At 55.6% G+C, this 243082-nt stretch overlaps 12 protein-coding genes across 37 annotated transcripts; 6 read left to right on the forward strand and 6 right to left on the reverse strand.

The window, feature by feature from the left end:
* Positions 1–655: 655 nt before the first annotated feature.
* Positions 656–5927, reverse strand: OPRL1 (opioid related nociceptin receptor 1). Of its 3 annotated transcripts, none has more exons than XM_058562088.1 (3): positions 5710–5927; positions 1255–1610; positions 656–1179 (listed from the first exon to the last, which is right to left on the reverse strand). In XM_058562088.1, the coding sequence occupies exons 1-3, from the start codon at positions 5925–5927 to the stop codon at positions 656–658; spliced, it is 1098 nt and encodes a 365-aa protein (XP_058418071.1). The 3 variants fall into 3 exon arrangements, with proteins under 3 accessions (XP_058418071.1, XP_058418070.1, XP_058418073.1); XM_058562087.1 differs by having other exon boundaries at positions 5695–5927; XM_058562090.1 differs by having other exon boundaries at positions 5664–5803.
* A 6758-nt stretch (positions 5928–12685) lies between these two features.
* LKAAEAR1 (LKAAEAR motif containing 1) lies at positions 12686–13610 on the forward strand. The gene is made up of 3 exons (XM_058563399.1): positions 12686–13090; positions 13350–13469; positions 13551–13610. Exons 1-3 carry the CDS (start codon positions 12686–12688, stop codon positions 13608–13610), a joined length of 585 nt encoding a protein of 194 aa, XP_058419382.1.
* Positions 13611–17301: 3691 nt separating this feature from the next.
* On the forward strand, positions 17302–23327 carry RGS19 (regulator of G protein signaling 19). 3 transcript variants are annotated; one of them, XM_058562225.1, is made up of 6 exons: positions 17302–17345; positions 20461–20558; positions 20756–20877; positions 22105–22179; positions 22274–22508; positions 22590–23327. In XM_058562225.1, exons 2-6 carry the CDS (start codon positions 20529–20531, stop codon positions 22779–22781), a joined length of 654 nt encoding a protein of 217 aa, XP_058418208.1. In that variant the 5' UTR covers positions 17302–17345; positions 20461–20528; the 3' UTR covers positions 22782–23327. The 3 variants fall into 3 exon arrangements, with proteins under 3 accessions (XP_058418208.1, XP_058418207.1, XP_058418209.1); XM_058562224.1 differs by lacking the exon at positions 17302–17345 and adding an exon at positions 17487–17923; XM_058562226.1 differs by lacking the exons at positions 17302–17345; positions 20461–20558 and adding an exon at positions 17488–17923.
* A 948-nt stretch (positions 23328–24275) lies between these two features.
* Positions 24276–32029, reverse strand: TCEA2 (transcription elongation factor A2). Its single transcript, XM_058562223.1, has 10 exons — positions 31866–32029; positions 28841–28903; positions 28416–28521; positions 27339–27426; positions 26312–26442; positions 25987–26043; positions 25475–25629; positions 25263–25409; positions 24687–24758; positions 24276–24475 (listed from the first exon to the last, which is right to left on the reverse strand). Exons 1-10 carry the CDS (start codon positions 31935–31937, stop codon positions 24467–24469), a joined length of 900 nt encoding a protein of 299 aa, XP_058418206.1. The 5' UTR covers positions 31938–32029; the 3' UTR covers positions 24276–24466.
* An 11146-nt stretch (positions 32030–43175) lies between these two features.
* SOX18 (SRY-box transcription factor 18) lies at positions 43176–45156 on the forward strand. Its single transcript, XM_058562091.1, has 2 exons — positions 43176–43610; positions 43778–45156. The coding sequence occupies exons 1-2, from the start codon at positions 43262–43264 to the stop codon at positions 44578–44580; spliced, it is 1152 nt and encodes a 383-aa protein (XP_058418074.1). The 5' UTR covers positions 43176–43261; the 3' UTR covers positions 44581–45156.
* Positions 45157–54385: 9229 nt separating this feature from the next.
* PRPF6 (pre-mRNA processing factor 6) lies at positions 54386–115546 on the reverse strand. Of its 4 annotated transcripts, none has more exons than XM_058562227.1 (23): positions 115358–115546; positions 112734–112902; positions 111432–111550; positions 107723–107801; positions 106517–106693; positions 106140–106295; positions 89632–89726; positions 88984–89140; positions 87974–88136; positions 81850–81968; positions 80637–80855; positions 73580–73702; positions 69784–69905; positions 68014–68152; positions 66405–66524; positions 65868–66044; positions 65036–65169; positions 64220–64311; positions 63210–63324; positions 60436–60562; positions 55231–55506; positions 54984–55136; positions 54386–54850 (listed from the first exon to the last, which is right to left on the reverse strand). In XM_058562227.1, the coding sequence occupies exons 1-23, from the start codon at positions 115426–115428 to the stop codon at positions 54560–54562; spliced, it is 3393 nt and encodes a 1130-aa protein (XP_058418210.1). In that variant the 5' UTR covers positions 115429–115546; the 3' UTR covers positions 54386–54559. The 4 variants fall into 4 exon arrangements, 3 of the variants coding, with proteins under 3 accessions (XP_058418210.1, XP_058418211.1, XP_058418213.1); XM_058562228.1 differs by having other exon boundaries at positions 54568–54780; XR_009222865.1 differs by lacking the exons at positions 54386–54850; positions 54984–55136; positions 55231–55506 and adding exons at positions 58799–58875; positions 58969–59691 and having other exon boundaries at positions 115358–115542.
* A 1315-nt stretch (positions 115547–116861) lies between these two features.
* SAMD10 (sterile alpha motif domain containing 10) lies at positions 116862–121879 on the forward strand. Of its 2 annotated transcripts, XM_058562254.1 has the most exons (6): positions 117256–117319; positions 118308–118463; positions 119272–119453; positions 119532–119703; positions 120122–120262; positions 120459–121879. In XM_058562254.1, exons 2-6 carry the CDS (start codon positions 118355–118357, stop codon positions 120479–120481), a joined length of 627 nt encoding a protein of 208 aa, XP_058418237.1. In that variant the 5' UTR covers positions 117256–117319; positions 118308–118354; the 3' UTR covers positions 120482–121879. The 2 variants fall into 2 exon arrangements, with proteins under 2 accessions (XP_058418238.1, XP_058418237.1); XM_058562255.1 differs by lacking the exon at positions 118308–118463 and having other exon boundaries at positions 116862–117319.
* A 2229-nt stretch (positions 121880–124108) lies between these two features.
* On the forward strand, positions 124109–135794 carry ZNF512B (zinc finger protein 512B). 5 transcript variants are annotated; one of them, XM_058562231.1, is made up of 17 exons: positions 124109–124153; positions 126140–126265; positions 126569–126711; positions 127077–127205; positions 127326–128020; positions 128125–128351; positions 128445–128516; positions 128603–128749; positions 128912–129036; positions 129113–129205; positions 129786–129884; positions 129968–130138; positions 130385–130579; positions 130827–130928; positions 131248–131310; positions 131859–131957; positions 132308–135794. In XM_058562231.1, exons 2-17 carry the CDS (start codon positions 126142–126144, stop codon positions 132554–132556), a joined length of 2733 nt encoding a protein of 910 aa, XP_058418214.1. In that variant the 5' UTR covers positions 124109–124153; positions 126140–126141; the 3' UTR covers positions 132557–135794. The 5 variants fall into 5 exon arrangements, with proteins under 5 accessions (XP_058418214.1, XP_058418215.1, XP_058418216.1 ...); XM_058562232.1 differs by lacking the exon at positions 124109–124153 and adding an exon at positions 124298–124427; XM_058562233.1 differs by lacking the exons at positions 124109–124153; positions 127077–127205 and having other exon boundaries at positions 125967–126265.
* Positions 135795–136011: 217 nt separating this feature from the next.
* On the forward strand, positions 136012–149412 carry UCKL1 (uridine-cytidine kinase 1 like 1). 6 transcript variants are annotated; one of them, XM_058562240.1, is made up of 15 exons: positions 136012–136146; positions 142707–142894; positions 143207–143313; positions 143420–143590; positions 143691–143762; positions 145030–145219; positions 145322–145383; positions 146007–146023; positions 147977–148075; positions 148147–148240; positions 148330–148392; positions 148472–148594; positions 148751–148858; positions 148926–149082; positions 149167–149412. In XM_058562240.1, the coding sequence occupies exons 1-15, from the start codon at positions 136037–136039 to the stop codon at positions 149244–149246; spliced, it is 1641 nt and encodes a 546-aa protein (XP_058418223.1). In that variant the 5' UTR covers positions 136012–136036; the 3' UTR covers positions 149247–149412. The 6 variants fall into 6 exon arrangements, with proteins under 6 accessions (XP_058418223.1, XP_058418222.1, XP_058418224.1 ...); XM_058562239.1 differs by lacking the exon at positions 146007–146023 and adding an exon at positions 147245–147264; XM_058562241.1 differs by lacking the exon at positions 146007–146023 and adding an exon at positions 147245–147264 and having other exon boundaries at positions 148345–148392.
* A 6570-nt stretch (positions 149413–155982) lies between these two features.
* DNAJC5 (DnaJ heat shock protein family (Hsp40) member C5) lies at positions 155983–196876 on the reverse strand. Of its 4 annotated transcripts, none has more exons than XM_058562258.1 (6): positions 167894–168033; positions 167731–167810; positions 162709–162826; positions 161701–161914; positions 160287–160458; positions 155983–159806 (listed from the first exon to the last, which is right to left on the reverse strand). In XM_058562258.1, the coding sequence occupies exons 3-6, from the start codon at positions 162813–162815 to the stop codon at positions 159703–159705; spliced, it is 597 nt and encodes a 198-aa protein (XP_058418241.1). In that variant the 5' UTR covers positions 162816–162826; positions 167731–167810; positions 167894–168033; the 3' UTR covers positions 155983–159702. The 4 variants fall into 4 exon arrangements, 3 of the variants coding, with proteins under 3 accessions (XP_058418241.1, XP_058418239.1, XP_058418240.1); XR_009222866.1 differs by lacking the exons at positions 167731–167810; positions 167894–168033 and adding exons at positions 160126–160200; positions 196716–196876 and having other exon boundaries at positions 159726–159806; XM_058562256.1 differs by lacking the exons at positions 167731–167810; positions 167894–168033 and adding an exon at positions 196716–196876.
* Positions 196877–200318: 3442 nt separating this feature from the next.
* Positions 200319–221369, reverse strand: TPD52L2 (TPD52 like 2). 6 transcript variants are annotated; one of them, XM_058562250.1, is made up of 8 exons: positions 221282–221369; positions 217921–218066; positions 214438–214586; positions 213447–213506; positions 209025–209126; positions 203667–203708; positions 202528–202576; positions 200319–201483 (listed from the first exon to the last, which is right to left on the reverse strand). In XM_058562250.1, the coding sequence occupies exons 1-8, from the start codon at positions 221298–221300 to the stop codon at positions 201478–201480; spliced, it is 573 nt and encodes a 190-aa protein (XP_058418233.1). In that variant the 5' UTR covers positions 221301–221369; the 3' UTR covers positions 200319–201477. The 6 variants fall into 6 exon arrangements, with proteins under 6 accessions (XP_058418233.1, XP_058418235.1, XP_058418229.1 ...); XM_058562246.1 differs by lacking the exon at positions 200319–201483 and adding an exon at positions 201786–201983; XM_058562252.1 differs by lacking the exon at positions 203667–203708.
* A 1976-nt stretch (positions 221370–223345) lies between these two features.
* On the reverse strand, positions 223346–224813 carry ABHD16B (abhydrolase domain containing 16B). Its single transcript, XM_058562245.1, has one exon. The coding sequence runs from the start codon at positions 224795–224797 to the stop codon at positions 223385–223387; it is 1413 nt and encodes a 470-aa protein (XP_058418228.1). The 5' UTR covers positions 224798–224813; the 3' UTR covers positions 223346–223384.
* Between the last annotated feature and the right edge of the window lie 18269 nt (positions 224814–243082).

A 243082-nucleotide genomic window follows, 5' to 3' on the forward strand; every position in this document is an offset into this window, starting at 1 on the left:
CCCCATGTCTGCAGCACGATAGTTCATTGCGCTTCCGGAGGGCAGAGGCTCACTGAGAAGCCTCTGAATGAAAGTGGGAGTGGGGGATGAGGAAGTGGCAGCAGAATGCGGCACGAGCAAGTCCATATCACCAGCTTCATGCTCAGGGTGAGTTTCACTGCCCAGAGACGCCTGCTGTGCTCTCCAGGCAGCGTCAAGCTCGTCCAGCTGCCAAGAGAAGATGCTACAGGGCTCCATGCAGACAGCACACAGCACAAGGGGCACATAGGACTGTACATGCTGCTGTCGCAGCTCCAGGTGAGTGCCCCCTGGAGCACGCAGGGTGCAGCAGGGGAGAGGCCAGAGAGGCCCATGAAGCACGGAAGGGTCAGCATGGGCTCTGGCTGATCATGCTCCCGGGTGAGTCCTTGCATCCCTGCCCTCCTACCAGGAGGTCAGCTTTAGTATGACCAGGGCCATGGTGGCAGCCATAATGCTCTGACTTGTCCCATAATGTCACCAGACCCTCTGGGGCCACAGGGAAGCCCGATGAGGCTGGTGATGCTCAGGTCTCAGGTTGTGTGTCAGCCTAGAGAGCAGTGACCTGGGTGAGCTCTGTGTTGGGTGTTGACGGGCTCTGCGGGCTGACAGGCACCATAGGCAGGTCCACGCCTAGTCATGCAGGCCGCGGCACTGTCTCAGAGGTCTTGCAGGCGAGGGCCACATCCTTGGCAATGCTGCGCACGCGGTCAGACATCTGCATCTCCCGGCGCAGGGCAGAGGTGCAGCAGAACTTGCGGAAGCAGGCCTTGAAGTTCTCATCCAGGAAGGCATAGAGGATGGGGTTGAGGCAGCTGTTGACATAGCCGAGCGCGGTGCAGAAACGCAGGATAGCCACCGCGGTCTCACTGCCCGGCTGCACGCCCAGCCCTTGGACCAGCACAAAGACCTGGACAGGTGTCCAGCAGCCCACAAACACAGCCACCACCACCAGCACCAGCCGCGTGATGCGCCGCAGGTTCCGGTCCTTCTCGCGGGAGCCAGAGAGCAGGCGGACGCCGCGCAGCCGCCGGATCATGAGGCTATAGCAGATGGAGATGATGAGCACAGGGACAATGAAGGAGAAGAGGAAGATGCAGATGGCAAACACAGGGCCCCAGTAGTCCTGTGGGGTGGGGATCTCCACCAGACACTCAATCTCTGTGGGGAGAGAAGTGGGGTCAGGGCAGGTGGGCGAGAAGCACGGCGCTGGGGAGGAGAACCCACCCCACTGACCTTCATCCTCCACCTGTGCCGAGCCCATGATGGCAACAGGAACGCCGACAACGGAGGCCAGGGCCCAGATGGCCACGTTGACAGCCTGGGCCTTGTTGGATGTCCGGACATCGAGGGCACGGATGGGGTGGCAGATGGCCACGTAGCGGTCCACACTCATGGCAGTCAGCGTGAAGGTGCTAGTGAACATGTTGTAATAGTCGATGGCAATGACTGTCTTGCACAGGGCGTTCCCAAATGGCCAGAAGCCCAGGAGGACATCCGTGCCCTGGAAGGGCAGGGTGAGCAGCACCAGGGTGTCCGCCAGGGCCAGGTTAAAGATGTAGGTGTTGGTAGCTGTCTTCATCTTGGTGTGTCTGCAGTGAGCACAGGGGAAGGAAGGCTTCACTCAGGGGGGACCTGGCAGCAAAGGGCAAGGGGCCCTTCTCGTCGGCCACCATGAGGGGCACCCACTCTGAGACCCTTGCTAAAGCACAGGCTCCCAGGCTCAGCCTGAGGGCATGGAGCCTGGGGGCAAATGTTTTCACAAGCTCTTCAAGTACTTTGAGCACACACACACGAGTTCTGAACCCAGTGACTGGTCTGCTCTGGAAAAGTCAGGTGTGGGGCAGCAGAGCACATGCCTGACTCTGCATGGGAGCAAAGGAGTAGGAATCATAGAGAAGGAACCAGTCCTCCCCCCTTCAACTCTCCCCCAAGACCCTTCACGGACAGAAATGCTGGCCCTGCAGCTGCCAGAGGTTTCCAGGGCTCCAGAGTCTGCCAGAGCACATCGGAGGCCTTCAGTCCACACTGTGGTCTAGTGATCAAGACAGGAAACGGTGACAGGGATGGGAGGGGTGCTAATGGGGTCTGACTGTATCCAAGCACCTGGAACAGGGCTCGGAAAATTGTGGGTGCTTCATAAGTATTTGTTAATGAATTAACAGTGTGACAGTGGCGATGGTGGTGTGGTGGCAGTGGCAGCACAAGAGACAACAATTCCACGTCAAATAAGCCGCATGAAGGAACCTGGGGTTTAGTTCTGCCTCTTAAAGAGGGATCAAGAATAAGCATAAAGAAGCCTTAATCATGACCAAATAACAACAATGACAATGATGACGGCAGATGCCAGTACCAAGCTCCTCACATGGATTTTATCTCATTTAAGATTCCAAAAATGCCATTTTGATCCCCACTCTATGCAGGTGGACACGCAGGCTCAGAGGATCTGAGTGGCCTTCTCCAGGCCATGGAGCTGGTAAAAAGCAGAGAGGGTCAAGAGAGAAAGAAGCCCAGCAGCAGATGGGAGAAAAGATTTGCTAAAGGCAAATCTGATACAGGGCTGCTATCCAGAATACACCAAGAACTCTCAATACTCAACAAAAAGAAAAGAGACAACCCAGCTAAAAAATGGGCTAAAGACCTGAACAGACACCTCACCAAAGAAGATACACAGATGGCAAAGAAGCACACGGAAAGATGCTCAACAGCCTATGTCATCAGGGAAATGCAAATTAAAACAATGAGATACCACTACACATCTATTAGAATGGCCAAAATCTGGAACACTGACACCAAATGCTGGCGAGGATGTGGAGCAAGATGAACTCTGATTTGTTGCTGGTGGGAATGCAAAATGGGGCAGTCACTTTGGAAGACAGTTTGGTGGTTTCTTACAAATCTACACAGACTCTTACCATACGATCCAGCAATTGCACTCCTTGGTATTTACCCAGAGGAGGTGAAAACTTATGTCCACACAAAAACCTGCACATGGATATTTATAGCAGCTTTACTCACAATTGCCAAAACTTGGAAGCAACCAAAATGTCCTTCAGTGGGTAGATGGACAAATAAACTGTGGTCCATCCAGACAATGGAATATTATTCAGCGCTAAAAAGAATGAGCTGTCCAGCCATGAAAAGACATGGAGGAACCTTAAACGCACATCACTCAGTGAAAGAAGCCAGTCTGAAAAGGCTATGCACTGCATCATTCTAACTATACGCCACTCTGGAAAAGGCAAAACTATGGAGACAGTAAAAAGATGAGTGGTTGCCAGGGGTAGAGAGGTGGGGAGTGATGAATAGGCGGAGCACAGGGGATTTTTAGGGTAGTGAAACTACTCTGTGTGATACTATAGTGATGGACACATGTCCTCATACATTTGTGCAAACCCACACAATGTACAACACAAAGAATGACCCCTACTGTAAACTACAGACTCCGGGTGATAAGATGTGTTAATGTAGGTTCATCAATTATGACAAATGCACCATCTGGTGGGGGATATTGGTAATGGGGGAGGCTATGCATGTGTGGGGGCAGAGGGTATATGGGAAATCTCTGTACCTTCCTGTCAATTTTGCTGTGAACTTAAATAAAACTGCTCTAAAAAAACAGTCTTTAAAAAAGAGCAGGGTTTGGAACTGGGTGTTTCTGAATTCTGAGGGAGCCCACCCCAGTCCGCTGGCTCAGAGTGTACTGTGCTGCCTCTCGGGCCAGCGCAGTCACAACAGTTCCTGCACATCCCTCTCTCTGGGGGCTGCCTGTGGCAAGACAACCTTCCTTGTCTGCTGAAATCCAGGACGTGGCTCTGGGAGCTGGGATGCCCCAGCGAGGGAGACACAGAGGAGAAGCACTAACAACAAGAAGGACGGACGGACCATCCAGACTGCTGCACTTCTCACCCACAACACCTCCTCCAGCCACGAAGGGGCGTGTGAGTCCAGTCCCCTGAGGGTCAGCACTGGGGAGGGGGCAGCTGCTCCTCCCAGCCCCTTGCCTGAGCATGCACCCCACACACACCAACACACACACCATGCACACATACGGGTGCATGCTCACACATACATGTACAGCGTGCATGTGCACACTCACACTTACGTGTACACACATATGCGCGTGCACGCTCACATGCATGTACACACGTATGTGCACACTCACACATGCAGGTATGCACATGCACACGTGCACATCCCCACACTGCCCCCATGCTGTCCCCATACTCTCCACCCACACTGTCCCCACACTGTCCCCATGCCGTCCCCACACACTGTCCCCCACACTGTCCTCATGCTATCCTCCACACTGTCCTCACACTGTCCCTCTACACTGTCCCCACACTGTTCCCCACATTGTCCCTCTACACTGTCCCCACACTGTCCCTCTACACTGTCCCCACACTGTCCCCACTGTCCCTCCACACTGTCTCCACACTGTCCCTCTACACTGTCCCTCCACACTGTCCCCACACTGTCCCTCTACACTGTCCCTCCACACTGTCCCCACATTGTCCCTCTACACCTACCCTCCACACTGTCCCCACACTGTCCCCCCACACTGTCCCACACTGTCCCCACACTGTCCCCACACTGTCCCTACCACACTGCCCCCACACTGTCCCTCCACACTGTCCCCACACTGTCCCTGTACACTGTCCCTCCACACTGTCCCCACACAGTCCCCCCACACTGTCCCTCCACACTGTCCCCACACTGTCCCCACACTGTCACCCCACACTGTCCCCACACTGTCCCCACCACACTGTCCCCACACTGTCCCTCTACACTGTCTCTCCACACTGTCCCCACACTGTCCCTCTACACTGTCCCTCCACACTGTCCCCACACTGTCCCCACACTGCCCCCCCACACTGTCCCCCCACACTGTCACCACACTGTCCCCACACTGTCCCCACCACACTGTCCCCCCACACTGTCCCCACACTGTCCCCACACTGTCCCCACCACACTATCCCCACATTGTCCACCCACACTGTGCCCCAACACTGAACCTCCACACTGTCCCCACCACACTGTCCCCACATTGTCCACCCACACTGTGCCCCCACGCTGAACCTCCACACTGTCCCCACACTGTCCTCACTCTGTCCTCACACTCCCCCACGCTGTTCCCCTGTGACATCTCCTCGCCCCGCAGCCCACTCTGAGCACTGACAGACGCTGGCGTGGGCCCAGACACCAGCTGTGAACCCGGAGCCCTGGAGCCGGAGGGAAGGGGCTTCCGGCATCCGCCCAGCACCAGCCCTGGAATGGGCTGACGAGCTGCTTCTCGGGGCTGCTGTGGGACCCACGAGGTCCTCACACAGCGGCTTGGCTGGGAGCCGGGCCCATGGCTCAGACCAGGGAGTGTCATCTGTCAGGAGTAAGGGTAATGTTCCGTCTGGGACAGAGCTGCGCCCTCCTCCCCGCCAAGCCTGGGCAGGCAGGGCTGGTCCCCTCCTCCTCCTCTCCCTCTAGTCTGGTGCCCCCACCCCGAGGAGCTGAGTTTCCTGGGCCTCAGGACTGACCCTGCCCCATGTCAGGACGACCAGGAACTGCATGGGGGAACAGGAAATCCCCACCAGCCAGCCCAGCCAGAACAGCCCCTGCCGGTTTTCCCTCTGCAGCCTTGTGGGTCTCACCAGGCAGGGACCTCAGCGGGGCCCAGCCTACCTGAGGATGACATACATGACGAGGCAGTTCCCCAGCAGCCCCCCGACACACACGGCCAGGTAGAGCCCCATGATGGTGACCTTGAGCCCGAGGGGCAGGAAGGCGCCGTGGCTGGCGTTGAGCAGCAGGTGGGGGGGCAGCAGGCTGCGGTTGGGGCTCAGGAGGGACAGGTTGCCCTGCAGGTGGCTGCCATAGAGGACCTCCCAGAACGGGGCAGGGAAGAGGGACTCCATGCTGCTGCCCTGCGTGGGAAGCCACTCGGTACCTGGGAGGGCACAGGGACATATGACTGCAGACCCAACACCCACCCCACCACGGCCTCCGCGCACAGTGTGCGTGGTCCAGCAGGCACATGGATGCCCGTGGGCAGCCGCAGACACAGAGGGACACATGCACACACACACAGGGACACATGCACACACAGGGACACGCAAAGCACAGAGACACGCCTGTATATGCAGGGACACACAGGCACACACGGGCACACACACAGGAACACAGGCACACGCACACACACACAGCGACTCGTGGAGACATGCAGACATGTATGTACAGACAGGGACACACAAACACAGAGGCACGTACGTACACACAGGGACACAGTCTCATCTGCCTTGCAGACTCCCACATGGGATGTGTGGACGTAGTTACACACCAGGACACGTGTCCACCCACAGGGACTCAGGGACACGCAGCCACCCGTGTGCTCACAGGCGCAGGGGCACATGGGTGCACACACACACACAGATGCCCAAACATGCCCTCAGGCACACGCAGGCACAAAAGGGGCTAAGACGTGCCCAGAAACACCTGGGACAGAACACAGGGTGGCCGAGCGCACGGCCGCCTCCTGTCCCTCCGCAATCCTGCCGGAGAGCCGCAGGCTGTCTGCAGGTCACCCCCACACCCGACCCCCAGCAACTCAAGCCTTACCTCTGCAACCTCCCGGGAGCCAGACACTGGAGACCCTAACCCTTGGCTGGATGGCAGAGCAGGGCTGGGACCCCCTCCCCGCCTCAGCCCCCCGTCTGGATGGGGCGACGGTGGCAGCGGCGGTGGCAGCTGCTCCTTCTCAGTAGACTAGTAGACTAGACGCAGCAGCCTAGCGCAGAGCTGGGGGAGGGGAGGAGGCTGCAGCTCCAGAAGGGGAGGCGCCACACAGGCTGGAGGAGGGGGCCACAGGGAAGGGGGGTCACCAGGGCCCACGCTAGATGGAGACAGACGCAAGACCAGGGCACACACCTAGTGATGAATGACAGAGAGAGGCTTAGACTCACAGAGCCCGGACAGAGACTGGCTCAGACACAGTGACAGAGATGCACACAGGAACTCAGACACAAGAACAGGCACACACAAGGACACACAGGGACTCAGGGACAGGCACATGGGAACTCACACAAAGACACGGAAAGAAACAGAATACAACACCTGGGACAGAGTCTCGGGGAGACACACACAGGACACGCAGACATGGGGCCACAGCTCCCACACAGACACACGGCCTTGGACGAACTCAGACCAGCCTCGGTTGGCATCCTGTGTCCAGAACAGCGCCCCTCAGCCAGGCTCCTCAGCTGAGCCACAATGCGCCAGCAGGTGGGTGGACACGTGGCAGGGCCCCTGCATGGCCAGCTCTGAGCAGACCAAAGCCTTGTTGTAAACAAGAGGACGCCAGGACTCTGCTGTGCACCCTGCATGCCCACTGTGTGCCTCATATGCCTACTGTGCACCACGCCCATCATGAACATGATCACCCATCCCCACTGGATCTGGCCATTGCCATCAGCACCACTTTTGTGCAGACAAGAGCATTAAGCCTCAGAGGTGTGAAGCCACCTGTCAAAATGGCAGAGACAGGGCTCAAACTCAGGTTTGTCTGGCACCGAGACACACCAAGGGCGTCTCTGCCACAGCTGGGTCCCAGAGCAACATCTGAGCCTCATTCCTTCACAGCCTGGGCCCCCAGCACCCACGCAGCTGAACAGCTCCCATGGAGCTGCCTCCTTCCCAGCCTGAAGTCACAAACCATGTGGGTGACCCCTGAGCTGAGTCGCCAACTCCACCTAGTCCTGGGGTCATTCTTCCTGCACGGGCCCTACCCACACAGCCCAGACCCTTCTCAGAGCATCCGTCTCCAAGGATGGGGACCTGGTTGCTAGGCGACCTGGAGCAGCGTCGCTAGGATACCTGGTGAATCAGGAGGGGACAGGGCAGGCAGATGCCCCAGGACTCAGCATCCCAAGCTGTCCCCCAGGACTTATCTCTGCATCTTCGCTGCAGCCTACTCAGGGACGCGTGTGGAGACACAGGGCATGTCCCCAGAGACACTCAGGACACACAGACTCACATGCCCGCAAACAAACATAAAGATGCCCAAGCAGGCACACGGGTAGACACACAGACATGGGTGCACACGCAGAAATGCACAGACACTCACAGGGACGCACAAACACGTGTGCACACACACACACACAGGTGCACGTGAGGCACGTGAGTAGACACAAGAGAACAGGAAAACACACAGATCAAGGCCCCCAGACGCCCAGGGAACAGACGCGTGCACCATACTCTGCAGACAAAGCTCAAAGCACCTCCTGCTGACCTCAGGAGCCCAGCAGGGGCAGGAACCCAGGGAGGCTCGGCCTCCTGTAGCCTCCCCGAGCTGGGCTCCCCCAGGCCTGACCAGCCAACCTCAGTCCCTCCTGACCCAGTTGCCTGTGCCTCCACCTGCTCGCCAGCCGAGAGGGCTTTTTCATACTGGCCTTTAGTCGCCTCCCAGCCCAGCAGGCCTCAGCTGGGGAAAGGGATGGGCCATGAGGTGGCTTTGAGGCTGGACGTGAGTTACGGTCTGGACAGAGACCCTGTGAGAGTGCATCTGACAGAGCCGGCACAGGACAGCTGGAGGCCGATACCTGGCCCCTCACAGGCACAGTCTCAGCTGAAGGACAGGCTTAGTCACCTGGCTGATGGGTAGCCAGGCCAGGATGCTGACTACACTCCTTGGGGGTGGCAGCAGCCCAGCCCTGGACACTGGAGGGCACCCACAAAGGGGGCTGACGCCTCTTGACTCCTGAGCGGAAATGGTCTAGGCCTCTCTTGACCCCTGAGCAGCCAGAGTAAGACACAGAACATATGTGTCACACGTGGACACATGTGACAGCAGAGGACACGTGTTATATGAGCGAGTATTTAGGTCAAAGTAGGACAACTTCAAACACACGTCATATGTAGGCAAAACAGAACACGCAGGGACACAGGGACGGCCCGAGACACACAGCTTGCGAATGATAGCACAGAACACAAACTACGGTCGGAGCCCACCGGCGCCCTAATCGGAACTCAGATGCATCTGGGGCAGGACCCAGGTCCCAGCATGAGATTCACACCCACACCCTGCGGTAAACACACTCCACTCTCACCCCAACGACTCAGAGCCTCACAGGGCGGATGGCAGACTCCAGCGCCAGCTCTGCCGCCTGGGGCAGGCGTGCTGTCCGCTCCCCGCTCTGCACGCTTCACCACCCCTGGGCTGGGCACAGGAATCAAAGCATCGTCACTGGCAGCCTCACACAACAGCCGTCCCCTGGGGAGTTCAGTCACCAAGCCACACTCAACCACTTGTGCTGTCAAGAAACTGAAACTCAGAATTTTTAATAATTCTGAATTTCATCACAATAAATTATTTTGTTCTTATGATTTCAACTTCATAATATTTATATACAGCAACAAGAGAATTGAGTTGTAGATTTTCAATTTAATGTTAAATTTTGTAGCCATTTGATAAAGCTTATTAATTTTATTTTGAAGTTTATTTTCAGGCTTTGGCACCAATCAGCATGCTCTTATTTATTTTTTTTAATTTTTCTTTTTTTTGAGGAAGACTGGCCCTGAGCTAACATCTGTTGCCAATCTTCCTCTTTTTGTTTTTTTCTCCCCAAAGCCCCAGTACATAGTTGTGTATCATAGTCGTAGAGCTGTAGCTCTTCTATGTGGGACCCCTCCTCAACATGGTTTGATGAGAGGTGAGTAGGTCCGCACCGAGCATCCAAACCGGCAAACCCGGGGCCACCGAAGAGGAACGCGCGAACTTAACCGCTAGGCCACCGGGCCGGACCCCCAGTCAGCGTGCTTTTAGATCTCAGCACTTCCACTGGCCCTTGAAAAACACACGAATCCTGGACTCAGAAACAGATGGAGGACACCTGCCTGGTGGTGCCTCACAGTTGCTGGGCCTCAACAGACACACAGGGAACAGCTGCCCTCCCAGTGGAACCACAGGTGTGTGGAGAAGCAGGAAGAAGCCATGCTCAGGGATGTGGGCTGTGTGGGCACCAAGCCCTCCAGAAATTACGGAGGGAGGAAGTGTCAAAGTTTTTCAGTCCTACAAAAGCAGAGGGAAAGTCCCAAGTCCCTTCTTGCAAGAGAGTGTGCCCCCACTCCCTCTGTAACCCCACTTCACCACCAGAAGCCAGCAAGCCACCCCCCTCTTGTGTGACCCCTGGAGGCTGAGAGGAGCGCCCAGATCCCCGTCTCAGAGAACTCACCGTGTGGGAGCACAGAGTGGGGGCCAGTGGCGGCCCCAACCTGGGCCGCATTGTATCCAGGAGGCCTGTCTGGAGGAGGTGACCTACTAGGTCAGCCTTCCTAAGCCCTCACTGCTTCTTCTGGAGCCCAGAGAACTTCATCTTCAACAAGCCTCCAGGTTGGTGCTGAATCCCAAGGCCCAGGCCACACCCCAAAGGTGCACGCAGAGTGGGACAGGGCAGCTTCCAAGAAACAACTTGTATGAAGGCTTAGGGGCTGGAAGGATGGACAGTCATTCTGTGGAGCTCGGGGGTATGGTGCAGGCTTGGGTATGGGGGAGCACAGGCATAGTTTACCCTCTGACTAGGAGGCCAGAGCAAGCTTCCACAACAGTGGGAACAGTGAACAGCCTCCTGCAGAAAGGCCAAAACCTCGGCTAAGACCCCACCCCCAAAACCAGGATGGCCCCACCTCAAGGGCTCAGGTACTGAACTCCCAAAAGACACCATCTATGGGCCCCAGCGCCCACATCGGCCCCAGGGGCACATTCACGAGTAAAGGGGAGAGTTATGTGTGTGCCGTGGAAGGCACCCATACATTAACAAATTATGGATTTAGTGCACCAATTTTGGCCTAATGTAAACTGTGGAATGAACACACGAATTAATGAATTCTAGAATAAACTGTTGAGTTTATGAATAAATTATAGAACTAATAAATTAAAAAGTGAATTAGTTATAAAAGATTATGAAATTAATGAATACACAAATAGATTACAGAAATCTAGAACCCAGGACCCAGAGATTTAGGTTCAGCAAAACCTGGGTCTGGTCTGGTGGGGCCCCTGGGGCCTGAAACTTGCCTTGGAAGAGGTGAGGGTCCTGAGTTCTGCCCCACTTTCCCCTTTCTGTGAACCCCAGCACCTGTTGGGCCATGCAGAGGGGAAAGGCCCTCAGTCACAAGTCTCCTCATAGCTGCGCCCCTTGCCCCCAAAACTTGTCCCCAAAGACCTCTCCAGCCAGGAAGCTGGGCCCACAGCCCCCAGAAGAGTGTGGGGGCTCGGTGAAGTTCTCTGGGTGCCAGAAGAAGCACTGAGGGCTTAGGAAGGCTGACCTAGCAGGTCACCTCCTCCAGACAGTCCTGCTGGATACAATGCAACCCAGGTTGGGGCCGCCACTGGCCCCCACACTGCGCTACCACATGGTGAGTTCTTTTTGGGCTCCCCAAAAAGGAAAGAAAGCACCCAGGAAAATCTGGCGGTCACCTCCTCCAGGGTCCTCAACAGCCCAGAGGGGCTGGGGCAGGTGACCCTGGTGCCCTCCACCTGGACTGCTCTGCCCACGCCCCTCTGGAACGGCCGCCCCGCCCCATCAGTTGGGGAGGGGCAGGACTCCCAGTTGCCGGGCAACCGAGTCAACAAGCCCCAGAGAGTGGCCAGAGTTGGAGGCTCAGACCAAAAAGGCATGATGTACGGGGTGTGGGGCCCGGAAGGGGGTGGTGACAAGGGTCAGGCCCTGGATAACAGTAGCTAAGGATGGATTGGGGGGGAGGGGCGCTGTCGCCAGCAGAAACCTAGACTGTGGCTCTAGCCCCCCGGCCCACAGTGGGCCAGAACCTGGCCCAGGGTCTGGGGTCTGCGGTGCTGTGGGCTGGTTTGGGGGAAGGGAGGAGCCCTGAGGACGGAACCCCCCTGGGGTCGGTTCCCTTTTCCCCCTCATCGACCCTCTCCCCTCTATCACCTCCTCCCTGGGGTCTGCTCTCCCCTCCTCCATCTAGACCCAGCAGGGGACAGTCTAGGAAGATGGGGTCTCCCCTGCAGCAAGCCAGCTGTCCATTCAGCTCTGAGCCCCAGACACACGAGACCGCCCACAGCCACAGACTGACTCACACAAGAACATCCAGACACACACAGACAGACAAACCTACATGCATCCCCCAGAAGGACATGAGTTCAGGACACAATGAAGGCCCACCCCTCCATCTCCAGGCCCTAACACTAAAGCAGAGGGCCCTGAGGCCAATGTGGGGCAGACTAGACCAGACCAGTCCCTGGGGTTCCAGGGTGGGTGGGGTTTGCTGACTGACCGGTGACCCCACCCGTCGGGGACTGGAGCACAGTGAGGATCGCAGCCTCACGGGGAAGGGTCCCTCCCCAAGAGCAGTCTCACGTGGTCAGCCCAGAGGTCTCTGCATTTTCTCAGTGACAGAGAAACAGACCGTGGGCAGGAAGGGAATTTCTTGAAAAGCTGAGTGGGTCAGAAAGTCACAGCTTCCTGCAGGACCGAGAAGGGAGGCTGAGCTGATGGGGACTGTGCTTGGCTTGGCAAATGTGGCTGCGGGGAGTCCAGAGCGGCCGGAGCTGGGAGCGCACGGTGGGGCCAGGCCGGAGGGGCGGGCAGGTGCCCAACGGACACCGTTTGGGCACCAAAGGGAAGCCCTCTTCCCTCGGCAGGGGGCAGGGCCGAGGATGCAGCCCCCGCCGCCGGCGACGGAGGGGGAGCGCATAGTCCCGCGGGAGCGAGCGGGACAGGGCGCACAGGACGCAGGGTTCCGTCAGGAGCGCGCCAAAGGGGCGCCCGCGCCAGAGCCCCCCAAGCCCGGCTGGGCCCTAACGCTGGAGGGGCTGGCGGCCGCACCCCCCGCGCAGCGCCACCGCCAGCTGCTCTTCGGCGACGTGCTTGAGGACGTGGGCGCGGCGGCCTCCATCTTCCCGCGCGAGTCTGTGGAGCTGGGGTACCGGATGCCCGACCCGCGCGCGTGGACGCAGCCGCTAGAGCCGGCGGAGTGCCAGGAGCGGCTCCTCGGCGTCCTCAAGGCAGCCGAGGCCCGAGGCCGAGTCCGCGCCTTGCGACTGCGCTACACCCGCATGCGGGTGAGGCGAGCGGGCCGGAGGGAGGGGGCGGAAAGGCGAGAAGGTTGGGGGGCAGGCCAGGAGAGCAGAACGGCCCGGCCCCCGTGAGGCAAGGGGCGGGGTGCAGACGGATCAAACGCGGGGCGGAGGGGGGTACCAGTTGGGATGCCCTGCGGGAGGGGGCTGGGTGGAGGCGGACGGGGAGTGGGGCAACTGCCCGCCTGGGTGCTCTGCAAAACGTCACGGAGGCCCAGAAACAACCCCGACCCCGGGACCGCAGGCGGAGGAGATCTCGCTCCTCATTCTGCATCAGAAGTCCGCGCGCGCCGCCATCCGGCTGGAGCTGTTCCTGCCGCCGCTGAAGCCCACGCGGATCCGGGACCCCCTGGACCGTCAAGAGGTGCCTGCCAGCCCGGGAAGGGGCAGAGAGGGGGCCCCGCCCGCCTCCCCGCACACCTGGCCCCAGCCTTCTCCCCCGCAGCGGAGGCGCGTGGAGACCATCCTGGAGGAGAAAGTCGATGGCAGCATCTTCCCGCGTTGACGGTGACCCCACAGCGCGCGAACGTGCCCCACCCTCCCACATAAAGCTCTCGTTCTCCAGGCGCCCCCTGTTCTTTCCCCTCCCCCTCTCCAGGTTCGCCGGGAGGGAAGGAGGAGTATGGATGCTGCCTCTCCCCCATCCGATGCCACAGACATCAGGGTACACAGCATGGGGCTCCTCCAACAAAGCAGGAAGGTGCAGGTGGACAGGCGGGCATCAGATTAACAGAGGACAGAGACACTCCTAATCTCCCGAATCCTGGGATGCCCCCATCAGGCAACCTAGTGCCCTGGGATTCCACGAGGGCCCCCAGTCTGGGGGCACAGGAGGTAGAGCCTGGCTTGGCAACAGTCACAGCCCCAGAAGTAAGGGCAGGCTTGAGGAGAAAGTGGAGCCCAAGTGGGACGCCAGATTGCAGGTCATTTCATCAGGGGATCAGGGAAGAGGGTAATATTCTGGGCGGGGGGTGACTGCACAAGCCAAAGCTGGCCTTTGGGGCATCAGCCTTGCCCAGGAGGTCCTCCAGAGGACCAAGAGACTGGGGAAGGGAGACCCCTCAGGGAGGCCCCAGTGCCCCAGACAGAAAATCACTCTCTGGGTTTCCTTTCAATTCTGAATGGCTGCCTCTGCTCCCCTCCGCCCCCCTTACCGGCCCACCACACACACACACATATTCACACACAGGACAGGAAGGAAACCGGCCCTGTCCCATTCTAACAAACCCTTGCCCTGCACCCCCTCTGGGCTCTGAAAAGCCTCCCCAGTTTCTGGGCAGGTCTCCCCTTGGAGAATTGACTCTTCTCGTCAACACAGACTCTTCGCAGAGTCTGGGACTTCTCTAGGGCGCCTCTGCCTTTTCCTCGCTCCCAGCCCCTCCCAGCCCGTGGCTGCAGTGGTGGGGGCTGCAGGGACTCAGCCAAGCCCCGTCCCCTGCCAGGGGGCTCCTGCTGAGTCAGCCCGCAGAGAAGGGATCCAGGAGGGGTGCATTCTTTACTGGCAGAGGGCAGAGCTGGGGTCTGACAAGAAATCCTGCATCATGACAGATGGTGCCCTCCCTGACCTGGCTCAGGGCAGGACAGAGCTGCAGGGGGACCTGGGCTCTCTGTGCCCTCAGCAAGCCCTTTCCCCCTGCACCTGACCCTTTGCCCTTTCTGAGCTGTCACTGCCCTTGGCCCTGATCCAAGCCCAGAAGTACGTGTGGAGCTGGAGTCTGGCAGCTCCAGGAGGGAGGGGAGAGCTATGTATGGTTGGGGGGTGGGGTTACAGGCAGGGAGGGGGAGGAGGAACAGGGTGAGAAAAGGTGGCTTGGGCTGAAGACAGAGAGACAGGGAAGGGGAGGCAGTCTCCCTGTCCAGGAGTGGTGGCCACTGCACCCTGACACACAGGAGGACAGCCAGCCCTGGCCCCTGGCCAAGCCCCGGGCAGTCTGGACCCCAGCATTCTGCCTCTGGGGGATGTACCGAGTGCCTAGGATGATTTCATCTGTTTAGTAAAGCACACTTTATTTCATCACTTCTCTGAGCTTCCATTTCTTCATCTTTAAAATCAAAGTCTTGTGGGTCTCACTTGGCACTGTGCCCCACGCGGTGACCCCACACGGTCACTCTGCATCAGGCAAGCACCAGCTGACAGAGGGACGAGACAGATGCACAAGCCCTGAGGATAAGGCCAGCAAGAAGCTGGGCTCACAGGCTGCTCTGCACCAGACCTCGAACTGGTACATGGGTGCCCTTTGATCCTCATGCCAGGGAGGGGTCCCTAGGTCTGCAGAGGAGACCAGGGAAAGTGGCTGAGGACATTTCTGCGGGGTCTAGAGGAGGCTTCTGCTATGGGAGAGCAAAGCATGTGGGCCAAGGCCCAATGCATTGGGGTTGTGAGGGATCAGGTGGGTCCTCGGGACTGGGAGCTCATGCTCTGGCTAGAGGGTCCTGGGTTCAGATCCCATCTCCAGCATTATGTGCTGCGTCGCCTTGAAAGAGTTCCTGCCCAGCCCACCTAGGTTCCTCCTGTGGAATACAGGGATGCTCTGTGCAGAGACAGACTCCCCAGAGGAGGTACCAAAGACCCAGAAGGGCTGAGGCAAGAGGAATGGAGAGCAGGCTCAAGTGGCCAGAGGATATGGGGAGTCGCCAGAGAGGGGATGTTGTGTGGAGGGCTAGGAGGGAGGAGGGGGGAAGGGGGTTTAGGGTGGAGAGAGACGTGTGCTGACCCCCCCGCCACGGCAGCTGCCCCACACATTTCTCAGGAGGTGGGTGGAGCTGAGACACCCAGCGCTGTGGTGTGTGTCGAACTGGCTATGTGACCTTAACCAGGTCCTGGCCCATCTTTGTGGGACCTACCTCTCAGCACTGCTATCTAGGCTACATAAGAAGCCACCGCCTCCAGTCTGGACAGGCGTCCAGCCTCTGCCCTGTCTCTTCTCACCTCGCTGACCTTGCCCCTCTCCTCCAGCCTGCCCCCACCCCCAGGCCCTGCCCTGCTGTTGCGCTACCCATCCTTTGCTGAGCGAAGATGCGGCGCGATGATACCTCCCTCCTGCCCTGCGGCTGTCAGCAGCCCTCCTCACCCCTCAGCCCGCCTCTGTTTCTCCTCTGCTCCAGGGCAGGTCTGTCTTGCTCACTGCTGGGCCCCACTGCCTGGCACAGGGACACCCGGATACTTGCTGAATGAATGAAGGGCCTGTGCAGTCCCTTCTCCTTATGTGGTGAGGAGTTCTGACACACGTGCACACACCTGCAGTTGGAAGGCATCTTGTGACCAGGCTGAGCCCCTGCACCAGGGACAGGAGCTGCATTGACCTGGGACCAGGGGGACCCTGACATGCCGCAGGCCATTTCCAGAGCATGGTCAGCGCCTCTCCGACACCGGCCCAAAGCATACTGGGATAAGGAATTTAACTCACAGCTGTACCGGGTCATAAAATACGAGGAGAGTGGGCCAAAGAGAAGGGACAGGGCATTCGTGGCAAAGGGGAGGGTGTGGCTTCAAACTTGAGGACATCTTGGGGCAACTGGAGGAGTCGGAAGGGACTAGGCCAGGCCTCACGGACAGGGACATTCGATGAGTCCAGATGTAGGAACCCGGACCCCAGCATCCAACCGCGCCGCAGCACAGGAACCCCTTCCTCGGGAGGCCCCTACCGCACGATACTAGCGCTCTCAACCCATTTTACCCATGAGGGCACCTCGTCTCAGAAAGGCTAGGGCCGGGCCGAGGAACCATCCGAGTCCTTTCCGGCGGCCTCTTCTTATGGCGGGGCCAGCAGCACATCGGGACGCCGAAGTCTGGAGGGCTCTCGTGCCCCCGCCCTGGACTGGAGTCTCGTGGACGCCCACATGAATGGCAAAGCTGGCATGGCCTCGCTGAGCAGAGTGGGGGGCACGGCCACACCCCCATCTACTACAGTGCCAGCTCAGGCCGCCCCGGGGCCAGAGGCCCCATTATTAGCACCTCATCTCCACGGGCCACCCTGAGCGACCGGGGGGACCGAGGCCCTGCGCGGGACCGGGCGGGGCGGTGGGAGGGGGCGGTGGGGCGCGGAGCCGGCGAGCGCGGGGCGGGGCTGGGCGGGCCGGGCGCCTCCCCGCGCGAGGAAGTCCCGGCCCCGCGCTTTGGGGAAGTGCGGCCGAGGCGCCTGCGCACTGCACCCTGCGCCCGCTCCTCGACCATCCGGCCGGACCTCGGAGCGCGCGGGCCGGCGGCGGCGGCGGCGCGAGAGGCTCGGGAGCGCGGCCGGTGAGTGCGCGCGCGCGGCGCCGAGGACGGCGGCCCTGCCCCTCCCAGCCCGGGGCCCTGGGGCCATGCGGGCCCGGAGCCTCGGGAGCCGGCGCCGGGGTACGCACCCCGAGGGCTCCCGCCGCGGGGTCCACGTGGACCCTGGGCCGCGGCGGGACTGGAGCCCGCCCCCCGCGCGTGGGGGAGGGGGCGCTGCAACCGGGTTCCCCTTTTTCTGCAGCGCAAAGCCTGGGGAAGTGATTGCTCAAAGGGGGGGCCCGGAAGAACCCAGGTTTCCGCGTCTCCCGCCCCCCCTCCCCCTGGTGGGGAGGGGCCGAGGCAGGACACCCGGCCCGCCCCCGCCCCCACCCCATTGGATCTGGCAGCGGCTCAGCCCCGCGAGTCGCAGGGGAAGCGCTGCGCCCCCGACCCCAGCCGATCGAGGGCTCCCGGCGCCGGCCTGCCTCCAGAACGTCGCAGGAGTTCCTCCTGCCGTCTGACTTGAGTCGGTGCTGCTGCAGTGCACGCCCCTTCGGCAGCCAGGGTGGGGCCCAGAACGAACCTGGCCCCTTCCGCCCCCACCTGCCTTTGGGTCGCTGGTGAGTGGGAGCGCCACTGCGAGCTCCTTGAGGGAGGGGTGGAGGCGCCAGAGCCTAGAGGAAGAAGCCCCTGAAGGAGACAGGCTCCTCCAGGCCAGCAGAGAGAGGGAGAGAGAGAGAAGCGGGTCACCCCACCATTGCAGGGGTGGGCTGGGGTGAGGGTCACCAGGGCTAGGAAGACCTGGCCTGCCTTGGAGGGTCCAGGCTGGGGCTCTCCCACCAGCCAGCTGGGGAGGGTGGGCAGCATGTAGGAAGGGTACTGAGTAGGATCAGGAGGAAATGGAGCCCCCGGCCACCCCCTCCTAAGGGCGACAGCATTTTTTCTGGGATTGTCACATTTTCTTATTCTTTTTTTGGACTGGCGGGCTCGGGGACGTTCTTTTTCCTTCTGTGGAGCAGAGCAGCAGCCGCTCCCGAGGGAGCCTGTGTCCCTAGAGGCCAAACTTGCTGCCTGTCCTGCCTCTTCCACCCCAGACTTGGGGCCCAAAGCCTGAAGGGGCTGGGGAGGGGAAGGAGGCCCTCTGGGGTGCCAGGGTGAGGGGCAGGGACTTTGGGTCAGACTCTGTACTCCCCAGGAGAGAGCGGGTGCCCTGGGGGCACGGGTGGCCCCAGCCAGCTTGAGATGCAGGGACAGAAGGGACTGGCCCTTCCTCTGCCCCACACTCAGCCCCAGCACCTGGGCCCTGCACCCTCAGACCGGCCCCCTCCTCCAATTCAGGGCTGGGTTGGAGACTGCAGCCGACGGGGTATAGTCTCCAGGGGGCTGGGGGCCTGAGGCCCTGCCCCCACTCACAGTGGGTGGGGTGCAGAGGAGGAAGAGCAGATCTGCCTGGGGAAGTCACAGCGTCTGGGGCACAGCTACAGACCTCAGAGGCTGCCACACCCCTTCCTTTCCCTAGAAACTTGACCCCTGAGGGAAGGCGTGCTGTGGGGCTGCTGCTTCCCCATCTGCTCGATGGGAGCCGGTGGGACCCAGTTTGAGGTCCCCCGTGACCTCAGGGGAAGCCAGGCAGGTGGTGAGGGCCAAGGCCTGAGGTGACCCTGCACTTTGCCCCCAGATTTGGGTCAGGGCAGGGGCCTCTGGTGCCCAGGCCCTGGAGGCAGGGTGCCCTAAGTGTGCATAACTCGGGCGCTGTCTCCTCTGAATGCCCTCATGCTCGTCCTGGCGCCGCACCTGGCCAGAGCCCCAAGTGAGCTGGCATCCCTGCTCCAGGGGCCGCCTGGCCCTGCGGTGGCTGCAGGGCCTGCCATAGCGCATCCGCCTCCACCTTCCTGCCCTTGGAGACCACGAGAGGCCAACTTGGACCAAACAGGGATTAACAGGCCACGAGCTGAGAAATGGGGGGCAGCAAGGAGGATAATGAAATGAGAAAATAAAGTAAAAGCAATTCGTGAGCCTCCTGGCCGGTGAGATATGGCGGGGGCTCAGCAAGGTCCGCGTGCCCGACGTGCAGGGGGCACCCCGGGCCCTGTGGGCCTCACCTGGGCCCAGGTGGGCGCCGACAGGGGCGGTGGTGGGGAGGCTTCAAAACCGCCTCCAGGGCGCCGACTGGCCGCCCGCCTGCCCGCCCGCGCGGACTCCGGGACCTGCGGGGGGCGCGCGGCGGCTGCTCGGCTCGGGCGTCAGCGACCCCACGCGCTTCCACCGCGGAGGGTGCCGCGCGGCCTCGGAGAAGGACGCACTCCTCGCGCCCCGCGCAGGGCCCCCCAGCTCCTACCCAGGAGCCGGACGCCCGCGCCCGCCGCCGCCCCCGCTTCCCCCGACAGGCGCGCCCGCCCTGCTGCGAGGCCTCCGCGCGCGCGCCGCGGTTTCCGCAACTTGGGGGAAGGGAGGGGAGGACGGGAGACTTTGCCAGCTGGGGGTAGGGGTAGGGGCTGCCAGGGGCAGCGTCCAGGACCGAGGAGCCATCTGTCCCGGGAGGCTCATGGCCCTCCTCCCCCATGCGCTGCCCCACTTCCCGCACCCTCAGGAGGTCATGCCAAAGTCCCGTTCAAATCCTCCGTGCTGCAGGCCCAGTCCGCTGCCCCTGGCCGGGGCCCAGGGAACAGGTCGGAATCCTCTGGGGCCCATAGGCCAGTCTGGACTCCTGGTGGAGAGCATCCTACCCATGTCTCCCAAACAGAAAACCTTCAGGACACTCAGGATGGAGGGAGCTGGGGCGGGGAGTGGGGGGGGTCCTGAATGTCTAACCACCACCCCTACATACCAACTTGATAGCCCCAGATTTGGGGGGCCCTCAGACCCTTGGGAGGGGCCAGGAGCCGGAAACCAAGAAAGAGGAACCCAGGCTTCCGGCTTCCCAGGGACGAGCAGATGGGGGTGTCCCAGAACCTCCTGTGGGGGATCTTATCTGGGGTCCCTCCTCACTGAGCTTCACCCATTCACAGCCATGGTGCAGGGTGGGGTGGGGTGGGAGGCAGGGGAGCAGGCCCCACCGGGGCTCCGGGAAGGAGGGAGAGGCTCTCGGGACCCCTCCCAAGAGGCAGGCAGGGGCTGGGTCCCAGGTCTCAGCGAGAACCTCACCTTCTCTCCTCAGACTCCCAGGCTGTGGTGAGGGTCCCGGAGCCAGCACCACAGAGCCCGGGTGACCTGGTCCACCCACCCATGCCCACCCCGCATGAGGCTGAGAAGCAGGTGCGCCTCCTCCACCCTTGCCTCTGCCCTCTGGGGAACTGGGGGGCCACAGGGCGTTAGGAGACCCCTGAACATCTGGGAGGCCGGAAGGGTCATGCCCCTGGGAGTGTGGCCACGAGCAGGCAGGCAGTGGGAGAGAGGTGTGTGTGCCCGTGGGTTCTGGCCTGGAGCCTGAGGCAGGCCCCATCTTCCCCCAGCTCACAGGGCCAGAGGAGGCAGACCAGCCCCCCTCAATGTCCAGTCATGATGCGGCCCCCCCGGCTGCCGCCAGCCGCAGCCCCTGCTGCCTGTGCTGGTGCTGCTGCTGCAGCTGCTCCTGGTACGTGAGGCCTGGGGGTGCAGGGTGCGCGGGCGGGCGGGGCGGGCCAGCAGACCTGGGACCGGGGTCCTGCTCCCCAGACTCAGCTGGCTTCTGAGGTGGCACCTGCAGGCAGGACACCCCTGCCACTCTCAGCGCTTGTCCAGGGGGGCTGTTGGGCCCTGGTGACCAGTGGCCAGTGCACAGGTCCCTCTGTGTGTGTCTTTTGTGCCTGGTGTGCCCAAGAGTGTGTCCGTGTGCAGACACCTGGCCACTCCTGTGTGTGTGTGCATGCACACTCGTTGTCCGTTTACTCAGCACATGCTTACTGACACCACTGTGAGCCGGCCCAGGCTGGCCCTGGGGACCTACAGTGCAGCAAGACAGAAGCGGATCCTACAGACTGTCAGTGACGGGGCCTTGAGCAGAGACCGGGCCCTGGGACGATGGGGACCGCCTTCCAGAGCAGTGTGCCGGAGGGCGGGCGTGGGCCTCCAGGTGGTACCAGTTTTCCAGGCGTGCAGGGAAGCTGTTGGAGTTTTCGTGCCTTGCAGAGACCTGGTCCTATTCAGGCTCTGGCCCTTGGCTATGGGGTGGACAGCACTGTGGGGACCCAAAGTGGGGTCAGCTGACCAGCGAGTAGCTGAGGCCTGAGCCCAGGCCCGAGACGGCAGTGGGGCCCTGGGGGTCGAGGTGGCAGGCCAGGGATAGCCAGGACTTCGAGTTTGGCTGTAGGGGCCAAGGAATGGGTTGGAGTCTGGCAGGCGGGGGTAGGGTGGGAACTCAGTTCCATCTGGGCCTTTGGATTTGAGGTGTCTGTTGGGGTATCTCCTGGTGGCCCTGGCGAGGGCCAGCTGCAGGTATGGATTTGGGAGCCAGCACTGAAGCAGTGCTAGGAGCCAAGGGAGGGAAGAGGTCCCCTAGGGAGAGTCAGGGATCAGACATGCGGCCCGGGGCTTTCCCACTGCATCCCTCAGGGCCTCTGGGAGAAGGGGACGGGGGCCTGTCAAGTCCCAAAGGCAACAAGACAGTAGAGGTCCCCGGGTCACGTGCTCCTGAAGCGGCCTCGGCCCAGGGGCAGTGGACAGCAGGCACAGACACTCCCAGGAGCTGCCTGCCTGCGGCGGGTTCACACGTGTCTGAGAGCCCCTAGGCCTCCTGTTGACACCCGTCAGTGTTCACCGGGTGCGCACACCTGCCTGTCTGCGTGGCCGAGAAGCACAGTGCCCTCTTCCTCTCTGCCGTCAGGAATGAGGAGCGGCGGCGAGCGTGGCGTGCCTCCCGGGAGAGCAAGCTGCGGCCCCTCCCCAGCTGTGAGGCGTGGTGAGTTTGGGCCATGTGCGTGCACGTGCGTGTGCTGGGGGGTCTGGGCGGAGGGGACTCGAGCCTGACCTGGCCTGGCGGCGAATGCCCACAGCGCCACGCCAAGCCCCGAGGAGGTGCGGAGCTGGGCGCAGTCCTTCGACAAGCTGATGCACAGCGCGGCAGGCCGCAGTGTGTTTCGGGAGTTCTTGCGCACAGAGTACAGTGAGGAGAACATGCTCTTCTGGCTGGCCTGTGAGGAGCTCAAGGCTGAGGCCAACCAGCACGTGGTGGACGAGAAGGCGCGGCTCATCTACGAGGACTACGTGTCCATCCTGTCCCCCAAGGAGGTGCGCCACATGGGATGGCAGGGACTGCGGGAGGGGTGGGGGGCGCCTCCCGGACCCTGACCATGGTGCCCTGCCCCACAGGTGAGCCTGGACTCCCGGGTACGGGAGGGCATCAACAAGAAGATGCAGGAGCCATCTGCACACACATTCGACGACGCGCAGCTGCAGATTTACACACTCATGCACCGGGACTCCTACCCCCGCTTCCTCAGCTCCCCCACCTACCGCACCCTGCTGCTCCGGGGGGGCTCCCAGTCCTCCAACGAGGCCTAGGCCGCACTGAGGCAGCACAGACACACGACCCCTCCCGTGGGCAGAGACTCAGATTGCCTTCGCAAGTGTGTGTGTCCACAAGTGGGGGGCACACGCACAGGGCCGGCACCCCTGGGGCAGTCCCAGGCAGGACCTTCAGGTGCAGGCTGAGCCAGAAGCCCCATCCTGCCCAGGGGACCTAGTGCCCCAAGGTCTTGCTGAGAGGCAGGGGTGAGAGCCCCTCCTACCCCAGTCCCCCGCCGGCCAGCCCTGTGCTCTGCACAGCGAGAAGAACCCTCCCAGGGGCGTCTGGGGCCCAGCAGCCTCCCCTGGGCCTCCTCCCTGGCAGCCGTGCTGGAGAATGGAGCCTCTGCACCATCTACTCCGTGGTGGGAGGAGGCCTCCCTGCTTGAGCCGTCCACACCCGGAACCAGGCCCAGAACCTCAAAACCAGGCTCAAGGCAACAGGACCCGGCTTCTCTCTTACACATGCATTAACTTTAAACCTGGAAACATGTCCTCACTGAGTGTTTTATCAAAAAAAAGTTTTCATATTTATCTCCAGTTCTCCTCCCCCCAAAACAGGATGTCTTATTATTGAAGACGTTTTTAAAGCAGAAGTCTCTCCTCTTCCCACGTTTGGAGGGAGATGATGAGAGAGAGGACTTGGCCCAGGCCCAGGGCAGGGGAGCGGCCAGCTCTGTGAGGGAACCTCGCCCTCTGTGTGCTCTGACCACCTCCACCCCTCCTCAGAGCAGCGGCCCCAGTGGGCAGCTGTGCTCAGCCTGCCCGGGTGAGGGCGCCGTGACCTGGGCAGTGTGGCCCCACAGCACCTCACCAAAGCCCATGATGCAGTGAGAAGCACCACCTGGGCCCTGGGTGGTAGGGGTCCCTGGCATGTATTGAGGGTCGTCCCCAGAGGCTGGCCGGCTGGGGCAGGACACTGATGGAGCTGACCTCCCTGAGGACTCCTGGGTGCCAGGCAGTGTCACCACCATCTTGCAGGCCCCACAAGGCACGTGCTTGCCACTCAGTTCCCTCAAAGGTGAAGCGATTCCAAGCTGCACCTGGCCCAGGGCCCTGAGGCTCTGGTCCAGGGTCCACGAGCAGAGGCAGGGTGAGGACGAGCCGTCCGGAAGGGTCATGGACAGGCATGTAAGCCCTGGGCCCTCAGCTGCGGGGCCCGGGGAGGGTCCCCTGTGTGCCCAAGGCTCCTCCCGCCCAATTACGCCTGCACACGACCACCCACACACCTATGCCCAGCACGTCAACCACCTGCCCCTCATCTGCGGGGCACAAAGGTAGGGCCCACCCAGCATCCTGGAATCACATGGTCTGCACTGAAGGCCAGCAGGCTCTTCCCGCCAGGGCCAAACCCAAGCGTCACCTGACCCCAGGGAGGAGGGTTGTCCTTGGCGGCAGTGGGGGTTCAGACCAGACGTAGGGGGTGGGGGACCCAGCTCGCAGCCCAAGCCTGTGTACGGCCCACCAGGACCAAGAGCCAGGAACAGCACAGTGGCAAAAAGAAACATTTAATAATTTGGGAGGAAGAGGGAAAAAAGTGCACTACAGGCAGGGTGGAGGCAGGACGCGCTGCCTCCTGGGGAGGGCCAGGGGGCCCAGGGCAGATCTCCAGAGAAGCTGTGTCTGCTGACAGGACGTGGGAAGGCCATGGCCCAGGGCTGCAGGCACACGTGCACAAGGGCTCAGCAGAACTGCAAGAGACCCAGTGAAAGGGACAGGCGCGCAGCCCATGTGACCCACAGGGCGAGAGGCAGGGCTGGTGGTCTCCACCCACCATCTCTGAAGCTCCCAGGAGGCTGGCTGGCATGGCTGTTCCCCAGTACACCCCACACTGACCCCACCCAGGCTGGAAATACCTGCCTCTGGAGGACGGGGCTGGGGTGGCCTGGCTGGCCCGCCTACCTTCCAGCGGTTTCCACACTCGTTGCAGACGACAAAGGTGGTCATGGGCTCATCAGAGCTGCGGGTCTGCACCTGTGGGGAGGGCCGTGCTCAGAGGGCCAGCCCCAGGGCGCAGTCCCTTGGAGCAGGAGGCCCCGGACAGCAGGTCTTCCTGGAGTCACAACCTGGGGGGCCACCAGTGCCTTGGCAAGCGCTGGCCTCGCAGCTCCGGGGCTCCCAACCTTCCAGCCGCCCAGACCAGTCTCCTCTTACCGGGGGCCCCGACATCTCTTGGGGTCCACATCGGTGTCCACCTCCATGGGTCTGAGTGTAGCCCTGCGGCCACCACTGCAGCACACCCACCCTCCCGCCAGCAGCAACACTCCTGGGGGCCCCTCCAGGGGGCCCAGGAGGCCTGGGGAGGGGGAGGTCGCAAAGGTGACCCCGGCAGGGACTCACACTGGGACCCCAACCCTGGCACCGTTCACACCGCCTGTGTCCAGGCGTGACGCTGGACCCAGGCCCACACGTGTGGGGGCAAGTGTGGGCGCCCGAGCCCCAAGACGCGGGGCCCTGAGAGGGTGTGGCCCCGCCCACCTGCGTGTAGGTGCAGTTCTTCTTCCTGCACTTCCCGCAGGTGAACAGGTCAGTCTGCGTGCCGCCCGTGCGCGCCATCTGGTGCTCGCGGATGGCCTCCTTGGTCATGGCCTTGCGGATCTCCTTCAGCTCGTCGCTGGCCATCTCCTGGGGCGAGGGGCCGAGTGCTCAGCCCGCGCCCCAGGGGGCAGCCCTCCCCGCCCCGGGCTCACCTCCGAGGTCATCACGGCGATCTGCTGGGGCGAGATGGCCCCGCACAGCACGTTCCGCCGCAGGTCGGGGTTCTTGGCGTCCTTGAGGTTGGAGATGCGGCTGCGCACACGGTTCTTGTACTTCATGTCCGTGTTCCCCACGTCCCCGAAGATGCGTGCGGACCTTTAAGGACCCATCGGAGGCCAAGGCTGCCACCCTCCACCCGCCCACCGGGCCAGCAACGGCCCCCTCATGGGGCCCTGTCGGGGGTGTGGGCCAGGCCTGGTGGCGTGCTGAGGGGCTGCCGGGAGGAGCCCCGCTGGACCCAGCCGCAGGCTCGAGGCCCTGGGCACCCAAGGACCACAGCAGGCAGACTCAGCCCCTCAGCGGGTCCAGGGAGGGTCCTCTCGTCAAGAGGGGGGAGCCCACCCGACCGCCTGGAGAGGGCGCCAGGGCAATGGTCACCAGGGGGAGTTTGGCCTGGCTGGCCTCCTGACTCCCCCAGACACCCCCAGTCCCTCACAAAGGATATATTCCTCAATCTGGGCCGAGAGGCGCTCACAGTCTGCACCGATGGCCACGTGGTCATCTGCAAGGGGCAAGAGGGCTAGCCACCCCACTGGTTCCATCCGCCACCTCTCAGCCTGCCCAGCCCCCGGCAGCCAGACCCCAGGATCCAGGCGCTCCGGTGCCCCCACCCAGGGTCAGCAGCGATGGGCGGGGGGAGAGGGCCGTCCCTGAGGACCCTCTAGACTCAGGCCTCTGCGGGCAGGCAGGGCCCAGGCCCCCTGGGAACCCAGGCATGTGTCAGTGCCCAGGACCCCCGGCGCGCAGGGCGGCCGGCCTGCAGCACTCACGGTCCGTTTGCAGGGCGGCCGTCAGCATCTCGCGACACTTGTTGCGCACAGCGTCGCAGGTGACAGGCACCGGGGGGAACGTGGTGATCCTGGGGGTTGACGGCGTCCTGGGCAGCTCCGGCCTCTTGCGGCTGGAGAGAGACAGGCCCGCCCATCTGCCCCGACCTGACAGCAGCCCATGACCCAGCCCAGCTAGACATGGGGCTGCATCACCCAGCACCAGCTGCCAGGACAGGGCAAGGCAGAGGGGATTTGGCACTGCCCGAGACTAGGTACCGTGCCCAGGTGACCCCACCCAGCACAGATGCCCCTCACAGGGCTGGGCACCCCCCACAGCTGCCTGACTGCCAGGCAGTGTCCACCCAGCCCTCCCCTCACACCCCTGCATCTCGTGGCCCCGTGACCCCCACGGAAGTCTGTGGAAGGAGGCGGCTTCCTGGAGGACAAACAACACGTGCAGGTGGGCGGATGAGCCCTGGCTTCACACAGCCACACTGGGAACTCAGCTCAACCTCTCCTGGCCCCTGGCCACTGCTGCCCAGTGGGGTCAAGGGCAGAGCAGCCTCTCCCCATGAGCACCCCAGTCTCCATGACCACCCTCCCTGGAGTGGTAGGGGCAGTGAGGTCTCGATGCCCCAGAGCCTGCACTGCTGAGGCACCCACAGGGAGGGGGGCCAGGGTGGAGGAATGCTGGCCAGTGACAACCAGACCCAGGACAGGGGCCTGGAGCCGGGGTCCTGACTCCCACAGGTCCACTCAGGGTGTGCAGCTAGGTGGACACAGCCTCGCCTCTCAGTTGGTAGGGGCTGAAAAGACAGTGTCCAGAGGAGCTTTGGAAGGGAAGTGTCCAGCAAGAGGCCAACCAGCCAGGCACAGCTTCCTGCGGGGAGCACCTTCCATGGAGCTGAAAGGGCCACTATGCTCCTATGGCCTCAGTTCCCTGGGCACACGGAAATCAGCACACTCGTCTGCCCAGCGAGTGGGGCCTCGGGGGCGGGAGGTGTGCACCTGCCCTCCAGTGGGTTACCTGGGATCTTTGGCTTCCGAGGCCTCCTTTGAGGACGTGGGCAGAGGCCCGCTCTTCCGCCGCTCCCTGGCTTTGGCATCTGAAGCATCTGCAGGTGCCAGGAAAGAGTAGGGGGCTGGCCAGGGGAAAGGAGACCCAGAGGGCAGGGCCGGGCCAGAAAGGGGAGCAGGTTGCCAGCCTCGCTCCCAACTCTGTCCCCAGCCACCAAGCCTCCCTGCTAACGACCAGACCCTCTCTCCCCCTGCCGCTCCAGAAGCTCCCGAGACGGCCCCTTGTGCCGCTTTGCCACACACGCCTGTGCTCAATCAGGCCACCTGTGGGGCCTCTCTGGGGTCCACACCACTCCCTGTCCTGGCAGAGGGGCTGCCATCCACCCAGAGGGATCCCTGAGTATAGAAACCCCCCGAGTGACGGCCTCCACAGGCGGAGCCTTTGGGCATGGCCACTTCCCAGTGGGCGTTCAGACGCCACAGTGAGCCACAGTCCACTGAGCACACGCCCCACAGGGCTCCGGAAACCCCGCCTGCACTGGGACCTTCCCACGGAATGAGGAGCATCCCACACGCCACCAGAATAAACACACATGTCCAACACGCGGCCCCATGGCTACACGGGGCTGGAGAGAGGCCCAGGACATGCAGCTTTATTTCCCAAGGGTTTGGACAGAATCCATGAGAAGCCAGGAAAGGAGTGGGGCCTCAGGGTCCAGAGGTGGGCATCTCTGCAACCCCCGTCACCCCACTGTGCCAAGGAAGAGGCTGCCGCCCCTTCCCTCTGTGTGGCAGTGGCTCCCCTTCCTCCTCCTCTCCCCAACCCCCTCCGTCCCCCTCCACCCGTCCCCTGGCCGGGTGGGAGAGCTGCCCTGACACCTGGCCCCTGGTGAGACCTCCCCAGCTCTCTGGCTCCGCCCTCAACACAGCCCAGCTCCTACCCTCAACTCTCCTCTCCTTGCTCTACACAGCACCGCCTCCCCTCCCAGGTGGCCCTGGCATGGGGACAGCACTGCCAGCACTCTATCCAGTACCGGCCAGCGAGGAGCCCTGGCTCCAGCACTCGGCCACACTGCCTGACCCGCACCCAGGAGCTTCTTCCAGGACTTGATGAGCGACTTGGCCAGGGTGACGACCTCCTCATCCGAGCTCTGCTTCCGCAGGGCGTTGACGGACATGCCAACGCGGGTGGACTGCAAGGCAAGTGGCTTGGGATGGGGGTGGCAGTCAGACCCTCCTCACAGACCCTGAGAGGCCCCCACGGGGCAGGGGCTGGGACCAGCGAGGGGAGGTCGCCCTGCCCGAGGGCTACTGTCCCCTTTGGAACCCAGGAGTCTGGGCGAGGAATAGGGTGGGTTAACCTCGGACGCCCCTCCCTGCCTCACTGAGCATCAGAGGAAGGCAGGGACAGTCTCCTCAGGAACAGGCATTTGTGCCAACCAAGGCCCAGGGTGGCCAGGCCCAGGAGCTGTCCCAGGAGCTGTCCCGGGCGGGGGTCACGCAGGGCCCTACCTGCAGCAGGTGCAGTGTGACAGGCATGGCCTTCAGCTCTCGTAGCAGGTCCAGGGCTCCCTCCTGGAAGGACAAGAGGGACTTTCATAAACGACTTCGAGAGCTCAGTGGACAATCCCACCTCCTCCTACACGAGGATTGGGGGGACACGAGGCAGTGACAATCGAGAAATCCACCTGGGGTTGGTGCCCAGGGAGGACGGGAACGCCAAGGGAAGCGGCCCTGCAGACCCAGTCCCAGCATCACAGGCACTGGGCACAAGGCTTCTGGTCCTGCACTGGTCACTGACCAGACTGTGACAACAGGAAACGCCTTCAAGGGCCGCAGCCCCTCCCCAGCAGGAGCACCACAGCCAGATGTAGCCCCAGGGGTGCTCACTCCCCTGTCTGGTCCCGTGTCCCTGGCCCAGGTGGGTCAGGCAGCCTCCCCACCAAAGCAGCCCCCCCTTCAGCTGAGAAGGTCCAACCCAGGAACAGTCAGTGTCCCCTACTTAAGCCAAACCCTCAGGGTGCCTCCACCCCCATCACACCCACACCAGCATCTACAAGTCCCACAGCCCCAGCCCCTCATCAATCTCTCAGGCCAGCCACTAGCCCTTGCCTGTACTATTGCAACAGACCCTGGGTCTCCCTTCTTTGCCTCGCCTCCCCCATCTCTTTTCTCAAAGCCCTCTCACATGAGGCCACACACAAACAAGCCACATCATCCGCTCCAGGCACAGCTCCTGTTCTTCCACTGAGCCAAGGTGCCTGCCCCAGGGCCTTTGCACCTGCTGTTCCCACTGCCAGGGACACGCCTCTCAGGACATTGACAAGCTTGTGCCCTCCCTCCTTGCAGAGCTTTGTTCAAATGACACCTTCTCGGGCCGGCCCGGTGGCTTAGCGGTTAAGTGCACGGGCTCCGCTGCTGGCGGCCCGGGGTTCGGATCCCGGGCGTGCACCGACGCACTGCTTCTCCGGCCATGCTGAGGCCGCGTCCCACATACAGCAACTAGAAGGATGTGCAGCTATGACATACAACTATCTGCTGGGGCTTTGGGGGAACAAACAAATAAATAAAATCTTTAAAAAAAAAAAAAAATGACACCTTCTCAGCAAGGCCTCTCCTACTTAACACCCCCTCCTCTTCTGCTTTCCTCCACAGATGCCTCGCTTTTTAACGCACTGATGTGTTTTCACGTGTGCGTGTCTCTCCCATGACGTGAAGCGGGCAGATGATCCGACCCAGCCCCCCAAGGTTGTGAGAGCCTCAGAAGTCCTGCAGCCGTCACCCATCTGGGTGGCATCTCTGCTCAGGCTGCAGCCCCCTCTCCATTGCCCCTGGCAGGCCCTGCCCCTTGGGCTGTGCAGAGTCCAGCCTGGGGTGACCTCCTCAGAGGGGACAGATGGTTACCAGAGCCAAAGGCACAATGCCGCTCACTGATCATGTTCCCTGAGACAAAACCTCGGGCTGCTGTGTAACGCCAGCTTCCCATGGGCTAAGGACCAGAGAGGGGTAAAAGTAATTCCCAACCTCCCAGTCACGGCCCCCACTCCCGGTGGGGCCTCGCAGGCCCTGGGATCCCCTAGGAGCCTCTGCCAGCTCTCACGCCTCACTCCACAGCACCCCAAGCCCCCTGGCCGACTGGCCTTCCCAGTCCGGAGGTTCGTTAGTCACGACCTGCTCTCCTTCCTCATCCTCCCCCGGGGTTTCCATGCATGCTGTGCTTCCACCTGGATACCCTACCCCAGTTCTGCCTGGCACCACTCAGCGCCCCCTCCAGGGGCGTTTATCATTTGTTCTGTCTCCTTCTTTCTCTGGTCGTCTCTGGAAAAAGCTACTGTTCCCACGCTGCTGCTCTGTGCTGCCCATGGCCTCCGGGGGTGCGAACACAATGTGGGTGGAGGGAGCTGCTTGCTGGGTGAATGAATGAGTGGGAGCCAGCCTCCTTTCCAGCTCGGACTAGACCTCTGCCCAGAACCCCGGTCAACAGGGACCCAGACTCAACCCTGCTCAACCCAAAAAGCCACCCCCAAACCATCCATGCAGGCTCACAGCCCTCGAGGGGCTGCACAGGCATCAGTCCATGCCTTGGCCACCCCGGAGCTCAGTCTGGGGGAAGAGAGCAGGTCGTGTTTATTGAGCTTCTCAGGGAGCCAGCTGAGACCCTCCTCATCCCCTAGAGGCAGGTGCGACCCACCAAGGGGCTTCTGTGTGAGGGTACGCAGATCGCCAAGGTCTCAAAGCTGAGGGCGCTGGGACTGGAACCTTGTCTGCCTGGCCCCTTTCAGAACCTGGCGCAGCCTCCTCCAAAGGCTGGCCGGCTGTGGCACAAGCAGCCCAGGCCGCAGGGCCAGCACTGCTGGCCAGGGGCTCCAGCACCCAGCACACCCAGGCCAGCCTCGGACCTCCGAGACTGTTTCCCAAGGGTCTCTACGGGTCCACCCACTCCCAGTCGGAGCTGGCTGAGTCTTGGCTAGGGAGGGGAAGAATTTATTAGGGAAACCTGGTTCGGGTGGCGTGGGGTGGGGACAGACAGGGAAGAAACGCGGCCTGGCCACCAGAGAGGCCTCGGGCCTGTGAAGGGGTGACGAGGGCCGCAGCCCCAGGCCGCGGGGTTGGAGGCGCTGAGCTCCGGGAAAGGGTCGATCTCACTCTTAGAACTCCTGCCCCCAAGGAGGGCGCGGGGACCCGGGTTGGCTCGGCGGGCCGGGCCGGCCGGTAAGAGGGGGTGCCCGCGAGGCATGGAGGGGCGGGGCCGGGGCCGGGGCTTAGGGCACGGAGGGGGCGGCCCCCGGTCTGCGGGTCCGAGTCCAGGGCGGGCGGCGCCCAGGACAAGGTCCAGGCCGATTGCGGCCTCTGCCAAGGGCGCGGGGCTGGAGGGCAGGGGTCTCGACCCCCGGCGGGTCTCCCCGCGTCTGGGGGTCTCCACCAGGTCGGGGTCTCGTCCTGCCCTCGGGTGGTCTCCCGGCCCCGACGGGCTCGGCGCTCGGCGGGGGCTCGGCGGGGCGGGGGTCCCGGGGTCCTGGCGGCCCGCGCCCCTCACCGCGCTCTTCTTGGTCACCATCTTGTCCAGCCTCCGGGCGATCCGCGCAATCTCCTCCTCCTTGCCCATCATCGCCTGGGGGGCAGCGCCCCCAGCGCCTGCAGCCCGGCCTCAGCCTCCGGCCAGGCCCCGGCCCGCCGCCGCCTCCCGCACCCGCCGCAGCCACCACAGTCCAGCCGCGGGCGGGAGACCCTCCGTTCAAACTCCAGCCCCGCGGCCGCCGCGCTGCACCCTGGGACACGTAGTTCCCGCGCCGCCCGCCTCGCGAACGCTCGTCCCGCCCGGACCACAACTCCCAGGAGGTCCCGCCGGCGCGCACGGCTTCCTGGGAAGTGTAGTCCGACGCGGCCCGTCGCTGGAGGCCCGCGGGACCCAGGGACTCGCAATCCCACAAGCCCCCGCGCGAGCCGGTTAGCTGGTGGAGGGCGCTGCGGCGGTGCGGGGCCGGGGCGTCTCTCTCTCGACCGTCGGCCCCGGAACGGCCCGGGTACAGGTGCGCGGGGCTTGCAGAGGCCCCTGCGAGCCAGTCCCCTCTCTTCGGCCCCTTCGAGCCGGTCCCCTCTCCTCGGCCCCTTTGAGCTCTCCTCTCCCACCTTCCGGCCTCCCGGCGCAGCCGCACCTGCGGGAGACCCCCGAGCCCTGCGCCGACCCCTTACGCTGCGGTGGATTCCGGGGTTGGCGGCCTCGGGTGGGGCGCCTGGAAGCGGGAGGGAGCAGTCGCCGGACGCGGGGTCTGCAGGAGGCCCGCGCTGGGTGAGGAAGGCGCCTGGGGACGTGGAGAGGCTGCGTGGGCAAGGCCCCTGCCTCTGGACTCGGGCTCTGCCCTTCAGACTAGTCCTTGACTACTCCCTCCCTCAGTCTCCCCGGCTGTGACATAGGGGTGGTAACGGTGTCTGCCTCGCAGGGCTGCTGTCAGGACGGCGGAGCTGCTTCACGTCGGGCACTCTGCAGGGCAGGGGACGGAGCATGAGCAATTAGGGTGTCATCGCGGTGGCTGCTGGACGTCCCTGGGAAGGGCCAGACTGCACTCAGCTGGAGGAATGGCCCTGGTCCAGGGAGGGTTCTGGAGGAAGAGAGGGGCAGGGCCCACATCCCCACCTCGGTGAAGCAGATGCTGGCAGTTTGCTGGAGGGGGCACAATTCTGGGGAAGAGTAGAGGCCAGGGGACTGATGTCTATAGTGTTGTGGGCCCCACAGTCACTGAAATTCAGGTCAAGTCAATGTGAAGCCAGGTGGCAAATGGGATGTCTAGACAACCTGGGCTGACTATGCCTTGAGTTCAATGGCATTAATTACATATGACTGAGCTTCCCAGCAGCCAAAGTGAAAAGGGAAACATGGTGAGTTATGAGAATTCTTAGTAATCATATGGAAAAAGCATGGAATTCCTCATAGGGAGCAAAGGTTTTCCAGGACAAAGGCCCTATGATGGGTAAACACAGCACCTCCAGTTTCCAGACTAGCTCTGATTCTGCCCCTCACTGTAAGCTGGGGGCTCTGAGCCCACCAAATCAAGCAAGTCCCTGTGGCCAGAATCCCATGGTCGGAGTGTGTGTGCAGCCTCTGAGGGTCTAGCTACATCAGGGACACTGTGGAGTCACACACCCTTCAACCACCCCCTCCACAAGAAACGACTGGCCAGAACAAGGAGCTGGCCAGGGTCCTGTAAAACAGGAACGAGCAGGAACCCAGAGAACACAGCCTCGGAAATCCAGGCTGCAAGGGCTTGCAAGCTGGCTCCCCACTGCCCACCAGGACACGTCAACAGAGGCTGCCAATCAGGCCTCCCGACAGGCGGGGTTCAGCTAATTTGAGGATTTCTTGGCCAGAGCTTCCCCTGGGCTGGAGAGCTCCGAGCACCATGACTGGGGATCCTGAGGTGCTGGATTCCGCTGTGGCTTCTGACGAAGGTGGGAGCACCGGGGAGGGAGCATAAACCCACACGGTCAGCCTCCTCCCTCTGGAGCAGGCAGCTGCATGCCCAGGAGACCTCACAGCAGCCTCCAGTCCCTAAGGTTAGAGTCAGAAAAGAGAGGATGGGCCTCTGGAGCATCACCTGGGCTGTCAGGAAGGATTTGTTCCAGATGCGTGACTTTCCGAGGCATCAGTCAGGGCAGGGTCTGGGGCAGGTTGCTGTCGAGGAGCCAGCCTCGAGGCTGGCTGCATCTGATGTCTCCACAGGAGGATGAGCACAGAGTGCTGGGGAGGGAACGGACATGCAGACACCCCGGAAAACCAGCCTGAGGACTGACCCTGCCCCAGGCAGGCCACCCCTGCAAGGGCTCTGCGTGAGGGATGCTTCTGAGTGTCAGGCTGGGTTCAATGTTTTAAGCCACAAAGATGTGACTCTCAAACATGACCTAGGCAGCTGGTTAAGAATGAAGACCCTTGTAGGTGGGGCCCTAGGGGTCTCTGTCCTCTGTCCACAGGTGGCAGAGGCACAGGCTCCCGGCCAGCAGGGGTGGACGCTGAGCAATGGGCACCCAGAGGAGGGCAGGAGTTCAGGGGGTTAAGAGGCTGTTCCAAGCGTGCAGAAGGTGTCCCAGGACTGGGAAGTGGATGGTGGTCTGGAGTTTGTACCCCAGCCCCTATGACCTTATCCAAGCTGCCACGAGAGACAGAGGAGGGTGGTCTCAGGACAGGGAAAGTAGGGGGTGGGGAAACAGACAGGGCAGGTCTGGGAACCGAGGAGGGGAACTGGGTGGGGTGGGGCGGAGAACAGCATGAGGTCTCGGCCTGGGGGTCAGGGATCAGCCCCTGTTGGAAAAGAAACCAGGTGGGAAGGACTCGCCATCTCCCTTCCACTGACCTCGAGCGGAAGTGTTGCGTTCCTCCGGTCATGCGTGGAGCGGGAACCACGGCCCACAGGAGTGCCAGTGCTGACCACAGCACAGACCAGAGCCACCACCCCATCCTGCCCACGCCCCGCGTCACCACTGCTGGGAACGGCACTCAGGTGTCTACAACACACGTTGTAGCAAATACCCTGACAAGTGTGTTTCAGTGTAATTGGTTTCCTTCGTAACCCTGTGAATTTTACTGTATGCTGCCCCCTTATGTGGCACCAAAGTCAGGACACGGAGAGCAGGAGGAGGAGCCATCTGCTGAGAACGAGGGCCCTGCCCTGCCCAGCCAGAGTGGAAATCCCAGACCACTCACCTTGGGCCCTTCCTCCTCCTCCATGAGAAGCAAGGTGGTCTCTACCTCCGGGGGCTCCAGGGAGGGCCACAGAGACAGCCCGTACGGGGCCTGGCATGTCTCACTGGACCTTGACTGAGGCCCACCGAGGCTGCAGATGGAGGGAGACCAAGATGCTGTGGCCCCTCAAGGACAACGGCCAGGAGGTGGGGGTCCCCTGCACAAGGAGTGCCCAGCAGAGGGCCCAGCCCGCAGGGCAGCAGCGGGGCGGCCGGGGAGCCTAGCCCAGGGCAGGGCCGGTGAAGATGGGCAGCGGAAGAGGCAGGGAGCTTCCAAGCTGGGGAACTGGAGGCCACAGCCCTTTCCCCGTGCCAGGAGCCCCAAATCTTGACCCGGTCCGGTCCTGCATGGAAGCTACCACCACAGGGGGAGGGGGATGGCCCCCTGCGGGGTGAGCGGGATCCAGGTGGGGTGACCCTGGTCCATGACCTGTGTGGCCCACGATAAGCAGTGACCTGTAGGTGGCGGGAGTGAGCCACAGACTGGACAGCCAGCCAGGCAGCAGCCAGAGTGGGACTGTGGTTCGTCCTGGAGCGCGGCCTTCACTGTGGGGCTGTAGGCGGGTCCCATGCCTGCCAGGGCTCCAGCCCAGGCAGGACTCCCCACCTGAGAAGTTCCTAGTCCTCAGGCCCCCCTGAGTTCAGGACCCCGGCACCTTGCTCAGGATCTTCACGGCCCACCCCCAACCCTTCGTGGACCTTATCTGACCTTGAGGACGTTCTCCTCCAAGGAGCATCCCCCAGTGAGCTGCCTGGGCCCCTAGCCTCCTGTGCCTTCAGAAAGCTGCACCCAGAGGGTGACATCAGGACCAGGGGAGTCTCCTTTGGGGTGTTCGTGTGAACAGGGCACTCGCCAGAGCTGGGCCCCTCCAGATCCACCCCGACCCCCTGCAGGTGAAGAACTTCACTTCCTCTCTGACACACCGGCGTGCACACACACGCACACGTGACCCAGGTCACACGGGAGCACGACATTGTCCACGTGTGCCCACATGGGCACACCCGAGGGCCCTCCCGGCACAGGGCAGGAGCACGCAGACTCACGGAGTCATCGTGGACCGACCGACCGCTCGGCTGGAGAACAGGGCTAATGTTCCACCCCCTGCCACCCCCCACCCCAGACACCTCACAGGTGCCCAGTAACTCACTGCATGAAGGAAGGAGGAATGATGGCGTGGAGAGGGGCGGGAAGGGACCACACTTTCCAGCCGCCACCCAGCAGGGGAGCCCCAACGCCAGGCCCCACCCCCACCTGCAGAGACTGCTCTGGGCTGAAGGCCTGACACACGGAACCTCCTAGAATGAAGGAGGTCCTTTCCAGGACCCCCAGACCCTCCACCTCCCGCTGAGATGGGCTCAGGCAGAGAAGCGGGTGTGGAGGAGAGACTGGAGGCCCAGTGAACCTGACAAGGAGGTGCCGAGTCCAGGGGACACCAGGCTGGGTCTGGATGTGTAGGGGAGGGGGGCCTCAGCACCAAGCAGGGAAGGAGCCCCCAAGGGGTGGGGGACAGGCACGCTTACCTCCCAGACCCACCCCCCCCCGCCTTACTCCAGAACGCCCTCCTGGACACTCCGCCAGCCGACTGCCGGGGGCCTCCCTCAGTTCCTGCAGGTAGAGGCCCCACTTCTGCCCCCACCCCCCGGGGCCGACCCCGCTCAGCTCACCCATAGGGGTGTATCCCCTCCTGCAGGTCGTCCACACTGACCCCTTTATGGAGAGAGACACACGGTCTGCCCTCAGGAGCCCTTGTCTGCAGGAGCCCTGGCCTGCGGGCTCTGAGGAGGCAACCATAGGACAGGGTCTGGGGACACCCCGACACCCCCAGAGCCCACCCGCACAGCCTGGGCCACACCTCTGGTCCAGGGGCCTGCCCTCCCCCACCCTCAGCAGGAGAAACATCGGAAGCTCAGGCCATTTATTTTTCTATTTGTGTCTCCCGCCCCCCGCCCGCCTGCAGCGGCCGTGACCCCAGCGGCTGCATCTGCGCTTCCCTTCTGGCTGCGCAGGGGCCTCGGTGGGAAGGACCCTGCTGCCCGACTCACACGGAGCCCCTCACTTCCCGTGGCCGTGGGGGCAGGGGACCCTGCAGCCCCAGAAGCCCCCACCCAGCCCTGCTCCCCGCAGCCCAGGCACCCAGCTGTCTCGGCACCCTATTCCACCAGACCCCCCAGGCAACCGTGGGGCCACAGGTCCCCACCACGGTGACCCCAGCCAACCCCATCAAGCCTCTGCGGTCAGGCAGCGCCGTGACCAGGCACTCAGACCCAGCAAGAGGCCCGTCCACGCACCAGCAGACATCTTGGCTCTGCCACTGCGGCCGCCCTCGCTCTGGGCCTCGGTCTCCCCGTCCGCAGAATGGGAAGGGCCGCCTGCCCAGGGCAGCATCTCTCGGAAAGTCCCCAGCCCAGCAGAGCGCCTTGGCCCAGGGCCAGCTCCCTCCCCCAGAGGCAGCACTGGGGGAGGCAAGAGGCATCCCCAGAGGCCAGCAGCGGCCCTGACGGCCTGCTCCAGGCTCCTCTAACAATGTGCTTCCCCCACACAATTCCCAGAAACGCCGCCCTCCCTGCCCTGCCAGCCCGCCAGCCTGGCGGCCACTCCACCCTCCCTCTCCCCAGGGGTCCCTGAGGCAGTGCCTCCCAGGGGTCCAGCACACCAGCCCTGCCCTCCTGGAGACGGATCAGGGAAACTCGTGGGGGAGGCACACTGCAGGGCCTAGGAGCCAGGCGTTCGGAGGTGACCTTGGCCAGGCACAACTCTAGGAGCAGATCCGCTGCCCTTCTCTCCTGGTGGTAAGTCCATCCTTCCTGCCCTGCACAGATCACGCCCCCTCCTCTGCTCAAAACCCTCCCAAGTCACCAAGTCTCTTTCAGAGAAAAAAGCAAGACCCTCCCAGGCCCCATACAGCCCCTCATCCCCTCCCCTCTGCACTCCCTGTTCTTCCCACCAGCAAACTTCCCTGCCCCAGGGCCTTTGCACGTTCTGCTCCCTCTGGTATAACACTCTTCCCCATGTATCCTCTCATCTCTTTCACATGTTTCCTTCAGGGGTTGGCTCAAATGTCACCTCATGAAAGGAAAGGCACTGAGCACCCCTGACAGCTCCTCTCTCCTCCACACCTGGCAGCACTGCTCTCTACAGCACACAGCACAGCCTGGTGCCCCCTATTCTGATTTGGTTGTGGATTTGTTGATTGTCCCCTCCCCCAATCAGAACAGGAGATCCCCACAGGCAAGGACTTGGGTCTGTTTTATTTGCTGTCAAATCCTTATCTTTTAGAACAGGGCCTAGGACATAGTGGCTGCTCGATAATGAACAAATGAATTCATGAACAGGATGAATGAATGGTTCTTGCCCCTGAGCCAGAAGGAGTAAATGGTCCCCAAGAACACAGACGTGCCCCCCCCCATTTGGCAGATCCAAACCGATGGCCCATCAAAGCCACTTGTCACCAAAGCCAGGAAAAGAAAAGAAACACACAGTTGCCCACCAGGGCAGGTGGCCCAGCGACACCTGGGGCTCTGCTCCTTCCTTCCACGATTCCCAGGGCAGCTGAGGACCCTCACCAGAGCCTGGCAGGAGAGTGAGAGGCCAGCCTAGCCCAGGGCAGGGCAGGGGCCCAGGAGACCCAAGTGTGCCAACACCCAGCCCCATGCAGGGCACACAGAGAGCCCCACGTCTGCCACACCAGGAGCCCCCGGGGACCAGAACCCGCACACCCAGGCCTGGGGCACCGAGATCTGAATGAAGACAGCCACACCAGAGCTGCCCAGGGCCCAAATCGGGTGGCATGGGGGGTGGAGCCAGGGGCAGGAGCGCCGGGCCTGGCTGGGCCGGACAGGACAACTGGACAGACAGAGTGTCTGGCGCCTGCTCAGCCAGGCTGGCCCTCGGCTCCCTCCGCTCAGCCGTGGCCTTCCTTCCTGAGCCGTGTTTCCTGGCTCCTCCCTGCTGTTGCCGCGGAGACCCAGAGCAGCCGGTTCCCATGGAGCTCCCGCTGAGCACCAAGTGGGGCTGCAGGGCACGCAGCAACACCCCGAGGACACACACGGCTGCACAACACAGCTCAACACCCCGACTCCGTGCAGCCCAGCACCCCAGCATTGGAAACAGCCTCTGCAACATCCCCGACACCTGGAACACCCACAGAAGTCACCACAGGGGACCTAACCCCGACCGTCCACAGGTCATCTGCCCCTCCCCATCACTCACTGGGCGGGCCTCCTCACACACCCTGCATTTGGTGCCCCCACATCCACAGGCCCTGTGCCCCTCGACCCCTGCTCAGTCCTGCTGGCCCCACAGCACTCAGGGGCAGATCTGGCACCCTACACAGCACCCCTTGGACCTGCAGTGGCCCCTCTTATCAGCACACACCCGAGATGCCCACAGTGACAGCAGCACACCCATCCCTCTACTCTCTCAAAAGGTTCCAGACTCTCAGCCAGCCCGACACCCCCAAGTGCAAACTGACCCCCCAGTTCCCACAACACCCAGCTCTGCGTGTGGCTCTCAGGTCTACACAACTGTGGCGAATGGCGCAACGACCCCAAACCCAAGTTTGGGAGCTGCCCGCGCCCACTCCCTCCTGCCCACCCCCCCCTTTTCCCAGGAGCGAGGCCCACAGCATTTCAGAAGCCCAGGAGCTCTGTGCACCCCAGGCCCAGCACCCTAGGCTGACAGCAGGAAGGCCCTGAACGGGGCGAGCACTGAACCCCCAGACCTGCCACTGGGAGAGATGTGCGTGCACACGTGCGCCCGCTGGGTTCTAGGCCTTCTGACCCCAGGGCAGAGGCTGAGGTTGACCCCACACCTCGAATTCCCTCCCCACCCCAACACCACCCCGGCTCTCTGAGAGGCCTCAAAGACCAGCAGGAGGACGCTGGCCAGGCCTGCAGCCCTGGTCTCGAGGGCCAACAGGCAGGGTCTCAACTGCACGTCCTGGCTCCACTGCTGAGGTCTTAGGAGACCAGAGTCCCCTCCACCAGGACCTCGTCCGACAGGGACCCCACCCCCACCCTCCGGGAGCAGGAGGGTCCGGCCCCTTGGGACTCAGTAATCCATCCCAGCCTCCCTGCTGCTGCAGCAGCCGGGCTGAGCGGTGGGACCCTGTGAGGTCTGTGCCCCGGGCAGTGCCTGGGAGGTCCGCCACCCCAGAGACCAGCCAAGCCCCCACCCAGAGCCACCGAGGGGGATTACCCAGCATCCTTTGCAGGCTTCCCCTGGAGCCTGGGGGTCCTGTCCAGGGAGTGGACGGCAGGGAGGGCAGTTTCCACTTGACACCCAGGCCAGCCCCACATCTGCAGAGAAAGCTTGCCCCCCTACTCCACCTTTCTCTCTGGGGAGTTAGGGGCTGCAGATACAGCCCCCCAAGGGTGGGCAGTAGCCGACCTGGCCCAGGCCAGCCTGAGGTGGGTTCTGGAGCCATTGCAATGCACTCAGACTTGCAAATCACCCCCCATCGGGATGGAGCTGGGGCCACAGCTCAGTGGCCAGAGAAGTCTTGCAGACTCCTCCCCTTGGTGAGTGTCGAGCCAGGACTTCACCGAGCAGGACCCCCATTCTATGCCCCATGGGCCCCATCTCCTCACAGCAGAGTCCAGTCTCTGCCTGGCTCCCAAGGCCCTGGGCAGCCTCCAACACTAGAGCCTTCATCACCCCACACCCAGGCACACAGACAGACCCACAGACCACACACAGACCCACAGACACACACTGCTGATGCCCCTCCCCCAGCACAGCCTGCCACACCCACACCAGCCCTAGGGAGTCCCCCCAGACCGAGGCTCTGAGGTCAGGGCCACCCCGACTGCAGTCCACAACTCCATTGTTTTCGCATCTGGATAGTGGGCCAGAGCCGCTGTCCTCACCCCCGCCGGGCAGCATGCAGAGGAGGGTAGCCTGACCCCAAAGAGGTAGGAGGCACCCCAGGAGGCTCTCCCCTTGCCCTGCCAGCCCCAGCCCACAGGACATGACAGCCGGACACCTGAGTCGCACAGCTTGGCCAAGAGGGAGGGTCACTGGCTGGCGCCAGGCGAGGCGGCTATCCTGGGGGGAGCTCTGGGTGGTGAGGTAACGCCGGACGTGGCTGCCTCTGCATTTAAAGCAGCTTGGACAACTCTGGGCTGTCAGGGGTTGCAGAGAGACAGGCAGGGCCCCTAGGAGAACCGAAAATCCAGCCCAATGTGGGGGTGGCTGCAGTGGATGACCCTGGAGGCCTCCTTCCTGAGCCTCAGTGACCATTATTCCAGACCAGCTGCTGCCCAGGCTGAGCCAGGCCCTGGCGACCCCAGACCACACTGAGAAGAGTGCAGGTAGAGGCAGGTTCCACCAGGTGCCGGCCCTTTGGACCCATCCTTCAACCTGGAGCCTTCCTCGCACACCTCTCCCCGACCCCTGCAGCTGCCGGGTCCATCCACCCACACTGGTCAAAGGGGAGCTGGCACCACCAGGAGAGGCCTGTTTGCCTGTCCACCCCAGTGCCCCTCGTCTTGCCTGCCTCCCAGGAAAAAGCCAGTCTTCCACCCAGACCCAGAGAACCCCTCCTGGTGCCTTGACTGCCCCTCAGCACACCAGCACAGGCTGTGTCCGGGAGTTAGGCAGGCACTGGGGCCTGGAAGATCTGGAAACCCCACCCTTTATTTCTCCAGCCAATGTACCAGATCCTACATGACCGAACCTGATGTGGGGACAAGCTGGACACCCAATGGCCCTTATGTCAGGGGACCTCTGTGGGGGCGCTGGCCCCTCCCCAGGGCAGGAGGGGCCCTGGGGGCAGCTCAGGACCCACCCCATTCATAGCGCTGACTGTATGTGGCCTAGAGGGACTACCAGGGACAGAAGACAGAGAGCCTCTGGCTACACAGGCCCAGGGTCACCGACACCTGTGGACACACACCATGGAGCTCCCAACACTTGGGGTGGGGGCTCCTCACATGGTGAGGGGCTGCAGAGCTCCCAGGCTACAGATGGATGTGCAGGAGGGAAAATATGAACCACCGCAGGGCTGCTGAGAATACTCATCCCCCACCCCCCCACCTCCGCTCCCGCCCCCGAGAACCACCCTCAGCAGGAGGGGAGCAGGAAGCCTGCCCTGGGAAGACTCCCTCAGGCCCCTCAGCTTCTGGATCCCAGACCTCCTCCAGGTGGGGGGATGGGGACTGGGAAGAGGCTGGAAGCTCCTCTGGAAACCCCCGCAGGTCTGAGGGCTCTCCTTCCCCGCACCTGCCTGACCCCGGGTCCAGCCCGGCTCTTGCTGCAGCAGCTGCCTGTGGTCCCAGCCCTACTACTGGTTCCAGCCCCTGACCCCAACAAGCCCTGAGGAGGGGGGACAGGTCTGGGCCGCCCCCTGCCTCCAGTGGAGGCTTCTCAGCCCTCTGGGCCCTTTTCCCTCCTGGGTCCAGGGCGCGTCTGCCGCTGAGGTTTGCCCTGTTGCGAATCGGTCTGAGAGTGGAGGAGGGGACACAAAGACCATCTTCTCCTTTAAGCCCATGGACAGGCTTGGAGGGAGGGGCTCGAAGCCCCCAGTGCTGAAAGTTCCACAGGTGCGTAGAGGGTTGGGGGGACATAATGGCCCTGGGGGGTTATCTAGAGCACGCTCCCCAAGATACAGGGCGCTTTTCCCAAGGTGCCCCTTACCTTTGAACTAGACTCGAGGAAGGACTTACGGACTGTTGAGAAGGCAGCCTCCCAAAAAACACGGTGTTAAAATACGGCCCCCTCCTCCCAAAGCAATCTCAAGCGAGAGAGGTGGGGGCAGCCACCTTCCCCCAATTACCGCCTTGGGGGTCTCTCTCCGTGGGTGGGGACGGCAGCTGGTCTCTGAAAGTCTGAAAGCCCCCATGAGGACGCCCCCTTCCAAGCTCCAGCCCACATCAGCAGCCCTTTCCCACTCGGGGGGGTCTCTCCCTCAGAGAGGGTGCGGGGGGCGCTGCTCGGAGGAGGCCTCGGAGGAATCCGGCGGCCGGAGAAGAAAGGGAGCCCCCCGGGAGGGGGCGGCCCCGGCCCCGGCCCCGGCCCGCCCCGCCCCGCCCGCCCTGCCGCCTATTGGCCCCGCGCCGCTATATCTGGGCGCCCACCCGGCGCGAAGCCACCGCCATCCGCCCGCCGTCCCGGCCCGCCCTCCGCGCCCGGCCCGCAGAGCTCGCCGCCCACTCTCCGCGCTCCCGCGCTCCGTTCCGCTCAGGCCGCGCCCAGCTGGAATGCAGAGATCGCCGCCCGGCTACGGCGCACAGGACGACCCGCCAGCCCGCCGCGACTGTGCATGGGCCCCGGGACCCGGGGCCGCCGCTGAGCCGCGCGGCCTCCCCGCCGCCCCCGCCGCGCCCGCCGCGCCCGCCTCGCCGCCCACCCCGCAGCGCAGCCCGCCGCGAAGCCCCGAGCCGGGGCGCTATGGCCTCAGCCCCGCCGGCCGCGGGGAGCGCCAGGCGGCCGACGAGTCTCGCATCCGGCGGCCCATGAACGCCTTCATGGTGTGGGCGAAGGACGAGCGCAAGCGGCTGGCACAGCAGAATCCGGACCTGCACAACGCGGTGCTCAGCAAGATGCTGGGTAAGTGGCGCGGGCGGGCGGGAAGGGTGAGCAGTCGTGGGGAGGGGAGCGACTTCGCGAAGGCGTGGGCCAGGGTGGGCAGGGGGCGCGCCCAGGGCGCATGCAGGGCTCTGCAGTCAGTCCGCCCGCCCGACGGCAGCCCACTGACGAGCGCCCGCGCCCCGCAGGCAAGGCGTGGAAGGAGCTGAGCACGGCGGAGAAGCGGCCCTTCGTGGAAGAGGCGGAACGGCTGCGCGTGCAGCACCTGCGCGACCACCCCAACTACAAGTACCGGCCGCGCCGCAAGAAGCAGGCGCGCAAGGCCCGGCGGCTGGAGCCCGGCCTCCTGCTCCCGGGCCTGGCGCCCCCGCCGCCGCCGGAGCCCTTCCCCGCGGTGCCCGGCCCGGCCCGTGCTTTCCGCGAGCTGCCCCAGCTAGGCGCTGAGTTCGACGGCCTGGGGCTGCCCACGCCCGAGCGCTCGCCGCTGGACGGCCTGGAGCCCGGAGAGGCTGCCTTCTTCCCGCCGCCCGCGGCGCCCGAGGACTGCGCGCTGCGGACCTTCCGCGCGCCGTATGCTCCGGCCGAGCTGCCCCGGGACCCCAGCGGCTGCTACGGGGCGCCCCTGGCCGAGGCGCTCAGGACCGCGCCCGCGCCCGCCGCGGCGCTTCCAGGCCTCTACTACGGCGCCCTGGGCGCGCCCGGCCCGGGTGCGTATCCCGGCCCGCTGTCGCCGCCGCCAGAGGCCCCGCCGCTGGAGGGCACGGAGCCCCTGGGGCCCGCCGCCGACCTGTGGGCCGACGTGGACCTGACCGAGTTCGACCAGTACCTCAACTGCAGCCGGACTCGGCCCGACGCCGCCGGGCTCCCGTACCACGTGGCGCTGGCCAAGCTGGGCCCACGCGCCATGTCCTGCCCGGAGGAGAGCAGCCTGATAGCCGCGCTGTCGGACGCCAGCAGCGCCGTGTACTACAGCGCGTGCATCTCGGGCTAGGCGGCCCGCGGGCCTGGGCGCAGCGCCTCCCACGGCAGCCGCCGACCGCACGCCGCCGACCGCCGCTCTGTCTGCTGTGCGTGTAGCTGCGGGTACTTGCAACAGTCCCGCAGGAAGCGGCGACGCGTGCGCTCGGCCGCCCGCCGCGGCGGCGCTCTGCTGGGTGGCTCCCACGTGCCCAGGGGCTTTTCAGGGAGCCCAGGCCTAGGACCTGTTGGCTGGCCCTGCCAACGTTAAGTTTTTGAAGCGCCTAATCCTTTTCCTGCAGTGTATTTTCTAGAACCAGGCTGTATTTGTTACTTTGCCTTTTATATACATAATACAATATATTTAATATTTTTAATTTTTGAACTTTTTCTTTCAAGGGGTTTCACTGACTAAAAGCATCAGCGTAGCAGGGGCTTTTCAAATGTGAGCAATGACAACGCTTGTTTGCTGTAAAGGAAAGGAGCCCCTGGGCGCGGTAAGGCCACAATAAAGTCCCTCGCCTTTCGTCTGACACCCGCCTCTGTGCTTGTTGGGGCACCCTAGACGTGCCCTTCCCTCCAGATCGCCCCAGACAGCCTGATCCTGGCGTGCACCCGACAGCACCCACACTTCTCCATCCTTCCAGGACACGCCTCCAATCAGAGTTGGTGGGAGGCACCAGACATGGCTACTCCCACTCTCCTAGCTCTCCATCGCCTCCTGGCCCACCCCTCTTTTTAACTCAAGCCTAATAAGGAACAGACTACACCCAGCAATCCCCCCACATGCCCACCCAGGTCATCATCTTCATCTCCTCCTTGAAACTTACTTCAAGCCCAAGGACCGCCCAGGACAGTGCCCTTTTCCCAAGGAGACTGGCAGGGTCAAAGTCTATGCAGACTAGGCACCTTGGGGCTCCTGTCATTCTCAACCCAGTGTCCCCAGAGAGAGCAGCACCATGTCACACCCACACTGCTCCCCAGGGTGACCTGTCCAGGTCAATGACCAGAGCAGTGGGGCCCAGGCCTCACATCTCAAGCCCCAAACTCTAGCCCAATCACACTAGCCCTCTGCCCCTGCCCCCAGCAAGACTGGACACCCTCTGTCCACACTTTCTCCTTGGTCCCCCCAGCTCCCGTCTGGTGCCCCCTCACTGGGGAGCCCACGGGTTCAGGGAAAGCTGGCAACAAACATCTTGGGTGATTCTTCTCATTTCTTGGGGCAGGGTCCACGAGCACCCCCAGAAGTGAATCCCCTGCACACTCACACTTCTCAGGGCCTAGAAGGTCTTCAAGCCAAGAGGATGGGTCATGTATTCCCCTGGTCTGTACTGCCACAGCCCCCACCCCCATAGCATATGGGGGGTACAGGTGACCCCTGACAACCCTGATGTGGAAAAGTCACAGCTCAGTCTTCCAAGTGCCCAGGACTGTGGTCTGTGAGATGTGTGGGTTCTGTACAATGTGTGTGGCTCTGAGTGACTGCGGGTGAGACCGACTCTGACTGCACATGAGTGTGTACACGTGTGTGTGCGCACACGAGGCTCTGAGCACGGCTGTGATGCTGTGACCGTGGCCGTGTGATTGTGTGTGTGACCATCCATGAGGGTGACTGTGTGAGACACCCATTGTGTCTGAGACTGAGCACATGGACATGCAGCAAGCCTGGAGTCCATGCTGCTGCCTGTGTGTGTAGGGAGGTGAACAGGTGAGGGGCTGTTTTTAGGGGTGTCCTGCCTCTCGGAGGCAGGGTGACATCATCTCTGTATTAATTGGCATGAGCCCCACATCTCAGCTAGCAGAGTGAGGGGGCTGCACCTGGGTCCCCTATCCCCACCCCATCAACAGCAGGGCCCAGAAAACTCAAAGACAAAGGGACAAAGGAAGATACACATAAAGGGACAGACAAGCTGAGGAGGGCATGAGATGAACTTGGAGGTGTAGAGCCCGGGCGGGTGGAAGGACAGACAAAAATATACGCAGGACACCAGGGACATCATTTGCTCCTTCAAAGTATACATGAGTGCTGGCACACAGTAGGGAGGCAGGGAAGCTGAGGCACAAAGGGACAAGTGTGGTCCAGTCCAGCCACATACGTCACGGAGGAGCACCAATGCTGAGTCCTGGGCTCATGCATGAAGAGAAGCACACATCACCCATGAGTGTGCAAGCCACACCCACCCCTCACGGCCCATCAACTCCTGCTCTAGGCTTGCCCCCAGGGGGGACAGGTGACCCACCCCTGGAGTCCTGGGTCAGCTGGGCCAAGGTGCACCTGCTATGGGGATAGACTGGTAGGGATGTGGCCCACAGCAGGTGGAGTCCGGGAGCCTCTGCCTAGGTGTGCACCCTCCCACCTCCAGCCAGGGCAGGAGGAGGGAGCACCAGCCCAGCCTGTCTTGTTGCCATGTTAACAGCCCCACTGAGGGCCTCCCTGCCTGGGCCCAGCCACGGTCCCACCTGTGCCCCCACCCTAGAGACCCCCATGGACACACACAGAGAAGGTGCCAGATAAGTGGACACTGCGTCTGTGTCTCTCCTGTTTTCTGGTGCAGGCTGGAGCAGTATTCTCACATCCTCCATTCTGGGCTCCTCACCCCATGCCATCCCATCCAGAGGGTCTGCTCCTCCAGGCCCCTCAGGGTCAGTGGGACGGGGGGCCGCAAGGAGGCCTTGGGGTGGCAGCATGCCCCACTGCCCAGTAGCGAGGACATTGCCGGAGGAGGCAAAACAGCTTGCTCCCCAGAAGCCCCTCCCCCAGCGCGAGGGTGGGCGCTCAGTGAGGCGCCCAGCTTGGAGCGAGTCCCTAGTGCCAGGGGCTGGGGGTGTCCAGGAGCAGGATCAGGATCCGGACATGAAAGGGGGCCTCCCACCGAGGGCAGCTGTTTCCAATAGCCGCTCCTCAGCAGTGGTGGGCCGGTGCCGGGGCAGGGGTGGGGGTGGTGGTGGTGTGGTCTGCTCCGAGGATCCTTGGCCCAGCGGGGGCCCCGCCTGCGGAGCTCCCAAAGGGCCTGGCTCTGCCCGAGCTGGACTGGATGGAGCAGCCCTCCTAGGCACGACCACAGCCCCAAAGCCTGGGCGGCTCCGGCCTTGGGTCAGGCTTCCCACCCCTCCCCCTTCTGGCTCCGCCCACCTGCTTCCCCGAGGTTTAGGGAAGGGAAGTCCCCACCCCCCCACCCCCCCCACCCCACCCAACCCCACCCCCGCTCCCGCTGAGTCAGACCCGCCAGGAACAGACCCAGGCCGCCTAGCTCCTGGCGGGAAGTGCTAGCAGCCCTGCCTGGCAAAAGCCACGGCTCCCACGCCTGGGGCCCAGCCCGGCCCTGGAGTGACCTGGGCCGGGGTGCTGAACCCCGCCCCAGCAAGCAGCCGGGAAGGAGGTCAGGCAGGGGTGCTGAGAGCAGGAAGGCACACCCCTCTCCCTAGTACACAGGCCATCACAGGACACCCTCGGAAACACCACACACACACCACCAGCCACACACCACACCGAGATACCAGGACCAAGGCTGTGCTCACACACCCAAGCCCAACAAGGCCATGCTGGGCAGAAAGGAGGGACCTAGGCACCCTCCACTCGACTAGACAAACCCTCGAGACGACACAACCACTTAGCTTACCTTCTACAAAACCTACCTACGTTTTTAAGTGAGCAATTCAGTGGTTTTAGTATATAATATGCACAGGGTTGTGCAACCATCACCACTGCCCAATTTTAGCACTTTTCCATCATCCCCCAAACAAACTCATGCCCATTAGCACCACTCCCCATTCCTCCTGCTCCCAGCCCCTGGGAAACACTAATCTACTTTCTGCCTCTGTGGATTTGCCCGTTCTGGACATGTCATATCAATGGAATCATACAAAGTGGCCTCCTGAGTCTGGCTTGCTTCACTGAGCATCATGTTTTCAAAGTTCTTCCATGCTGTAGCATGAATCAGCACTTCGGTCCTTTTTAAGGCTGAATAATATTCCATTGTGTGGACAGGCACATTGTTATCTGTTCATCAACTGATGGACATTTAGGCTGTTTCCGTGTTTTGGCGGTTGTGAAGAATGCTGCTGTGATCATTCACTTGCAAGGTTTTGTGTAGATGTGTGTTCTCATTAAAATTACATAAATTTGTTTTTCTAATAATGAAGTCTGAGTGAGTATAAGTACCTTAAAATCCATATGCTAGAGTAGCTGCCCCAAAAAGGGGTCCAGAGCCGTTGACCTCCAATCCCAATGGGCCCCCCAAAACCAAAGCCCAGTCCTCCAGCCAGCCCATGCCCCCTCCTGCCCCAGACGGAACAGGCTCCCGTCCATTCCACGGAGGGTCTTGGCCAAGTGTGCGGGAGCTCCTGGCCAGGACTGGGGAGGGGGTGGGGTGGGAGCGCCAGGGTTCCTCCGCCTTGGGTTTCAGCTCCCAGCCCACTCCACCTTCCTCCCGCCCCTCTACTTCCGAACCAACGCTCAGCCTCCCGGGCGGGGTGCAAGCACGGTGGGAGCTCCCTGCCCTTGATCTTGTCCCCCCCGCCCCCGGCCCGTTCCCCACCCCCTACTTCCACCGCCCGGTCCCCCACGCCCGCTATCCCCCACGCACCCCCTCCCCCACGCGCCTGCCCCGTCCCCCACGCCCCCCCATCCCCTAAGCCCCCCCGCCCCGTCCCCCGCGCCCGCGCCCGCTATCTCCCACGACCTCCAGCCCCCACGCCCCCCCCGCTCGGTCCCCCACGCCCCCGCCCCATCCCCTACACCCGCTCTCCCCCACGCGCCCCCTCCCCCACGTCCCCCGCCCCGTCCCCCACGTCCGCTATCCCCCACGCCCCCCGCCCCGTTCCCCATGGCCTCCATTCCCCACGGCCCCCCATCCTGTCCTCCACGCCTGCCATCCTCCAAGGCCCACCCCCGTCCCCAACGCGCCCCGCCCCGTCCCCCACGGCCCCCGTCCCCCACGCCCCCCGCCCCGTCCCCCATGGCCCCCGTCCCCCATGCCAGCTATCCCCCACGGCCCCTGCCCCGCTCCCCACGGCCCCCGCCTTGTCCCCCACGGCCCCCGTCCCCCACGCCCCCCGCCCCGTCCCCCACGGCCCCCGTCCCCCACGCCCCCCGCCCCGTCCCCCATGGCCCCCGTCCCCCATGCCAGCTATCCCCCACGCCCCCTGCCCCGCTCCCCACGGCCCCCGCCTTGTCCCCCACGGCCCCCGTCCCCCACGCCCCCCGCCCCGTCCCCCACGGCCCCCGTCCCCCACGCTCCCCGCCCCGTCCCCCACGGCCCCCGTCCCCCACGCCCCCCGCCCCGTCCCCCATGGCCCCCGTCCCCCATGCCCGCTATCCCCCACGCCCCCTGCCCCGCTCCCCACGGCCCCCGCCCTGTCCCCCACGACTGCCATCCCCCACGGCCCCCGTCCCCCACGCCCCCCGCCCCGTCCCCCACGCCCCCCCGTCCCCCACGCCCCCCGCCCCGTCCTCCGCGGCCCCCGCCCGCCCACGGGAAAACAGGAAGGGGCGCGCGGCGGCGGCGCAGGGAGGAAGCGCAGGAAGCGGCCGGCGGGTGCGGCGCTTATCTCGGGCCGCAGCACGGACCCCTGGCCTCATGCCCCGCGCAGGCCGGCAGGGGACACGGGGGCGGCCGGAGGACAGGGCCGCCTCACCCCCAAGCCACAACGATCACAACTGGGCTGTGGAGGGAGGCGACAAGGCCAGCGAGAAGACTTCACGGAGCCAGGCGGCGCCCCTCCCAGCCGTGAGCAGAGGTCCCCTCACGACACAGCCCAAAGTGACCCAGGGGCCAGCGTCCACCCCAGGATGCCCCACCTGCCCACAACACACACTGCACCCCCCTTCTGACCTCCCCATTTCCCCCAAAACAAAGACTCACTTCCCCCAGCAGGTGCGGGCTCTGCTGGTTCTGGCTGGGGGGGCGGGGCACGATGGTTATTTCTTTGTTTACAAAGCTGGGTCTTTTCCTAGGGAAGGGCAGGATGGGGACTGTCCCTGGGCACCCCCCACGGTCCCGCAGGCTCCTGGCAGGAACAATGGGCTCCAGCACCTGGCACCCCACCACCAGCATTGCTTTGCTTCCTGGAGGGGGGCCTTGTTTGTTTCCGCACCATCCACAGCTGGAGCAGGGGGCCTGCTTGCACACCTGCAGGGCTGGGGGACCCCACACTCAAGCCCACACACAGGGCCTAGTGCCAGCAAGGCCAGCGCACCCTTCACGGCTGGGTGCAGGTGCTTCCTCCTGAGCCTTCCAGTCTGCCACAGCCTCCTCAGCACCCAGCGCCAGACGGAGAGCCCGGCGAACCCACGTCCTGTCCCACAGCCCTGGCTCCACGAACATGGGGCCTGGGCACGGCAGGCACACGTCTCTCCACCACCTCCCCTCTCCACAGGGCTGGGGTAGTGGCCAGTGGGGGAGGTGTGCCAGCGCCCAGGAGAGGACCCCAGGGCAGGGCAAAGGCAGTCTGCAACCCTCAGAAGGGCCAGTGCACTGGGCTGGCATGGACCTCACCCCTGCAACCTGTTGGCAGCCTGGGAAGGGGCAGAGGTGGGAGGTGGGGGTGGGGAACACACAAGTGACAAGTTGGGATTAACTTTTTGGTTTTTCAGATCCAGAGACTAGTTTGCTGGTCGCCAGTGTTCCAAATGTTCTTTCAAAGGCTCCCAGTCTGGGGAGGCCGTCGGACGCAGGCTACCCTTCAAAGCCTGCCTGGCACCCCGCCTTTCGGCGCTGCACGGGGTGGGGGTGGAGGGCCTGGCTCCCTGGCTTCGGGAAGTTGCACAACCCTGGCCAGTGCCCTGCGGCCCCATCTGCCACCCTGACACAGCCCCTCCTTCTGGGCCCCAGCCCCCACCTCCCTGGAAGCAGCAGGGAAGGCACATGTGTGGGAGGGGACACCACGGGGTACAGGCCCCAACCTGACCACATATGTGCCCCAGAAAGTGTTTTATGGAGGGAGAACCAGGCTCTGGCCACATGCCCCAGGCCTCAGCAAGGAGGGCAGAGCAGGCGGGCCTGGCAGACACCGAGAGTCCACAGACATGCAGGGCCCGTCCACCAGCTCACGCTGCCCGCACTCTGCCCTCAGCGGCCCCATGGCCAATGGCTGTCCCCCTGGTTGTCTCTTTCCATCGCTGTGTCGGTGCGGGTCAGTTCCAGCCAGCACACGTTAACTGAGCAGCTTGTGTGCCGTGGTGAACGAGCCACAAAGGGGGCCCCAGTGCTGAGTCTGAAGAAGGAGCGTCTCGGGGTCTGAGTAGGGCACCCCCAGCAGGGCACCCCCATCTCTCTAGTCTCTGCGTCTCTCAGCAGCTTTGTGTAGCTCTGCACCTGCCCCCAGACCTGGACTGGTTGGGACGTCCACACCCTGGACAAGTGAACTTTGTCCCAGAAGCCCACCCTGCCCGCATCCCACCTGAGGAAAGATGCTGTAGTGGGTTGAGTGGTGGCCCCCCCTAAAAAGCTGTATTCACCTCCAGTACCTGTGAGTGGGACCTTATTTGGAAAAAGGATCTTGGCAGATGTAATTAAGGATCTTGAGGTGAGGAGATCATCCTGGGTTACCCAGGAGGTGCTATATCCAGTGGCAAAGATCCTCACAAAGAGGAGAGGAGAAGCCACGTGAAGACAGAAGCAGGGATGGGAGGGAAGGAGCCACAAGCCAAGGAATGCCTGGAGCCACCAGAAGCTGAAGAGGCAAGAATGGATTCTCCCCTTAGAGCCCCTGGAGGGAGCACGGCCCCATGACACCTTGACCTCAGGCCCCCAGTTGGTGGTAATTTGCTGCAGCATTCCTAGGAAACTGCACACATGGTTTCTTAGACATGGGGACAGGGGCCCAGGCCCCCACACACACAGTGCAGGCCCAGCATTGGGGAGTTGGCAGGAGCACGACTGGGCAAGACGTGCAGAACCTTGGCCCAGCGCTGAGGCCACTTGGCATGTCTGAGGCTTCAAAAGAAAGAGCAGAGTGGGCAGTAGGGGCTATGCTGGGAACAACCTGGGAGCGAGACTAGGGGCACGGGGTTCTGCTGGCTCAGTCCACAAGCCTCCAGGCCCTGCCCCCAAGCATTCGCTTTGCCAGGACAGACCTGGTTAGACATCAAGAGGGCCTGCCTGAGAGGGAGACCTGCCAGGCAGGGGGAGGTGGGGGCCTCGACCCATGCACAGACACACACTCCTGCATGTACACACTTACAGGCTTCCCCCCAGCACACACCTGTGTGCGCACACTCACACACACACACACACAGACATGTCACCAGCTGGGCTCCGGTAGGAGCCCCCAGGAGGAATAGTCAGGCCAGGGTGCAAGAGCATCCTGCTCATTAATGTGGTCGTGGTCCAAGACTCAGGCAGAGATTGTACCCCCAACCTCCGAGGCCTCTGCTTCTCCTCCCACCCCCTATTCCCAGGGGCTGTGGTTCGTCTGAACCTTCCTCAGACAGGGGGGATGCAGGGGCTGCCGCGTTGCCCACCCACCTCCCCCTAGCACAGCTTGACCGCTCTCAGCAGCAGAAAGGGAGCACGGTGGGTGGGCAGCAGCCCTGACAGCACAGGAGGCCATGCCCAGGTCCACTAGCAGAGTGCTCTCCCCACCGGCCCGGGAGCTGGGGCCAGTCCACATGCAAGGAGCCAGCTATCCTTGGGAAAACAGGGCCATGGTGGGGGCCTCCACAGAGGGCCTGTCCCCACGCCAAGACCCCGGACTCTTACTGACCTTCTCCAGCCCCCCAACTCAGCTGCCCCATGCCTTATGCCTCAACCAAATTGGGCCTTTTTCCTCCCACCTGGACACTGGGCCACACCCCACGGCTCGAACAGCAGGAACCCAGCGACATGAACTCCATCAAACACTGAGGTCCCAGAAGCTCAGCTCAGCTCCCCATCCTGTGCACAGGGCACATGTGGGGTGTAACCATGCTTGGGGCCTGGGCGTTATCCCAGCTCTTACACTTTCTGGCTGAGTGATTTGGGGCAAGTCTTGTAACCTCCCAGTGCCTCAGTTTCCTCATCTATAAAACAGGGACAGCAGCTCCTGTTGCACAGAATAAAGGTGTTAACACCTGTCCAGCAGGGAACTGGGTCAGGGTCATCTCTTGTGGTTATTTTGTGCCCATGCTGATGGCTCCACCATGGAGGCCTTTCTGCATCTCCTGCTTGCCCCTGTTCCGCCAAGGTGCCCAGAGGCAAGGCTATCTTTGGTGCCTCCTGGGTTAGTTCACCTGTTAGGTGAGCATGATGGCAGGCACTGAGCCCACCATACCTCTGCCTTGGCCAGGCGATCCACTCCCCCACTTCCATAGGCTGTGATGAGGAAAGGGCCACCGGACCCCCAGGCCTGCGCAGCTGTGGGTGGGGGAGTCCAGGGATCAGCCTCTCACCCAGCCAAGCACATGTAGGGTCCCTGGTCCGCCTGTCCCGTCCTGGGGGGAAGAGGGGACGGGACTCAACTCGGCCACCCTCCCAGGGCCGCAGGAAATGGCCTGGCCCGCTTGCAGCCAGGGCCAGCGACTCTGGCTTCCCCTCAGGCCCGTTTCCTTTATCCGGTTGTTTTGCTCCGAATTCACAAAGCTCAGCCTTCCCCCCCCCTCCATTTCCACCCCTTCCCCCATTCGAGTGGAGCAGGACGGATACGCGACGTTTTAGGGCCTCAGGAGCCCCCCGCCCCGCCCCCCAAGCCTGGGCCCGTGGACTGAGCCGGAGTGCCGTCCAGCGTCCCGAGCCGCCCCCTGCTGCCCGAGGCTGGCAGCGCCGCCCCCCCCAGGCTCCCCCAGCTCCCGCTCCCCACCGAGGCGCAGCCCCCGGGGAGGCCGGCCCCACAGCAGGCAGACGAAAGAAAGGGAGCCGGGCCGCAGCACCAGCTCAGTTTATTGAGGCTTCGCTTGGTGCGTGGAGGGCGGGCCGCCTCTCGGAGCGGCCGCAGCCAGGTGGGGCTCGCATCTCCAAATCCTGGGTCCGCGACGGGGGAAGGGCTGGGACCAGCGGTCTGCCGAGGCCGCGTAGGAGACGGGGAGCCCGCGGTCGTCAACAAACGAGGCTGGTTCCAGGGCTCCGCGGCCCCGCCAGCTCTTCTCTTCTCCGCCCCGCCCCGCCCCGCGCGGGGCGCGCTAGGAGCCATCCGTGCCCGCGGTGCGCAGCGCGAAGAGCTTCTCCCAGCAGGTGGCGACGGCGTCCAGGGCGCGCAGCAGGAGCCGCCTCCGGCCGCCGCGACGCCGGGCAGGGCGCCTCTCGAGCCGCCGGCTCCGCTGTCGGGACGGGGCGGTCAGCGAGTGCGAACGGTCCCCGCGCCCGCCCCCCGCAGCTCGCGTCCAGCCCCTAGGGAAGGGAGTCGCGGCCGGTCAGTGGGCCCGACGTGAGCCCCCAGACCATTGGGCCGTGGGAGGCGCAGTCGCCATGTGGGAGAAGGAGGACACGGGGTCTGGACCCACACACACTCGGGGACGCACACCTGGTGCAGCGTCCAGCAGTGGCGCCGCATCACCGCCTCAGTGCGCACGGCCACGGTCCACGCCGCTTTCTCCAGCGCCCTGTGGCGGCCCCCGGCCACCGCCCCACGCAGGGTCCGACCCAGGGACGCGATGGACAGTAGGATACTGTGCTCCTGGGGAGGGAAGAGAGGAAATCGGGGCTAGGAGAAGAGTCTTGTGAGGAGGCCCCGAGGGAGGGGCTGGAGGGCCTGGGCGTCTCCTCCATACCTTCTGGGCACCGCATGAGGCTCCCACCCGTCCCTGCCGCCGGGGGACCGCGACTCCCGTCAGGTTTTTCTTAATGAAATGAAGGTGTCTGGACCCTGGCCCGGTCCCTTGGGCCCCTGGCCCAACACGCTTCACGACGGCCTGCAGGTCCTCGAAGATGACCGCACGGTAGTGGCGGAGCACGTCAGGGACGCTGCAAGCGCGGAGCCCAGCCTGGCCTGGCACCATCCCCAGCAGCGCCAGCAGGAACGCCCAGACCGCGGGCTTGGGGGGCACCTGAAAGGGTCACTGGGTCAGGGTGGGGTGCCCAGATGTCCAGCAGCCCCACAGAAATTGGCTCCCTCACCACCATGGGGAATCTCTGAGCTGGTGTAAAATGGAGATGTCACTGTGCCATTCAACAAATGACCCAGAAACAGGTCCAGCAGGACAAATCCCTGCCCACTGTAGGTTTTAGGGAAGGATACACAGTAGGCCTGCAAACCAGACAGCTCAATGCTCCAGGCGGAGATTTGTGGGCTGAGCCCTGAAGGGCTGGGAAGGAGACAGGGTTCCGGAGGCAGGAGCACCCAGTGCTCTGGTCCGCATGGGAGTGAGGGACCAAGTGCCCACAAGACTGGAGGGCATACAGTAGGAAGTCCCTCCAAGTACAGCCTTGCCCTTAACATGCTTGGACCCATCCCCACATCTCCTAGACACAACCCCCACCAGGGCTGGGCTCTCCTCCGGCTGAGCGCTCCCCACTCCCCAGCACTCTGCTCACCCTGGATGCCCACAGCTGGGCTGCACAGCTGTTGCTCTGCCCTCCTCACAGGAGCCTGGGGCAGAACTGCTCTCTTCTGCAACACCTCCCCACCAATGGCTCTGCTACAACCAGCCCTGAAAGCCATGGAAACCAGGGTCCCCGGGACCCCAAACACAACCAGGACAGGGGTGAGGCTCAGAGCTCAAGGCCACACCCCTTCCGAAGGGGAAGGCTTGGGGAAACCCCCAGAGGCAGAGAGAGAAAGGGGGCCATATTATGCCCACCAGATATTCCACTTACAGGCCTCCTCCCTCCCCTAGAATGGAGGGGCCTGGCTCTCACCAGGAGAAGCCCACCCCACACAGAAGCCCAAACATCGGAGAGAGTGCGGCTTGTCCCCAGGCTCCCAGCCCCCAAGCCCTCCCTCAGGCCCCCAAGCTGGAGTCAGACAGCGACTGGAAAATTAATCATGTGAACCCAGCGAGACGACAGGACTCGACTCTGCTTCCCAACACTGGCCGGGGAGCCTGACCCAGCAGCACCCCAACCAGCACCTGGACCTGGGTGTCCACGGGTCTTCTGCCTGAGGCACCCAGCAGCACTTGCTAGAGGAGCAGACACAATTGCTGTGACCCCTTCTCAAAATCCCTCTAGACACTCTCAGCATGATGGCTAACGGAGTCGCCCCTCTGCCTGCTGCAGGTCAGAGGTCACAGTGAGAACAAGAGCCCTTGGTGCTGGAAGGAGAGATGTCTCAGGTCTCAGCGTCTCAGGTCTCAGTGCAGTAGGCTGGTTGCCCAGGGCGGGGTGGGGGTGGGGGGCCTGAGACAGCCGGTCTGCCCCCCGCCTCAGGGGCCCAAGGCTGAGGCCAGCCTAGCCTGTGAGGACAGGGGGCCCTGGCCAGCACACTCCCTCCCCCTACACTGCCGGGAAGGCCAGGCACAGCACCCAGAGCCAGGCAGCGGTGGTGGGAACACAGGGGGGATTTCCCGGTGGGCACAGCGGGACAAACAGCCTATCGGGCTGTGCACACTCCCAGCCCCTTGGCCCAGGTGAGCCCCCTCCCCAGCCCCCCGAAGCTGCTCACCATGGGCCTCTCAGGGTCAGGCCCTCCCTGACTCCCGCCAGAGGGCCTCACACATGATCCTCAAGTCCTCAGGTGGTGAGTGCGGCGGCCACTCCAGGTCCTGCTCCAAGCCCAGCCAACAAGGCCAGCCAAGGGGCTTCCCTGGACAGGCTGTGGCGGGCTGCAACAGTGCAGGCTGGCGGGCGGATGGCGCGGAGGGCGGACAAGGCTTTTGAAGTTAGCTCCTCCGAGAAAGGAGGGAGGGAGCAGGAGGGAGGCCCCATGATCCCAGCCCTGCCCCCCCTCTCTCCCCACTCCCTATCCAATCGCTTCTTCAATTAACCTGGCCCTGGAGCCAGCAGCCTCAGGGCTCTCTTCCTATCCAGTGGGTCTGGAATTAAGCCATCGGCCCCAGGGAGATCTGCTCCATCCAGGAGGGGGTGGGGTGCCCAGTGGGCAGAGAGCAGTGCAGGGCCCAACTGGTGGGGAAGGGGAGCCAGGCAAGGCAGGGGGCCTGTCTGCACCCCTCTACCAGGGCCATCCTCAGTGATCAGCAGGTGCTGCCTCTCCCAGGAACCTGGTGACCACCACCCACCCCCGCCGCCAGACCCAGCACCCTGACGTCTGGGGGTCCCGCCCCAGCAGATCCCAGAAGAGGGACTTCCCGGGCCTCCCCTGGCCCAGCACTCAGCGGAGAGGTGCCTCCTGCTTCGTGCCCCTCCTGGGCTGAGGAGATCTTTCACTGGGGGAAGTCAGGGCCGCTCGCCCAAAGAGGCTCTCAGGGAACTGGGTCAAATCCCCCCCACTCCGGCAGTCTCCCCAAGAGCAGCACCTCAGAACAAGGACAGCCTCCGGAACCCAACGTGCCTTAAGCTGGATGTGAAAAAATGTCTGTTGATTAAAAAAAAGCTAGGTTTTCCCCAGGGAGAAAAGTAGTTTAACCACCTAAAAGCATTTGCGAAAACAACCCCCACACAATTGAGAAGGAAGACATTCAGACGTGGATAATCCAGACACTCGGGAACTTTTCAAGGGGCCGGCAGGAGGGCTCGCCTGACACCAGGTCAGAGGAAGCACCCAGGAGAAGTCATGCCCCACTCAGGGCACAGAACCAGGTCACTGCCCCTTCCTGGATCTCGGTTTCCAGATCTGCACAGGGAACAGGCTAGCTTTCAAGCTCCTAAAAGCTGCAGGACTCGCTCTTCGGTGTAAGAGGCAGGATCCCCAGCCTCCTCCAAAAGAGATCAAGGGAAACTCCTCCGTGCCTCTCGCACAGCTCCTCAGGACCGGCCCACGTCAGGATGAAGAGAGGAAGGATTTCCAGCCTCACAGACTGTGAGTGGGCCCCAGCACCAGCAGTTCCTGACCCAACCTGGGATGGTCCGTCCCCTGCCCAGGGCCGGCAGGGCCTGTGCTCTCCAGGCAAAGACACCCACGCCCCAGCCGCTGACATCAAGGTGAACGCTCCCAGCCTCGGCCGCCATGGGAGGGCAGAGCCGTGGCTCCGTGACTGACCCCCACCACAGGTGCCCCTCATCAGCTAGGCACCAAGGGGCCCCTCTGGGATCTTCTCTTATAAAAGTGTGTGGTAACAGCTGCCAGCTACTCTTCTTGTCACCAGCCGTGACAATCAGCATCTCTTCTCTGGCCCACGGCCTCTGGACCACCCATGACCTCTGGCCAGGTGTCTCCAGCCATGGCCCAGATGTCCCCTTCCAAGAGAACCGCTGGTTTCCAATTGAACACACACACAGGGATCCAAAAGAAGTCCTTTATCCTCACACGGCAGAGAGGGTGAAACATGCTAAGTCTCCCAGAGAATGCATTTTTCAATCTAGAGATGAGGACAGTTACAAGTGCTTTAGGATAAAATTGCTGATTATAAACTAGCAAAAATAAATTCACCTGCAAATGTGAGAAAACTCACTGGTGAGATCTTCCTTCAACACAAGGCCACGGGGCCTCCAGCCATCCTTCAGCAACACATCTGAGGAAGTGTGCGCCTGTCTGTACCCAGACTCGGGGAAGCCACCTGTCCCATGGGCGCTTTCATGCAGCCTGGTGTCCATGAGGCTGCAGACCTCCTGTGTCTGCAGACCTGTGGCACGGGCCCCCAGAGGACAGGGGACAGACGAGTCACCAGGAGAGCCACCCCAGCTGCTCCCACCCAGAATGTGCACTTCCACCACCTTCTCCACAAAATCTCGGTGAGTCACGCAGCTTCCCCTGTGGGGCATGGGCTGTCTACAAGGTCTCCTCACAAACAAGAACCACTGTGAGCCCCAAACAGCGCGCGAGACTAGATTGGGGCGGCGAAGCACACACCGGGGAGGGCCCAGAGAAACAGCAGGTCAGCAACCCTGGCAGGACAGTCGACCTAGAAACCTTTAATTAAAGAGCAGGACGGAGAACTCAGGGCCCCTTCCACTCCCTTCCTCACCCCCACACGTTCCTCCACGTGCCACCCTGAGGCCCCCGCCCCACAGGGACCAGAGAGTCAGAAGGTGTTCTTGATGCGGGCTGCCACCAACACGAGGATCTCCCCGATCTTCCTCTGCCAGTTGGCGATGTCCTTGGACACGGCGCACCACAGCTCCCCGTGCCGCGGCTCGGCATTCTCACAGCGCCGCCTCACCTCCTCCCGCTGCTCCTGGGTGGGACCGCCAGGCACTTTGAGGCAGGGCTCCTCCCAGGCTGCCCCCCAACACACACCCAGAACCACGGCGCCGGCCCAGCCGGCAAAGGGGGCAGGTCCCTGCACCAGGGCAAAGCTGTCTCTCAGGTGTGTTCCTCAAGACAGCCCCTTCTGCTGGGGAGCCAGCCCCACTGCACCCCACTGCACTGACATTCTCTGGAGCACACAGGTGTGAGCAAAGTCAAGGCCCCTGTCTGTGCCTCACACGAGTGCCAAGTCCGCCTTCCCTGAACAAGGAGTTGACCAGATTCCATGGGGCATGGCTTGCACTCCCCATGGGGACCCCAGGACAACCTGGCCACCCCCACCATGAGCACAGCTCTGACAACGCCTGGCTCTCTGAAAGAGTCTGCTGCCCAGGCTCCCCTGGAAACCACACTCGGGCTCAGGTCCACGAGGACAGAACCCACCAATGAAGACATTCCTCAGGGCTGAAACTCCATTCCCACTTCTACTGTGAGCCCAGGCCCCAGTCACCAACCAACTCATGAAGAAATGCTAACAGGCCACTTAAAATGGCCCGAAGGCCTAAATTTCAGGCTGAGAGACTAGAAAGCTGTAACCAGAAAACAGCTGTAGAGGCAGAAACTGTCAGGAGGGTGCCACTGCGCTCACTCCCTCCCTCCCTTCCTCCCTCCCTCCGGTCCCTCGGCCAATATAGGTGGAGAGGTGGAAGGGTGGCAGACAGCAAGGCCTCACCTCTGTGCCATGCTGCAGCTCAAACTTGTAGAAGAGCGCCCAGGCGTCCCCCAGGTCTGAGTCGATCTTCACCGTGCGGAGGAACCACTCCCTGGCCTTGGTGATCTTTCGCTCACTCCAGAACAGCCTGTCCAGAGCAGAAGGGCAGGGACTGGACTCAGTGGCCACACGACAGTGCTTATGGGGCTGTGGGAAGTGTGCCAGCTCAGCCTCCTCATGCCACAGCTCGCTCCCCTGGGTGGGTGATGACCCATTGCAGCCGGCACGGGGCATTGCTCTGGCAGCATCGGTTTTATCCTGTCCCCAGCGAACCCTTGGGCTCCAATAGGAGGGCCAAAGAATGGGGCCTGGCTACCTGGAAATCACTCCAGATCCTGGAACCATCCTTCAAGTGTCTCATCAAACTGTATCTTAAAAAATTCACACACACAGCAACAACTTCAACCTCCTTTAAATTATTAAATTTAAACTCGTTAGGGCAGGCCCCGTGCCTTAGCGGTTAAGTGCGCGCACTCCGCAGGTGGCGGCCGGGGTTCGGATCCCGGGCGCGCACCGACACACCGCTTCTCCGGCCATGCTGAGGCCGCGTCCCACATACAGCAACTAGAAGGATGTGCAACTATGATGTACAACTATCTACTGGGGCTTTGGGGGGAACATAAATAAATAAAATCTTTAAAAAAAATAAAAAAATAAACTGGTTAAAATACAAAGAGATAAAAGTAAACTGAAGGCTGGCCCGGTGGCACAGTGGTTAAGTGCCTGCACTCTGCTTTGGTGGCCCAGGGTTCGCAGGTTCAGATCCCAGGCGTGGACCTATGCACCACTTATCAAGCCATGCGGTGGTGGCGTCCCACATATAAAACAGACAAAGATGGGCATGGATGTTAGCCCAGCGCCAATCTTCCTTAGCAAAAAGACGAGGATTGGCCACAGATGTTAGCTCAGAGCTAATCTTCCCAACCAAAGAAAAAAAAAAAAGTAAATTTAACAAAAACTTAATTAAGGCTTTGATTAGGTAAAGTTAAGTTTCAGCCTTCTCCTTAACAGACCCCTTCTGGATCATTCTGCTCCATCGGGCAGCCTCCAGCAGGAACCCAAGCCAGCACAAGAAGATGCGCCTCAGGTCAGCATGGAAGACACAGACACTTGGAAACCAGGCACAGGAGCAGGCCTTTGCTGGGAGTCACGAGCGAGGACGATCAGAAACCAAATCAGAGAGCCATGGGAGCCCTCCCCCACACGCCAGTCAAGGTAGGATGGGCAGCGGACAAGGGATGGACAGCAGGGAGGCCGGCATGAGAGCACTCTGACAGCCAGGGACTCCCGCTGGCTTCCACCCTCCACCCAGCTCTGCCTCCCTGTGTTGCCAGAGGCACCAAAGCAGACGAGTGCACCACTAACCCTCCATTCCAGGCAGCTGTTGGGGCTGGTCTCAGTTACAAAACGGAATTATTCCACACTGATAGCTTGATTGCTTTTTAAGCCTTGTGGTATTCCTAATTGCTTGGTGTTAGATAAACTGTGATTTAAAGAGCACAAACCCAGATAGCAGACACACAGAGCACTAGCCTGGGAACAGTAAGGAGTGACTTGTTTACTTTAGCAAAGCCTTTTACAAGGTTTTATGGTCTATCAGAGTGTCACACATAAAAGTCACTCTGGGAGGCGGAAGCACAGTGCAGTGGGGAGGGAGCCCCAGGAGGACCCAAGCTGGGCCTCAGGAGCCTGTGGGAAGCCCCCACGTGCAGTGCCCTCGGCCCTACAGCTGCTGGAGAGGAGGTGCCGGACAGGACTTGAGGAAGCAGGGCCAGTGTCGCCTGGGTGCATCTCGGGTAGGCCAGGCTCTAGCTCAGGCGGCGACAGTACATGGTAACTCCTGGGGCACACACGCCCCCTCCCTCAGGTGAGAGCCCCGAGCAGCAGTCCCAAGAGCCCTCCACCACGACCCACAGTCACCTCCCAGCCGCCTCTGACCACACCCACCCCCGCCCTGCACTCAGGTAGGCATCCTCCTCCTAGAAGGGAGCAGAGATCCTGTGGGGTCAGGATGGCTCCCAAGGCCCTCCATGCTCTAGCCACAACCTTACCCAACCTTCCTAAGGCCCCCGAGGCCCTGCACACCACAGGCCTCCCCAGGGAATCCCCCCTGACCAGCACCCAACACGAGTCATGGTGTAAGGTCACTTGCCGACCTCCTCTCGCCCTGGAGACCACGCACCATAAAGGAGAGGTGGCCTCGGCACATTCATCTCTGCACCCCCAGGCATACTGATTGGCCCTGACCAACGGGCCCTGGACTGTTCCTGGGGGTCACAAAGGTGAAAGCATCTGGTTTCCCACCCTAACGTGAGGAAAACAATTTTCTTGCTTACAGCCCTTTGAGCCAAAGGAGCTTTGCTTATTACTTCAATTCCGTGCGGACCAATGGAAGCAGAGCAAGTTTGTCTCTGTCTCGCAACCCAGGCTACGTGCAGGTATACACTAAAAAGTGGCCTAGACAGAGAGAGCAGTCCCATGAGAAGGAGCCCAGGACAGAGGGAAGGAGGGCCGGGGGCCCAGAGGAGGCCGCCCTCCTGGGAATCTGGGACAGCCCAGGCAATCCGGGCAGCACACACCCACATGGCCTCAGACCAGAACAAAAGCACTTCATCATGGAGCTCCAGGGGCCAAGGACAGGGAAGCCTGCCCTGTCCAGGGGAGGGGGAGCAGCTGGACCCCAGCAAGAGGTCCCATCAGGTCCCCCAAGTCTCCCACGAGGACTTCCCACTCACTTGGCCACAGCCAGGAGCACATGGGGGTCGTGCTCACACTTCTTCAGGGCATCGACACTCTTGGTCTTCCTCTGGGGCCTTGCCTCAAGGAAGATGGCTTCAGACCACAGGACACCTGAAATTCAGACACAAAGACACCACACCTAAGACTCCCACCTCTGCTTTCAGAAACCCACCTGTCCAGACACAGGCTGCCCTGAGACGGGCCTGTGAAGATGCTAACCCGGGGTGTGTGCAGACCACGGCATGGCCTCTCACAGGGCCTGCTTACAGGAGAACCACAGAGGCACACGTGCCCGCCTGCCCCGCTGCCCACAGCAGCCCCGACAGCACAGTCTGGACAACCTTCTGGGAGCAACAGGGTCGGAAGTACCAATCACCTTCAAGCTGTCATTCCCACAAACTCAGTAATTTCATATCTGAGAATTTACAGTAACAAAACAGTCAGAAATACCAGGGAAGATTCATGCAGAAAGACAGTAATCTCGAGTTAATGACAGGTTAACAATTGACCAACAGGTGAGTGGCATATTTCTGGCATATCCACACAGATAATTTTATGAAATGACTAAAACATTTACATTCTTGAAGATTCAATAATGGAAAATTCTAACAAAATTTTCAGCTTTAAAAAAGGCACAAAACTAAACACACAGTATGACTTTAATTTTGTGCAATAATACAAACAAGCTAAAAGTAGTGATTTCTGAGTAGTGGGCGTACAGGTAATTTTTATCCTTTTCACTCCAAATTTGTTTACATGTACTACAGGCGCATTACTTACAGATGTAAGATAAAATAATAAAAATTAAATTTTAGAAGAAAAAGAACTGGCAGCACCTCAGATCACGAAGTCAAACCCCCCATGTTGAGACTGGGAATCTAGTTCAAATGTCTTAGTGACCAAGGACAGCTCACACTTCTGACAGAGACGACCTACACAAACCCCCTCGCTGTCTGTCTGCACCGAGGCCCTCCCTCAGGCAAGGCCGGGCAGCAGCAGCCCTCACCGGAGCTGGGGCACTCCTGCAGCGCCTTCGCCATGAGCGTGTTGGCAATGTTCTTCAGCCCCGCACGGTACTCCAGCCTCACGGACTCCAGCCTGAGGGGAGAGGCCCAGAAGGAGGTCCAGCACCCGTCCACCAACAGCCTGACCACAAGCCCACCTGCAGTTCTGGAAGCACCTAGGAAGCCACAGCGGCTAGAGCGTCTCACTCTGCCAAGCAGAGCTCTCCGCTAGAGAAGCAAGATGGTGCCCACCCCACCATCAGCTGCCACCGCAGCCAAGACCTGGGACCCTGACATCATTCAGGTGCAAGTGAAGATGTGCAGGACAAGGACAGACCACTGGGACAGCGAGCGCCACAACACAAATGGAGCTCGGGGCCTGCCCATCTTTCTGGTGCCTCCTTCAGCATCCCCACTCACACTCCAGCCCTGACACCCTGAGACCTATGCTGCACCTCTGCAGGCAGTTTCCTATGGACAGAATGCCATCTTCACCCAGCAAACTCCTATTCATTCCTCAAGGCCTTGCCCAGATGTCACCTATTCTGTGGCTTCATCCATCCCTGACCCCGCACCACTAGCTCCTGGCTCGCCTGGGCACCCTCTATCACAGCACAGATTAAACTGCATCAGACCATCTACGGGCCCATCTGAGTGTCCGGGCTGAACCCGCCAAGGCAGGAATCGGAATTCCTCACGGCCAGTACCTGCCATCCTTCTCATGGAGACTGAGCTGGAAATGCTGCACACACAACTCGACAAGAGCAACGGAATGAGGACAGCCCACCCAACGGGCGAGCTGGGCTCCCAAGACTCACCACAGGCCAGGGTTCTTTGGGTTCTTCAGGCGAGACTTCTCCAAAATGGCCCGAGCTCGGGTTAGCTGCCCAATCTTCTCCTCCAGCCGGGAAAGCAAAAGCCACAGGGGTGTGGAATGGGGACATTTCTTCAACTGTGGCCAACAGAAACAATTAAGAGAGGGCCTTGGCTGGTGTCTGGGAGGGGCTGTGACAGCTATGCCCGGCTCCTCAAGCCAAGTCAGAGCTGCCTGTGTCCACAGAGACTCACCCACTTCACGTCTGTGTGTGGGGTTTTAGGTGCACGGCGGTGTTGTGTACAAGTGTGTACAGGGTGCGTGTGTGTTTATGTGCACACCTGCGCTGCATACAAGTGTGCACAGCTGCACTGCGTGCAAGTGTGTACAGGGTGCATGTGTGTTTATGTGCACGGCTGTGCTGAGTACAAGCGTGTACAGGGTGCGTGTGTTTGTGTGCACAGCTGCGCTGCGTACAAGCGTGTACAGGGTGCGTGTGTTTATGTGCATGGCTGTGCTGCGCACACATGCATGGAGGGTGCGTGTGTGTTTACGGGCACAACTACGCTGTGTACACATGCACAGAGGGTGTGTACACAGCAGCCTGTACACTAGGTGTGCCGTAACCGGCACCTGGTTGAGTGCAGTGTATATTGCTTTGTAGAAGGAAAAGCATAGGACTGAGTGAGAGGACGAGGGTCCAGCCCCACTGAGTCCACCACTCTACCAGCTGGGGCCTAAGCAAGTTGCTAACCGCTTGCCCTCTGATTCCTGTAAGAGGTGAGGGGCAATGACAGGCCGCCCCAGGGTGTTCCATCTCCAAGGGCCGGGCTTACTCCCTGGTTGTAGGCCTCCCGAGCCTTCTCTGTTAGCTCTTCCTGCTCCTCGATCTGCCCTTTCATCATCCACAGCTTGGGGAAGTCCTCATAGTGCTTCAGGGCCTCCTCACACAGCTCCTGGGCAGCCGCGATGTTCCCCAGCACCCACTCCAGCTTCACAGACTTCATGAACACCTGCGAGGCAGACGTGCCATGAAGCAGCCCCTGCTCCTGCCCACTGTGTGCATGGGACGGTCAACTCTGGCTCGGGCAGCCTCTAGCTCTGGGCCCAGGGCCAGGACGGCACCTCCATGGCACATGCTTCATGCTACAGCTCACCGTAAATACTGTTTATCCTGTGGTATCTTTTGTACTTTTGTAAGCTGTCACAACTTTTGGAACAAGGTGGGGTATAAATACAAGAATACATTTTAAAGTCAAGTCAGAACAGATAAGCCTAGGATATCGTAGCCTTAGTTCGCCCTCCCGCATCTCCCACCGTCCTGACACCGCAGGACCGGGAGGGCTCCCCGTGGCCTGGGCAGCTCTGCTCACCCGGGCGGTGGGTGCGCTGCTCCGCGCCTTGGCCAACAGCCTCCGGGCCCGCTCGTACTCGTTGTTCTCAGATTCCAGTTTCACGGCCGCCAGCCAGATCTCCTCACTGTTAGGGTTGGCCTGGAGGATGAGCACAACAGCATCAAGATGGTCTCAGAACAAGTGACCAGGCCTAGATTATCCTTAATCAAAAGCAGCCAGCCTGGTAGCTGAGCCGGGCCTCCCTCTGCTGCAGGACAGTCTGATCCAAGCCCTTCCCGGGCTAACAGATGACAAAGCCGAGTCCAGCCCAACAATGCTGACCCACCTGAAAACAGGCCAGCCCACATTCCCTGGTACAGACATGAGGCCTCTATGGCCCTCAGGTAACAATGCTGCAGCTGCAGAGCCACTCTCACCAGGGTCCACCCTAAGCTGGAGCGGGTCACTCACATCCCACCCATGTGGACCTGCCACACCCAACTCTGCTGTTCCCCAAGCCTAGTGATGAAGAATTGGCTATCCCAGTGTGTCCATGCAGGCAGGACAGAGGGATGCCCAGGGCACTGCTGACAGAGTGGAAAGAGCTCCCAAGGGCCAGGACTGGGCCACGTACAACCCAGAGTCCAGGAGATAGGTGGGCGGTGCCCTTGCAGCCTCCTGAAAGCACACAACCCACTGGCCACACTCAGGCTGACCATGTGGCAGAGCTGATGGGCAGCCCCACAGTGATGGGCAAGGAAAGGAGAGCAACCTCAGGGTGCTGGAGAGAGGCCACAGCACCCAGGTGGATGGCCAGAGTGCTGTGACTACCCAGAGAGAAGCAGTGTCCTCAACACCTGCGTGCCCTCAGACAGACAGCAGAGAGCAAAAGGCGAGATCCAGGCTAGTCCCCTCACAGTATGTACTCAAGCAAGGACAAACTTTATTATGCTAGCTTGGGTTACAACAACAGAGTGACATTTACTATCGCTCTAAAGTTTATTAAAAAAGGATGCTTGCAAACTACTGACTAACACCCGTACTGTCATACAGTATTAGGATGTTATAAGTGACAATAAAAATAAGGCACTCAGAAAAAACTGCACAGCTCATGACATCAATCATAATAAGCCTGGCTGGGTGCAGCTGTTTAACTGTAACTCCACCCACCTAAGGGGCCTGAGCAACACTGGGTGGCCCACGTGTGAGCCCAATGCACACCCCTCTGCTCAGAGTACAGGGGACAGTCCTTCTGCCTCCAAGGACTGCACAGTCTAATTTCAGGTAGGAACATGTTGTCACTGTGCTCTTGTGTGGGGAAAGGGTGTCGTCTGGCCACTGCTCCATCCCTCCTGGGCAATGTCACCTGTTTGCCCTGTGTTCTGTATTCTGGAACATTTGGCCTGTGGTCACCCTGAGTGGTGGTGACCAAGAGGTAGGTGTCTACCAGCTGGGCCATTTTTCCTACTCTCAGGTCCCCTGAGGGCCCCGGCTGCCTGTAGAGCAGCCCGAGTCCTGTGCACCCTGACCACGCGTGTCCTCTCTCGGGTCAGCTCCCATCAACGAGCAGGGAGACGGCTTGAGGGGACACTGAGGCCAGGGTCTGCGTGCACATGCCCCCTCAAAGCATGGCCAACCCTTCACCCACCTGGAAGGCCAAAGCCAGAATGCTCCTCGCCGCGGGCACATCCCCTGCCAGCCACTTGGACTTGGCGCCCATGAGCCAGAGCACCTCCGCTTTGGGGCAGTGTGCCACGGCCCTCTGCAGGAGCGCTTCCAGGGACTCCCTGCAAGACAGAGGGCCACCATCACCACCAGAGCACACAGGGTGCCTGCAGCGGTGGCATGGGCACTGCAAGACAGTTACTGCTCCAAAGTTCGACACTATAAATGATTTACCAGATTTTACAATGGGGAGAGTGTGGGGAAATCTTTTCTCTCCATAAAGGTTCTAAAATCAACTACTGAAGAGGGTGCTACAAAGCAACGCATTGTTTAAATAGCAGAGTCTGACAGAGAGACTTCTCAAGAGGCCCTTTTATGGCCGTGTGTCCTGGAGGGAGTGGTAACTTTTCATCTTTAACCACAGATCCGCCGATATCCATGATAAAGACTATGACCCCGAGGTCTATTCTTTGGCATCCAGAGAAATTGTCTTATTGGAAGAAAGTTATTTTAGGTCACTATTGAGCAAGAAGACTGTCAGCTGGGCTGTAAAGCCCCCCAGCTCTCGCACAGCTCAGCACCCCATCACACCATCTGGCACGAATAACCTCTCGGGGCCTCAGCAGCAGGACAGAGTGAGTGCACGGAATCGCTCTGCGTGGAGTGAAGCCAACGGAGCATAACTGTGCTTCCCGCACAACACCAGAACCCCAACCCCAAGCATTCTGTGTCCCCGCATCATTCTGTGAGTCAGCCAGACGGGAAAGGCTCGAGAGACGCGGGGCAACTGGCCCCTGAGCCCAGGGATCAAGGGCAGCAGTGCCTTTGATCACTGAGGCCACACGGAGGCACGTCCACAAACCACACCCAGTAGGAGAGGCTCTGCTCCAGACTGGACTGTCTGAGGTGAACTTGTACAGGGTAAGCCAGCATTGTCGTCTCAAAATGGCCCCAAAGGAGTTAACTCCAGCTGGCGGGAGTGGGGAGGAGACAGGAGCTTCAGCAACACACATGCAAAGACACCTTAAAGAGACTGAGACTTAACGACACCATGAAAAAAAAATAAGGGCTCAATGTGCCGAGCTGAAGCTCTGGTGAAATCAGCAAGGCTGTCCCAACTCAGCACAGGGCCAGCAGCAGAAGATCCAGGCAGAGGGTGCCCAGTGACGTGAGCCCAATGCCCTGCACGGCTACCTACTCAACACCAGAAATTGCAACACCTAATTGAATCAGCAGTTACAGCCAATAAGGCAGACCCAAAAGGTTTTTTCAATTAAAGTGTACAATTAAAGAAAATTGTCAAGGACCTCCTTAGAGCACAGAATCCAGCCCAAACCCAAATCCAGCACAGCTTAAATGAAAACCATGCTTGCTTGAGCCCAGATGCCGTGCCGCCCACACTGCTGAAGCTGGTGCCGGCACAAACGTGGGGCTTCAGGCTCCAGCCTCACCCCAGGCACCCCTGGGGCCCCTGGGCGTCCGCTGGTTCAGCTCTAAGTGCTTCAGCACACAGGACCATCGGTGGCTCAGTTTCTCAACTACAAAACAGGAATAATCCTACTGCAAAAGGGGTCTCCAAGACGGCTCCAGTTGCCGAGTCCCAAGTGCCACAGAAGCTGCTGCCCCTCACCGCAAAGGGCTGACCTCAAATTCAGGCACTCGCCCATCTGTGGGGACGTGAGGTTTAACCTCAGTGCTGCACAACCTAGGGTCAGAGCTCAACAGCAAACGGGCGGACGGTCCCACCACATACCTGGTACCGTGGTTCTTCTCGAAGTACGCGGCTCGCAGCCACACACTCTTCTTGCTGGGGAACACTTGCAGGGCATAGGCGTAGATGGCTCGCGCACACTCCAGGGCACTGTGGGCCACACACTAGAGCAGAGAGACAGGCATGGGACGAGGCGGCCCACAGCAGCCCAGAGCAGGAGGCGCCACCTGCTGCAGTCATACCCCGGGATGATCTAACAGGACGCACAGTCCAGGAGAGAAACCCCAGGAGGAGGGGACATGAACACCGCAGGAGAAGCACGTGAGACCCAACAAGGCCGCCTGCTGGCCTCTACAAACAACAGGAGTCGGCGCATTGAAGCAGCGGCCACAGCGGCAGGCACGCATGGCAGGCACGCATGGCAGGCACGCAGGGACGACACATCCCACATGCTGGTGCCTTTCTCAAAATCAGGTGTAGTATATGTTTTCCACTAGGAAACTATGCTCACTGGAAACCTGTAAAACACAGGTGAATACAAAGAGAAAGAAAAACTCATCCACCAAACAGAACTACCATAAATGCTCTACTTTCTTTCGATGTTTCTTCCTTGCTCAAGAGTGATTTTGTTCCCTGGTTGGTGTCAAGACGAGAAGACAGCCAGTCACTATTTGAGGTGATAATCTCTCCCCTGGACGCCCACTGGAACAGGGTGACGGCTATTCTCACCGAGCCTCACACAGGACAAAGGCCAGTGCCCAGCACAGACCTCAACGCTGGATGCTCGCTGACCGCCCAAGAAAACTTGCTGCCCTCCACACTCTTGCGGATGCTGAAAGTACTTCATACCAGAAGGGGTTTTGTATCTCGGGGTAAGTGAAGAGCCACTAGGAAGTCTGTTAGCAGTAAAGTTTTGCAGCTGTGAACGTCAAAGTGTCGTGGAATGGAACTAGACAGGTGGCCTCATGGCCCTGCAGGTCCTCACACGGGGCACCTGAGCCACCCCAGGCCACTCCCCAGACCGACAGCTGCCTTGTCCAAGAGGGCCACCAGCAAGGCTCCTGGTGTTCAAGGACCACCAGCATGGAAATGGGCGTGGAAGGGAAAAGAGAGCAGGGCTTAGCACAGCTGAGACCTCCTCCTTCAGACTCAGCTCCTCGTTGGCCACGTGGCCTCGATCTGACTCAGCCACCACAGAAACGAAGAAGGGCCCTGCCTCAGGCGTGTCCTGCCCAGGAGCATCTGGAGAAGTGAGGGCAGATGCTAGCCAATGATGAGACCCCATACAAACTGGTCTGTACCCCTCTCCGTGACTTCTGACCCAGGTCCTGGAGGCCAGTTACAAAGCCTTCAGGCCTCCATGGCCCTACAAGATCAAGTGACAGCGTGCCCAGGGTCTCGGGTGTGGGTGGGCGGGGCCAGTCCCTGGGTGTCCAGAGCACTAGGAAAACACTCCACACTTCTGAGCACAAGAGACTTCAGCTCTTACTCCAGAATTACAAAGCGCTTTGAAAGACAGCTGTGCTTACTCCAGTATACGTGAAAGAGAGAATCAAAAACCGAGAGAAAACCTGAATCAGCTCATGGATTTCTGCTTCCACGATCTGGATATCTGCAGGGTGACACCCCCACGGAGGGCCTCCAATGCTGTCAAAAGCAGTAAGGAACATAAAAAGAAGCAGTGTTTAACCCCACATTCAGAATACAAAGGGGCTCAACCACCAGGAGCTGGGGTTCTTGTTCATATTTAGGTTTCTTCCACTGCAGAGACTGTGCAGATATTTGTTAAATTATTCTGTAACTTTTTTACGTCTTAAATATTACGTAATGAAAAGTTTTTAAAAAACCACTACAATTGGCCTGCGTCTTAATTCCTCTAACAAACCGAGAGTGTGTTTAAGTGCACAGGCCATGTGCAGGCACACGGCCAGCCGGTACCTGTGCTCTGGGTCTCAGCACATGCAGCACTTGAGACGAAGGCGCCAGCAGTGGACCGTAACCTCACAGGAGAGAGGAGGAATCCTTAGTCTCTCTTGATGTAAAGAAGTGAACAGGGGCTAGCCCAGTGGCGTAGCGGTTAAGTGCGCGTGCTCCACTGCTGGCGGCCTGGGTTCGGATCCTGGGCGCGCACCAAGGCACTGCTTGTCAAGCCATGCTGCGGCGGCGTCCCATATAAAGTGGAGGAAGATAAGCACAGATGTTAGCCCAGGGCCAGTCTTCCTCAGCAAAAAAAGGAGGATTGGCATGGATGTTAGCTCAGGGCTGATCTTCCTCACAAAAAAAAAAAAAAAAAAAGAAGTGAGCAGCCACAGGCATGAGGGAGAAAGGCAAGCTCTTCAGTACCACAGAATTCCAACTAATAAACGCTAATAAAATGTAGAAGAAATATTAAGAAAATCATCATTTGGCCAATACCACAGTAATAACTGATACAAGCCAAAAACATCATTAATGGACCCACAAACCAGTAGATCTAAGTTTGGCGAGAAATGGTATATTTACATAGTCTCAAAGTGTCTCCTCACAAAATACTTATTAATTACAAAAGAACAAACTAGTAACCTTCCAGTGGAGAAACCTGGCAGACGCCACCTGAGCTGGTCCAAGTTGAATGTGGCTCCCCACACAACCCACCAGGAGGAGACAACATCCCATGGAGAGGCAGAGCCTCAACCCAGTCTCGAGGAAACGCCGTGGAGACCCGAACCAAGGGGGCACCACAACATTTCTGGCCTGTACTCCTCAAAAGAGTCAGACTCATGAAAAACAGAGACAGACCGAAGCCCTCCTCCAGACTGTCAGGACCACAGAGACCTGAGGATGTGACCCTGGGCAGCTACTCAACCAGAACACAGTCGCGTTTCTCCTTTACCTAAAAGGACACTCAGTGAGCCAACTGGTGAAATCTGAATACGGTCTGCAAATGCCGTAGTAGTACAGTACCAACGCTAATTTCCTGATTTTGACAGCTGTGCTGTGGTTGTGTAACACAATGTGCTCTTTTAAAGAAACACACAGAAGTATTTAGAGGTAAAGGGACATCATATCTGCAACTTACTCTCAAAGAGTTCAGAAAAAATAAGGGGCACGTGTGTGTGTGCGCATGCACCTGTGTGTGTTTGTGGAGAATGAAAGAGCAAACGTGGTAAAACGGGTAAATCCTGGGGAATCCAGGTGAAGGGCACATGAGAATTCTTCGTACAGTTTTGCAACTTTCCTTACGTCTGAAACTATTTCAAAATATAAAGCTAAAAAGAGAGATGGCCGCATTTAAGGTATTAAATCTTCCATCCAGGTGTGCTTCCGATCATCCTCCTCAATCCCAGAACCAACCATGGCACACATGACTGCCTGGCAGGTGGCCACACTCCCAGCCTTGTCACACTCCTCAGCATTATTAAATACCTTAAAGGTGTATATCAATTTTGACCCCATAATCTCTTCTCTGGAAAACTACTCTAAGGAAATAATCTCAAAGTATGCAAAAGTGGTGCACGCAAAATGTTTTCTGAAGTGCACTTGAGAAACTAGGGGGTGGGAGACAACCCAGACGTCGAGAGGTAAACAGCTAGGAAAGCTGTGTGAGCTTAGATTCCACGCTGGTTCCTGGTCCATGATACGCATATAACCACGCGTGCACCAGAGAGCTCTGCAGATTAATAAATGCTCAGAAAGTAGCTCTTCATGTAAACTTGGGTTAACAGAAAACTGCATTCCTTACAACGGCAACTATGTTTAAAAATCAGAGGGTCAAAAAGACTTTGAAACCACAGCCTAAGTCTAAGGTGCCTGCTGTTCCCCACAAACAGAGACTCCAGGCCCACGGAGCTAAACTTACGCTGTCGGCATCTTCCATCCAGGTGTGCTTCCGATCTTCCTCCTCAATCCCAATACCAATCACGGCACGCATGACTGCCTGGCAGGTGGCCACACTCCCAGCCTTGTCACACTCCTCAGCATCCTGAAAGAGGGACACAAAACTGAATTTACAGCCCAGGGCTGCAGGTGCCTGATAGGGATTATGTATTCCTGGATGGTGAGAACCGAGAGATCCTTCGTACCGCAGGTGGTATGGGTTCAGAAGGTTCTGAGGCCTTTAAGATCCTGCGACAGCCTGTCTGACTGTGTCTGTCTCATTCACTGATGTACCCATTCCTGCCACCCAGCAGATAAATGCTCAACAAATATGTAATGACTGAATGAAGCTGCATCCATCCACTCAACAAAAATTACATCAGTACCTACTGTGTACAAAGTACTAGAGCAGGCAACTCAGCAGCTATGAGAGGTTTCTACGCGAAAGAAATTTCCCAAGTAGTCGGAATAAAGGCCAAATTCACAAAGACTTCTATCTGTTGGTCTGGAACTCAAGATTCGAAATCGACAGAAGGAAGAAACACTCTAACCAAAAGAGACAGCCCTGTCAGGGGGTGGAGGAGCCCAGCAAATGGAAGGTAAGACAAAAGCCTGGGGGAGGGACCAATCACAAGGGCATCCCATCAGGCAGGTGGACAGGCTGACCAGCAGAAAAGCACTTGACTTGAGGAGAGCAACTTCAGGATGTGCAGAGAGAAGACAGTCATGGTTCTACAGCAACGAGAGACAGAAATGTATCACTGAAGTCTCTGGCACATCAAGTAGGAAAGGACCACAATGCAACAGAGAAATGCTGCAAAGGACATAATAAGCACACAGTTCTCCAGGATATAAAAACACAAATGACTTTTAAACATCTGAAAAGAAATTCAAAGCCATTCTTATTTTTAAAATGCTCATTAAGCTACCCTAAGTACCATTTTATACTCATCAGATCAGCAACATCAGAACGTGTCGACACACTCACGTGGTAAACGTGGGGACACGGGTGTTTGTACATGGCAGTGGAGCAGATGCGGACCTCTGTGGAGGCCAATTTCACCTTCTCTATCAAAACAAAACGTATATACCTTGACCCAGCAATTCCATTTTAAGGAATTCATCTTACAAATATATTCCCATACACGCGAAACAACATATGTACCGGGACACTTGTAGCATTGACCGCAACGGAAAAGAGTAGGAACTACTCTGCTGTTTCCATCGGCGAGAGACTTGTGATCAGCCGGTCAGGCGATGGTACAGCAGCACATGCACTGCTGAGAAGGCGCCGACCCTGGGGCTTCCCTGGACAGACCTGGGTACAAAATGAGCACAGCACAGCAGCCCTCACCTGAGCCCCTTGGGGCCCTGCCAGCATCAGAAAACCATCCCAGACAGACAGCAGAACCAAGGGCAAAGAGGTAGGAGAGGGCACATGTTAAGGTATGGCAGGGGCCGGCCCCGTGGCGTAGCAGTTAAGTGCGTGTGCTTCACTGCTGGCGGCCCAGGTTCAGATCCCGGGCGCGCACCGATGCACCGCTTGTCAGGCCATGCTGCGGCAGCATCCCACATAAAATGGAGGAAGATGGGCACGGATGTTAGCTCAGGGCCAGTCCTCCTCAGCAAAAAGGGGAGGATTGGCATGGATGTTAGCTCAGGGATGGTCTTCCTCACAAAAAAAATAAATAAATAAAAAAGGTACAGCAAAGGACAGTGATGGCCAGGGAAACATGGCAGCGACCTGGTGGGGCAACAGCCCTGACCCGCACCCTCCGAGTCTGCAAGCCCCGGCAAGGGCTCTGCGTTTTACGGCAGTGCGGAAGGACAGCACTGGGGGTCTTAAGCCACAGAAGGAGTCACACAGCCAGTCTTGTTTTAAGAGCACCACCCGGCTGCTGTGCGAAGCGGGAGCAGGGAAGCCCACGGGGAGGTCATGCCGAGTCTGGGAGAGGTGATGGTCTGCCAGAGGATGGCAGAAGTCTGTCAGGTGAGGAGAAGCATCCGGGCCCGGGACAGATGTGAAGGGAGACTCAAATTGCTCATGGACACAGGGTATGAGAGAGAAGTCAGCGACGGACTCACGGGGTATGACCGTGTTGCTGTCTACTGAGGTGAGAAAGGCCACAGGTAAGTAAGCGTTGTGGGCAAACCAGAGATGCGTTTTGGACACACCAGGCTGTGGTGCTGTCACACGTTCCTGGGGGACGCCGGGCCACACGGGTGTGGATTTAGGGCTGTGGGGAGCACCCAGAGCAGAGTCGACATTTGGGGGTTCCTGGCACATAATCAACATTCTTAGCAACAAGGTGAGATGAGATCACCAAAGAGGTGAGCAGGGAAAAGTCTCCAAAAGGGGCTTAGGGCCAAATAGGCAAGTTATTTAGAATGTGAGAAGAGACGGAAAACCAGCAAGAGAGGCAGACAAGAGACCAGCGAGACAAAAAGAAACAAAGTATGTCAGCGTGTGTCCAAGTGATTCGAGGGCATGGGCTGCTGAGAGGACAAACCCCACAGACAGCTGGATCTGCCACCAAGGCTCCCCAGGTCTGCAGCAGCACCACGGGGTCAGAGCCTCACTGAGTGGGTTCCAGAAAGAATGGGAAGTGGAGAAGTAAGAAGGCAAAGATTAAATGACGCTTAGCAGAGAATCAGGTACACAGCAGGTGCTCAATAAACGATGACTGGCTCAGGAGGCAAAACATTCAGAAATTATAATGCTCTTTGCAGGACAACATGAAAAACTTACATGTTAACCGTAAAATGACTGAATTGGTCTACATTCAAATCCTTTGCATTACATTCTAGTATAAGCAAGTAGTCATTGAAAACGAATTCTGAGGAAAAGTGAAGATGAATAAAAGTCTAGGTCATACTGTACTGGTTCTGCACACTGGCAGTCTTAGTGAAGGGTCTGCAGGATGGTGGTCTGAGAACTACCAAGGGGACAGGACCCCTGCCATCACCTCCTGCAATCATCCTTCTTGACAAGATGAAAACGCAGGCTGGCAGAACAGACAGACTCACTATGGCCAAGCAAGTGCACCCCAAAAAGGGGCTTAGGAGTGGATGTCAACAAAGAGGGGCACTTCCAGGGGAACACAGAGGGCTCTTCCTCAGCTCCACTCTGTGTCACATGGTTACGAGGGCTCGAGGAAAACTGAGAAGGCACTCAGAGAGCTGGAGTACCGAGCCCTGCAGTGTGCAGTATCAGCCTCCAAAAAGCTCCCAGAGGATTAGACGAAACACTGACATGGCTAGCCAAGATCTTCCCTCCTGAAAACAGCCAGAAAACCTAGACAAAATTTACGAAACAGTGGCTGTCAAGACACTGGACATCGGTAACCAAGGGCCGTGAGAACTGAGACGCAGAACAGTCAAGGGGAGCCCCATGTCTGCCCAGCTCACTGCCTGGAGCTTCCAGGCTACAGCACAGGGGGACCCAAGAAGGGCCGCTAGAGGAGGCAGTGCTGAGAGGCCTGGAAGACCAAGGGGACAGAGCACAAGAGAGAGAACCCCAGATATCTGCTCTGCAGAGGGTCCCCTGCAAGTCTTGACTGAACAACAAGCAGTGCATGAGTGTTTGGAAAGAACCATCTGAAAGGATTAGCAGACACAATCCTTGGAGCTCACACAGGGCCAGGAACAGCACCTGTTCCCAATAGCCAGACTGGAAACCCCCAAGAGACACAGGGCACTGAGAAGAATACAAAGAGAGGCCGCGTCTCCATAGGGAAATTAGCCCTGAACTGTCCCAAACTGATCACTGCTGAGTCCGACCTAGCAAAGTGTCAATGCAAGATCCAAAGGATCAAACGTCTCCAACAATGTAACTGCATTCCAACACAAAAGTCCAGAATATTTATAGGAATGCAAAATATCCAGCACCCACTAAGGGAAAAATTTACAATATCTGGCAACAAATCAAAGATTACCAGGCATGCAAAGAAAACAGAAAAATGCAACTTATAATGAGGGGGAAAATATCTATCAAAATCAACCCAAAACCGACACAGGTATTAGAAGTAGCAGACAAGGACACTGAAACAATTATTATAACTATACTCCATATGTTCAAAATGTTCAGCAGAGACAGGAGACATGAAATAAATAAAAAAAAAAAAAATTAAATTTCTAGAAATGAAAACTCCAAAATCAGAGATGAAAAATACCCTATGTGAGATAAACAGTAGATTAGACACTATAGAAGACTATAGTCTTCTGGAACCTTATGACAAAGCAACAGAAGCTATCTAAAATGAAACTGAGAGAACAAAAGAATAATTTTTTAAAAACTGACCAGAGCATCCATGAGCTATACAAGCTAACACCATATTCAATGGGAAAGACTAGACATTTTCCCCTAAAATCAGGAACAAGACAAAGACGTGGGCTCTGACCACGTATTCAACACTGTACTGGAGGTTCTAACTAGGGCAATTAGACAAGAAATAAAAGGCATCCAGATTGGAAAAGAAGTAAAACTGTATTTGCAGATGACATGATCTTCTATATAAAAAATCCTAGAGAATCCACTAAAACTATTACAATTTAATAAACTATTTCAGAAGGTCACAGGACAAAAGCTCGATATTCAAAAATCAACTGTATTTCTATACACTAAGAATTAACAACCTGAAAATAAAATTAAGAAAAACTTTCATTTATAATAGCATCAAAAATAATAAAATAGGGCTGGCCCCGTGGCTTAGCGGTTAAGTGCGTGCGCTCCGCTGCTGGCGGCCCAGGTTCGGATCCCGGGCGCGCACTGACGCACCGCTTCTCCGGCCATGCTGAGGCCGCGTCCCACATACAGCAACTAGAAGGATGTGCAACTATGACATACAACTATCTCCTGGGGCTTTGGGGGAAAAAATAAATAAATAAATAAAAATTACAAAAATAATAAAATACTTTGGAATACATAAAAGAAGTGCAATACTAGTATACTAAAATATTGCTGAAAATTTTTAAAAAGACCTAAATAAATGGAAAGACATCCATGTTCATGGACTGTAAGACTTACTATTGTTAGGATGCCAACACTCTCCAGATTAGATTCAGTGCAATCTCTATGAAAATCCCAGCTGGCTTTTTTGCAGAAACTGACAAGTTGATCCTAAAATTCATGTGGAAACAAGAAAGAACCAAGCAAAGCTAAAACAATCATATAAAGAACAAAGGAGGAGGACTCACACCTCCTGATTTCAAAGCTTACCACAGAGCTATGGTAATCAGAATAGTATGGTGCTGGCATAAATTCAGACACGTAGTCCAACAGAACAGAACTGAGTCCAGAAAGCAACCTGCACATTGATGATCCACTGGTTCTCCACAATGGTGCCAAGACCATTCAACAGTGGAAAGATACAGTGGTGCTGTAACAACTGGTCATGCACACGTAAAAGAATGAAGTCAGACCCCTACCTCACACCATATACAGAAATTAACTCAAATGGATCATAGACCTAAACGTGAGAGCTAAACAAATAAAAATCTTAGGGGCCGGCCTGGTGGCGTAGTGGTTAAGTTTGCGCACTCTGCTTCGGCAGCCCAGGGTTCACGGGTTCAGATCCCAAGCACAGACCTACACACTGCTCATTGAGCCATGCTGTGGCAGTGTCCCACATATAAAACACAGGAGGACTGGCACAGATGTCAGCTCAGGGACAATCTGCCTCAAGCAAAAAGACGAAGACTGGCAACAGATGTTAGCTCAGGGCCAATCTTCCTCACCAAAAAAAAAAAAACAAAAAAAAACCTTAGGAAATACAGGTGTAAATCTTCATGGCCTTGGGTTAGGAAAGGTTTCTTACATATGACACCTAAAGTATGAGCAACAAAAGAAAAAAAAAGGTAAATTGGACTGTATCAAAATTAAAAACATCTGTGCCACAAGCAGTATAATCAAGACAACCCACAGAATGTGAGCAAATATTTGCAAATCATATAGTCTGATAAGTGACTTGTATCCAGAATATATATATGAAGAATTCTTACAACTCAATAACAACAAAATAGATAATAATAAGTAAGCAATAAGAATGCAATTTTAGGGCCGGCCCCGTGGCTTAGCGGTTAAGTGTGCGCGCTCCGCTACTGGCGGCCCAGGTTCAGATCTGGGCGCGCACCGATGCACCGCTTGTCCGGTCATGCTGAGGCCGAGTCCCACATACAGCAACTAGAAGGATGTGCAGCTATGACATACAACTATCTACTGGGGCTTTGGGGGAAAAATAAATAAACAAAATTATTAAAAAAAAAAGTTGGGGGGGGGGGCTCCAGGAGCAGGCACAGCATCAGCTGAGGCAGCCTCCTCAGGAGGAGGAGAAATGCCCTCACCAGCTACGTAGGCCTGGGGCAGCTCAGCTACAGACAGCTGGGGTCTTTCCAAGAACAGTAATTAGAATTGTGGCAGCAGGAGCACAGAGAAGGGAGGATGCAGGAGGTCTGGGGCCGTCTTCCAATGTTGAGGGGCAGGGGGTGAAGCAACGGGGCTTGCTTTGTAGGGCCCCTCCTGGCAGAATGAAGCAGACCAACATAAAGAAGCACGTTCCCCTAGGCTGACTACACAACAGGCTGGGCCTCCCGGGAGACAGAAAGCCCTTGCCCAGAGAGCTCACGCAGCAGAGCGGAAAGGAGGAGCGGGCACCCATCCTGGCGGCTGGGTTAGAAGACTTCAGAGACTCCACCAACCAGAGTGTACAGAAAAAGTTAAAAGACAGGAAAGAATGAAAGAAGCAATAAGACTGTCTTGTCATTCCCTTTCGATCACATTATTTTACTTGCAGAGTGGTGCAGTCCTACACGTCCTAAAACTTCTTCAGCGTCCGAGCTCAAGATGTGCTCAGGGTTCTGACTCTACAAAAGGCAACGATGTGGTGTCATAAGGAGAGCCACCTGTGCCAGCATGGGAACTCTCAGGGACCATGCGGGAGCCCCTACCCTACGACGGACTGCACTGTGTAGGAGGACATCCGTTTTCAAAGCAGACACCATGGCACCTGACTGCTGTTGGCAGTCCTACCTGCCCACCTCACCTGGATCCACTGCTCACGGTTGATCTCCACACCGTTGGCCCGCAGGGAGGTGATGGCTCGGTCAATGATCTTCTCCACCATCTGTGTGTTCCCGTTGGCCTCCTCCAGCTTGGCAGCCGTGATCCAGATGTGCCGGTCTGTGGGGATGTTCTCACGGGCCTTATTCAAGACCTTGCGCGCATTTTCATAGGTCTCCAGCCTTGCCAGAGCAAGCCAGAGCTGCAGGGACAGAGGACCAGAGAACGAGGACTGCGCTCAGTGCAACCCGCCAGGCTAACCGCAAGCCGCCCTCAAATGGCCCGCCGCACCTCCACAAAATCCTTTCTAAAAGCTTTCAAGCACCACATAAACAGAGTCGGTGAATGGGCACAGCAGCATTTTTTGCCTAGTCTGGTAACTGTTTCATTACGCTTCTGACTAATTTAGTGACTCTCTGGTTAACGTGAAAGTTGACAGTCTCAGTCACACATTCCAAACGCTGGTTAAACATACACAGTGTGCCAGACTCGCCCCAGGTGTGGGGACAGCAGGTGAGCGAGATGTCACCGTTGCCTTCACGAGCTGAAGGACACATGGGTGCAGCCTTCTGGAGTTCTCATAATCCTGCTGTTGACTCTGCAACATTTCATCACCAAAAATGTGTATGGACTCTATTTATTTTTATGTAAATAAATTAAGATTAATTTTGTTTGGAGAATTTCACAATACCCCTTAGGATAATGAAAGACATACTGGATATCATAAAACCAAGACTAAAAATCACTGCACAGAATGTTGTGAAGAGAATGTTTAAAACTAAAGAAATTCAGCTTAGCTTTGAGGCAAAGAGCCAACCTCATGCTGGGCTGGCAGAAAGATACACCAGTATTTTCTATCACCCCCAACCCTTCAGGTCCCATTTACAAACTAAGCTGAATTAGAAGGACTGGCCTCCGAAAACCAGAGCTCAACACAGAATTCTCTGCAATGGTCAGGGACGAGCTAAGATTCTGTTCTGCACTTCCATCGGCACATGGAGCACAACAGACCACAGCCAGACTGACCACGCTGCTTGGCAGCTGTGTTACAGGGTGGCATCCTGTGACTTCACGCTGCCTTATAGTCCCAGGAATCACAGCCTCAGTGAGCTCAACGCTCAGCTGATGCCACTTCCAGATACTGAACTTGGCTCGGGCCTTGGCAGGGGTAGTGGACTAGAGCCTGGGGGACTCACCTCCACACTCGTGGGGCAGCACTCCACAGCTCGGCTGAGCATGATTCTAGCGTCTTCAGGCTCTTCCAGCTCAACAGCCGCCTTCCACAAGCGAACTGAGTTTGGAACATGCTCAAGGGCTGGGAGAAGTCAAACAAGAAACCAGGTCACAGAAAAAGGGAAGCGAAAGCAGGATGCTTGTGTCCGAGGATGCTGCAGCCAGCAGGGTCAGATGGCCTCTCCCCTGGGTGACAGGCCAGGATTGCAGGCCTACCCTTTAAACATGGGTCCTCTCAGGTCCAGAGCAGACACAAACGAGAGCAACGCGGCACATCTTGAAAAAGAAAGCAAGGGTGGGGCACAGCAGATGGCTGAGGGTGGCACAGAGCTGTGTCTCATCTCTAGTCTTTGTCACGCTTGAAAATCAACGTTAAAACAGAAAGCAACGCAGACATGAGAAGACAATCAGCCACACAGGAAGGGCTGGCCAGGCAACCTGTGAGTGTGAGTGAGTGCGTGTGCAGAAATCACGGGAAAAGGAAACAGAAACGACGCTGGGATCTGCGTCTGCCCAGGCTGGTGTGTGTCTGCAGGCCGCTGAGCTTGGGAACTCCTTCCTGGCCCCCAAGGAGTGCAAGGAGAACAGGGCACTGTGTGGCTACACCACGCTGACAGCAGTGCATGCACGGGCAGCTAGCACACGGAGTGACATCAGGAACGGGGACAGGCTCCCAGAAGAGGCATAATGCAGTCCAGAAACTCCAAACCTTTGTTTAAGCAGCAGAGCCCTTTCTTCAGATGGAATTTACCAAAAAGTCCAAAACAGAAGGCAGATAAACACAGAGCCCTGCAGTGTAAATGTTAGGGGAGGGCGAGGCCAAGCCCTCCAGTCAGCCCCCGGCGGGGTGACGGTAACCACACAAGCTTACGGGGAACATGACAACTCGGGCCACAGGAGGAAACCAGAACACCTCTAAGCTCCCAAAGGAGCTCTTGTTTCTTAAAAATGCATAGGCCAACCTTGCAGAAAATAGATCTAAGATTTAATGGTACAGAATTTGCAGACCCACAAAATTTCTCATGTGAAATGAGGGCACAGACTAGGGCCTTCTGGGGAACCCGGATGAAGCCAGGATGTGACCCCCTGAGCCTCCCTCACCAGCAGCAGCAGCTCACCTCACTGTCTGAGGAGATGGGGCTTCCCTCCTTTATAGGCCCTGTAAAAATGGAGGTGGCCTCTTCCCCTCTCCCATGGCCGAGCCAGAAAGCAGCCCACTCCAGGGTCACGGCATACCATGTCAGTCCCTGGCTGGCTGTCATTATGCTGGCAAACCGGAAGCAGAACGTACCCAAGATGCCCAGGACGAGTGGGCCAGGGAGGGGGGAGACACAGTCCACAAACCCCAGGAGCCTGCCCTCAGTGAATTTCGAAGGGTCCTCCAGTCCAGGGCACACGGGGACCACCCCTCCGTGATGGAAAACAAGCTGCTGCTCCCGTACCACCTGCCACAGAAGACAATGCCCCGGCCTGGGCCTGGGCATTCAGGAATCACAGCACCTCGGAGGGGCCCCTCCACCTGTTTTCTGAGTGCCACAGGCTGCTTCTGACCCCACAGATCCAACTACACTTGGCTTACACATGCCAGCCAGGGGTGCTATAAGGAGCCCCTGGGAAGGCCCAGTAGGAGTCACAGAGGCCCTCAAAGGTTGTGGAACAAAGCTACTCTTTCCTGCAACCCCTGGTTGGCTGCTGAGCCCAGGCAGAGAGCAAATACTAGGCTAAGGGACATGAAGTGACCGAGCAACCTGATTTACTCCCCGTGAACTGGGCACTATCTGACAGACCAAGCCACAAGCTGGGGAGAGGCACAGCAGCCTGCGGTCAGGTGGAATGGCACAGGAGAAGGGTGGAGCAAGGGCAGGTGCAGTACAGGTAAGCCGCCTGGGCCACGGGGCAGATGCCTCCCACACTGGCTGCTGATCAACCTCCTCCTCCCTCGGCCCACACTTACGGCCTCTGGGGAGTTCCTTAGGATCAGCGGACTGAGAAGGAAAAGCCCATCTTGGTTTACACATGGCTCTGCACAGTACGCAGCACTGACTGCCCTGACCCGGCCTCAGGTTATCACGTGATCCTCCACTTGGTCAACTGAAACTGCAGAAGATGGACCTACGCTGATTCATACAGCAGCTGAAGCTCTGACTGCGGTTCCAGGAACTGGAAGGAACCGGGTAGGAAGTTTGGAATTTTGGGGAAGAGATGTGCCATGGAATGATGGCAGAGCGACCCACGTGTGAAGGTATTTGTGCCCCACGTGAGTGCTCTCCAAGGCACTCACGCAGGGAGGCCTCACCATCACTGCACACAGGACCACATCCCACCACCCCCCGCCTGCTTCACAGGCTGTGCACAAGCACCATGGAGGCAGGACCACGGCCATTCAGGGTCCGTCCATACAGGCTCCCTCCCACGAGTGATCTGATGCTGCCTGCTGCCGAGCTGAGTCCCCTCCCAGAGAACTGTTCCCTGGTCAGCTACCAGACCAGGCCGATATCCTGGACTAGTTCCATCTGGAGGGGCAGGAACTGGTTCTTATTGGGATGGATTTGCCTTCCCTGCCTGCAGTGCTCTGCCAGCACCACCACCCATGGAGTTACCCATCACAGGTTCAACAAACTTACTTCACAGCAAAAGACATGCAGCAAAGGGCCTGAGCCCAGGGATTGCCTGACATCTCCATATGCCTGTCATTCGGGCAGTGGCTCGGCAGAACAGCAGACGCCTACTAAGCACAAGGATTGGGCCTCGACCTTACAGGATGCAACAAGTGCTGTAACAGATGACCACCTGCAGTGGTGGTTCTCACAGAGCCAGAGCACACAGGTCTAGGAGGAAGCAGTGACATCCAAGCAGCTCCCTGGGGCTCTACGTCATAACCCACTGGGAAAGCCTGGTTTCCATCTCCATATCTTTGAACTCTGCTGTCAGGAGGCCTCATCCCAAGGGAGGATGTGTCCACTAAGGCACACGGCCATGGTTCTATGCACTGAAAGCTGAGGCAGTCTCCCATCTCTCTGGCCTCCTGGTGCCACTGGCTGGAGAGGTAAACTCTGACCCCCAAGGTGAGACTGAATTGCTGCCGTGTACCAGAGGAGGGGAGACCGTGACTAGAGCCCAGAGGGTCCTGAGGCCTGGTTTAGTATTCCCATTTCCAAGAGTCAAAGTTAATGGGAAGGATAGCAGCCCAAGACAGCAAGATCACCAAGGATTTAGCCCTTTCAGGAATAAGTTTGGTCACCCGCCTAGGGAAAGAACTCCGACCAGGTAAGGTGCGAGCAGAGGGCCCATGCAGTGGAAGAAAGTCCTCACCTCCAGCCAGGTGACCAGGCAGAGTAACGAGAACACAGAACTGGACATCCGTTCCTCCTGCCTATTCTCCATGCACATGTTAACTATTCTCTTCTTTTCCTTCTCCTTATTTCACATACTCTGCCATCAAGACGTCTCATCCCAAGGGAGGATATGTCCACTAAGGCACACAGCCACGGTTCTACTGTACTGAAAGCTGAGGCAGTCATACTGCTGGAGGTGGACTTCACAGTTCAGCTTCTAAGGTACAGACCATTCAGGTGGGACTGAACTCATAGAGTGGTTAACTTCAGCCAGAGTTGGCTACGACCCCAGGACTCTGTCTCCACATCTTGAGAGAGCACAGGAACTCCTCCACTGGCCTCTCATCAGCAGCCACAGGACTGGAGCTAAAGCCAACCACTGCCGACGGGTCCAGCTCTGGCCAAGGCACTTCCCAGAGAAAAGCTACCATGCTGTGTTGAGGCTGCCTACAACCAGTGTAAGGGACAGCCCAGACAAGAAAAGAGCAGTCCGAACTAGTGATACCTGTTAGTAGAAGACGGGGCCACTGAGAGGCCGACGTGATCCCAAGCCCGTGGCCCTGTGGGGAGGACATTCAGGTGCTGTCCCTGTGCTCACAGTGACCCAATGGTGATGGCCGCTGGAGGCCGCCACGCTTTATGGACCAGAGTATATGGTTTCGGGGTCAAATACCTCCACTTGTATACGACTGCATTAATTAGTAGAGTAACATAGTGCTTCATACCTATCACGGTGAACTGAGGCAACAGGAAACAGCCAACGGCCCGGCCCCCAGGGCCAGATGTGCCCTCACAAATGAGGACATTGCAGCTCAGAGATCAAGCACCACACCCAAGGTCATTCAGCCTCCTCAAGCCTCAGACTAGCATTCACGCTCAAGTTCTCCCAACAAAGGACTAGCCGTCAGCTGCGTCCCAGAGCTCACACGCCAGAAACTGAGGGCTGGGTGGTGTCCTAAGTCACTGACGGAAGTAGCTGTTATCTTAGTTGTCAAAAATCAGACCCTTCAAGCAGTGACAAGTGTTCAAGAGCTAAATGAAGCAGCACCCAGCTCTAACCCCAGGCACCCGGAAAAAGAATGCTGCTTTTGGAAATACTGTAAGGATGGGGGCAGGCCAGGACCAGGACCGGGACCAGGGAGCAGGGGCAGAGGCCAGCTTGAAAATTCCATGTTCTTTCCACCTTAGTGAAGCTTCTCTGCCTGAGATAAAGCAGAGCTGGGAGGCCTGCTCACCTCAAGGTCCAGGACGGCCTGGAAACGCAATCACTCAACACTCCCTACAGGCCCCAGCTCCATGCCTGCTCCCTTCTCCAAATGTGAAGCCAACTGGAAATGAACTCAAGTAATCTGGTGGTGAACAGGGAGGGGCCACAAAGACATTCTGACCATTCATCACGCCGTGTCAGGGGAAAATCAGTAGAGCTTTCCTAAATAAATAATGCTAATTATCCAGAGTTTAATGTGTTTCTCATTACAGAACTATTTTCCTAGCTGAAAAAGATCAGTCGATTTCTATAAACCAAGACTGGTGCAAACTTTCTGCTCCCAGCCTCTTCAGACTAGCTCTGAACATTTAATGGGTAGCGGGGCTCCAAGCAAGAAACCAGACCCAAGAGAGGAAAACACACTTGAAAGCACAGACACAGGCACGCAGTTAGGGTCAGACACCAGGTGGACACCGCCTGGCCTCTGTCACACACAGACAGCAAAGACTCACAAACTGTGAGATAGTACCCGCACAGCCTGGCGTTACACCCCTCTGTCTAACAGTTCACTCAGACACACATCTTAGAAACAAGAGCTAGAAACCTCTCGCTGAAAGCTGCCCTCGATTCCACAGAACACACTTATTCTACCACACTCCAAAGGCAGGGAGAAGCAGCCACCGGCACAGGTTTACTCCACGTCAGCCTCCTGAGCAGCATCTGCTCTGGAGCAGAGATCAAAGCAGCATCTACCAGACAGTTCTGGTGAAGGGAGAAATACTGTCCCTGTTATCAATCTTGCAATAATGAAAAACAAACTGCCCACAAAAGCTCCATCTCGGCAGTGATTCCTGGATGGAATCAGTTTCCCTGGCGTGCAAACCACCCACTGTGACTCAAGCCGATGGCACACACTACCTTGCTTAAAACACTCGGCAGGAAAGTGAGGTGCTGCCAACACGCTGCCTCGCAGGAGTTTTATGAGACAAGAAGGAGTTCAATTAACGTACAGCACTGGTGTGACCACACAGTTGGTTCAGACTTAAAGCAAGTGGGAGACTTCTACCTGCGGGAGCATCAGGCTCCTAGCAGACGGAAGAGAAGACTAGCACCCACGAGCCTGCTTCATGCTGGCTCAGCTCCACCCCTCACACACACCATCTCATCGAGCCCTAAAAAGCAGGTTCTGAACAAATGTTGTTCTCATCTTGTAGATGGGAAAACCTGGGCCACAGAGCGATTGCCCAACTCACTCAAGGTCACACAGCAGGAAAAGGCAGGAATGAGATCTAAAGCCGAGCCCCTCAGCCAAGGTGGAAACTCCTCCCACAGAGGGTCCCAGGGCAGAGGCAACTCACTGCAGAAAAAGGCCTGGAAAACGTCACCCGTTCTTTGACCACTGCCACTAAAGCCTGAGCAAAGCAGCAGAAAAGCTGCTCTCCAAGAGCACAGGCACCAGGATGAAGAAGGCAGCAGCTGCTTTATGTGGACAACAGCCCCAAGTGCAGGCACACCTGCCCCGATGGGCAACCCTGGGAGGCTCACCTTTCCGAAGAACCCGTTTCTTGGCTCGAACGTCCGTTTCCAGCTCTGCTGCTCTGATGTAAATCCTAACAGACTGTGGGAGGTGACGAACAGCTTGGGCCACCACGGCTTTGGCTGTGTCCCCAGGCTGCAACCTGGCTGCTTCTAGCCAGACATCTTCACTCTGTGGGGCAAAAGAACAATAAGTGTACATGCAGGCTGGAAGCCACAACAGAGCAGCAGGCACCCCCAGAAGTGCAGGCACAAGCCTCAGGAACAGGAGGGGCTGGGCTCATCAGACCCACGGGGCCCCCAGGGTTTACAACCAAACAAAAGTCCATCAGCTTGGCCTTAAACACACCTGCACCACAGACCCCTATAACAGCAGTGCTTGGGCACGTGGCTACAGCACGTCTGTGTCCGAGTGGGGAAGACATGCAACAACACTATGAGAAAAGAACAGTTTGTCCTGCAAGATAATAAGTCAATCAATCCATGGGCAAAGTGAAAACATACAGGCAGGTGGGCATGTGTTTGCCTGGGAAGTTCCGATTTATGCCTCATGTCCTGGGGTAAGTATTCATAGAGCTGCTTTCACTGTCAAGGGTACCCTAGTCTGTACAATACGTGTATGATCACTTAGAGGGTCTCACAGGACTTTTTAAAGCTTGTCTATCACTCCACCTCCAAAAGTAAGTGCTGGAATATTCTCTCAGGAGTTAGCATTCATCGTCAGGTCTCTCACACCAGGCGGGGTGGAAGAGCTGACCACTGTGGCCCTTTCTAGGTAAGGTCATCCTGCCACTCAGCTAATGGTGGGTGGGCCTGCAGTCCAAGGGAAAACAAACAGGGGAAACCCTCCCGCTTTTCACCTCGTCCCCCACACCTGTCCTACTGTCGCCCGTCTAGACGCCAAAAGGCAGGCAGTCTCCCCCTCACTCAGGTTTACTCCCACAGGTGTCCTGGGTGGTAGAGACACCAAGAGTCCAGCCAGGGCTGGCATCATACAGCCTCCCAGGAAAATGTCTTACCTTGGGGCACATCTCCGTCCCCTTCATGATAAGGTTTCGAGCCACTTGTAGCTTCCCAGTGACTTCTTCCAGGCGAGCTGATGCAATCCAGGCTGGTGGGTGATGAGGGTTTGTCTCCCGAACAGACTTGAGGAGCAGTCGCGCCTTCTTGATATCACTAGAAGGGCAAGAATCAGGCCACAGGATCAGGCCACCACACTGCCAAGGGTGTGCCCAAGCCCAGAAAGAAGGCACCACTGCACAGATACAATGTATGAACTGTCAAATCTGACGTCCCAAGTGATATAATCAACTCAAAACTCTAGTCAGCACCGTTCCGAGCCTGCTTAGCATCCACGCAAAGAGGCTCTGAGCACCTCTTCAGGAGCCAGGAGCAGAGCACTGAGGTCAAGGCTAGAGGCATGCAACATGATTAGCAAGCTGCCTTCTAGCTCAGCATGTGCACAGATTTGAAATATTATTTGTAACACATTTAAGGTCCACAATGAATTGATACAGATATATTTTAAACAGAAAATCTAACTACTCCACTATATATTCCTTAGAACATCCACATCCTATTTTGACTGCATATTTTTCAAATAAAATCCAAAACATTCTAGACAATCTGAGTCCCACCCCAACCCACCAGTTCCGCAGAGCACTCACTTAATGTCCCCTCCATGGGTCGGGATCATGGAATTTAAATCCGTCAGATAGCCTTTGGGGTCAACCACAGTTTGTCCACTCACCGAGTCAGACACCTGCAAGACAGGCCAAGCCAAGCTGCTGAGATGGGGCAAGGAAGGCCCAAAACAAAGGACTCAGAGGGTCCCTGGAACCTCTCACAGTCCTGATGACCAGCAGATGTGGAAACTTTAAAAGTAGGAAAACAACCTTAACTGAAACAACAGTTTGTGATGATGATAAACAAATTTCATCTACATGGAACAAAGATTTATATAAAAAAAAAATGAAACCATAAAAGTCCCAGAAAAAAACCCTAACTGAACATAAGAAAGGTCTATCTAAGGGGCCGGCCCCATGGCGTAGCGGTTAAGTGTACGTGCTCCTCTGCTGGCGGCCCGGGTTCGGATCCCAGGCGCGCATCAACACACTGCTTCTCAGGCCATGCTGTGGCAGCATCCCATATAAAGTAGAGCAGGATGGGCACGGATGTTAGCCCAGGGCCAGTCCTTCTCAGCAAAAAGAGAAGGAATGGCATGGATGTTAGCTCAGGGCAGATCTTGCTCACAAAAAAAAAAAAAAAGAAAGAAAGAAAGGTCTATCTAAGAATGAGTGAAACTCAGAAGTAAAGTAAACCCATCAAGTAAAAGATTCATTATTTCAACTACTTTCTTTAAATCTGCATATAGCAGATCATTATACCTAGTTGTGAGTCTCAAAATTATCACGATAAACAACACAAAACCCGAGTAAAAATTGGGAAAAGGGTCCTAGCTAATGCAGCAAGACCAGAAAAGGATGGAGCTCTTTGTTCACAGATGACTTGATTGTCTACGTAGAAAATCTAAAAGAATCAACAAAAAAAGCTCCCAAAACTAATAAGCAACTACAGCAAGGTTGCAGAATACAAGGTTAATGTATAAAAGTCAATTGCTTTCCTATATGCCTGCAAGAAACAAATGGAATAAAAAACACAATAACATTTACATTAGCACCCAAAGATGTGAAATACTTAGGTATTAATCTAACAAAGGCACACAGGATCTATATGAGGAAGAATATAAGAGTCTGAGGAAAAAAATCAAAGAACTAAATAAATGGAGAGAGATTCCATATTCATGGATAGGAAGACTCAACATTGTCAAGACATCAGTTCTTCCCAACTTGATCTATAGATTCAATACAGTCCCAACCAAAATCCCAGCAAGTTATTTTGTGGATATTGAGAAACTGATTTTAAAATGTATATGGAGAGATAAAAGACCCAGAATAGGCAACACAATATTGAAACAGAAGAACAAATTTAGAGGACTAACCCTACCCGACTTCAAGATTTAATATAAAGCTACAATAATCAAGACAGTGTGGTATTGGTGAAAGAACAGACAAACAGATCAATGGCTCAGAATATAGAGCCCAGAAATAGAGCCACATAAATATAGTCAACTGGTCTTTGACAAAGGAGCAAAGGCAATACAATAGAGCAAAGACAGTCTCTTCAACAAATGGTGCTGGAACAAATGGACGTCCAAAGCAGAAAAATCAATCCAGACACAGACTACACCCTTCATAAAAATTAACTGAAAGTGAATCAAGGACCTAAATACAAAATGCAAAACTTAAAACTCCTAGGCGATAACATAGGAGAAAATCTAGATGACCTGGGGTTTGGTGATAGATTTTTAGATATAACATCAAAGGCACGATCCATGAAAGAAAGAACTGATAAACTGGACTTCATTAAAATTTAAAATTTCTGCCTGTGAAAGACACTGTCAAGAGAATGAAAAGACAAGTATGGTGACAGATAAAAACTAGACTATTGGTGACGTCAGCATCAAGGTGGAGTGAGCTCTTCCCTTAGTCTTTCCCCGCTAAGATACAAGGAAAAGGACATTCATAACCCAACAGAGGACATTCACACAACACAGCAGACACCTGAGAGAGACACGCAGCCGTACGTCTGAAGGTGGGGGTGCTGGACCCACCGGAGGCAATGGAAGGAGGTAAATGGATCTCCTCCCCCTTCCCCAGTAGCAGTGGGCAGTGATCTAGCGCGGCCGGCAAGCAACTCTGAGAGGAGAAGGAGGAAAAGGCAGCCCTCCGTGGGAATGCTTTCGCTCTGAGAGTTGGCTCCAGCCTGTGGGAATGCTCCACGCCGATGCGGCTGAGCAACCGCAGGGGCCTCCCCACCAAGCCGAGCAGCGCAGGCGGGAAGACAGTGAGTGCAGAGCAGAAGCTCGAGTGGGAAACGTGCCCCGCCCCCATCCACCTGGCGCATCACCTCAGCTGGTCGGCCAGGGCAGCGGATCCCCAGGGCACCTGCGCCAGTGTGTGTAAGGCAGGGACGGCCAGCAGGCAAACGCAGACAGGGCCTGTCGGCTTAGCCTCCAGTGGACGGACACAACTTCCAGGGGTCTTGGTGAGCTCAGAAAACACAGCTCCTGCCCACCTTGCTGGTGGCAGGTGGAATCTGTGACCAGATACTATCACTATGCGACGGTAAAAGTCCACCCCATCAAACACTCCAGACCAGAAGGAAAATGACAAGCACCCAGACACCACTCCTGAACTCACAGACATTTACAATCTAAATGACAAAGAATTCAAAATAGTTATCATAAAGAAACTCAACGAGTCACAAGAAAACTCAGAAAGGCAGTTTAATGAACTCAGGAATAAAATTAATGAGCAGAAGGAACTCTTCACAAAACATATTGAAACTATAAAAAAAAAATAAAAAATGTTGGGGGGGTCCAGCCCAGTGGCGTAGTGGTTAAGTGCATGTGCTCTGCTGCGGCAGCCCAGGGTTCAGATCCTGGGCGCACACCGAAACACTGCTTGTCAAGCCATGCTGTGGTGGCATCCCATATAAAGTAGAGGAAGGTGGGCACAGATGTTAGCCCAGGGCCAATCTTCCTCACCAAAAAGAGGAGGACTAGCAACAGACGTTAGCTCAGGGCTAATCTTCCTCACACACACACACACAAAAATGTTGGAGGGCCTGGCCCCATGGCCAAGTGGTTTTAAGTTCCACAGGCTCCACGTTGGCTGCCCACGGTTCACGGGTTCAGATCCTGAGTCCAGACCTACTCCACTCGTCAGCCATTCTGCGGAGGCATCCCACATAAAAACACAGAAAGACTGGCACAGATGTTAGCTCAGGGCTAATCTTCCTCAAGCACAAAAAAAAAAGGGGGAAGATTGGCAACAGATGTTAGCTTAGGGCAAATCTTCCTCACCAAAAAACAAACCAAAAAAAACACTGGAGATGAAGAACAAATGAATGAGATTAAAAAAAAATCTGGAATCCTTAAAAAACAGAGCTGATAATATGGAGGACAGAATTAGTAATTCAGAGGACAGAAATATAGAAATGCTTCAAGTGGAGGAGGAGAGAGAATTAAGACTAAAAAAATGAAGAAATTCTCTGAGAAATATCCAACTCAATTAGGAATGCAACATAAGGATTATAGGTATTCCAGAGGGAGAAGGGAAGGAAAAAGGAACACAGAGCTTGTTCAAAGAAATAACAGCTGAAAACATCCCAAACCTGGGGAAGGAGCTGGAATTACATGTAGATGAAGCTAATAGAACTCCTAATTACATCAATATAAAAAGACCTTCTCCAAGGCATATATTAGTAAAACTGGCAAAAGTCAATGACAAAGAACAATATTAACGGGAGCAAGGCAGAAGAAAATAACCTACAAAGGAACCCCTATCAGGCTTTCAGCGGATTTCTTAGAAGAAAACTTAGGGGCTGGCCCAGTGGCGTAGCCGTTAAGTGCACGCACTTTGCTTCAGCAGCCCAAGGGTTCACAGGTTCGGTTCCCGGGCGCACACCGACACACCACCTGTCAAGCCATGCTGTGGCAGTGTTTCAAATAAAGTAGAGAAAGATGGCCACGGATGTTAGCCCAGGGCCAATCTTCCTCAGCAAAAAGAGGAAGATTGGCAATGGATGTTAGCCCAGTGCTGATCTTCCTCACACACACAAAAAAAGAAACCTTAAAGGTCAGGAGAGAATGGAATGATACATTCTAAATACTGAAAGACAAAAACTTTCAGCCAAGAATACTCTATCCAGTGAAACTATCCTTCAGATACAATGGAGAAATAAAAACTTTCCCAGATATCAAAAGCTGAGGGAGTTCATCAACACAAGACCACACCCCCTCCACAAGAAATGATCAAGAAGGCCCTTGTACCTGAAAAAAAAGAAAGGGTTTACAAAGCCTTGAGCACGGAGATAAATACACAAAATCAGAAAATTGCAGCTCTCTATCAGAACAGGTAGCAAACAATTCTAACATTAAAGATAAAGGGAGGGAAACCATCAAAAATAACTGTAATCACTTCACTTAATCACAACACAAAACGGAATAAGCTGTGACAACAATAACTTAGATGGGGAAGAGGAAAGGCATGGAACCTGCTTAGACAAAGAAAATAAGAAGCTATCTTAAAAATGGACTATCTCAACTACAAGATCTTTTTTTTTTTAAGCCCCAGTAGGTAGTTGTATGTCATAGTTGCACATCCTTCTAGTTGCTGCATGTGGGATGCGGCCCCAGCATGGCCAGAGAAGCGGTGCGTCGGTGCGCTCCCAGGACCCAAACCCAGGCCACCAGCAGCGGAGCACACGCACCTAACCGCTAAGCCACAGGGCCGGCCCTACAACATCTTTTATACGAACCTCACGGTAACCACTAAACAAAAAATCAGAACAGAGACACAAATGATAAATAAGGAGAAAACTGAGAAAACCATCAAAGAGAATCACCAAACTGAATTGGCAGTCTGAAATACAGGGACGAGAAATAAGGGAAAAACAGAACAACCAGAAAACAAGTGATAAAATGGCAGCATTAAGCCCTCATATATCAATAATTACTCTAAATATAAATGGATTGAATTCTCCAATCAAAAGACACAGAGTGGTTGGATGGATTAAAACACAAGATCCAACAATATGCTGCCTCCAGGAAACACATCTCAGCTTGAAAGACAAACACAGGCTCAGAGTGAAGGGATGGAAGACAATACTCTAAGCTAACGGCAAACAAAAGAAAGCAGGTGTTGCCATACTTATATCAGACAAAGCAGACTTCAAGATAAAACAGGTAATGAGAGACAAAGAGGGGCAATAGATAACAATAAAAGGGACACCCCACCAAGGGGATATAACACTTACAAATAGATATGCACCTAACACAGGAGCGCCAAAGTACATAAAGCAACTATTAATAAACCTAAAAGGAGAAATTAACAGCAACACAATAGTAGTAGGAGACCTCAACACCCCACTTACATCAATGGATAGATCACCCAGACAGAAAGTCAACAAGGATAATAGTGGAATTAAATGAAAAACTAGACAAGATGGACTTAATAGATATATATAGAACACTCCATCCAAAAACAGCAGAGTACACATTCTTCTCAAGCGCACATGGAACATCCTCAAGGATAGACCACGTGCTGGGAAACAAGGCAAGCATCCATAAATTTAAGAAGACTGAAATCATATCATGCATCTTTTCCAATCATAACGCTATGAAACTAGAAATTAACTACAAGAAAAAGCTGGGAAAATGACAAATATGTGGACACTAAACAACACGCTACTTAACAACCAATGAATCAATGAAGAAATTAAAAGAGAAATCAAAAACTATCTGGAGAGAAATGACAATGAAAATACATCATACCAACTCATATGGGATGTAGCAAAATTGATCCTAAGAGGGAAATTCAAAGCAATACAGGCCCACCTTAACAAACAAGAAAAATCTCAAGTAAGTAATCTTAAACTACACCTAACAGAATTAGAAAAAGAAGAACAAACAAAGCACAAAGTCAGCAGAAGGAGGGAAATAATAAAAATTAGAGCAGAAATAAATGAAATAGAAACCAAAAAAACAGTAGAAAGAATCAATGAAACTAAGAGCTGGTTCTTTGAGAAGATAAAATTGACAAACCCTTAGCCAGACTCACTAAGAAAAAAAGAGAGAAGGCTCCAATAAATAAAACTAGAAATGAAATAAGAGAAATACAATGGATACCACAGAAAAACAAAGGATTATAAGAGAATATTACAAAAAACTATATGCAAACAAATTGGACAATCTAGAAGAAATGGATAAATTCTTAGACTCACACAACCTCCCAAAACTGAATCAAGAAGAAATAGAGAATCTGAATAGACCAATCACAAGTAAAGACATTGAAACAGTAATCAAAAGCCTCCCAGGGGCTGGCCCCGTGGCTTAGCGGTTAAGTGCACGCGCTCCGCTGCTGGCGGCGCAGGTTCGGATCCCGGGCGCCCACTGACGCACCGCTTCTCTGGCCATGCTGAGGCTGCGTCCCACATACAGCAACTAGATGGATGTGCAGCTATGACATACAACTATCTACTGGGGCTTTGGGGGGAAAAAATAAATAAATAAAAAATCTTTAAAAGCCTCCCAAAAAATAAAAGTCCAGGACCAGATGGCTTCTCTGAAGAATTCTACCAAACATTCAAAGATTTAATACCCACCCTTCTCAAACTTTTCCAAAAAACTGAAGAAGAGAGAACAATTCCTAACTCATTCTATGAGGCCACATCACCCTGATCCCAAAGCCAGACAAGGACAACACAAAGAAGGAAAATTACAGGCCAATATCACCAATGAACACAGATGCAAAAATCCTCAACAAAATACCGCCAAACCGAATACAGCAATATATTAAAAGGATCAGAGGCCGGCCCCATGGCATAGCGGTTAAGTGCGCATCTGGTGGCCCAGGTTTGGATCCCGGGCGTGCACTCACGCACTGCTTGTCCAGACATGCTGAGGCGGCATCCCACATACAGCAACTAGAAGGATGTGCAACTATGACATACAACTATCTACTGGGGCTTTCGAGAGAAAAAGGGAAAAAAAGGAGGAGGATTGGCAATAGATGTTAGCTCAGGGCCAGTCTTCCTCAGCAAAAAGAGGAGGATTGGCATGGATGTTAGCTCAGGGCTGATCTTCCTCACAAAAAAAAAAAAAAAAAAAGGACCATACACTACAATCAAGTGGGATTTATACCAGGGATGCAGGGATGGTTCAACACCTGCAAATCAACCAATGTGATACACCACATTAACAAAATGAGGAATAAAAACCACATGATCATCTCAATAGAGGCAGAGGAAGCATTTGACAAAATCCAACATCCATTTATGATAAAAACTCTGAAGAAAATGGGTATAGACGGAAAGTACCTAAACATAACAAAGGCCAGACATGACAAACCCACAGACACAATCACACTCAACAGTGAAAAACTAAAAGCCATCCCTCTGAGAACAGAGACAGAACAAGGGTGCCCAGTCTCGCCACTTTTATTCAACATAGTACTGGAGGTTTTGGCCAGAGCAATTAGACAAGAAAAAGAAATAAAAGGTTTCCAAATTGGTAAGGAAGAAGTGAAACTCTCGCTGTTTGCAGACGACATGATTCTATACATAGAAAACCCTAAAGAATCCATCAGAAAACTATTAGAAATAATCAACAACTACAGCAAAGTTGCAGAGTACAAAATCAACTGACAAAACTCAGTTGCATTTCTATACTCTAATAACAAACTAGGGCCGGCCCCGTGGCTTAGCAGTTAAGTACGCGCGCTCCGCTGCTGGCGGCCCAGGTTCGGATCCCGGGCGTGCACCGATGCACCGCTTCTCCGGCCATGCTGAGGCCGCGTCCCATATACAGCAACTAAAAGGATGTGCAGCTATGACATACAACTATCTACTGGGGCTTAGAGGGAAAAAATAAATAAATAAAATTATTTAAAAAAATAACAATAACAAACTAACAGAAAGAGAACTCAAGAATCCAATCCCATTTATAATTGCAACAAAAAGAATAAAATATCTAGGAATAAATTTAACCAAGGAGGTGAAAGACCTATACAATGAAAACTATAAGGCATTATTGAAAGAAATCGATGATGACACAAACAAATGAAGATATTCCATGCACGTGGATTGGAAGAATAAACATAGTTAAAATGTCCACATTACCTAAAGCAATCTACAGATTCAATGCAATCCCAATCAGAATCCCAATGACATTCTTCACGGAAATAGAACAAAAAATCCTAAAATTCATATGGGGCAATGAAAGACCCCAAATAACTAAAGCAATCCTGAGAAAAAAGAACAAAGCTGGAGGCATCACAATCCCTGACTTCAAAATATCCAACAAAGCTATAGTAATCAAAACAGCATGGTACTGGTACAAAAACAGACACACAGATCAATGGATCAGAATTGAAAGCCCAGAAATAAAACCACACATCTATGGACAGCTAATCTTCGACAAAGGAGCCAAGAACATACAATGGAGAAAAATATCTCTTCAATAAATGGTGTTGGGAAAACTGGACAGCCACATTGGAAAGAATGAAAGTAGACCATTATCTTACACCATACACAAAAATTAACTCAAAAAGGATTAAAGACTTGAAGGTAAGACGTGAAACCATACAACTCCTAGAAGAAAATACAGGCAGTATACTCTTTGACACCAGTTTTAGAAGAATCTTTTTGAAAACCACGTCTACTCAGGCAAGGGAAACAAAAGAAAAAATAAACAAATGGGACTATATCAAACTAAAGAGCTTCTCCAAGGCAAAGGAAACCAGGAACAAAACGAAAAGACAATCCATCAACTGGGAGAAAATATTTGCAAATCATATACCCGACAAAGGGTTAATCTCCAAAATATATAAAGAACTCATACAACTCAACAACAAAAAAACAACTCAATCAAAAAATGGGCAGAGGAAAGGCAAATGAAACCAGGATCAAAATGAAAAGACAACCCACCAGCTGGGAGACAATATTTGCAAACCATATATCTGACAAGGGGTTAATCTCCAAAATATATAAAGAACTCACACAACTCAACAACAAAAAAACAAATGACCCCATCAAAAAATGGGCAGAGGATATGAACAGACATTTTTCCAAGGAAGATATACAGATGGCCAACAGGCACATGAAAAGATGTTCAACATCACTAATCATCAGGGAAATGCAAATCAAAACTACACTAAGGGGGCCGGCACCATGGCGTAGCGATTAAGTGCTCTTGCTCCACTGCTGGCGTCCTGGCTTCGGATCCCGGGTGCGCACCACCGCACCGCTTGTCAGGCCATGCTGTGGCAGCGTCCCACATAAAATGGAGGAAGACTGGCACGGATGTTAGCTCAGAGCCAGTCTTCCTCAGCAAAAAGAGGAGGACTGGCACAGATGTTAGCTCAGGGCTGATCTTCCTCACACACACACACAAAAAAACCTACACTAAGATATCACCTTACACCAGTGAGAATGGCTATAATCACCAGGACAAAAAATAACCAATGTTGGAGAGGATGTGGAGAAAAGGGAACCTTCATTCACTGCTGGTGGGAATGCAAACTGGTGCAGCCTCTATGGAAAACAGTATGGAAATTCCTCAAAAAATTAAAAATAGAAATACCTTATCATCCAGCTATCTCACTTCTGGGTATTTATGCAAAGAACTTGAAATCAACAATCCAAAGAGACTATGCATCCCTATGTTCATTGCAGCATTATTCACTATAGCCAAGAAGTGGAAGCAACCCAAGCGTCCATCAACAGACGATTAGATAAAGAAGATGTGGTATATATATACAGTGGAATACTGCTCAGCCATAAAAAAAGACAAAATCATCCCATTTGCAAAAACATGGATGGACCTGGAGGGTATTACGTTAAGTGAAATAAGCCAGACAGAGAAAGACATGCCCTGTATGACCTCTCTCATATGTGGAAGATAAACTAACACACGGACAGAGAGAACAGTTGGGTGGTTACCAAGGGGAAGGGAGTTGGGGGGGTGGGCACAAGGGGTGAAGGGGCACATTTATATGCTGACTGACAAATAACAATGTACAACTGGAATCTCACAATGTTATAAACTATTATGATCACGTTAAAAAATTTTTAAAAAAATGGGCAGAGGATATGAACAAACATTTTTCCAAAGGAGATACACAGATGGCCAAAAAGCACATGAAAAGATGTTCAAAATCACTAATCATCAGGAAAATGCACATCAAATCTACACTAAGATATCACCTTATACCCGTGAGAATGGCTATAATCACCAAGACAAAAAAATAACAAATGTTGGAGAGGTTGTGGAGAAAAGGGAACCCTCATACACTGCTAGTGGGAATGCAAACTGGTGCAGCCACTATGGAAAACAGTCTGGAGATGTCTCAAAAAATTAAAAATAGAAATACCACATGACCCAGCTATCCCACTACTGAGTATTTATCCAAAGAACTTGAAATCAACAATTCAAAGAGACTTACCCACCCCTATGTTCATTGCAGCATTATTCACTATAGCCAAGAAGTGGAAGCAACCCAAGTGCCTGTCGACTGATGAATGGATCAAGATGTGGTATATATACACAATGGAATATTGCTCAGCCATATAAAAGACAAAACCGTCCCATTTGCAACAACATGGATGGACCTTGAGGGTATTATGTTAAGTGAAATAAGCCAGACAAAGAAAGACAAACATCGCATGATTTCACTCATATGTGGAAGATAAACAAACACATGGACGAAGAGAACAGATGAGTGGTCACCAGAGAGGAAGAGGGTTAGGGGTGGCATAAGGGGTAAAGGGGCACATTTATATGGTGACTGACAAATAATAATGCACAACTGAAATTTCACAATATTATAAACTATTATGACCTCAATAAAATAAAAAAATAAATTAAAAAAACTAGACTATTGGTGGTGAACACGATACAACCTATACAGAAACTGAAATATAATAATGTAGACCTGAAACTTACACAATGTTATAAGCCAATACAACCTCAATTTAAAGAAAAAGAGAGAGAATGAAAAGATAAGGCACAGATTAGGAGAAGATATATGCAAAAGACACATCTGATAAAGGGCTGTTATCTAAAATATACAAAGAACTCTTAAAACACAACAAAACAAAAACCACCAACCCAACTAAAAAACGGGCCAAAGAAATGAAAAGACACCTCACCAAAGAAGATATACAGATGGCAAATAAGCACACGAAAAGATGCTCCACATCATACATCATCAGGGAAAAACAAATTAAAACAACGAGATGCCACTACACACCTATTAGAATGGCCAAAATCTGGAACACTGACACCAAATGCTGGCGAGGATGTGGAGCAAGATGAACTCTGATTTGTTGCTGGTGGGAATGAAAAATGGTGAAGCCACTTCGGAAGACAGTTTGGTGGCTTCTTACAAATCTACACATATTCTTACCATACGATCCAGCAATTGCATTCCTTGGTATTTACCCAGAGGAGGTGAAAACTTATGTCCACACAAAAACCTACCTATGGATGTTTATAAGAAGCTTTACTCATAACTTCCAAAACTTGGAAGCAACCAAGATGTCCTCCAAGGTGAACAGATAAATAAACTGGTCCATCCAGACAACGGGCTATTATTCAGTGATGAAAAGAATGAGCTGTCAAGCCATGAAAAAACATGGAGGAACCTTAAATGCATAGCACTAAGTGAAAGAAGCCAGTGTGAAAAGGCTACACACTGTTTGAGTCTAACCTTACGACATTGTGGAAAAGGCAGAACTATGGAGACAGTAAAAAGATCAGAGGTGGCCAAGGGTAGGGGGAGGGATGAATAGGCGGAGCACAGGGGATTTTTAGGGTAGTGAAACTACTCTGTGTGATACTATAATGATGGACACATGTCCTCGTACATTTGTGCAAACCCACACAATGTACAACACGAAGAATGACCCCTACTGTAAACTACGGACTCCGGGTGATTATGACGTGTCAATGTAGGTTCATCAATTACGACAAATGCACCATCTGGTGGGGATTGTTGATAATGGAGGAGGCTATGTACGTGTCAGGGCAGAAGGTATTTGAGAAATCTCTGTACCTTCCTCTCAACTTTGCTGTGAACCTAAAACTGCTCTTTAAAAAGGACTTGAATTTTTTTTTTTTGAGTCAGCCCTGGTGCTCTAGTGGTTAACATTCAGCACTCTCACCGCCGCGGCCCAGGTTCGTTTCCTGGTCCTGGAACTACACCACCCGTCTGTCAGTTCTCATACTATGGCGGTGGTGGCAGTTCACATAGAAAACTAAAACTAACAACTAGGATACACAACCGTGCACTGAAGGAAAAAAAAGGACTTGAATAGACATTTCTCCAAGGAAGACAGAAATGGCCAATACGCACACGAAATGATGCTCAACATCACTAATCAGGGAAACGCAAATGAAAACCACAATGAAACACCACTTCACACCCATTAGGAAGGTGAGTATCAAAAAGTCAGAAAATAACAAGCGTTGTCAAGGATGTGGAGAAACTGGAACCCTTGTGCAGTGCTGCTCTGCTGGAAATCTAAAATGGCACACCTGCTGTGGAAACCAGTATGGTGGTTCCCCAAAAAATTAAACAAAGAGAGCCAGTCCTGTTGGCCTAGCAGTTAAAGTCTGAGGCAATCTGCTTTGGCGGCTCAGGTTCAGTTCCCAGGCGCAGAACCACACCACTTATCTGTCAGTTGCCATGCTGTGGCGGCAGCTCACATAAAAGAGTCAGAAGAACTTACAACTATACACAACTATGTGCTGGGGCTTGGTCGGCGGGGGAAGGAAGAAAAAAGGAGGAAGACTGGCAACAGATGTTAGCACAAATCTTCCCCTGCAAAAGGAAAAAAAAATAATTGGAGCCGCCCCGTGGCGTAGCAGTTAAGTGTGTGCACTCCGCTGCTGGCAACCCGGGTTCAGATCCCGAGCATGCACAGACGCACCACTTGTCAGGCCATGCTGTGGCGGTGTCCCACATAAAGTGGAGGAAGATGGGCACAGATGTTAGCTCAGGGCCAGTCCTCCTCAGCAAAAAGAGGAGGATTGGCATGGATGTTAGCTCAGGGCTGATCTTCCTCACAAAAAAAAAAAAAGAGAAGAGAGAGAAATTAAATTTATTTATTTATTTAGTGTGTTTGTGTATGTCTGAGGAAGAACAGCCCTGAGCTAACATCCATGCCAATCCTCCTCTTTTTGCTGAGGAAGACGGGCCCTGAGCTAACATCCATGCCTATCTTCCTCCACTTTATGTGGGATGTGGCCACAGCATGGCCTGACAAGCGGTGCGGTGGTGCATGCCCAGGATCTGAACCCAGGTTGCCAGCAGCAGAGCACGCGCACCTAACCGCTACGCCACGGGGGCAGCCCGAGAAAAAAAAATTAAACATAGAGTCACCATACGATGGAGCAGTTCCACTTCTGGGTTTATACCCAAAAGAAGTGAAAGCAGAGACTCAAACAGCTGTCTGTACACCAAGGCTCAGAGCAGGATTATTCACAATAGCCGAAAGGTGGAAGCAACCCACGTCCATCGACAGATGAATAGATAAAGTGTGGTCTATACGTACATACAAAGGGATATCATTCAGCTTTAAAAAGGAAGGAAATCCTGACACCTGCTACAACATGGATGCACCCTGAGAACGTTATGCTCAGTGAAATAAGCCAGTCACAAAAGGAGAAACACTGTGTGAATGCACCCATGGGAGGCACCTAGAGGAGTCAAACACACAGAGACAGAAAGTAGGACGGTGGGTGCTGGGGCTGGAGGAGGGGATGGAGCTGGTGTTTAACGGGGACCATGTTTCAGTTTGAGAAGATGAGCAAGTTCTGGAGATGGATGGTGCTGATGGTTGCACAACAATGTGAATGTACTTAATAGCACTGAACTGTACTCTTAAAAATGGTTAAAACTGGACCAGCCTGGTGGTGTAGTGGTTGAGTTCGTGCGTTCTACCTCAGTGGCCCGGGATTTGCAGGTTCGGATCCTGGGCGCAGACCTGCTCACTGCTCATCAAGCCATGCCGAGGAGGCATCCCACAGAGAAGAGCTACAATTCTACAACTATGATACACAACTATGTACTGGGGCTTTGGGGAGAAAAAAAGAAAAAAACAAGAAGATTGCAACAGACGTTAGTGCAGGGCCAATCTTCCTCAAGGAAAAAAAAATGGTTACAACAGTACATTTTAGGGGCCGGTCCCGTGGCGTAGCGGTTAAGTGCGCGCGCTCCGCTGCTGGCAGCCAGGTTCAGATCCCAGGCACGCACCAACGCACCGCTTGTCAAGCCATGTTGTGGTGGCGTCCCATATAAAAAAGTGGAGGAAGATGGGCACAGATGTTAGCCCAGGGCCCGTCTTCCTCAGCGAAAAAAAAAAAGAGGAGGATTAGCATGGATGTCAGCTCAGGGCTGATCTTCCTCACAAAAAAAAAAAAAAAACAGTAAATTTTATCTTACATATATTTTACCACAAAAAATTACCAAGAAAAAGTTTTTTTAAAGAAAATATTTCTCTATTCCACACACAAGTCTGAAAGAGAAACAAGAAACTAGAGAAGATACACGCAACATAAATGATCATTGTGTTAAAACGAACTTAAGAGGAAAATGGGCAAATGACAAAAGAAGCATTTCACAGAAGAGCTGCCCGAGACTAACATACAGGAAAGATGCTCCACTTCACCACTAATGAAAATGCAGATTAAACGGAGGCTTGTTGAGGCGAGAGGGGTTTGCTTCTCAGACTGGTGAAGATGACAAAGATGATGGCCCCTGAGCCAGCACTGCCAACAGTGTGGTCACCCAGACACGTTCATCCTGTGCTGCTGAGCGTGAAAGGCCATGTGTTTTTGAGCAAAATCACTTATGGATTGTTGGATCACTACACTGATCCAACAATTCCACTTTACAGATACTATAAAAATGTTTACTTAAATGTGCAAAGATAGAAGCATGAGTTTGTCAAAACATGGCTTACAACAGCAAAAAAGTAGCAACAACCTAAAAGGTCCATTAACCAAAGATCAAATCGTGATACCAGCAAACAATGAACTACTCTCCAATTTATAAAGTACACAAGTACACACACATCAAGTAACATGAAAACGTGTGCTTTTTTTTTTTTTTTTTTTGGTGAGGAAGACTGGCTGCTGCCAATCTTCCTCTTTTTGCTTGAGGAAGATTGTCCCTGAGCTAACATCTGTGCCAGTCTTCCTCTATTTTATATGTGGTATGCCGCCACAACATGGTCGATGAGCAGTGTATAGGTCTGTCCCCAGGATCGAACCTGCAAACCCCAGGCCGCCAAAGCAGAGTACATGAACTTAACCACTATGCCACCAGGCCAGCGCCATGAGCAATTTTTTAAATTGGTAAGATAACTGGTATTATAAAATATTTGCTCACCATAAAAAACGCAAGAGGTACAGTGAAAGTTCCACTAAGATTTAAAAGTTTCCCAGCGCATCAAACAGTAACAGCTGAATAGTTCACTATACTATTTTTCTACTTCCAAGTATGTGTGAAATTTTTCCTTAAAAAACGTTCACATCTAGCTCCCACTCCATACCCCCACCTTGTTCCCTGGTGGTGTGGGTGTGCAGCCCTGGCTACTTCCCAGGATGTGCCAACACATCTGTGTGAGGACATTCTCTTCCCCAACACAAATGGAAAATTACACATACTACTCGGCCACTCATTTTCATGTGCATAACAACTTTTTCCCAATTTGTTGGTTCCTTTGACTTGACAGTGCTTTCTTGGTGCAAGTTTCTAATTTGCACGTAATCAAATGTGAAAGTCTTTTCCTTTATGGTTTCTGATGTGCATCTCATAATTAGAAAGGGTTTTCCACCTCACCTGGGTTTTTTAGAGCCCTGAATGGAGTGCATGCCCAAGGGCCACAATAATTTACTAGGATAAAGGAAAAAAACCTGTGCATTGAACTTTTACATAAAGAGAGAAGGACAGGGCCGGCCCCGTGGCTTAGCAGTTAAGTGCGCGCACTCCACTGCTGGCGGCCCAGGTTCGGATCCCGGGCGCACACCAACGCACCGCTTCTCCGGCCATGCTGAGGCCGTGTCCCACATACAGCAACTAGAAGGATGTGCAGCTATGACATACAACTATCTACTGGGGCTTTGGGGGGAAAAAGAAATTAAAAAAAAAAAAAAAAAGAGGGAAGGACATTAAGCTGCATTGACAGTGAGCTTGTCAGGAGTGCCTTCATTTGGTTTGCTTGTCAGGCAGCCCTTTGTCACCTGTGACAGCCCCCAGGTCCCCCAAGAGGAAGCAGTAATACCCAACGGGGCTGGCCCTTTGCTGTTGGCACTCTGAGTGCACTGCACCTGTGCATGCCCTGTATGTGGATGCACGGACCAGCCTGAATGCAGAATCCTGTGACTCTAACGGGACAGGGAATTGTACATCGTCACAGGTCTGCTTATCTTGTGACAAAGCACTTCAAAAGATAAACTTTTAACAAACATATTAGTTTTATAATGAGAAAACAGAAATTTTTAAATATCATCTGCACGAAAATGTTGCATGACATAAACTCTCACCTGGCTCAGCCGCATGTCCATCAAAGTGTTTCTCGCTTGGCCAATCTTCCTCATGTCCAGCTCACCTGTGCCAGGTGTCATCAATCCAGGTGTCATTCCACCTGGGTATGGAGTGTTCAGTCCACCTGGATAGGGTGTGTTAAGACCTCCAAATTGCTGGGGGGAAAAGGACAAAATGCTGGCTTGCAATTTCATGTAGGAGAACCTGAGATCCTTCCATCGTAGCCTGACATGTGCTCAGTTGTACAGCCAAGACTCAGCCACAGCACAGCTACCGAACTGCAGAAGTACTTTCTCCACCACCACCCACCGCTCCCAGCACTGATCTGTCTAAGCAGACTAAAGGAGCCCCATTCGCCCTCTTTTCGGACGCTCACAGTCTGTCGAGGATCCACTGAAGTGTGGTTCTCTCCAGTCTGTAGATGTTTGGCAAAGAAACTGTCGGGAACAGGGGTCAGCTTCTCATAGCGTGGGTTCCGCTGGCGCTTGTTTCTCGCATCGCCGACCTCGGGGATGCTCAGCCACTCTTCTTCTGTGACTTCTGCCAACTTCCTCTGGAAACATTGGCCCCAAAAACATTCATCCTCTAGCAGACTTTCACATGCACAAGAAAAACTATGCTCTCTCTGACCCCTAGCCCCCAAATCATCACGCCTTAGGATTCTGAGGCAGAAATGGTTATCTCTTTCACTTAGAAAAATCAATTTGTTGGATCTGCTCTACTTCACTCAAATGTAAATTGTTCTGCCAAAGCCCAGAGAACACAGTTAAGAAAACCTTATGTATAAATGGAGGTAAAGATACAAAGAGGGCCGGCCCCGTGGCTTAGCAGTTAAGTGCGCGCTCCGCTACTGGCGGCCCGGGGTTCGGATCCTGGGCGCGCACCGATGCACTGCTTGTCAGCCACGCTGAGGCGGCATCCCACATACAGCAACTAGAAGGATGTGCAACTATGACATACAACTATCTAGTGGGGCTTTGGGGAGAAAAAGGAGGAGGACTGGCAATAGATGTTAGCTCAGAGCCAGTCTTCCTCAGCAAAAAGAGGAGGATTGGCATGGATGTTAGCTCAGGGCTGATCTTGCTCACAAAAAAAAAAGATACAAAGAAAATAAGCTCAGGAGCCGGCCCAATGGCGCAAGCAGTTAAGCGCACGTGCTCCGCTGCGGCGGCCCAGGGTTGGCCAGTTTGGATCCCAGGCGCACACCGATGTACCACTTGGCAAGCCATGCTGTGGCAGCGTCCCATATAACGTGGAGGAAGATGAGGCACGGATGTTAGCCCAGGGCCAGTCTTCCTCAAAAAAAAAAAAGAAGAGCATTGGCAGATGTTAGCACAGGGCTGATCTTCCTCACAAAAAAAAAAAGAAAAGAAAATAAGCTCATTTGTCCTCCCTTTTTTGGTTGGGGATGGAGAAGCTTTTTGCACACATCTACATACAATTAAACACATCAAGTGGGACCCTCTACCATCTGAATCAAAGAGCAAAGTTAGTGAAGTCTCTTCAATTCTACCCTAGAGCAGTCTGTTCTCTGCCAGGTAGGGTAAGCGTATTAGAAACAGCATGTCATCCATCTGCTTACTTTGAGATCTGAGAACTGCTGTTGGATTTTGGGGCGTTCCATACGGTATTTCTCAATTTCTTCTTTCTCCCTTTGCTCCCTAGGAAGTAAAATGTGTGCATGCATTAGAAATACTGGATGTCTACTCTGAAACAAAGTCATTTTATTATACTTCCTTAAATCGCCAAAAAGAATAACTCCACACACTCAACAGCTAAATCAAATATATTTTAAGGTAATAGTGGATACATTCACAAACTCAGTAACTCAATTATCTACCAAATGAAAATATGCAGAAATTCACTAAAATGAAAACAAGTTGTCTTACTCTGACATAAATACTTGCATTTGAACAGAAGTATATTACTGCTTTAAAATTCTACAAAATTCCAAAGGTAGGGCCATCCTACGAATACTCAACTCAGAAGAAAAGCTGAATCCATTGTCCTAGTTGCCCATCCAACTCTCTACTTAACTTGTCGTCGCTTCCCTCACTTCCAAGTAAATAGTTCACCTCCAACAAACAATCAGCCCTCCATCAGCCTCACTGCTCATCTGCCAGAACTAACAGTCCATGCCATCCCCCGCACAACTGGTCTTCAGGGATGGAGAGCTACTGGGTTACTGGTGATTTAAAACCAGGTCTAGGGAGTTGGAAGAAGTCTGGAAGCTAGATTTGAGCATGAAGAGTAACGGGAACCTGTGACAAAGTACCAACCACATCAGGCAAACAAGCTGATGTGACCCAGGGAGGTAGTACACCCCAAAGTTGAGATGCACACCTTCCTCCGTAAGGGAAAAGGAAACATCCATCAGTAGGAACTGGAACGTATTGTGACAAACTGAGACCGGCTCAAGACAAGGTTGACATGAGGGAAGCCATGTTGCAGAAAAGAAACCCTACTGTAACTGTGAATGACCTCTGACTAACTAACCCAGCTGGATATGCACCCTCCAGATCTAACTGCTATGTTGATTTTACAAACTCTGCTTGTGCATGTACCTCCCAGCTACGATAAGATGATAACTTTGTTCTTTTGAGTTCCTTAGGAAGGTGAGGACCCAACAGAGAATCTATGCTAATAGCCATCATCAATGAAAACTGAAAGATCTTGTGTGGCGACTCCCAGTCTGTAAGACCAGAGGGTCAACGTTCCTAACCCCCTCCCCAATAACCCACCAGCCTATATAACTGTTGTAAGACTTTGTGCCCCTTAAGATGGTTTTTTTCAGATATTAGTCGGCCATCTTCCCTCTTGCTAGCAAGCTGTAGTTAAAAAAAAGAGTCCTTTTTTCCTACCACCTTGCCTCTTGACTATTAGGCATGCCTTGAAGCGAGCAGAAGGCCCCAGGTCAGGCAGTAACAAAACCACATGCTTGGAAAGACAGACACCTCTCCAGAAGCTGGAGACAGTCAGTCATCATGGTTCCTGATGTGAAGCCACACACACAGATGCACCTATCAGGTTTTCTGACCCAAAGTGTTTCCCTTGATTTTAATCAAGCCTCGGGTACCAACTTCCACTGCACAGAAAATACTGAGAGCAGAACAAGGTCAAGGATACCCCGAGAAGAAAGGCAGCCATTCCATAATTTGAACTCTTCTACAAAATGACTCATCTCTTCAAAAGGCCAATGTCACGAAAAGGTTAAAAGGGCGGGCGGGACACGGTGGTGAGACCAGTTAGGACACATGACCTGAGGAGTGATTCTAATTGTATCTGGATGGGGCTGGCCCCGTGGCTTAACGGTTAAGTGCGCGAGCTCTGCTGCTGGCAACCCGGGTTCGGATCCCGGGCGCGCACTGACGCACCACTTCTCTGGCCATACTGAGGCCATGTCCCACATACATCAACTAGAAGGATGTGCAGCTATGACATACAACTATCTACTGGGGCTTTGGGGGGAAAAAAATAAATAAATAAAATCTTTAAAAATCTTTAATTGTATCTGGTTTGGCAAAAAGCAGTTCTATGATGTTCTGGGGACAAGCAGGGAAATACGGATGTGGACTGGCTATCAGGTAACAAAGAACTGGGCTTCATGTTGCTGGGTGTGATAAAGGCGCGGTGTCCACGAGGGAAATGGACACCTCAGTGCTGAGGGTGAACTGGCCCTGATGTGACACAGCAAAGACCACCTGCAGATTCGGAAGAAACAAATGAGTGAACTGTGAACACATGATAAGACTGCACAGGGGCATGCGTGTGTTTGCTGCACTATTCTTTCTACTTGTTTGTATTGTGAAAAGTTTTCATAATAAAGTTTTAAAAAGCCAACCACGTTTCTAAAACCACTTAATACGACAACTTTCTATATGTATCCATGTCACTCAGTTTTTTTTTATGAATGAATTCTACAAGACTAGACTCAAATCTTCTTTAGTATGCAAAACCATGCGCACTTACTTACCATATATATAAATTCAGGCACATTGATTTAATAACAAGGTTTAAAAACTATATTTCACTCTTCTAAAATGATCTTGGAAAAATTAAAAATTCTACGTATATTATGAGAAGTTAACAAAATTGCATGATTAACGAGCAACAGAAAGAGGAAACTGAACCAAAATGTTAACTGTCACTTTCTGGGCTTATGAATAAATGTCATTCTCTTACCTATACTTAATCTCAGCGTCCTAATATTCTATGAGAATATATTCTTTTTAGAAGAAAAAAATGTAAAAAACAAAGCAATACAATTTATTACGATTTGTGAGATTATGTGTTCACTTTGCATAGATTTCCCCAGAACAAGGACAGGAAATTCAGAAAGCTGCTGTATCAACCAGTACACTGAGGTAACTACAACACAACAGACTGGCTAGACCAACGTTCAGCGCAAGACACCACCTAAGAGCCACACAGAGAAGACATAAGGGCCTTGCTGAGGAGCAGTCTTCTCTTCAACAGTCCCCCAAGGACAGAGTGCACTTCCTCCTCAGCTCGCTGGGGTACCACTCCCTGCAGGCTCACTGCAGTGTGTCCCCACAGCCCAGCCTGATCCCCCGAGGCCCCACGGTCAGGTCCCAACACTGATGTGTGGAACGAGATTCTCAAGCCACAACTGCCTGCCCACGAGGATTGAGACCTTCATTTGCTATCTTCAGTTAACTTCGAAATTACTGAACATACATTACTCGACATCCCTACGCCCATTTCAAAGATGGTAACTCTGAGGTGTAGTCAGAATCCTCCAAATTTTGTCAGTTTCTGGAAAACCAGACAGAGTTCTTAGGCCCACTCCACGTCCTAGGCCCTAAGGCTACTCTGCAACAGCCCAGTGTTTATCCAAGTGCGGCTGCCATAGACCAAGACCCAAGCGGCCTCAAAGCAGAGCAGACACACGTACTATTCTTGCAACCCTTCTCCAAGTCTAAAATAAGTCAAAACAAAACTTTTTTTAAAAATTAGATAGAACTAGCCCTGATGGCCTAGTGGTTAAAGTTCGGTGCTCTCACCACTTTGGCAGCCGGGTTAGTTTCCCGGCCATGGAACCACACCACCCATCTGTCAGTTGCCACGCTGTGGTGGTGGCTCACATAGAAGAACTAGAATGACTTACAACTAGGCTATACAACCATGCACCAGGGTTTTGGGGAGGGAGAAAAAAGAAAAAACAGGAAGATTGGCAACAGATGTTAGCTCACGGCCAATCTTTCCCCACAAAAAAAAAAAAAAAGTAAAAGTGGGATAAACACAGTTTGAAGGGCAATCATTTGTTTTACCTTCTCTCTTTTCTTCTTTCATCCATCCTTTTATCCAGAGCTGCATAAATAGCATCTGCTTCCTCATCATCTTTCTCGTAGGGTCCACTTGAGAAGAGGCTCCCCGCATAGCCATTAAACTGAGAACCAAACAACATACTTAGAGGGTCAGCTTTTCCTCCAACACAATCACCACGAGCAGAAACAGAGAACACTTCTAGTTGTAAAATGCTTGCTAAACAATTTTTTTCCATCAGACAAACCCAAATTGAGGGATAAAACTGATCAGTACTCTTCAAAAACGTCAAGGACTTGAAATACAGAGGAGCTCTCAGTTGGAGGAGATTAAGGAGATACAACTAAAGGCAACGTGGGATCCTGGACTAGGTCCTGGACCAGAAACAGGACACAGGTGAAAAAACTGGTGTGGAATGCAACTAAGATCTACAGATCAATTAACAGTGCTGTGTCACTGTTAACTTTCTGGTTTCAGTAACTGAACTGAGGTCACGTAAGATGGGGAGAAGCTTGTGAAGAGTGTGCAGGGATCTTCCATATTATTTTTGCAAGTTGCCTATAAGTTTAAAATTATTTCAGGGACCGGCCCAGTGGCTTTGTGGTTAAGTTCACGCACTCCACTTTGGTGGCCCGGGGTTCGCTGGTTCAGATCCCGGGTGCACACCAAGGCACTGCATGTCAGGCCATGCTGTGGCAGGCGTCCTATACAAAGTAGAGGAAGATGGGCACGGATGTTAGCCCAGGGCCAATCTTCCTCAGCAAAAAGAGGAAGATTGGCAATGGATGTTAGCTCAGGACTTATCTTCCTCACAAAAAAAAAAAAGAGGGAAACTGACACAGATGTTAGCTCAGGGACAATCTTCCTCACCAAAAAAATAAATAAATAAAAATAAAATAAAATGTAATAATTTCAGAATTAAATATTTTCTAAAAATCTTTTCCTCTAAGGGAAAATGCCATCTGTTAGAACACATCTGAAGAAAACTTCAATTGCCCAGACACCAGTTAACTAAGAGGGTGAGCACCAAGGCAAAAGAAAGCAAATATGATCACCAACTTCACTTTCAACCTTCATCGTCAGAGACCAACACAGTGGTGCTAATATCTGCAAGAATGTCTCTTTTAAAGAGACAATAAAAGTGCACATTTTTGTATTTTTCCTGCTCCCCTCTCGCACACTGCCCAAGACATCCCTCAAACAGCTGAAATATGGAATGCCCAGCCACTCGTCACAGATGCCAACAGCGCCCTGGGTTAGGAAGCTGCTCAGCCCTGCTGGAGACCGGCTGGGCAAGCACCAGTCACCTCGTCATAGTTGGTGTCGTTCAGATCCTCGTCGTCATCGTCTGCTGCCTGGCTTTTCTTCATCTGGTCCCCAACAGTCCTCTTGCCAGGGGGGGCATGGCGGTCATCCACAGGATCATTTGCATCCCGGGCCGGCCCAATGTCTGACCGGGTGGTGAAGCCAGTGGCACTGGAGAAGATCCCAAGATGCCCATTTATCTGGGTGACCTTGTTCCTGTGTTCCGCCCTGCACCATCGTCACTTGACAATATCTCTTTTCCTAACACCTCTGGGAAACCTCAAAGATCTTGGTGCAGTGAGCTACGCATGGCCACGCTCTCCAACATCACTAGCCCGTTCTCCTCTTCCGGGGAGAAACTTTCTGACCCACCCTGAGGAGGTTACCAAAGCTATCTTTTGCCACCCCACATTCTCCTTGAGAGAGATTTGCCAGGGCATCAGGCCTCCCTCCTCCTCAAACCCCAGCCTCCCATTTCCAAAAACCTGCTGATCATCTCCCACTCCACACCCAACTTGACCCAATCACACTTTCTCTTCTGTGCCTACCCCACAGCTGCTCTGGGCTGTCTCAGCTGATGATGGCAGTGCCATCCCAGGCACCAAGGCAGGCACCATGGCACCAGCTTTGCCTCCCTCTCCCTCCTTCTTCATCCTGGGTGTCACCAAGTTCTACTGAACCTACCTCCGAAAGCCCTCCTCCGCAGACCATGACTCCCATCACAGCTGGGAACCAAGCTAGCCACCCCTGCCTCTAGCCTTCCTCTGCTTCAGTGCAGCTCCAACCGCAGCATTCGGAAGCGTCTCTGTCTCTCTGCTGCCCCCAAGAGCCCTGGTCCCTCTGACTTGCTGCAGCTCCCCTCCCTTCACTGCACATTTCACTCCGAGACTCCTTGCTACTCCTCCGCCACGCCTCGTCTTTTTTCTTAACTGCTCAACACACAAAACGTCCGTTTCTCCTTTAATTCTGCCACATCTCTACGTGCCTAACTCCAGCTCTCCTTCTAAACTTGGCCAAATGTTACCACTCCATAGAGCATTCCCTGATGACTGGAACCCCAAAATTCTAAATCTGTTCCCCTTCGTGTACTTATTTATGCAAATACCTCACAACTAGTAAACTGCAGGCACTCTGAAAACAGCGTCAGTTTCTGAGACTTACGTGTATCCCACAGATTCTAACATAAAACCCCCAACAAGAGAAACCAATAGTTTTCCTAACCAAATAAATAGCCAAACAAATAGTGACAATGACTACCCCACTTAGGCAACAACTTAGGATAGTCGTCTGTGAGACAGGCATTAAGGGACCCAGTCACAAGCCTCACAGATGCCATCCCTGCCCCTAGGGAGCTCAGCGTTTGAACAAGCAGCATATGACGACCAACACGACAGGGAAAGAAGGAGGCACTACCAGCAGCCACACAGAGGAATCTACCCCAGATTATCGGAAGAGAATGTCATGCTTAAGACAAGGCTGACAGGTCTGCCTGGCCTAGGGAGGTAGCCAAGGTGTTCTGACTACACGTTAGGGATTCATTAGCCCAGCAGAGCAGATCTGCAAGACAGTGTTATTACCCATCTTAGAGACCAAAAAACAGGCCAACGCATAAACTCCAAGTCACACAACTCCTAAGTAGCAGACAAAAGTCATGCTCAGGTCTGTCCTAATTCCAAAACACTATTCCTCCTACAGGGGTTAACCGAAACCGTCTAGTATCTTATCATTGTTTTCGGCTTTCCCATGGCTGTCCGCGAGCTGCCCTAACCCGGCTGCCTCCTGGAGAGAAGTGAGGGCAGTTAGAACAGTCTCTCCGGGGGCCCGGGCCGGCCCCCAGCCCCTTCCCGCTACCCTGGCTCCTGCCGGCTACCCCAGCTCCTGCCCCTACCCCAGCCCCTGCCCCTACCCCAGCCCTTATCCGCTACCCCAGCCGCTGCCCGCTACCCCAGCCCCTAACCTGGCTTCTGTCCACTGCCCCGGCCCCTACCCCGGCTCCTACCCGCTACCCTGGCCCCTACCCCAGCTCCTGCCCGCTACCACGGTGCCTGCCCCAGCCCGTATCGGCTACCCCGGCCCCTGTCTGCTACCCCGGCTCCTGCCCGCTACACCGGCTCCTACCCCATCTCTTACCCCGGCCCCTACCCCAGCTCCTACCCGCTACCCTGGCTCCTACCCCGGCCCTTATCCGCTACCCCAGCTCCTGCCCGCTACCCTAGCCCCTACCCGCTACCCCGCCCCCTACCGCGGCTCCTGCCCCCTACCCCAGCCTATGCCCGCTACCCCAGGCCCTACCCCGGCTCCTGCCCGCTACCCCGGCCCCTACCCCGGCTCCTGCCCGCTACCCCAGCCCCTGCCCTGGCGCCCGCCCCGGCCTCGGGCCCTACCCCGGCTCCTGCCCGCTACCCCCGACCCCTACCCCGCTCCTACCCGCTACCCCAGCCCCTACCCCAGCTCCTACCCGCTACCCCGGCCCCTACCCGCTACACCTGCTCCTGCCCGCTACCCCGGCCCCTACCCCGGCCCCTGCCCGCTACCCCAGCCCCTACGCCGGCCCCCGCCCCGGCCTCGGGCCCAAGCGCGCGCCGCCCGCTCCCGCCCCTCCAGCGCGGCCCGCCGCAGGCCTCACCCCCGGCCCAGCCCCGGCACGTAGCCGAGTGGCGCGGGCATGCCCAGGAACGGCTTCTTCTTCTTGTTCATGGCACCGGGGACGACGAGGGTCGGCAAGGGAAGGGTCGGAGACCGCCCCCGGAGGCGAAAGCCCACAGACGTCGGAGACTTTGCCGCAGCAGGACGTCGCGGGCCCCGCGTCACCCGCGCCCCGGAAGCAGAGAGCGCCGTGCGCACGAAGCCCCACCCCCTCGGATTCCCCGGGCGGAAGTTCCGGAAACGCGTTTTTCGGCGACTTCCGGCGGCTAAGGGCCAGAGATGCGGCAGGCGCATGCGCGGGGGTTTTGCTTGGGGCGACGGCAGCAGGCGGACGGGGGGATCCAGGAGCGACACCATCCTGGACAAAGCCTGCGGGACCTCAAAACTGAGCCTGGGGTATCCCTGCTTGCTGCGTGTTCTCCACGCATTTCCAAGGAGACCTCCTGTACGAGCAGAACCCGTGGGTCCCTTCCCTCTGAGCCAGCCCAGCTGCCCACCCTGCCCTTCAGAGTTGCCCTGGCCCCGGGCAGGCCCTAACACGTTTGAGCGGAGCTGCACGCCTGTCCAGTTGTGTCGAGCTTGTGCAGGGTGTATCAGTCGTAACTGCGGGCACCCCTGTCTGTGTGTGCCCGTGTGCAGGCTGCTGCCCTCGCTCTCAGTGCTCGGATTCCAGCCCCGATACAGGCCCCACCCACACCACCGCCAGACCCTGTACATTCCAGGGAGGGCAGCAAGCCAGCCCCTAGAGACCTAAATGACAAAAACAAGCAAATGCATATCTGTGGAAACAAGTCAGGCTGTGGGCGAATTCCCCGAAACCCTACCTGTGTGCTGGTGGGCACGGGTACAGGTCAGACCACCTGCGCTGATGTCTCGGGTGGACGTGCATAACTGAGCTCTGCACACATTTCTGCATGTCCGTGTGCACCTTTGCTGGCTCTGCTGTGGGACATCTGCTGGCCCCCACATACCCCTGGGAGGAGCGCTCAGGCTCTTGGCAGAGCAGGCAAAACTCAGCTTGTCGCAAGTCTGGCCTTCTGCTGGACCAGGCAGCCCCCAGCCCACTCTAGCACTTCTCACTGGGGTCCTGGAGGAAACACGTTCCTCCAGCCAGCCACAGCCTCCTTGGAGTTTCTCTCTCCTCCCCGTCCCCAGCCAAGCCCATTTTAGTGCCACGTCCTGGGCACTGAGTCAGATTTTGGGGCTACATAGGAAAGGGGAGAGACCCTGGTTGTCCAACTAGAGTTTACAGTGTGGTGGTAGGGTAAGAGAAGGTCAAACTGGCTTCTCTGGGGAAGCAAGTGCCCATTTGAGGGAGAGACCTCTGGAGAGCTCTGGAGGATGCTGAATAAAGTAGTGAGTGAGTAAATTGAAATAGGAATGGGGAGGGAGGTGACTGGGAGAGATCAGTCTGGCCCTTGACCCCGTCCCCCATGGGCAGAAGGTCCCAGGAGCAGGTAGGATGCCTCCCTCACCCTGCCACACACAAAGGGGATGAATACATCTTTACTTCCCTGCCTCAGAGGCTCCTGCAGGCGCCTGGAGCGCCTGTAGGTGCATAGGGTCACTCGTCCTTGGAGCCATGCCCAGGTGCGCACGGACGCCCTTTGCTCTAGCACCCTTTGCCTACGCAGACCCGCGCGCCGCCGACACACCTCGCAGCTACCGGAGCGCGCCCGGCACTCAGGGCTCAGCGGCAGGTGCCTCGCCGCGCAGACTCGCCGGGCGCGGGGACCGGCTCGGGCGCGGGGCCGGCTGGGGCGGGGCGGCGGCGCGCGTTCCCCGCCGGCCACACCGGCCCCCCCTGCGCCCGGCGAGGGGCGTGTGCAGGGGCCTGGGACCGCGGGCCCCATGTTCACGGAGCTGAGGACCAAGCTGAGCCCCCCGCGAGGCCGCACCGGGGCTGTGCGTGCCGGCTTCGGGGAGCGCCGGGATGTGGACGGTGAGCGGGCCTGGACCGGGGTGGGGGATATCGCGGGCTGGGGGCTCGGGGACCGAGAGGGACAGGGGCGAGACGTGGCGGACTCCCAGCGGCTGCGGCGCGCAGAGTGGGGGCCGCGCTCTGGGTGAACGGGGTCTCTGGTGTCTTTGTCCTGCGCTGGTGAGCGGCCTCAGGCCTTGGGGATCAGCGCTTCTTGGCTTGGGGGAGGTGGCCGGCTGTGGCTCCTGTCCCCAGGCTGGCACCACCCTGCGGTCACCTTTTCCTTCGCGCTGAAAAAACCCTCCCCAGCCCTTGCATTGGGGCCGAGAGGGGGGCCGAGGCCACAGTTGGCCTTGGGCGCCCCCACCCCATTTCCTACTGGAATTCTGACGTTGGAGCTGGGAGGGAGGGACCGACCGGGGGACGGACGCACAGATGGACAGAGATCCCTCCCCGAGTGCGGGTAGGAAATGGGCGGGGCCCGGCTGGCTGGGGACAGGTGCCGCAAGGGCCGAGGCGTCTGACTGGTTCTCCCCAAGCAGTGCGCTCCTGCCCTAGCCAGGCCTCCCAAGAGGAGAAGCCTTGCAACCCAGGCGCTTGTATACCCTTAAAGGTGCCCGCCTAGAGTAAGTCTTCTTTCACCGTACTAGAAACCATCTCAGGGCAATGGCCACACTGGCCACACCCTCTGTCTGGCCCTAGACCTCAGATTTAGTCACCTGGGTCACCCGAATCCTGAAAGTTGCAAGAATGGGGAGGGGGTGCTAAGTCGGGGGAATCTTACCTGGTGGAAGGAGGAAGAGTAAGATGTGGGTTTGCCTCATTACAGAGACCTCCTGGGCACATTGCCAAACCCTGCTCTCAGTGGGGATGATGGGGGGCTGTGTCCAGGGGAGGCAGAGTCTCTCACTCTGCTGGGGCCTGAGAACCTGATCCTGCCTGCTGAGTCAGGGCCTGGGTACTGTAAAGACGGGGGCAAGCCTGGGCCCAGCTTCCCGTCTTTCCCCAGGGTTCTGTTGACTTGACACCACTAGAGCCTTCATCCATCCATTCACAATGTTTCTGGGCACCTTCTGTTCATCAAGACCTGTGCATGGTCTTCAGAGAGGCCCATCCAGGTGTCTGCACTCCCTGACTCGTGTCAGCAACGAGCCCAGAAATGATGGTAAAACTAAAACCTGAGGGGTGTGATGAAGTTGGTATAGAAAGAGAGAGCACGAGGCGTCACCATGGGGCCCTGGGCACATGGGTGCACCCTGCACACCTGTGCTAAGCAGCCCATGCCTGCAGGAGCCCCCACACACACAGGAGCTGTCCTAGGCCAGGGGTCCCTGTGGGAGGTGGGAGAGCAGGAATCCCGGTTATCGGCTTGCCCAGAGTTCAGGCTTCTTGTCAATGAGTCACAGCTGGTGAGCACAGACAGCTAGGGGCCAAGCCTCAAACACCAGGTACGGCTGCAAAGACTGAGTGCCTTCAACAATGACGGGTAGATGGTGCACCCAGAGGGGTCTCCCCACCACCCAGGGCCTCCCAGGACACTGGGGCTGGCGTTTCCTCAAAGCAGGTCCTGTGTGTATACCCTGGTCTGGTGTGGCATGTGCCAGCCCAAGGCAAGCGTGAAGTCAAGGCTGTCCCAGGATGGCCCCTCACTTGGCTGCAAGTCTTAGGCTCCCTGGAGGCACGTCCTCTCTCTAATCTAAGCAGCACCCATCCTGCTTCCTAAAGCACAAACTGTGGATTCGGAGGGGGAAAGGTGTTTCCAGTTCTTCATCTTTATTCCAGTTTCCCACCCCATCTCCATCTGGGTGGAGTCCTCAAGACAGCTCTTACATGCTTCCTTCTGCCTTTGGGGGCTTGAGAACCCCTAACTGGGAAAGTGGAAGGGAGACAGGCTAAGCAAAGAGCTAGATCACAGGGAGAGGAGCTTCTGGCCTTGCCCTTGACCACTCTGACCAGGCACCCCTGCTCCACAGCCACTGCCCACTTCAGCTTCTGCCGGACCCTCCTGGAGCACACAGTGTCAGCCGAGACCATCCCCTGCCATCTGCCTAGGACACCAAGCACCAGCCTCACTTGGCATGACTCCCGCAGCCAGAGGGCAGTGGGTGGCCGGCCCGTCAAGCTCCTGCAGCAGCCTGGCACGGAGGGCCCCCAGGTACCCACCCACTAGACCCACCTCTGCTCCTGCCCTCCCTACCACCTCACTCCACCTGCCACCCCTTTCCCCTTGCAGGGCCGGCTGTACTCTGACCACTATGGCCTGTACCACACGAGTCCCTCACTGGGCGGCCTGACGAGGCCTGTCGTCCTGTGGAGTCAGCAGGACGTCTGCAAGTGGCTCAAGAAGCACTGTCCCCACAACTACCTCGTCTACGTGGAGGCCTTCTCCCAGCACGCCATCACTGGTGCCTCTCTGAGGGGTTGAGGGCGGGGAGGGCACAGGGCTCCCCAGGAGAGCTCCTCCCCCACTCCCAGCCTGCCTTTATTTCTCTTGCTGTTTCCCCCTGAGCCGTCCTCTCTTTCCGGGTCTTTGTCCCTTTACAGAATCTTTCTTTGTCTCTCCTGTGGCTGTTTCTGTTTTCATCCGGCTTTCCTCTGCGCCGTCTCTATCCGTACTTGTCTTTCCTCTGCCCCTCTCCCTGCTTTCCCTGTCTCTCTGAATCTGTCTGTCTGACTCTCCCTCCCTCCCCCGTTCCTCTGGCTCTCTCTTTTTCTGTCTTTGAGTCTCTCTGTGTCCCCCTCCCCCTTCTCTCTCTCTCTGCCCTGACTCTTGATGCCCCTGGATGCTGACCTCGGCTTGACCCCTCTCTCCCCCCATCCCAGGCCGGGCGCTGCTGCGGCTGAACGCGGAGAAGCTGCAGCGGATGGGGCTGGCGCAGGAGGCGCAGCGGCAGGAGGTGCTACAGCAGGTGCTGCGCCTGCAGGTGCGCGAGGAGGGGCGGAGCCTGCAGCTGCTCAGCCAAGGTCAGTGGGAGGAGCCAGCAGTGCCAGGGCCGCCCTGAGAGGCTGTGGGGCCGAGCTGCAAGGCCCCTGAGTGTAGAGTGGATGGGTTGACCTCAGGAGGGGTGGCTGTGGGACCCCAGTAAGGGCCATCCTGCACCCAGGGCAGAGTGGACAAGCCAAAGATCCCCACCCATCCTCACCCCCATCCACCCCACAGCTTCCTTTGGAAACGTGTCCTAGCTGCTGCCTGAGACTTGAACCCCAGACCCCAGCACTGTGACCGGAGCCCGGGGCAAGGATGAGGCAGAGCTGGCTGAGCAGCCCCTCTTGGACCCTACAAGAGGCCCCAGGGGCTGAGCCTGGCCCAATGGACAGGTGGGACTAGGATTGCCACCTCCAGCCACCTCTGGTTGTGCACTCTGGGCTGTGCCTGGGATTGGGCGGCCAGGGGCCGGGGGCTGCTTGAGTGTGGCCCCTCCTGCCAAGCCCACCCCCCGGTGCTGCTGGCAGCATTTGGGGCAGCCACCTGTAGCCAGAGCGGGGTTTGGATGTCCCCCTAGACTCCCAGGGAGTCTGTCTATTTATATTCCCTTCACCTGCATTGATGTCTGTCCCCCAGTGCCAGCTGAGTCACGCGTCCTCTGGGCATCCTGCCCTCTCCCAGGGTGAGAGGTCTGTCTGTCCGTCCACTCATCTAGTTCTTTGCCGTCCCTCTGCACCTAGAGGACTGCCCACACAGGTGGGGTAAACTGCCGAGGCTCCCTTTGGCATGTCCCCCTCCCCTGCCCCCGCCCCAGACTCAGCAGGCCCAACCCACAGCCCAGGTAATCAGCATCGGCATCCGCTCAGCCAGGCACCGTGCCAAGCACTCATTAGTTATGACACCCTCCCCATGTCCCCATCTATTCATGGGAACTGAGGCAAGAGAGGGCCCGGGCTTGCCTGAGCACCCAAGCCCTCACATGGCACAATGAGGACCCCACGCCCAGCGCCCGGCACCAGGCTCCACTGTGTCTTGGCCTTAGTTTGGGAAGGTCTCCCTCCTCCCAGGGTCATGGAGACTGCCTTCGAGGCACAGTCGTGGGTGGGTATTCCCACTTCCCTTTTCCCAAGAAAACCCGGATTCACATATGAATCTGTTCTGAGGGCTGCACCCCCCATGCCCGCCCACTGGAGACCCAGCCAGCACCTGAGCAACCATTCCGTGGGCCAGAGTGCCTGAGGTTTGGGGCGGGTGCTGCCCAGGAGAGGGACAGTGAGGGTAGTCCTGGCAGCCCCCAAGCTCTTGCTCCTTGCCCTGCCACTCACCTAGGGGACTCTGAAAATCTCAAGGACGGATGAGACTATGCCCCCAGCACCCTCTCTGTGCCCTGAGCTGGCTTTGGGAAGGGAGGCTGGTTGTTGCAGGTCCTGAGTGGAATTTGAACAACGGGCCTGGTGCCCCCCATCCGTGTGCCCCTCCATGGGAAGACCCCTCGTGCATTGTGGCTGCCCTGAGTGTCCCCGCCCACCTCATGCCATCACTACTCCGTCCTTTTCAGAGGCCTCTTCCCACACTCCTGTCTCATCCTCCTTGTTTTGCGCTCACTTTTTTATATTCTGACAAAAAGACCAGAAATAAACCTGGTTCTCAAGCGCCCCAAGTGTGGTGTCTGTGTCCGGGTACCCACCCGCGGGGCGTGTGGGGGTGGGCAGAGCCCTGGGGGGGCCCTGGGCCCCGGAGAGGGGTGCACAGCCCAGCTGCCTCCAGCCGGGGCCACCAGGGGGCAGTGGTGTTGCATCCTGGCTGGGCGCCTGCGGGGACCAGAGGCTGGCTGGAAACGGCTTGGGACTCCACCCGGACGCACGGACACAGGTGTGTCGCGTTCCTGGGGCTGCCGTAACAAATGACCACAACTGGGAGGCTTAACACGACACAAATTGATTCTCTCGCAGTTCTGCAGGCCACAAGTCTGAAATCCAGCAGGGTCCCGCTCCCTCCAGGGGCTTAGGGAAGAACCCTTCCCCACCTCTCTCAGCTTCTGGTGGCTGCCTGGGGACTCGTGGGCTCATGGGCACGTCACTCCTTCCCTGCCTCTGTGATCACATCACCTCTGTCTGTGTGAGATGTCCCTCTGACAAGGACACCTGTCACTGGATTTAGGGGCCACCTGGATAATCCAGGATGAGCTCTTCATCTCAAGATCCTAACTTAATGACACCTTTTTCTAAATAAGGCCCCATTCCCAGGCTCCAGGGGTTTCATGTGGCTATCTTTTGGGCGCCTCCATTCGGTCCCCCGCAGGACAACATCCTGATGTGAGACACACACAGGTCACAGCACATGCCCTGACATACGTGCCCACACAGCAACCAGACACACAAATAGTAACACAGAGGCATAAATCGACCACTGCAGTCTGGACACACACATTAACACACAATGACACCAGCAACCAGACCCACAACACCCTCCAACACAGTGTCCCAGACACACACTGACCCCTAACACACAGAAACACATGGGGCACAGCACACCCCATACAGACACACAATGTCACATGACGCCCTGACATCCAGACACACTGCAGCCTGGACACCAGCTGCTGAAACCCAGACATCCCCACACCCTGTGTCCAGCCACCTGGACACTGACATACAGACGGGCATCCTTCTCACTGCAGCACACACAGACATACCCTGACACTGTGACACCCAAACAGGACACTGCCTGAAACACGTGGTCACTCAGACACACACGTGGACATGCAGACTTACATGGCGAAAGCTTGGGTGGACCTCAGGGCACACTATTGACTGTCCAGAAATCGGGCCTGTGCTGTCCCCAGAGTAGGCACAGTCAACAAGGGAAGGACATGCCTCTTCCTCCTGGGGTCACACAGGCCTCTCTCTGGCTCTGACTTCCACGGGAAGGACTGACCGACTGACCCCTCCACAGAGGGCCCCACCCTGCCTCTGCCTCTGCGTGAGCACTTTGTGCTGGCCTCGAGAGAAGCAGATCCCAAAGGTCCCTGTGAGGAGAGGCGGACCCCAAATCTGCCCACACCTTTTGTGCCCTCAAGCAGTGCAGCCCAGTCTGCTCCAGGGTGGACAGAGGGGGTGGAGGGGAGTGCAGGGGTGGGGTGGGGAAGGGAGGTGGGAGGGAGGTGCACCTTGTTTCCCAACCAGCACTCCCTCCTCTGCATCATTCATCCCAAGTCCCGCAGCGTTGGTGCCCCATCACCCGCAGACCTGATACCAGCGTCCCTGCCGAGGACTGGGTTCTGGAGCACGGAGGAGCAAGGCACCGGCCGCTGGTCTAGGACCCCACCCCCAAAGCAGACAGAGGCTGGTCCAACGGTCAGTAACCCCAACAAAGACCATGGTCTCAAACTGCCCCGGCACTGCCAGGAGCCAGGCGATCCCCTGAGGGTGGCCACACGGCCAGCTGCAAGAGAGACCGCATCCTGCTCTGCAGGCCCAAGGCCCCCAGGGCCCAGGAGTTGAGGGTCGGGGTACAGCCATCAGGTAGCTTCAATCCCTTCGCACTGGGCTTGGGGCAGTACCCAGGGCCCCTACGATGCCTCAGTTTACCCCACTGCCCGAAAAACGCCTCCCGCCCTACGGGCGGCATAACTGGCCGCTTTGCACTGGAGCCGGGCGACGGAGGAGACCGACCCGGGACCGGGCGAACGGGCCGGCCCGCTGGGCCCCCTCCCCCCACCGACCCGTCCCTCCCCGTCGCGGAGCGGCGGCGGGAATACCGCGAGAGTTCGCCCCCTCCCCCCCACAGTAAAACTGTCAAAGGTGGGAGGGGCGGGAGCGCGCATGTGCGCAGCGCGGCGCGCAGCCTGCGCCGCCCGGACCCCGCGCCCCGCGCCCCGGCCCGCCCGGCCCGGCCCCCGCCCGGCCCCAGCCCGCTGGGCGCCGCAGGTAAGCGCCCGGCCGCGCCCGGGCCGCGACCCCGGAGCCGCCCCCGCGCCCGCCGCGCCCGCGCCCCTGACCCCGCGCGCGGCCGGGGGCAGGGCCCCGAGCCCCGCCCGCCGCCCCGCCGCGCCCGGACCCCCCGCGCCGGCGCCGCGCTCCCGCCTCCTCCTTCTCCAGAAAAAGTCGCCATTTTGGTTCACTGCCTTCGGGCCCCCCCCCAGGCGCCGCAAGCGGCCCTTCCGGGGCCAGGCCGGGCCCGCTCCCCGGCCGCAGGTGACAGGTGGGTGGCGAGGCCAGCCTCCAGGTGTGCGTCCCCTGGCCGGCCTCATCCGCGCTCCCGGGCCTGGGCCGGGGTCCCGGGCCCAGCGGCCTTGGCCGAGGTCCCGCTGTCAGCGTCGCCTGCGGTCAGCACGGCGCCCCCTGCCCCCCACGAGGGTCCCACCTCTGCGAGGCTGCTGGGCCCTCTGGGAGGGTGGAAGCCCTTTTTCCTCCTGGTGCGCGAGTCACAGGCCTTGGATAGAAGGAGGGTCTCTGCCTTCTAGGCCAGCCCTGGCCCCAGGCTCCACAGCTCTGAATTTTCCACCCAAGCTGGGGAAAGACTGGAAAGGGGTGCTTAGCAGGCACGCGCATCCCAGGCTGCTGGGGTCATCACGGGGCTGGGGTGACTGATGTTGGCATGTCTGCTTTGGAAGTTACAGTGTGAGGTCTTCCAGAGAAGTTTGTTTAGATCCATCGGGACCCATACCTACCCCCAGGCCCAGGATATGGGCACCCCCTTGGCAAAGGGCAGTGACTGTCCTGAACTCTGGCCTCAGCCTGCTCAGATGAGTCTCTGAACACTCCTAGGCCCCGCAGTCTCAGCACATCTTCTCTGATCTAACTTGAAAACTACCAGGGGAGGGTCACCTGCCTACAGAACCGCTCTCCCTTTTCTGTGGCCTTGGGTGTACCTGTGGGAGGACCCAACAGGGCTGAGCTCAGAGTCCTCCCAGCTCTCAGGGTGTGGGGTCCCCCAGCAGAATAGGCCACGGAGGCCCAGCCTCAGGCAGCAGGGTGTTGCCTGTGGCCAGTGGTCTCTGGAGTGGTGCTGGTGGGCCTGTAGATGGGGGGCAGAGAAGCTCCTGAGGGTGGAGGTGAGGAGGAGGTCAGCCAGATGGAGGGTGGCTGAGGGGCCCAGCAGGAGGCCTTCGTCTGGGTAGAGGGGCTCCAGTTGGAGACAAGACCGAGAAGAGGGTCAGGTAAGGATGGCTCAGCTGGCATGGGGACCAGAACCAGGTCTGCCTCCCAGAGGTGCGTGTGCAGTTGGGGAGTAGGCTAGGGGCGTCAGCGCCCACCTTGGCCGTGTTCCATCTGTGTCCTGGGGAGAAGGAGCCAGGGGCACCTGCCCCGATAGGGTGGCATTGCCTTGGGTCTGGATGGGGCTGTGGAGGAAGGTGTCCTGAGGTGCCAAGCCAGGGCAGCCTGTGAGCCAGCAGCCATCCTGGTGTCATAATTGGCCTCCGGGAGGGGTGTTGTTGGCCTCCTTCCTCCCCAGCACACCGCCCCTCCTGGGACCAGCCCAGGATCAGTGCTCTCTGGGAATGTGTGTCTGGGGACAGACGGGGCCCTTCAGAGCTGGTGAGGGTCTCAGGGCAGGGTTAGATCCTTCCAAACTGATTGTGTCTGGTCGGTCATCTGGGGCGACCTCGGCTGGGCAGCCCCTCACCTAAGCCAGGAGTCCCCCATCACCTGCTTTCCCTGTGGCCAAAAGCACAGGTGAGCGGGCTCCCCTTCCCTGGGCCAGAGTGGGCCCATCTGGGGGCGGGGCTCAACCCCTCACCTAAACCAGGAGTCCCCCATCACCTGCTTTCCCTGTGGCCAAAAGCACAGGTGAGCAGGCTCCCCTTCCCTGGGCCAGAGTGGGCCCATCTGGGGGCGGGGCTCAAGGGCAGCTTATTGCAAGTCCTCAGTCAGGCCTGGTGGGCCTCACAGGTCTGTCCACTTGCTCTGCAGAGATGGCCGATCCCTTCTGTGTTGGAGGAGGCCGCCGGCTCCCAGGGTCCAGCAAGAGTGGACCTGGGAAGGATGGCGGCCGGAACGAGGTCCGACTTCCCGTGCTGCATGACCCACCGAAGCTGGGTAAGAGGGGTCAGGTGAAGATCAACTGCAGGCAGTCATGGGCAGCCAGTGCTAGGTGCGGGCCACCTCCCCGGACATCCATCTCCTGAGTGCCCAGCCAGGCCGCCTGGGCTCCTAAGAGCCTTCCCAGGGTGGGGGCAGCCCAGAGCCTTGGATTCTTGTCCTAGGCTGACCACAGCCTTCTGCCCGCCATACCTCAGTGTTGGGGAAGCAAGGCTTACTCCAGGCCTGACCAGCCCCCTGGGTGGTAGGCAGGGCTGCAGGGAGCACAGCCTCTGAGGCTTGCCGGTTCCTGTGCTTCAGGGATGCCGGTGGTCAGGGGCGGGCAGACGGTGCCCAGCCAGGCCCCACTCTGCTTTGACCCGGGAAGTCCAGCCAGCGACAGGACAGAAGGGAAGAAAAAGGGACGTCCGAAAGCTGAAAACCAGGCCCTCCGAGACATTCCCGTGAGCTCCCTGAGGACTGGGGTGGGACTCCTGCTGGGGTCTGCCTGTCATGGCCACTGCCCTGCCTTTGCTTGCCCTCCACACTTCTATCACCAAGCCCTCAGCCTGTGTTAGCAGCCCACTCCATGCTTTAGGTCTTCAGGATGTGGCCTGGGGCCTAGTGGAGCATGTTTGCGGGGCTCCTAGGATAGGTGTGATACACCATTGCTGGTTGGGGTGGCCTGAATCTTGCCTTGGTCCTGATGTTGAAGGGCTTCTGCAGCTTGTCTGCCCTCCAGGCCCAGGGAGGGTGCTGAATCTGGGGCCCGGGTTGGCAGAGGTCTAGGTGGCTGAGGGCTCAGCAGCCCGGTCTTTTCCACGCCTAGCTCTCCCTGATGAACCAGTGGAAAGATGAATTCAAGGCACACTCAAGGGTGAAGTGTCCAAACTCGGGGTGCTGGCTGGAGTTCCCCAGCATCTACGGGCTCAAGTACCATTACCAGCGGTGCCAAGGGGTAAGGGGCTGTGAGTCAGTGGAGAGGGGGCCTGGGGCCCACCCTGTCACAGCTGTCAGCTTGGGGTGTGTCTGGGCAGGGGCCCGGGTAGCCCATCCCACACCTGCTCTCTCCACCCAGGGTGCCATCTCAGAAAGGCTGACCTTTCCCTGCCCCTTCTGCGAGGCTGCATTCACCTCTAAGACCCAGCTGGAGAAGCACCGGATTTGGAACCACATGGACCGACCCCTGCCTGCCCCCAAGCCTGGACCAGTCAGCCGGCCAGTCACCATCAGCCGGCCCGTCGGGGTCAGCAAGCCCATTGGAGTGAGCAAACCTGTCACTATTGGCAAACCCGTGGGTGTCAGTAAACCCATCGGCATCAGCAAGCCAGTGACGGTCAGCAGGCCTGTGCCGGTCGCCAAGCCAGTGACGGTCAGCAGGCCTGTGCCGGTCGCCAAGCCAGTGACGGTCAGCAGGCCTGTGCCGGTCGCCAAGCCAGTGACGGTCAGCAGGCCTGTCCCGGTCACCAAGGCTGTGCCGGTCGCTAAGCCAGTGACGGTTAACAAGCCAGTGCCGGTCACCAAACCCGTGCCAGTCACCAAACCGGTGACCGTCAACAAACCAGTGCCAATGACAAAGCTTGTGACAGTTACAAAACCTGTGCCAGTCACAAAGCCGGTGACGGTCAGCAGACCCATTGTGGTCAGTAAGCCGGTGACGGTCAGCAGGCCCATTGCCATTGGCAGACACACACCACCCTGCAAAATGGTGCTGCTGACCAAGCCTGAGAGCAAAACTCCTCGTGCGGCGGGGAGGAGCAGTGGTAAGAAAAGGTACGGGGCTCCTGCTGGGTGGGGTTGGGGTGCTCCCTGGCTGCAGCCTGTGGGGACAGGGCTCAAAGTGGGCCCCCTGCCCCTCACCTCCCCACTCCCTGCAGGGCTGCGGACAGCCTGGATGCCTGCCCTGTCCTGCCCAAGCAGGCGAGGCCGGAGAATGGGGAGTGCGGCCCGTCCACCACAGGCCAGGGCTCAGCCTTCCAGCTGAGCACAGACCGCAGTGGCGGCCCCCTTTCCCTGGGCAGTGGGCCCTTGGGAGGCAAGGAGGCGCCGAAGGCTGCAGGCCCTGGGTCTCCGCCTGAGGAGAGCATGGAGCGCACGAAGCACAGTAAGACGAGAGTGGGGGGTAGCAGCTGGTGGGCCTGGTCTCCTGATGGTTATTTGACCAGAACCTTGGCCATCGTTCTCTCCCCCGAGTCAGGAAGGAAACAGAAAACACCCAAGAAGTTTACGGGGGAGCAGCCGTCCATCTCAGGGACCTTTGGACTCAAAGGTGAGGTCCCGGCCGGCCAGGCACCTGCGGGGCTGGGCGCATGCACGTGTGTGCCCACACCCGCCCCACCCCGCGTGTGCACACAGGCCTGGCCAAGGCAGAGGACAAATCCCGGGTTCACCGCACTAAGAAGCAGGAGGGGCCTGGCCCGGAGGACGTGCGGAAGAAGGTGCCGGCGCCCACTAGCACTGTCAGCAAGGAGGTGCCGGCCCCCGTGGCCCACCCAGCCCCAGGTGGGGGCTGCCATGTGGCGGGGCCCAGGCCAGGTCTCAATTGTGGGGCAGATCCTGGACCGCAGGGATAGGGGGCTGAGTGTGGACCCTGGGTTCTGTGCTTGGTGTCCAGGGTGTCCGGGAGCCCCTGCCAGGCCCTGAGGCCCCGGCCCTGCCCCACAGGTGGCCCTGAGGAGCAGTGGCAGCGGGCCATCCATGAACGGGGGGAGGCTGTCTGCCCCACCTGCAACGTGGTTACCCGAAAGACCCTCGTGGGGCTCAAGAAGCACATGGAGGTGTGTCAGAAGGTAAGGCTGCCCCCGGGGGTCCCTGGAGGGGAGGTGCCCCAGGGCCAGCTTCTCACAGGTGGGGCCACGTCTGTAGCTGCAGGACGCGCTCAAGTGCCAGCACTGCCGGAAGCAGTTCAAGTCTAAGGCTGGCCTCAACTACCACACCATGGCTGAACACAGCACCAAGGTACCGTCCAGCTCTGGCCGCTGACCGCTGGCTGCTGACCGCTGGCCTCCCCCTCCACCACTCCCCACCCCACCGCCCAGCCCTGACCGCTGACCGCTGGCCTCCTCCTCCATCCCTCCCCACCCCGCCCCACCGCCAACCCTGACCGCTGGCCTCCCCCTCCATCACTCCCCACCCCACCCCACCACCAACCCTGACCGCTGACTGCTGGCCTCCCCCTCCATCACTCCCCACCCCACCCCACCACCCAGCCCTGACTGCTGGCCTCAACTACCACACCATGGCTGAGCACAGCACCAAGGCATCGTCCAGCCCTGACAGCTGGCTGCTGGCCACTGGCTTCCTGCTCCATCGCTCCCCACTCTACCCTGCCCCACCGCCAGCCCTGACTGCTGGCCTCCCCCTCCGTCACTCCCCACCCCACCCCACCGCCTAGCCCTGACCGCTGACCTTTCATTACCACACTGTGGCAGAGCTTAGTGGTTCCCATGCCTACCCTTGGACGTCTGTGGCCCCAACCCCGGGGCAGGGGCAGGGGCCCTGTGGTGGTTGGGGCACTGAGGCCGGGCCTGCCCCCCAGCCCTCTGACGCCGATGCCTCGGAGGGGAGCGAGCAGGAGGAGCGGGAGCGGCTACGCAAGGTGCTGAAGCAGATGGGGAGGCTGCGCTGCCCCCAGGAGGTCAGTGGGTGGCGTGGGTGTGGGGCACAGTGTGGGATGGGGCACAACCTCTTGCTGGCACTTACCTGACCCTTGACCCTTAGGGCTGCGGGGCCGCCTTCTCCAGCCTCATGGGCTACCAGTACCACCAGCGACGCTGTGGGAAGCCACCCTGTGAGGTGGACAGCCCCTCCTTCCCCTGCACCCACTGTGGCAAGACCTACCGCTCCAAGGCCGGCCACGACTACCACATGCGCTCGGAGCACACAGCCCCAGTGAGCAGCCTGCAGCCTGGGTCCTCCTGCACCTCGGACACCAAGCACGCGTGTCTGCCTGCTGCACGTGCTTTTCCTTCCCTCCCTGTGGGCCACGTGTGTTGCAGGGAGTGAGCCTGGGCCTCTGGGCCTCTGTGTCCCTAATGTGTTGCTTGTGTGTTCCTTACCCATGGCACATGCCCCTGGGTCCCCGCACCTGTGTGCCATGTGGCTTTTATTGCTCACCCTGGCCTCCCTGCCCTGCAGCCCCCCGAGGACCCTGAGGCCAAGCCTTCTGAGGCTGAGGATCTGTTAGGTGTCGAGCGGACCCCCAGTGGCCGCATCCGCCGCACGTCGGCCCAGGTTGCTGTGTTCCACCTGCAAGAGATTGCAGAAGATGAACTAGCCCGAGACTGGACCAAGCGGCGGATGAAGGACGACCTGGTACCTGAGACCGCACGGGTGAGCTGCCTGCCCCAGAGCCCCCAGCCTCCTGGTCTCTGAGCAGGATATGCCTCAGCTTGGGGTCCCTTATGACCTGGTTTGTCTGCTGACCTCCCAAAATTCAACTCTTCTGTCTGTGGAGGGCACAGTTGAGGGCCTTTTTAGAACAGCTGTGGGTGTTTGGGGTCACTTCTGGCCCAGCCATCTAGTGGTCCCCATTACCCAGGCCCAACGGGCTCACTCTGGGGCCTGCCTGTTTTCACAGCTCAACTACACTCGGCCAGGCCTCCCCACGCTCAACCCCCAGCTGCTGGAGGCGTGGAAGAATGAAGTAAAGGAGAAAGGCCATGTCAACTGTCCCAATGATGTGAGCTGGGGCAGGCTGGTGCAGCGGGCACGGGGACTCAGGGACAGAGAGCCCAGGTGTGGCCCTGGGTGGGAGCCCTCCAAGTGACCAGCCTCTGATCCCTGGGTCCCTGCAGGGTCCTCAGACAGAACGCTGTTAGCAGAGAGGCCTCGACCTCAGCCCTACAGGCCCAGCCTGCCCACACCCCAAGACTCCTGGGGTCAGGCCCCCCCACTTGCCACATAGAGGCCCCAGATCCCCCACGTTGGGGCAAGGGGTATACATTTGTGTGGGGCCACTGGCCAGGAGGCCTTCCCCCATGGTTGCCTCCTGCCTCCAGTGCTGCGAAGCCATCTACTCCAGTGTGTCCGGCCTCAAGGCCCACCTCGCCAGCTGCAGCAAGGTGAGTCCCCCAGCCCTCCTCCATGGTGGATGGGTGCCCAGTGTTCCCAGCTACCCTCCAGGGATCCCCACACATTGAGTGTGCAACCCGCCCCTGCCTCTATGAGCCCAGGGACTGGCCAGTGCCCAATGGCAACCCAGCCCAGGACACTTTGCTGTCCCCCAGCCTTAGTCACAAGTCAGTCAGTCCCGAGTTGTCCTGTCCATGGGGGCTCCTCGTCTGTGCGGGTACAAGTGAGCACATTGACTGGGGCTTGGGGTGAGGGTCCTTCGGCAAAGGGCTGCACCCCTTTCCCCGGGGTGCCTGCCTCTTCCCACCCTCCCCTCAGCCCTCACCCCTTCGCAGTGGGGGCAACTCGGTGGTCCTGCCACCGAGTGGCCTCGTGGGTCCCTGGAGCCCACCTGTTGGGCATCCATCCAGATAAGCTGTGGCTGCCCCTGACCCTGTAGCTACACAGGGGGGTCCTGGCTGGATCTGGGTGTTTCAGATCCGCCAAGGGTGGGGAGTGGAGTCCAATCTCCAGAGGCTAGGCTGCCCATGTCTTGCAGGGAGACCACCTGGTGGGGAAGTACTGCTGCCTGCTGTGTCCGAAGGAGTTCAGTTCTGAGAGCGGCGTCAAGTACCACATCCTCAAGACCCACGCGGAGGTGGGGCGGGGACAGGCCCGGTGTGAGAGAGACCCACTGGGCCAGCGGCTAGACGAGCTGGCCCCATGGAGGGGATTGGGCCAGGCAGAGCTGGTGGGGGTGATGGCTCACGTGGCGTTTGTTTGAGTGAGTGGCCAACATTGAGAAATCTGGCAATTTCTCTTCAAAGTGGCTTCCAGCTTTCCTGAAAGACCCGAGAAGCTGGGTGCCCCCCGCCCCGGGCACCCTGAGCAGGAGCCGCCCCCTTGGGAGGGTGCCCTGACAGATAGCCACCTCTGCGCAGTGGCCTGCTGGCCCTGGGGCTCAGCGTCCTTCTAGCCCAGAGTCTATTGCTGCTCTTGTTTCCCCAGAATTGGTTCCGGACTTCAGCAGACCCGCCTCCCAAACACAGGAGCCAGGACTCGCTGGCGCCCAAGAAGGAGGAGAAGAGCCTGGCAGGCGGGAAGAAGCGGGGCCGCAAGCCCAAGGAGCGGCCCCCCGAGGAGCCTGCACCTAAGATGCCTCCCCGCCGGGATGACTGGCCCCCGGGAGGCAGAGACAAGGGGGCCCGGGGCTCCACTGGCCGGAAGGTGGGAGCCGGCAGAGCACCTGAGAAGTGAGCATGGTGGCTGGCAGATGGTGGGGCCCAGTCCCCACGCTGGCCACCAAGCCCCCTCTGTCCAAGGTGAGGGTAGCTAGTTCCAGGACCTCCTGCTCTGTAGTTCTCCATCCCCCACCCCTGCCTATTCATCTGTCCAGTAGGGGTAGCCAGCCCCTCTCCCCTCCCTGAAGGTGGCCCTTCCCTTGTGCAGGCTTCCACAGGGCACACCTGCACAGGGGCTCTTTGGGGAGGGATGGTGACAGCAGCAGAAGTGCAATAGCCTGGAGGGACGGACATTCACGGGTCTGGTGGAGTCTGGGGCCCAGGAGGAGGGTCAGTGGCTGGGGCCTCAGTGCCATGGGGGCAGTGCGCAGCAGGCAGATGGCTTTCTGGCCCTTGCCGTGTGAGCTCTGTTCCCCATCTGCTTCCTCAGGCCCAAGGCTCGGGGATCCCTGGTGACCCGTGGTTCTGGGCTGATGAGGGCACCTGAGCACCCTCGCCTCTACCTGACACTGGAACCCCAGCATCCCCAGCTACCTCCCAGGGCAGACCCTGAGTCTGACCGCTGCCGTGCCCACCTGACAGTCCACCCTCCCTGACTTCCCTGACCCTCCCGCCTCTGGCTCCGCAGCTTCTGTTCTCTACCTCTCCAGGCCCACCCTCCCCGCCTGTGCTGCCCCTGCTGTGCTTGGGCCTTGCCCCACTGGCCCGTGTCTGTTTTGGTGGGGAGAGGCGGCCTTGCTAACGGGGGGCTCTCCACCATCCCCAGTGGTGCTCCCTGCTTGGGGCAAGAGAGGGGCTCTGCTTCTCCCACCTGCAGGGCTGCAAAGCAGGGGTTCAAGGCCCAGGGGCATGGCTGCCAGCCCGTGGGGTGAGCGGCCTCATGGAGGATGCTCTGCCTCCGGTCTCCAGCTTTGCTAACGCTGCTGGCCTAGGTCTGGGCAGCCCGATGGGTTAGGGATGGGCCAGTCTGGGCTCTGGGGTTGACTGGGGGCCCGTGGGCACATGGGGTGGGGAGTTGGGCAGAATGGGCCTGGCTCTGAAGAGTGACCACTGCAGGAAGCAGCCTTCTGTCTGCTGGGTTGGCACATGGCCAAGCTCCCATGGGAGGCTCCCTTCCCCTGTTTTTTACCTGCCACTTCGTTTCTGGTTGTGGGGTCTTTTGATACAAGAGCTGAAGGCCAGGGAAGGGGCTTGGCCAAGGTCACAGTAGGGTAGTGGCAGCTCTGGGGCCCTGTTGTGGTTCCCTTTGGGTCTTTGAGGATGGCTAGGTTTGCAGATTGGGCAGTGGTCACACTGGAGTCCAGGGCACCCGCAGGAGGCACCACGCCCTTGACCCTGCCTTCCAACTGAGGCATTGCAGGGAGGGGCAACCTCAGAGCCACTGGGTTTGGACAGAGGCTGTTTCCCACTGGGGGTAGGGGGGGCTGAGGGCTCGGCCTTGCCGATCCTGGACGATGTGAATTTTGATATTTGCCCGTGTGTGTGTAGTGGATGCCAGTCTTGTTGCTGTGACAAGTAACAACCTTTTTTTTAATTCTGTTTTTTATACAAAAACTCAACAATCTGACATTTTGGTGCTAAGGGTTTCCTGGTGCGACGGTGGACCTGGGGGCTAGGCTGGGGTCCCTCCCCTGCTCAGGGAGGCAGTGCTGACTGGGCACCCCTCTGCCCCCAGCTCCTGTCCTCATCCAGCCCCTGGAGAGGAGGGGCTCCAAGCTGGGCTTGGCTCTCTTGGCCCGCAGTAGGGAGGCAGGTTCCAAGGGAGCTTTGGAGCTGGGTCGCCACGGTGCCTGTCTCCAGCTTTTTCCTTTTTCCTGACCCTGGGCAGCTCTGGTGTGGAGATGTGCGCTTCTCCCACTCACACACACCTTGATCTGATGGAAGGGTGGAGGCCTGGGCAGATGTGTGTGATCCAGTGTCAAAGGTCAAGGAGGGCAGCATGGGCAGGGCTTTGGGGCAGGAGGGCTGGCTTTCTCGTGTTCCTGGTTATCACTATGGTGTACAGCTGGTGTATGTGGAGGTGGGGTCAGGCAGCTGCTGCAGGGGCAGCCTCTGGAGGGGAGGGCGATCAGGCACTGGCAGGAGCCCCAGGTGCACTTTGTCCTTGTCACCAATGGCTCGAGGAGGTTGGACCTCAGCACCTCTGCTGGGGATGGCTGCCTGCCCTGGCCTCTCAGGTACTTGGCCCTTGGGGAGTGGGGGGCTGGTTTTTGCTGGGGGGTGAATTTCCAGGTCACCCCCCCCCGAAGTCCACCTAGGTGTGTGGGAAGAGGGGGGTCCTGGATAACTTGATGTTTAGCACTTTAACCTCCTTTTTTTTGTCTTTGAAGTGGGCAGGGGGGCTGATGCCAAAAGTGGCTGTTGGGTTGGACCCCCCTCTCCCTGCTTCCCTCCTTCTGGCTGGTGAGTGGCAGTGGTAAGGTGGTCTGCAGAGCCCTCCTCCAAAGAGGGTAGAGCCTTGAGCAGCTCAGCGGGATCTGCCCACCTCCCACTCTGGCAGGAATGCAGCCAGGTAACCACCTGGCCTTGACTGACACCTTCAGTGAGAGGGACCGGAGTGGCAGACCCCCCAGGTGTGATGGGTGTGAACCCTGCCAGAAACCCAAGCCCAGGGCACAATGCCGGGTCCCTTTCTGAAGATCTACCTCTGGCCCAGCCCACCCCCCTTGCCCTGAGAACAGGAAAGGGCCGACTCAAGGGGCTGACACTTCACACAAAAAAAGGATGCACTTTATTTGCTCATGCAAAGGCAGATGAGGGTGTCTCCTGGTGTGACCAGTGGCCCTCCCAGCCGTAGCCCCCTCCTTTCCCTCTGTTTCAGAAGGGAGAGAACGGGTGCACCCTCACCTGCGGAGGGGAGGGCTGTCCCCATGTGTCCCCACGGGGTGGGCCCCAGGCGGCTTGTCCTGGAGGCCTGGGGCTGGGGAGGCCAGCACCTCTAGCCTGGTAGCCACACGTCCTGTACTTGGGGTTTCTTGGTTTGGGTTTTCTAATGTCAGTTTTCCGTACATAAGTGCATTTTGAAAGAGAGGCTCCAGCTATCACTTGTATTCATATATATACTTATATATTCTATCTACAAAGTGTTTATTTGCAAGATGTTTGACGGTGAGCTCGGGCCCTGCCGGCCTCGTGACCATCTGTCCCCGGTCCTCGTCCCCGTCCCCCGGACTCGAGTGGCGTGGGGGCGGGCCATCAACTGTATGTATTAAAAATGACTGTATCAAATAAATGTTTATTGATTTTTTTCCAGAGGTATTGTGCGGCTAAGTTTGTGGTGGAGCGCGGAGTGAATCCCTTCCCACGCGGACGATGCCCGCGCAGGCCCGGGGCATGCCGGGCCGCACGGCCTTGTGGGACTTGTAGTCCGCTGGGGGCGCTCCAGCGGGCGGGCGGGCGGTGCGCGGCCCCGAACTACAGCTCCCGGCGGCGCGTGCGGCGCGGAGGCCCTTCCGGTGGCCCGCGCGCCGGCCCCGCTGAGCGGCCTCGGAGCTCCATGGCGGCGCCCCCGGCCTCTGCCGCCCCCCGCTCACCCCCGTCGTCCCCTGGGGCCGCAGACGGGCCAGACCGGCCGGCGGAGAAGAGCGGGATCGCGTGCGAGGACCGGTAGGCGCGGCGCGCCGTGCCGTCTGCCGGGGAGGGCTCGCGTGAGCCGGCGCCCCGCCTAGCCCGCCCTCCGGGGCGCTGGCCTGGGCACGGGGCCGCGACCGGCTGGGCCTGGGCTAGCTGGGGTCCGGCCGCGGCGGGCGGGTCCCTGGGGCCCGGGCACCGCTCCTCCGCTCAGCCAGGGAGGGGGAGGCGCGGCGCCCACACCGCAGCCCGCTGGGCGCCGAGGCGGAGGCCCGAGGGAGCGGGCCCTGCACCCTAGGGCTGACCCTAGTTTCTGTCCCGCGTGAACAGGCCCGCGGGCACCGAGTGTGTGCCCGCCTGCCGCTCCGAGGTGGTCAGTTTGTTGCAGAATCAGCGCGGACTCAGCCCTGCCCCTGCCCCACCCGAGAGGCCAGGGGTTGTGATGCTGAGGGTTGGGTGGTGCATGGTGCCTTCCGACTGCCCCGCCCGGTGTTGGGACCTTCGTGGCTCTGTGGGGGCTTTGCAAGAGGGGAAGTTGTGCGGGTGCCGCGGGGGAGGAGCCGTTTTGTTACCCGGGCTTGAGAGACGGAAATGGCCTAGAGGAAACCGGCTCCTGCTCGGCGCCTCTGGGACCAGGGCCGCCAGGGGGCGGTGGCTAGCAATGCCCAGGGCCGGCTCCCAGCACTTGAGGACTGCCTCCTCACTTCCGGGTCTGCGTGTCCCATTGGGGAAGCCTCAGGGATGGCCGCAGGCCCCGGGACTAAGGGAAACCATCCTTCCAGTCTGGGTGCCTTGCCGCTGGGATCTCAGAGGTAGAAATGCTGTGCGCCTGGGCTCCTCCAGGACGGCCTGGATGCTGCCGCTGGAGCTGCTTAATTAGCAGGGAGAGGAACTGGGGTGAGGGGTGCCTTGCAGTGACATCTGTTCTCCAGGAGCTGCGGGGCAGGAAGAGGCTGCCTTGGCCCTGAAGGAGTGTCTTGTGTCCTTCCAGGCTCACACCCTCCCAGCAAACAGTGACTAGGAGGCTACCATAGAGTGACAGGGTCTAATAGGACCTGAGTCTGTGGTATCTATTAGTTCCAAAGAATCTTTGATTTAGCCCAAGATCAAAGAGGACAAGGCCAGATAAGCTCTTAAGGAAAGTACTTTTTGAAGACACAGATTGGTGGCAGCTACTTTCTGGGCCCTGTCCCTTACACAGGCCATGCAGTGGGCACGGGTGCCCCTTACGGTGCCTGGGGAGGCAGAGGTCATCCCCTCCTCGGAGCATGGTCCCCAGTGGACAGAGGAGGGGACCCAGGACCCGTGGGCAGTAAGTGTAGACCACAGCACTCTTCTCCAGAGGCCCACGGGGTCTGCCCTTGAACCGCCCCTGGACTTCACTGGGAAATCTCTTGCACATCATTACCTGATGCTGGTTCCCTGAGGCCCCCTATGCGCTGTTCCTCAAGCTCATGCCCCAAAGTCCCTGCACACACACACACACCCCACCCCTGCCCCCTGAGGGCCCCAGAGCTGGCGCTGGCTGCTATCCAAGGGTATATGCAGGTGCCCCTGTGCCAAGGCTCTCCCTGACCAGAGAGACCTCTTCCACATCCTTGTGGACGCATCAGTGTGGTCTGTCCACCTTGCTGCTGTTTCTTGTCTGCTTGCCCTGTAGAGGGTCAGCCCCGTGAGGACAGGGACCTCAGACTCCCTTGGCCCTGGGCATGCCGGCGGACGAATGATCACCTTGTGGTGATAACAACACGCCCTTCAGTCTGTCTCCTGGTGGGTCCAGGTGGAAAGGGGTTGTCAGACCCCCCCCAAAGCAGCAGGAAGGAGGGGTTTCCGGGGGAGGGGTGGGAGTAGTACAAGTCCCTGGAGCCTGTTTCAGCCCCTTTAGGGCTGCAGCCCTCCAGCACCCCAGTTCTCCATCTGCTCTGAGCCAGTTGGGGATCCCTGGGGCCCAACCCCAGTGGACCATCTCCTCCCTCCCTTCTGGCCTTATTTTACTCACTCGCCCGGCAAACTTTCATGAACCTAGATGGGGTTTCAGGCCCAAGTGGAGGCCCTGGAGCTGCATGCCCCAACTCTGCAGCCCTGCCCAGGACAGCTCCAGCTTCCCAGAGCATGGGCCGGCCCCTGCCCATCTACCCAGACAGGGAGTCAGGAGGGAGAAGCTCCTGTGGGCAAAGACAGACAGGTCAGTCCTGTCTCCAGGTACCTGTGGAGTGGGGCCAGAAACACCTATGTTCCCTGGGCAGCCAGAAGAGCCTGCCCATGAGGCAGCTCCCAAGAGTGGCCCCCCTTCAGGTGTGTGAACCCCGTGTGGAAATTTTTCTTCCCTGAGCCCCTGCCAGCTGTTTCGATGTTGGAAGCCAGGTCGGCAAGAAAGCTGGTATACGCAATGAATTGGCTGGGGATCTATGGACACAAATCCCTTTACAAGCTTGGGTAAAGATGACAACCCAATGTTGCTGGGGGTGGGGCTGAACCTGCTCTTCTCCTGCTGCCAGGGTGGAGAGTGGCTGTGTCCCCTGGTTGAAAGCTGAGCACTGCGTAGCCTTGGGGAACGATCTGGAGCCTACCCATGGAGGGGGCAGGGCAGGCAGTTATTCTGGGATGCCTCAGGAGGGTAGAGTTTCAGGTTTGTTTATGCCTCTAGGAGGCTTTTTGGGGCCAGGAATGGGATGCCCAGCTCAGCACTGACATTCAGCTCGGCTTGGCCCAGAGACACCTCAAATTTCCCTGTCCTACTCCGAAACGGGGGCGGGAGGTGGCTCTGCAGCCCCAGGCAGGCTGGGGAGTCTGGAACTTTTTCCCGTGTTTTCTGGGAGGGGTACAGTCGTCCTTAGCAAGCCCTGGGCCAGCAGTGTGCCAGCCTGTGTGCAGGAGGGGGGCAGCTCACACCCGAGGGCTGGCCTGAGGTCTGCCCGGGCCATGCGAGGCTGTTCTCTTTAGCAGGGTCAGTGCTATTAATATCAGCCGAGCGCACAGCCCCCAGCTGGGTGATCCTCTTATGCCTGTGGCCTGGGCCTCAGGCCGGCGAGGAGTGCTGTTCCTTCGGCACAGGGGCTCCTGGGGCCTCCCAGTGGGCAGCTTCTGCCAGCCAGGGGTCTGGCCCCACCTCGGAGCTTCTCACCTCCTGTCCGCTCACACATGGAGGGGCAGTTTAGGTGGCTCCTGAGCTGACCTGGGAGGCCACTGTGGGTCTAAGAGGTAGTGGGGTGATGCCCATGCACACACCTGGGATCGCCCTGCCGTCCTGGTACCTCCCGTGTCCCAGCCATGAGCAGCCCCCCAGCTTACCCTGGCATCAGGATCTCAGGGTGCTGGGCCCTCGGAGCGGAAGGCAGGTGAGTAGCAGGCCTGTTGTCTCCCGCAGCTGTGGTGGGGACACCTGCCTGAGCTGCGTCCCGGCCGTTCGCGGCCCTGTGCTTTGTGTCTCGTGGACATTGGGAAGCAAACAGCCCGGGCAGGTGCTCCTGGGCTGGCCCTGGTGGGGGCCAGGCAGGGCCCACCACCCGCAGGCGCTGGTTTTGCTTGGAGCTGTTGGTTATAGGCTGGTCTGTGTCAATTGTGGCTCATAATCCTTTGAGTTGAAGTTACCTTTTGTCTCTGTAGCCAGAAGCATCCTGTTCATCTGTGAACAGGGAAATGAGGTCTTTTGTGCGACTTGCTCATCTCTTGAGTTTCTCCTGTTGGAAAGTGGAGTGAGGCTTGTCTGAGGGCACAGTGAAGCTTTGTCCCTGGCTCCCAGGGAGAGATGGCTTTGGAGAAGGCAGTGGAGCTGGGCTTGGCTGCAGACCTGCCTGACGCTGTTCGGGCCCATCATAAGCCCGAGGTGGGGCGGGTTTCTGGCCGAGTCATCTCTGGCCTACTTTTGACTCTTCCCGTCATAAGGGCACTCTTCCCTGAGAAGGTGTCTGCCCCAGGCTGTCGGCAGCACAAGCCTCAGAAGTCGTCCATGGGTCCGTGGTGGTGGTCGTCATTACCTCAGTAGGATGAGGGACACTCACAAATAGGGACCTGAAGGCCCCCACTGGAGAGGCCAGGCCACCAGACTGGCGTGAGAAGCAGGGGCACACCAGCCCTCGCTGTCTCACGCAGTCCCGCCGGGCAGTCCTAGCTGTGCATGTGCATGAACGTGCTCCACACCAGTGCACAAGGGCATGCTCATTGGGGTGACAGGCCTGCTCCTCTGCAGGTCAGGTTTTCTGTGTTGGAGTTTCCTCCCTGAGTAGAAGGCTCAGAGAGGAGGAGCCAGGCCCAGCTTGGTTCTCTGCCCACTGTGGCCTCCAGGGCCCCTCAGGGCTCCCATGCTGCTGCAGGGCCAGCTCCACTCTCCCCAGCTATGGGCCATTTGTCTTCCCCGGGAGGGCAGCCCGCTTGTGAGCCCCAGGGGCTGTATGCTCACTGTTGATGGATGAGGGGGTCCGGAGGAGCAGCCAGCACTGCCCTCTGTCTGGGGCCTGGAGACATCACAGCTTGTGCTCTTCGTCTGTCTCCTGCTGGGCTGAGTAGGAATGCGAGCAGCACCCCTAGGGCGGCTCGTCTGTGCCGGGCTGAGTCCCCCACATGCTCGCTGTCACCGCCTGGTCGTCTTGGTGCCCTGCTGTGTTGTTTGTGCCCAGCTCCGCAACGCGTTACCGTCTCCAGAGCTGCAGAGGACGCTGGGTGCGCAGACTGGCTAATTATTCCCGGGGCTCGCTCCGTGCTGCGCTGACAACAGAGGAGCAGCAGCAGCCAGCAGCCCCGGCTTCTCTGTCCCCCAGGATGGCACTGCACGTGTCCTGTCAGATACGATAGGGGGCTCTCCTGCTGCTTACGCTGGTGCCGGCGTCATCCTCTGGGCCCTCGAGACCTGCTGATGGGACCTGTCAGGTGTTAGGCCTCAGCTAATTCCTTCCACCGGCCTCCTCCCCGCCACCCCACCAGTGCACACAGACACCATCCTCTTAGTTCTCGGCAACACCGGGTGCCCTGGGAGGATCACACAGCTAGAAGTAGCAGCATTCCCAAGCTGGAGATGCTCAGGCCACCCCAGAGCAGGAAGGCACTTGTCATGGCCCTGGGCAAGCAAGCCCTTGCTGGGGCCTGTGCCTGAGGCCAGGTTCCCAGCACCCCCTTCCCTGGCAGTGTGGTGACAGCAGCACAGCAAGCTTCAAACACAGACCATGACTTGTTTTGGGTTTTGGTAACAAAGGAGCATGTGCTCATAAAACATTCAAATGTGGCACAAGTCCCTGTTCCAAATCTTGGTGCCCAAGGCAATCCTGGCACATCCACTTGTAGCTTTTTCTTTGCTCACGCATTTACATGCAGGTGCATGCAGGTGACACTTGTCATTTGTTGGTTTTATAGAAACGGGATGATATCTTGCAGCAGTTTGCTTTCTCACCTAACCATACTTCGAGGACACCTTCTATGGCCACGTCCTCAGGTTTCCCTGCCTGTATTCCGAGCATGGTGGGATTCCAGACCGTGGGTGGACAGGTGGGGCTGCAGGAAGCGTCCTACAAGGAGTCGTCCGGTGCCCCAGCGTCTTCCTTGCGCTTTCTTGCCTCCTGCTGGGCACTCTGCCTGGACAGTCAGCCGCTGTGGTGGGCCATGACCGGCCTTGGAGCCTCGGGCAGGTCTGCAAGGTGACACTGTGGCCAGTCCAATCTCTCTTAGGCAGTGACCGGAAATGCTTCTGCCGAAGCCTGTCCCTGTGGCCACCTGTACACCGGGCTCTGCGTCTGAGCGTCTCAGCATAGACTCTGAGCAGGCACTGGGCAGATGCTACCTCCTGGCCAGGCCACTCAACTCAGCTGAGTCTCCCCAGAAGCTGTCCCTGTCGGAGTTTGAGGCCTTGGGCCCGTTCCCCTTGGGGGTCTAAACCGATGGAGACGTCAGCATGTCAGCTCAGCACAAGTAACGAGGGACGTGGCTGGGGCAGCAGCAGGGCCTCATGGCATCCCTGCCTTTCCCCCTTGCGTTTTCTACCTTTCGCCTTTAGGGGCCTCCGCCCTTCTTCCTGGAGTTTGTGGGATGCTGGGGGCTAGAAGCAATGGCTTCCCCACGGAGCTCCCAGCCCAGGGCCTCCCTCCTGCATCCGTTCAGGCTGCTTCCCCGCTCAGCTCTCCTATCAGCAACTTCTTTCTGGGAGCCCCTCGCCCCATCTGCCCTGCAGGGCGGCAGGTGGGATCTTACAAAACGAGAGGGTTGCCCAGAGAGTGTCCTAGGAGAGACACAATCCTTGATGGGGTCTTGACTGTCCTTGGCGTGCCCACCTCTCGTCTCCTGGAGGGACGGGGCCCTGCCCAGCCCGGCAGACACCCAGTCCACGTAGAAGCAGGAGTGTGGCCTGGGATGGCACTCTCCCGTCCCCCTGTTGTTGTCTGCTGTCACTCTGAACTTGTGTGGGCAGTGACTGTTTGAGGCCATGAGCCCTGTGAATGGGCTGCAGGAGGGTTTCGTGTGCCCCCCAGGTGAGCCCCCTTGCCTAGGCCATGCCCATGCGCCTGCGTGGGGGGCGTACCACATAGACCGGCCACACTGGGCCTGGTACAGGGTGGCGGGGGGCTGCTGGCCCTGGGCCGAGGCAAGCGTGTCTTCCTCCTCTGCAACAGCAATGCTGAATCCTTGGACAGGCTCCTCCCTCCTGTGGGAGCCGGGCGCTCGCCCCGGAAGCGCACCACCAGCCAGTGCAAATCTGAGCCGCCCCTGCTACGCACCAGCAAGCGCACCATCTACACGGCAGGGCGGCCACCCTGGTACAACGAACATGGCACGCAGTCCAAGGAGGCCTTCGCCATCGGTGAGCACAGCTGGCAGGCGGGAGAGGCGGGCTGAGGCCACTGCCTGCCCCACTGCCCCCAAGTGGGGTAGGTCAGGCGGCACCCCCGTGGGACGCCTGGGCCCGCCCGCGTTTCCTCTGAGCTGCGCTGCCTTGGGCTTCTCAGTTGGGTATCAGGCCTGGGGAGGGGGCGGGAAGCTGGCGTCTCAGTTGGGGAGGGCTGTCCTGTCCCCGCAGGCAGAGGCAGTGTGGCGGGTGGTAGGCACCACTGGGACCATCTGGGAGGCCGACGACGCGCCGCTCCCCTCAGGGTCTCTCCGCTCCTCCCCGCAGGCCTGGGAGGCGGCAGTGCCTCCGGGAAGACCACCGTGGCCAGAATGATCATCGAGGCCCTGGATGTGCCCTGGGTGGTCTTGCTGTCCATGGACTCCTTCTACAAGGTGAGAAGCGCCCCCTGCAGGTGCAGGCCGCCATCCCAGGAGGGCCTGGAGCTCCTGCCCCTGCCCAGCGGGCAACCCAGCCCGCAGTTCCTTCTCTTGCCAACAGGTGCTCACCAAGCAGCAGCAGGAGCAGGCTGCCCACAACAACTTCAACTTCGACCACCCAGACGCCTTCGACTTCGACCTCATCGTCTCCACTCTCAAGAAGCTGAAGCAGGGCAAAAGCGTCAAGGTGCCCATCTACGACTTCACCACCCACAGCCGGAAGAAGGACTGGGTAGGCCCTGGGGGCTCAGGCTGCGTGGGGCCAGCGGAGGGGGGCCTCTGGGCTGCCTGGATACACAGGCAGCACAAGCAACTCCACCGTGCCTTTGCAGAAAACACTCTATGGTGCCAACGTCATCATCTTCGAGGGCATCATGGCCTTTGCTGATAAGACACTGCTGGAGGTGAGGGCGGGGCTCCAGGCCACACCTTCCTCCTGGGAACGCCTACCCCTGCCCGCTCCCTGCCTGTCCTAGGGGACTTGCCTTCAATTGTCTCCTCCAGGCAGGCCCTGGCCACTCACCCTGTCCCCATGTTGCCTGGTCACCTGCCCTGTCCCCGTGGTGTGTGTGGTCACTGGGTGTTGGGTAAGGATTGGCCATCGTGGGGAGCGGACCAGGCAGCCCCCGGCCTCTCACCCTGTCCCCATGTTGCCTGGTCACCGGCCCTGTCCTGTCCCTGTGGTGCGGTCACTGGGTGTTAGGTGAGGACTGGCTATCAGGGGGAGCAGACTAGGTGGGCCTGCCACTCCCATGGAGAAAACAGAAATGCCCTGGCCAGGGGTGAGGCGGCCGAGGAGGGCTCACCTCCCGGATTTGGGTGTGAGCCCTGGGTGGCCCTTGCTCATCCCCTTCACATTGATGTTTCTCTGACATTCCCTGGGGTCCACGCAGTTACCGAGGTCCCAGCGGCTTGGGGCTGGTGGGTGTGAGTGCACGTGTGTGCTCTTGTTTGGAAGGGAGGTGGCTTCCCGTGTCTGCACTGTTGGCACAAGGCACTCCTGACCCCTGGGCGGCTCCAGGCAGCTGGTCCAGGTGTGACACAGCCTCGTCCTTCTCACCAGGCCACTCTGGGGGTGGTGCCCTCTCCCACTCCTTCTGAGGCCTGTGAGGGAGGCCTGTGCTCACGGCCAGCCAGACACTTGTCCTTGTTCCTTGTGGTCCTTCTGAGCCAGTGAGTTTGGGCTCAGGCCCAGGGAACCCCGCTGTCCCACACAGAGCAGCACCTGGCCCCTCAGGGGTCCCCTGCGGTGTGCTGAGTGTGGGGCCAGGCCCTGAACTCACCAAGCCCCGAGAACTCGGTGTGGGGTGTGGTGGGGAGGGAACAAGCCCCCAGCGTCCTGGTGCGTGCAAAAGCTTCTGCGAATGAGCACATGGATCACAGTGCCAGCCCCCTTGCGCCTCAGCAGCCAGCATCCACCTGGCACCCACGGGCTGAAGCTTCTGGCAGACAGCACCCCCCACACACATGTACATGCCCTCGCACACCCACACACGCCACCAGCCAGACCCACAAGGTGCCCCATGCGTCTGATTTGCTCCCGACTCAGCACACAGACCAGAGGTCTCTGCAGAAGCTGGTTCCCAGGTTGCCCACGTGGGCCCTTCTGCTGGCAGGGCCTTAGAGTCCCTCTGTGCGAGCCCCACTCAGCGACTCACTCTCCCCGCCCAGCTCCTGGACATGAAGATCTTTGTCGACACGGACTCGGATATCCGCCTCGTGCGGCGGCTACGCCGGGACATCAGCGAGCGGGGCCGGGACATCGAGGGTGTCATCAAGCAGTACAACAAGTTTGTCAAGCCCGCCTTTGACCAGTACATCCAGCCCACCATGCGTGTGGCCGACATCGTTGTGCCCCGGGGTAAGCCTGCAGTCCCGCCTGTCGTTGGGGGGGGAGACAGACAGGGGTGTGCTGCCCACGTCACCCTCCCACCTGCATCCCCTCCCACCCGCCCCGCCCCAGGCAGTGGGAACACAGTGGCCATCGACCTGATCGTGCAGCACGTGCACAGCCAGCTGGAGGAGGTGAGCCGGCCAGGCCAGGGTCCCTGCAGCCTGCCCCAGCCCCACGCCCCACCCCCTGCTGCCACCGCCCACAGCCACCTGCTCGTGCAGCCCCCACGCATTACTGTCCCCTGCCGTGTGCCGGCCCTCTGGCATCCCGGGCTTGCTCAGTGAGCCCCTCACCCCCCAGCCCTGTGTGCTGGCTGGAGACAGTGGGTTCCCTGAGAAAGTGTGGGGCGCAGAGTTGCTTCCTGGTGCTCCCAGCCTGAGTGGGCCTTGCCAGGAAGAGTGCACTCCTGTACCTCCCAACCTTTTGGGGGCTGGTGGGTTTTGGTGCTGAGTCCCACGTCCCAAGCACCCTAGGATGGATGCCCTGACCTGAGGTCACAAACCCTAGGCTGGCCAAAGGCCCTCCCCACCATCATCGTGGGGTACCCAGCCCAGAGGGTGTCCAGGTCAGAGCCAGACAGAGCTGCCTTCTTCCTCCGTGGGGCTGTGGGTGCCCATTCCTGGGTGGGGGTGGCCTGGCAGGCCGAGGCGCATGGCAGCACCGGGCTGTGCCCACCGGTGACTGCGAGGTGAGCAGTGCCACCCTCACTGACACGCCGCCCGTTCCCTTGTGTCTCCCTGTGTTGCCGCCGCAGCGTGAGCTCAGTGTCAGGTAAGACTCCCCACACCGGGCTGCACAGACGGAGGCATTTCCAACATCCCCAGGAGCTCGGAGTCTGGACTGTCACCCGGGCAGCAGGAGGGTCCTCTCCCACTGTGCCCACCCATGTGGCAGCCCTGCCCCAGGCACAGAAGGGGTGGGGTGGTGGCCCCCACACTGCTTCTGCCTGCCTTTGCCGGCAGGCAAGGGAACTAAGGCACAGGGAGGTTAAGGAACTTGCCCAAGGTGACACAGCCCTGACCTAGGCTGGCCAGGCCTCTCTGGAGGCTCCTCCGCAAGTGGAGGCTGGTGGCATGGGGTCTAGCCCCAGAGGGCACAGCCATTCTGAGCCAGCACTGCTGGGCCCCCAAGGCGGTGGCCACACGCCTGTCCCTCAGCAGCCAGAGGGCCTGGATCTGCACCTCCTCTGCCCAAGCAGAGGGGGCAAGTCTGACTCCCCCAGGTAGTGCTGAGGCCCCAGCCCCCTGGCCGCCTACCCACCCTGGCCCTGGAGCCAAGGCACAGAGAGCCAGGAGGAGCTCTGGGCGGGCCTGGGCTGCGTCTCCATCCTGCGCATGAGAGCACGTGGAGCACCTGTCCCCACACAGTGGTCACACTGTGACCTGCCCTCCGTCCAGGCTGTCTGTGGAGCCGGGATGCGCCAGGCTGAGCCACCTGGCAGGAAGGCCCCCAGGTCACACTGAAGGGTCTGCATTGGAAATGCCTCCAGGGCTGGTCACGCCCTCCAGCTTCCTGCCCTTGCATGAGTCTGCTCGGCTCTCACCAGACCAGGGCACCTGCCAGTCGTGTCACGTCAGGTCCTCGGAAAGCCTTTGTCTGAGCAAAAAAAGTTTCCAGGGTTTCAAACTCGAAAAAACACCTAAACACAGCCAGCTACATTTTCCCTTCTCTGGTCAGCCAAGGAAGTGGTGGTCACAGGCTGCTCACCTCCGTCAGCCCCAGGAAGTGTGGCTGGGGGCCGGGCAGCTGGGTGTGGACTGTGCTGGCACTCATGCCCTACCGCAAGCCAGGCCCACTGCAGCAAAGGCTCGAGAGTCTCCCTGCCACTGACCCCCTGTCTCTCCTCTTCCTCAGGCCAGCTGGTGGCCGCAGGGACCGCCTGTGCTCCCCTGCTAAATGGTCTTTTTCTCTTTGTTCTTTTCCTTTTCTTTGTAAACCTTTGGGTTTCCTGCCCTGTACCCTCCCCGAACTTAATCTTCACCTGGCGAGCAGAGGAAGCTGCGCTGGGATATGTGAGGACAGAGTGCGCTCTGGTTGTGGTGCTGCCCTGCTGTGCGCTCCCCTCCTCCCCCCTTCCCCTCCCCCAGGCCCCTCCCCGCAGGCCCTTCATTCTCCCACTCCCCCCACCCTACCCCGCAGTCCCGCCCTTCCATTTCCCCTCCCGTGTCCCTCCCCCAGGTTCCCCCCCGCCCCTCCGCTTCTGCTCTTCCCCCCTCCCCCTTTCTCTCTCCCCTCCAGGCATGGGGCAGCAGGGGCCGCACTGAGCCAGCTTTGCCCCCCTCTCCTGAGGGGGCCGCGCATCACCTGGGGGAAAGGGTCGGGGCGAGGCTTGGCCCCAAAGCGCAGCTGTGCCCCCAGGGAGAGGCGTCCTGGGGTTGGGGGCTAAGACATCTGCACGAGTGAGGCCGCACCCTCTCGCTGCCCGGTCCCTTCTGCTTCCTCCGAGCGAGGGGACCTGGACGGGGAGGGAGGCTCACACCGCGGCCCCTCGCCTCCTGCTTAATGGTCAGCTGCTCTGCCTTCCGCTGTGTCCTTTAACTTTTGCCTGGCCGTTAAAGGGGCGGGGGCATCTCGGGGGTGGGGCCCTCCCTCCAGCCGCAGGGAGCGGGCGCCCCTCCCCCGCTGTCCCCACCACAGCTGCCCCCACACACGGCGTCTGGAGTGGGAGGATGGGGCTCCGGGAGAAGACACCCCTTCTTGAGTCCTCAATCGGCTTGTCCCCAGGGCTGCGCTGGCCTCGGCGCACCAGTGCCACCCTCTGCCCCGGACGCTGAGTGTCCTCAAGAGCACGCCGCAGGTGCGGGGCATGCACACCATCATCAGGTGAGGGCCCTCGGGGGGCGGGGGCGGGGCGGCCCATCCCTTTGCTAAACCAACCCGTGACCGGTCCGCAGGGACAAGGAGACCAGCCGGGATGAATTCATCTTTTACTCCAAGAGGCTGATGCGGCTGCTCATTGAGCACGCGCTCTCCTTCCTGCCCTTCCAGGTGCGGAGCGGGCGGGGGCGGGGGCGGGGGCGGGGGCGGGGGCGGGGGCGCGCCTCGTGCTCACGGGCTCCCACCCGCTCTGAGCGCAGGACTGCGTCGTGCAGACCCCGCAGGGGCAGGACTACGCGGGCAAGTGCTACGCCGGGAAGCAGGTACCGGCTGGGCCGCGGGTGGGTGGGGTGGGGTGGGGTGGGGTGGGGGTCCAGCCCGCTCAGCCTCCCCTCCCCCCAGATCACGGGCGTGTCCATTTTGCGGGCCGGCGAGACCATGGAGCCAGCGCTGCGGGCCGTGTGCAAAGACGTGCGCATCGGCACCATCCTGATCCAGACCAACCAGCTCACCGGGGAGCCCGAAGTGCGGGGGGGAGCCTGCGGGCCCGGGGTGCACGCGGGCGGGGGACAGTGCTGGGGCGGGAGCCTAGGGGCCCGGGGTGCACGCGGGCGGGGGACACGGGGAGCCCGATGTGCGGCCTTGGGTTGGGGCCGGCCCTGACCGTGTGGTTGTCCGCAGCTCCACTATCTGCGTCTACCCAAGGACATCAGCGACGACCACGTGATCCTGATGGACTGCACTGTGTCCACGGGCGCTGCGGCCATGATGGCCGTGCGCGTGCTCCTGGTGAGCGGCTGGAGCGGGGCGGGCGGGCGGCGGCGTTGGGTCAGGATTCACCTGCCCTTTGGCGCAGGACCACGATGTGCCTGAGGACAAGATCTTCCTGCTGTCACTGCTCATGGCGGAGATGGGCGTTCACTCGGTGGCCTACGCCTTCCCGCGAGTGAGAATCATCACCACGGCGGTGGACAAGCGCGTCAACGACCTGTTCCGCATCATCCCCGGCATCGGTGAGGATGCCTGGGCCGGGTGAGCGGTGCTTCGGGGCCGGGTGAGCCTGAGACCCCACCACGAGGGCCTGCTTCTTTCTCCAGGGAACTTCGGTGACCGCTACTTTGGGACCGACGCGGTCCCCGATGGCAGCGACGAGGAGGAAGTGGCTTCCACGAGTTAGCCGCCCCCAGGCTGAGCTTCCCCCACCAGCCGCCCCACCCCACCCCCGGCCTCTTGGTCCTTGCTTTCCAGTACAGAGACGTTAACTTATTTTAATTAAAAAAGAGGTTACCGATATAACTTATTCTATACTTTTTGTAAAATAAATAAAGCTTTAGAAAGATGAAGCTGTGACTGGTGAGCTGTGGGCACGGGACTACTGTTCTGTCTGGGACCTGGGCTGGGGAGCGGCCCCAGGGCCCCTATGTCTCCAAGCTGCGAAGTTGCCACCGAGAGGGGTGGAGTCGAGGAGCCTGGGCTGTGCCGGGTTTCTGGTTGGGCCCCCGTCTTCTCCCCAGTAGACGCCTTATTGGTCTTGCACATGGCTTTCCTTGCAGTCCAGGATGGGTGCCAGATTGAGGAGAGAGCAGAGCTGGGGCCGGCAGCTCCAGGCTCTGCTAGATGGGCTCCTTGGCGACCACCTGGCCTGGACCTGGGACTCTAGGTCTCAAGAAGCAGCCTCCGCAGCTCCCCCGCCCCCCATGTGTTTGTACGGTCTGCGGGCCCAGCGGAAATCAGTGTGTGGGCGCCTGTAGCAGGGAGTGAGGAGCTGGTCCTGGTCACTGCCAGGAGCCCCAGTTGCAGGGAGATGGCAGGGCCCTCGTGGGCCAGCCATGCTGGTCAGGTCCAGAAACCCACATCCAAGCCCATCCTTCACTGCTCCTGGGCTGGATGTGAGGAAAGGCTTCTCTGCCCCCTCCAGACCAGCCCTTCCTGCAGGTGTGCCTGCCTTCCTTCCTGGGCGAGGTGTGCGGTGTGCAGCTGTCTGGGCTGCCGCAGGCGGGCTGTCAGGTGGGCTCCTCCGCCCTCCAGGCCTGGCTCTTGCCTCTTTCCTGCCCCCCCCCCCAGTCTCCTTGGTTGCCCCCACCTCACGAAGACCATGTCATGGAAAAGTTTGTAGTAGGCGGAGACAGGAAGTCACTGGGTGGGGACCAGGCCAAAAGCGGGCAGATAAAGGTGGGAGGCTTGTCCAAGGGGTGGCCACGCACAGGGACAGAGGACAGCGATGGGGCCCAGAGGTCAGCAGGAGGGACTTCTCCCCAACCTGGTGAGTGGCCCCTTCTCCCATGTCTCCAGAGGCCCCATTCATTCATTCATTCATTCATTCTTGTGCTATGTGCTGGGACCCTGGAGACTGCAGCAGGCCTGGCCCTCTCAGGGGATGTGATGGGGACGTGAGGCTGGGAGGGACGCCATTCTGTGCAGCCACTTCTTCCCAGAGAGGAATAGGGCAGTTAATGAGGAGCCTGGCGGGGCCAAGTCATTCCTGGGAGGGCCCCTCAGAGTCCAGCTAGCAGCTAACCAGCTTACCGAGACTACATCAAGCTCACACACATGCATGTGCCACCACCACCAGGCACACATATATCTTGTGCATAGCAGCACACAGAACATGTCCATAGACACACACACGCATGTGTGCACAACACAGCTCAGAGCTGGAAAGAGAGGTCCCAGCTGCCCCCACCCCACTCAGCCACCCGCCCCTGGGGGAGGGTAAATTCCTCTTCTTGAGGGTCTGTGGGGGCCTAGGGCAGAGCCTGGAGGCAGGAGACCTGAACCAGAGACCCTGCCTTCTCAGGCTGGGGTCCCCTCATCAGAGGCAGCTCAGGGAGGCCACAAGTTAGGGCAGTTCTTGGGCCCATTTCCTGCCAGGGCCCTGCAGGGTGGTGGAAGTGGGCCACCTTCCAAGCAGCCCTAGGGGAGGGTCTTCCAGGTGCCAATGGGAGGAGAGGGCAATTCCTTTGGCCCTCAGGAGCCTCCCAGTCCCAGATACAGGAAGGACCAGGATCCAAAGTCTCTTCCCTGAAAACAGCACTCAACACAGCTGCTGGAGGTTCAGGGGCTTCCAGTTGGGGGAGAAGACCCCCAGGAAACTGTCTGATGGATGGATTGGGGGCTGGGAGCCAGGTGGCCTTCGTGCTGCCTTTCTGGGCATCTGGGCTTCTCTGGGCTCAGCAGAGGGTGAAGCGTGTTGGCGGGGAGGCACCTGGAGGAGAAGTCAAGGAGAGCTGTGAGGATGGGGCAGCAGCCTGCGGATATCCTCAGAGCTTGGTAAGGGGAGAAGTGGGCGAGATGCAGACCTGGAGCCCCTCCCTGCACTGGTTCAGAAGCTCCTGTGACACTTAGGGGTGAGGGTCCTCAAGGAGAAGCCAGCTGCTGAGGGCTCTGCCAGCTGTCCTTGGGCAGTGCCTCCAGGACTGTCCAGCCTGAGAATGGTGAGTCTCTAGGGTCAATCTCAGGTTCGTCAGCCCATGAGATGCTGCCCCCTCCCCAGCAGTGGCTGCCACAGGGTGATGAGGGACACCCTGCCTGGCTGGAAGGGAAGCTTGGGGTGTCCTGCCAGGGGATGGGGCCTCAAACTAGCATGAGGCACATATGGTTGCCACGCTGACTTGAGTGGGTCACATGTGCCCACTGCACATGCTGCCTGCAGAAGTGTCTGGAGAGCTAGTAGGGCCTGGGGAAGGACTCCGCACCACGGTGCCTCTGCTGGGCCACCTGGAGTCAAGAAGCATCCTGCAGGAAGACATGTGGATTCCTGTGGCCCAGCCTGATGCAGCTGTAGTGCTCCAGGGTGAGTCCTCGGAAATGGGTGTCCTGCACAGGTTCCTGGCCAGGCCCTACGGCAGGAGGCAGCCAGAGACAACGCATTAGGCTGGGGGACTTGCAGGCCCTCCACGGTCAAGCTGAGGGTTTGCAGGGAGCAGAAGGGGAGGGAGGAGCGGACTCAGAGGTGGGAAGGGGCAGGGCAGGGGGTAGCAGTTGGATTTTGGCTATGCTCCGGTTAGAAGGGTGAGAATGGGGCAATTCGCACGTGGCGTTCGCAGAGAACCACCCATGTCTGTGACCGCCACAGAATAGGGCCCGAGGAGGGACTGGGTTTGGCGCAGTGGCGACTTCAGCGGCGACACATCCGCTGGGGCGGCCGGGGGGCGGGTGGGCCTAGCTGAGAGCGCGGGTCCCTTCCTGCATCTGGTCACCAACCGGCTTCCAGCTGGGGGCCGGGACCCGCCCCGGCGTCACGTGACTGGGGGTGGGGCTGGCGCTGGCTCCCACTCCGCCGGGTTCTGCGCTGCGCGCCCCGGTCCCAGCACGAGGGAAGCCAAAGCGGGTGTCCCCGAGCCGGCCGTCGGGGGAGCTGGACGGAGAGGGCCCTCGGTGGGGCGAGCGGACAGCTCGGAGGGAGCCGCGGGCCTGGGCGCTGGGCAGGGAGTTCTGGGGATCCACGCTGAACCGGGCGCCCCGCAGGGTTTGTTCGGGGTAGGAGCAGAGGGTCCCTCTGCGGCAGAAGCCTGGAGAGGGTGGGCGGCCCCACAGCGACGCGGACGTGACGGCGAGGTCCCCGGTGCCGCCCACCCTCGGTGTCCGAGCCGGACCGGGGCCGGGGGCACAGGGCGCTGAAGCGGCCCGCTCGAGGCGCCCTCCCCGAGTCGCTGCCGCGGTCACTGAGCAAGAGGAAGTCCTCCCGGGGCCTTGGCGTCCGGGTCCCAGACCCCCGCCCCCGCCGCAGGGACCTGCGCCTGCGGCCACCACTACCCAGTCACTCTTCCAGCTTCTGGAATAAACTGCTTCCAACGGTGACGCAGGTTGGCGCCTTCGGGCAGCGGACGCGGGGCCCTGAGGCGCAGAGGGACCCTTCCCGGTGGTCCGGGCCCAGGGTCCCCCGGGGGCCACTTGTCGCCGGGTCAGGCCCCGCGCTCACCTGCGCGCGTGAGCCTACCAGGGCGCAGATCACCTCCGCCAGGTCCACAGGGTGGGTGGGGCCGGGCTTCGGGAGGCCCCGCCCCTCGCGGAAACTGCCCAGCCAGACGACCCCACCCGACGGCCACGCCCCTCGAGACCGACCCCGCCCCGGTGGCCCCGCGCCTCCCGCAAACCACGCCCCGGTGCCCCCCGCCCCGTGCAGACCACGACCACGCCCCCGCCCCGCACCTGCCCGCGGGGCTCTGGCAGGTGCGGTTCCCTCGGGGGCAGCTCGCAGGGTGTGGGAGGGAAGGGGTGCGAGGAAGACCGCCTATGGGGCAGGGCGGACATGCACCGAGGACCCCTGCCCGCACACGGCGACCACGACCTCCGCCAGGAGCCCTGGATGCCGGGACCGGGCCTGGGCGCGGGCGCGCCTTCGGAATCTTCCCGAAGCGCCGTTGGGCCCCCCTACACCAGGGGTGGGAGGTCCCGCTGCCCACCGCCCTGAACGTCCATCATTAAGGATGGGTGTTAACTTCACATTTCTACGAATCCCATATAGAAAATACCGAAAATAAGCGTGGATTCTACCTAATTAAAGATAATGCAGACGACTGAACAGTAAGGAACAGCGTCTGAGGACACGAAGGCTGCAAGGGAAACGGGACAGGGTGGTCCGGGCCGCGGCGAGGCAGGGCTTCCTGGTGGGCAGGGCAGCTCGGCTCCAATAGGAAAAAGTGACCATCAGCCGCTTGTGTTAATTCACGTAATAGTGCTTGTAGAGCGGTTAAAATAAAGGAACTAGACCCAGGTGTAGCCACATGGATTGATTACAAAAGACCTACACTGAAACTCGTCCTGATTTAATACAGTGCAGTACAATCGACGTGAAGTTTTAGAAATCAGCGGTCAGTGTTATGGATGCTGCCCCGGGGGTTGGCAGGGTTTAAAACCATGGACAGAGATGGACTGAGATGCTGGTGGCCACTGCTGGGAGGGGACGCTGGGGAGCAGAGAGCAAACCGGTCTTTGCTGTCCTCTCTTTCATGGAAAAGCTGGACCCCGCGGCTTCCTATTTCTCGTGTCCCACTGGTTTGTTTCAGGATGTTTATTACATTAACTTTAGTATTTTTATGCTGCTTTAATTTTCTCACGATATTTCTGCCTCGCCCTGAGCTAAGACCAGAGGCCCAGAAGCGAGGCCCAGCACTCCTCCTGGGGCACAGGTGTGAGGACATTAACTGAAAGGCTGTGGCAGGTGGCACCTGTGGCCTAGGCCTGGTTTCCCTGGAGGCTGTCGCTGCCCACACCCTGCTGGACTTCCTTGTCAGGGGCCCACCAGCCCGACGTGTGCAGAAATGTACACGTGGCCGGACACACGAACTCTCAGTGACACGCACGCCCTGAGGCAGAGCCGAAGCTGGCACAGTTATCTGAGGGGTGAGGAAGCAGACACAGAGGGTTGAGTTTGGGCCAGACACTCCAAGCTACAGCCTGCACCATGTCCAGGGAGAGGGGCCTGGATGGGCCCAGGCTGGCCCCTGCTCCTCTCCCTGCCATCAAGGTGGGTGGTGGATGTGAATCTCAAAACGTCCTGGGGACCGTGACTGCTAGAGGGCCAGGTGGGAGCATGGGCCTACCCAGGCAAATGGGGCAGTGGTGTCCAGGCACGCAGATCTCAGCGCCCCCACACTGATGCTCTGGGTGGGGCAGGCAGGGGACAACCCTGGGAACCCAGCCCAGAATGACCAGGACCAGAGTGGACATGGATGGCGCTGCCCAAGGGTCAGCACAGAGCACAGGCCCAGCCACCACGATGACCACACTGAGGTCACTGCCACAGGGGACGGAAAGGGCTGGCTGGCCTACACCAGGTGCCCTGTGCTGTCACCCCTGCCTTCCCTTTGTGCTGCCAGCTGAGGACAGGTCTGCCGTGCAGCCCAGGGTTCAGGTGTGCTGTTCAACAGCTGCAGCCCTGCTCATCCAGCAGGACGGTCACTAACGGGCAACAGGATGGAAGGTGGTGCCGCTGTCTCTGGGGGCGGCATGGATGGTTCTCAGAGGCTGAGGCGGTAGGAGGAGTCAGTGATGGTCAGCCAGGTGGAGAGGAAGGGACTCCCGTCTTGGTGTTTAGATAATGGAGATACAAACCAAACTGGGGGGCACCCGTCCACACACAGACCAGGCAGGTGGGAGCGAGGTCCCGGGGGCCCAAGGTCAGCTGCCCCCTCAGTGAGACCCCCCAACAAGAGGATTCTGCAGGGACCATGAAAGAAGACGCACGTCTGCAGTATCTGCAGTGAAAACATTTATTGTACAACAGTTATCTTTATTTCAGGTCAACGCGCAGCACAGGAGACGGAGATCACCGTGGAAACCATCCTGACCTTCCAGCCGGCCCTCAGGTGCACTGGGAGTCAGGGCCAGTACAAGACAGAACCAGTGCATGGACAACTGCTTTCCATGCATTTGCATCTAGTTTTTAAAAACAACGTGTATATGTATTTCAGTGTAAACTGCCTCCCCTCACTTAGCTTGAAACATTATCCCGTTTTCCAGGGAAACAAAAGCTACCAAAAGTGCTGCCCGTAGGACCCTGGAGGACGGTGTTGCCGGCCCGGCTCCTCCCTGTGGGCCCTCCCAGGGCAGACCAGGGCTCAGGACACAGACCCTTTTAGAACACAGCTTTGTCACTGATTGTACCTGATGCTTAGAAAACTGGCTTGAATGTTTCAAGGAAGAGAAAGGTTTCCAGCCACCTCTTCGATGTCACATGGGGACCCTCACCTGTGGGTCAGGTGAGCATGACACTTGTGACCTCAGGAGCCCTGGCACCCTTGCCCTGGAGAAGCTGACGCCGGCAGCGGAAGGCCACTGACGTGCGCTCAAGTGCCACGCCCAGCACCCACTCGAACTCTAGGCACACAGCAGGGTGGGTGTCCCCTCTGCGCACCCAGCAAAGGGGTTCGCCGAGACCCGTTCCTGCCCCGACTCACAGGAAACCAGAGGCCATTTTGGAGCCAACGTTTATTGTACTTGTTGCTTGGCCACTGGACACAGCAGCAAGGCCCACCACGTGATATATACATATACACATATGTACACACGGAGTACACCCACGGCCCACACCAACAGCACAGACGATGCCAATCGTGCTTGTAAGGACAGGAAAAATGTAGCTTTTGCCAATTCCACAGGAAGAGGATTCACAACCAAATAACAAAAACAGGTCAGTCCTGTGTCACATGGGTTCACAGCTCAGAATATTAGAAAGGAATGAGATCAGTCACTTTTTTCATACCCCTCACAACCGGTCCCCTGGGAGGATGTGCTGAGAGCCAGGGAAGGACGGACAGGGCCCCCAGCTCTGCCCACGCATCACCTGGCCCCTCCAGCGAGAGAGCCTGTGTGGGGGCGCCATCCTGCTCACTGGTCTCACTCGAGGGGCCAGGTGCTAGGGAGGCCTCTCGTCTCCCCAGACCACCAGCTGCCCCAATGGGTTGTTCCTCCAGCATGAGCTCACCTGGAGTGACCACCCGTGGTTAGAACATGCAAGCACGGTCCTGGCAGGGCATTTCCCTGAGCAGGAGCCTCACTGCCAAGCCCGGCAGCTCACAGCGTGCCCTGGCTTCTTTCTATAACGAGTTCCAGCGGCACTGGCTACACTGACTGATCAGAGAGCTGGGAAGGCTCACGCAGCGGTAATATCTAAAGCAGTTTGAAAATATAATAAAGCCAAAAGGAAGACAGAGAAGACTACGTCACTAGAAACAGAAACCTACACACCGGCAGCCCCGTCGGATGCCTGGCAGGTCTCTCTCACGGGCTTCCTGCTTGCTGCCAGACCCCCTGGGGCACTACTGCTCTGGGAGCCTGCTGGGCAAGCCCTGCCCTTGCTGAAATGGGACAGGCTTTGGCGTGCACCAATGGCACACTGCCCCAGCCACTCACACTAGCTGACAGCACCACTGGCCACACGGGCCCCAGACCTGGGCAGCCCTAGAGGGAGGGCCAAGGAGCTCCTGTGACTGCCACAGCAGGCAGAGGGTCGTCCCCTTAGCACACGAACAGGGACGTCCCTCCAGACTCAGCACCTCTCCTCACCAGGGAAACAGACGGACCACCAGGAAAAAGGGAAATGTGTCCAGGGCATCCCTGTCCTGAATCAAGGCAGGGGCCTGACAGTGAGTCCAGTCAAGCCTTGGAAGGGCTTCTACCTCTGACTCACAAACGGTAAAAGCTTTCGGGGTCAGGCAGGGGGAGCACCCAGCCTTGTGCAATCTTCACCATCACCTTGAGGTTTATCATCGCTGTCATGACTGACTTAGTCTTCACAAATTCTACAGGAGACTGGGTTCAACAGACTTCCAGACCTGCCCCTCTTTTCCATGCCGTGGCCCGCAGGGGAGCTTCATGCTTCTAGGAAGTGATCCATAAGATTCTGTAACTGAGAGACACCTGGCAGGGATTCACTTTGACACGTGTGACGAGCCGAGAGCTGCAGTGGTCCCCTGCAGACCCCACAGAGGGACCTGGCTGGGCTGAGGCCAGGCACCCAGGAACAGCACAGCCACTGCAGAAGGGGTGGCCTTCTACCTTAAATCTAAGCTTTGAACTTGGTTCTTGCCATTCTGGGGAAAAACATCTCCTAAGTTATTTCCAGCAACATCACTGAGGCTGACTACAGCCTGCATCTGAGGCTGAATTCTTGTTGCTGTTTTGGGATTGGCACAGAAGACTGCCCTGTTGTCTTGCCTCCTCCCTCATTCCAGGGTGGGTCAAACAATGAACTTCTTATCCTTTTACAAGAGGTCTGATTTTAGCAAATTATTTCTGATTTAGTATTATAGTACATACCTCCCCTCTCACTGAATATCCGCATGATCGTCTCAATGAGAGAAAAACAAAACAAAACGGGACCAAAAAACTGCCCAAGGACCTGGTACTGGCCTGCACGAGAGGTCGGCTGGGGGCCCTAGCATCAAGTGGCTCTGCCAGAGCTGGCCTCACACCAGCATGGCTTTCCCAGAGGCCCACATTCTGACTGACACTGCTGTTCCTTCCACCACCTTCCAGGCCAACATGAGCCTCCTCTCTGCACGGCCCGGGGGCCAAGCAAGGGCGGGGAGCTAGGGCCGTGGGTCAGCAGGTGGACGGGGAGACAGTCGGCTTCGGGAACACATGCTGGTACGTCTGAGCGGAGAACTGCCACTCGTGCAGCTTTCCACTCTGTGTTCCTCACCTCTACTGGAAGTCCAGGAGACACCCAGCAGCAGCCATGGGGGTCATTCTGCAGAAACCAGGCCCACTGGAGCCTCTCGGGCCTCCCGTAGCCGGGGGCAGGTCCAGCGGGTTGAGCACAGGCATGTCACGACCCGTTTCCTCGGTCCCTCTCAGTGGGGCACCACCCACAAGGTCTGGGACACAAACAAGAAAGACTGACTTCCCACAGTTCACAAAAGGTGCTGCCAGCAACAGTGGTGAGAGGACATTCTGTGGTCTGGCCGGCGACTAACAAGCCAAAGGACACAGGACTTCCCTAGGACCAACCCTCCTAGGCCCCAGCGTGCCTTCGGTCCAGCTGGTCCTTCCTCCAGGAACCTGACGCCTCCAGCTCTGCCTGAACCATCAATAACAGCCAAAGGGAGCAGGCGAAGGAAAATGGGGTAGGTGGGCATGCTAGGAAGCAGAGGGCTGTGCAGCCACACGCCACCAGCGACCTGGACTCTCTGCCCCTCTGGCTATACTAACGGGGCCGCGGCTACCAGGTGTAGTTCTCAGAGGTCCAAAAAGGATTACAAAGAGGCTGGGCGGGCCTCAAGGAATGTGGAGGATGAGGCAGGGGTAGGAGGGAGAAACTGCCGGAATGCGGCCCCTCAGCCCAGCTCGTGGCCTGGGGGAAGTGCAGAAACGTAGAAAACCCACCTCCCACACCCTGGCGAGGGAACACACTGACAGGAGAGGAGCCTCAGGTCCACGTGACCCGGAGACCCAGGTTGGACACAGAGAACTTGGTCTCAGGATCAAGAGAGCCTCCCGCACTTCCCACAACAAACTTACCCACGGGAGAAACCCCGCTACAAGGCTAAGCAAACAAGGGGAACAGATCCTGTAAACTGTCCTCAACAAGAACACCACGAAGTGCCAACGGCACCGGGCGCCGGGAGGATGTGCCCAGCTCCTCCCTCAGGTAAGTCCAGAGGCCCTGCCTGCGGCCACACAGCTGGCGAGCACTGAGGGGACCAGACCCCACAGCCCCTGCTGGGCACACCTGCCTCCGTCCCTCACAAGCACAGGGGAACGGAGCGGCTCCTCCGGCCTGAGCCCGCCTGGCCAGGAGGCGCCATGCAGCCGCAGTCAGTTCAGCGCACTGACCTGACCGAGAGCCCCGAGGCGGCTCCGCCGTCCGGTTCACGCGGTCACGCAGCAACACATCCACAACACAGACGTGGACAGAACCCCAGACATGCTATTACAAAAGGAGAAACAGAAGAAGAAGACCGTAGCTAAACTGCTTTAAATACTGCATGCTACGCACTTCATGGATCAGGGATCGATGGATGGCGGGCACAGAGGCGGGAGGGACCCCAAGGCGGCCGTGGCGGGTTGGCGGCTGCCCCTCCTCCGTGGCCAGAGTGGCTCCCCCCATCTCTGTGACTACAGTTCATGATTCTAAGGTGGAAGTGGCCAGGTGCTGATTTATCCTCTAACCACAGCTTCTCCTGAACTTAATTGAACCCATCAGTGTGGTAGCTGGGGTGGGAGTCAGCCGTGAGCTGGGTGGTCTCTGTGGCAGATGCTGGCTGTATGACGATCGGCGTGTCTGTGGCCTCTGAAAAGCAAGCACACGCATGCTGACTCCATGAGGACAGCAGCCTCACCATCAGGTCTCACAAAGCACCACGCAGCCCCCCAACAACACCGTCCTCGTGTGACAACACTCGGTCGCCTGGTCGCTGCTCTACTGAGGTCAGAGGTTGTAGGACAAGCAGTCAAAGAGGAGAGGCTATTTGCTGACCTCCGCCCAACACGACCTTCCTCAGTCGCCTCAGGTCACCACCAGCCCTTGGCCCCTCCCCACCTACTTGGTCCCTCGGCACTATGGCTACCACAGTTCGCGGGTGGGGACAGCCCTCTGCGTCTGCTTTTACCTCAAGTATCCATGTTCACACCTCAACAGTCCCAGCTGCCACCACAAACACTCCCGGCACAGTGTCAGTGCCCTCCTGTTTGACAAGACAGGTGACACCGTTCAGGGCCCGTTCTGGCTTCGCCCCACGCACGCACACCAGGTCCTTGGACTGCCACTCACCTCTCTCATCAGACTGCAGCTGCGCCTCCAGGTCCTCGGGGGACACGTAAAACTCGGTCTCCTCGCCCTCGGGCGCCTTGGGCTTGCACTTCCCACAGCAGCAGTTGAAGCAGCAGCACAGGCAACAGCAGCAGTAGCAGCACGTGAGGAGCCCACAGAAGACAAACAGGGCCTGGGGGCGCAGAATGGGAGCGCTGACACCATGCAGCCACTCGAGACCCCGCACCCCCGTGCAGGCGGCACTTACCCCCATCCCACCCCACTGCAAGCCTGCAGCTCGCTCTGCAAGAGCTACAGAGGATGCTTCAGGCGAAGAGTGTTCTTTTTTTTTTAATTTGTATTTATTTATTTTTTTCCCCCAAAGCCCCAGTAGATCGTTGTATGTCATAGTTGCACAGCCTTCTAGTTGCTGTATGTGGGACGTGGCCTCAGCATGGCCGGAGAAGGGGTGCGTCGGTGCGCGCCCGGGACCGAAACCCGGGTCGCCAGCAGCGGAGCACGTGCACTTAACCGCTAAGCCATGGGGCCGGCCCTCAGGCGAAGAGTGCTCTTTACCAGATCAAGAGGTATAAAGGACGGACTTAAAACAGGAAGACACGGGCCGGCCGTGTGGCTTAGCGGTTAAGTGCGCGTGCTCCGCTGCTGGCGACCCGGGTTCGGGTCCCGGGCGCGCACCGACGCACCGCTTCTCCGGCCATGCTGGGGCCTCGTCCCACATACAGCAGCTAGAAGGACGTGCAGCTATGACACACAACTATCTACTGAGGCTTTCGGGGCAAAAAAAAAAATTAAATTAAAAAAAAAAAAACCCAGGAAGACAGGAGAGACAGAGATCAGTTGCTTAAAGAAATGTAATTTTTGAAGATGGGAATAAGGGCTGACTAGTCAACAGCAAAGATAGGCTTCCCACAGCTCAGAGCCCTGGGATCAGTCACGTGCTCTGACCTTACATGTGACAGATGCTCTGAATGAAATGAGGAGAAATGTTAGAAAATAAAACAATTGCATGATACATCCAAAGTTTCTCAAGTTAGATTTCTAACAAGTCTTCCCTAATAACAAAAAAGATCTATCCCCATACGATGAAAAAGTGTATTTCCTATCTCTCTTTTTAAGAACGCACAGTGATTCATGAGAGAAAATTATGTTGCTACCAGTGGCTCAGCACTGATCTTGCTCTGTGCATTCTGGCTTGTTGCAGGCAGGCTACAAGACAGCTACCAACAGCAGGCGACTGAAACCTTTGCCCATATTCACACAGCATGAGGAGAGAGACTGCCACATGCCAAGAAACCATTTCTCAAGAGTGTAGAGTATTTGATGAAATGCAGTGATTCCATAAGATCTGAAATCCTACCAGGCATGAGATTATCTCAGCACGTTTATGCTGCATCGAGCCGTCCGTTCCCCTCACCTTGGCCCACCAACTGGAGAGCACGAAGTAGGTGTTTACGTTCTCCTCCCCAAACTGCTCGGCCACGTAGAGCCCAAGCGAGCCGTACTTGTCGTAGATGTTTCTTTTTGTGGCGTCCGTCAGGATGGCGTGGGCGTTGTTGATCTCCTTAAACTTGTCTGCGGCCTCCGGGTTATCAGGGTTCTTATCAGGGTGATATTTCAAGGCAAGTTTCCTGCAAACCAAAACCATTTCCTGGTCTCACGTCACACGTTCATCAACAGAGGGCCCAGTGGAAGAAATACTGACCCATTTACCAACTTGCTTTCCAACTTTCCTCAGAACTCGAGAATGTCAGGGTCAAAAGAAATCTCGGCAATCATTTCAGGGCAAATCTCTCCGCCCTGATCCATCCAGAGGAGTAAGTCCCGAGGTGAGCACTAACCTGGCAGAGCGGCTGGCCTGCACACAGCCTGCAATGGACCACTCCCGATGACTCTCCACAGCACGAAGGCAAACCCTACTGCTGACCTGTAGCGGCCTAACTGTGCATTTGCCAAATAAAGTGGTGGCAAGGAGGGGTGTGCTGATAATATGTGTTTAATAACTATACAACACTGAGAACATAAAGGAGACTACATGAAGTGTCTGGGTTAATGATGATGTCTCTCTTACCACTTACTCAGCGAGACTGTACATAAGGGCTAAGTTCTTGGAGTTCCATCAGAGGCTACAGCAGGGCGGAGATACTCTAAAGCCTCTGCTCAGCAGGTTCAGACCTGCTTCCCTGTGGAAGTGTCTGCTCCAGGGCAAACAGTTTGTATTATCTATCTTTTGTTGCCAAGAAAACATTAATATAACAATTTTAAGCTATAAGGGAACAGACTACACATACAGAGATGCAATGAACTGTTACCAGTTAAATATGGAGTCGGCCAGGACAAACCACATGGAGTGGTTCTTAGTAAACGCAGAGCAAACCTCACAGGCGCCAGGTGCCAGAGTCCTCCCGGGGGCGTGGCCTCTTACCGGTAGGACTTCTTAATGTCATCCGAGGTCGCGTTCCTGTCCAGCCCGAGAACATGGTACAGTGATTCTCCAGAGGTAGAGAGTGAGCGCTGTCTCTGGTCTGCCATGATAGGCTAGTCTACAAGAAAACACCAAAAAGTAAAGATAAAAATTCCAAGCACAGAGCTGAGGGACTTTATTCCATAAGACTGTTTTAAGCAAAAAAACCACAAACTATTCGTGGGCATCATAATGCACACAGATTAACACACTCAACTACAGCATAAAGGAGTGCCCAGTGGTCCCACGTGGGGGCAAAGGGCAAAGTTTCTAACTGTGCATGTGGAGTGCTACAATATTGCTACTCTAAGTAGAATGTAAAAAATTGTGTTTAGGGCTGGCCCCATGGCTTAGCGGTTAAGTGCATGCGCTCAGCTACTGGTGGCCCGGGGTTCAGATCCCGGGTGTGCAGCGACACACTGCTTATCCGGCCATGCTGAGGCCGTGTCCCACATACAGCAACTAGAAGGCTGTGCAACTATGACATACAACTATCTACTGGGGCTGTGGGGACCAAAAAAAAGGAGGAGGATTGGCAATAGATGTTAGCTCAGAGCCGGTCTTCCTCAGCAAACAGAGGATTGGCATGGATGTTAGCTCAGGGCTGATCTTACTCTCACACACACAAAAAATTGTGTTTATTGTAATCCCTAGAGCAACCTCTAAATAAAAAATGCAAAGAGGTATGGTTAAAAAGTTAAAAGGAAAAGGAAAAGGAAACTCTTTAGACTAAAAACTCCAATTAAAGGAAGACATTGTCAAAATGGATAAAAAGGCAAGACCTAAGAGCCCTAAAACACATGAAGCAAGTACTGACAGAATTAGAGGGAGAAGTAGACAACGCCACAGCTACAAAAATCTTAAAACTTCTCTTTCAGAAATTGACAGAATAGACACACACACACCAAAAAAAAAAAAAAAAAAAATCAGGAAAAATACTGACAATCTAAAGGACACTATCAGGCCTGCCCCGTGGCTTAGCAGTTAAGTGCGCGCGCTCCGCTACTGGTGGCCCGGGTTCGGATCCTGGGCATGCACCGACGCACCGCTTCACCGGCCATGCTGAGGCGGCATCCCACATACATCAACTAGAAGGATGTGCAGCTATGACATACAACTATCTACTGGGGCTTTGGGGAAAAAGAACAAAAAAAAAGGAGGAGGATTGGCAATAGATGTTAGCTCAGAGCTGGTCTTCCTCAGCAAAAAGAGGAAGATTAGCATGGATGTCAGCTCAGGGCTGATCTTCCTCACAAAAAAAACAAAAATAATGGGCCGGCCCGGTGGCTTAGCGGTTAAGTGCACGCGCTCCGCTGCTGGCGGCCCGGGTTCGGATCCCGGGCGTGCACCGACGCACCGCTTCTCCGGTCATGCTGAGGCCGCGTCCCACATACAGCAACTAGAAGGATGTGCAGCTATGACATACAACTATCTGCTGGGGCTTTGGGGGAAAAAATAAATAAGTAAAATCTTAAAAAAAAAAAATAAATAAATAAATAAAGGACACTATCAACCACTGCAACCTGAGCCTTGTATGACGCCTAACACCTATGGAAAAAAAAAAACCATATATATATACACGTATATATATATACGTGTATATATATATATATACACGTATATATATATATATATATATATATATATATTTTGTGTGTGAGGAAGATCAGCCCTGAGCTAACATCCAGTGCCAATCCTCCTCTTTTTGCTGAGGAAGACTGGCCCTGGGCTAACATCCATGCCCATCTTCCTCCACTTTATGTGGGATGCCGCCACAGCATGGCTCAACAAGCAGTGCACACCTGGGATCCGAACTGGTGAACCCCGGGCCACCGCAGCGGAGCGTGTGCACCCAACCACTTGCGCCACTTGGCCGGCCCCTGGAATATATACGTTTTAAAAATCACCAAGACATAACACATGTTGGGCCTTAAAACAAGTTTCAATCAATTTTTTTTTTTTTTTTGGATTTTATTTATTTATGTTCCCCCCACAAGCCCCAGTAGATAGTTGTATGTCATAGGTGCACATCCCTCTAGTTGCTGTATGTGGGACGCGGCCTCAGCGTGGCCGGAGAAGCGGTGCGTTGGTGCACGCCCGGGATCTGAACCCAGGCTGCCAGCAGCGGAACGCGCGCGCTTAACCGCTAAGCCACGGGGCGGGCCCAGTTTCAATCAATTTGAATGGACTGAAATCATACACAGTATGTTCCTTGACCTTAACAGAATTAGAAACCCAATAGTAAGATATCTAGGGAAACCTCAAGTATTTAACATTAAATGATACACTTCTAAATAACACGTAGCTCTAAGGAAAAAATTACAAGGGAAATTAGAAAATATTTTGAATTAAATAACAAAATACAATATATTAATCAAGACCTAGGGTTCAACCTCATGAAACTAGAAAACAGCAGGGTAAACCCAAAAGAAATGGAAGGAAGGAAATAATGAAGAGCAGAAAGCAACAAAATAGAAAACAGATAAACAATAGAGAAATTTTACAAAGCCAAAAGTTGGTTCTTTGAAAACAAGAGCAAAATTGATAAACAGGCCAGACTGATGAAGGAAAAAACAAACAGAAGTCAGCAACACGAGGGAGGAAAGAAAGAGGGGCTGTCACTACAGACCCTACAGGCACAAAAAAGATGAGATCACAGATAATTTTATGTCAAGAAATTAGATGAAATGGACAAATACTTTGAAAAATACAATTTACCAAAATTGACACAGGATGAAACAGAAAATCTGAATAGCCCTCTATCCATTTATAAAATTGAATTTGTAATAGACAACCTTCCCACAAAGAAAATTCCAGGCCCAGATGGCTTTTCTACCAAATATTCAAGGAAGGAATGACACCAATCTTAGACTAACTTTTCCAAAAACAGAGGAGGAGCGAACTTTTCCCAACTTGCTTTTGGAGGCCAGCATGACCTGCCACCCAGACCTGATGAAGACATCACCAAAAATCCCCTCACAAACACAGACTCAAAATCCTCAGCAAAACAGTAGCAAATTGAATCTAACAATATACAAAAAGTTATATACATCATGTTCAAGTAGAAATTATCCTAGGAATGCAAACTTGAGTTCACATTTCAAAATAAATCAATGCAATTCATTAGATTCATAGAACAAATGAGATAAACCACATGATCATCTCAATAGATTCATAAAAGCATTTGGTAAAATTCAAGACCAATTCATGATTTTAAAAATTCTCGGGCCGGCCCCGGGGCTTAGCGGTTAAGTGCCCGCGCTCTGCTGCTGGCGGCCCGGGTTCGGATCCCGGGCATGCACCGACACACCACTTGTCCAGCCATGCTGAGGCCGCATCCCACATACAGCAACTAGAAGGATGTGCAGCTATGACATACAACTATCTACTGGGGCTTTGGGGGAAAAAATAAAATAAATAAAAATTTTTAAAAAATTAAAAAAAAAAATTCTCAGCATATTGGAAACAGAAGGGAACTTCCTCAGTCTGAGAAAGGTCATCTAACCAAAAACCTATAAATAATATGCTTAGCAGTGAAATACTGAATGTTTTTCTCTTAAAATTAAAATATGACAAGGATGGCCTGCTCTTACCACTTCTATTCAACACTGTTTTAGCATCCTGAACACTGCAGTAAGGAAAAAAATAAATAAAAAGACATAAAACTATCCCTATTCATAGATGACTTGGAAAATCCTAAGGAATCTACAAAAAAGGAGAACTAATAAGTGAATTTAGTAAGATCACAGGATAAAAGTTTAATATTTAAAACAATCAATTGTATTTTTGAGAGCAGTAAATAATTGGAAACTTTTATTATATATAAATTTCATTTTCAGCAGCATCCAATGCCATAAAATTATTTAGGAGTAAAATCTAACAGAAGACATACAAGATTCTACATTGACAACTACACACTTCTGAGAGAAATGAAAGACAACCTAAAAAACCAGATTTACCATGTTCAAGGATTAGAAGACTCAACATTGTTAAGACGGCAATTCTCTCCAGATTGATCTACAGATTCGAAACGATCTTAACTCTAATCCCAGCAGGCTTTTTTGTAGAAACTGACAAACTGATTTCAAAATTTGTATGGAAATGCAACAGGCCTAGATTAGCCACAGCAACATTAATAATAAGAACACAGCTGGAGGACTTATTCTACCTGATTTTAAGACAAACTGTAAATCTATACTAACCAAGGCTGGTTGGTACTAGTGAAGACAGACACAGAAACCAAGAGCACAGCACAGAGTTCAGCACTGGACTGTGTAAGTCTAGCCCACACTTACAGGCAAGCCACAGAATGGGGGGAAATAGTCACATTACACATATCTGAAAAATAACTCACATCCACAATGCATAGAGACTTCTCACACAACTCAATTATTAAGACAAAAAACCCAAGTTATAAAAATGGGCAAGGGGTCGGCCTGGTGGCACAGCAGTTAAATTCGTGCGCTCCATTGCAGCGGCCCAGGGTTTGCAGGTTCAGATCCCAGGCGTGGACTGATGCACTGCTTGTCAAGCCAGGCTGTGGTGGTGTCCCGTATAAAATAGAGGAAGATGGGCACAGATGTTAGCCCAGGGCCAATCTTCCTCAGCAAAAAGAGGAGGACTGGCATCAGATGTTAGCTCAGGGCTAATCTTCCTCACATACACACAAAAAAAATGGGGAAAAGATTTGGACACTTCAAAAGATATACAGATGGTCAACAGTACATGAAAAGATGCTCAACATCATTTTTCATTCAGAAATGCAAAATAAAACGCGATGCTATTACACATCTACCAGAATAGCTTATATTAAAAAGATGGATTATTTCAAGTGTTGGTAAGGATGTGAAGCAACATGAACTCTCATCTATGCTGAAAACGTAAATTGGTATAATCCCTTTAGAAATGTTTGGTATACCTTAAAAAGTTAAACATACACTCACCATATGACCCAGCAGTTCCACTGCTAGGTATGGTACTTACCTATAAGAAATGAAAACATATGTCCACACAAAGACTTATACACAGATGTTCATAGCACCTTTATTCACCATAGCCAAAATCTGGAAACAATCCAAATGTCCATCAACAGGAGAATGGATAAACAAACAATGGAAGACTGCTCAGCATACAGGCAATGAGCTACCTTCACACACACAACACCATGGCGACTCTCAAAGCACTTTGCTGAGTGAAATGGGTCAGACGTCAAGGAGAATGTGTGAGTCCCTTACATGAAGCTCCAGAAAATGCAGAGTAATCTACAGAAGGCAGATCGCTGGTTGCCTGAATGTGGGGGCAGAGGGAGAGATGGATTACGAAGGGGCTCAAGGAAACTTAGGAAAACTCTTTGGTGCACACCTACCACAGGGTCCGGCAGTTCCATTCCTGGGTGATCTACCCAAGAGAAAAGAAAGCACATACTCACATAAACACCTGTGCACAAACGTTCACAGCAGCTGTATCTGTAATAGCCCCAAAGGGGAATCAGCCCAGATGTCCTTCAACCGGAGGGTTAAAAGACTGTGGTACATATACACCGTGAAACACCACTGAGCAAAAAACAAAACCACTGATGCACCTAACTTGGATGAATCTCTGTGGAATTACACTGAGCAGATAAAAGCCAATCCCAAAAGATTACATCCGGTCTGATTCCATTTATATAACATTTTTGCAATGGTAAAATGTTAGAAACAGCAGACAGACGGGTGGTTCCAGGGGTTAGGGATAGGAGGCAACTGTGACTGTAAAAGGGTACCCACAAGGGGCCCGCCATGCTGGAAATGCTCAGGACCCTGACTCTGGTGGTGGAAATACAAACCCGCACCAGTGATAAAACTGTAGAGAAGGTAACACACACACACATACACACCTTACTCAAGGAAAAGTAAAACTGGGGAAATCTGAGTAAGATGGGTGGATTCTATCAACGGAAGCACTCTGGCTGCGATATAAAACCACAGTTCTGCAGAATATCACCACTGGGGGAAACCAGGCAAAGCGTCTGTCTGTGTTATTTCTTACAACTACATGTGAATCTATAACTATCTCAACTAACATCGTAATTAACAGCTAATTACCGGACCGATTCAGGGTTACTTGGTTGGTTTAGACCATTAAAATAAGTTTTAACTAGAGATAACACGGCGTATTGTTACCAGCAGCAAAAGCCAGATCTAAACTAATTAGAAAGAGTAAAACACTGGAAGGAGAGACCTCAGCTGTGACCTGGCCTAATTCCCTGACCTTACAGAAGATCCAACGGAAGCCCTGAGATGGAAAATGATTTATCAAAATTTACAAAGAATTAATAACAAGGGCAGGCCTGGAAGCCGGCCTGATTTTAAATTCAGGGACCAACTGCACTGAGAGGCGCCTGCCTGCTGACTCTCCACTTCAGGCTGAATGCCAAGAAATGGCTGTGCCGTCAGCAAGACACAAAGGTACACTGTCCAAAGCTGTGACCCACTGCCTAAAGTGAGCGAAAAATAATAAACTGCCTTTCCAGGAAATACTTGTGGTGGTTTCACAGTGATGCCCCTAAAAAGGGGGCTTCAAATCTCTCTCTACCACTTCCTCATCTGTGAAGAGAACCGCGGATGGGCCAAGGCCCAGGAGTCGCCCAGCTCCATCCCTCCCTGGCAGCTAGTAACCTGAGGTCAACCTTCTGAAAAATGAGGGGATGGACATGATTTCTAAACTTGTTACTGATCTAACAATGTATGTGTGATTACAGACTACTACTGAAAAATATGTTGATATGTTTATAACTGCCAAAACTCAGAAGCAACCAAGACGTCTTTCAGTAGGTGGATGGATAAATAAACTGGGGTACATGCAGACACTGGAATATGATTGAGTGATGAAACAAAATGAGCTATCAAGCCATGAAAAGGCCACACAGTGTATGATTCCAACCATACGACATTCTGGAAAAGGCAAAACTAAGGGGACAGTAAAAAGATCAGGGGTTGCCAGGGGTTAGGGGAGAGGGAGGGATTAAAAGGCAGAGCACAGAGCATTTTTAGGGTGATGAAACCCTTCTGTGGAATACTACAATGGTGGATACATGTCCTTGTACATTGGTCAAAACCCACAGAATGTGCAACACCAAGATGAACCCTAATGTACACTATGACTTTAGTTGATAATGTATCAATACTGGATCATCAATTGTAACAATGTACCACAGCAATGCAAGATGTTAATAATAGGGGAAACTGTGGGGCTGGGGGGAAGTACATGGGAATTCCGTACATTCCACTATACACCTAAAACTACTCTAAAAAATAGTCTATCAATTAAAAAACAAAATACAAAAAATAGTTCATGATGCCAGAGGAAAAGCAGCAAACTTTTAAGTTTTGGTATCCTCAGAAATTGAAGGCTATTATTTCTATAAAATTAAAATAAGCTGTGGAGAAAAAGGAGCACAAAAGGGTAAGACAGTCCTTGGAAGGCACCATCTGAGCAGCGAAGCCGTAAACCAGGCAGACGGGCACAATAACACACGGAAATGGCTGAAGGCCGAAGCACAGAGAAGATACAATTCAGGAAAGATCTTAAGAGAACCAGCACAAAGAAAATGAGAAAATCTGTCTAGCAGGAATTCGAAATGCAAAGAATATAGCCAACTGAGAAAAAAATAATTAGAAACAAAAGAAAATAAAACTAGAGCTGAGGGAAAACACACGTGTGCAAACTGAGGCCCCATCAAATCTAAGGCCACACTTAAACATCCTGCTCAAAACTGAGAAGGCCCCAAAGCAAAAAAGTTTCAAATTCTAAGGAGAAAAGATTTTCAGCTTAGAAATCTACTATCAACCAAGTATAAGATCAAAAGAACATATAAATGCAAGAGCCTGAATGACAGACTGCTCATGCACCCTAAATGAAATGACCATCTGAGGAGGTGCTTCCACAAAACGAGGAAGGAAAGCAGGAAACGTGTGATAAAAAAAGTGGCAGTGTGTGGGTGCGTCGCAGAAGAAAGGAGGGCAGGCAGGAGATATGAGGAGCTGCTCCGCGCTCCTGCAGGCGGCAGGCAGTGCACTTCTTTCTCTGTGCTTGATTACAACACATAATCAAACGTGAAGATGACAGGACTCTCATGAGGAAAAGGAGGGTGCCGGGGCCCTCGACTCCCTCCAGCGCGCACCTCGACCGCCGGACTGGGTTCTTGAGTGTGGCAGTTCACAGGGGTCGGGGCTCCCCCCACCCCCAGAACCTCATGAGGCAGGTACTGTGGCAATGACACCACAGATGAAGAGACTGAAGCACAGACAGGTGAAGGCAGGATCTGAACCCAAACCGAAGGGCACCACCTCTTGGCTTAGGGACCCCAGGTAAGCCACCTCACCCCTAAGCCTAAGGGACGGTGGTGTGTGCTGAGGACGGAAAATAAAACAAGTCTCACTGCCACTGAGGGACTTATGGGTTTTGCAGTCAGGATGTGAGGATTCTAAGCCCAGTTCTGAAAGCTTCTAGCTGTGTGACTTGGACAAGTCCCCTCAGCGCTTGGAGTCCTCCTCACCTGCGGAGGGGCTGGGCTGGCACAGAGCCAGGAGATCCTGGGTAAGAAGCAGGCCTTTTTACTGATGTTGATCAAGTAGCATATTCTAGACAACTCTCCATTACTAAGTATTTTATCCATTTAATCCATAACACAAGTACCACAGCACTGTCAACTTTACCACTCGATAAGTAATTTTTTTGGTCCTTAGGAACTGTTCTCGAAAATACAAATTTGACAAATTATTTTTTATTCTCAGTTACTCAGTGCCTACTAAAAAGTTGGCTTCTAGACCCCATCCACAGAAAAATATCAATAATTAATACTTTTATGTCTGTTCTATAAAAGTAACTGACTATATCTAAGACATCTAGAAGTAGTCAGGTACTTAATTTGACTAAAGAGAATTCACATTTTAACTTTTGCGTTTTAAATTATGATTCAAACCACTTAAAAGTCAGTGAGGAGCTGGCCCTGACAGCCTAGTGGTTAAAGTTAGGTACTCTCACTGCTTCGATGGCCTGGGTTCGGTTCCCAGGCACAGAACCACACCACTCACTCATCTGTCAGTTGCCATGCTGTGGTGGCAGCTCACACAGAAGAACTAGGACTTACAACCAGAATATACAACCATGCACTGGGGCTTTGGGGAGGAAAAAAAGAAAAAGTCAGTGAATATGCTAGATATCACAGATATTACTGCACTGAATGTCAAAATTTCCTAGTCTCAGATAGAACCAGTCTAAGAAAAATCAATATATACCTGGCTTAGCTACTAGGTAAGCGGATCATTTTGGTTCATTATTTGCTGCTTTTTTTGTGTGTGAGGAAGATCAGCCCTGAGCGAACATCTGATGTCAATCCTCCTCTTTTTGCCGAGGAAGACTGGCCCTGGGCTAACACCTGTGCCCATCTTCCTCCACTTTACATGGGACCCCGCCACAGCGTGGCTTGACAAGTGGTGCGTCGATGTGCGCCCGGGATCCGAACCTGCTAACCCTCGGGCAGCCAAAGCGGAGCGCACGTACTTACCCGCTAAGCCACCAGGCTGGACCAATTATTTGCTTCTTAACAGGTAAAGATCATAGACTTTAAAATCTTAGAATTAATTTTCTTAGTTTCAACGCATTGCCAGTAACTATATCCAAACTTTAAAGGCTAATACTTGTTTAATAAAAAACGCATCTCCTCAAACCCAGAGATGAAACAATAAGTTCTGTGTCCTGAGTCACTTGTGATTGGCAGCATTCTATTTCTTGTAACTTGAGCAGCATCAATCTGTAATACTCAGCGCCAGAACGTCAGCGGAGCAACATCTGCACGTTTCTGACCCAATAATGCTATAATCAGGCAAGTTCTCCACAGACAGAGGAACAGACTAATGTCCATGTGGATGCAAGAACTGACAGAACACAGAGATTCTAGAAAAAGTGACTTGGTGATAACATCCAGCCAGTGAAGACGCAAACCGTGGAGAAGGTGGTCACCAATGGAAACCAGGGTAGCAAGGCTGCAGGCAGGCGCCACACCCGTGGAAACACAAGAACTGGACTAAGGCATGGGGCTGTGGGGACAAATTCGAACGTAAACACCACAAACCTCAAACGACAGTCAGGAGGCAAGTGGGGAAAGAGTGTGTGGGGTTCCACGCCGCCCCAGCAGGGGCATAGAACCTGGTGCGGTCACATCCCTCCTTAAGGCTGTGGGTCTGCTTGCGGTGAGGCAGCAGCAGCTTCCTGACTATCATCTTGATTTTCTGTTTGCCAGATTCAAGGAAAAGTGAAACAAGTGCTTTCTTATTTAAAAGATTATGCAAGGGGCCGGCCCCATGGCTTAGCGGTTAAGTGTGCACGCTCCGCTACTGGCGGCCCGGGTTCGCATCTCGGGTGCGCACCAACGCACCGCTTGTCGGCCACGCTGAGGCGGCGTCCCACATACAGCAACTAGAAGGATGTGCAGCTACGAGATACAACTATCTACTGGGGCTTTGGGGAAAAAAAAAAAAGGAGGAGGATTGGCAATAGATGTTAGCTCAGGGCCGGTCTTCCTCAGCAAAAAGAGGAGGATTAGCATGGATGTTAGCTCAGGGCTGATCTTCCTCCCACACACACAAAAAAAGAAGACTATGCAAGTATCTTTGGCAGGTAAGTATTTGGTAATCTGGTTGTTTCTGGGAAGAACTAGGGAGCAGAGGTTAAAAAGACTTATTCTTTGTTGTATACCATTTCTTTACCTATTTCTATACCATCACTTGATTTTTTCATTATGTTCTTCTCTATGCTTTTCTGTATTGTTTGAGCTTTTTATAAATTTATGTATCATTTTAATAAAAACTACAAAGTTGCCATTCTAAGAAAATGAGCAGCCACACGCCTAACAGTGCTTCCAGGTGTATGTCTGCCCTTCCTAGAAGGCAACTTTTAATGAGTCACTTCCAGGACAGCTTTATTAAGCACCTGTCATGTAACTTCAGTGTGCTGGGCCGTCAGGGATACTGAGAACGCCAGTCCACCTAGCCAACAATGTCCCTTTAAGCCCAGGGGTCTGGAGCTTATCCGCATGTGCTAATTTCCCTCTTGCAACCAGCGAATCTGCAACAAACAGTCCCCACAGAGCCCCTTCTCATCAGAGCTCAAGAGAAGGCTGTTCACTTGGGGTCTGTTTTGGCCACTGGCCAATCAAAGGGACCCAGATGGAGGGTGCAGTCAATCAGGGTCTAGTCAACCCCAAATTCTCCTAAGAACTGGCAAACATCCAATGTGGACTCCCTCCCAATCCAATTTCAAATCATTTGGAGTTTTCTGACATCACAGTGAGAGTGAGACTAACCTTCCTTACATTTTAATGAAATGTCTGACAGCACAGGGATGGTCTGCACAGCTCAAGCCTAATACACATCAGAAAAGAGCAAGCTGCAGAGCCGGTCTTCCTCAGCAAAAAGAGGAGGATTAGCACGGATGTTAGCTCAGGGCTGATCTCCCTCACCAAAAAAAAAAAAAAAAAAAACAAACCAAAAAGGAAAGAGCAAGCTGGGTACACAAACTTTATCACCTAGGTTTCTTTTGGTGCTGTTCCTCAAAGGATTATTTACTCTAGAGCAGGCACTGGCAAGCTTTTTTGTAAAGGGCAAGATAGTAAATCTTTCAGTCTTTCAGGCCATACAGGCAGTCTCTGTTGTCAGGCCCCCAGTTCTCAGCTCTGCCTTCGGAGCATGAAAGTACACAATGTGTGAATGAGCGGGCACAGCTGTGCTCCAATAAAACCTGATTTAATTCCAGAAGTGGGTGCAACCCCTGCCCCAAAGGTCAAGTAACGGCTCTCTTGTGGATTATCCAAGGTCTTGCAGACGGTCACTTATGTTCATGTACCGTGGACAAGTGCAGGCTGAGTCACTGTGACAGTCCTCAAAATTAACTTTGCACAAACAGAAAACAAAGATGCAGGCACACACTGTGACTAAGGAAATGTTTTGAATATACATTTTCAATTAAGATGGAGAAATCCAAAGAAATCTGTTGCAACACAAAGCAATTAGGCCAGCAAGAGCGCCCACTTGTTTACACAGAACCGCTGGAAAAGCTGTGTGAGAAGTGATGGCATTTTTAGCAGAAACCATGCAAGAGCACTCAATGTCACCCTCCTTAATTCATTCTCCTCACTTCAGACAATGATTTACTCACTGTGTTCTCTGGCAACATATCTGGAAATGAGTACACAGCAAGTGGGAAAATCTGAACCAGAAGACAAATTCAAAAGTCATGAGACAGATGCTACTGCATAAGACACAGCGGTTGTTACAACACCGTCTGAGAGGGACCTTGCAGGCACAGCACCCTCTGCCGGGAGAACTGTGACTTGCTGCTTCACCAGTCAGGTCTCCTAGGGCCGTAACACAGCGCTTGGCACATCCAAAGTGCTAGACATCTGGACGGGCAGAGGAAGGGTACTTCAAATAACATAACACTGGCGACCACCACAGCTCATACATCAGACATGCTGATCCTCCCAATCACACAGCCTCAAAATATCTTGGGGGTTTCTCCAACTGGAATTTTAATTAAATTTAAATTATCATGTAATATGGAACAACTATCCTTACAATATTTTCATACCAACGAACATAAAAACTAGCTCCCCTAGTCGGCACACGTTTCTTCAATGCCGAGAGAAAGTGCACTGACTGCATCAAGTACAAAGTGCTCCTGAAGACGACGCCCTGCCTGTCTCTCACTACCGCCAACGGCTACATGTCACAGCCAATGACAGTGTAAGACCACGCCTAAGGAATAAGAGGACTTTCATCAAGTTTTGCTGGGGCTTTAATGACTATTACTTTGTTCAAGAGATACAAGTCTGTCTCACGTGGCATTTATCATTCTTCACGATCACTTATACAAAAAATATTTACTGAGCCCTCCCACATGCCAGGTGCTGGCAACACTGCGATGAGCAGGGGACATGATGCTATCCTGGGGAGTGAGTTTAGTGGACGAGGACACCTGAAATCACTGTGAACACAGTTCCCCAAGAACGCAGTTTTATGGGAAAATGCAAGACAGGCAGCTTGCTTATGCTTTAAGATCATTCTGGCTGCAGGGTACAGAATCAATATGAAGAAAATCATGCCTAGGCATGTCACAGTCAAACCGCTGAAAACCAGAGACCAAGAGAGAAAACAGACACGTCACCTAGGGGACAGTCATTGAATTACACCTTCTCACCAGAGACCACGGGAACCAGAAGGCCGTGGAGCACATCTTCAAAGTGCTGAAATAAAACACCTAACTAGAATTCTATTTCAAGAAAAACATCCCTTGAAACAAAGATGAAATAAAGACATTTTCAGATAAACAGAGACAAGAGAACCCATTACAGAGACCTAAAACACAAGAAATGCGAAAGACAGTTATCTGGGCTGAAGGGAGACGACACCAGACAGAAACTGGCATCTTCAGGAGGGAATGAAGGCCACTGGAAATGCCAAGTATCGAGGTAAAAGACAGTTTTTTCCTTTTCATTTTTTAAAAATACACAGGGCTACTGAAAGCAAACAGGCTTGTGGGGTTTATCATGTGGGTAAGATGCAACACATAGGACATCTATACCCAAAGGAGAAGGGGGAGGAGGAATGGAGCGACATGGTTTCAGGTGGAGCGGCACACCGGGAACCCCAACATGAGCAAAGACCACATGGCAACAGAGGGACTGTTTTGGTGTATTCTATATGGGGCACTACTCACCAATAAAAAGGATAACACACTGACACAAGCGATAGAAGACAGAAATCTCACAAATAAGCTAGACACAAAATGATTCCATTTATGCAAAGATTAACAAGAAAAACAATCTAACGTGATATAAGTTAGAAAAGTGAAAAAAACAATCTATCGTGATATAAATTAGAAAAACGAAAAATAATCTATCGTGATATAAATTAGAAAAGTGATTGTTTAAAGGCAGTGAAGGGGGCCGGCCCTGTGGCTTAGCAGTTAAGTGCGCGCGTTCTGCTGCTGGCGGCCTGGGTTCGGATCCCGGGCGCGCACTGACACACTGCTTGTCAGGCCACGCTGAGGCCGCGTCCCACATACAGCAACTAGAAGGAAGTGCAGCTATGACATACAACTATCTACTGGGGCTTTGGGGTAAAAATAAATAAAATTAAAAAAAAATAATAATAAAAAAATAAAGGCAGTGAAGGGAAACTTCTAGAATGACAGAAATATGCTATAACTGAGGTAGTGATTTCACAAGTGTGTACATATACCAAATCTCACTGAAATTTATACAGTTAAGATCTGTACATTTCACTGTATGTCAATTTCACTTGCATTAAAAAAAGAAAGCAGCTGTTGTAATTAAGGTTATTTGTTTAGATACTAAAGAAAATCAAACGAAACAAAATTCTCCAGTCTTCTAGAAGAGGCTGCCTATTTTTACAAACTCTCAGTGGGACACAGTCATCTCCATTTGCTTCTGTAACGTGCAGCTGCTCTCAGCAGAGACTGAGACCGTAATGCCTAAGACACTCAGTGTCCGGCCCTTTAAGAAAAAAGTGGCTGCTAGAAACACTGGATGCTGTCCAAGCACTGGAATTATTAAATTTAAATTCTGACACCATTTTCACACACATTTCAAAAGTTAGCATTCCAGTTAGAAACTAACTACTGCCAGGCAATATGCACCTTTAAATGTTTCAGGTTCAGATAGAACACCATCTTGTAACTAAAAGACAGACTTAAACCGCAAACGGAAGGATCTTATTCCATTCTTCACGTATGTAACATTGGGAAATGCAGCCAGGAGGCTGCTGAAACAGCAAGGTTGAGGAGGTCAGATGAGAGAAAACAGTTAAGGGGAGAAAGAAGGAATGAAGTTTTGTGGGTTTTTTTAATCATTACAATCAACTTTTGAAAAAAGTTGCTGTCTTAATACTTGATTTTCCTAATTTTCTATAACGAGCAGGTATACTTCTGTGATAGAAGAAAGAAACATTTTTCCAATACAGGAAAAGAGATCATCTTAAAAATACTAGCCCACAAGTAATAAACTGAAGAAAGAATACTCACTGTGCACCTGGTTATGTTCTAGTTTCCTTGTCACCTGTCTCCTGCGCCCTCTTATTTTCTCTACTTCCCCAGCACCTGGTCCCACAGGCTCTAAGGTCACGGCCATGGGCAGGCCCACGGAAGCGTCACGGGGAAACCAGGTATGCTTGCCACCAGCCTGGAGGTCCTGTAATAGCCTAGCTTTGATGAGTTGGTGACTAGTCTTCAGCCGGGTCCAATCCTTTCAGATGTCTTTATATTTCCTTGGGGTGATGAGTCCAGTAGTTTGCCACCTGCTGTCTGAAGTAGCACCTCACCATTTTCTTTCTTTTTTTTTTTTGTGAGGAAGACCAGCCCTGAGCTAACATCTGCCAATCCTCCTCTTTTTTTGCTGAGGAAGACCGGCTCGGGGCTAACATCCGTGCCCATCTTCCTCTACTTTATATGGGACACTGCCACAGCATGGCTTGCTAAGCGGTGCGTTGGTGCGCGCGCGGGATCCGAACCAGCGAACCCCGGGCCGCCACAGCGGAGCACGCGCACTTAACCGCTTGCGCCACCGGGCCGGCCCCCATTTTCTTTTTCCTAAACCTGTTTTAATTAAATTTCAAAGGCATTCCTAAGACCCATGTCAAGATCTGGAGAGCAGTCGAATCTACCCGAACTCCATGGGCTGTAATTCACAAATGGCCATTACAGGGTTATTCCCAGTCTTCCTTCCAGAAAGGTTAAAACGCAATCTTTAGGCTGGATCTTCTTTAGTAACATTGTATCTTTTTTAGTTGAGGTAACATTGGTTTATAATATTATATATTTCAGGTGTACATCATTATATTTTGATTTCTGTGTAGACTACATCATGTTCACCACCCAAAGACTAATTACCATCCATCACCACACACATGTGCCCAGTCATCCCTTTCACCCTCCTCCCTCCCCCCTTCCCCTCTGGTAACCACCAATCTAATCTCTGTATCTATGTGTTTGTTGTTTGTTGTTATCTTCTATTTATGAGTGAGATCATACAGTATTTGATTTGTACCCTCTGACTTATTTTGCTTAGCATACTACCCTCAGGGTCTTTCCATGTTGTTGCGAACAGCAAGATTTCATCTTTTTTATGGCTGAGTAGTATTCCATTGTGTATATATACCACATCTTCTTGATCCATTCGTCCCTTGATGGGCACTTAGGTTGTTTCCAAGTCTTGGCTATTGTGAATAATGCTGCAATGAACATAGGGGTGCATGTATCTTTACATATTCGTGTTTTCATGTTCTTTGGATGAATACCCAGCAGTGGAATAGCTGGATCGTATGGTAGTTCTATTCTTAATTTTTTGAGGAATCTCCATACTGTTTTCCATAGCAGCTGCACCAGTTTGCATTCCCACCAGCAGTGTCTGAGAGTTCTCTTTTCTCCACATCCTCTCCAACACTTATTATTTCCTGTCTTGTTAATTATAGCCATTCTGATGGGGGCGAGGTGATATCTCATTTTAGTTTTGATTTGCATTTCCCTGATAATTAGTGACGTTGAACATCTTTTCTTGTGATTGTTGGCCATCTGTATATCTTCTTTCGAAAAATGTCTGTTCAGATCTTTTGCCCATTTTTTAATTGGGTTGTTAGTTTTTTGTTGTTGAGATGTATGAGTTCTTTATATATTTTGGAGATTAACCCCTTATCAGATACTTGGTTGGCAAATATCTTCTCCCAACTGTCAGGTTGTCTTTTCGTTTTGTTGATGGTTTCCTTTGCTGTGCAGAAGGTTTTTAGTTTGATGTAGTCCCATTTGTTTGTTTTTTCTATTGTTTCCCTTGCCTGGTCAGACATTGTATTTGAAAATATGCTGCCAAGACTGATGTCAAAGAGTGTACTGCCAGGCCAGCCCGGTGGTGTAGCAATTAAGTGCACGTGCTCCACTGCCGTGGCCTGGGGTTCGCAGGTTTGGATCCCGGGCGCGCACTGACGCACCACTTGTCAAGCCATGCTGTGGTGGCATCCCATATAAAGTAGAGGAAGATGGGCACAGATGTTAGCCCAGGGCCAATCTTCCTCAGCAAAAAGAGGAGGATTGGCATCGGATGTTAGCTCAGGGCTGATCTTCCTCAAAAAAAAGAAAAAAGAGTGTACTGCCTATGTTTTCTTCTAGAAGTTTTTTGGTTTCTTTCAGGTCTTACATTCAAGTCTTTAATCCATTTTGAGTTAATTTTTGTGTATGGTGTAAGATAATGGTCTACTTCCATTCTTTTGCATGTGGCCATCCCATTTTCCCAACACCATTTATTGAAGAGACTTTTCTTTCTCCATTGTATATTCTTGGCTGCCTTGTCAAAAATTAGCTGTCCACAGATGTGTGGTTTATTTCTGGGCTCTCAATTCTGTTCCATTGATCTGTGTGTCTGTTTTTGTGCCAGTACCGTGCTGTTTTGATTACCAGAGCTTTGTGTATATGTTGAAATCACGGAGTGTAGTACCTCCAGCTTTGTTCTTTTTTCTCAGGATTCCTTTGGCTATTTGGGGTCTTTGTTGTTCCATATAAATTTTAGGATTCTTTGTTGTATTTTTGTGAAAATGTCATTGGAACTTTGAAAGGGATTGCACTGAATCTCTAGATTGCTTTAAGCAGTATGGACATTTTTTCCCCCCAAAGCCCCAGTAGATAGTTGTATGTCATAGTTGCACATCCTTCTAGTTGCTGTATGTGGGACGTGGCCCCAGCATGGCCAGAGAAGCGGTGGGTCAGTGCGCGCCCGGCATCCGAACCCAGGCCGCCAGTAGCGGAGCGCACGCACTTAACCGCTAAGCCACGGGGCCAGCCCAGTATGGACATTTTAACTATGAGTAACATCATATCTTTAAAAATGTTGCAAATCTGTAGCACATCCTGGTGGGTGATGCTAAAAAGAGCACCAGGCCCTTCTGTATTGCCAGCCAGACAAGACCACACACCGAGCAGGAACAATGAGCTCGCCAAGCACAAGAGGCAGGAGTCTGGTAAGACAGAGGGTTTCCTGGAAGACACTCGGTCTGCGCCGCTCAATGTTGCCAGGCTCTGCTCCCATCACCACCCCACTCAGGTCCTTCCCCAATACCCCACTGGCTGCAGCATCAAATCCCAGCTCCCTGGCCTGCCCTACAAGGTCCCTGAGGACGCAGGCCCTGTCCCCTACCAGCCTCTTCCCACCACTGCACCCAGTGGGCCTCACGGCCAGACTGGTGTGACCGCCTGCTCTCCGGCAGAGGCAGTGCAGTCACACGAGTACGGGGGCTCTCCTTCTATGTGGAGAGCTCCTAGTTAGACCTCTGAACCCTGCAGAGACATCTGTGGCCCTGGGAAACCTCTCCCGGCCGCTGGCTCCATGCACACACAGCAGAGCCTGGCACATTCTGTGGAGCCATCCTGGGCCTTGAGCATGTGTTTGTGTCACTCATTTGTTCGACAAATGTTTATGAAGCACCTGCCACATGCCACGCTCTGTTTTCAAAGCTGGGGATTTAGCAGTGAACAAAATGAACAAAACAGACAAAAATCTCTGTCCTCATGGGCCACGTCTATGCTTCTTAGAAGACTTAAAAGTCTTCAGGGAAAAGAGCTGTGTATTCTGACTCCTGTGTTTCTAGGTGTAATGTCAGCAACCTATTATTGGGGGAAAAAATCATATTCCAACTTTGGAAGAAGATTTGAAAACATCTTAAAAGGAAGACTATTTTTGTTCTGTTTAAATATTTTATTATCTAATACTTGATACACAGAAAGAAATATATGGAAAATATAAATTACGTTACATAGTAATAAAATAAACACCATGATCTCATCCTTCAATTTAAAAACTAGAAAATTACCAATAACTGTGAAGCTTGCTTCTCCCCGTACACATTACCCTGAATTGATGTTTATTACTCTCTTGCCTTAATAAAATTACCTCATACGTTTCTCCCTTAACACTATTTACTTTTAATTTTTTGAGCTTAAAAAAAATGGTCCAACACTGTATGCAGCCTTCTGTGCCTTGCTTTTGAAACTCAGCATGTTTCTAAGATTCATCCGTGTTGCTGATGTGGCTATAATTCATCCATTTCCAGTACTGGACAAGTTCCTTTTTGAGAACAGACCACAGCTTATCCAGTCTGCTACTGCACGACGCTTGGGTCGTTGTGCTATTACAACGCTGCTCTGAACACTCCTGAGCAGTTTCTGGCATGCAAGTTTCTTTAGGGTATTGCCAGGCATGGTGGGGTGGCATAGCCCTCCTCAGGCTTGGTGGGAAGTGCAGAAGTTGACAGCAAGAGTTAAACTGTTTTAGCAACAGCAAATAAGCACAGGAGAAGATACTCAACATCTTTACTCATTTGGGGAATGCAAATTAAAACTACTGTGAGATACCACTACACACCTATCAGGATGGCTTACAAAAATAACCCAACACCACCAAGTGCTGGTGAGGATGAATGACGACTAGAACCCTCACTGCAGGCGGGCACAAAACAGGCAGCCACTCTGGAAACGAGTCTGCAAGTTTCTTATAAAGTTAAAAATAGGCTTATCACACGACCCAGCAAGCCCATTCCTAAGCATCTACCTAAGAGAAATGGAAACTGACATTCACACAGAAAACCTGTACACGAATACTTATAATCACCAAACCCAGAAACAACACATATGTCCTTGTGAATGGATAACAAACTGGAAAACTGGAACATCAACACAACGGGACACACTCAGCAGTAAAAAGGAACGAGGCATCTCCCACACAACTTGGATGACTCTCAAACATTACGCTGAGAGAGGCCAGTCTCAAAGGCTACCCACTGGATAACTCCATGTACAGTAGTCCCTCCTTATCCGTGGGAAACGTGTTCCAAGACCCCAGTAGATGCCCGAAACTGTGGATAGTACTGACCCCTATACATACTATGTTTTTCCCTATACATACATACCTATGATAAGGTTTAATTTATGAATTAGGCACAGTAAGAGATTAACAACAATAACTATAAAATAGAACAATTATAACAATATATTGTAATAGAAGTTACCATAGATCTTAGCGTACGATTTTTTTTCTTTCCTCATTGAGAACTTTCACCTTTTCACTTAAAGGAAGCACCTTAAGGCTTCTCTCTGGCATGTCCCAGTTGCCAGCATTACTACTCTTGTGCTTTGGGGCCATTATTAAGTAAAGTAAGGGTGACGTAAAACACACAGGCACTGTGACACCGTGACAGTCGATCTGATAACTGAGACGGCTACTAAGAAACTAATGGGGGGGGTGGAATGTACAGTGCGGGTCCGCTGGACAAAGGGGTGATTCTCATCCCAGGTGGGATGGAGCGGGCCGGGGCGAGATTTCCTCACGATACTCAAAATGACACGTAATTTAAAACTTATGAATTATTTCTGGAATTTTCCATTTAATATTTTCAGACTACAGTTGACTGCTGGTAACTGAAATCGTAGATAGCAAAACCATGGATAAGGGGGGACTACCATATATGACATTCTCGAACAGACAAACTATACTGACAGAACAGTGGATGCCAGGGGTTGAGGGAGAGTGTTGATGGAGTGCTCCATATCCTGAGTAGGGTGATGGTTACACAAATCGATGTGTGTTATATACAACTCAGAGAACTGTACTTTAACAAAAAAGGTCAATTTTACTGTATGTTCATTTAAAAATTAAAAGAAGAAAAAATCTGGGCCCAGTCCGGTGGTGTAGTGGTTAGGTTCGCACGCTTTGCTTTGGTGGCCCGGGGTTTGGATCCCGGGCACGCACCTACACAACACTCATCAAGCCACGCTGTGGCGGTGTCCCATATAAAGTAGAGGAAGATGGGCACGGATGTTAGCCCAGGGCAAATCTTCCTCAGCAAAAAAGAGGAGGACTGGCAACAGATGTTAGTTCAGGGCTCATCTTCAAAAAAATAAACAAATAAATAAATAGAAGAAAAAATCTGAGCTGGCATTTTATACATTTTGTTTGTGATTTCTTTTTCAAGTTAGTCATTTCATTGTAGTTTACAAAAGAATTATCAGCCTGTGATAGACTGGAAATTTAATAAAATAAAATCTGGTCCTTCACCACAAACAGTTTAGGAAGAATTGCTGTAGGATGTGTACCTAGAAGTGGAACTTCAGGGTCCCAGAGAACGGGCGGGCTCACTGCACCTATATGCGCCCCCCGCCGTTCTCCACCTCAGCAGTGACCAGGTCTGCCAGGCCTCCCGATAGCGCTCACCTGCTGGGAGAACAGCACCTGGCCCCACCTGCATTTGCCCGCAGGACTGCTGAGGGAGCGTGCTCCAAGGGCCTGTCAGGGTGCCACTGCGCAGTGCCTGCCCCCAGCAGACTGCAGCAGCTGTTGACACATCTCGGACCAAGCCTTCACTGGTTACAAATGCTACCAATATCTTCTCCTAGTTCCCAGTTCTTTTTACTTATTATGGTGTCTTATGGTGTCTTTTGATGAACACAAGTTCTTAAATTTTTCTTTCTTTTTTTTTTTTTTGTGAGGAAGATCAACCCTAAGCTAACATCCATGCCAATCCTCCTCTTTTTGCTGAGGAAGACCAGCCCTGAGCTAAGATCTATGGCCAATCCTCCTCCTTTTTTTTTTTTTTCCCCCTTTTTCTCCTCAAAGCCCCAGTAGATAATTCTATGTCACAGCTGTACATCCTTCTAGTTGCTGCACGTGGGACGCCACCTCAGCATGGCCCGAGAAGCGGTGCGTCGGTGCACGCCCGGAATGCGAATCCGGGCTGCCAGTAGTGGAGCGCGCGCACTTAAGCTAAGCCATGGGGCCAGCCCTCAAATTTTTCTATTGTGGTAAAAAACATAAAATTTACCATCTTAACCATTTTTAAGCATACAGTTCAGTAGTGTTAACTATACGCACATTGTTGTGCAACAGATCTCTCACAAGTTCTTAATTTTAACGTAATTAAACATTCAAATCTTTGTGAACTTAACCTATTTTCCGTTTTTGTATTTGTTTAATAAATCCTTCTTGATCCCAAGGTCAAAAGTAAATTCTCCTTTCTTCTTCTTTTTTTAAATTTATTTTTATTTTATATTTTTGGTGAGACTTAGCCCTGAGCTAACATCTGTTGCCAATCTTCCTCTTTTTGCTGAGAAAGACTGGCCCTGAGCTAACACCCGTGCCCATATTCCTCTATTGTGTATGTCAGACACCTCCCACACCATGGCTTGATAAGCAGTGCGTTGTTCCTCCACCGTGATCTGAACCTGTGAACCCCAGGCCGGGAAGCAGAGGGCGCAATTTTAACCATTACGCCACCGAGCTGGCCCCCTCCTATACTTTCTCCTGGAGTTCTGTCATCCACAGGTAATCCGCCTCATCTGGAGTTCCTCTGGGCACGGCATGAGGCACATACCAGCTGCAACTGAGTGGCGCCTAGCGCCCCAAGTCCCAGGAGCCCCACAGAACTGCCCGTCTTTCCCTGGGACCTGCAGGTGCCTCTAGCTTATTACAAACTTCCACATGTGACATCTGTTTGGGGACTCTCTATTTTGTTCCATTCTCAGCATACTTTATTCAAAAACCTCCAAAATTATCTGAGGCAATCTCAAAAATTTTTACAAAAGCTACAGATTCTTTGGTATTTCTACACACACCATTAGATACTACTACTTAAACAATCATGTTTTAATACAAGGGTCCACTATGAAGACAAGGAGGATGTAAAAAGCAGTTATAAGGTAAGCATGTGAGCTACACTCCTCGGTGTGCAGAGGTTTGCTCCCTGCGTCCCCTGCGTCCAGGCTTTATGGCGTCAAGTCTGGGTGGTACCATGCACCAATGGAGATGTGCAGCAGTGTGAAGGTCGCACCAAGGGCTTCTCACAGTCTCTGGTGACACTCCTCCGAGATGCAGAGGCTGCCATGCAGTGCTCTCCACCTCCCTGCCCACGGTGGGTCATCCCAGGACTGTGGCTGGACAGGTAGCCTCAAGAGCCACTGTCTGGCCAGGGGCAGAAAGACAGAGTGCCCAGAGGAAAGTTCCAGGCCACAAAGATAATACATCGTATGACGGGCAGTCTAAAAACAAAGACGCTAAGAAAAAGGCCAACAGTGTAAGAAAAAGGCTGTGAGGAACCCGGGGCGGGGGGTGGGGGGGCACTACTCTAGAAAGAAAATGTAATTAGAGCATGGGACTCTGGCTCTATAATAAACATTGTGTTCACAAGTGGAAATAATGTAAGCGTTTTATGGATTTTCAGTAGTAAACTTATAGACAAGTAACTTTACGGTCACAAAACATGATGTAAATTTCTCTGCCTTAACAGTGTAAAGGTGAAGGGACAGACGACAGAAGTCAGAGGAGGAGGAGAAGGGAAAGAAGAAACACTGATACCTCGAGTCAGGGAGACAACATTGTGTGCTGTTGACAGAGCAAGACCAAGTCACGTCCCACAGAGACACAGGCAGGTAAGCAGTCAGAACTACCAAGACGGACAGGGGAACAACAGTGCTGCTGCCTGAGTCAGGACAGGAGGCACAGGTAACTTGGTAGGTGATGAGTCGGGAAACAGTGGCATGGCACAACACAGCATGCGAGATGCCAGTGACCACCCGTGGACACCTCTGGGGAGGGAGGGTCCGTCTGGGAAGGGTCCTGCTGCTTTGTTTTGAACATCCTGGACCCTACCCTACAGAAGAAAAACTTTGTTAAAAATAAAAATAGTAAAAATGAAATAGTACCCCAAAAACAGCTGACTTCTAATCTTTGGAGGAATCTTCATTTAAAATCTGTGATGACCCTTGTAAAAATCGACTGCCAAACGACATTCAAGAAGCAGGCGGCTCTGGAGCACCCGCCTCTGGCAAGGGAAGGCCAACTACCAGCAATGCCAGGGAGAGGCTCAGAGCACAACAAGGCTCAGGAAACCAACACTTGAATGCGTAACTCTGAATTTATTATCTATTCCAAAAGGAAAAAATTAATACACTGCAGAATAGAAGGAATTGGCCACCAAATAATTCCAGAGATATAACTGAAGAAATTATAAGCAAGAGTCAACAAACGTGGAAGGCATAAAAGATGATGCCGACTATCACACAGTCTTCTCTTATCTTTACTCCTGAAAATGAATTTCAAATGGAAAGAATTCCTAAAGTCGCTGGAAATATAGGAACCCCAAAAGATTTCACCATTCCTCCTTAATTTTAAGAAAAACAAAAAGCATGTTGAGCCTTAAAACAAAGAGAGAGAATAAAAACAGTAAAGCGGATCCCTTCTTTAAGGACAACCTCCCCACTGATCATCAAAGTACCAGAGAGGGAATGGATCTAAATCTGAGGCATAGGAACGGAACCTGCCAGAGCAGAGTAACCAGCATTTTTTCACATAACAATAAGCACTATGCTTGGCCACAGACAGCGTGTTCATGTATTCCCCTTCAAAGAAAACGAACCTTCTGCCTCATGATTCACAAAACAAACAGAAGAAGCAACAACGCTGACCACCACAAGCTGCAGCACACAGATACCTGAGGAAGAATCAAAACGCCTCAACTCAGGGCCACTCTCTTGCCCGGAGCCCGGGGTTTCCCAAACTGCAGAACCATTCCTGCAAGAGGGGGTGTGATGGCTGCCAAGAAACAGAAACAAACCCGCAGCTCGAAGCCCTCCTAAGTTATATACTGAGTGACTGCCCCAGTCCTGGCAGGGCCCTCAGTAAATGTTCGTTGAATTAATTTTATCAGTAGTGACTTATGTCCAGAAACCAAATAAAGATTTTCTTTAGTAAAGTGATACTAAGCATACAATAAGTCAAAAGAAAAAGGAAGCCAAAAGTTGAGCAAAATAACTACAGATATGTGTTTAAATACAAGGAGAATCAAAAAGAACTGAACATTCTCAAAAGCCTCGTACTCCTATCTGTGAGCCAACGTGGAAGGGAGCCTGGTCCTCTACGCCCAACACGCCTTCCCGGGCAGGCGCCCATCACTTCCCACCTCAGCCCCCCAGGCCTGCTGCTCATCATCTCTGAGGTGCAAAGAACAGCGAAATGAATCCGGGTGACACAAAATGAGGTACTGGGGTGTGACAGCAGGCAGGGCTGTCTAATACAGTTTCTAACCCTCTGTATCAAGGGAGCCTGAAACGAGCTAGAACCCCTAAACCCAGAACACGATCGACACTTCCACCATCACAGCACTGGAGCCAACAAGTACTCACCGTGCATGATGCCAGAGAAGAGGATTCTAGGACAGAACCATTACTATGACCACAAATTTCCAGAAACCCTTAACATATTCCCAAATCTAAATGTGAAACTAGCAACGGAAGACAAAGTATTTCTCATAAAAGAAATGCGCATTAGGGCTTTTTGGTTGTTGGTCTTCTAACCTCACAATACCTAAAATCTCAAGATATTAAAGTCACAGGTACCTGCTGCCCCCAGGCTCTCTGCAGACTGGGCCCGAGGACTAGCAGGCAGACCTGGAGAACCTGGAGGTTCTTTGCATCAGGCATAAAGCGACAGGCAACCAAATACAAGTTCACTCTTGTGACTGCCTACAGGAAGAATTCTCTTATTATGTGGAGGAGATCATCACGATATTCAAACCCTCAACTTCAAGCAACACACGAAAATACTGATGGCTGCAATCTTACTGGCAATATCATAGTCGCTCAGTTAGGAACAGCATGGCTAAGATACCTAGTGAAACATTCTGGGAGAGGCCACAGGCACAGAGCATTTAGTTCATCGTGTGACACTGACAATCAAATGACCCACCACCCTGGCCGCAGCTCTGCCCCTACTGAGTGGCCTGGATGCTCCAACAGGGGCGACTCCAGACCAGAAGCTTAAGACACACCCAGTGGGTAAGAAGAGTTCATAAAATGCAACAAATGAGGCCACGCACGATGTCTTCTGCATCTCCAACAGGAACACATCCCAAAACGCACCTTCAGGAAACGGCACGACTCCCCTGCACGTGATTCTCCAGCCAGGGCTGCTCTATGTGAGTCCCCTGTGGAGATGGCGGCCCATGCTTCCCACATGGTGGACTGCCTCTGATGAAGCAGGCAGACACAGCGTCAGAGTGACCATCTCCCTGCAGCCATGACCAGAATCAAACTATTCCATCAAATCTAGTTTGAAACCAAGTATAAGGGCGCACCAACTACACCATGAGAACCCAATTTTAAGACATGCCTGGTGTTAGAGGCAGTGAGTGTTAAAACACATGTACACACCTCAAAACAGAAAGCCAGTACAACTGTGAGAGAACTTGCAATTATTGTTATAATTTCACCAACACAGCAGCTACAATTTAGGGAGCACTTACCACATGCTGGCATTTAGGGGCACACATAACCTGGATCCCACTGAACACTCCCAAGAAGTCTGTTGGACAGGCGCCTGGTCCAGTGGATGGTAGGCGGGCAGCTCTGGGGTCACCTGCCTGGGCTGGAACCTACCTGTCACTCATGGGCTCAGTGACCTGGGCAAGTTACCGAACATCTACCTCCATATCTCCACCTCCTCTCTGTCCAATGGGGATAGAAACAGTCTCACATGGTGTGTCTGTGAGCTAGCTTGTGTAAAGTGTTCAGAACAGTGCCAGGTGCACAATAAATATTAGCTATTATGATGATGATCTCCAATTTACAGATGAGAAGACCAAGGCTCAGAAACGCTGAGTAATCTACTCGAGCTCACTCTGCTAGTGATCGGCAGGGTTGTTTCAAATCCAAGTCTGACTCCCAAGCACTGTACAATTTGGTTCATTCTCAGCAACTGTTTTTACAAACGGGAGTAATTCTTCCTGCCTTGAGCACAAATAACTTATTTTCTTGTACATTAAAGACTTATCTGAATAAGGAATATATTAACTCTCTACTGTATTTTTAAAATAAATACTACACATACAGACACAGTTTATAATGCTGAATAAAAGTTACGTTGGTTATATTTTACTTATCTCTCAGCTTGAACACTAACATTGTTGCATACATTTTAGATGTAAAAGGTGTTTTCCTTTTATATCTTAAACTTAAAAAAATCCCTAGTTTATTAATTTGCTTTACTGTCACTGCATTTTAGAAATACAGGGGAAGATCTGTCTTCAAGGCTTTGGCGGCTGGCATCTAATTAGGTAAGGCTGCACTCAACTGTTGCTCACTGACACATGCTCTGCACCTGTGACCACCACAGATAGGAGGAGCTGTCCATCAGCTGGATGGCCATGCTGGGGGGAAGACAGGACAAAGACCACCAGCCCACTCCAGGGAGCAGCACGTGGGTCTGGTGCACTGACAGGTTTACCCAGGGCCGCCTCACATCACGTTGCGACTCTGACCAGTGTAAGATATGTCACAAGTAAAAGGTACAAATCACAGGTGCTTATGAGGGTTTGCATATTTCTCCAAACCACAGCAGGTTCAAGAGTATGTCCACGACATTTATGCCTAGTTGCATCACAATCTGCTGACCTGCATGAGGAAAAGAGGATGTTAATGTGAGGAGCCAGCTGGGTGGGCGGGCCTAGTGGGCTGCCAAGGCAGGCCCCTCAGATGATGTTGCAGTTACCCTTGTCATGGACAAATTTTTATAAAAGAAAAGGCAGGGGCCGATCAAACACACATAGGAGCCACATCGATACTATGCCCCGGGGAAAAGGATGCTATTGGTAACAATCAGTTAGGCTTACCCAACCAGGCAGGATGACGCAAGAGAAAACCACACCCACAGAAACGGCATCTTACGAGGTGTATGTCCTGTGTGTTGTCATCTTGACATGCATGATGGCATTATTTGTGCTGATTCCGAATACCACACCTTTATACTAGAGAAAATATGTAACTCAATTTCCTTACCTATGAAATTGAATAACAGCTACCTTGCAAGGCTGTCCTGGGGACTACGGCTGATGCACGTTAAGTAACCCTGACCTGTCCACAAACAGTAAGTGGGATCATTTCCAGGGTTTGCCGTTGCAGGTGGAGGGAGGCATCCTCTAAGTGAATTTCAAGAGAAAACACACTGTTTCAAACAGGAGGCAACTTAGCTTGGACAAGTTAAGAAATACTTTATAGATAACCGTTATCCTTAACCTGTAGACTTTCTAGTTTCATCTCAAAATGAAATTGGACCATTAGATTGCATTAAATTTTTTTTTTTGGTGAGGAAGGTTGTCCCTGAGCTAACATCTGTGCCAATCTTCCTCTATTTTGTATGTGGGGGCCGGCCCCGTGGCTTAGCAGTTAAGTGCACGCACTCCGCTGCTGGCAGCCCGGGTTCGGATCCCAGGCGCGCACTGACGCACCACTTCTCCGGCCATGCTGAGGCTGCGTCCCACATACAGCAACCAGAAGGATGTGCAGCTATGACATACAACTATCTACTGGGGCTTTGGGGGGAAAAGTAAATAAATAAATAAAATTATTTTGTATGTGGGATGCCACCACAGCATGTGAGTGGTGTGTAGGCACCTGGGATCCAAACCTGCAAACCCTGGGATGCTGAAGTGCAGAGCGTGAATTTAAGCTCTGCGCCACTGGGCTGGCCCCGACTGCATTAAAAAATTTTCAACTTTATGTGTGATGAGCCTCATGATTCAAAGTATAAGATGAAATAGTCCAGAAAAAGTCTTTATCCAGAACACAACTTCTTTTTCAGTTATTTTAAAAAACACATATTGACTGGTTTCATGCTTTTTAAAAAGTCCATTTATAACTAAATTTCTTATTTTATTTATAACAATTCTTATTTTAAAGGACACACTATAATTTATTGCAACTGGCAAAAAAAAAAAAAAAAAAAACTTGAAAAGGAAAAGACACTGCCAGAGGGACTATAAACTTGGTAATAGAAGGCAATTTTTTTTTATAATTTTATTTATTTATTTATTTTTTCCCCAAAGCCCCAGTAGATAGTTGTATGTCATAACTGCACATCCTTCTAGTTGCTGTATGTGGGATGCGGCCTCAGCATGGCCGGAGAAGCAGTGCGATGGTGCGCGCCCGGGATCCAAACCCGGGCCGCCAGCAGCAGAGCGTGCACACTTAACCTCCAAGCCACGGGGCCGGCCCTAAAGTTTGTACTCTTTGACACGGAATTTTTCATTATTTATCTTAGAGAAACCGTCTCACAGTAAAAAAAATACTCCTATTTGATAAAGAAAAATTCAATGGGACTGCCTAGCTAACAACATTTGCTATGCTGCTAATCCCTCCCAATAACAGAAGGAAAAAAACAAAAGCAGGCCACTCCTCTGCCCAGTGCCTACAGCTTGGTCGGGCCATGCACCTCCAACCCGGGCTCCCCCCGATTCACTGGGACTGTCTGATGGGGAGCCTGTGGTCTTGGGCTCCTAGCACCTGAATTCAGCCCCTGGCCCTTGAAGTAATGCAGGGTTAGAATAAGACAGGAGATTTTGGTTTTCTTGGTTTCACTATAACACATTTCCACTCCACCCAGTGAAAAAAACAGAGGCAGAGGGCAGGGAGAGCTCTCTAAGAAAGGGGCTGGCCATCAGAGATATAGACAGGGAGGTGCACAGCTGACAGGGTGGCAAGTCAGCATTCCAACCTTCTGACTCCCAAGACTGCAACTTTATAACCAACTGGCATAGAATTCCTCAGAACACAGCAACCAGGAAACAACAAATGACTGTACATTTCATCTTATAAACTACCATGTTCGCCAGTGATACAAGGTCAATGTCGAAAACTTTTAAAGGATAATAAAATTACAAATAACCCATGATGACGAATTAGGTTCATTTATGCTCATATATTCAAAGAATATGACTGATCACTCACAATGTATCAAAATTTAAAACTATTAGCAGCCAGGGGGCCGGCCCGGTGACATAGTGGTTAAGTTTGCATGCTCCGCTTTGGTGGCCCGGGGTTTGTGGGTTTGGATCCTGGGCGCAGACCTACACACCGCTCATCAAGCCATGCTGTGGCAGCCTCCCACTTACAAAATAGAGGAAGATGGGCAACAGATGCTAGTTAGCTCAGGGCCAGTCTTCCTCACCAAAAAAAATAAAAATAAAAAAACAAAAAATAAATAAAAATATCAGCCAGGTTTAATATATCAGAAATAAAAGACAACGGTTTCTGCCACAGAACTAAGTCTTAGAAGCCACTTACATAGATACATGTACAATGCAGAATGACTGTGGAATGCAGTGAACCTTTACTGTATATAGATCAAACCTGGAAAGGAAACGGCTTAAGACGATGTTTTCAGTGACATCCCAAAGCTGGTCTCACACGTACTTCTCTCTTTAGAGAAAGAGATGTTGTACTTCATTTCTGCAATGTCAATGTTAACTACCCATATGTCTGCAAAACTCTTAGAATTTAAAACAATTTTTATTTGTTAAAGACCTAAACCTACTAAATGCCGGCCGTTACCAAGAACTGAGGCAGGACACACGATTTCACTGACACAACATAGTCACAAAAAATTAATGCCAAGAGTAACGAAAGACAGAATCTAAACTAAAGGCTGTTTGGTAATCTAATCCTTAAATCTTCCGACGACAGACCAGCTGCTAATCCTCTTCAGGGGATGTCACTGTCTGAGGGCGGCCTGGTGCCAGGATAGTGGAGGCACAGCCGTTCCCTCTCTTAAATCAGGAGCAGCATTTTCCTAAAATATGACGGTTATCATTGTTCAGCACCTTTGTCTATTAGGAAGGGACAGTCAATGAGGAAGCAGCCAATGAGATGTGTTTCCATTTATCAACTCCTATAATCCCCCAACAGGCAGGCAGGCCGGGACCATGAGACTCATTTTAGGAGGGCCCTGTCATGTGAGCCCTAGTCTCGTCCTCTTTCAGGAAGGAAAGTTTAGCACAGATTCTGCTGACATGCAGAGGAGCAAGGACTACAACAGAGCAGGAGGTGCGTCTGCAGCCCAAGAACGCTCTGACCGAATTATCCAACCAGAACATGAGAAGGAACTTTGTTTCAGGAGTCCTGTCACTTTAACTGTTAGAGGGAGAGCACCACAGAGAGCTAAGAGCCTCTCCTCCACTTCTTGTGCAAGGATGGGTCATCAGGCCTGATACCCATCCCCTGAAGACATAGAGGTCTGTTTTCTTTACTAGAAAACTGACTGCCTTCACTGGCTGAGATATGGTTTGCCCACTCCAAACCCTGCGCAGAGTACTTTGTAGGAGAGTTGAGGAATTTTGCAAGGGCGATCATATCTGTGTTTATCATGTTCATTTTCCTCCCTGACTTTAGAGGCAAACTCTCACCATAGATAAAATTCTACCTTACCATGAACCCCAGCCTCACTGCGTTTTAGTCATTCATTCAGCAAACACCTACTGAGCATGTACTACACCCCAGGGCCAATGTGAGCAGCTCACATTTGGGGTCTGAAGATGCACCATCAGCAGCTTGTTATGGGATTCCGCATGGTGGTGTCAGGTAGTAGTCAGTACAAGAACCAGTACAGGAGGCATGAATTCAAGTTCCAAGTCTGAGACTAAGCAAGGCACTGGTCTCCAGGGGAGCTCATAACTGAGCACGGTGCCACTCATCCTCTGCAAGCGAGGGGGACTTGAGAACAAAAACAGCGAGAAGCACGCAGCATCCGTTCAACCCCTGTACCACATCAACAGAATCATCCCTAGAAAGGCAAGAAAATCCACTCGCTGAGTTAATGTGGGCATGAGGTGAAGGTTCCAGAAACGACTCCAGAGTGCTTTGGTCGTAAAGCAGGATTTACTTTGGTTCTGTCACAGCACCACAGTAACGAGGCTCAGGCTGAGGGCATCAGAACAGCTCACTTCCACGCGGTTCTTCTAAGAGATGACTCCACCTGATCAACAAATGTCACCGAGTATTAAGACTAGCGTGTGGGTTTTTTTGGGGGCAGGAGAGGGTAACCAAAGACAAAATTTCTAAAAGCATTACTATCAGTGGCACATCTGACTTAACTTTCCCAAAGGGCAGGTGACTCGCCACAGACCTCCCTCAGAACCTGGCACTCCTCAGTGCTCAGTACTCAGCAACGGTGACTTTCACGAGACAAGCCACCCTATTGCACAGCTGTCGCTAAGCTCATCACTTTCATTCATTCAACAAGCATTCACTGGGTACCTACTATGTGCCAGCAACTGTTTTCTGCACAGAACATCCTCCCTCTGGACTTTCCCTCACATTAAAATACTAAGTATAACAAACACATTAAATAGGATATTAGAAGCATTAAGTGCTATGGGAAAATTAAGCAGGGAAGGGAGACAGGAAACAGGAGGTGGCAAGCTGAACTTCTAGGCAGGGCAGTCAGGGAGGGCCTGGCCTCACAGGCATGAGTGTGAGGAAGTGTGTCCCGGGGAAACCCGAGGACAGAGCACATGAGTTTGTCTAGACCAGCACGGAGGCCGCTGTGGGGGGTCGCGAGTCAGGGGGCTGGTGGTAGAAGACTGGTCACAGAGGGGTGTGGGTGGCTGGACAGGCATCCCGCCCCCACAAGGTTCCCCAACCAGAGGCCACACCAGCTCCACAGCTGAAGTCCCTAAGCACCCACAGAGTCTCCTCCACATGCCCAGCACACAACCCCTGGGGCTCTGCTTTCACCAGGGCCAAGGGGGCCAGGCACCGGGGTCCTGCAACACACATCTCCCTCAGGGCTCAGTGCTGGTCCACACTGACCATCCACAATGACCACCCGGGGGACAAGGCCAAATGCATCACCCAAGCAGATCTACCACACAGCCAGCCAGCCAGCGCCAGCTCCTACAGCCCTTAGCTTGGCCCCATGACACCCGGAGCTGCCCTAAGTGCTAGAACTCGGACACAGCTGAAAGGAAAACCATACGCCCTCAACCATAAAGTTTCCCATAGCCTGTAAAACCTGGCTTCTAATTTCATCTCCGGTTTGACGGATTACTCGATCCTGAAGCTCAGCACGACATTTAACAAAAGAAAAACAAATAATGAACATAACATCTCAGTTCTCCTTCAGGCAACCATGATAATAGATGGCGCGATATAACTGCTTTTGCACTAAAACAGTTTTTAAACAGACTAAGTAAGGACAAAGGTGTCTAACATTCAAACACAGCACCTTTAGCCTATGACTCGCGGGTTAAAATGTCCCCTTATTAAGCCTAAACCTGAGAACAGACATAAAACAAACCTTTGCTTCCTTTTCCTGTTATGACACACAACTGAATGAACTCTGAGAAATCATCTCAGGCACACGAAGAAGGGAATCCTTAATCCAGCCACTTAAGCAAGTCAGAACCCGAACGGATGCGTTCCTAATACTCTTTCCTTAAGAGGACAACACAAAGCATTCCTTAAAATTGTCGTCTTTATGAGACAGATAAAACATTTTTTTACAAACCAAATGATTTTAATCTAAAAGATAATTGACAGCGCGTTACAGAACAAAGTTCAACTCCTGGAGCTATAAACACAACGACCCGGGGCCAGGCTGTCTGCCTCCTCCACCAGCGGCACTCAACCTCCCCCTCCGCGAAGGAAGAGACCCTCCGGGCGGTCACGGGGGCAGTGGGGGCGGGGGACGCTGCGCGCTCACCGCGACCTGGAAGGACGGGGACGGACCGCGGAAGCCTCGCACAGCCCGCCAGCACCTCTTCCCGAAAGCAGACCCCCGCGAGGCGAGGCGAGGCGAGGCGCACCTGGCGGGCCTCCGCGGGCGCCGCGCACCCGGGTCGCAGCTTCCCGCCCGCCCGGGGCCGCCCGTCCCTCCTCCTAGGCCGCAGCGTCCACCGGCCCCGCCGCCGCCGGCGCTCGGGGAGGGCGCTGCCCGCGCCCGGCCCCGGCCGCCCCCGCCCCGAGGGAGCGTCGCCCCCACCTCCGGCTGCGGGCGCCCCGCGGCCCCCGCCCCGCCCCGGCCTGACGAAAGGCCGCCGGGCCCGCCGCGAGCTCACCTGTCCGCGCGCCCGCCCGCCGTCCGCGGCCCCCGGCTCCGCGGCTCCGCTGCTCCGCTCGCGGCGCTGCTGGGCACCAGCCGACGCGCTCCTCAGCAGGGGCTGCGCCTCGGGGACCCGGGGCGGCGGCGGCAACGGCGGGGACGGCGACGGGGGCAGCACCGGCAGACGCGGCGGGGGCGCGCACGCACACGCATGCACACGCACCCGGCGCGCGCGCTCCCGGTAGGACGTGGGCCCGGAGGGTGGGAGCCGCGGGCGGGGGCAGGCCGCGCGTGCGCCCAGAGCGCTAGGCGGAGGCTCCGCCCATGCGACGGCCTATCCCCGAGTGACAGCAGTGAGCAGAGGTGCCGGAGCGCCCAGCGTGAGGCTCCGCCCACTAGAGGGCGGGGCCTGGGCTGACAGCCTGCGCAAGTGGGCAGAGGCTCCGGGGCTGTGGGCGGAGCTCGCAGCGCGGAGCCGGAAGCTCCCGCCGCCCGGCAGAGGCGGGGCCGAGCGCAGGGGAGAGCCCTGCCCGCCAGTGCCGCAGGTGCTCTCAGGTGGGCCGGCAGATGCTGCAGCGAGCTGCGTGGAAGGAGGGGTGCGAAGACTCGTCTTGCAGCTGAGTTTCTTCATCGCTTTACATAACATTGCGGAAACGTAATGGTCCTCGTCAAAGAATGGGAGAGGGAGATGGCGGGAGATTACCTGGAGGCCGACGCCCCCTAAGCCACTGTTTGGGACTGACATTTGCTCATCCAAGGAGCACAGAGATAGGACTTCCTTCCTGCCCCATCACCGCAGTACCACCGTCATTATCCAGCCACCCTCCCAGAATCACCTTCAAACAACGGCGTGGAAGGGCAGGAGAACCCACTTCCACTCGCTTCCCTCCGTGTCCAGGTGCGACCCCTGCTCATCCCATTCACCGCCTGAGGGAAGGGAGACCTACCTGCTCATCATCTTTCTCTATCATTCCCTGTAACCATAACAATCCTACCGTTTACTGAGGGCCTGCTCTGTGTCTGGTACACTGGTATGTGCCAGTTCTCATTCTAGAAGCCCCCCAAACAGATCTTTCTGATGAGTGCTCCTGCCTCCTCACTTCCACTCTTGCCCATTCGCCATTTTCCATTCAGCAGAGTTGTTTTCTTAACACAGAGACCTGATGACATCCAAGTCTTCCTATGACACTGGGTAAAATCCAAACTCTGCCAACAAGCTCTGGCCCCCGTCTACCTCTGCAATCTTCTTACACCTCTCTTCCATCATGCCAGCCTTAAACTGCCCACTTTGTCCCAGGCTCAGGGCCTATAAGTGTCCGAGAGCTCAAGAAATCTCCTGGCAATCATTAAATTGTGTAACATCAAGCAGGCAGCGAGAAAAGGCCTATGAAAACCAAACAGCAGAAAGGCCAGATTAATAACTATGTCTGTAGAGTCAAGAGGATGAAAGATTTCGGCCTAGAATCAGAGGAGGACTGAAATAACAAAATGTACCTGGCGGCAATTTCAGATTGAAGCTATGTTCAGCCTGTGTTGGGAGCTGCAAGAACGAATAAATCAGGCCTTATTGAGTCCCTTCTTGACCTAGTAGTTCCCCCTTAGGGATATTCTTCCTAAGACAATGTTCCTAAACACAGAAAAAGGTGTATGCATTAAGCTGCTCTTGATGGTGTCATTTATAGTGAAAATGGAAACCTGCCCAACTGTACAATAAGCACATTCAAAGGGAATAGGTTATTAAAGATGTATACAAAGGCTACATAATAGCATAGAAAATTCTTGTGATAGTTCCTGAAAGTAAAATGAGCAAAATGTATGATATATAAAAAGTACATGATGACAAGTATGTTTATAAACCAACAAGCCAATCCTGTTTAGAGAAAATAAGACAGGAAGGGTACCTGTCAAAGGTCACCAGTGGTGACAGTCAGGCCCTGTGCTTTACATGCCTTTTAATTGGGTAAGGTGGACCCCATTACCCTCCCCCAAGATGAGACTAGGGAGCTGAGGCTCCAGAGAAGCAGGTGCTGCTGCTACTCTCCAACGCCAGTCCCTCCAGTGTCCACGGTTCCACTCACCCCACCCGTTGCTCCAGTCCTCCAGGTTCTCAAAGCTCATCTCTACAAGTCGATTACTTAGGGAACACCTTGTCTTCCCTAACAAACGGAAGTGCAAATTCCTTTAGGGCTGGGTCCCCATCAGATTCACCCTTGTACCCCACAAAACCTAGCAGACTCTTACCCACAGGACACTTAAATACTGAATAAGCGAAGACCACGTGGAACCCATTTCAAACGTAAATGAGGGTAAATGTGAACTGCAAGCAGCAGTGGTGCTTTCTGCCCTTTGTACCAGCTCACTGTTGTACTGGACCATCACGCAGGGGTGTATATCTTACAAAATTTGAAGTCACTACGTTTCCCTACTGTTACACCTGGGGCAAACCCTGCTCTCTGATCCCAAAGGAGGTCCCATGCTCCCAGCAAAGGGGCTTCCCACTGGGAACACTCAAGACAGCAGGAATGGAGACAAGTGAAGCACCAGGGCAGCAAAGAATGGAGGCTCTCCCTCAAAGGGCCTTCGAGGTGGGTGCAGCCAGCACTCCAGAGAAATAGCAGGAAGGAAAGCAGGGTACAGAACACTACACCATCTTCTGAGTAAGGAAAGGAAGGGAGTGAGAATATACATTCCTATTTGCTGGCTTCTGCATGAAGAAACACTGGGAAGATGAACAAGCAGTAACAGTCAACACAGAGGGTGGGTGGGGGATGGGCCAGGACTGAGCACACTTCTGAGCCTACGTTGCATCCAGTTTTGACTTCTGAACCCTGGAGACAGATTAACTTAAAACATTTAACAAAGGAGTCTTCGAATTTCCTGGGGACCCCCACCACATCCCTGCACACCAAGGCAGGCCTCCGGTAGTAGCTGCTCTGTGCAGTTACCACTGTCTGGAGCCTGACCGAGGGCCCCGCCCCCACGCTTGCCTGTGCTCTTAGCTCATCTTAGCCACATTCGCCTCGGACCTTGTCATTTACCTGTCGTCATCTTCACGTGGTCCCATCTGTAGAGCAGGGATGTGAGGCTGGGACAGCCAAGCACACTGCTGATGGAGCAGCGAAAACCTCTTCTTTTTGATGCCCACTTCCCACCCAGCGAGCTCCCTCCAACTGCCTGAGACTCAGTGAGAGGTCTTCACCTGACTGAGGGACGCAGGTGGCCTTCCTGCACCGCAACAGCTGTTATAACAGCAGCTAGATGCTCACAAGACTGCAAGCAGCTGTCATGCCAGGCTCAGCCCCTTCAATGGGGCGAACGCTGGCTTGCACAACTCTTGCAGCTCAGCCTCGACCCAACTTATAACCTGGCCACCACCTCCTCATTCTCCATGCCCCTTCCTCAGAGACCCCACAGCTCTGTCACCATTATATTCTCTCACAGCGTGCTCTGTTTTTCTTCATAGCGTTGAAGATTTGGAATTTGTGCTTGAGATTATCAATTTCTTGCCTGCCTCTCCCCAGGGTGTAGGCTCATGACAACAGGGATTTTGTCCGTCAGTTTATTTGCTACTCTTTCATCACCTTCCTGAATGAAGTAAGACACACCACACAAGCTGAAGTGGATTTTTCCCATAATAAAGGAATGCTTTATTGACAAATTACCCAGTATTTGCTTTAAGGAAAAGATAAATCAGTCACTACCCCTGCACCCTGCCTTCTCATCACACCCCGTCTGAGAGATTCTAACCCTGGAGAAGAAACACCGAGTGGTGTTCTTCCACAGCACAAGCGTGGCCTGCTGTCCCCTCGGGGTGTCTGAGTGACCAGCAAACACTCAGGTCCCTGAGAGCACTTCACAGTCTCCCAGAGCAGACACTTGGAGCTGACGGCTCCTCCCCATAGGGAGTGCAGCCGCACGCGTAGGCAAGGTCTCTGCCCGCTAAGAGCCAGTAAGGCACGGAGCTGCCCCTGCAGACACACCCAACACTTGGGGCCCTGGGTGAGAGGCTGCTGGGGCACGGCAGCTTCAAAATGGGAAAGAGATCTTTGTAGCTCCTGAGAAAAGGTGACAGCAGAGTTCCAGCTGACCCCAGCGCCCCAGCCCTGACCTGCCCTGCCCTGCAGGGTCCGTCTGCTGTTTGCTCGCCCCCGGCATGCAACAAACAGGCAGGCTGGAGGCGCTGAGTGGTAATGTGCCAGCAGGGCACACAAGGGCAGTGCGGCAGCACTGTGGAGGGTGCTGGCTTTTCTTTCTCCTGTCCCCCATCCCCACCCCCAGAGGCCCAGGAGCCCTTTGGCCAGCGGGAGCTGCCACAGTCGTGAGGAGAGAGAAGCAAGTTTCATACACTGGGATGGAGTGTCTCAGTAAAATAAAACACACCATTGGAACAGGCATGCTGCCACTTGGGCTAGATGCAGAATTCTACAGAGTGCTCAAAACCCACTCGAGAACCTCATTTTCATTTATAAAAACATTATAAACCAATTAAGCATAAGGCGATGTAAGGCTTGTATTTCAGCTTGAGTCCGAAGAAACAGTATATTTTCTAACTACGAGGCTAAAGCTGCTTTGCTTAGTTTTTAATTTTTGAAAGATCCACTGCATTTAAAAAATAAAGAATTTGCTTTTGTTAAAGCTAGATCATTAGTGTAACAATTAGGCAGCTGCTGATAATCAGTTTCTTTCCTGGAGGGTCTCAGAAAATGGACAGTTTTCTTCTTTAGTATTTTGAAATAAAAACTGCAGATTAGGCAGGGCTTTCTGGATGACTCTTCCTTCTATGACTTAGGAAAGGAGAAGTTTAGGAAATACCACTTATTTTGTACTCATCACTCTTCCCATTCTTTCAACATTCTGACGAACTAAGACGGTTCCCAAAGGGAGCTTGGGCTTTGGCTCAAGATGCCGTGGGACCCGCCGCCCTGTCCACTTCCCACACCCTGGGAAGGATGGCACAGTGATCTGTTGCATCTATCAACTTTAGTGTAAAGCATCTGTGTGCAAGACCGTGTTCTCTAACTCATGTGAACGCAGCGGCCACGTCTACATGTGGATGGCATGACTGTCTTCAAAACCGGCTCTGTGCGCTTGCCTGTGGCCTGGCTGGCTGCTCCGTTGGCAGAGGTGCAGTTGTGGCGATGAGGGTGTGCTTGCACGTGTTCCGTGGCCAGGCAAAGCTGCTACGGGCTTAGAAAGGCGTGTGGTCAGGCAGGGGCTTGTCGCCACTCCCAGTTGGGGAGGGAAGGTTGTCACTGCCATTCTCTCGGCCACTCACAACCTTAGACTACAGATGGGAAAAGACCAAGAAAGACAAACTTGAGACAGAGCACACAATGCCAGGCAGGTCCTAGGCCCACGCTGGGAATTCAATCCTCTACATGAGTTGACGTATCATCAACACTGCTTAGCAATAAAAAGGAACAAATTATTGACAGGCAATAGGCTGGACGATCTCAGGGAATTATGCAGAGTGAACACAGCCAATTCCAAAAGGATACACGCTGTATGGTTCCATTTATGTGACATTTTCAGTATGACCAAATTAAAGAAACGGAGAAGAGTTTAGTGGTTGCTGGGGGCACGGTAGGAGGAAGGTGTGCCCCACAAAGGATCTTTGTGGGGACGGAACTATTCTCTATCTAGAAGTATTGATGTCATATCCTGGTTGTGATGCTGCAAGATGTTATCATTGGGGGAAACTGTATAAAAGGTACAAGGGCCTCTGTATTAATTCCTAAACTGCACATGAATCTACAATGATTACATAAGTTTACGGAAATGACAAGTCACACCATATCAAGAGAATCGGATGGTCCAGGTAGAGTTACCTTTATGGTCCCAACTCGGTCTTCAAATGACTTGAAGGTTGCAGAGTTCCTTTAAAGAGAGAGGGAGCAGATGTCAGGATAAGGAGCAAATGGTTGTGCTGCCCTCCTAAATTGAAGGGCCTCAAGGTTAGGGTCATCCTCTGGAAAGATCCCTGACAGCGTCCTGAGAACTCACTGCAAAAACGTGACAAGCCAAAAAAAGGGGAGGGGGGCACACCCCCTGCAGAGAGCCCAGCTAAGGTCACTGTGGAGGCTTCCCCAGGTCAGAACTGAGCTCACCCACACCTGCCAGCCACAAGGACAGAAAACCTGCATGCCACCAGCTAGTGAGACCCAGATTTCACCTGGGCCAACTGCAGACCCCTCGCCTGGGCAGCAGGCGGGACGTGGTGCACATTTCTGCTGCACCCTAAACGTACACGTACTGGGGTTATGAACAGTTCCATGTGTTCTTCATACAAATCTCTCACAGAAGTCAAGCAAAAGGAAAACCAAGGACAATTCCAGGACAAGAGAGTGATAAGGAGGCAGAGGAAGAGAGAGCAGGCCAGCCCCAGTCCCACCCAGCTCTCCCCTCAGTGGCTCGCACCCTGCCCCCAAGCCTCTAGAGGCAGCCTGTCAAGGACTCTCAGCATGCTCTGGGTGCGGCAGCTGCAGCAGATTCTCCAGTAACAAGGATGGTAACTCACTGAGAGCCAGGGCTGCAAGAAAGACCAGGAGAGAACACGGGCGGGGGGCTCTCAGGAGGAACAGGCCATGGCTCTGGGTGTTCTAAGGAGACAGGGCTCCCTTCCAGGTGCAGATAAGTCTCCATAACAGACTTGGCGACACCTGAATCCTCCCGGGTGCCAGGTGTGTGTGCAAGACTCTGTGCCCCTCTCTGGCCTGACCCCATGGGCAGGCCTGGAAAGTTCTGGATGGAGGCCGATTTGGCACAAGGGTCTCCTCTGAGCCTCATCCCCACTAGCTCTTCAGCCTAGAAGGGGTCTTTCCCAACCCTTAGCCGACAGGAGGCTGTCACGGGAAGGTGGTCCTTGGTTCAGGGATATGGGAAGTAAAAGGCTGACCAGTAGGAGCTGCCCGCTCCCACCCAGCTCCCACCCTGGCTCTGGGAGCTTCGGAGCACAAGCGTACGTTACCTCATGGCTGGCATGCTTATCGAGTGGCGGATGGAGTAGCTGCTGCTCGGAAGCATGGTAGAAGCAGAGAAGGAAGTAAGAGTTAACACGAGGACAAGACTGCACTCACCGTGCTTACCAGCTCGGTTCACGCAGAAACTCGACTGTGCAGGGTGGGCGGTGGGACCTCCACTCCCAGCACAGCTGGAACACTCTGGCCACCACACAAAAGGAGCCTCATAAAGCCTGTCTCACCAAGAGAAAAACTCAACCCAAGGCTCCTCTCTCCTGGCTCCAAACTCGTGCCAGAAGCAAGACATTGCTGAGGGATGGCATTAAAATAGGGGAACTAAGAAGACCGAGGCCTGGGGCTTTAAAAAACTTTTGGTACAAATAGATGTCACATGTCCTTACTTGACTTCACAGCAAGTTAAATGACTTTTTGGCAAAAAAGAAACCACCAGGTCAAGTGAGTAAAAATATCTAAAATCACAGATTGTTCTGGATCTGGGTTCCAGACCTTCAAGCTAGAAGAGTGTGTGACATTGGAGTGCTGGTGCTGGCCTGGAGGAGCACAGTTTAATTAGCAGGAGGTAAAGGACCACTTGGCAGGATGTCTAACTGGGTCCCCACACTGCCCCAGTGCAGAAAGAGCTCTCAGTAATGAATGAGGCAAACTCAGCTGGAAGGGACAGGACTGCTCCTCAGGAGGAAGAGGAAACAGGAGCCATGTTTTGAAGGACGATGCAGAGAACACAACAGCTAGAGGGTCTGGCACGCCCCCCACGTGAACACATCTCTTTGTGGGAATAAACTCGGGTGTGGGCTGAGATGGATAAGCTCTGTGAGGCTGGGCTGGAGTGGGCAGCGACTGCACCCAGGTGTTGACACAGCCATTGCTGGGGAGGCCAGGGAGGAGTCCCTGTGTCGATCGTGCCGCCGGCGACAACCCAAACGACCACAGCTCGAGAAGCGACCGTGTGCGCTCTAACACACTGCAGTGCCTGGCCGGCCTTGCTGTGCTGGGCAGGGGCCGCCTCGGGTGTTCTGTCACCTCTCTCTCGCCACCTTCATCCATCATAGCCTCCCCCAGGCCAGCCGGAGTCCACCCTGCCCTGAACCAGAAAAAAGTCTTCCACAGGTATGTCCAGCATCAGGCTTACCTAAGGGAGTGTGAGAATGGACGAGCCCTACGAGGTGGCAGCAGGAGGAAAGAAGAAACGCAGTGTTAGGAAAGGGAGGCCGGTGCCCGCCCTGCCCCTCCACGCAAGCTCCAGAAGGCCACGCAGGGACTCCAGTGACACCCCTCCAAGCCTCACGCTGCCAGGGAGAGCGGGACATGCACCCCCTGTCCAATCTCCCCCAGTCTCAACTCTGAGAAAGGGGCTGCTCCCTCATGCCACAACTGGCAACCGGGCAGCCCCACGGCCCTGCCCCCCGGGTGTGGTCACACTCGAGGGACCCGCAAGTCCATAACCCTACCTGGAGGTTAGAGGGAAGAAGCCCCAAAGAGAAGTGCAAAGGTGTGAGATGGGCCACGGCGGGCTCTGCAACCCTCCAAGTCTGGTGTGCTGTCACCTGGAACCCCGAGTCAGCCAGGGTTGGCCAACACACGCCAACAGACCGGCCTACATTCTCTGTGGAGCTTCAGCTGGACCGGAGCACATACACACACCGAAACAGGACCCTGAGACCCTCAGGGCTGAGCACGTGGCACTCTGGCTCCATCATCAGGATGACAGAGGCCGACAGAGACGTGTGTGTGGGTGGTGTGTGTGTATGGGTGGGTGTGTGTGTGTGTGTGTGTGTGTCCAAGGGCAGCTGCTGGCACGGGGCAGGGGAAGGGCACAGGGCTACCCTCACTCCCCAGCCAGGCCCTCCACCTCCAACAATCTGGAGGCCACCAACCTGGAGGTCATTTCAGAAGCGATACATGCTCAATCATATGGCCTGATGTGCCCACACAACTCAGGTGGGAGAAGATCTGACAGAGGGTTAGAGAAAGCGGGTGCTTTGTCAAAGGTCACCAAGCTGCACGGAGATTCAACCCTGCTTCAACCCAGAGTTTGACCCAAATCCAGTTCCTTCTCCCTCTTCCATCCCCTCTCAGGCCAGAGCTGCTCCTGGACAGACCGTTGAGGATATCACAATGGGGCAACGTCCCGAAGGACCCGGCCCCATACACCTCACTACAGCTGCCAGCCAGGGATGGCCCCGCCCTAAACTCAGGACATAAAGCTCCCTGAACCGGATTTTCACTCTCGAGAAGGAGTCAACTCTCAAGGTGGGGCTCTAAAACGGGGAGGTTAATGGGCCTCAGCCTCAGAAACCACCCGAGGCCATGTGGTGAGACGATGGAGACACATCAAGGACCCTCTCACATCAGAGTTCACAGCACCACTGACAGAGAGAACAAAGCCAGGCAAATGGAAGATCCCCCGGTGAGACACACCAGCAGACAGGACCATCCCTCCAGGTATCTTGGACACGACTGGCTCCTCCCCCTGGCTGGCCCACGCACGCGTACTGCATGTGCAAATTCCATACAGGCACAGGGAGGCTGGGCACATGGACAGCGCTGTCCCAGCATCGCTGTGACGGGACACTTGCTTCCTGCTGGCCACAGCCTGCGTGTTCTGTGACCTGAAGCTACATGCCACTGGTCCACAGCAAACTCCAGTTCTCTGAGCAGAGAGGGAACTCGGAGAAGCAGAGAGAGAAACAGGACCACTTCGCTGTCCTTCCAGAGAAGAGCAGATCGTGTTGAGAACCGCCCCATCAAAACAGCTGGGACCAGCTCGCCCACGGCCATTTCCATCACTGCCAGGGGCTCCGCCCTCTCACCCAATTTCCACCAACAGTGCTCTGAACACACTCAAAAGTAAGTGAGAATACTTAAAATGAGTGAATAACGCCACAAGTCAAAGAGGACATTTCTGGTGCAGAATGTAATCTAAGCACAGCAGACGTTTGTTGCTTCCTTCAAATGCTCTGTTATCAGACCAGCATTTTGACGAAAGAACAGGCACAACCTGACACACTGCTCACTCCACGGTGCTGGGACAGCCCACCTCCCCTCTGTGGCTGTCCCTGGGAACGAGGCCAAGCCACCACTGGCATGTGATGTCTGTCACCGGGCTTACCACAGTGTGGCTCAGGCGGCCAAAGCAGGCGTCCCAAGTGCAGCAGTGCTGGTGTCCCATCTAATTTCAAATGAAATTTGTTACAGGAACACACACCAAGTCAAGTGTCAGCAGATTAGTGTGAAGCCAGAGGAGGGATCACTGCAGATCCTCCTTGCTCCCCACTCAGAGCCGCGCTTAGGGGGAGGGGTCCCTCTTGGGCCCAAATTACAGCTACAGGGGGCAAGGCCTGCATTTATAGGGGACGCGCAGGAATCCCCCCAGCCACAGCCACTCAGGAGCATGGCCAGAGCCCCAAGTGTGGAGGGCATACTCCTTAGGCACAGAGGAACTGAATTTTTTTTTGTGTGTGTGAGGAAGATCAGCCCTGAGCTAACATCCATGCTAATCCTCCTCTTTTTGCTGAGGAAGACCGGCTCTGAGCTAACATCTATTGCCAATCCTCCTCCTTTTTTTTTTCCCCCCAAAGCCCCAGTAGATAGTTGTATGTCATAGCTGCACATCCTTCTAGTTGATGTACGTGGGACATGGCCTCAGCATGGCCGGAGAAGCAGTGCGTCGGTGTGCGCCCGGGATCCGAACCCAGGCCACCAGTAGCAGAGCATGCGCACTTAACCGCTAAGCCATGGGGCCGGCCCAACTGTGTACTGATTGTTCAGCTTCTCCAAAGGTTTGAAATATTTCAAAATAAAACGTTGGGGGGAGGGATAATTATGTCAAAAAAACAAAATAAAAAGTGAGCACACCTCTAGGTATAAGCCATCCTCTGCTCAGCTGGGTGGGTCCCTGGGGGTGTGTCCTCACTTCTGGCTAAACGGTCAGGGCAGAGCCCCCACTATGAGGCCCCACCAGGCAACCACCAGGCCTGTGAGGTGGGGAAATGCCTAACCCAAGCAGGCAGGGAGGGAGCCCACTCAAAGGTAAGAGGTGAGGGGTCAGAGCTGGGTGGACCCCCAACACTGCACTCAGCATGCCAAGCCCACAGGCACCACCCACCGTGTGATTCTCAACTGTGAGACGACAAGAGCCTCAGGATGGGGTGGGGGCTACAGAGAGGCACTCCTCGAAATCCAAAAGCAAGGGGACTCGTCCTGAGCAGGGGTCAGGGGGCAGGGCAGGGTTGGGCAGTGGCACCTGGGGGCTAAGGCCAGGGCATTGGCGATGACCTGTACTCCACACTGTCACTCATTGATGTGCATTTCATCCTAACAACCCCAAGCAGGAGGCCTTGCCAAGGACACAGCTAGGAGGTCGCCGAGCCAGGATTCACCATGGCCTTTGGCGCCAAGGTCCAACCCCCTCGGCACTGTGCTGTGTAGCAGAGGTGGCCTAGCAGGCATGGCCATGGAGCCCAGAGTAGGAAACACAGGGCTAGCAGTGGCCTGGCTGGGCGAGGGCGTGGCTGTCAGGCTGGGGGCGGGTACCACTGTGTGCAGTCCACCAAGTGCCTGAGCCACCCCAGTGCTCCCCGGCCCCAGGTCCTGCGCAAGAGGCACCTTTCGTGGCCATAGGGTCTTGTCAGCCTCTAGGGAAGAACACTCGGCTGGGGCCCCTGGTGTGCGACCACACATTCTCTGAGATCTGGGCCAGGCAAACACCCCAGGGAAACAACAAGCTCGTCCTAGACTTGCCCTGCCTGCTGGCCCACCCAGACTGATGGCCCACCCTGACACCGACCCCCAGGCCGGAGTCATTTTCTCTCGATGAAACCTCAATGACAGGGCTGGCCCCGTGGCTTAGCAGTTAAGTGCGCGCGCTCCGCTGCTGGCGGCCCGGGTTCCGATCCCGGGCGCACACCAACGCACCGCTTCTCCAGCCATGCTGAGGCCGCGTCCCACATACAGCAACTAGAAGGATGTGCAACTATCTACTGGGGCTTTGGGGGGAAAAAATAAATAAATAAAAATCTTAAAAAAAAAAACCTCAACGACAAGCATCCACCTTCAACAATTCCAAGCATCAGAAGCTACCCTAAGGCAGCAGTGACCACCCCTCCCGAGAAATACAGGAATGGCAAAGAGGCAGCCAAGAGGAGGCAGATGCACCCTGCAAACGAGAGTCCACGAACCGACTGGGCCAGGGCTGGCATGGCCACATCTCGGGGTGTGTGCATCTGAGCCCTGGGGCTCCAGCAGGCTTTCTGCAGAACCTCTAATAGATCTAAAACACCTAAAACCTCATCCGACTGGCCCAGGCCTCAGGGCAGGGGGGCCAGGGGCAGAGTAGGGTGTCTCACCTCATGTCTCCTAGCTTCCTGCTGATGGCAGAGCCCATGGTGGACAGGGCAGCTGAAGTCTTCTGTCCCGCCTGAGAGAGAGTTTCCTGAGTCTTCTTGTAGCTGGGAAGAAGAAACACCATTTCAACCAAGCAAGCAAAAGGGGCAGCCACCACTCACAAAGCAAGGACACAGAGCACCTAGAGAGTGCCCGAGAAAGGAGGGAGGAGCAGTCAGAGCGGTCAGTGAGCGCTTGCCTGGTCACCATGGAGGAGACACACATTCAGTCTCTGAGGCCCCCAGGGGGACCTGCAGCAAGGACAGAAGCAGCACTGCCAGGTCAGGCCCTCCCAACCCTGCAATGACACTGTTTTCTGATCTTAGTGTAATTCAAGTTCTCTTCCGCCTCATTCGAAACTGACTTATCCCACTTTCCTCGACTTCTCCCAGCCACTGACTACTCGGAAAGCACAGCATCTGCCTGCTGCAGAGAAAACAGGCCCGGGGTCTGGGGCAGAAGCCAGAAAAGTGCTCTCGGGTCCCTGTCACTGCACTCAGGAAGCTTCTCTCTCTCCTCATGTAAGACCGTCCTCTCAGAGGAGAAAACACAGCCCAGCCACACCCACGGGAGATGCACCTGACAGTGGGACATGCCGCCTGTGGCATGCTGGCCTTCGCAGACTCTGAGGAGACCCTCACGCCCTCCACTCTCCCGCACTGTCTCCACAACGTCCTTTCAGAACCGGGGAGACCCCCATCTCACACCACGGGTCTCACTGCAAGGGGGCGGTCTTGGCTCACAGCAAAGACTGCCTTTTCCATGCCCTCCCGCCTCATCCACCCACACATGGGTGCACCACAGGACACATGGCTCCATGACCTCAATGTCAGCGGGACAGGCAAAGGGTGGGCAGAGATAGGGTGCCTTGGCCACAGGACAGCAAGGACACCCTTGGGCCCACCCTGAGAACTAATACCTAGAGCTGCCAACCCTCGTCCAGCTGTACTACAAAAAAAGACACAGCATCCTGAACCCAAGAGCTCCTGTCTGGTCAACCTGGCCACCTTGAGGAAATAAAGGCTTGAGATGGTAGGGCTCCTGAGATGCCAACCTACTCTCGCCCTGCTGACATCAGCAGGTCACAGTGGGCCAGGTCACATGGTACCAGCAGTAGGTCCTCTGAGCCCCTCCCTCCCATTCGTTCCCCACTGCCACGTGCAGGAGGCCCTGTGTGATCACCTGCTGCCCTCCTCCCTCAGGCCAGTCTCCTGACCACTCCAGCCTGTCCACGCGGGGTCAGTTTCTGCTGTGACCCCCTGCTCTCCCTGTCCTTCGGGGACTGCCCAGCCCTGAGCACCCTGGAGGGGCCTCCCTCCTCTTGACAGAGGCCCACTCACAGCACAGCAGGGCCTTGGGTTTCTCTGGTGTCCAGTAGGGCCCAAGACTCAAAACACGTGCTGCTTCTCAGCAACAGAGTTTGGAAACACCCAGAAGTCACTAGAACATTGAATTTATCTGTTTCCAGGAAGGCCAGTAAATTCTGGAACATACTGTAATAATGGGAAGAAAATAGTTTCTAAAATCTTTGCTGAAAAATTTGCTTCTGCATTTCCTGAAATCAATAACTAAAAAGAAGTCTAATTCTGAATCCAGGCTTTAGACAAATTTGACTACCTGAAATCCCCTCCCCTGTGACAGTCTGAAACTACCATGGAACTGAAACAAACAGGAACTGAAACAAAATCTGACCACCTGTACAGAAACCCAGAGAGCTGTGTGGCCGGAAGCTAGACAGGATCACCTGAGCAGAGGGGCAGGTCAGTCCTAGGCCATGCTGACTGGCCCTGAAACCCAGAGTCTACACACTCTTTCCAGGAGGGTCCCACACGGACTCTGGGTAACTCCCCAGGCACGCTCTCACCTGACAGCGCCTTCCCCCGGGCTGCCACCCACACCACAGTCTGTCTCAGGCTCTAGCAAGACTGTGGAAATAAAGCTGCCAGGGCACCTGTGGCTGGTGTGACAGCACATCCCCCACAACACTGCCTGCTGAGGAAAGGCTCTGGAACCTCTTCCGGGGCCCCCAACCTGGAGTGCCTGGTAGAGCCTCCCCCAACCCAAGGCCTGGCCTAATAAATTGCCTTCATTTCAAAGTAAGTTAAATAAGATTATCTCCAAGAAACAGACCTCTGGGCACCTGGAGCCACAGTCGCTATCTATAAAACACCAGGTACAAGCGACTAATGACCTGCAACACTGAATTTCAGAAATACAAACTCAGAACACGTCTCCAAGCTCAGTTTTCCCTGAAATAACAAATACATAAGATCATGTTACCATTCTGGGGTTTGCTGAAGTAAAAAACAGTCTGAAGCAGAAGATTTAAAGAAAAACCCCTACAGAATCTCTATTTGTGCCCACAGGGCCAAGTTTGGGAACCTCCAGTCGGAGCGAACGTGCGCCTGTGCTGTTGAGTCCTTAGGGACAAGGAGGAGAGCCCCGAGGGTGACTCAGAGGGGCCTAGGCTCTGAGCTACCGACAGGAGAGGAGCTCGCCTGTGGGCGACTTCACGGGGCAGCACCACCGCTGAAGACCAACGAGGCCATTTCCCCACACACCACAGCCCTCAGCGTTTCTGGGGTGTGGAAACGAGGCGTCAAAAGTGACTCCTTCAGAAACAGGAACCTCCAAACCGGGGCAGATGCAGTGCAGGGGCCGAAGGGAGGCCGAGCGCGGGCGGTGACAGCTGCGGGTAGAGTGCACTCCTGCTGCACCTCCCCCTCCCAGTGCTCTGGGCAGTGGAACCCGGCCACCAGTCTCCCCCAGCAACAGCCAGGGAGGCACCGCCCAGGCCCCCAGCACTCCTTCACCCCAGAGAGCACAGAGCAGCCCATGTTCTCAGCTACCCCATCTCCTGAGTCATGTTAGCCCCCTCCTTCTGGGCTGTCACTGCAGCAATGCCTCCAGCCCTGGAAGCATCACTTTGACAACTCTTCCACCAACGGAATTGTGGGTGAGACTGCAGGGGAACAGCCACGGCCTGGTGCAGCGCTTGGAAAGGACCATCCTGTCAGCCACAGAATTCCAGGCTCAGAGCCACAGGTTTCTTTCAGAGGAGTCACAGCTGCAATTACTTGAAACGGTATCCCAGCAGCTCTATGTCAGTTGGCTTTACAGAACAGCTATTTTCAGATGAGGCATCAAAAGTGACTCCTTCAGAAACAGGAACCTCCAAACCAGGGCAGATGCAGTGCAGGGGCTGAGGGGAGGCCGAGCACGGGCGGTGACGGCTGGGAGTAGAGTGCACTCCCAAAGCTATTTTCAGATGAAGTGTGCACCGTGAGCCTGCCTGTGCCCAAACTGCACAAATGACGGCACTGTCTCAACTTCACACCTGCTCCTTGGTAAGGCACCATCTAACACAGCCCTGAGGACACAGCACACCAGTGCTCCTAGAACGCCTACAGCAACAAGTGGTTGTCACACCAAACCACACAAACACAGTGAAACATGCACCAGAGCCCCGGCACCAGCTCCCCTTGTGACACCAGGCTGCAATGGCACCATGCACACAGCCAGCCAACCTGGGGTCCCAGGCACCTTAAAGACAAGCTCCTTTCAGCCTGACACGGAAGGACTTTCTGCCCATGTTCTCTGGCAACCATGACAGCACTTCCCTCTAAACAAGAGACAGAAAAATCCCAGGAAGTGACCATTTTTAAATATTGCCCCACCCAGTTCAAAGCAATTATAATCGGACTGGAGCACAGATAAATGAGGTGCTGTTATCTCGCTTAAGGATCTCAAATACAACAGCAGGAGTCATCCTGAACTATGACTCCGACAGACGCGAAAAGTCATCCACGAGCATCTCATGCTCTGCCAACCTTCTGTGTGGCTGACAGCTCGGTGCCTGTCAGACCAAAGGGACTCCTTCAAGATCCTGCTGGCACAGCCTACACCGTGCCCCCCACTCGATAACCACTGCTTACGTATGAGTGAAGCTCTGAGAATCCACCAGCTGGAGCTAGGTCTGCAGGGGAAGGAAGGAGGCAAAAAACCAAACCAAAAATCACCAACGTCAGTCCAGATGGCACTCAACCACGGTGTCTACTCTGAAAGCCAAGGAGTGTCTACTGGCCAGAGCCAGGCTGCCCGAGCCCAGCTCAGGCCTTCTATCTAAGGGATGCATGTCAGGCAGAGGGAAGTTTTCAGTGTGGTCTGGTGGCTGAGTGAATTTCCTTCAGCGACCACACCCTGTTCCATAAGAGTTTAAAGGACAGTTTCATTTGTGTTTGAGAAAAGAAAAATTATATTAAAAATAAAATTGCCAAGAAACACCAAAACTACGCTTGTGCCAAGTGCACACAGCCTCTGCATCCCTAAAAGGAGTGTCAGGGGAAGGAGAAGAGGAGGGACGTGCAGATGGCGAAGGCACTCACAGGTCCGACTGGGTCACTTTCTCATTCCACTCTCCAAGTTTCTCAGAAGTTTTCACATAGCTAAAAACAGAAAGTCTGTGGTAAATTATTTAGAAAAACTATTTCAACTCAGGTTTCAAACTGCAGATGAAATCTCACGGAAAACAGAGGACTGGCTGGCAGGAATACTGGATCTCCAGCATGAGAACAAGGTCCTCCGCTTCTACTCAGCACCTGCTGTGCAGGCCCAGGCGAGGCCACGCGAGGCGCTGCAGAACCGACAAGTCCTTTACCCATCATGCCAAGGGAGGGCATGGTCACTCAATGTAAGATGGCTCTTGGGGACAGCACTGCTGTGAAGAGCAAAGAAGGCACAGCCCATGGCCCCAAAACACTTCTCCGACAGTCACCCTTTGGGATTCAAAACCTATGATTTCCTAGGACAGAGAAATAGGCTTTTCATAGGTGAAATTTATGAAATTCAATTCAATCTGTCTTTCTGCAGGGACAAAGGTTCTTAGACAGTGGGAAACGTTTCCCATCCCTCCCCCATTGGGGAGCCTTGTAGCCACACTCCCCAAACTCAAGAGAGCTGAGTCACGTCTGAGTCAGAGGTGCTGGGGTTGTGACTACATCACACTCATGAGAAGGACTCATGTCTACTTCAGCAGACACTGAGCCCTGGGGACGACAGGAAAGTCAGTCTCATTAGGACCTAGTAAGTATTCTCTCAAATTTGGACCCTGAAGCATACTTTTCTCATCCATTTCTGCTTGGACAACTAGCTAATGTGTCCACCCACAAGACTAAGCTCTTTGAATAAATACAAGAACGGCTGCTAGTACACAGGGACCCTGGCTGGCTGCTTCCACACAGGCACACTCGATCTCCTTGTTCCTGTGAGGCGCCTCACCCCAAGAACTCAACAGTCCATCAACAAGGCAGAGGCACCACCCTGGTGAACACTCTCTCCAACCGTCCAGGGTGTCCCTGCCAGAGAGCAGGTACCTACGCGTTAGAGACCTGCACATCATGCCAGCTCTTGGACAGGTTCTGCTTCAAGCCCTCCAAGGCAGAGAGGCCCAGCTTCCTTTTCAGCTCTCCACAGTGTCTCTCCTTTGCTGCCAGGACCTGGCGCAGAGTGACAATTTCCTCTTCCACCTGCAAAAGCATGCAGTTGACATGATCAGTTACCACTATTGCAGGAAGTGACTAACATTCTTATATACACTGCAATGGGAGGTTTCTCAGAATTATGTAAGGACTTTCTGCTTACGGAAACATAACTCGTCTTAGGAAAAGAGTCTATGGCAAACATCTGTTCTGTTTTTATCTGGTACTAGCACCCCAACGTCTTCTGGAGAGCTGTCATCCCATCCCCCCAAGCCAAGTGATTCTGGTGGGGCTACCAATCACTGCACCTACCCGTGGCTGACTAAGCAAGGCCTGTCAGAGCTCTTCCCTGGGACTGGGCACAGGTGATGGAAGAGAGAAGTCCCTTTCCCTCTGAGCTCTGGGTCTGGGCTTGGAAAACAGAAGCTGGAACTGCTGGCAGCCAGGCCCCCTCTGCACTGTGAGGGAATTCCATATGTAGTGGGAAGGAAGCAGAGCTGACAGACAGAAGGATGGCCAGAGACCCAGGTGACAGAGAAACAGCCCTTATAACAACATTCATGTTCCTGAGGTCAGCTCCAGGCCTCGGCAAAAGCCAGCTACACAAGCCAAAAGTAAATTATCTTTTGTGCTTAAGGTAGTCTGAGTTGGGTAACAGAAAGAATCCTGACAATAAAGACCTGAATCTTCTCAGGTTCGGAAAAAAAGAATGTGACTTTAGAAAGGAGCATCCTTTAGAGCCTTACTACTTTGGAGTTCTCAATATTTTCAGCTCCTATGTGAATAGCTATTCTAAAAAAAATCCCTTTCTGACAACCCACAGGCTGCGAGAAAATATTTGCAAATCATATATCCGACAAGGGCTTAATCTCCATAATACATAAAGAACTCACACAGGGCCGGCCCCGTGGCTTAGCAGTTAAGTGCGCGCGCTCGGCTACTGGCGGCCCAGGTTTGGATCCCGGGCGCGCACCGACGCACCGCTTCTCCGGTCATGCTGAGGCCGCGTCCCACATACAGCAACTAGAAGGATGCGTAGCTATGACATACAACTATCTACTGGGGCTTTGGGGGAAAAAAAAAGGGGGAGGATTGGCAATAGATGTTAGCTCAGAGGCAGTCCTCCTCAGCAAAAAGAGGAGGATTAGCATGGATGTTAGCTCAGGGCTGATCTTCCTCACACACACAAAAAAAAGAACTCACACACTCAACAAGAAAAAACAAATAACCCGATCAAAAAATGGGCAAAGGATATGAACAGACATTTTTCCAAGGAAGATATACAGATGGCCAACAGGCATATGAAAAGATGTTCAACATCACTAATCATCAGGGAAATGCAAGTCAAATCTACACTAAGATATCACCTTACACCCGTGAGAATGGCTATAATCACCAAGACAAAAAATAACAAATGTTGGAGAGGTTGTGGAGAAAAGGGAACCTTCATTCACTGCTGGTGGGAATGCAAACTGGTGCAGCCTCTATGGAAAATAGTATGGAGATTCCTCAAAAAATTAAAAATAGAAATACCTTATGATCCAGCTATCCCATTTCTGGGTATTTATCCAAAGAACTTGAAATCAACAATCCAAAGAGGCTATGCACCCCTATGTTCATTGCAGCATTATTCACTATAGCCAAGAAGTGGAAGCAACCCAAGCGTCCATCAACAGATGATTAGATAAAGAAGATGTGGTATATATATACAGTGGAATACTGCTCAGCCATAAAAAAAGACAAAATCATCCCATTTGCAAAAACATGGATGGACCTGGAGAGTATTACGTTAAGTGAAATAAGCCAGACAGAGAAAGACATGCCCTGTATGACCTCTCTCATATGTGGAAGATAAACTAACACACGGACAGAGAGAACAGTTGGGTGGTTACCGGGGGAAGGGAGTTGGGGGGTGGGCACAAGGGGTGAAGGGGCGCATTTATATGCTGACTGACAAATAACAATGTACAACTGGAATCTCACAATGTTATAAACTATTATGACATCAATAAAATAAATCCCTTTCTTAAAAAGGTGATTGTTTGGATTAAGGCACTAAAAAAACAGCTTAGAGCCCTGCGTATCGCTAGATTCTACTTCAGAAAATAGTTGAAACAAGAAATAATTAAAAAACATAGGATCATCTAAAGCCCAACTATTACCGCTCCAGCAGTTACAACCAGTGACTAGAACATTCCATCTATGGTGCAATGACTGACAGGGCTTAAGGGCATGTAATATAGTTGTCTTGGGGGACATGCAAGTTGAAAATTTTAAGTGACAGAAGAACTTTTTCACTTTGCAATTCAACCCTGAAAAAAACCTTGTGGTTTTAGTCTCTAAACCAACATATTCGTAAATAAAATGCAAAGCCTAAGTCTTCTTGGAATCTTGCTGCTTCTCCAGTAAACTCTGTTCTATTCAGAAATAGCTGCATGCCTCCCCTGTAATCCAAAACCTGGTCCTGGGGCTGCGGTTCATCTGCACAACTACCTCTGTTCCGCCCTAGGACTAGACCCAGGACGTATCAAAACTGGCTCATCTCTGACGCAAGAGTGGAGGCCTGGGACAAGCAGTGCTCCAGCCTCTGCCTGACTGGACGCTATGGTCAGATATTAACAAGTTCATTTCATCAGATTCTGGAATCTCAGGTGAGTCACTATTAGACTCTACATCACACGGTAAAAAGAAACACCCTTGGCAGTTGGTTTGAATAAAAATTACACTTGGGGGGCCGGCCCAGTGGCACAAGTGGTTAAGTGAGCCCACTCCGCTGCGGCGGCCTGGGGTTTGCTGGTTCAGATCCCGGGTGCGCACCGACGCACCGCTTGTCAAGCCATGCTGTGGCGGCGTTCCATATAAAGTGGAGGAAGATGGGCACAGATGTTAGCCAAGGGCCAGTCTTCCTCAGCAAAAAGAGGAGGATTGGCAGATGTTAGCTCAGGGCTGATCTTCCTCACAAAAAAAAAAAAAATTATACTTGGAGGCTTTTGTTCTTAACTCCTATTTCCTCTTAAGGGACTCCTACTTAAAAAAGATCACACAAAGCACTTTTTACAAAACAAGTATTTTTAAAAGAAAAATTAAGATCCAGGGGCAGATAGATTGGTGGGGTCTTGAAAACGTCAAGTGTTAATTCCCACAGAGAGACTCCCAGCAGATGGCGTGCTCAGAGCACCATCCCTGTGTGGACGTTCTCCTTGTGGACACCGACAAGGTCCAGGTACACACAAAGCGAGGGCAGCAAAGAGCAGTTTCTGTGGGGCTCCAGGGACGACCTCCAGGTGGAGTTCCCCAGAGCAGGGCCAGCACTCTGGCCCCTCACCACCCTGAGAGGATCTCAACTCAGGGTCACCCAGGACAGACAGCCAAGACACAGCACCTTTGCAAGCTCAGCCCTGAGCTCCTCCTCCTCAGCCTCCGACAGACCCTCCACAGCAGGAGTCTGGGCAGCCACCGCTGTGTCAACAGGGACATCCGTCATGGAATCAGACAGCAGACCTTTGTTAGGAGAATTCAGGCTGATATCTGCCAGAGACAAAATGAGGTCAAAAAGTGTCAAGTAAGAAGTTACAGAGAAGTAAATAGGACAAAGGTCTCCACCAAGGGAGAAAGCAAGGGTGAAAGGACAGGTTGCAGGGGGAGAGGCGGGTGGAGACTAACAATGCCTCTCCTCTGAAAGGTTCTGCAAAGATGGTTTGGGCCATCAGACTGAGGGCAGCCACATCTCAGGCCACCCAAGATCCTGGCGCAAAGTAGCCATACCCTAACTGTGGTTCCCCCTGTGAGAATACTATCTTCTGAGACAGGAAACCTTTGCTACAAACAATGCAGCCCAATCTAATGGATCCTCCATTTTTTAGAGCAAAAGAACTTAATACAGCTATAAACACAACAAGCACCATTTTCCAATCAAGTGATCTGACGCTAAAATTACACACAAGGAGCATGGATTAGTCATTCAGCTGCTGCAAGGAGTCAGCAAAACAAAAATCCTCTTTACTCCATCCTCGACCCTCATCCCACAGCAAGGGGGCCGCAGCATGCAGTGAGGCCCAGAGGGAACACCACCTCCACCCACCTCTGCTACACCTAGATCAGGTTCAAATTCCTGCGGTCACTCTTCTTTCTTTGCATTAAATGCATCTTCCTCTCTGCACTAAAAGCTTACAAAATACCACACAAGGAAAAATGGGTTACTTCAGTTCTTTGCAACTCCAACCACACGACTGCCACATAGTACTTGTATACAATCAGCACTGAAAACATCTTCCCTTTTGATCAGCACATTCTGTGAAGAAACAGGCTTTGTATGGTATCTGGCACATTTTAAAAGTAAATTAAGGGGCTGGCCCAGTAGTGTAGTAGTTAAGTTTGCACACTCCACTTCGGCTGCCCGGGGTTCGCGGGTTCGGATCCCAGGCAGGGACCTACATACCGCTTATCAAGTCATGCTGTGGCAACGTCCCACATAGAAGGTAGAGGAAGATGGGCACAGATGTCAGCCCAGGGCCAATCTTCCTCACCCCCCTTAAAAGTAAATTAAAATAAAAGGCATAAAGGTTGGAAAGAGGTAAAGATGTCTTTCATTGCAGATATGTTTGTCTACTGTAGAAATCCTAGAGTCTGCTAAAAATAGATTGGATGCACTTAAAAGTAAAGATGCTCTACTTAGCTGGCGCATCCCATCACATGTCCACACAGCTGGAGTGTGCACTTTCCTGACACTCAATGGATGTTTATTAAATGAAGCGTGTCCACTTTTATCAACTGATTCTGATTTTTAATTGAGATCAACATACATATTTTACTTCATCATTTGTATCCACTATGTTGAACCTCTCAAATTTACTAAATGCTTTAAAATCGCCACAATTTTTCTTTTCCATTTTTAAAACATAAACAGGGGCTGGCCCTGTGGCTTAGCGGTTAAGTGCGCGTGCTCCGCTACTCGCGGCCCGGGTTTGGATCCTGGTCACCCACTGACACACCGCTTGTCTGGCCACGCTGAGGCGGTGTCCCACATACAGCAACTAGCAGGATGTGCAACTACGACATACAATTATCTACTGGGGCTTTGGGGAGAAAAAGGGAACAAAATAAAGGAGGAGGATTGGCAATAGATTTTAGCTCAGAGCCGGTCCTCCTCTGCAAAAAGAGGAGGATTGGCATGAATGTTAGCTCAGGGTCAATCTTCCTCACCAAAAAAAAAAAAACATAAACAAAGGCCATGGCACAGTTTCTGCCTATAAAGCTAAAATCAGATCCCATGGAAATCACCCCCAGAAAGACACTGGGCACTTACCAAACACGCCGGACACTGCACAATCACTCTGCGCGACACCAGCCTCACCAACCCAGCAGGGAGATGCTACTCACACCCTGAAGTCTCCTGATTCAGAGAAGACAAAGGCAGGAAAGTGTCTTGCCAAAAGACCTACACAGACTACACGTGGGGCTGGTGCCCTAGGCAAAACCAGGGGGCTAGAGTCCTTCCCCTGGGCGAGTCCTAGCTCTCTTAAGCCTGTATAATCATCCACAAAACCGGGCTAACACAAGGACCAATCTCAAAGGGCTATTCTGAAAACAGAAAAAGATCTCTTGAGCAACAGGCTTAGCATGGTGTCTGACGCACAGTAAGGGTTCAGCGAACATTTCCTGCCATTCTCACAACCAAAGTCCAGTGCTTGCTATGTCTAACTAAAGCAGAGACGCAAGTCAACAGTGCAAAGCTTCCTGAACTTATCAGCCCAGGGCTTTTGATGCTCCATTATTATTATTTTGTGTGTGTGTTAAGATTAGCCCTGAGCTAACATCTGATGCCAATCCTTCTCTTTTTGCTGAGGTAGATTGGCCCTGGGCTAACATTTGTGCCCATCTTCCTCTCCTTCATATGTGGGATGCGGCCACAGCATGGCCTGACAAGTGGTGCATCTGTCCGCGCCGGGATCCGAACCCACGAACCCCAGGCCGCCGAAGCGGAGCGCGCACACTCAACCGCTACGCCACAGGGCAGGTCCCTTTGATGTTCAATTATTTCGTAAGTAGATGTCAAAAGCAGAAAAACCTACAGACAGAATGCATCAAAACCCAGTTATTCTAATGTTCAGTTAATAAGCTGGCACGAGTCAAACGATAGAAACGCATCCTGAAAGTATCCAGTGTAATTATGTCAACATGGGAATTCTGCATCCCCTCTCTAGAGCCCCAGAATGGAAAACACTTGTACCACATTCTCAAGATTTTACTCTCCTGGGCCCGCTCCACACCCCCAGCGGCCATCTCAAACCAGCCTGGGGTGTCAGTTCAGGAAACAGGCCTGTGTGTTGGGTGTGCCCTTGACTCACCGCACCCTTCCCCCTCGAGACAACCCCTAAGTAGGCTAGGCTCCGAGCAGCGTTGCCACCCGCAGGGCGCTGCGCTCAACGGGAGGACGGCTTCCCCTCCCCTTCCCCCGGGAGCCGTGCACAACACCTCGGAGCCTCGCCCGGGTCCAGGGCCCGACGCAGGGACAGAGGGCGGCCAGCCCCGCAGGCGCCGGGCGGAGCATCACGAGAGCTGCCTGGCGTGAGGAACCCACAACTCCGGGAACCTGTCCTCGGAACGGTCCAGCCGGGGGCGGGAGACGCGAGCCACAAGCATCGGGAGCTTCGAGGCCGGGGCCGGGCAGCTGAGGGAGGGCCGCGGGGTAGAGGGAACCAGAGGCCGAGACGCGACCCCAGGGAGAGGCGGAGCGCGGGTACCTTGGCCGGCCGAGTCCATGATCAGGCGGCGGCCGGGCTGCAGCTGGGGGAAGGCCGGGGGTCGCGGGCTCTGGGGGGAGGGGGGGGCGCCGAGCTCGCCGCAGCGGGAGTCTCGTGCCCCGTACGCACCAGCCAGAGGGACCGCCTCAGCCGCCGCGGTATTACGTAATCAGCGACGCGACGGCCCACTTCCTCTTTGACCCGCGCTCCGTCTTCGTCCCGCCCCCGCGAGCGGCGTCCAATGAGGGCATTGTTTGGCCCGGTCCCCTTTCACCCACTCCAACCTGATTGGCCGAAGCTGCAGACAAGGCAGAGAAGGGAGGCAGGGTTCTGAGAGAATCCCTCCCAGGTCGGCGCCACCAGCGAGATGCACAGATAGAACGGTCCGGAGGAGCACTGGGAAGATGGGAAGTGGGAGGACCGTCCAACATGGCGCTGTGGAAACCCGGTGCTGGGCCCCTGGGAGGTCTCCGGGGTGTTTGCCGCTGCGTACGAGCGCCGCAGCTCACGCAACTTGGCGGGTCAGACTCAGAGCGCCTGCGACTCCTCCGTGGCCCTACTCTCTGACTTTGGGGTTAGCCTCTCCCCCAGTCTTTTTGTTTGTTTTTTTAGTCCTTCCTTTTTATGATTTTTTGTATTGTATGGGGGTCGCGCGGAAGAAGGCGTGACCGCGACTTGTCCTCTTGCCCTGCGGGTGCCGCCGCGCTCACCTGGCTGGGGTGTCTGTCCGCACGCGGACACCCAGTTCTCTCACTTCCTTTTCACAGCAACCCCGTGCGCCAGGTGGAGCCCTCCCCGCTTTACAGAGGAGGAAACTGAGGTTAGAGTAGCTTGCCCAAGGTCACTCAGCCAAGTGAGGGGCTTCCAGCAGACTCTGGTACAAGTTTGCCGGACTTCCCAAAGGAGAGGTGTGTAACCACTAGGCAACCCGGTCCCGCTAAAACAAGTCCCACAACTTTCCTTCTTTGGCTCCTAATTGTCCCTGGAAGCAAATCCTTAAATGGTATTCACATCCTTTAGGGTCTGAGCCTTCTGGACTGCACTCCCTGCCTCCAGCCAAGCCATTACCCTATGCATGGAAACCCCTTCCTTCACCTGGCTAACTCCTCTTAAGGTCTCAGCTCAAACTCACCTCCTCGCCACAGGCATCTTCCTGGTACTTTAGGTCACCTTAGATACCTACTTCTGCTCACATTGGCCCGGGTGCATCATGGCCATGTCCTGCTCTGATGCTGTCAATTTTTTGTCTGCCCCACTTGCCTTCTTTCAGTTTTTCCAGAGCTTCTTGCTCAACCCACCCTAGACAGCCCCTGTCCCCAAGGGCTGGGGACAGCCAGTAGTCCTTGCTTCATGCAGTTCATGGCAGATGGTAAGGAAGCGACTGCACTACAGATGGTGGTGAGCAGAGGGCTTGTCTTATTCTGTGTTGCATCCCTGAGCCAGGAACAAAGTCCAGCCCAAGCCTGGCTGAAGGGGACCCCCAGCAATGAGTGGTCGGTTCCAGTGTGTCTGTGGCCCCACATGGACATGCCACTGTGTATACTGTATACCTGCCACTCTGAGTCTGTGGTCCCACAGTGAACCCCCTCCTGTAGAAGCCAGGAGTGTGGAGGTGGGAAGGGGACCCGATGGAGCAGCAGCATCACAGTCCTGGGAAGGCCCAGCTGCTAAACTTGCTTTACAGCCCTCCAACGCCAATGTGCTTTCACAGCCTGGGGCAACTTGTGTAGACCCTTCAACACATCTTTCCCAGAGCCATCCTGCAACCTAGGCTAGGTGTAGAACACCTCCTGGGGTCCCACAACCCCTGTTCCCACCATCCTTTGGAGGGGATCAAGGCGCCCATCACACAGCGTTGCCACAAACTGGGTTCGGTTAATCTTTGCATTCCCTTTTAGGAGCTGATAGCAGACTGGGACGTCCACAGTGTTTGAGAGAGGAAGAGAAAGAAAGGAGGAGGGAATGCCCCAGTGAAGGAGAGCACCAGGTCCTTATGTACTGCCCCACTCTCCCCCAGACACCACGTCGGGATCCCCAGGTGGGCCAGCTTTACAGGTTTGGGGAGAGGCCCTGAAGGTGCACGAATGCGTGAACACGCACAGGCTACAGCCTCCAGGGCAACTGGAAGTCCTCTGGTTCCAGCGGACTGCAATGAGTCGCCTCCACGTTCTTGAGGTGTTTGCGCGCCAGGAACAGCGCGAGCTGCCGGCGCCTCCGCGGGCTCAGGCCCTGACCCACTAGCCAGGGGAAGGGGAGGCCGTGGGGCCCCCAGGCCTCCTCGTCCTCCTGCTCGTCCTCGCAGCGCGCGCGGTAGGAGCGCAGCAGAGCCAGGCACCATTCATCATCCACGCGGTAGCGCGCGTAGAAGGCGGCCTCCTGTGCCAGGCTGCCGACGCGCAGCCAGCGGGTCACGACGGCGAGACCCTCGCGCACCATCACGCTGGGGTAGCGGTGCTGCAGCAGGCGCAGGAGCAACTCGTTGCCGCGGTTGCCCTCCACGTCGCCGGACGGCAGGGGGCGCAGGTGGCCCGAGGTGCTGACCACGTCGTCCTGCGTGCGTCGGAGCAGCAGCACCGGCCCAGGGTAGCGGCACAGCTGCTCGGCCACATTGAGGTTGAAGTGCTCGCGCACGGTGCGCACCACCAGCCCCTTCCAGCTGTGGGGCATGACCTTCAGGGCCAGCGGCACGAGGTCATCGAAGGTGGCGTCAAGCACCAGCGCACCCAGCTCTGGGTATGTCATGGTGGCCCAGGTGGCCGTGAAGCCTCCGATGGACCAGCCATACACCACCACATGTGCAGGTGGGAAGCGCAGGCGGTGCAGCGCGTACTTGATCACCACGTCCATGGCGTTGGCATCGTGCTGAGGGAACGGCGCGCCCGTGCTGCCCCCGAAGCCCGGGTGGTTCCAGCCCAGCACGGAGTAGCCGGCCTCCAGCGGCGCAGACAGGCAACCCATCTCGTAGAAGCCGGCGTTGCCTTCGCAGCAGATGACGAGGCGCAGGCCATGGCCGTGGCTGCCCGGGTGTTGGCGGCGATCCATGAACATGGTGTCGATCTCGTTGCCGTCACAGGCCACCAGCTTGGCACGCCGGCCGCGGTAGCGCTCCACGAGGCGCTCTTGGCCCTGCTGCAGCAGCGGCAGCAGTGCGCGCGTCATCAGGAACATGGAGCCGGGGTACAGGAGCCAGCGGCCCAGTGAGTGGGCCAGCGCGTAGCTGGCGAGCTGGCCGGGCAGCTCGCGGATCTGCTGCAGGAGGCACTGCGCCTGGCTGCGCGCGCCGCGCGGCGGCCGCCCCGGTGCGTCCCCGCCCAGCGCCGCGCCCCGCAGCAGCCATACGCCGGCCGCAGCCGCCGCGCACGTCAGCGCGCGGTGACCGCTGCCACCTACGCCTGCGGCCCGCACGTCATCCCAGCGGAAGTCTACCGGCCAGCTACGGAAGTTATAGGTGTAGTTGGCGGTCAGGTAGATCTTGAACACGTGCACCAGCGCCTTCACGAAGCAAACGACACACATGGGCGTCGAGGCTACCGGGCGCTCGGTGCAAGCCCTAACACCCAGTCGCCGGGCTGGGGTCGAGGCGGGAGGCCCAGGCCCGGCCGGAGGGCGGCTGCAGGGGTGAGCGTGAACAGGGCTCTCTTGGGACATGCCTCTTCAGGTCTTGGCCCTGAGGGCCTTTGTGACCTGGGCCTTCCAGGGCCCAGGGGAGGAGGCATCTGCCTGTGCTTTGTGAGTGCCGGCTGGCTTTGTGAGTCACTGTTGCTGGGGGAAGAGGCGACACCCCGTGATGGGCTCACAAAGGGTTCCCAGGAGTGGTGGACCTCAAGTTCTGCCCCGCCCCTTAGGACCCCGCGGCAGCCACACCCTTCCCAGGCCCTGCTTCTCTCACCCCCACCCACACCCAAGCGCACCCCACTCACCCCTTGAGTGGCAGACGGCCCCTCCTCCTTAAATTGAAGATGGATAGACAAGCCAGAAATCGACAGCCTTAACCTCTTCCTGGGCGGAGACTGGTCTCACTGGGAAAAATGCAGAGCTTCCCACAACCCTGAACCACGCTTGCTGTGGGATGGTCCCCCACCTCCTGAGGTACCCACACTGGTGGGAAAGGGAGCCAGAGGCAAGAAGGAGCTTTCCCACTGGGGATCAGGCTGTGTGAGCGTTTCAAAGACCACGTAGCATCCAGGAGAAGGCTAGGGGCAGCAGGTCCCTGCCCAGGCCTGTGCCAGGCGGCTGTGCTCCGGCCCTCCCAGAGCAAGGGAGCAGCCCAGGAAATCCAGCACAGTATCACCCTAGGGCAGCAACAGAGGCTGGCCGGTGGGGCTGCTGCTGGAACAGGGAGGCAGTGTTTGCTCTTAGCCTGAGGCCCCCCCAACCTTCCTTCCCAGGAAAGGGAGTAAGCGCAGGCTGGAAACCCCCGCCTGTTCTGGATCCTCTTTCCACTGGCGCCAGCAGAGGCAATGACCTTCTCCAGGTGGGTCCTGCTTAGCCAGTGTTCCTCATTTTCAGCCCCTGGTCAGGCCTTCCTCCCCCTCAAACCACCCCGAAAGCTGTACCTTCCTCTTTTCTGGAGGGCTCTAGTGGGTTCCCCTTTTTCTCCCGCTCCAGAGAGGGCCAGCCTACCTGAAGGCAAAGGGGGCAGTGTTAGAGACCACCAGGGGGAGCCAGGGAAGAGCCAGGCTCAGGGGGCTCTGTCAACAGTTGCTTGGACCTGAAACAGGGAATTTGGCAAACCCAGCCAGACCCTCGGAGCCCAAGAGCCAGGCCTGCCTCAGAGACGCCAGCCTTCCGGAGAGGGGGTTCCAGGCTTGGCAAACCCTCTCTGCTCTCCTCTGTGTCTGGGCTGGAAGCACTGCTGGCCCAGTCAGCCCCCACCAGGTTAGGGAAGCAGAGCTGAGGACTGTTGCTGTCCTTGGGGCTTGGGGGACAGGAGGGGTCAATTGGCAGAGTGAGTGGGTTGGGAGGGTTGAATATCCCCCTCAACCAGAGTTTCCAGACAAAATACAAAACACCCAGTTAAACTTGAATTTCAGGTAAACAAAAAATACTTTTTGAGTATAAGTATGTCCTAAATATTGCATGGGACATACTTACATTAAAAGATTTTTTATCTGAAATTCAACTCTAACCAGATATCCTGTTTTTAGATTTGTTTGTTGCTTTTTGCTAAATCTGGCAACTCTACCCATGGCACCTTCCCCCCCCCCCCCCCCCCAGCTAGCTGAGATCCAGATTTTCCTGATTATCCAGCTCTTATCCCAGATTGGGCTGCTCTGCTCATTGGTCAGGTCCCGAGGACCAAGAGGGCGTCTCAGGGTCCACTGGTGCACCTGGGAAGGGCCCCCTCCTGTTCCTTCTGCCTTGCAACCACCTCACCTTGTCACTGGGTCCTGGGCAGCAGTGGGGACTGCCCCAGGAGGGATCCCGCGGGGTACCAAACCCTGGGGTCAGGGGATGGGCAGGGCTGCCTGTGGGGTCCTCATCTCCCTGAGACGTCCACCCTGACCCTGTGTTTAGGGGTGGAGATGGAAACCTTGGGGGAGGGGGAGGGCATTTCCTCTCCTGGGAATGGCTTTCATAAACTCAGATGCTCTGTATCCTTGCCCAGGAGGGGAGTACAGACCCAGAGGCTCCAGGCTCATTTTGTGAGACCATAGGAGTGACCCCCGTGACAGGGCAGAGGGCCTCGTTGGGTCTTCAGCCTGAATTCAGGCAGACACAGCGGGCAAGAGGAGGTGTCCTGGAGGATTGTTCACACAGTATATTGGACATGCCACATTTTGTTTTGATGCCCCAGGGAAAAATGGGGGTTGGAGGAGCCATGTGCTCCCGGGGCAGTCTCCCAGCTTGGTCAGCTCGGAGACTTCTGTTTGGAAATAGGCTTTCTTTTAGCCAGGCCCACCTGCCCTTGGCTCCCCCGGAAGAGCAGAAAGCTCAGAGAAGGAGGGGGAGCCAGAGACCGGATTCAGAGGGGCAGAGGTCAGTGGGCTGGAGCTGTTGGCCCCCTGGGGCCTTGCCCTGTGTCTAGCCTGACCTCTGACCCCACCAGCCCTGCCCCCAGCCCATGGGAGCCCAAGTGCCCCAGAACCACCAGCTCTGTTGAGACAGGAAAGCATGTGACAGGAAGGGAGCCCTCCTCCTGCTGTCCCCTCTCTAGAAGAGCCCCCCAAACTGGACCAGCTGCAGCAGCAGTGACCTCTTGTGCTCCCCTACCTGCTCAGGGAAGGTGGGGCTGTGTCCTCAATTATCAGTTCTCAGTTTGAGGAGGCAACTCCCCTCACCCCCCAGTGTCCTCCAGGCAGACATCTGAGCATGTGCCCCACCCCCACAGAGCCTGCTGGGCTCTATGACCTCTGGCCTTTGCCCCACAGGGGCAGTGCTCCCTCCTGGCCAATTCTGCTCAGCCTCCCTGGAGGCCCTGATTTATGCTTTGGGAGCCAGCAGAGCCAACCTTGGGAGAGAGAGAGAAAACCAGTCCCAGAGGCTGGAGGGGCAGGGGCCAGGATCAGAGCCCCTGGCAGAGGGTGTCCAGCGGGCAGTGTGAGCCGACCACAGCAGCCCAGGGCTCTGAGAGCAGCGCCTGGGCCCTGGGAAAGCTGAAGCTGCCCTGGCGGGAGGGGGAGCTGAGTCTGCACAAACGCCTCTGCTCAGGAAATGGGGTGCAGGGAAGGTGGGGGGTGGCTCAGAGCCTGAGGACAGGAGGGGACGCTTCCTGGCGGATGCGGGGTCAGAGACAGGGCGGAAATGGCCAAGACAGCTGCTGAACATCTGGAATCGCAGAGAATTACCCAGCGCCCTCAAGGATGGTGGGGTTGGGGGGGGAGTGGTGCACGCCCACGCCCGCTCCTTCCTGCCTCCCTGCAGGGCCAGTTCCTCAGTCTCTCCTCACACTGTGCCCCCACCATCAGAGTAAAGTCTGGGTGGGAGTCAAGAGCCCTGCAGGCCAGTCTGATGGTGGCCAAGTTCCCCGGGGACTCAGCCTCCCTGGGGGGTGCACAGTCTGCATCCTTTCTGCAGACTCCAGGGGGTGAACCCCTCTAGGGCTCCCTGGAGTTGTGCAGGCTACAGCCCTGCTCCTGGGATGGTCCCTGGGGCCCCATACACAAGCTTGGAAGGGTCACTGTGTCGCTCCTGGCTGGGAGCCCCTTATCCTTTCTACCACTGCAACACCCAGCACAGGGTTTGATATCAGGTGTGTGCTTAACTGTTGTTCTGTTATTCACAATGTAACACAGGCTCACTGCAGTCAGTGAACGTGGAAGAGTTCACTGTCCTTTCTATGCCCTCCCTGGTTTCCAGAGAGGTTAACCTGGATGTGTCCTTTCACACCTCTCTCTATTTGCCTACAAACATGCACAACATACAGTCCCGACTCAGGTGGCTACTGTGCCATTTGCTTTTGTAAAAGTGGGTATGGTGCACACGTTACTGGGCAGCTTGTTTTTCTTATGAGCATTGCTGCATGCACACTCCTCCCCATGTGCGGGCACGAATGCCCCAGCGTGCCCTGGCTGGTGGATACAGGTTTCCAGCCCTTTCCCCTCTGCAGCCGTGGCTGCCATGCTCACCCTTGTCCAAGGATCCTTGCTTGCCTCTAGGTGCCTTTCTCTACACACTAGATTCCTAAGAGCACCTGCTGAATCCAAGGAGGGGTATGTTCTCAAGGCCAGGGGATCTGGCCAGATTGCTTTTCCAAAAGCGTGTGCCAGCCTGTGAGTCCTGTGAGAGAGTTTGTCTCTGCAGCACAGCGGGCCGCCCCGTGTTCTTGGTATTGGTTTGCCTCTGTGTGTACAAGTTTAGTGAGCGTTAACTGATCCTGCCCCTCAGACCAGGCCGGCACCAGGAGCCATGCCACCTGCTGAGCAATCCAGTCCGCTCTTCCTTGCTGCCCCTTGGGGACCCCTCACTTGTGGGACCCAGAGCATTGTGGTGGCCAGACAGAAACTGTGGCCTGGATTTCACCCAGCCACCCCTGCTCTGGCAGAGGGGAGATCCAGCAAGGCGAGGTGATGGGGTGAATGGAAAGTATGGGAGACCCTCGGCCTGAGAGTCGGGTCTCGGGCTTTGGGGATCTGCCACGTTTTGCCTTGCCAGCGTGGGACCCCGAAAACCAGCGTGGGGGCGGGAAAGGGGCACAGCTGGAGAGTCCGACACGCGCGCGGAGCCTGCCGGCCCCGCCGCTGAACCGGAGCCCATGTGTCCCAGCACGAGCCGCCTGTGGCAACTCTGACTGCACCAGGGGCTGAGGTCCCGGGTGGGCACAGAGGTTGCCCTTCCTGGTTCCTCCACGTCGTGTTACCGGCGACATTTCTCACAAGGTGGTGAGGCAGCGCGGAAGAAGGAAGGTGTCGCCGAGGGGCAGTCCGCACGGCGGCCCTTGGAGATGGGAGGGGTGACCGGAGACACCCTCCTGCCGCCGCGCCTCTGGCTTGACGCTGCGCTCCGAGGGGCTGCTGTCTCCGGGGCGGGGGGCGTTCCCGCGCAGCCCCTCCCAGTGCCCGGTCCGGGAGACACCCCCGCGAGCGGGAGAGCCATGCGGTGGGGTGGGGCGCAGAGGTCCGGGCGTGAGCCCTCCTCGAGCCCCGAGAAGGGGAGACAGCCTGGGTGCGAGAAGAGGGGGTGGGCGAGGACCGGGTTCCCTGGCAGCGAAGAGTCACCGTCCCGGGTGGGGAGCCCGGGGCGGGGGTGGGAGTGGGGCGGAGGGCCTGAGGCCAATACTTTCAGACCTGCCTTCTTGGGCACAGGTCTCCCACCTGCCCAGGGGGTGGGCTGAAAGCTGGCTTCCGCTTAGGCCCAGGCGTCAGGGCTGCCGGCTCCTGACTGGGGCTCCTTCACGACCCTAAATCCGGGCAACCCCCGGCCCTGCGGCCTCGCCGCGGTCCCTTGGGGACCTCGGCACCCGAGAGTGGGGGCGGAGGGGAGGGGCCTGGAGGTTGGGGCGGGGCAGGCCAGCCCAGGGCGGGCAGGACCCTGCAAGGCCCCCGCGGACCTTCGATGGGGAGGGCCACCGTGAACTGAGGTCTCTGGCTGCAGGACAGGACGAAGGCTGCCAGGGTCCCCTCTGCCCTGCGGGGCACACAGCTGGGGGAGGCGGCTGTTCTTGGGCCGCACGGCCGGCACCTCCGGAGCTTGCTCTGAGCGGATCTAGGTTACAGCCCTCGCGGCTCCTTCTAAATCTCTTGCGCAGATTAAAAACGGCAACTGTCCCAGAGCTGACCCCAGGGGACCCTGCAAGTTTCCTCCCCCGCCTGCTCACAGGCACTCTCTGTTCTCAGCGTCTGCTGAGCTCTGGGGCGGCTGCTGTGAGGCTCCCGCTCCCCCACCCCTCTTACCCCCGCCGGTCCCTGGAGGCCTGGCGCGAGGTCAAGCCCACCGCAGCCGGCCGGCCCACCTCTGCGGTGGGTGGGGGCAGGGGCCGCTCCAGGGCGGGCCCAGACAGCAGGCCCTTCTTCCCTCCAGTGCCGGCTTCAGGCAGAAAAGTGGGGAGAGAACGGGGAGGCGAAGGGAGATGAGAGGGAAGCGAGTGTGTCCGCCTCATGCTGGCAGGGACCTGAGGGGTCCAGGAGGAGTGCCCCACTTTGGTTCCTGTGGTTTCTCTAACAGAGACTGCACCCCGGGGAGACCCAACCTGGACCCCACACACGTCATACAGACAGGACAGGATCTGGGGGGCCAGGAAAGTGTCTGAGCTTTTGTCCTGAGCCCACCCAGGAAGGCAGTGGATGGGAGGATGAAGAAGCAGAGGAGAGAGCCCGGTCACCCCCTTCCTGTCCCCCACCCTGTGCTGGGGATCGGCACTAACCGCAGGGCTGCCCACCCACTGCTTTGAAGCTACCAGGAGCAGGACCCAGCTGCCAGGGGTTCATGCACCACTCCACCCCTCCGGCTGCGTGGGGGCCGGGAGTGACCACAGGGCCGCCAGTGGCCTTTGAAGTGCTGGGGCGCGGCTGCAGGAAGTGGGCGGTAGCCCACCCAGGCCCTGGGCCCACCCTACCGGAGGGCTTGAGCCCCTGCCCATCCAGGCCCCGAGGCGTCCCCATGCGCTAGCCACCTTGGCTGCCCAGGTGCATGCCTGGTACAGGATGGGTTGGGGGGGTGGAGGCAAGGAAGGGAAGGGCTGCCAGGCTGATGCTTCCCCAGCCTCTGGGGCCCAACCCCAGCCCCAGTTTCATCCAGCCTCCGGCAGGGAGGCAATGGGGCCAGGAATTGGTCCCTCTCTCTCAGCTAAAAATAGCAGCCTCGGCCTTTGTGGAAAGCCCCTGGGGCGGGGGAGGAAGGAGCAGGGCCGCAGGGCTGGGGCCATGGGGAACGGGGAGCGAGGCCTCTGGGAAGGAGGCCGGGCAGGAAATGCCCGGGTGCCCCGGCCCCCAAGCAAGGGCTCCCGCCAGCAGACACAGCCCCCTGGAAAGTCCCAGGCAGTGCCTTCGGACCTGCGTGGACCACGAGTGTCCTGGGTCGTCAGGCTGGGCCTCCCGTCTCAGGGTGGGCTTCCTCTCACCCCAGCTGAGGATGTCCTCCTGGGCCTGGGCTGGTCTCCTGCCGTGGACACAGGAGGACTGGATGAAGGCAGTTCTTTCTCCCTCGGTCATTCTCTGCACCTGGTGATGGCCTGAACCGCCCCACCCTCCAATGCCCCCTTCACCACCCCCAACAAGAACCATTCATTCCTCAGACATTCACCCAGAGCCGGCTGTGTTGGTGGCTGGGGACAGAGCTGAGCATGGCCCGTTCCATCCCTGCCCCCAAGGTGCTTGAGGGCTTTCAGGGAGCAAACACCCAGTGGCCACCAACCTGGCGGAGGGAGGGCAGGAGAGGGGTCAGGAACTGAGACCAGAGAGATGGGTAGGAATTAGCCCATGAATTAGATTGTGGAGTGGGGGCCTGACCCTTGGAGAGCCCCAGGGGCTGAAGGAGCTTGGCATCTTGGAGTAATAACAAGGCCAGTGTGGCTGGAACTTGTCGGGGTGCAGGAATGAGGCCAGGGATGGGGGCAGATCAGGCAGGGCTTTGTAGACTGGGGCCAGGAGTTTGAAAGGAAACCACTGAAAGATTCTAAGAAAGAAAGTTCCAGACTCATGTTTGTATTTCAGAAAGGTCACTAAAATGTGGAGGACAGGCTGGGGGAGGGAGGCTTATGTTGGAGGGGAGGCTACAGGAGGCAGGGAGGGCAGAGGAGCCTTGAGGGCCAGCACAGATGTCTGTAGTTTCTGAGATGTGGGGCAGGCAGTGCAGAGGGGCCCCTGGAGGAACATGATGGGACCAGGAGTGTGGAGGGTCCACTCCAGGTCTGGCTTTCTGGTGGCACCACTCTTCCGGGCTGATTTCCCAGCAGTGAGCAGTGGCTTAGGTGTTGGCAAGGAGAAAGTGGGTGGTTGAGGTTCTTCCAGATGATGTCACGAGAGGACAGAAATGCTAATACTTCCGGTATTTTCAAGAGAAAATACAAAATCTGAACTGGATAAGAAGGAAGCCAAAGAGAGGGGAAGTCCGAGTGTTTGGGAGAAAGGAGAGTTGTTCCTGGAGTGAAGGGCTTAGTGAGCTGTCACAGCTGCGTGGCAAGCTGGGGGCTGTGCCCACAGAGGGAGAAGGTGAAAATAGTCATTTGGAGTGGGTATGAGTTTTAGTGACAGCTTACTCCAAGGTCTGACTCTGGGAGTGGGTGACTGGAGGTCTTTGAGGTGAGGAGGTGGAGGAGGCATTCAAAGAAAGGCCCACATGTTGTCTCCCCAGGGGAGTTTGGAATGTTGACAACTGACATCTCCAAGGAGGGACAAAGGAGGCATCTCTAGCCTTCACCTCCATCACTGTCACTGTCACCTAGCGACAGTCCCCTCCATCACCACCATCACATCTATTGCCTCCAGCTCCAACATCACTTCCCCACCAGCATCACCAAAATCCACCATCATTCACCCATTCATTCACTGGTTCACTCAGTGGAAAAATATCTGTTGAGAATATACACTTGGCAAGGAATCATATTGGGCTCTGGTCATGGCAATGAGCAACATGAGTGAGGTCTCTACCCTTGTGGAGCTTACAGTCCAGTGGGGCAGACTGAACATAAACACATGAAAAGATTTAGAAAACAAGAAGTACAATGACCAGCACTCCCAGCCCTAGGTATTTACCCAAAGAAATGAAACACACACTCACAAAGCTGTCCTCCAATGTTCACAGCAGCATTATTCACAACGTCCTCAAACTGGAAACACCCGCTTGTCCATCTGCTGGTGAACAGTGACCAAACTGTAGTCCATCCACATAGTGGAAAGAGAAGGAGTGGACTGCTGATACGTACAGAATGAATCTCAAAAGCATTATGCTGAGTGAAAGAAGCCATACACAAAAGACCGCATACTGTATGATTTAGTTTATGTGAAATCCTAGAAAAGATAAAACTATGGTGACAGAAAACAGATCAATGGTTGGCAGGGGCCAGGAGGGAGAGAATGAATGCCAAGAGGCTGAGGGGACTTTTTGGGTTGATGAGAATGTTCTATATCATGATAGTGGGTGTGGTTACATGACCATAGGTCTGTCTAAGCTCATCAAGTTGTATGCTTGAAATTGGTGAATATCATTGTATGTAAATTATACTTCAGTGAAGCTCCATTTTTTAAAAGATGTAAAGGCTATGACTGGAACCATGAAAAACACAAGGAGGGGAGGTGATGGGGAAATAGAGAGGGCTGGGAGGCGGGAAGGGCTGGTTTGGCAGTTGGCTTCTTAGAGGAGGTGTCATTTCTCTTGGGTGGGCACCTAGGAGCAGAATTGCTGGGTCAAGTGGTAATCTATGCTTAACATCCCCTTTGGTAATTTTAACTCTTAGGTAAACAGGCCAATTCAGACTTAAGCTGTGTGTTGAGGTAATTCACTTTTATAGGCTGTTTTTAGATGACACGTCATTTCCTGCTCAGGTGACTAGAGCAGACTGGCAGGATGTTCTACAAATGACCAGCAGGCACTTGTATCGGCCTGAGGCTAAAGCCAGAGACTGTGTGGGAGGACGCGTGGGACCCCCAGGCCTCCCCGAACAGCAGGGGTGCTGTGGTCTGGGTTCACCACTGGCCAGTAGGCAAAGCCCAGTCACCTCTCCCTGGTCCTGGCAGCCTGGACGGGGCAACCACAGGAAGTCCTTGGATCTGCTGCCTTCAGGCACTTCCTGGGACGCTCATTTGCCAGACCAGTGAGCAAACTATTAGCCAGTCTCGGCCTACAGTGCCCACTCAGGGAAGGCCAGGCTTTGCTGTGGCTCCCTGCAGTGGGGGGTACAGGAGCAAGGGGTTCCCATGGCCTTCACCCCAGCTGGACTGTCCCTAGGCTTCCTGTCCTGGGCAAGGGAGGGCCAGGGCCAGGCCAAGGCCTCTCCTCTGGGTCGGTGGGCCCCAGGATCCACCTGAAGGAGTGGGCTCCCACGTGGGACGTAAGGGCAAACCTGTGGGGGTAGAGGTTCCCCACATTGCAAGTGACAGCCCCGCTGGTCTCTCCCATGCTCTGTGGGGCTCCCTGAGGATGGTTCCTGGGGCTGGTACCACCCAGGGTGGGTGTGTGGGCCACTCCACATCCTGGCTGGCCATGGTGGGGCCTGGGGGTCTGGGACTGGGGTGTGTCATGGGTGCTGGCTCTGCTGTCCTCCTCGAAGCCACTGTTCAAAGTAACTTGGACTGGCTGTTGAGGCCCTGGCAGATCTTGGAATTGGTGAGCCCCAGGCCCCAGTGACCTTTTCGCCCTGTGGCCTTGACTGGGGCTGGGAACCTCCGGCCTGGCGTCCTGTGTCCTGCCAAGAGGATGTCCTGTCCTCCAGGCCAGCTCCCCGCCCTCCGCCATCCCTCTGGGGCCTCCAGGGGTGGAGGTGGGGGTCTGGGGATGGAGGGGAGTTGGAAGTCAGCCGACTGCCCCCTGCTCCCCACCGCTGGGTACTGAGCCCCGGCTGTCTCTCCCAGCTCCCTCCTCCCCCTGGACCCAGATGTAGGGCACAGGGGCCCCCAGCCCAGCTCCTGGGGTTTTTCCAGGACAGACTCCAGTTCCCCTAGTGGGGTGTGGGGGAGCTGTTCCACAGAACAAAGGCCAGGGGAGGAGAGGGGAGTGGGGAGCAGGGAAAAGGAAGGGGAAGGGACTGAGCAGGCTCTGAAGCCACCTCTCCCTGAGCCGCAGGGTTTCCTGTCCTGAGTGTGTGGGGAGAGTGAGGCCCTGAGAGGGGATCTCAGGTGGGAGGGTGCTGAGACACTCCTGGCTCCAGGGAGGTGGGGGTGGTGGACCCAGCGGGCTGAGCATCCCCAGGTGCAGGCCCCTCCCCCTGTCGATCTATTACTGTGACCTGAGGGTCCTCCCTGCACCCCCAGCCTGTGGTCTCTGGGCATCTATGCTTATGTCTTCTCTATGAGTGTGTGTGTGTGTGTTTGTGTGTTTCCAGGTGGGTTAGGTATCTAGGAAGGGCTGAGTGGATATCTGTTCGTGTGTGTCTGCATCTGTCTCCTGAGTCTCTGTGCAACTGGTATGTTTCGGAGCAGGTCCCTGGCACTGCGTGTGTGTACGTGTGTGTGTGCGTGTGCACGTGTGTTTGAGTCTGTATCCTGGGTTTGTGTCTGAATCTCAGGGTATCTGTGTGGCTTCGTGCATGTCTATATTTGTGGGGTGGAGTGCTGTTTTCCATCTAAGGTCAAGAATGACCAGTTCCCCCTAGAAAGCCTTGACCCCAGGAGGGGTGGGGGCAGGAAAGCAGCTGTCGGGCCTTCTCTCCTCCACCCCTTGCCGCCCCAGGGCTCTGTCCACCTTTAGCACCGGCAGCTCAGCTGAGTTAAAAATAGCCCTGGGGCCTCTGGAAGCGGAAGGGGTAGAGGCACCCGCAGGCAGCAGGAGGGAGGAGGTGGGAGGCACCCCTGGCCCAGCAGGCGGCGGGCAGTCCCCCGGGTCTGCGCCAGCACTCCAAGGCCAGCCGGCTAGGCTCCAGCAGGGCGGGCCCCACATCCGCCTGGCCCCACCTGTGCGGCTGCAGGACCCCCACCCTGTGTGGCTCCTCTGGGCCCTGCTCTGGAGAAAGGCAGAGCTGGCCCTGAGGCAGTCAGACTGGCCGGAGCCCTGCTCCAAGCCTTGGTCCCCAGAGATAGGCAGGGCCCCCAATGCCTCCGAGAGCCTCTCCCTGGAGCTGCTCTTTCCTGGCCCTTCTGCCCCTCCTGGTCCCCATCAGTCCTCTCCCTCCACGGAAAGAGAGGGCACCAGGGAACCCTCCTCCCTGGGGGGGTGCAGTCAGTGGAGGGTTTCGGGAGGTTTTCCTATAACTTTTTATTGAAGTACCACATACATACAGAAAAGTGCATGTACCTTAGGTATATGGTTTAATGGATTTTGATAAACTGAATGCATCTTGTCAGCAGCATCTGGATCAAGGAAACAGGACACTGACAGCCCCAGGAGCCCCTCGGGCCCACACCCCAAAGGAGTGATCACTGTGTGATCCCATTGGCTCCACTGGTCCCACCTGTGTCTGCACTTAGCCCATCCCGGGAGCAGTTCTGCCCTACCCTGGGTGATGCGGGGTGTGGTGTCTGCAGCAGCGCCTGCAGTGGGTGGTGGCCAGTTCTCAAGGCTGTCCAGTGTTCCCCTGTGTGACGGACCACACTTCATGTACCTGTTCTCCTGCTCACAGGCCTTTGGGTTTTTCCAGGTTGGAGCCATGACAAGCAGGGTGGCCTTGGACACTCTGTACGTGGTTTTGGTGAACCCGAGCGCGGAGTTCCCTTGGACACCCCAAGAGTGGAGCTGAGTCTGAACGAGTCACGATCCCTCTGAGGGTCTGATGGGGGCACGATGGACACTCTCCCAGAAATGGTAGAACTTGCCCCTGATTTCACAGGGTGCACCTCCCAGAGGTTCCTGAAACTTGAGCCCCGGCCTACCAGGTCTCTGCAGTCTTTGGGGTCTGTTTGTCCTTGGAGGGGCTGGGTCTTGGGCTGGGTCCCCCAGGGAGAGGCTATCCTCCCCCAGGAGGGATGGGCAGCGTGTGTGTGCGCCCTCTGGCAGGCCAGGCACACCCAGAGGAGGCGCCCCATCCCGGAGACCCACACCCACCCTTCCTTCCTCAGGAAAACCTGTGGTCTGATAAGGCCTCCAGTCTCTAGTTTTCAAAACCACCCCGGCACCAGGACCCCCCAGGGGAGGAGGGACCAGAGCCCCATGCAGCAGTGGCAGCTGGGCCGGGGAACCCGGCTCTTGGTGCCCCACAACCACTCCTGCACAACAGCCTCTGGGCGTGGCTCCAAGGGAAGGGGGTTCTGAGCAGCCCTGGGCCCTGGCTGGGTCTGGGGTCTATGTGGCAGAGGTAGTCAAACGAGGCTTCCCCCGGGGCAGGGCATCCCCATCCCCCAAGGCCTTGGCCAAGGACCCAAGCCCCCTCCAGCCCCTCACTGTGGGTTTTCCCTCTGACCCCACCTGAGCCTATCCTGGGGGGCAGAGGAGGAATACCTGCCCCCAGTCTCGCTCACTGCCCGGCACCTGCCCAGTCATGTGAAGCCACCCAGCTCCCAGCATCAGGCAAGCCCCTGTCCTCCAGCATGGCCTCTTCTTGGGGTCTGCCAGCCCTGGGGCTCCCAGTGGCATCCCAGGATGACTCCAGCCCAAATCCCAACAGGAAGGAGGGGCCCACAGGACATCCAAGGCGTGAAACCGCGGCAGAGAGCCACGGAGCCCGCTCTCGGCTCTCCAGCCCAGCCCTCACCCTTCACTCGCCCGCCCTACACCCTTCACGCCCCCACTCCGCACCCTTCATGCGCCCGCCCTGCACTGATGTTTGTTAAACTGCCCTCATAACAACAATGCTGACAAGGGGGGCAGCGCCTTCTGGGGCTGCTTTTGTGTCAGGCCGTCCTGCTCAGCCACTTAGCTCCATCAGGTAGGTCTTTAGGTGCAGACCACCGCTCAGAGAAGTGAGTGACTTACCCAAAACCACAGAGCAGGTGGGGATCCCAGTTCTGGCCAGGCTGCAACAGAGCCCTCAAGACCTAGGCTACAAAGGGAATCAGACAGGGCCCTGCCACACGGCGCATGGTGGGAGGTGGGGGGTGGAGGACAGATAAAATGTGCGGGCTTGGACCAGAGGCAGGGCCCCATCTGCGCGGGGTCCTCTCCTGGATCAAGAGGGGAGAGCTGTGTCTCAGCAGGCCAGGGGCCTGGGTTGGGAGTGAGTCTTCGGGGATGGCTGAGAACCACTAGGTGGGCAGGAGCAGGAAAGGCGTTCCAGGTTGAGGGAACAGCAGGTGCGAAGACCCTGGGGTGGCAAAGAACCAGCAGTGTTTGGGCACTGGCAGGCTGGCTATGCGGGTGGGAGGCTGGTGGTGGGCAGAGTCTGAATGCAGGTGTGGGTGCCTGCTCGGCAGGCAATCTCTCTTGTCCAAAGCAGGGTGTGCAGGAATGGGACTCGTGTGTCATAAGACCAGCCACAGGTGCAGCTCGGAGGATGAGTGGTGAGCGAGGTGGGCTGAAGCTGCCTGAGCAGGCTGGTAGGCAGGGACGAGGAAGGCCCGACCACCAATGACAGAGGGAGGAGGCACTGTTCTATCTCCTTGCAGACGTTCCGTTCTCCCTTCAGGACCTGCTGACCTGGAGGGAACCTAGGGTCTGAGCTGTGTGGGGCCTCCGTGGGGGAGCGTGACCAGTTATGGGTCGGGGTTGGCTTCGCCCTGGTCTTGGAGCTGTGGGGGTGGGGGGAGGGTCCATCGGGAGCTGGTCCCACCTGGGCAGGACTGGAGGTCACCTCACCCCATCCTAATGGGGACCCTGAGAGAACAGACCCTGGAGTCCCCATTCTCAGCTGAGGTCGGGGGAGTCCTGGGAGGGATGTTGGGATCTGAGCTTAAGGATGGCTGGAGAAGGAGTCCTGGGCCCAGTGGACGTCTGGACCAGGATGGCTGAGGCTCCATTTCCTCCAGGCACAGCTTGTGGGAACTGCCCTGGGCCCAGGCATCCTGAGGATGGGGCTCTGCCCTGGCCCATGCCCAAGTGACCCTTGAAACCCCCAGGGGGCCCCCTAGGGTCACCCTGCTGCCACAGGACCTCTCCTGACCCCAACCACACTGGGATGGGGGCTGTGTGCCCCAGTGATCACTGGGAACGGATTTCCTCTTTGTCACAGGGACCCCAGCCCGCTGTGCTCCCTCGGAGGCCTCCCCTTCCCCACACTGAGCCTGCAGCCCTGGCCTCTCTCCTCAAACCTGGGTGGCAGCACCTGCGTGGGTCCCACACCCACACCCCCTCTGGCTTCCTGTCCCGTGAACAGGCAGCCACCACCCGGCCTCCAAGGCAGACACTTCCTCCGCGTCCCCTCACAGCCCACGTCTGCTCCGTCCAGGGCACATCAGCTCTGCATCCGACAAGTCTCTGTGAGTCACTATAGATCAAGTCTGTCTCCTGTTCAAGGGTCTTCCACAGAACCTATGGCCCGTGGACAAACCCAGAAGCCCCCGCCTGGCAGCTGCTGGAGCTGGGCTCACCCCACATGGCCCCAGGTGGGCCTTTAAATCATCTCCCCGAGGATCACCCCTGCCTGGCTCCAGCTGACTGCTTCATCCTTGTTCATCATCACAGCCACGTCCCCCCACCTCCCCGTCTAGAGGTGCATCTGGTCTTCATTCCTGAGGCTTGTGCAGGACTGTCTCCTGCCCAGTGTCCAGAAGTGGGCCTGGCTCACGGGCTGGGTTTGTTCAGTTGGGAGGGAGGGAATGCACAAACGCATGCAGGACAAACACTCAGACACTCCTGCACACACGGCCACCTCTGAGCAGGTGCACATGGACATACACACACACACAAGCACACATAGACACCATTCGCAAACACACACCTGGACACATGTGCACCAACACACACAGACTAACCCAAACACACAGACCAGGCTCATGGCAACTGTAACAAGAAACGGCACTGACACTTGCAAAGGGCCGCAAGACCCACCACAGTGGGGGCCCGACGGCAGTACAGATGGACTCAACTCCCACTGAGACAGATGACCAAGGCTTTTAAAGGGAGAAGAGACAAAAAGAGGGCAATGGGGAGATGGAAAATTCCAGAAGAGGTGAGTGGAAGCAACTGAAAACGTTTGGCTGAGACAAAGCATATGTTGCGGTTTGGCAGTGCTGCGTTTTCTTGAGCAAAGACTCGGCACAGGGCTGGGGTTGCCTTCGGGGACACAGCCGGGTGCAGGGGGAAGCAGAGGAGGCTGGATCGAGGCTCAGCACAGTGTTGGCTGAGCCCTTCGTGCGAGTCCACGGTTTGCAGCATGCAGGACATGCGAGGACAGTGGTCTGCTGGCCCCTGTGGCCTGCCTGTGTTTTGAGGGTGGGCAGAGCCAAGAGCGTCCTGAGCCTTCAAATCCTAAAAGTGAAAATGAGCATCTGGGCTGAGATGGACCTTGAGAGGCTGTTTAACTCCCCAACATGGGCCTGAAGAAGGAGATTTTGTTTGATTGGTTGGTTCAGTTTTGAAGTTTTCACTTTTTAAAAATAAACTTTTCCTTTCAGAATAATTTTACATATACAGACAGGCTGCAACGTTGCGAGGTACAGAGAGTTCCTGGCCCCTCCCCTGGCTTCAGTTTCCTCCAGTGCATCACCCCGTATCGCTGTGGCCCGTCTGTCGACACCAAGAAGCCCACGTTGCCACATCTCTCTTAAATGCAGTCCAGACTCTATTCAGATTTTCCCAGTTTTTCCACTAATGTCCTTCTGTTCCAAGGTCCCACCCAGGGTCCCATTCTATCCTGTTGGGAGAGTTGTCACGTCTCCTGGGGCTCCTTGGGGCTGGGACAGTTCCTCAGACTCCCTTGCTTTTCATGACCTTGGCAGTGTTGAGGAGGAGCAGTCAGGCATTCTACGGAATATCCCTCGATTGGGATTTGTCTGATGCATTTTCTCATGATTAGACTGGGGCTACAGGTTTTGGGGGACAACACAGCAGGGGTGAGGTATCCCTCTCGTCACATAGTGCCAGGGGTACCTGACATCCTGTGACACCTTGGTGGCGTTCACGGTGGTCACCTGGCTAAGGTGTCTTCCTCACCCTCCCTCTCCCTGCTCTCTCCTTCAGAGGGCGGTGCCTAAGCCCAGCCCACACCCCAGCCTTCTCCCGGAGGGAGGGGAGAGCCTGCACACACCACTTGGAGTCCTGTGAGGAAAGTCTGTCTCTCCAGTGTGGTTCTTCATCATCGTGTATACACCAGCGCACGCGTGGGTCTTGGCTTCACACTCTGTGTTATAATCCAGCACTACGTTATTTTGATGCTCAGATGGTTCTGGCTCTGGCCATCTCTCCTGTCAGCTCCCATGTCCCTCTGTCCTGGCCCCATCATCTTGTTTCCTGAGCCCTCTATCCTACCTGCACTATCGCTGCCCTGGTCCTAGCATCAGCCATTTCTCTCAGAAGCCCTCTTGCCAGCTCCGTTCTGCCATTGGAAATGCTCTTGCTGATCTCTTGGCTGACCTGTTTATTGCCTGGCTCCCTCCCAGAATATAAGGGGTTTTGTCTTGCTCTCCAGACGAGGACGTCCCTGGCATGTGGTAGGTTCCATATGCTCCATGAGTGTTGCTGAACAAGTGAGGGAGTGAATGAAGGAATGAGGTCGAGGCAGCAGGCTGGCATTGTACAGGGTTGGGGCCTCTCCCACCCCCCGAGGGGGCCCCAGAAGACCCTCCTCTGATGGGAGGGAAGGGGCCTGTTCCCTCTGTGGGCAGGACAGAGCCCCTCATCCTGCAGGCCACTGGGGGCCACAGTCACCTCCTTCTCCTTCCTCTCCCAGCCCCAGCACAGGAGGAGGGCTGGGCAAGCGCTGGCCCCCTGTTTCTTCTGTGGGCAGGTGCTCAGCAAATGTGCCCTGACCCCCTTTCCTCCCAGGACCAGCTTGGTCAGGCTCTGGCCGACACAGTCCCCAGGACCTCCCCTGCCGTGTCCTGGCCTGGCAGCTCCTGGATGGGACACTGGGGAGAGCTGGTGTCCCTTTCATCTGCTGTGGCTATCGGCAGCAATCACCAGCCTCTGCAATGCGAGCCTCGGTGTCTGCGGCCCTGGGGAGCAGCTGCGTTCCTCCAGTGGGGACGGAGGCCCCCGGCCCCCTTGCTCTGCTCCAGCACTGACTGGCAGGTCTGCTGTGGCCTTCCAGTTTCCAGAGCCCGCCTGAGATGGAATTACAGCCCCGGGCCCACACCTGCGATGGGCAGCGGAGCCTGCTGGCTTGGCCGGGCAAGGACCAACTCGGACAGGGTGGCTGCTGTGTGCCCAGGGGAAGCAGGGGCTGTGGATGGGACAGGGTGGGGATGAGGGGGGCGTCTCCAGAGGACGCAATGCCTCCATGGGGACTAGGGATGAATAGAGAAAGAGAGGTATGAGGAGGAAGAGGGGGCAGCAAGGCGAAGGTTTGAACCCACATAGGTAGCCAGGGGTCAGATGATAAAGGGACCCGGGCTGGCCCAGTGTGCTGGGGTGGCAACAAAAGAGGGAGCCCAGTGCCACCCCTTCAAGCTCAGGCTGGCCTCTGATAGCTGAGACCCAGGGGCTGGGCCCACCTGGGGCTGTGCAAGGCTGGTGGCCCCCAGAGAGGGGCCTGGTGGGGGAGAGAGGCAAAGTGCTGTGACCATTGCCAGGTCAGGCCAAGGGCGGTGGTCAGGCTGAGCTGTTCACAGACCCTCAGAGGACAGGCCATAGCTCTACCCCAGAGCCCCCCGGGCCTGCCCAGGCCAGGCCCCGGCTGCTATCCCACCCTGTGCTGGCCTGGCCGTGCAGCTGGCACCGAGGATGGTGGTTCTGCCCTCTGCC

The sequence above is a fragment of the Diceros bicornis genome, chromosome 19 (assembly GCF_020826845.1).
Source record: "Diceros bicornis minor isolate mBicDic1 chromosome 19, mDicBic1.mat.cur, whole genome shotgun sequence".
NCBI lineage: Eukaryota > Metazoa > Chordata > Mammalia > Perissodactyla > Rhinocerotidae > Diceros > Diceros bicornis.

Coding starts and splice junctions, on each gene's coding strand:
- TPD52L2 (XM_058562246.1), bottom strand. Junction 214,587..217,920: donor TCAGGGCTGAGCTTGCAAAG/GTGCTGTGTCTT, acceptor ATGCTTTTGCAG/GTGGAAGAGGAAATTGTCAC. Junction 213,507..214,437: donor GATGTGCAGGTCTCTAACGC/GTAGGTACCTGC, acceptor TTCTGTTTTTAG/CTATGTGAAAACTTCTGAGA.
- ZNF512B (XM_058562231.1), top strand. CDS start 126,142: ATGGCCGATCCCTTCTGTGTTGGAGGAGGCCGCCGGCTCCCAGGGTCC. Junction 128,517..128,602: donor AGGGACCTTTGGACTCAAAG/GTGAGGTCCCGG, acceptor GTGTGCACACAG/GCCTGGCCAAGGCAGAGGAC. Junction 131,311..131,858: donor ACCTCGCCAGCTGCAGCAAG/GTGAGTCCCCCA, acceptor CATGTCTTGCAG/GGAGACCACCTGGTGGGGAA.
- SAMD10 (XM_058562254.1), top strand. CDS start 118,355: ATGTTTCTGGGCACCTTCTGTTCATCAAGACCTGTGCATGGTCTTCAG. Junction 119,454..119,531: donor CTGGCACGGAGGGCCCCCAG/GTACCCACCCAC, acceptor TTCCCCTTGCAG/GGCCGGCTGTACTCTGACCA. Junction 119,704..120,121: donor CTCCCAGCACGCCATCACTG/GTGCCTCTCTGA, acceptor CCCCCATCCCAG/GCCGGGCGCTGCTGCGGCTG.
- DNAJC5 (XM_058562256.1), bottom strand. CDS start 162,815: ATGGCAGACCAGAGACAGCGCTCACTCTCTACCTCTGGAGAATCACTG. Junction 161,915..162,708: donor GACATTAAGAAGTCCTACCG/GTAAGAGGCCAC, acceptor TTTGGTTTGCAG/GAAACTTGCCTTGAAATATC. Junction 160,459..161,700: donor TCTCCAGTTGGTGGGCCAAG/GTGAGGGGAACG, acceptor CTGCGCCCCCAG/GCCCTGTTTGTCTTCTGTGG.
- PRPF6 (XM_058562227.1), bottom strand. CDS start 115,428: ATGAACAAGAAGAAGAAGCCGTTCCTGGGCATGCCCGCGCCACTCGGC. Junction 81,969..87,973: donor GAAACGGGTTCTTCGGAAAG/GTGAGCCTCCCA, acceptor GACTTCTCCCAG/CCCTTGAGCATGTTCCAAAC. Junction 60,563..63,209: donor GTGCTCCTGGCTGTGGCCAA/GTGAGTGGGAAG, acceptor TGCTCTGGACAG/GCTGTTCTGGAGTGAGCGAA.
- OPRL1 (XM_058562087.1), bottom strand. CDS start 5,927: ATGGAGTCCCTCTTCCCTGCCCCGTTCTGGGAGGTCCTCTATGGCAGC. Junction 1,611..5,694: donor GTCATGTATGTCATCCTCAG/GTAGGCTGGGCC, acceptor TGCTCACTGCAG/ACACACCAAGATGAAGACAG. Junction 1,180..1,254: donor GGCACAGGTGGAGGATGAAG/GTCAGTGGGGTG, acceptor CTCTCCCCACAG/AGATTGAGTGTCTGGTGGAG.
- RGS19 (XM_058562225.1), top strand. CDS start 20,529: ATGCCCACCCCGCATGAGGCTGAGAAGCAG. Junction 22,180..22,273: donor CTCCCCAGCTGTGAGGCGTG/GTGAGTTTGGGC, acceptor GAATGCCCACAG/CGCCACGCCAAGCCCCGAGG. Junction 22,509..22,589: donor CCATCCTGTCCCCCAAGGAG/GTGCGCCACATG, acceptor CCTGCCCCACAG/GTGAGCCTGGACTCCCGGGT.
- LKAAEAR1 (XM_058563399.1), top strand. CDS start 12,686: ATGCAGCCCCCGCCGCCGGCGACGGAGGGGGAGCGCATAGTCCCGCGG. Junction 13,091..13,349: donor TGCGCTACACCCGCATGCGG/GTGAGGCGAGCG, acceptor CCGGGACCGCAG/GCGGAGGAGATCTCGCTCCT. Junction 13,470..13,550: donor ACCCCCTGGACCGTCAAGAG/GTGCCTGCCAGC, acceptor TCTCCCCCGCAG/CGGAGGCGCGTGGAGACCAT.
- ABHD16B (XM_058562245.1), bottom strand. CDS start 224,797: ATGTGTGTCGTTTGCTTCGTGAAGGCGCTGGTGCACGTGTTCAAGATC.
- TCEA2 (XM_058562223.1), bottom strand. CDS start 31,937: ATGATGGGCAAGGAGGAGGAGATTGCGCGGATCGCCCGGAGGCTGGAC. Junction 28,904..31,865: donor TGGTGACCAAGAAGAGCGCG/GTGAGGGGCGCG, acceptor TTGTCCTTCCAG/GAGGGAGCCCTGGACCTGCT. Junction 24,759..25,262: donor AGAACTGCACCTACACGCAG/GTGGGCGGGGCC, acceptor CCCTCCCCACAG/GTGCAGACCCGCAGCTCTGA.
- UCKL1 (XM_058562239.1), top strand. CDS start 136,037: ATGGCGGCGCCCCCGGCCTCTGCCGCCCCCCGCTCACCCCCGTCGTCC. Junction 145,220..145,321: donor CGACATCGTTGTGCCCCGGG/GTAAGCCTGCAG, acceptor GCCCCGCCCCAG/GCAGTGGGAACACAGTGGCC. Junction 148,241..148,329: donor TCTCCTTCCTGCCCTTCCAG/GTGCGGAGCGGG, acceptor CTCTGAGCGCAG/GACTGCGTCGTGCAGACCCC.
- SOX18 (XM_058562091.1), top strand. CDS start 43,262: ATGCAGAGATCGCCGCCCGGCTACGGCGCACAGGACGACCCGCCAGCC. Junction 43,611..43,777: donor GGTGCTCAGCAAGATGCTGG/GTAAGTGGCGCG, acceptor CGCGCCCCGCAG/GCAAGGCGTGGAAGGAGCTG.